General features: G+C 44.3%; 1 pseudogene; it reads right to left on the bottom strand.

Moving 5' to 3' along the window:
- Positions 1-43,518: 43,518 nt before the first annotated feature.
- Positions 43,519-56,481, bottom strand: LOC144821657 (transmembrane protein 9B-like; annotated as a pseudogene).
- Positions 56,482-288,358: the final 231,877 nt, after the last annotated feature.

The following is a 288,358-nucleotide window of genomic DNA, read 5'->3' as shown; positions in this document are numbered from 1 at the left end:
GTTTTTTAAATATCTACGAGTTAAGAATTATCTTTTGACACATTTAAAATTGACAAATATAACCAAATCAGAGATTTGGGATTATTTTTACCAGGATAAAACTAAATCCATGATTAGCCACATGTATAACATTTTTATTGCTTTTAGAAGAAGTGATGGTGATAAATTAGCTGAATAGTGGACGTTAATGTTGGGGGAGGGGGTCACGGTAAATAGTATAGAACAAAGTTTGAGGGGAATTAAGAACTCTGTGCATGCAACTAATTTACAAATTCAACAGCTTCGTACTGTATGTACTCTTTATTATACAACTGAGAAAATATCAATATGGGTTGCTACAGGATCATCTAGCACTCGAGTTAAATGCCCAAGATGTGATTTTTTGCTGCAAATTTAATACATATGTTGGTACCCTGTCCTAAACTTGATAATTTTTGGCAACAGGTGGGTCAGGTATGCTCTCAAAAGTTAGAGATAGATTTTTCCCCTACAGTTAGAGATATTATGCTAGGACCTGAACACTTGAATCACCAACAGAATCGGTTGTTATTGATTGTGCTAGGAATAGCTAGATTAGTGATTGCTAGAGTTTGGATCAGTCCAAATCCTCCAAATATAAGCGACTGGTGGAGGCTGACAAAGGAAATATATGCAATGGAATATGCTCTGGCGATTGTTAATGGCATTCATGTCCTAAATAAATAAAAAACTATATGGGGACTTATGTTTTAGAATATAAATATATGTTACTTGACCTATGATGGAATTTATGGGAGGTTTTATGGTTCATTTCTTTTCTTTTTGGTTAGTTTTATGTAATATAGGATACATATGTTTTATTTTGTGGATTGTTGTAAATGCTTACTTGCTGATTAATAAAAATATTTTAAAAAAAAGAGAATAATACTCCGAAAGTTATGTATTTGAGTAAGCAGTATTCACACTATTGCCATTTTATAACACAACACTAATTATGGTAGTATCAGTATTGGACTAAAAACTGTAATGATAAATGTCAGTTCACATAAGTCGAATATACTTGCACAATCCCAATGATAGTCAGGATAAGAAATAAAAACAAGAATCATGTTTAAGTGTATTGTGTCATAATAATGAGCCATATTACTTATGTCACAGTGAGAGATTTGTTTCACAATGTTTTTGGAAACTGTACGTGTATCCTTGAATTCACCTTCTGATTCTCTTAACCATCACTGCAATGGAACACTTTTGTCTGGGAGACCAATTAATCGCTAAGGTGTGGCTGCTGTATGAGTGCCCCACCGCCCAGGTTAACTGATGGGGCTTCCTGTCTGACCCTTGATAGATTCGAAGAGGTAAGTGTCAGGGATGCCCACTCTCACGACTCCTCTTCCTCTTGGCCATGGAACCCCTTGCCTCTACCATCCGCAACTCTACCATCACAGTGGGTATCCCACTTCCAAACAGCCATTCTCATATATATGTCTACGCAGACGACGTCCTACACACACTAACTGATCTGCAACAATCCCTCCCGGCCTTGCTGGGCATCATCGAGGATTTCTTGATGCTTACTGGCTATAAAGTGCAAGAGCAAAACCCTTCCAATTTCGCCTGGTACCAATAAAGCGGCCATTTACAGCTACCCTTTTTGTTGGCATCCTTTCTGCCTTAAATACCTAGAGATAAAGGTGAACAGGGGTATGGAGGGGATGCTCCCGGACAACATAGAACCACTATTGGCCTAGATGAAATGAGAATTCAAGAAGTGGTCTATTCTGGGTGTCTCCTGTGGTGCAGAGTGCAGGCGGTACCGATGGCAACAATGCCACGTTTCACTTACATGATTGGAATGCTCCCTGTCCAGGTGCCTCTCTCTACACTATGCCTCATTGATTCCTAAATCTGTTTTTTTGTGTGAGCATCCTTGAAACCCACACTAGCTACAACCAAGCTGATGGCACGCTGTTCCTGTGGAGGCCTGGGCCTCCTATCAGTGAAACATTACGCCCTTGCTCTCTCCAGCTTTCCCAACTGGCATACATGCTGCCTGGAGGCCTGGACCCACCACACTGGGTCCCCATAGAATGGGAAATACTCTTCGCTTACATCAGCCTTTCTATCCTGTATGGGGCCACCTGCCACCATCACCCTACCCATCCAGTGCTGCTTGCTATGGCAAATGCCTGGCAACTCACACACAACCTACTCTGGATTGACCCATGACTGCAGGAAAAGGCTCCCTTGTAGGGCAATGTCAGCATACGCATCAACACACAGACTGTGCTGGACAGTCTTTGACTCAGTGGAGGGAAGCAGGTATCCACACCCTAGACCAGCTCTTACTAAAAGGAGACCTCAAACTATTTGACCAGTTGAGAGAGGCATTCAGCCTTCAACTGAAACAAACCTAGCACTACATGCAATTGCAACACTGCCTGAGGAGTTGTTTGGGCCCTCGCCCGTGGTCCCTCCAGTCCTCGCGTGTAGTATCTTATATGAATATATGAATATATGGGGGAGATATAAAGGGATGATGTCAGGGCTGTTTGGCACACTTATATTCCACCACTACAACTACCCCCTGTCTCTCCTCCTCCCCCATCCACACCCCTCCCTATCCCATGGCAATTACCAACCTCTTACCCCATCCCGGCCCCTTTCCTGGCCCTGTCCCGACTTCCCATCCTCAACCCTTTTCTCCCTCACTCTCTTCCCCTACTTCATTAACCCTCCCCCTTCACAACCCCTTCTCCTCTCCCCCTTCCCACCGGACACACAGACCTACCAAATAACATGACCCACCCCCCTTACACCGGAGATAGTAGGCGAGGCTGCAACTCACACCAGCCTAGTCTTCATTCCTTCCTTCTTTTTCTTCATCTCTTTCATTGTGTCCCCACCCATTTCTCCAACAATATATGGATATGCCACTAACCACAGGACCAGAGGGTAGTCCTACCTCCCTATCTGTTTTGCATCATAACCTTGACCTCGGTCCCACACGCTGCCTGTACTACCTGACCCCTGGAGCTCTACCTTCTTACAAGTCTCACCATCACTCTACGCAGGAGATGCCTCTTACTCAGGGTGCTTATCTTCCCCTTCCCCCACCCGAAAGCCTGTGACACTACAAGCTCCGCTGAATGTGTCCCCTGGGGACCAACCCTATGTTAGCGCCACAGCCCTTTAATATTCTTCTCCTTGCAGGTTACCAACTTCATCCTTGGTCCTGGGTACTACTTAAGAGCTTTTGTTAGCACCCTCCAGCAGCCCTTGGACGTTTTCTCCTACCCCACCCCCTACGACTACTTTTCCATCCCCTCCCTTCTTATTGTTATGTATCAACTCATTCTGTTTACTGCTACACAAAGTTGTCACATCTGACTGTTGGATGGCGTTCATCCATGCTGTACATTTTTATTCCTTACTTAATAAACAATTGCAACACAAAAAAATAAAGTGCATGTGCTATCTTCTCTAAACATGATGCACTTGGCTCGTAACCAATTCGCATGTCTAATTTGCATATAAGTAATGTGGTACTATATGTGCCCATGGCCTGCAAATTAAATACAACTAATGTGCCTGCAGCACCAACTGGGCCACCCACCTAAGTAGCCCTTTAAACACATCTCAGACCTGCCATTGCAAAGCCTATGTGTGCAGTTTAAACTGTCATTTTGGGAAAATAAACCTTTTGCCAAAGCCAAGCCATCCTTTTTAATACGTACAAGTCACCTACAGGGCAGACCCTAGACAGTTTAAGTTTATATTTTTCTGGTAGGGAAAAACTCTTAAGTTAGTTTTTCACTACTGCAAGTCCTACATCTCCCATAGGATGACATTGGAATTGCCTTATTACATTTTATAAATGTAATTTCCAAATGGGAAGAAACAGCTAGTTCAGGTTTGGTGTCTTTGGAATCCTAATTTAAAAGCTTTACTTATAGTGATGTCAGATTTAAAATTAGAATTCTGAAAATGACACTTTCATCCCTTGGATCCATCAGGTTTCTTGTCACATGACTGGTGCAGTTGGCCTTTGTGTATTCTTCCAAGATAGCCACACACAATGGGAGCGTAGGTGTGACTGAATGGGCCATCACTGACAGGATGGGAGGGAGGAGCTGGGGCCAGAATCACATACACCTGTACGTCTGTGACACAGATCCGCGTAATGCTCTGCAACCAGGTTTAAAGATACTCTGTTCAGTGGACCTAACTGGGTCCCTGTAGCTGGCCCATGTTCCATCACGGTCAACCTAAACTTGTGACTGTCTGCCAGTTTGGCATGACCAGATATCGCCAATTGGTGCTTTGTGCTTTTTGGTGCTATTTTCCCTGAAATTCAAAATCTCTGGTTTACTAATTGGATATTTTTGCCTTGGTCTTGTTTTATTGATTTAAACTGCACTGTTTTTCTAAATTTGTTGTAGACTAACTTTATGGTGTGTTTTCACTGTTTTACAGGTGAAGTGTTGCACAAAAACTTTGCTCATTGTCTCTAAGTGAAGTCTGAGTGCTCTGTGCTAAGCTACCAAGGGGGTAAGCAAAGTTTAATTTGGGTTTTGCTTGTGCCTTACCCTGGCAAGGATTGTGGTTTTTACTTGACCAGTGTTTACACCCCAGTCAACCAACAGCCCACATTTTTTACTATCATCTCGTGGGATAAAATATTGAGTAGAATGGTGGCTCTTGCCCAGTGCTGGTGCAAAGATTTTTGATACTCCATGCAATAGTGCATTTTATCATTTGGGTACTTACTTTCCCCTAACAACATTGCCATTTTGAGGCCATTTGTTGCAGTCTGGCTCTGGCTTGACCTATTGTATTAGTGCCAAAATGAAGCTATGTGCAGTGACCTTAAGCATCTGCCATCTCAGGGCCTGCCAGTACATTTTGAAAGCAGGGGCACTGTCAGTGAATGGATTAATACCAATAGCCTGACTGTCACAAAATACCACTGAAATATTGTTAGAGACCTTGCAATTTAGCAGGTTTACAACAACATCTTTTACTGTTTGACCTCCTGTTTTGGACTAATTTTTCATTGACTTTAGGACATTGGGCACTTTATCACTGCTAATCAGTGATAATGTGCATATGCTTTGTACATAAATTGTGTTATGTATTGGTGTTTCCATGTTTGGCTTATCTGATTTATTAGTAAGCTCCTAGTGCACTGCACTGTGAGTTCCCAGGTCCTGTACATCAAATGCTACTAACAGGCTGGCTGCACTGGTTGTGCCACCCACACAAGTAGCCTTTCAAAGGCGTCTGAGATCTGCCACTGCAGAGTTTGCACGTATTTTTAACTACCATGTCGATCTGGCAAGTGCACCCACTTACCGGGCCCAAACTTTCCCTCTCAGTATATGTAAGGCACCCCAAAGGTAGCCCCAATGTAGCCCCCTGGGCAGGGTGCAGAGTAAGTGAAAGGTAGGACATGTGGTAGTGGGTTTTTCACTATTGAAAGGCTGTCTGTCCCATAGGTTAACATGGAAGTTGCCTTGTAACGTCTTACAAGTGCAACTTTACATTGGAGCAAGATAGAGAAATCCAGTTTAGACTCCCTGAACTGAGAATATAATAACACATCTTTTAGTAAAGGTGGTATTTAAATTGTGTGTTTGAAAATGGCACGTTTAGAAGGTGGACATTTTCTTACTTAATCATCCTAAGTGCCACTGCCTATTTGTATATTCACCTTCTAGTTTTAGAGTGACATGAGCTGGGGATGTGCATTCACGCTAGACAGTCACAGGTGGGGTTGAGGTGTGTCCTGCCGTTCTAAGGTGACTCATAGCCAGGCTAAATAGACCTGTCTGCCTTTTGAGTGGTGGGGGGAGTTTTCACTGGGACTGTAAAAGGCTGTGTCTTCGCTGCACAATGCTGTCTCCACCTCCTGTAGGGAAGCTGAACGTAGGAGGACAGACTTTGGGGCAGATTTACAAGCCCCATGAGCCACCCCTGCGTCACTTTTTGTGACGCACCGGTGGCGCATTTCCCTGTCACCTATTTACAAGGACAAGAAAAGCTATCCTGCGTGACTTTTCCTGTGCTTGTAAATACATCCCTTTTACACGCAGCACTTCGAGTGAAAGGGGCATTCCATGGGTGTTGCTGTGGGTGCTTCCACGCAACACTCACGGAACCTGACACATTTCCAGATTTACGAGGAATCATAAACCTGGAAATACGTCAGAATGCTATGCCACCCTAGGGGTGGTGTAGCAAGGCACAACAAGGAGAAATGTTTTCATTTCTCCTTTTTTTTTTCTTCTTTCAATGCGTGCTCCATTCTACAGCACACATTGAAAGATAAAAACACCTCTAGTGATTATTTTTGTGCAGGAAGGTACCCCTTCCTGCACCAAAACAATCTCCCCATGATGCAGGCATCCTTTTATCATGGTGCAAGGGTGCCTGCACCGGCACATAGCAGCTGTTTGTGCGCAAGCGCAGGGGAGAGCACACGAATGCAACATATTGTTGTAAATATGTCGCATTCCTGTGCTTTGAAAGCGCCGCAGCATGGCGCATCCTAAGGGCTTGCTGTGCAATGCTGCGGCACTTTGTAAATCTGCCCCTTGGTTTTTACTGAGCTCAGAGACTTTCTGCCTTAAACTTCAAAGGGAAAAGTAGTATCAACATTGGGGCCTGACCCCAAAACTTTAGAACTCGTTTGGACTAAGGAACCTGCCAAGAAGAAGAGCTTGTGAAGCTGTGAGGAGGAACTACCACTTTGTTGCATACTTTGCTGTGTAGGCCTGCAGTGGCTGGTTCTGTCTTGGGCAGTGAAAGGACAGTACTAGACTTCATGCAACTTATTTTCCTAAGTTTCTCCAAGAGCTTGAGGTAGAGCTTACCCACAGTTCAAGAAGTCTCAGGAACAGTTCATCTGCTACCAGCACTGGAAACTGTGTTTTGTGCTGCAACCAAATAAAAAGCAACCCAACGCAGTCAACGATGCCGCTGCCGGCTACGTGACCTGATGGAACCGCCTGCTTCTCACCACAACCCTGATCCCACTGCCACCGCTAAAAGACGCTGCCACTGAGCCGCTGCTTGCACCTAGACCTGAGGGCACCACACATCACACCACTTCAATTCACATCGCCTCCCTGGTATCCCTGATGACTCCACTCCATGCTGACATTGATGCCGCTGCCTTCACCGTGGCCCGGAGGCACTGCTCATAAGTTACTCGATGCGCCACTCTGTCACACACCACAGCCTTGCCCTATTGGCACCAGTGCCATCGACTACCGACGATAGCTCTTCAGCAACGAAGCCGCCGCTGCTTGCACCGTGACCTGTCTGCACTGCATCGAGCACCGCCCCACTTCACACCACAGCCCTGGTCTCACCAATGCCGCTGGATGCTGTCACTGAATCACTGCCTGCCGCACAACCTGAGGGCACTGCTCCACTTCGCAACTCGCTCCGATACCACCCTACACCAGAGCTCCTGACTTCAACCTCACAGAGTTCTATCTGTAATGCATGTGACTTCAAGGGCGGCGACACTGCTCCTTCAGAGCTCATCGCGAGGTCAACAACGCCCTGCAGTTCAAAGGCACTGTTTGAGAGTCTTTAAACCGTAGCTGGCCCGCGACGTTGCGGTCAGCCTGAACTGTTCGCTTTGTTTGTTCATCGTGATAGTCTCGGATGGAGCTATCAACTTCAAGGGACTGTTTTTTAAGTCTATTTTTGCAATAGCCGTATTTTCATTAGTGTGCGTTGAATTTTTATCGTTTTTGTCTTGTTTTGCACAAATAAATACAGGCTATCTTATTTTTATCTGATTTAGTGTCCTTTTGTGGTGTTTTCACTGTATTCTTGGCTTGCAGCCGCCCCCGTAAAGGTGACGCCTGGGACGCACTGACCCCCAGCTATGACACTGGTAAGCAGGGGTTATTCTAAAGTGCAATCCCCTTACTCTGACTAGACAGAAGGGTCCCTACTTGGACAAGGTGCATACCTTTGCCAACTAGAGACCCAAGTTTCTAACAAATCTATTTTTGGATCTTTAAATATTCCAAACATGTATATCTGTCAGCCTTAGGGTGGTCTTCCCCAAAACATTTTGCCTGTTTGCCTCCCCTTTTGAGTATCTGTTTATTTTGGCCTTATGACTGTGGGCACTTTGCCACTGCTAATTAGTGCTAAAGTGCATCTGCTCATTTCCCTAAACATGGAAATATTGGTGTATCCACAATTGGCATATTTAATTTATTCATAAGTCCCTAGTAAAGTGCATTATAGGTTCCCAGGGTCTGTAAATTAAATGCAACTAGTGGGCCTGCGGCACTGATTGTGCCACCCACTTAAGTAGCCCTTTAGACATGTCTCAGTCCATTTGCCATCTGTGAGTCAAACCCTGCCAAGTGGTGCCAGTCCAGTCCTGGTCCCAAGGAAATGGGTTCTCCTGTGCTGCAGCATCTAAATCCATGCATTGCCGACTTTGCGCTGGTCAGAACCAACACATTCCTTTCTATGTTGACGCATTGAGAAAATCACAGTGTCAGCAGCGCGGCTCGGCCATGATGCATCGCCTGCCTCACAGGGTATTTGACAACAACGCATTTCCCAACTGCGTGACTCAGAATTGTTTTATCACCTACAATCCTAAGAATCAACGCAGACGCATCGCCTCTGACCACTCTTCGCAATTTGCTCCACGCCTTTGACGCTTCCTCCGTGAAGGATGTATTTGCATTGGGCACTGCGTAGCTCCTGTACCCGACCCGCGTTCCATCACAGTCGGACTGACTTTTCAGATTTGACCCAGTCCAGTGAGACCAGACAGATCAGGTTGGCACTTTATGTTTCGAAGCACTATATTTCAAGATGTTCTTTAAAAATTAATAACTCTTGTTCTGCGAATTGGATTTTTGTCATTTTGGTCTTGTTTTGTTTGTTAGTGTGCATTATTTCTGTGTGGTGTTTTCACTGTTTTACTGTTTTAAGTGTTGCACAAATACTTTACACATTACCTCTTAATTTAAGCCTGACTGCTCTTTGCCAAGCTACCAGCGGTTGTGCACAGGTCAATTTAGGGTGTGTATTTGCCTTACACTGACTAGGATTGTGGTTCCTGCTTGGGGAGGGTGCATACCTCTGCCAACCAGAAATCCAGTTTCTAACAGTGGTCTTTCTCCTAACATTTTGCCTACCTCCTCCACTTTTTATGGTCTCATTTTTTTCTGGAATTAGGCCTCTGCACACTTAACCACTGCTAACCAGTGCTAAATTGTTTGTGCTCACTCCTTAAAACATGGTTATATTGGCATATCCCCAATTGGCATATTTAATCTACTTATATGTACCTAGTACAGTGGTACTATATGTCCCCAGAGCATGTGAATATAATGCTACTAGCGGGCCTAAAGCAATGATATTGCCACCCACTTAAGCAACTCTTTAAACATGCCTCCGGCCTGCCATTGCAGAGCATTATGCAGTTTTAAACTGCCATTTTAACCAAGCGAAATAAACCTTTTGCCAGGTCCAAACCTTTCCTTTTAATACATATAAGTCACTCCTAGAGTAGGCCCTGGCAGCCCAGAGGACAGGGTGCAATGTATTTGAAAAGATGGACATGCGCCAATTACATGTCCTTGAAGTAAAAACTCTTATACTCATTTTTCACTGCTGTAAGGCCTATATCTCCCACAGGATGACTTGGAAGTAACCTTATTACAGTGTGTAATTTCCCAATGGGAAGAGATATCCAGTCCATGTTTGGTGTCTCTGGAATCTAAATTTAAAATCCTAACTTATGGCAAAGTTGGATTTTAAATTAGAATTCTGAAAATTCCACTTTTAGAAAGCTGGCATTTTCATGCCTCAGCTATTTGGTGCCTGCAGTTTGTCTCTGGAAACGTGACTGAGTGTAGTTAGCAGTTGGGCTGTGTGTAATCCTCCTAGACAGCCACACACAGTGGGAGCTTAGGTGTGACCAAATGGGTCGTCACTGGCAGGATGTGAGGGATGAGCTGGGCCCAGCCTCACTTACACCTGAATAGACTGTGTCCTGTCACCACACAAAGGACTTAACGACCCAGAATTGTCACTTCAGCCAGCTTGGAGCCAGGGCAGAGAAAGTAGGAAGTAGTACATTCCATGCAGTTCAAAGACACTATCCCACCTTACAGAACCAGGGCACCAGGGTATAAAAAGGTACCTCAGACACCAACTCTTCAATACACTGCTGGACCTTTGGATGCTCTGCCAGGAAGAAGCATTGGTGTGTTGCTACAAGGACTGCCACACTGCTGGAATTCTTCTCTACAATGAACTGCCGCCCTGCTGTTTTTAGCTGTTGCATGTTGCTCTCTTGCCTGGGGAAGAAGAACTGGGCCTGCAACTCCATCTTGAATGAAGACCCAGGGGTAGTCTGCTGGCCTCCTGATCTGAGCCTCAAGGACATAACAGCCTCCCAACAGCGCCTGGTTCTTCAGTGAGTTCCTGACTCCCAAGAGGTGCCCCTCAGGTCCTGAATCCTTGGTGTAGCTTGTGAGCTCCTAAATTCAAGTCTTTGGGCTTTTTGTGACTTGAAATGGAACAGTTCGCAATGGAACTGTGCCGCTGCAAGCCAGTCAACATTGTGAGCCCGCAGGGGACCACCAACGTGTAGTTCTAGGCTGCTCACCCATAATGCGCCACGCCGACTGCAGGACTCATTTGGGACTATATCTGATCTGCGTTTCATTGCTCTTGGCCTGAACCTTTGACTTCGACCTGGTCCAGCGTGACCAAATAGCTGTGATTGGCGCTTTATGCTTTTAGGTGCTATTTTAAAGTATATTCTTTATAAATTAAGGACTCTGATTCTACTGATTGGATCTTGTGTAATTTTGGTCTTGTTTATGTATAATATTTTGCTCTCTTCTTCTAAATTGGTGTGGTGTTTTCACTGTTTTACGGTTGAAAATGTTGCGCAAATACATTACACATTGCCTCTGAATTAAGCCTGACAGCTCTGTGCCTAGCTAGCAGGGGGTGGAGCACAGGTTAATTTGGGGTTTGTTTGAGCCTTACCTTGACCAGGAATGTGGTTGCTGCTTGACCAGGGCTGCCACCCCTGCCAACAAGTAATCCAGTTTCTAACACAAACGTTTGTAGTAATTTGGATGGCCAACCAGTGTGTGTACTGTTAAATGCACCAATAACATGTCAGCACCCAGAACATCCTAGACTAAAGGCAACATGACCTATTGATAATGATTTGAGAATAATACTCCGAAAGTTATATATTTGAGTAGGCAGTATTCGCACTATTGCCATTTTATAACACAAAACGAATTAATGGTAGTATCTGTCTTGGACTAAAAACTGTAATGATAAATGTCAGTGCACATATGTCGCATATACTTGCACAATCCTAATGATAGAATAAGAAATTAAAACAAGAATCATCTTTAACAGAGTTTAATCATTAATACAGTTCCGTTTCTGAACAATAATGCATTGCAACAGTTGACCTCATTCAGTTATATAATGAAGTGTATCGTGTCATAATAATGAGCCATAATAGTTATGTCACAGTGAGAGATTTGTTTCACAATGCTTTTGGAAATAGAACATGTATCCTTGAAATCACCTTCTGCTTCTCTTAATCAACACGGCCAATTGTACCTCTCGTCCACTAGATGGCAGCCTAAGACCTATGCACATTTTAAGAGACTATTGCAAGCACACAATGTACACGAGCTAGAAGACGCAATAATTGTTTTATCGGTACAGTCCAAATTAAATAGAAGGAAATGTTTGTTTCATAATCTGTGCATTTCAAATTAGTGTCAGCAGAGAATTTCCGGGTTCATTAAAAAGAAAAATGTAAAAAAAAAAAAAAAAGGAAAGCAGTGGTTATTGATTGTGTTTTTGGAGCGATTAGCTTGTAGCAGTACTGGTTCAGTCAATTTCAGTTCAATTCAAGTCAGAATCTTTATTCGGTTACAAACATATCCAAAAATGTGCATACATAAAAGATAGACACATATTTAAAACAATTCAAACACTTATGTAACATCATCATTACAGAAATAAACAATCAATAAAAAAAAGCCTCCATGTGATTCCCTCTTTAAAACCCCCCAAAAAAGTGGTAATTGTAAGCCAAGTTCACTCAGCGATTTTAAGCAAGCATTTGCATAGCCAATAGGTCGCGCCTTTGGGACCTTGTAATTGTAATTGTAATTGTAAAGGAATTTATATAGCGCAAATCACCAAGCGGTTTCTAAGAGCTTGCTTAGGGAACCCGTCCTGGTATTCCCCTGTGAGATAACCCCGGCAGGGTATCCGCAAGGTGAAAGCCAGGCATCCCACCGCGAGGGGCCGTTGTGGAGATTAAGCAAGCTATTGCCCAGAGTCGCAGAGTGTGAACCCGTGGATCGAGTAGGCACCGGAGCGAGAATTGTCGAGTCCATGGACATTTTTTAGGACTCAAGACACCACCGAGCCAGGAATTGAACCCTGGTCCCGGGCTGACCTCTGCTTCCAGGTCTGCCTCCTCTAACCAGTGAGCCACACTTCTCCCCACCTTGGGCCATGCGTCACTATTACGCTGCCGGTGCGTCACTTTTTGTGACGCACTAGCAGCGTAAAAAATGTGCCTTGTTGCACCAAATATACAAAGTGACGCATCTAGGTAGATGCGTCCCTTTGTAAACCCCTGCGCTACATTATACCTACACCAGGTATAATGTATGCAGGGGGGCGTTCTGACGCAACACAGGGTCATAGAAGTGACGCAGTGAAATCTATAAGATTTCACTGCGCCACTTCTAAGACACAAATGCGTCAATTTCTTACGCCTGCCCCAGAGCAGGCGTAAGACTGATGCAGGCCCTTTCACATGGGGCTTGCCCCATGTGAAAGGACACATTGCTGGAGTTGCGCCACGTTTGTGACACACTCCAGCAATGCGTCACTTTTGCGCCATACAGATACGTCAGAAATACTGACGTATCTGTAACTCCTTGCGCCATGATGCGTCATACTGTAAATATTATGCATCATGGTCTCGCAAGGAGGGCGCAGTGAAAAGTGACGCATCGCTGTTTTCACGCAGCGAAGTGTCACTTTTCATAAATGAGGCCCCCAGTGTTTAGCCAGAACTTTTGGTTGTGTTCTAGAGCATTGTGGCTGCTGTGCATTATGTTGAAAAGTTATAATAAAAAGTGTTAAGCATTTTTTATACCTTTATACAAACAAAGACGACATTATATACAACTGAAAAAACCTCTTTAAAAAAAGATTTGAACATACAAAAATGTCTTCTAGTTTTTTTTACTTGCACTGCTGGCAACTTCTTCCCACCTGTTCTCATGCTTGTTTGTTATCATTTTTTTGTTATGGTGGAGCAGGAAATAAATAATGGGGAGTGGAGGTTGTAAAGCAGTAATTTAATTAAAACACGAGCAGCGGACAGACACTAGGGGAGAATCAACAGATGCCCGATTCCAAGAGCAGACTGTAGTGATGCTTAGGTGGTGCACTGATGCAAAATGGTGGTGGTGAATGATGTTTGGTGCTCAGGTGGTGACACTATATAGTGTGGATTGGAGGTACATTGTGGTTTGTGGAGTTCTGGAATTGAAATATTTTGTTTGGTGTGTAATTGTGTGGTGTGTATTGGAAATGTGTGGAGTTGGATTGTGTGGCTTGGAACTGTGGTGTTGAGTAAAATTATGCTTAGTGAAATTGTGTCATAGTGTGGAGTGCATGTATGTTGATTGGTGGTATGTGGCATAGAGTGCATTTATGTGGAGTGTATTTATGCTGCATGGAGTAGAAAGTAATTATGTGGCGTGTAATTATGTGGTACTGAGTGGTATTATGTGGAGTGTATTTATGTTGCATTGAATACAGAGCAATTATGTGATGTGTAATAATGTGGTACTCAGTGGTATGTGGAGTGTATTTATGTTGCATTGAGTAGAGTGTAATTACGTGGCATATAATTATGTGGCACTGAGTGGTATTCTGTGAAGTGTATGTTGCATTCAGTAGAGTGTAATTATGTGGCACTGAGTGGTACTATTTGGAGTGTATGTTGCATTGAGTGCAGTGTAATTATGTAGCATATAATTATGTGGCACTGAGTGGTATTGTGTGGAGTGTATGTTGCATTGAGTGAAGTGTAATTATGTGATGTGTAATTATGTGGCACTGAGTGGTATTTGGAGTGTATGTTGCACTGAGTGCAGTGTAATTATGTAAAATAATACACTGCTAATCCTATTTGTTTCCAGAGTAGCGTGCTATTCGCCTTAAAATTATTCGACGCCTTGTCCAGGATAGTAAACACTATTATAAGCACAGTTGCATTTACAATTCACGGTGCTGTTTCTGACAACTGCTCTAGGTACGGTTTTAATATGAATCAGTGTTGCGTAGAATCTTGTAACCGGACGTGCTGCACATACGGACGCTTAAACACCAAACATATGCAAAATGTTCCATTACCTTTGATTTAAGCCTATGTCTTCGTTGCAGACTTGTTTGCTCCGATTTTCGAATTCTTCGTGCATTTCGATTCCCGAATGCCTCTTGTTAATTCATGTAGAATTTGACAGTTGTTATCTTCTACGTGTTTTTCATTAACCCAGGAAGTGTCGTGCTCCATGTTTTGCAACATTCTTTACTTTATTTTAATTTGATAGTGCCTCTGACAATCACTAAATATAAAAGTGAAGATGTGCCCTATAGGGAACGTGCAGATCGCCCCGAGGCCACGTGCACACCCTATGTATTGGCCTAGTTTTCTGTTTAAATGAACAGCAGTATGATTCAATAAATCCCTGTGAGCCACCTGTACCACCCTGAAGCTGTCGCCTTTTTCCCACTGTGTGAGTCTAGGGCATGTGCAGTGTACCACCGCTGGAACAGTCGCCTCCTGTGCCACCGCTGGGGTCTTCGCCTTCTTCCCACTCTGCGAGTCTAGGGCGCGTGTACCACCCTGGAGCTGTCCCCTTCTGTTCTCTCCGTTCTGCGCGCATGGATGTAATTTTGTTTTAGGTATTCCTGCGCAGTGCAAAAGAAAGGGTTTTTTGTGGTGAACTCCGCACTTCAGTGTCTCCGTAGAGCGTTAGTACGCATCCACCGAAGGGGAGGGTGTGGGAGGATTGTGGCCCCTTCGGATCTGGCTGTGTTAAATAGATTTTATAAAGTAACAAGAGCATCCATAAACCAGGAGCCTAGCGTGGTACTGTTAAAGAAAAATCAATTGCACTCCTGGGCCTCGTATAGTGGAACCAGTAGAAATCCAGAGGCGAAATTGCCACGTGCAACTGATGCCAATAAATAATCCACGCATCCAACCATCAAAGCACTTCGAAACAGAATGTACAACAATGTCCAGGTTTAAACACCAATAAAAAAGGCACCCATACAAAACAAATAAGTGCATAGCTGGACTGGGAACTTAAAACCTGACAAAATAATAAATTCAGCCCTCCTCACAGACCTGCTAATAATGCGCGTCTGGACTGGCTAACCCTTTCAAAGTTGTTGCCGGGATCGGTCCACCACCACCACGTCACCACATCCACCACCACCACTTCCACCACCACCACGTCCTCCACCACCATGTCCTCCACCACCACGTCCACCACCACCACGTCCACCACCAACACGTCCACCACCATGTCCACCACCACCATGTCCACCACGACCACCACATCCACCACCACCATGTCTACCATCACATCCACCACCACCACATCCACCACGTCTACCACCAACATGTCCACTGCACCCACCACCACCACGTCCACCACCACCACATCCACCAACACCACATCCACCACCACGTCCACCACCATGTCCACCACCACCATGTCCACCACGTCCATCACCATCACGTCCACCACCACCACGTCCACCACCACCTCATCCACCACCACCACGTGAACCACCACCACCACATCCACCACCACCACGTCCATCACCACCACATCCACCACCACCACGTCCTCCACCACCACGTCCTCCACCACCACATCCACCACCATGTCCACCACCTCCAGCATCACCATGACCACCGCCACCACCACGTCCACCACCACCACATCCACCACCACATCCACCACCACCACATCCACCATGTCCACCACGTCTACCACCCCCATGTCCACCATGTCCACCACCACCACCACCACCACATCCACCACCACCACGTCCACCACCACGTCATCCATCACCATCATATCCACCACCACCACCATGTCCACCACCACCACCACCACCACCACATTACCACCACCACGTCCACCACTACCACCACCACGTCCACCACCACCATGTCTACCACCACCACATCCACCACCACCACCACGTCCACCACCACCAAGTCCACCACCACCACCACATGTGATGGGTAAAGTATCACTGGAGGGCAGAGGTAATAGGAGTGTCAACCCCGACTGTACATGGGACATTTAAGGATGCATTGGGTGTGAAAATAGGAGATATAAGTATTACACCAGACCCAAGATACATTGTGAAGAGGCACAATGTCACTGGGGCTCCTGTAAAAGCACATGCAGCATCTCAACCTCACAGTGGCATACTTGCATGAGCCACTCACTCAAAACAAGCATTGGCATATCCAATAGGTCTCATCTTTGAGACCTTATAAGTGTTTAGACATGCAACACCTGATGTTGTTGCACCAAGGATATTGTTCTGGATAACTAAACACTTATAAGGTCTCAAAGGTGAGACCTATTGACTATGCCTATGCTTGTTCTTATCGGCACAGCCCAAGGCTTGGTGGAAAGCTGAAACCTTTCCTGAGCTGCTGTTACTTGAATGCGTTCATGGAGGCTGGAATATTAGCTTGCCTTTTATTTAGTACCTTCACAGCATTACGTTGTAAAGTATGTGTGAAGGGCAGAGTGCTCAGGGTTGTCTCGGAACAGCGCGTTCATCCAAGGCAAGGAAGAGGTCGCCCGCAATAAACTCTGCCCAAAAGCGTCCTGAGGGGCGCTCGCTCAGCCCTCGTTGCGTAAGCAGGGCAAGTGTTGTAGTAGAAGATCCAACTAAATGCAACCCCAATCCTGCCTGAGTCGGATGTGTGCACACAAAGTACATTCCCTCAAGGACAAAGTAAAAATATAATTTTGGATCAGTTCATTTTCTGCATTCTGAATCTCACAATCAATTCCAAGAGAGAGGAAATCTTTTAGATACTGGTCATAAGTAGGAAAGTTCTGCAATGGGACAGACAGGAGTACCAGACAGACTACATAGAGTAAAAGCAGGGTGTAATAAAAAAGGCAGTCAAGGTGATGGAATGTTCTAGACCATAATACACAGTCCTTAAGTCTACAGGCACGGGGATCTAAGAATTTTAACACACCCATGTCTCGGGTGGTTGCACTGTGATTAAAAGATGTGGTACAGTGAAGGAACTAAGGGGCATATTATCAAGGGGGTTTATCTCCGCTTTTTTGGCTTTAAAAGCCAAGAAAGCGGAGATAAAATTATCTCCCTATTACCTAGCTGTCGCTAACACCAGTTAGCGACAGCTAGTAGGAGATAGCGACCATCTTGGGCCCCACTTTGCATGTCAGTGATATTTATCACTAATGACATGCTCCAGTCGCTAACATCGCTATCTCCTATTACCAACTTATGGAGATATTCGCGCTAAGCGCGAATATCTCCAAAAGCTAACACCTGCCCTGAGCAGTTCTTAGCCATGTTATCCAATGGGAGGTGGATAACATGGCTAAGAGCATTAGCTCGATAATGCATGAATATCGCTGACTTTTCATGCAGGTTTATTTGCAAAAAAATCGCCGCAGCTCAGCGGTATATTTTTGTCTCTAACCAAGCAATAGTGATAATTATCGCTATTGCTTGGTAATATGCCCCTAAGAACCTTGCAAGCACTGGTGCAAAGCACCAGAGGGTATTTGGCATACTGCCAAGCAGTCTGAAAGTCTGAAATATAGTGTCTTACTGTATTCATCCAAGCTGGCAAGATATCTTGCACACAACTGACAATGGGAGGCTCAAGTATCTGGCAGGTAAAGCAAGTTGCGGTGTCCATTATCTAACAAAATAAATAAACTGCCCAAAAAGGAGGTTAATAACTTTGAAAGGCAAGGCTTAGTGTCCGTGGAAAGAGCTGCATGGTGATGGGAGACACACAGGGGCATATTATCAAGGGGCTTTATCTCCGCTTTTTTGGCTTTAAAAGCCAAGAAAGCGGAGATAAAATGATCTCCCTATTACCAAGCTGTCGCTAACACCAGTTAGCGACAGCTAATAGGAGATAGTGACCATCTTGGGCCCCGCTTTGCATGTCAGTGATATTTATCACTAATGACATGCAAAGTGGGCGTGCCAAGATGTTAGCGACTGAAAACAGTCGCTAAGATCGCTATCTCCTATTACCAACTTTTGGAGATATTCGCGCTAAGCGCGAATATCTCCGAAAGCTAACACCTGCCCAGGAGCAGTTCTTAGCCATGTTATCCAATGGGATGTGGATAACATGGCTAAGAGCATTTGCTCGATAATGCATGAATATCGCTGACTTTTCAGCGATATTCATGCATTGCGGCCGTTTTTTATCGCATTTGCGATAAACCTTGCTAATAGCAAGGTTTATCTGCGATAAAAATCGCCGATGTGCGGCGATAATTTTTGTCTCTAAACAAGTTAGAGACAAAAATTATCTCTATTGGTTGGTAATATGCCCCCTAGTCTTTTGATTACAGTGGACTGAGCGACTCTACCTACCCACCCATAGCCGCGAGCTGAAATTGTCTCAGGTCTGGGAGCCTCTAACAGGTGAATAGCATTTGCGGGTGAGGGTTGCTTGGAGCAGTGCTTCACACCCTATTGATGTGGAATCTGCATAGAGGGGGTTGTGAGGCAGCGTCGGCTGCCCTGAAAAGACCGGGATCGTAGTGTGTGCACGGAATAAAAGCCTAACAAAAGCAAAATGCGGGACCCTATTCTTAAGGCGTACCACATTGCAAACATAAATATAAATATATATTTGTTAAATTAACCCTCATTTTAAAAAAGAAGATGCGCTGGCACCATTACGGATGTGCCGCGCTATAAGAAAATAAAACCATACTATGTTAAAAGAAAAGCACGTTGTGCGATCTAAATATATATATATTTTTTGCTAAATTAACCCTCATTTAAAAAAGACGCGTAGGGGCCATTACCGATGTGGTGCGTTGTATGAAAAAAAACAATGTTATTACAGACAGCACGTCGTGCATGCTTCTGGAAATAAACAAACAAGGCCTGCGGATTAAAGATGCACAGAGTCACAGCTACAATACAAACCTTTTTCATTTAATTTTATCGAATTAAAAAAAGCTTTCACCACTGCAGTGAAATATAAATTAAAAACAAGCGGTAGAAACTGATCAGCAGCAAAGCGGAAAGTTAGATAAAAAGCCTACATTTCAGGATCTGAACAATGCTGTTAAAACAAGACAATCCAGGAAGTGGTGCGCGCGAGAGCGCCCTTGTGCCTGCCGCTGCGAAAGTGAAAGCACCAATTTTTCCCATCTGTTTCCAATTAACGCGTGACGCAGCGGTAATTGGAAACATATGGCTCTCATGCTCGCTCCCGCGGACCCTAGGCCACAGAACAGAGAAGGCGGGACATGCAACCCCTTTGCGCCAATTGCGTGCTGTCTTTCTTAGAAAGACACCAAGTCAAAGAACATTCCCTTTAGGACTCCTCAATAGCATACTTGGACACTCAAATCTCAACCACACCTCATTCATATACAAACTGCTGAAATCGCCAAAGGATAGTATATAAATGCTTTATTTACCAGGTGAAATCACAATTAAAAACTTTATTTTATATATATATATAAAGATCAATCAATAAAATACATTAAACAAGAAGTAATGCACAATCATAAAAATAAAATACAATCTAATATTTGAAACATTTTGTTTCCTACAGTGCACATTAAGCAAGTTAATGTCTCACAGTTTAACAATTTAATCAATCAACATTGGTATTTAATTCATAGTCTAAAAGCATGTTGTAAGCATATAAACATTTCTTTAAACAACATCACAAAAGAAATATAACAATTTAATACAGGACGACCAAAGGGAACTTTGAGGGTTTCCCTCCTTGAACTGACCCACCGCCCGACCGCTCCAACATGGTGGCCGTGATGTGGTCGGGTGGAGCTGAAGGCAGCGCTCTAGAGGACGCCTGTGACCTCAGGGCACCTGAGCCAATCATGGCGGGCCCAAGAGAGACCCGGCGGGAGGAAAAGGCGGAGCCCGAAAGGATCAGGGGAAGAGACGTGGAGGAGAACGCGGAAACCACGGAGGAGGACAATGAGAGCGAGGAGAAGACGAGAGGCACAGAGGCAGCAACAAGCAAGGAGGGAGAAACACTGCAGCACTCAGCCAACCGCTCTGGGAGCAAAGCAACCGAGTCCAGCGCTCCCATAGAGGAAAGAGAGGCTGTGACTTCCCCTCCCACGGCCCAGGAGGGTCGTGGGTTCAGGTTAGTGTCGGGGGCAGGGTTCTTTTCTTTAAGGGGTTGGTGGGCAGGGATTAAGGGTCACATCCCCTAAAACCACCAAAGAACCCCCTTTTCACCTAGGCACCCCACCATAGGAGCACGAAGGTGACGGGAGCACGTTCCTCTATTTTTTTTAATGACTGCCAGATAGGCTGAACCTGTGTTCTCTATTTTTTTTGTGTGTTTCTTATTCCTGCTGCGTCCTGTGGAAACCCCCTTCCCTACGACACCTGAAGAGACCTGAAGAGATACACCAAGAAGGAGACAACCACGCTGTAAAGGAACAACTGCGACAGAGACTGTGGACTATTTTTATCTCTTTGTGGGTCTTGTCCTAGACTTTCCTTGGAAATCTCAGTTGGGTGTCTAATTTTCAGAAGGGGTGGTCTTGGTCCCTGGCGATATCACAGGAACGCGTTTCGGTGGCAGTAACAGGTTCAAACCACCTTCTTCACACTTTATATAAGAACATGTCCAGGAATCCTAACATCTATATTAAATGAGATTAATATATATCTGTATGGATGTGGCACTTCATTAAACAACAACATGTTATATTTTTTAAAGAAAACACAGCATCCCCATTGGAAAAAATCACCCATATACAGTACCAATGGCATTGCCGTTATTCAAACAAACCTATGTGTCACACATACAAAACATCATACAATCCAGAATTATGTTATCCCTCATATATATCTCTCCCCAGAAGTTCAAGCTCTAATTCAGCTTTGAACAAATACCAGTTAATGGTTGGAAGATAAACATCATAAATGCCACAACACATCCCCCTCACTAAGGATGGATACCTGACGAAGTTTATTTATCAGAATATTCCTACCACATTTCTAATAAGCAGGATTAATACTTCACAACCGACCGCCATATCAATGTGTGAACATTAAAACAGAGGGACATCAATCTCTTTCTCCTCCTACTTGTTCCAAACCGACCATTCGGTCACAGTTTAAAATCCAATACGAACACCTAATTGATACATAGAATGACCCACATTAATGTCAATGTCAATATACTAACTGTGGGTTCTGCTGTTTAATTTCTAAACCAAATATCACACATAACTCACAAGTTAGAACTTCGGATTTTGGGCACTTTGTGGTCACTGAATGATCCTAATAAAATACCCTGTCAATAAAATACAGTGGAATATAGCCTTGTATTTATGCTCCCAGATGTACAAAGAGCTAACCTATTCAGTTCCTTTAACTCTCATCAGACATACCTTACGAAATCAGTGTTCAGGTTTAAGGCAATTCGTGGGCAATGGTTACTTCCAAGAATATGCCCTGTAAATAACATCAAGAGGATATATTTTTATGTTTGTTATTTCACCATCAGTTTATTCAATTGTCAATCAAAAATGATCTCTCATTTTACATATAATTTTTACCTTTTTTTCCCCTTTAATGAAGCAGGAAAATTATAATTTGTATGCTCTAAATGTAGCCAGCGTGTCTTCCCTCCAGTCATCAAGTATTTCTCATTATTCTGGGAATTGATATCTGTAAAGACATATAGTATAACTCAGTCTGCGTGTTAGGGAAACCTATTAAACAACAGTGTCCATTGCTCATATACTGAACAACATCCTAATTTCCCCAATTTTAACTGAGTATGACTACATGCGGCTGCCCAATTATATAGACTGTCAACTGCTCGCCTCCTTTTGTTGTATACTAACAATTGAGTTGTCAAAAACCATTTCACAAACTCCAACTAGTAATAATAATAATAATACACATTTGTATAGCGCACAATCAACCGTTAGGGTCTCTAGGCGCTGGGGGCCGTCGGGAAGATTAAGCAAGCTATTGCCCAGAGTCGCATGGTGCTGGGCTAACCTGCTGCCGGAGCCGGGGATCGAACCCTGATCCCCAGATTCCAGCGTCAGTCGCCCTGGCCGCGGCGCCACACCTCTCCCCTCTCCTCTAGTCTGCAATGTTAAGGACCCACAACTATAAAAACTGTACCTGGATGCAAGACCCTTTAATATTTAAAGCAATTATTTCAACGTATAGTGCCTTTCCGCCTCTAGACGCTGCTACCGCCAATTGCAAAACTTAACCCATACTTCGCCCAAATGGCAACTAAACTAGGAGCCACAACAACCCTAGCCCACATAATCTCATCCGTTATTACGCTCACCGGGATATTAAAATCTCCGTAATTCCTACACGCGACTGCAACCTCATCGGAAATATGATTATATGAGTCCGCGTTACTGGGTGCCTTTATATATCCAGCAAGTAGCTACCCCATGCGCGCCAAAACGAGTCACATCGAAACATCGATGATGGACTCTGCACGTTTGCATCATGTTTGTCATCGACACGTGCCATAGTAAAAGAAAAGACCTCGCCCGACAGCGATAAAGTGCCGCCATATTGGGAGAAAACATAGTAACCCTGTCTATCTATCGACTTGCGGACAATAAGGTATGCCCGCTCCACTCTCATCAGTTAATGGGCATATTTAGAGTATAGATCCACAGTGACTTTGTGAATTCTTCAGTGAGAAAAAAAATACCAATGAAGCCTAAAGGATCATGCCCTTAATGTCAACACATATCCAAGAACTTTATTACAACCATCCCATACACATTATAAACACAATAGGGGTGAGATGGTTCACAGTTATTTTACCCTTCTAATTCACGCTAAAAAGTATGTTCATAATAAATGTTCCAGGGTACTATGCGGACTTAAAATTAAAAGAGGACTGGGAACTAACTTAGGTAATCAACCTTTCCCGCTCTTCTTTACTGTTCTTAGAAAGACAGCACGCAAAGCCCAATAGCAAGTGATAAAGTCCAAGCACACGCACGAGCGTGTGTTTGGAATTTAAACGCCCTTACAAAAGGACTCGCAGATCAGCGCATGCACAGGCTCAGGCGAGACCTAAAACAGCCCAAAGTGGAAGATACATTCCTCATTGTTCAAATGGTGCAAAATATTAACATTGATTGGTCTGATCTCCCATTAGACGGACAGGGACAATAGTATACATTTGTTTGAAAACCTAGTGGGAAGCTTAACAGATATTTAACTGTGCCTTCCCTAAGACCGAACAGCAAACTATGCTCCCATCGCCCTATCTGACTTATCAGACACTTTTGAATTGGTGTGTGCCCAAAAGAGTTTATGTTCAGATAGGCTATCACTCTTGATTTGATGGACTCCTTCTTCAATATCTCCACATGTGTTAATTTAAACCAGGCAGCCTCAGCTGTTTTTGCTAATAGTATGAGGTCTGCCTGGATTCTCAAACAGCTGTTGACATCCTACCTTGCGCATGCACATCCTACCTTGAGCATGCAGGATTCTGCATTTGCCAGCAGGGGGATGTTTCTACCTTTCTCTCCGACCCTGCGGCCCTCCCCCGTTCCATCTGTTCCCACCTCTCTGCCTCTGCACCCGCCCGCTCCCCTTCTTATGGCGACTGCTGCACTGTCGTGCCAAAGGCGCGCCTAAGGAAGCCCATCAGCGCCCAACCACGCCTGGACCGCGCCTAGTGCCTGAACCCCTGGACCCAGCGAACACCATGGCACCCGTCTCCGCTACGGCTCCAACAGCCTCCACGCACACAAAGCCAGACGATCACGGCACCTGATGCCTGGCCGCCCCGAAGCGCACCCAAGGCCCCTTCTCCTGCCAGAACTGCAGCTTCACCAGCATCCGGCCCGCCAACCCAACGACCAGGACAGAACCCAACTACCTCAGATGCATTCTCCTGAACACCCGCTCTGCCCGCAAACACGCTGTTGAACTCTGGGACCTCCTTGACTCAACTTACTCAGACGTCGCCTTCCTGACAGAGACCTGGGTGAACCCCTCCTCGGCACCCACCATAGCAATCCCGGAATGCTACAAGATTAACCGCAGGGACCACACCAACGGAGTAGTTGGAGGAATCACCATCGTCCACAGGAACAATACTGACGACACCCTCAGCACTGCCGAAACACCTGCACTTTGAGATTCACACCAACCCCAACACCACCCCCAGAGAAACCCTCGTCAAAGGCCCCCCGGACCCCGACTACAGCTCAGCAACTCCGTCGCCGATATCATCAGCACACACGCCTTCGCCTCCACAGACTACATCCTCCTCGGGGACCTGAACTTCCACCTCGACAACAACAACACTAACTCCACCAACCTTATCGACAACCTCGCCAACCTCAGACTCAGACAACTCGTCACAACACCCACCCACTCCTCCGGCCACACGCTTGACCCCATCTTCTCCGCAAGCGCCCACGTTTTCTTCAACCACACCACCGAACTCCACTGGACCGACCATCACTGCATTCACTTCACGTTCCGGAAACCGATCACGCACCACCGCACCCAACAGATCCCTTGCCGCTGCTGGAGCAAAGTCACTGAAGACCAGCTAGCCACCACCCTTGTCCGAAGCCCCCCCCTGCCGACCCCACCGCAACTGACCCCGACACCACCACCCGCAACCTCAGACAGTGGATCGATGACTGCGCCAACACCCTCGCCCCAGTCAAGAAACCCTCCAACAGCCACACCAGCAAGATAGCCAGCTGGTTCACTTAAGATCTCAAGGCCTCCAAGTAAACCTGCCGAAAGCTAGAGAAGAACTGGCACCATGAACGAATGCTGGACAGCTACGCCACCCACAAGAACGCCACCCGCAGACATCATCACCTCATCAGAGCCGCCTAAAGGGCCTCCTTCAAAGACCGCCTAGATAACAACACACAGAACAGCAATGAGCTCTTCAACATCGTGAAGGAACTCTCCAACCCCAGCTCCAACACCAATGACATCCTACCTTGCAAGACCTGTGCGACACTCGCCACCTTCTTTGATCGCAAGATCGCAGACATCCACGATAGCCTCACACCACGATTGCCCCAATGACCACTCAGACCTCTGCCCCCATGCCCACCATCCCCACCAATGGCCTGCTCTCCTGGACCACCATAAACGACGACGACACCATCAAGATCATGAACACCATTAACTCCGGATCTCCATTAGACCCATGCCCACACCACATCTTCAAGAAAACCAGCACTGACATCGCACCCCATCTCCGGAAAGCCATCAACATCTCCTTCGAGACAGCAACCTTCTCAGACAGCTGGAAGCTGTTGCGCGTTCACTCACGAGGTTCCTGTTGTTTCCTTCTTGATGATGCAAACTCCCAACTCCTTCGTGAACAAATCAAGTAGCAAGGATGAAAACGCTTGACTACACTGATTTATCCACAAGGGAAAGGGGAATGTGGAGAGAGAAATAAGACAAACACTTGTCCTTCTTCTTGAGGATTCCAGGTGAAGTTTCTCTGGGTGAAGTGTTCTGGGCCTCTTGTGTGGATTCTGCCAGCCGGCAAACACTTTCTCTAACAGTTATTCCAGGTTATTATCAACAAAAGTGTGCTAAATGTAGAATCATTCACTCTAAATCAGACATTAACATACCTAGTTACTTTTGGCCCATTCCAACATTTCTGCAGTTGTCAGGCGACTCTTGTTTAATTTATACTGCGTCTTCAATAACATTAAAACAAGTATATGTTAACAGGAACTCTAAACCTGTTGCAAAGCTAAGGGGTTAACTGATTAGAATGTTAGCTTTGATTATCGGAATGCACTCAAAACCTTTAGTCCTACCTGACAGCTGTACAGTGAACTCTGAAGTTGGGGGTTCTGAAATGATATGTAATAAAAGAAACAACAACAGGAAAATATTCCAAAAAATGACAAGAGGAGATTTACACCTTATACTACTGGTGACTGAATCCAGACCCTCTGTCTTTAGATTATAACTAGTGTTCTCAAGATTTCACACTTTTGCCTTTAACAATGCTTTTTGACCATCAACAGTTTTTTTAACAATGCTTGTTGGCAAATAACAGGTTTTTAAAAACAATATCAAATATCATTATTGTCTTTACCAATGCTTAGTTATACTCTTGGTTAATGTTTTCATAATTGTCTTTACCAATGTTTGTTTGCTGATTAATGTGGTATCTCCTACACTCGGTGTGAGAGTATCCAATGTCTTTGACTGAACAATGCTTTGTTGTCAAGGTTTGTCCGTAACTAAGGAAGTAATAATTCTTACTTGTTTTTTCATAGGAAGCGGAAATTCGATCTGACCTTGGCTGGAGACTCCGGAACAAGAAAGAACTGTCCAGGGGCTTCGGGAGTCCGGAATGAAGGTATGTAGAGGGGAGGTTTGGAGCCGTAGTCGGAGAACTCATGAAGGTAGGAATTTAGGGGATTCTCAGAAACTCGGAATGCAAGACAGGTTCAGGCACAATCCTCGGGACCGGATCGGAATGCAGGAACACTCGCAGTGACGCTTTGGCAAGAAGCAAAGTGTCGCCGCGTGTCAGGGCAGGACTTTTATAGAGTTGGTGCACAAAAGATTAGGGCGTATGCTCCTGCCTCACATGAAATCCCGCAACCGTTTTAACGGTAGATACACGTGAGGGAAGGCTGGGAAAAAACATGCTGGGCATCAAAACAACAAGCATTACTAACTGCAATGGATAATAACTACACAGTTGCTCTAAAGAAACAATGAAATTATGACATAATCATGTAGAGCTGTAGTAACATTTTCACCATCATGTTTTTGAGCCTGTAATGAATTTCAACATAATCAGTTTAGGAAAATAAGATAATCAGTACAATGAAAGGATGCTACAGTACTTCTATGGCAACACACAATTCAGATGACTGCTGCATGTGACCCCTTGACAGAAGCACGCCGAGATCAACGCCTTACTCGAGAAACCCATGGCGGACCCCAATGACCTCAAGAATTTCCAGCCCATCTCCCTGCTCCCGTTCCCAGTGAAGGTCATCGAGAAGACTGTCAACAAACAACTGACCCGCTACCTCGAGGAGAACAGCATCCGGGTTCCACAGCAACCACAGCACCGAAACTGCCCTCATCGCCGCCACCGATGCATCAGGACCCTGCTTGATAATGGAGAAACCGCGGCCCTCATCCTCCTGTCCTATCAGCCGCCTTCGATACAGTCTGCCACCACACACTATGCACACGCCTCCACGATGCCGGGATCCAAGAGAAGGCCCTGGAGTGGACCACCTTCCTTCATCTCCGGCAGACCACAGAGCGTCTGCCTCCCCCCCTTCTGCTCCAAAGCCATCTGGGGCATACCCCAGGACTCATCCCTCAGTCCAATGCTGTTTAACATCTACATGGCACTGTTCGCCCACATCGCCTGACTGCACAACCTCAACATCATCTCCTATGCAGAAGACACCCAGCTGATCCTCTCCCTCACCAAAGACCCCCACTCTGCCAAAACCAACCTCCACGAAGGAATGAAGGCCGTCGCTGAATGACCTGCCGACTGAAGCTGGACTCGGACAAGACGAAGGTCCTCATCCTCGAACCCACCCCCTCGGCCTGGGACAACTCCTGGTGGCTGAACGCACTAGGAACAGCTCCAACACCCACCAACCACGCACGGAACCTAGGAGTCATCCTCGACTCCACCCTCTCCATGATGAAGCAGGTCAACGCCATGTCTTCCTCCTGCTTCAACACCCTCCACATGCTCAGCAAGATCTACAAGTGGATCCCCACTGAAACAAGAAGAACGGTTACCCAGGCCCTCGTCAGCAGCAGGCTGGACTATGGAAACACCCTATAAACAGGAGCCTCGGCCAAACTCCTGAAACGACTTCAACGCATCCAGAACGCCTCTGCACGCCTGATCCTCGACATACCTTGCCGCAGCCACATCACACCCCACCTGAGAGACCTGCACTGGCTCCCCATCAACAAGAGGATAGCCTTCAAGCTCCTCACCCACGCCAGCAAGGCACTCCACAACACCGGAGCAGCATACCTCAACAGACGACTGAGCTTCTACACCCCCTCCCGCCACCTCCGCTCCGCCGACCTCGCCACAGTCCCCCGCATCTGAAGGGCGACCTCCGGTGGCAGATCGTTCTCCCACCTCGCCACTAAGACCTGGAACACCCTCCCCATCCACCTACGACAGACCCAAGTCCTACTGACTTTCAGAAGACTTCTCAAGACCTGGCTTTTCAAACAGTAGCATCATTCTCCCCCCCCCCCAGCGCCTTGAGACCCTCAGGGGTAAGTAGTGCACTTTACAATTGCTATGATTGATTGATTGATTGATTGATTGATTTATTGCAAGAGAGGCAGTCTTTAATCCCTTGCATGCTCATGACGAGCTCAGCTCAGCTCGTCATGAGGCACAGTAGAGCTTTTCTCATGATGAGCCGAGCTCGTCATAACTGCCGCGGCCGGCCCATGCACGGTTAATTCCCTGCCTGTGCGGGTGTTCTATGGGAGTGGGTGGAGTCATGATGAGTACAGCTCGTCATGAGCACAGCTCCACTGTGCAGCATGACGAGCTGGACTCGTCATGAGTACCGCGGCGCCGCGCGCAGCCTCTCCCCCCGCACTGCAGGGGAATTAGCCCCACGTGGAAGGGGTTAATATTAACTCTTGTGAGACCTCCCTCCGTGTTTCTCCAAATTACAAGCCACATCAGCAATGGGCGGGCACTGATATAATCCTCAACGAATGGGATATTCAGTAACCCTGGGCATTAAAATCCCCTCCGCTCGTGGAGGTTGCAGTTTTTGTGCAACTCCGCGTTCCATGTAGAATGCGGAGTTACCGAAAACTCCACGCTCCACAGCGTTTCTTGATCGCGCTTTAATATTGCCTTTTTGTGCGCACTGTAGCGATTTACCAGGATCCCTGCGTTCGGCGACGACATTTCCTATCCGTTCGCGTGTGCCACAAGATTCTGGTAGCTGCCGCGCCATTCCCCAAGAGTTTGTGATCGCAAACACATCATTCGGACACGCCATCAGATATCCGGCAGAAGTTTGATGAAGCTCGCGATGCCAAACATGTCTGAACTGGGGTGGCAGAGTGGGCTAAAGAACGGTGATTGATTAAACCCAGATCTGTTGACTGGGTGTGAGTGTTTGATTGGTTCAGATGCTCCGTCCATCACCACCCCCTTTTGTACAATCATGCAGGAATTGCAATCTGAAGAAGAATAACGCTCAAACAGCATAAAACTTTCTCGAAAATGATGATTTGGATGAAAAAAAAACTGACATTTGGCTGCACTTTTTTGTGCAAGGAGTCTTTTTTCTTTTTTTCTTTTTTTTTAAGGGGAAGGAAGTGCCCCAGAGTCTCCAACTTCCTGTTCCTTCCAGCAGGCTCCTCCCAGTGCTTTGTCCATGTCATGTTCACTTTGCATTTGTATTTGGAGCTGGAAGAATCACTCTTTGTGTCTGCTGCATCATTTATCATAGCATTTGAGGACTTTTGGATCTGAGATTTTACAAGTAAGTTGGAGAATTGGTGTTGTTTGTTTGATTCGGGCATTGCAAGTTGCAACTACAATTATTTGTACTTTTCACACGTTTTTTTAAATGTATAGTGGGTAGTCAGTAGGCCCATAGCTACTCATGGTGGGTGCATGAAACAAATGTTTCTGTGTTGTCTGTTGCATTTAAACATCATTTAGGGCATGGATGGCATTGGATTGAACTGCAAAATGTGTTTTTTGGGGGGTAATTCACTTTTTTGTTGTGGGTTGAATAAATGCCTTTGTTGGATGTGTGTGTATGGTGTGGGCGTTGTTGTGTAACTTGCAAACATTGTTCAGCCCTGTGGATTTTTGTTTTTGCATTTTTTGCCATAAAGCTGTGTTGTTTAGCATGCCTCCTTTGCCTGGCCATAACAGGCCTCCTGCTAGTGTGACTGGGAGTGACCATGTGGCTGGTGGCCATTTTGTGGTAGTAGTTTAGTAGTGTGCTGCTTTTGCCATATCTAGGCCTGCATGTCTTTCCTTTGTTCCTCTTGGCTTACTGCTTCTACCCCCTTTGCCAGCTACAGCTCCCAGAATGACGTGATGTTCAAATTAATGCCAAAAAGGTTCCACTTCCATTACATTTCCTATCCTTCCTGAGTATACACAGTAACAGTATACCATGAAAGCCCTTGATGTCAAAGTCTCACAAATGGCTACACTGTTGTTGTTTTTTTTAAATAACTGAGTTAATGAAATTTTATATTATAATACAAACATGTGTGACTACCACACACTAAGTTATATATTATATTTATTTGTACGTTTGGCTCACTGCAGTCACCAACACTATCAACAACAGCAAGAACCAGATTATCAGCCCCAGTAAAATTGGCACAGGATTGGTATCTACAGCAAGGGCTTGTTAGGTCCAGCGCTGATGCAAAAGAGGCCCAGCAAAGTGGAGCACCCCTGGACTTTGAGCGGATGTTCCAGGCCTATCTCGTTCGAATCACAACAAATCCAACACCACCGTCTTCTCTTTTTATTGCCATATTGGAGTTACATCTGTGTGCATTTCTGTCCACTCCTCCAAGTCATGCTCCATCCTCCTGGCTCACCATAAATCAATTTCCCTCAAGCTAGATGATTAGATGGAGATTAGAATAGTACAAGAACTGTTGCCTCGTCGAGTCCCTCCAAAAGAAGTGGAACTTGATGACTATGGCTATCCTCCTTTCCGAGCCGTGAGAGACTGTACCGATGAGAAGGAACAGGTAATGATGGCATGCATGGGACGCTGATCCAAGTGATTGATGTTTGTGTGTTGTTGTTCTTTGATGTGCATGAAGTGAAGTCAAAGTGTACTAGTATTTAATCTACACACTAAAGAGACTCAAGTCAATGTTTCCCTTCTGGTTGTTTGATAACAAAATTGTACTTCTACTGCAGGCCAATCCATTGTATTTTTGAATATGGAATCTTCTGGACTCACTCGGTACACTACAGACTGAGTTGGACAACACCATGATGATGACCACATAGTATCTTCACAGTCAGTCAGTTGGATCGGAGATGATTCATGGAATAACTTAGGGCGTTTCAAATAAGTGACATAAAAGTAAACAAGTCGACAACAACCACAGCAGACCTACATGTCTGTGTAGTAGTGGTGGAGTTGAGTAGTCACAAGTGTAGTAGTGGTATGACTGACAGGCGTGCAGTGATTTATTTACTTACTTACTTTGGAAAATGCTATGTTGCTGTATATGTCTGCTCTGTGACTGTCTGGCTCAGTCAAAATCTAAGCGAAGTGGAGGTTGGGTCAGCCCCATGGGCCTGCTCTGTCCTGTTGCTGTTGTAGGTTAATGCTGGAAACAGACAACAGAGTAGACATGATTTAGCCATGCCGCCTCTGAAAGTGTTTGCACTCCTCCGTAATTTATGCTTTTTTTCTCCTTGATTTTTCAGTATCCGTTTAGTTTTTCCATCTTTACTTACAGGCCAGCTTTTACCCTGTGCTAAACAGAGAAAAACAACTCACACTCACCTACAAATCCCCAGGCAGGCAGTGGCACACACGATTGACGGGCGCACTGTCCATGGACAGAAGGACGAAGAGGAATGCAGAGATGCAACTCTCCAATTTACCAGTATAACATACAGTAAGTTTAGTATCGTCATCTTTTAAATAATTTGATTAATTTTTTCTCTTCAATCATTACAACTGTGTGTTGTTGTTATTGAAGTTATTGTTGCTCTTTGCTTATAATTGATCACTACAGCTATTTTAAAATTTTCTTTGCTAGCTTTACAAGGAAGCCCGGTACAACAGAGCATAACATTTACGTAATTCGGGACGCTCTCTGACAGGCAAGGCAAATTGCATAACAATAATTAATAATATACTGCTGCCCTGTACTGTCTACTAGAGTAGTAAGTACTACTTATCATTAGCCATCAAGTCATCATCATTGTTAGATTTGGTGGTCTCTAGTTGGCAGAGGTAGGTACCTTTTTCCAAATAGGGACCCTAGCGTCTAGTCAGGGGCTACACTCCTAAAATAACCCTTGCTCACCCCCTTAGTAGCTTGGCACGCGCAAACAGGCTTATCTCAGAGGCAGTGTGTAAAGCATTTGTGAACAAATACAGTAATCCAGTGACTACACTACAGATGGACACCACACAGGTTGTATTATAAAAATAAGTATTTTTATATAGACTGAACACAAGACCGCAAATGAGAAAAATCTACAACACTTTACTTTAAAATGGTAAAAATAGCTTAGTTCACTTTAGATGGTAAATTTAACACTTTGAGTTCAATGTACCTTAGGATGCGTAACGCTATGCAACGAAAGAGTCGCAGGGAAGGTGATGTGCCGGTTGCTAACACGCAAGAACGGTGATGCATCGGTTCCCAATTGCTGCGTAGGGGAAGGTGATGCGTTGGTTTCCTCCTGCGCTTCCGTGGCGTTGCGACCCGCAACGCCGTGATGCGATGAAGGTCCAGTGCAATGAAACAAGATGGCATCTTATTCTTGATGCAACAATGATGTGTGCACTCCCGATGGCTGTGCGGTGACTCAATGAATCTCCTGAGCCGTTACAGGCCCTGGAACACGTTTCTGCAGTGATGCAACGGCGTCTGCTGCGACGTCTACTCTATTCTCCGGTGATGCGAGGTGCTTCGTTGATGTGATGTGACAGCGGCGACATGCTTCTCCGGTGATGCGACAGCGTCTGCTGCGACAGCGACACTCTACTCCGGCGATGTGAGGCGCTTCTGCGATGCGATGCGACAGCGGTGACACCCTTCTTCAGTGATGCGATGACAGTGGCTGCGGCGGTGTCCTGCTTCTTGTGGCTGCTTGTGTCACACTTCCAGCTCCTTGCGTAATGCAGTCCCTCGGAAGGCCCAACACAACAGTAGCCACTTCAAATTCCCAGCAAGGGAACTCAGGGGAGCTGGTAGGTGAAGTCTGTTGTCCCTGAGACGTCAGCAGGAGGCAAGTTCTATCTTCAAGCCCTTGGAGATCCTTAACAAGTTGATGAAAGTAGCACAAAGTTCTTTACTCCTTTCTTTGGCAGTCAGGCAACCTCTGCAGGCCAATCCCCCAAACAGAACTCAGCTTAGGGATAGTCTCCTCCTTCAGTTTCTCTCTGGTTCCTCTCCTCAGCAAAGGTTCTTCTTGTTTCCCAAAAGTGATCTAAAGTTCTGGGGTCTGGCTCCCCATATTTATACTAGCAAATCCTTTGTCCTCTGAAGGCTGAGGGTCCTGTATCCTGTCCAAACCAGTTCTGTGCAGTCCTGCAGCACTTTGTTGACAAGATTCCTTCTTTCCTTTGTCAGTGTGGGCCAGGGACATCAGACGCACCACAGAAGGTGGAGCCAGGATTGTGGAAGGCAGGCATAGCCCTATTCAGGTCCCATGTGCAACTCCTCCCACCCATCTACATGCAGATAGCTCTATTCAGACCGGTGCTGACTCACCCTGTCTCCTGGAATCCCCCAGCCCCTGTCACTCAAACTCCAGGCAAGGACTACACAACCTAGTAGAGGCAGGCTTGGAAGGTTAGGCAAGAAAGTACCTACTTTCTACAAGTAGTATTTTCAAAACACAGAATATTAAAACCAACTTTATTTAAAGATGTATTTTATCATTTTGAGTTCAGGCATACTAAACTTGAATTTCTACCTAGTTCCCTGAGTCAGTTAGGATTATAAGATGTTATAATCAAACTGCCCATTCTGGCCTATGAGGAATAGGTACCCTTGCAATAGTGAAAAACGAAAATGGGTGTAATTCACTATCAGGACATGCCACACACATCAGGGCATGTCCTACCTTTTACCTACAGTGCACCCTGCCCATGGGCCTACCAAAGAGGTGACTAATATGCAGAAAAAAGGAAAGGTTTAGGGAATGACAAGTGGGTGCACTTGCCAGTCAACATGGCAGTATCAGACTGCACACAGGTTCCGCAGTGGCAGACCTGAGACACACTTCACAGCTTGCTTCTGTGGGTAGAACAATCAGTGCTCCAAGCCCACCAGCAGCATTTGATTTACAAGCCCTGGGCACACACAGTGCACTGTACTAGGGTCTGACAATTAAACCGAACCAGCCAATCATGGAGTCACTAATCCATACATCAATTTACCATAGGGAGCACTTGCACTGTGACATTGAATAGCAGTGGCACAGTGCCCAAAGCATCTATAAACAGCAAAAACACGAGGCAACAGCAAAAAAAGGGGAGACTCACGTCAATGGTGCCAGGTCTAACACATGTCCCCTCCAGCTGAAATGTGGGGAGAACTACCCTACCTCCTGGGAGTTCTCATCACTAAGGCCAAAAAATTTGGACAGACCATCAGCATTGGCGTGTTCTGTACCAGGGCGGTGTTCCACCGTGAAATCCATCCCTTGTTGGGAAACTGACCACATCAACAACTTTGGATTCTCACCCCTCATCTGCATCAACCATCTGAGGGGCCTGTGGTCTGTCTGAACCCAGAAGTGAGTCCCAAACAAGTATGGTCTCAACTTCTTCAGCGCCCAGACCACAGCAAATACCTCACGCTCAATTGCACTCCACCTGTGTTCCCGTGGGAGTAAACTCCTACTGCTAAAGCATCTGTTTGAACGATAAACTCTTGTGAGAAGTTGGGTGCTAGGAGCACAGGCGATGTGCACATGGCAGTCTTCAGGGCATCAAAAGCTTTCTGACAGTTGTTAGTCCAAATCACTTTTCTGCGCTGCTTCCTGGAAGTCAACTCTGTCAAGGGGGCAACAATGCTGCCATACCACTTGACAAACCTCCTGTAATACCCAGTGACTCCTAAAAAGGCTCTCACCTCTGTCTGGGTGTTGGGGGGTTCCCAAGCCAGGATGGTCTCAATCATGGGCTGTAGGGGCGCCACCTGGCCACTCCCAACCTTGTGTCCCAAGTGCACCACGGAACCCTGCCCGATTTGGCACTTACGTGCCTTGATTGTGAAGCCTGCCCTCCGCAGCGCCATCAACACTTCCCAGAGATGGCGCAGATGTTCTTCCCAACTGGTGCTGAACACTGCAGTGTCATCCAGGTAGGCAGCCCTGAACTCTTCCAGTCCAGCCAACGCCTGGTTGACCAACATCTGAAAGGTGGCAGGGACATTCTTCATCCCAAAGGGCATAACCCAGAACTGGCAGTGCCCATCTGGTGTGGAGAATGCTGACCTCTCTCTTGCCCTATCAGTCAAGATGATCTGCTAGTACCCAGACATTAAGTCAAACGTGCTGAGGTACCGGGCCGCCCCTAACCAATCAATGAGCTCATCAGCTCTGGGGATGGGGTGCGCATCAGTCCTGGTGACTGAATTGAGCCCTCGGTAGTCCAGACAGAATCGGAGTTCTGGCGAGGCACCCGGTGCGGCAGCCTTTGGGACCAAGACCACTGGGCTGGCCCGAGGACTGTTAGAGGACTCAATCACCCCTAACGCAATCATCTTGGAGACCTCCTCCTTGATGCAAGCTCTCACCCTGTCAGTCACTCTGTAAGTTTTGTGCTTAACAGGTGGACTGTCTCCAGTGTCCACATCAAGGACGCACCTATCTGTGACACTGGGAATCAGGGAGAACAGGTCAAAAAACTGTCCCAGCAACTAGTTACAGTCATTCTGTTGATCAGGGGTCAGGGTGGAAGAGAGGTTCACACCATCCATTGACCCATCTTGCTCTGTTGTAGACAGGAGGTCAGGAAGAGAATCAGTCTCCTCCTCCATTCCATCATCTGTTGCTAGAAGCATGCCCACTTCGGACCTCTCCAAGTGGGGCTTCAGGCAATTGACATACAGGACACGCAAGGGGTTCCTGGGAGACCACAAGTCCACCAAGTAGTTATCAGGACTTTTGCACTCCACCACCTCAAATGGTCCGGTCTACCTATCCTGGAGTGCACAGGGCTCCACTGGGGCCCTGACCCACACTTTCTGACCAGGCTGAAGTTCATCCAGTGTGGCATTCTGGTCGTACCACTGCTTCATCTCCTCCTGGCTGGCTTTCAGATTCGCCTCAGCCAGTTGCCTTAATCCCCTAGTCTGGTCCCTGAAGGCCAGCATGTAGCTATATACATCCTAGGGAGGTTTCCTAGGAGATTGCTCCCAGCCTTCCTTGACCAAACTCAGAGGTCCTCTCACTGGGTGACCATACAGAAGCTCAACGGGGCTGAACCCTAGAGACTTCTGTGGCACCTCAGGGGGTGCAAAGAGGAGGCATGGTAAGAGGACGTTCCACTTATGCCTCATAGGTTCTTCCAGACCCATAATCATGCCCTTGTGGGTCCGATTGAACCTTTCAACCAGCCCATTACCTTGGGGTGGTAAGGAGTGGTGAACTTGTATGTTACACCACACTCCTGCCACAGGGACTTCATATACTTGGAAATGAAGTGTGTACCTCGGTCAGACGCCCCCTCTCTAGGGATCCCCACATGGGAAAAATATCCCATCAGTGCCCGTCTGACCACGGGGGGGCATCACTGTCCTGAGAGGGATGGCTTCTGGGTACCGGGTGGCATGGGCCACCAAGACCAGGATGAACCTGTTGCCCATGGCTGTCTTGGGGTCCAGTGGCCCCACAATGTCAATACCCACCCGTAGAGAAGAGCATTTTGTTTCCTCCCACTCTTTCCACTTGCCTGGCAAGCCTGACAGGTCCTGCAATGAGTGTCTAAACTCTTGCACATTTGGGGCAAATAAAAGTGGTTGACAAGCCTCTCAAAGGTCTTGTCCTGCCCCAAATGTCCTGCTAAAGGCACATCATGAGCCAGCTCCAATAGGAAGGCCCTGAAGCACTGGGGTACCACCAGCACACAGGCTGACCGAGGCTCAGCAAACTTAGGCTCACTATACAGGAGACCATTCTCCCAGTAGAACCAATGTGATCCAGACTGATCACCTGCTGCCTGGTTTGTAGCCTGCTGGCACAAACCCAGAAAAGAAGGGCCCTTCTTCTGCTCCAAGCAGAACTCTTCCCTGGGGGGTCCTCCTTCCTGCTGCCAATGGGTCAGCTCAGGCAGGTCCCCAGTTCAGCTACCTGTTCCCCTGTAGGCTCCAGGGCATCCCCCTCAAGGTCTGCCTCCTCCTGGACCGTGGGAACTTCGCGGCCGGTTTTCCTTGCTCCCTGCCTCTTCTCTTTAAGGAAGGCACTTGGGCTTCCCTCTCAGGCTCCAGGTCCTCTTGAACACCCTTACTTGCTGCCATGGACCATGTGGTCGTACACGCCCAATCAGGCAGACCCAACATCTCCAAATGAGCTTTCCGCTCCACCTTACCCCAAGGGGAGCTCTTCAAATGGTTACCTAACAGGCAATCAACAGGCATGCTTGGCCTCACAGCTACTTGAAGAGTACCAGAGACCCCCTCACTCAAAGGGAACCTGAGCCACTTTGCAATGGCTCTCTGTGTTTTCAGCGACAACAACTGGGTAAAATGCATTGGGGACCACCTGCTCTTCAGACACCAAATGACACTTGACAGCTGTCACACTGGCTCCTGTGTCTCTCAGAGCCTCCACTCTATGGCCATTGATGGTCACCCACTGCCTGTACTTTTTAGTGTTATCAGGGAGTTGGGTCCTGGGGACCATCTCACAGACTCCTAAAAAAACAAGGGACATCTCTCACCTTGGGCACCCATCTCCTCCCCCAGGGCTAAACGCACCATCTGCTGGGTTGGTGCACCAGTGGGTGCTGTCTTTCCATACTGTGGGCACTGGGGATCAATAGACTTATGTCCCACTTCACCACATTTGAAGCACCGCCGGGGTCCCCTATGAACAGGTCTGCCTGTCGGGTCCCTGGCTTCTTCTCAGGGGGAGGCTGGGAACCTTTCCCTTGCTTCCCTTGGGGATTACTTTGGGGCCCTTTCTGGAACTCCCTCTGTTTACCCTTATCCCCCCCCCACTTTTCTGCTGGGGACCCTGCCCACTCTTGGCGGAGTCACCCACGTGACCCTGGTGGACCCGGGTGCTCACCTAGCGGTCCGCCTCCTCAGCAAGCTTCCTAGGGTTAGTTAGCATACTATCAATAAAGTGCTGGCGTAGCTCTGTAAAACAATTACTTGACAAGTGCTCCCATGCAATTAAATAAAAAAGCGCCTAAAAATCATGTGTAATGCTATATAACGAAAGAGTTGCAGGGAAAGTGATGCATCGGTTCCTTACACGCAAGAACGGTGATGCGTCTGTTCCCTACTGCTGCGTAGGGGATGGTGATGCATCGGTTCTTCTCCGCCTGGGAAGGTGATGCGTCGGTTTCTTACGGCGCTTTCATGGCGGTACGACCCGCAATGCCGTGATGCGATGAAGATCCGGTGCAATGAAACAAGATGGCATCTTCTTCTTGATGCATCAACGATGCGTGCACGCCCGATGGCTGTGCGGTGACTCAATGAATCTCCTGAGCCACGACAGGCCCTGCGACACTCTTCTCCAGTGATGCAATGGTGTGTGCTGCGACAATGACACTCTTCTCCAGTGATGCAAGGTGCTTTGGTGATGTGATGTGGCAGCGGCGACACCCTGCTTCAGTGATGTGACGACAGAGGCTTCGGTGGCGACATGCTTCTCCGGTGATGCGAGCCGCTTCTGCGATGCTACACTGGCAACAGCGACACCCTTCTTCAGTGATGCGACAACAGCGGCTGTGGCGGCGTCACGCTTCTTCTCCGTCAGTCGTGCTTCCAGCTCCTTGTGACACGCAGTCCCTCAGAAGGCCCACCACAACAGTAGTCACTTCAAATTCCCAGCAAGGGAACTCAAGGGAGCTGGTTGGTGAAGTCTGTTGTCCTTGAGAGTTCAGCAGGAGGCAAGCTCTATCTTCAAGCCCTTGGAGATCCTTTACAAGTTGATGAAAGGAGCACAAAGTTCCTTTCTTTGGCAGTCAGCCAACCACTACAGGCCAATCCCCCAAACAGCACTCAGCTTAGGGATAGTCTCCTTCTTCAGTTTCTCTCTGGTTCCTCTCCTCAGCAACGGTTGTTCTTGTTTCCCAAAAGTGATCTAAAGTTCTGGGGTCAGGGTCTCATTAGTTATACTAGCAAATCCTTTGTCCTCTGAAGGCAGAGGGTCCTGTACCTAGGACAAACCAGTTCTGTGCAGTCCTGGAGCACTTTGTTGACAATACTCCTTCTTTCCTTTGACAGTGTGGGCCAGGGACATCAGACGCACCACAGGAAGTGGAGCCAGCATTGTGGAAGGCAGGCCCAGCACTATTCTTGTGCCAGCCATCCAAATGCAGATAGCTCGATTCAGCCCTGTGCTGATTCACCCTGTCTCCTGGAATCCCCCAGCCCCTGTAACTCAAACTCCAGACAAGGAAAACACAACCTAGTAGAGGCAGGCTTGGACAGTTAGGCAATAAAATACCTACCTTCTAAAAGTGGTCTTTTAAAACACAGAATGTTAAAACAAACTTTACTAAAAGATGTATTTTATCATTCTGAGTTCAGGCATACTAAACTCAAATTTCTACCTAGTTCCCTGAGTCAGTTAGTATTATAAGATGTTAGAATCAAACTGACCATTCTGGCCTATTGGGAACAAGTAGCCTTTCAATAGTGAAAAACAAAAATGGCTGTAATTCACTATCAGGACATGCCACACACATCAGGGCATGTCCCAACATTTACCTACAATGCACCCTTTGATTGGGCCTACCATAGGGGTGACTAATATGCAGAAAAAGGTAAGGTTTAGGGACTGGCAAGTGGGTGCACTTGCAAGTCAACATGGCAGTACCAGACTGCGCACAGGCTCTACAATGGCAGACCTGAGACACAATTTACAGGCAGCTTCTGTGGGTGGCACAATCAGTGCTGTAAGCCCACAAGCAGCATTTGATTTACGAGCCCTGGGCACACACAGTGCACTGTACTAGGGTCTGACAAGTAAACCAAACCAGCCAATCATGGAGTCACTAATCCATACATCAATTTACCATAGGGAGCACTTGCACTGTGGCACTGAATAGCAGTGGCACAGTGCCCAAAACATCTATAACCCGCAAAAACATATGAGGCAACAGCAAAAGAAAGGAAGGGAGACTCAAGCCAATGGTGCCAGGTCTAACAATCAGTACAAAAGGGGGTGATGATGGACGGAGCATCTGAACTAATCAAACACTCACACCCAGTCAAAAGATCTGGGATTAATCCGTCACCGTTCTTTAGCCCACTCTGCCACCCCAGTTCAGACATGGCCATATGCAAATCAGTCTGACCCTGTGCCTCATGGGAACAGTCCAGCCCAAACTGCCAAGCCATGCCTTCCCTGGACGGGAAACAAGCTTCCTAGGACCGGTTTATGGCATTTCAGCCGTCTTCAGCCAGGCTTGCTGAATCCAGTGGCAAAGTGAGCAAGGGACTAACGTCTGAGCATACCCTGCCAATTTATGGCGAACAAAGCGGTACAAAAGGGGGTGGTGATGGACGGAGCATCTGAACTAATCAAACACTCACACCCAGTCAAAAGATCTGGGATTAATCCATCACCGTTCTTTAGCCCACTCTGCCACCCCAGTTCAGACATGGCCATGTGCAAATCAGTCTGACCCTGTGCCTCATGGGAACAGTCCAGCCTGAACTGCCAAGCCATGCCTTCCCTGGACCGGAAACAAGCTTCCTAGGACCGGTGTCTGACATTTCAGCCGTCTTCAGCCAGGCTTGCTTAAATCCAGTGGCAAAGTGAGCAAGGGACTCACTCTTCTTCTTTAACCGTTGTTCACAACAACTTAGTCTCTCTCAACATACTGTGCACACCCTTGCAGCAAGTGTGTAAATATTGTCAATAAGTAAGGAATATAAGTAGAACTTACCACCACCCGCAACTGCTGCTGCCTCACCCACCCCTCAGGCAGCTGCCACATTCGCTGCTCTCTCCTGGCTGGCATCGCCAGCCCCACCGCTGGCCCTGGCACTTTTAGTAGGTACGCCTAGAAAAAACATTACACATTTTTTAGATGCCATATACGCCTCCCCCTATTTATTCTTTTTCCCTAGCAAGACTGATACATATATATTCTACATACTTCACTAGTACAAAGCAGGTACTAGAGTAGGCACTAGTAGGAGTATGTCCTATCCTAACAAAAATAGTAAAATATCTGGTTGGGCATTTTGTTGGTGGGAATTGTCAAAGACTAACAATATTAAGAAGACTAGAAGAGGACAACCCAAAGGACTGAACTCAGTGGCTCGAGCTATTGGTGAATCTGTGTTTTAAAACCTTTTAACCGCTACCGCGCTAGTGGGTTTTCCCGCTGTGCGCTGATTTTTGAAAAACGCGCGGTTTGTGACAAAGCCAGCTCGTCATCCGCGTAGCGCAGGTAACGCCCATTTTTATACTTAATTTACCTGCAATGTAAGCATCAGCATTCTTGCTATTTGGAAAAAAATTACATTCGCAATAACAGTAACACAGTCTAGAGAACACACAATAGTATTAGCAACTCACCAAGCCCCACAACCTCGACACCTAGCAGGTCCAGCAGGTCCTGCTCCCCGTCCAAGAGGTTTGACCACTGGTAGGTCAGCTGGTTATGGGCTTGCCAGACCCCATAGCGGTAAATCACTCCTGGGTAGCGTACCGGGAGCCAGGCCTGCCACCTGCCGCCTGCTGCCAAGGTCAAGGAGAGGTGGTGCTGCACAAAAAAACCAAAGGCAGCCACCTCCGCATTGCTGAATATGTTGCAGGGCGCAGTCTGCCGCAAGGCAGGAAGCTCTTGGGTGTAGGCGCCTTGCCCCTGCACCGGTTCCCTTTCCCTTAGCCATGGTTCTGGGTGGCCAGGGGGCGGAAAAGAACATTTTGCAGGAAAAAAAAAAGTTAGGGAAAGAAGCAGAGGAATAAAGAAGTAATATAAAACAGTAGAACAGTGAAAGAAAATGCAGTAAAACTAGAAATAAAATTTAAAATATAGACTTAGGGACAGAGAGGGATAGATAATAAATAAAAAAGATCAGAAAAACTGTGTAAAAAACAAAGGATTGAAAAGATTGGAGAGGGATTGAACAAAGCAAAAGATAGGAAAACAAGATGGCCGTGCTCATTGGCGACCGCGCGGTAAAGTTTGTGCGATATTTCCCCAAACACTTCATCCACGTTGCCAAACTTCAAATACATCTCGCGAGCATACGTGAGCACATGCGAGCATGCGGAAACAAGCAACTCCGCAAGCTCGCGTAGCTACTTGTAGCGCTGCAGAGTTTTTGTGCTACTTTGCATAGCCTTGCGTAGCGCAGCTGCGCTTACTTGACCCAGGGTAATATTCAGTTTGCTGTGACATACAAAATTAAAAAATGAAATTGTTGACCGCAAAATTTTCTGCTAAATCTATATTCTTCAGGTTGTATTTGGTTACAATTACCAATACCCCAAACTTAGACCCCATATGTGGCAATTGCGAGACATTGTGTTTTAAAAGTCTTCAGTAACGGAACTAGGACACCCCCTTCCTGGGACGAGGGTTACTGGTTAAGTCAATGTAGCGCTCCTTTTTGCATAATGGAGTGAGTTGGAACAACTTTATCTCTTACTACAGGGCTCACCAGTCATCAAATATGCACTGCTTTAATTTATGGTAGAACAGAAGGATGGATTATAAACGTAGGGGCTTATTTACAATCCCCTTGCACCACTAGTGTGTCACTTTTAATATGGGAAAAAGTGATGCACTGGGGGTCGCAAGGGGTTTATATATGAGCCCTGTATTCTGTAAAATGTAGCAATGGCACTTAAAACATACATGATTTGTTTAGGGAGTAAAACAACTGCCAAATAGATCAATCAATAGCAAAAAATTGCACGAATCTCACATTTAACACATAACCGTAAAACCATAACACTTTTCTACAATTAACTTCATCAGGTGTTTGATCGTGAATAGGTACTGCTTTTTCTGCAGCATGTTTACAAAGACAGCGAAACAACTGGAATAAAAAACTGTTAAAGTCCTCATGATAAACAGCGTACCCTTGCAGCCGTTTAGGAAGTACAGGGAAATTACTGTTGCTATTTTGTAAGTAAATTACGTTATGATTTACACATATTTAAATGAACTTTTGTAAATATTTACTTTGCAATGTGTTTCAGTGAACTGTCTTTTATGAAAATACTGCAGGTATGTATAAACGCTGGAATGGTAGTAAGACAGAATCAAATATGGAGTGAGTCAAGAGATTAGAAGCTTCTTTAGTGTCTGCCATGAATGCTGGTTTTGTCCCCTTCCAGATACACCACAATTTACTCAAGACAACGTGATAGTCTAAGTCAGATTTCCGCTGTTCTTGGACTTGCAACTTCAGGCACTGCTGGGCGTGTTCCCCTTTATTTAACACGTTGCCTCTGCTTCTTGAACGGGCAAGTACTTCATGAGCATTGGCAAACGGCGGATGATCCCTTGCACATCATCAGACTGTATGAGTTGCGAATGGTCGAAGAGGTGTTTCTTTAGCATGAGTTCTATAAGGTAAAACATGTACAGCAGAAGCAAGCCCAGTGTGGAAATGTAAATGATGATAGTAACTTGTATTGTGACAGTGCTCCTCTCTTCGGGCCTCAGGGTCTCTGGTTAGTGTGTCAGCCGGGAACTCCTGGTCTCCTCTTTCCTTTTGCTCAGATTCCTGGAGTGGGGGATAGAGTAATACCAAACATGGATCGCAGATTTGGCTTAATATTAGCTGCACACGATGGTCTGGGTTCCGTGCATGCAGGGGTTATGGTGACTGTTTCCTTGCTGAAACAATGCTATTGGTGGCCAGGATTAACAAAGCAGACTATAATGGGACATCTGCCAGTAGATGAAAGACTCCACCATAACACTTCCAGCACAGACACCATTATTAATATCAGACAAACCACTTGCATGTGTTTATGTGGACCACTGCGGCCCCTTACAAACAGATGGGGCTTACAGGTATATCATGGTTGCAGTGGAATCCTGCTTGAGATTCCGATGGGTGTGGCCCCAGGGCTAAGCTGACGCTCAAACTGTTATCAAAGATTTGCGAGTCTTTATAGGGACATACGCAATCGGCACATTACATTCTGACCGTGGCCCGCGTTTAGCTCTCGGGCTTACAAGGAAGCAATGGGAGGTTTGGGTGTAGCATTGTGGTACTCCTCTCCGTACCATCTATAGGGAAATTTGGTTGTGGAGTGGAAACACCCGGACTTAAGGCAATCTTTAACAGCTAGAGTAATAGGTTCGGGTGGTAGTTTGGTCAAACATTTATATGTAGTACAAAGAACCTTGAACACATGCCAAGAATTTCTCTATGGGGTATCACTCCTTATGAGGTCCTATTTGGGACGAGAATGTGGGTACCTGATCTCGATTGTAAAGGCACAGTGGCGGATGAAAAACCTTTTGACATCCATCGTTTGGCTGTTTTACAGGATATGAATGGGGCACTCCAAAGCAATGTCCAGGTAAATTGGACCGCCACTGGGGAAGTCAAGTTAGTCTTGGCAAGACCTGTCTGGGTCCCTACAGATGGGGATCTGGTCAGAGAAAAAATAGCTGACAAAAATAAAATGGTGTCATCATACAGAAATCCTGTCTCTGTCCTGGCCATTGAAGGAACAAGAACTGTACTTCTGCCGCCTCTTGCCGAAAAAAAAGAAGAGAGATTTTTCGCCATTGACCTGATAAAACCACACATTTTGGCCAATACAGAATAGTAGGCCTCGTGGACTCCTGAGTAGCTGACGCCATCCTCTCGCTACTCTACAGGAAGTTCAAACAGAAAGACTCATCACGTTCGAAGAGTGCTCAGCACGGAATGGTGGACTGTGCAATAATGCCATGGAACTTGTTTCTCTTGAAAATGAAGTTCAAACTCAAATTCAAAATCAAAATGAAAGACAAATTTCTAATCGACCAAACACTCATGTCTACATCAACATGCCTCAATAAGAGCCACCTACAAGTTCAAAAAAACCTGCAGAACTATCAAAACTAGATCGAACTGCATCTGTGTATTTCATCGACTTTGATACCTTTTCGTTGTATCCAAGTGAACCTAAAACGATGCCAGCCCAAAAAATTTGTCACCAGAAATCAAAGACTTTTTCATCTTTCTTAAAAAAGACATACCTAGTATTGCCTTGGCTAAAACTATGGGTAATTACTGTGATACTTGTCTTTTTTCAGGATAGGCGTAGTAACTGTTTTTAAATGCTCATTAATGGAACCTATCGTAGACAAAGCTCTGCAGCATCAAAAGGGATTTTGATTCTGAAATCTCACCTTTCATCACATCGTGAACAAAGAGACTTGTCATCAGTGAACATTACAGCAGTTCCTATACCTGATGGTATAGTGTGGAACAAGGTGGATTATGATATTTGTGGTCCGATCAAACTTTTAAAAATACCAGGGGCCTAATTTATGAGGCCGTGAGTCTTTTTTGCGCTTCCGATGCGTCACTTTTTGTGACGCATCGGCGGCGTAAAAAATGCCTCCTGTTGCACACTATTTACAAAGTGACGCATCTAAGCAGATGTGTCACTTTGTAAACCCCTGCGTACATAATATCTGTGTCAGGTATAATGTATGCAGGGGGGGGGGCGTTTCCCCGCAAAAAGCCTTGTAGAAGTGATGCAGTGAAATCTATGAGATTTCACTGCTTCACTTCTAGGACGCCGTTGCGTCAAAATCTTTCGCCTCCCTGCCTGCCAGCTGACGTATCTGTAACCCCTTGCGACATGATGCATCATACAATAAATATGACGCATCAGGTATGTCGCAAGGAGTGCGCAATGAGAAGTGACGTATCGCTGCTTTCACGCAGCGATGCGTTATTTCTCATAAATGAGGCCCCACATTTATTTAAAATATCCTTAAATTATATCATTACCTCCAGTACATTCTCCGATGATTGGGATTATGAAACTGTAAATAATATGTTGTTTGATTTAGAACAATCAACTGCCTTTTCTAATAATGAAATGTTGGAAGACACATCAGATTTTAAAACAATGTATTGCTATCAACATTATGGTCATCATTTTTTTCACAAATCTGCTAATCCCAGTAATATTTTCACATATCACCAATGGGAACATGGCCCAACACCGCCGAAAAACAGTTAAAAAACATTTGCACAAAAAGTTTCATATTTTTCAGGATTTAACATGTCTGACCCAGTCTCATATTATTATAAGGTTACACCGACATCAGCACAGAAAAATATGTTTACAAACACCAAACAGATTTACTCTGCTTCCTTTATTACCCAGTTGTCTGAACAAGGTTTTGATTTATGGAAAGAAACAGTAGACACAAAATCAGTCTGGGGTTCTAGAGACTGGCAAGTCCTGCCAGGGATCAGAAGCACTATTTAGAGCATGTCTCATTCTTCGGCAGATTATGTTTCTGAATGATACTGTGCAACAAACTACCTGTCTTGAAATTGCCAAGACTAAGAATTTGAACACACATTGGATTCTAACACATTTTCTCATACTGAGGGTAACTTTACATCACAAGAAGGGATTACGCTGGATGACATCATGCAATACAATAGATCCAACCCCAATTGAAAGGGATGGTTGTTTTGGCCCACATACAGTGTGAGAAGTTGGCCTGGCATATGCTGTCCACTATTCTAGTGGGCACCTTGCACCAGCCCAAACGACCCTTATTGATGGTAGTTTTAAAGACAACCTATATAGAAAGCTATCCTAGTGGTTGCTGTGGAGAGTAGCCTTTAGGCTTAGTCTTGAAAGAATTGTTTTACCAGTCTATAATCACGTGAATGACCAAATGAAAGGAAAACCACACCAGGTATATGTACTTATTGTAAACACACCCCTCTAGTCTCTCTATGAGGCTAGAGGCAAAAGTACAATACAACAACTTAATTAGCACAGTATATGATTTGCCCTAGGGGCCTCACAAACCCTATACTAAGAAAGTGGTATAAGTACCGCTGTGAACATAGAGACAAGGCCTAGGGCCTGTAGAACCGCTGGGGTAACCAGGAACCATCAAGGTAGGGATGCCGGAGACCCACGAGGGATGCGTGCAGTGTCTAAACACAGCAGCGAATCACCATTGACTTCTATGGAGAATGGTGCGATTAGATTTTTAAAGATTAAAGACACTTAGGAGTGGACTACTATCAACCGCCTTCAGTACTGGACACTTCGAGAGTCAAGACCCACGAGAGCACCGAAGTACTCGTGTTACCTCACCCAGGGAAGCCGGGTGCGTAGGTGTCTTTTCGTGTTGGGTCTCGTCGTCGTTTCCAATGGAGAGCTGCAAAGAAGTGCAGCAGGCAACCAGATGAAAAGTGTTTGGATAGATCCAAGGGTGGATTGGCGATCTGAAGAACCTGAAAGTGCAGCCTGGCAAGATGCTTCTTTGGTGCCTGTTTGAACAGTGGAGTCACTCCTTGACCCCAAGGGAGATTTCTTCAGTCTTCTAGTCAAAATAGAATGTCGAAGGTCCAAGATATAGATTGCAGAGTTTCGTCCAGGGTAATCTAAAGTCCTAGGGAATGGGTTCCTATACTTATACTATGTTTAGGGGATGGACTAACTCTAAGGCCCCATCTATGGGAGGACCTGGGGAGGGGGTGGCTACACCCCTTGCCCTTTGTCCAGTTTCGTACCAGAGCTGGGGCTGAGTGCCCCAGCAACTTTTGTGAACTGTGAAATGCACAGGGACACCTTGTGTGCCCCAGGCACTGCCTGGAGAGCATTCTCTGAATGCACCCACCCTGCCCCAATACACTAAAACCTGTCTGAAGAGGTGGATACACCTCCCTGTAACCGGAAACCTATTGTCCAGGCCTCCCCTGCCGGAGTTTCATCCAGCAGCAGGAGGTCACACATGTGTCTGTGGCAGCAGCATCCATTTTGTAATTCTGGGTCTCTTTAAAACTATTACCAGTAAAGTAAATGTGTACATGTCTTCTCCCTCTAGAAGGGTGATATTCTACCCCTGCCACCAGGACTGGCGGGGTGGTAGGATTCCAAAGTGTTTGACACCAAACAGGACATGTTTTGATGCAGTCATTCCAAAGTTATAATTCACTTAAGAGTATATGGTATGGCTGTATCACAGAATAGCTATAAGGAAGGGATTCCGAAAGCTGCAGAGGGGCTGAGCTCATGCTTGGGCACCCTCTCAAACAAAACCAAGCACTCTGCCTCCAGGATTAGGTCTGCCATAAACTCCTTTGTGTCTTCAGACATGTGGGGCTAGTGAAAGTGAGGGACCATTCTATCCCAAGTCTTGTTCTAGCCCAGGTGTTCTGCTAAAGGAATTTCATGGGCTAGTGTCAATAGGAAGCCCCTGAACTTTAGAGGTATTACCAACCTCCTGGCTGTAACAGGCTTGATGTCTCTAATCCCTGAGTACAGAAGTCCATCATCCCAAAAAATCTTATATTTGCCACTACCATTTCCTGCAGCCTCAGCAGCAGCTTGCTGTCTGAGGGGTTAAAGAGAAGGGCAGCTCAGCTGCTCCTGACTCAGCTCTGCCCTGGAAGGGTCCCCTGTCCCCAAGAACTAAACCTGATCAGACTCAAGCTCCTCTGGGACAGTTCCTTCTTCAGGCTCACAATCATTTCCCTCAAGAGGCTGATCATCACTCTGAGTCATGGGGGAAGGCCCTGCCTTAACCCTACTGCTCCTTTTCTTGGAAGTCACCTGCTCCATTATTCCAAAATCCAGGGCCTGTTCAGTGTTAGACTTTCTGAACTGTGACCTAGTCACAGCAAACATATGTGCATGGATCCCTAACATTTCTGCATGGGTCCTCAATTCCACTTTAGACCAGGCTGAAGTCTCTAAGTCATTTCCAAGCAAGCATTCTACAGGGAGGTCTGCACTTATCACAACATTCTTAAGGCCAGTTACCCCTCCCCAGGAGAAATTAACAACTGCCAGGGCATGTGTGGTCCTGACATTGCTAGCCTTGATCACTTGGTAAGTCTCACCAAGTATGACTTGTCCAGGGTCCACAAAGTCTGGTGTCACCATTGTGACACTTGCCCCTGTGTCCCTTTACGCCAAAGCCTCTTTATCATTTATCAAAGGCTGTTGTCTGTACTTGCCCAGGTTACTGGGACTCACAGAGGAGGTCATATTCATGCCTCCATCACAGACTAACACAGCCTGAGTTGGAACTCGGATTAGGCCAGAGTCCATCTCAGATCCCAGGGTCAACCCTACTACACCCTTCTGCTGAGAACCCCCACTTGTAGCTGAACTAGGGGGTACAGTTGCCTTAGGGGCAGTGGTGTCTGGTGCTGCATCTTTCTTGGTGCAGTCACTGGTCCAATGGCTATTTTGCTTACAGACTTTACACCAAGGTTTTCTTGGGCCTTCTTTCTTTTTTGCAGATTGGGAATTCCCACCATTAAAAGCTTTTTCGGAACCTTGGGAAGACATCTGGTCTTTACTCTTCTCCCCACCTTTTTGATCTTGCTTCTTTTGGTCACCACCTTGGTTCTGTACCTTCTGATTCACCCTGGTTCTGATCCATTTGTCTGCCTTCTTTCCCAAGTCTTGGGGAGAGGTCAGATCAGAATCTTTCAGGTGCTGATGCAACAGCTGATTTTGACAGTTATTAAGGATATGCTCCCTCATGATCAGATTATACAATCCTGTATAGTCACACACTTTACTGCCCAATAATCGGCCCTCCAGAACCTCAGTAGCACAATCTACAAAGTCAACCCAGTCCTTAGTCTGTGACTTCTGGGTATCTCTGAACGGTATTCTATACTGCTCAGTAGTTAAGCCAAACCCCTCTATTAGATCACTCTTTAGGACCTTGTAATCATCAGCATCCTCTTCTCTTACTGTGAGGAGCTTATTATCTCTACCTTTGTCTGCAAAGGAGAGCCACAAGATTGCTGCCCACTCCTCCTGGGATACCCTCTGTACTTTTCATGCCCTCTCCAGTGCAGTTATCCATTTGTGGATGTCATCCCCATTCAGAAAGGGAGGGACAATCTTGTTAAGGTTTCTATGGTCATAAGACCTATCCCTACCTCTAGGGAAGTTGCTGCCACCATGGGGCTCTAGCCCCATCTTTTGTCTTGCTCTTTCAAGCTCTAGGGTCTCCTTTTCTAAGTCTACCTGTTGTCTCCTTACTCTCAGTTGAGCTTCTTCCATTCTCACCTGATACTCCCTCTTCTCCTTGGAGGTAGCCCTCCTATGAGAAGAGGCAGAGGACCCTATAGATGTGCCAGAATGATTAGATTACACTAAAGGTGATCTTGGTCTTCTGGGCATACCACCAACTCTTCCTGGGGGGAAAACAGAGGGCCCCTTTGGCCTTCGTCATCTCTAGTAGGAGCTGGGTTCTCCAGGTCTAGTTCATTGACAACTTCCTGGTCGGCAAGTTTCCATCAAAAGGCGGAAGGCGCACTCATTGAAATCACAGAGACGTATTTAGTCCAAACAGTTTTCTTCTTTATTTTGATAATTTTACCCGATAAAACAAACAGCCAACGCGTTTTGTTACTTTCCGTAACTTCGTCAGGGCATAGTATTAAGATGTTATAATAAACCAGCGAGCTGACGGTAATAACCACAAAATGGATGCGTGATGCCGAATCCGCAGCTTTTAAAACGAACTAAATGGATACTCTTCCACATATATATAATGCGTCACACTCAAGGAAGATACTACGTAGATATTCTATACTCGTGCATCCCTGTTACCATGCCGGGAGCTTTGCTCTGAACCGCGCTATTATTCGCATATAGGAGGTGAAATAAACACCGCTGAGGCTCCTCAATACACTGTTCCTTGAAGTTACCATACTGCGAGACTTTGCATTGATATAGAATATCTAGGTAGTATCTTCCTGAGTGTGATGCATTATATATATGTGGAAGAGTATCCATTAAGTTTGTTTTAAAACTGCGGATTCGGCATCACGCATCCATTTTGTGGTTATTACCGTCAGCTCGTTGGTTTAATATAACATCTGAATACTATGCCCTGACGAAGTTACGGAAAGTAACGAAACGCGTTGGCTGTTTGTTTTATCGGGTAAAATTACCAAAATAAAGAAGAAAACAGTTTGGACTAAAAACAACGTCTCTGTGATTTCAATGAGTGCGCTTTCCCCCTTTTGATGAAAACTTGTTGACCGGATTTGTGCCTAGGGACAACAGGCACTAGGAAGTGTGCAGCACCTCGGTTACATTTGGATTACACTGTTGTTTTGGTTGTGCGTAACCTTGGTCAGGTTGTCCTGTTCCTTATTCTTACAACTTCCTGGTTGGCATCATAGTCTGAATCCTGTGGGATTGGACCACTGGGATCTTCCTCATCTGCTGCTCCCAACCCACTGCCTACCCTTACAGCCTCTGAAGCCTTCTTCTGGTAATATAACAGCAATACCTCTCTGAGGCGTTGGGTGTTGGCACCTTTGCCAGTCTTCAGTTTCCTCTTAGTACACAGAGCCCTTAACTCAGAGAAAGGGAATGTGTCATACTTGGATGTCCGTAATTTACTGACATCTGGCAAGGACACACTAGGTCCTGCCACTGAAGACATAACTAGTGAGGTGTGGTGTATGTACTACCTACACTAGTTGGGTACCTATTGGACTCTCTTGAGTTGTCGGAAGGGTGTGCTTATCCCTTGATACACAACTCTAAGTTCAGTAGAACTTACTCTATTATAAGTTTGTATTATATGTACCTATGGTACCTTTAGTGGTTTTTCAAATGATCAACACTTGAGATTATCTGGTAAAGCAATGAAGCTGGAATCCCACACGCTGCACACCAATGTGAGAAGTTGGCTTGGCATATGCTGTCCACTATTCTAGTGGGCACCTTGCACCAGTCCAAATGACCCTTATTGATGGTAGGTTTACAGACAACCTATATATAAAGCTATCCTAGTGGTAGCTGTGGAGGCTAAGTATTGTAGGAATGTAAAGCAGCTTGATTTACGAGTCTATAATCTCGTGAATGACCAAATGAAAGGAGAACCACACCAGGTATATATAAAAATATATGTATTTATTCTAAACACACCCCTATAGTCTCTCTATGAGGCTAGAGTCAAAAGTACAATACAGAAACTTAATTAGCACACAGTAAATTAGCGCAGTATACATTTTGCCCTTGGGGCCTCACAAACCATATACTAAGAAAGTGGCAGAAGTACCGCTGTGAACATTGAGACAAGGCCTATGGCCTGTAGAACCGCTGCGGCAACCAGGAACCATCCAAGGTAGGGACGCAGGAGACCCACGGGGGACACGTTCAGTGTCTAAACACAGCAGCGAATCACCATTGACTTCTATAGAGAAAGTTGCGATTAGATTTTTAAAGATTATGGACACTTAGGAGTGGACTATGAGCAAACCCCTTCAGTACTGGACACTTTGAGAGTCAAGATCCACAGGAGTACCGAAGTACTCGTATTACCTCACCCAGGGAAGCCGGGTGCATAGGTGTCTTTTTGTGTCAGGTTTCGTCATCATTTCCTATGGAGAACTGCAAAGAAGTGCTGCAGGCGACCAGATGAAAAGTGTCTGGAAGGATCCAAGGGTGGATCGGAGATCTGAAGAACCTGAAAGCAGAGGGGACAGAGTCTGGGTCACTAGCCAGTGACCAGGAAGGCGACAAGAAGATGCCAGCCGATGTCAGGTGTTTTCAGGTGATGTAGGTGAAGATTGACTCTTCAGCCACGAGGACCTGGAGGCGTCGACGACAACCAGGAGCTGGATTAGTGCTGTCCCATGTCGGATGTCAAGTGCTGCAGTGTCGGTATCAGGATTGGACCCAACAAGCCTAGGCAACAGCAACCCACGCAGAATAAAAAGATTGGCTTTGGTGCAGACTAGCAAGGTCTGAGGAACTCACCTTTTGAAGGGGAGTCAGGGCACATCTGGAGCAACCAGGAAAACCCAAAAAACAAAAGAGATTCCTTTGTGGGGACCCACCAGTCAACGGACCAGGGATTGCAAAGGGGCCTCAAGCAGAAATGCAGGAAGTGGGCCCACGGAACACTTGTGGAGTGTAGGCCCACAAGCTTTGGTGCAAAAGGTGCTCAGAGCTTGGACTACAAGTAGCCCAATGCACAACTTTGGAAAGGCTCGGGAAGTCAATGCACTAGCAAAAGTGCTGGATGTCCAGGACTTCTGGTCCCATGTCTCTCGTCATGGCTAGAGGTCTCAGCTTTGCTGGGAACTCGCGTCGCCCTCTGCAATGTCTGGAATTCCATGTCCTGTATCGCAGATTCTTCGGGATCCAGCTGGAGCCTCAAAAATGCAGACCAGCAAGATGCTTTTCTGGTGCCTGTTTGAACAGGGGAATCACTCCTTGACCCCAAGGGAGACTTCTTCAGTTTTCTAGTCAAAATAGAATGTCGAAGGTCCAAGATATATATTGCAGAGCTTCGTCCAGGGTAATCTAAAGTTCTAGGGACTGGGTTCCTATACTTTACTAAGTTTAGGGGATGGACTAACTCTAAGGCCACACCTATGGGAGGATCTTGGGAGGGGGTGGTTATGCCCCTTCCCCTTTGTCCAGTTTCACTCCAGAGCTGGGGTTGAGTGCCCTAGCAAACGGTTTGAACTGGGAAATGCACAGGGATACCTTGTGTGACAAAGGCACTGTCTGGAAAGCATTCACTGAATGCACCCACCCTGCCCCAATACCCGCAGCACTTTGCTTGAAAGGGGCGTTCCATGGGTGTTGCTGTGGGTGTTCCCAAGCAACACCCATGGAAAAAGACACATTTCCATATTTACGAGGAATCGTAAATCTCGAAATGTGTGTGAATGCTACGCCTCCCTAAGCACTTCAGAAGAGTAAATACCATGATCGCATGGTACAATATCTGGGCACACCTCGCATGAGAGAAATAAGTGCATCTTGGTTCTTGTCATTTAGACCAGTCTGGATGGACTGCATCTTACCTGTCATCCGATGCCTGGTCTGCGGAGAAGAATGCGTGTTGAATCTCTGTTTGACACGCCCATCATGTGAGCAACAGGACGTTGATGCTTTACTGGACCCAATAACGGCCCATATTCTGCAGTGTCCTCAGCGTGTTCCAAAGTTGTTGACGACATTCCTAGAGCCTCCACAGGTAGTCACGGCTCCTGTCCTCTTTCACTGACACCCAGGCCTTCGACAACGCAGACGTTGCCCCAGCATCGGCTGTAGGCAGTACAGAAGATCAACTGTGCACAATTTACATAATCTGTGAGGTGTTACAAGGATTGTCGTCTGCGAAGGCAGGCAACAGTAATGTTGTGTCTACCAGCCAGGACACATAAACAATTGTCTCATTGTGTGCTGGAAGAAATTTGGCCTCTTTTTAAACAAACTAAATTTGGAGCTCAAAAAGAAATCAACACTTTTTATGGACATGCATGGCTTTCAGACGCTTGTAGTAGTTTGAACTATACATACAGACTTATTAGAGCTATATTGGAGCTATGTTTTGAGTGACAATTTGCTTTTTTCATTTTTTACAGATTTTTTAGGATTTTTAAATATTTTATCAGCACCACTATATGTTTTACTACGGTTATTTGCGTACCAGTGCCTAGTTAGCCTAGTAGTACGTTTAGAATTTGAATGATGTCGTCCAGTCGAATGAGGAGTGGGTGTTACATTCCATATAGGTACCCTAATATAGGCTCAGGTAACATAATACTCCTTCACTTATATTCTCCCCTACATTACATACATAACGGTTCTTAGGGACTGACCTTTTACCTAGATACAACACTGAACACAGAACGCAGGATTTTGACTGGTAAAAGCCTCATACATTATGCATGAGGATTCTTGGAAACACAGCAGGATTACCATCTCCTGTATAATATCTTATTCAAAACGTCATCCTAAGTCCAACAAAGTAAGACAGTGAGATAGAACCCCCGGGGAGACCTATGGGTAGATGTTCATCACATCTTGCTAAGACAGGCAGAGGAGACCAGGACTTCACGGCCGACACACTGACCAGAGACACTGAGGTTCCTGCATGCAGAAACTCCAGCTCGTAGTGGTCTAACATCCCTTGCAGGGTGTTCAACCCGAGACCAGGACGGGGTCCCACAGTCTCTCAATCCAGGTAATGGGGTTGACTTTATCCTAGAGGAATTCTTGGCTTAATGCTTACATCCATGCTAGGTACACTTAGGTACATCTAGTTAGGGAGGCATTGTAGGAGTACATACTTTTATTATCATGTATTTTATATACTTGTGTGTATTCATGATTCTTGCAAGATGGTAGAACTCTATCATTCTTTTACTTTCATAGTGTTTCTAATCATTTATATCTGTTACTGCATTCTGCAGCACACATAGAAATAGGAAAAGCCCCATGTGATTGTTTTTGTGTGGGAAGGTTTCCCTTCCTGTACACAAATAATCATCCCTGCAACGCAGGCACCCTTGCTCCATGGTGCAAAGGTGCCTGCGTTGGCGTACAGCAGCCCATTGAGTGCTGGGGATATGGCGCATTCCTGCCCTTTTCTTTTGCTGCAGGACAGCGCAGCAGGAAGGCCTGTGGTGCTGCCCTACGGCAAAACCTCATGAAGGAGGCCTTTTGCATTTACTTTCACAGCGCAGCAATACGCTTCTACATCATTAAGAGGTACATTTTGGGGGCTCACAACATTAAGGCAATGACAATCCTTCTGAGAAACAATTAGGTGGAATACTTCTCCAATATTTTCTTTACACGGTGGACAAATCCATTTACACCAAATATCTTCAGAGTTCTTTGAGTAGGACGTAGGCAACACCACTGTTATGTTTTGTATAAGTGGACGTCCCCCATGCTGTCACCTCAAGGCAGTGTGTTTTCTGAAACGTCCCTTCCCGTCCGGTCGACATGGTTGCGACCGTGACGTAGGCACTGTTGTGAAATAAAAGAGCCTCGGGCGTGACTGAAGGCAGTAAAACACCCACTCTGGTCTTGCGTGATTCCTGACATTGCATTGCGTGACCCAGAGTGCACAGATAGGCCTTGCAACATATCTCACATGCAGCAACCACCAGCAGGAAGCAGAGCAGGCCTGATGCGACTGGCAGAGATGTCCCGCACCATAGTTCCATTGTACCTATTATTTAGAGTGTAACCCCCAGCCAAGGATCAAGCCGATATGGAAAGCTACGGTTCACTCATATGATAAAAAAAACCTTTGATAAGGAGCAATAACAAAAAAACTATAAGACTTAACAAAGCCATTCTATTTTTAAAAAGTAAAAGCCTCCAGATAGCTAACTATTTTGGATTAGGAAATATACCTTTAAAATCACATCTATGTCTAAAATATAAATTGTACCTGTTTCCTATAAATGTACTATACCTAGGGCCACTGGAATATGGGGAGAAAAGGGACAGTTTTTGCAACAGGATTCACTAGGAATTGTGCGGTGAGAAAAGGCAAATCATGCGGCACAAGGTGTCACATTTAGTGATAGCACTGCTCCATTATTTTGTCATTTTTACAATTGGTAATATTGTCTGGGTACAACGTTTAACTCATTATCACCAGTTTAACCGCTAAATACAGCAAAACACAATTGAAAGATAGTCACTCAACTTTTGCCAAGGGCTTTCCACGGCACCGTGGTGACGTGTCCCTACTTTTTAGTAACTTTTGATCCCTTTCAGGTAGAAAAAAAAAATGTTAACATTTGTAGATTATACAGCAGGTGTGGTGGATTAGGCAGCAAAAGCGGAAAATCCTTAATTATGTGGGAAATGCCGAAGTTGCATGCTTTATCTTATTTTAGTTAAATACTTTCAGCTTTGCACCAATTTGTATGACGAATGTTTGCACCTCTCCGCTCCCCTTCATTTGAAGGATATGTCACCCTCCTTTTATGTATTTTTAATCTGCAAGCAAGCAACAAGTCTTCCATAGACTTTAGTGGAATCACCTGCCCTGAATACTTTTATCGCCCATCAAAAAATATTTAAGGCCAGATTAACAACCATGCTGTGCCTGGTTTGGTCACAAAAACTACTCAAACCTGCACGAAACGTTTTAGCTATTATGTGGCATATTTGTCATTCAGTCATGCAGCCCTGCAAGCCACCTTGCTGCACTGCGCTGCATAACAGAGAAATGGAATGAATGTGCAGTAGTCAACGTTATACGACGCGCTCCTGTCTTTTTCCAGCACTGGCACACAATGTGATGCCTAGCACCACTGCAGGCACTCTTGCACCATGGTGAACAGTGCCAGCATTGTAAGCAGGATTGTGTTTGTGCAGCCAGGGACACCTTCCTGCACAAGACAATCCCCTGAGGCACTTTCCTCTTACTATGTGTGACTTGCAAAATGCAGTACACATAGAAATAGGAAAAAACAATGAGAAATAAAGATATTTATTTCTCCTCATTACACCTCCTCTGGGGATGCGTAGCATTTTGGCACACTCCAGGGTGCACCAGTAATTGTAAATCTGGGAATGTGCTATAATTCATTGATGTTGCATGGAAACACCCATACACCACCCGTAAAACGCATCCGATGCGTTGTGTTACTCCAGATTTAATCAAACCACCCAGGGCCATGCAAGGTGGCCTTGCGTGGCTTGCCAGATTGCACTTAAGGTGCAAAAAGTGTTGCTTTTGCACTCCGTAGTGTGGCTTCAAAACTGATTCAACCTATGATACATATGCCCCTTACTTTCCAGCACAAAAGGTGTTTTCTCTCAAAGTTGCTTGAATGTAACACATGTAAAGCTGTTTGTATGCAGGACATTCAAATGTTTTTATAGTGTACTCTACAGAGTAAATGATATGATAGTGTATCTGATCCCTCTTGTACAACTTATAAATCCAACCTTAACTTTCTTTTTATGAAATGAAAAGAAGAATTTGTATAGCGCAACGTCAACCCGACGGTGTCGCGCTTGAAAGGGCATGAAAGCAGAGGAAGTGTTGTGAAAGTGCACTAGTAGAGCCAAGTTTTTAAGTGCTTCCTGAATTTGAGCAGATTGGATTAATTTTTAGAGAAATAGGCATGGAGTTCCAGAGTTTGGCCGTGGTGTAAGCAAAGTTTTTTCCTCACCATTTTACTTTGTGTACCTTGGGGACGATTAGATTGCCGCTGTCTATTGATCTAAGGTATCTAGCTGGGATGCAGGGGTTGAAAAATTGTGACAGTTGCCAAGGAACGAGGCCGTGTCTGGCCTTAAATGCAATGCATAACGCTTTGAAATGAATACGTTTGCTGATTGGCATCAAGTGTAGTTCTGTGAGAGCCTTAGAGGCTGAGTCATAGTGAGTGAGCCCAAGCACGACTGCAGCTGCAGCGTTCTGAGTCATCTGGAGTTTATGTATGCTGCACTTCCTCGCACTGGTGAAAAAGGCATTGCAATAATCAAGCCTGGATCAAATTAGCGCTGTTTTTCTTAGCTCACATGGAATAAACTGAAGGACTTTTTTCAGGTTTCTGAGAATGAAAAAGCAAGCCACAGTCGTATGGTTAATCTGGATTTCAAAAGACCGTTTAGTGTCGAAGAGGACTCCTACATTTTTTACTTTGTTTGTGGGTGTCGTGAGAGGACCCATATGATTCGGCCATGAACTGTTTGACCAAATTACTGATGTGTTGTCAAAGAGCATGACTTACGTTTTAGCAGAGTTGAGCTTTAAACAGTTGTCCTGCCTCAACTTTCCTATGTCGCTTATGCAGTCTTAAACTAGGATGCAGTATCATTGGATGGGCTGTTTATGGACACTATCATCTGTGTGTCATCGACGTAAGACACCAGTGTGAAGCTGTAGCTTCTTATTAGCTTGCCAAGGGTAGTGACATACAAGTTAAAAAGGGTGGGGATCAACGATGAGCCCTGTGGGACTCCGCAGGGGAGTGAGAAAGCCGGAGAAACAAATGCGTCATGAGCCACCAATTGTGATCTATTAGTCAGAAAGTAACTAAGCAGGAGGAGAGCCTTGTCTCAGATTCCCAATGAGGTGAGGCGCTCAACCAGTACATCGTGGTTGACCGTGTCCAACGCCGCTGAGAGATCTAACAGGATTAGGGCAGCATTCCCCCCTCTGTCGAGAGTTTGCCTAAGCTCTTCTGTGGCAGTAATAAGTGCTAATTCAGGGCTATGATGGGCCCGGAAGCCATATTGAGAGTGGTCCAAAATGTCACCTTCCACAAGGAAAGCAGACAGTTCTTCATTTAGAAACCTTTCCATGATCTTAGCTGGGAACGGCAGCCTGGATATGGGCCTGTAATTGGAGGGATCCTTGGGATCCAGATTGGGTTTCATCAAAAGTGGCAGAATGGAGGCCTTTTTCCATTCCGTGGGGAAATGCCCTGAGGAGGTCATGAGATTTAAAATAGGCCCAAGTGCAGAAGCTATGATCTCGGGGATGGAGTGAAAAACTTTCGGTGGGCAGGGGTCGAGAGGAGATTTGGATTTTACTAAATAAATGAATCTGGTGATCTGGTCAGACGTGACTAGCTGAAAGGCAGAGAGTGTGGCGGTGGAGGAGATATCTGCATTAGAGTGAGATCCAAGACTGTCACCCAGGTTCTTGTTGGGTAATGCAGATTGGTTTGGATGAGGTACAAAAGCATCGAAGACTTGTTGTAACGTTTTGTTAGAAGGAGTCTGGTAGTTTATTGCAACATTGTTGGCTACTCTCATGATCTTGTAATTCTGGGAGCTTGGAAAGTTCTTTAACAGTGGAAAATAGCCTTTTAGAGCAGCTATTGGCTGCGTCTATTTTTTCTTTGAAGTAGTCTGATTTTGCCATTAGGATAAGGTTTTGGTATGACTGGGTGGCTAGTCTGTATTCTGATTTGATCTGGACATCATTTTCTAACCCCCATTTCCTTTCGAATCTTCTGCATATTTGTTTTTGTGCTTTCAATGATTCATTGAACCAAAGTTCTGAGGGAGATTGCCTGTCTGATCTCTGAATGGTCAGAGAAGCCAACTGCTGACCTGCGGAGACAATCCAGGAGTGATAGCTCCTCACTGCCTCATCCAAATCTGTAGGGGCAAGCTGAAAAGAACAGGTAAGCACATTGTTTAGCTCTTCTCCCTTTACCTTGTTCCAAGGTTGAAATCTGAAAACTTTCTTAGATAAAATAGTATGCCTTTTGGGTGGCAGGGTTATTTCAAACATGTTTGACTTGTGGTCAGACCAGATCAAAGGCAATACTCTGTTCCATACTAGATTAGGTTGGTCCGAAAAGATCCCTTCCAAGCATTGCCCGGCCGCATTTGTAGCCTCCTTGACTAATTGATTAAGTCCTGCACTGGCCATGTGCTCAATGAGGGCTTCAGTATCTATGTCGGCTGTATTTTCAAGGTGGAAGTTGAAATCACCCAAGATAGAGAAATTGGACTGTTTTGCCTTAGTTTCCAGAAGCTGACCTATAGAATTTAGGAAGCTAGATTTGGCTATGGGGGGAAGATAGATTAATGTGCCATTGAAAGTGTTCTGGCTAACAAGTCCGATTTTGAAGGAAGCTGCCTCGCTCTCTGTGTAATCTACTGTTTTTCTTAGCTCACATGGAATAAACGGAAGGACTTTTTTCAGGTTTCTGAGAATGAAAAAGCAAGCCACAGTCGTATGGTTAATCTGGGTTTCAAAAGACAGTTTAGTGTCGAAGATGACTCCTAGATTTTTTCCTTTGTTTGTGGGTGTCGTGAGAGGACCCATATGATTCGGCCACGAACTGTTTGACCAACAGGCCCATAGGAAACAATGGCAGTTAGAGACTCGGTAAATACCGATTCATTAATTACCGAATCATACCGATTCGGTAATTAATTCGGTAAATATACCTACATCCCGATTGCCAGTTCTTAAATACCGAATCGGTATGATTCGGTATTTAAGAATCGGTAATCGGGGATTACCTACATCTGGCCCCTAGTGTTGAGGAGTGCGCAGCGAGTTTTATTTAGCCTTTGATCTGGAGTTCTTTGTAAAAAACTCCAACGTTCCCTAGAGATGACGGAAGACTGTGAACCTCAATAGAACAATGGGAGCAGTGTTTCTTTACTGAAATCAGATGGGGATCAATGAGCGCTCCGGGGTAGAGCTTTCCTATGGGTCTAAGATGTAGTAAGGCTTCCTCTGGATACTGAAATCTATAACTACCAGAATCATCTGGATAAAAACTGGCATAGTGGCTGGCGCTGTGTGCGGTCAGTGCGCGGACGGGCACACGCGGGCTTGCCTTTGGCATGCCGGCAGTGCACCCGCTGCACGTGTCCGCTGCAGCATGCGACTAAATAGACAAGAAGCCGCAAAGGCTGGTCCGCCAACTTCCGTGACCGGAAGTGTGTGAAAAGGCAGGGTCCAACCCTGTGCTCAATTGGCAGAAACAGCCGCAGCAGGCCAGGGCATGGAACGAAGCTTAAGAGCTTGGGAGTTAAGCGCCCAGAAGTAAGTTTAAAAACAGCGTGTAAAAACAGTAAGTTTAAGAGCGTGTGAAGAGTCAAATTAGTGGTCTGTACATCAAGCAATCAAGTTATTTAAAACAGGCTTTAAAATTATGTCAGCTATAAAACTTGCATCTACTTGCACATACCTCCGCCGTAGCTGCCTGTTTTTAGGGTTTGTTTTAGCATTTCTTTATTGAAATAACTGCTGTTCATGGGAATAATATGTTAAATAAAACACTGAAGGGCTTCCCTGTAGAAACTGGCAGAAAAAGAGTAGTATCTGGTCCAGTCGTTATGCAGTTTGCTGAACCAATTTATATATCATCATTACATGTCCCAAGATGTTTTTTATAACTCAACAGCTACTTAGAAAATACTCAGTGCTGGAAATAGAAACAATTTGTTCAGAAAAATCAAACATTAGGGGCTTCATGAGGACTGGGCTAGAGTCATTATGGCAAGCCTCATGAGGAGTGGAGTACGTAGCTGTCAGCCACAGCATTGTTTTGCACAAAGTGTGACTCAGAGAATTTGGAAGCATGGGAGATGTGAGAGAAAAGCTGTTGTGGCGTATCTCATTGGACACAAAAAGACTGCATTTTAACGTGTCATAAGGAGCCAGTGCATGTGCTGCATAGATCAATGTGTGTATAGCAAGTACCCTGATGTAATACTAGTGCGACTAATCAGGTGGTTAAAGCATTCACTGGAGATATCTTGGTCTAATTTCTGGTCAAGGACTGAACCATCATATAATAGGTCATAGGCATTATAGGGTTACTGCAGAGCTTTCCATGTATTGAGCCACTTGCATATTTCTGCTTTATGTAATATAGCTCAGTAGGTTGATGCTTTTGTTGTGGTCAGTCTGTAGCTTTTGTTTCATGGACGCCTATTAATGAAATTGCTCACACTTGTAAGACATCTGATATTCGTGGAGAACATATGTACACCTATAAAACTCCTTAATCCACAGATCTTTAGAAATTCAAAAACACTTTTAAATCTGTATCTCTTGACACATTGCAGAAGGATGTGATGTAACGTACCCCCTGTTTCTCTGCCCTCGCTGACACCTTCCAGGAAGAAGCTTGAGGTAGATGAACATTTTCTGTGGAAATGTTTGTGAAGATTGCTCAAACAGTGCCCAAGTAAAAGCAAAAAGAAAAAGAAAAAACACTTTTCCCATTGAAACTCTGATCCAGCTCTAAAAAACACAGTGGCGACCACCATATATATATATTGCTGTCCAGTCTCCAGTGTATGTGCTGCAGTTTCCTCAAACATTTTAACATTGGGTAAACCCTCACTTGGAATATTTAACTTTCCGGTAAGGCCATAGTATCTAGTGTAAGAAAACACATCAATGGCATAGAAAGTTAAATGACACCTGTGGACTGCACCATCTACGGTGCAATTCACTAGGCTGTCAAGAATAACACTACTTCAGGAGCTCCTAAATCTTCAGGCAGACATGCCAAATTAAATCTTTTGTTAAGAGAGAAGCCCAATTTTTAAATATGTATAGTCACTCCTAAATAGGCCCAATTACAACTGGAACTGAACTGGACCTTGATGGTGGCCTTTCTGGAGTTTGTCCTGACCACTATGTGCTATCCGTGAGATCCTGGGAGCCGTAGAAGTGGCTAAGGCTTACTCTGCTGGAAGGGCTCAGGCCTGGGATGGCACCACTTGGCACGGTAGGACACACAGTTGTAGAGTTCAGGTGCTTGTTACAAGAGATGTGGTCCTTGGAGTTACTCTGGTAGTCCCGGACACAGGTTGCAGGTCCAGTCCTTCTCACACAGGCAAGAGGACAGCAGGGCAGCAGGTCAGCACAGCAGACATGCAATCCTTCAGGGCAGCTGTTAGAAATGGGATTTCTGGTTGGCTAGGGCTTGCGCCTAAGCCACGGCAGAAACTACCACTCTAGTCAGGGCAAGGGAGTTACACACTGAAGATAACCCCGCTCACCCCCTTTGTAGCTTGGCACAAGCAGTCTGGCTTATCCCAGAGGCAATGTGTAAAGCGTTTGCGCAACACACACACACAGCAGCAAACACACTAGGCACACCACAAAAGAAACTCCACACAAGGTTATATAAAAATAGCCTTTGTATTCTCATAAACACATTAGAAACATAATCACACATTTACACTGTGCCAACCGGCACTAGGCAATATTCACAGGGGATTATATACAGGAGCAGGCCAATTGGGCCACGGTTAGAGCCATCAGATCAGGCATGTGAATGAAAAACACAACCAGTAACTACTGGTACCATAATGACCTAAGCATTATCTTATTAGCATTAGACACCATCCTAAAATATCCTAGCATGACATTATGCAATACATCAAATTAGGCCCAAACCACCTTAGCATAAACACATTACGCACTAGGCCTCACCAGCATAAACATATTGCGCCTAAACATCCTAGACATAAACACATTATGCAATAACCTCATGAGCATAAACATCATTAGAGGCATAAATCAGGGTGCATAAATCACATTATGCAATCACATTAGACATAAATCATGTTATGCCATAAAACAGCAGTGCAACACAGTACACTGTCCAAGTGTACACATCACCTTACCCTAGGCCCTTGCCTTGCGTCCTCCTGGTATACATAGGTATCACCTGCCTCCAGGCCAACGAGCCTTCCCCGGGGCTCAAATGCCCTATGTCCAGAAAGTCAGGGCTCCTATAGGACCGTCTACTGGCCCTCTGGCCGCCAATGCAGCAGACAAAAAGTGCGCAATGCTCTGTGGCATGAGGGAGTGTAACTCACCCCCCTCCTCTTTAACAAATTGCCCCCAAACATTGCAGCTGCCTGCGCTCTCGCAGGGCAGATGGAAATGGCACGGGCACCACTGTGCCTTGTGAGCCCCTTCCAGGACTCTGAAGTCCAAAAGAAAGGCCCAAACATTGCCGCTGCCCCCGTCAGGCGGGCCAGCTGGGAAATCAGCACAGGCACTCACGGTGCCCTAAGCACTACCACAGGAGGCGGGCACTGTCAATGTGCCACGACACCCTGCCCAACCAGTGTACAACTGAGCCCCACTCACCAGGCTCTCTGTGGGTGACTCCGCAGGCTCCATTGACCACCTGTAGTTACGGGAAAAGGGTAAACCCGGAATCACTGGTATCTGGGTACTAATTGGTATGCAAGAGAGGGGATCCAAGTGTAATAGAGATATTTCAATTCACATAGGGAGGAAAACATGAAAGCAAAACATTCTATAGTGAAACTTCAAAGAAACAAAAGGAAAAATTGAATTTCATCCAATGTTATTTAATCACATTGGAGGAAGTACTTATTCACATGTATGACTTTGCATGAGAACATCTCATACGTTTTAGTACAAGCAGTGCCCCAGGAAAAGGGGAAAGAGGAGAGGGAAAAAGTGCAAGGTAGTTGGTGATGGGTAGGGTCTTTAGGGTAGTGACTATGAATCACAAGCAGTTCTGGTATAAAAGATGCTTATATACCACACATACAGAAAATCAAAATATTAAAAACACAATGCCATTTAACACACAAAGATTCACAATTAATAAATCACTGTTGAACGGGTGATGGCAAATTTTCTGAAGTCGACGTTTCGACCCCTTATCTGAAGGTGTTTATACCCTTACTTCTGGGGTCTTCATCAGGACTAGTGAGGTGTGAAAGGGAGTGGGCACCTAAAAGGAAAAGAGCGGTGTTTAAAATCAAGCTTAAGGCGAAGAAACTAAACAAAGTCCCAGGATACTGGGCAAGACTACTTAATCATTACCATAAGTGCAGCGGCAGGGAGGGGCAACTCTCACAGTCCAACTGTTGGGAGAAGGGGGGGCTCCAAGGCTCTCCAAAGGTGCTGTGCGGTAGAAAGGAGGCGTCACCTGATGAATAAAGGTGGCTGATTAGCTGTGGGCAAATGTGGTTGACTGAATACAATCGAAATTTGCCCGGATGCACTTACTATTGGTGCGACTGAATAGCACACAACTGTAGTAGTGGTGTGTATGTCCTTCTTAATCGGACCTTCCAGTCTTCATTCAATGTGGGTAAGCCGATCAGGCCGGAGTAAATCCGTAGAATGTCCCAGAGTTAATCTGAAGAGGAGTAAACAACCAGTGTGCAGTTAACCCTAGTGTCCAAGTTCAAAGAAATGCAACAAGTGCAGCAACACTACGTGAGGGCATCATTCGTGAGCGAAAATTCGCATGCCTGCGTGTGTTGAATAAATGGGGGCGCAGCGGTCGGCTGCGCGTAGTGAAAACAGGGTAATAGTTGAATGACTATGGGGTATTGGAGTGCATGCAATCAAAATTTAAAAAGGGATGAACCGGTCGTCTGTGGAACGGCGTGCTGGAACTTGAGCCTTGAGTTAGTCAAGGGATCAAGGTGATCTAGATAAAGACGGAGAAGCTGACCTTAAATAAAACTGCTCAGTAAGTCGAACGTTCACAAAGCAGGCCAAGAGGCTGCATGAATTTTAAGGACACAGCTGATTAGGCGCTAATAGGCATGGGCATGAATGTCAAAAAACGAGGGGGGTGGGGGGTAGAGATGAATTGCAGAGGGTTGGTTAGTCTAAATGATCCGAGAAACTATCATTAACTAAAAACTAGAGATTATGCCAAATGAGCCGGTTTAGCCTCTGTGCAGCAGGAGCACACCGGTGTAAACATCGTGGGTGCCGAAGGCTGAAAGGGCTATCGGCAAAAGGCCCTGCGTAAATGATTTAAAAAAGAAAGAAAAAGACTGGCCTAATGGTCGAAAAATAAAGTAATTAAAAAAAGCCATATCGGTGAATGCTCCAAGCTTAGATAGTCACTCATGGTCGGGGGCCAGGGGTAAAACTAAACAGTAAATGTACAAAGTTTGGCCGCGACGCCATCGTGTGTCTACGAGGGGAATAGGTTTTCGGCCACAAAGCCGGCTTACCCGAGGGTCGAATGCAGTCGCGTCCTCCAAGGCAGCCGTGGTGGCGACGGCTTGGTTAATGACAGAATCTAACGCGTCCAGTGTGCACGCCTGGTGGACGGCGTGGCGTTGGAGTGTGGTTAGAGAAAGAAGAAAGACTTCAAGGTTTGAGTGCTTCCGATGCCTGAATTATTGGATACATTGTATTGGACTCGAATAGTTTTATGAAGCAATAACGCACCGTGCTCACAACACATGTGAAAAAATTAAAAGAAAAAGATAATTCCACAGAGGCTAATGTTGTTACCCATGGGTTAGGGGATTGTAAATTACATAAGAAGTATGAGGCCCAGCACTAAAAATAGTCGAGGGGGGCCGCAGCATGCAGTAATTAAAATTCAGAAAAAGGAGAACACTGTTAAGGGTTTATAATATTGCATGTTGCTGGTCATGATGTTAGTTAAAGGGGCAAATAACTCAGGCATCGGACGCACTCAAACCTTGAAGTCTTTCTTCTTCCTCTAACCACGCCCCGACGTCACGCCGTCCGCCGGGCGAGCACACTGGCAGCGTTAGATTCTGTCATTAACCAAGCCGTCGCCACCACGGCTGCCTTGGAGGATGTGACTGCATTCAACCCTCGGGTAAGCCGGCTTTGTGGACGGATACCTATTCCCCTCGTAGACACACGATCGCGCCGCGGCCAAACTTTGTACATTTACTGTTTAGTTTTACCCCTGGCCCCCGAACATCATTGACTATCTAAGCTTGGTGCATTCACCGATATGGCTTTTTTAAATTACTTTATTTTTCGACCATTGGGCCAGTCTTTTTCTTTCTTTTTTAAATCATTTATGCAGGGCCTTTTGCCGATAGCCCTTTCAGCCTTCAGCACCCACGATGTTTACACCGCTGTGCTCCTGCTGCACAGAGGCTAAACCGGCTCATTTGGCATAATCTCTAGTTTGTATGTCAATAGAACTTTTTGAAGAAATGAAGTTTTTTCGTGTATAAATAATTATATAAAAATAAAAAGATTTAATAATAAACAGCGTTTCTGTGGGCAATTGTTCATACTGGAACTTCTAGGTCCTTTAGAGTAATGGGAACTTCCCGCTCATGTTATTATTAGTTCTGAACTCCCTGGAAGGTTGTTCCCCCATATCCTTTTATTAGGTTTAGGGTTCCCTTTGTGTTATATATACCTTTTGCCGATAGCCCTTTCAGCCTTCAGCACCCTCGATGTTTACACCGTTGTGCTCCTGCTGCCCAGAGGCTCAACTGGCTCATTTGGCTTAATCTCTAGTTTTTACATAATGTTAGTTGCTCGGATCATTTAGAGTAACCAACCCTCTGCAATTCATCTCTCTCCACCCCCCCTCGTTTTTTGACATTCATGCCTGTTATTAGCGCCTAATCAGCTGTGTCATTACAATTCATGCAGCCTCTTGGCCTGCTTTGTGAACGTTCGATTTACTGCACAGTTTTATTTAAGGTCAGCTTCTCCATCTTTATCTAGATCACCTTGATCCCTTGACTAACTCAAGGCTCAAGTTCCAGCACGCCGTTCCACAGACGACCGGTTCATCCCTTTTTCAATTTTGATTGCATGCCCTCCAATACCCCATAGTCATTCAACTATTACCCTGTTTTCACTACGCGCAGCCGACCGCTGCGCCCCCATTTATTCAACACACGCAGGCATGCGAATTTTCGCTCACGAATGATGCCCTCGCGTAGTGTCGTTGCACTTGTTGCATTTCTTTGAACTTGGACACTAGGGTTAACTGCACACTGGTTGTTTACTCCTCTTCAGATTAATTCTGGGACACTCTACGGATTTACTCCGGCCTGATCGACTTACCCGCATTGAATGAAGACTGGAAGGTCCGATTAAGAAGGACATACACACCACTAATACAGTTGTGTGCTATTCAGTCGCACCAATAGTAAGTGCATCCGGGCAAATTATGATTGTATTCAGTCAACCACATTTGCCCACAGCTAATCAGCCACCTTTATTCATCAGGTGACGCCTCCTTTCTACCGCACAGCACCTTTGGAGAGCCTTGGAGCCCCCCCTTCTCCCAACAGTTGGACTGTGAGAGTTGCCCCTCCCTGCCGCTGCACTTATGGTAATGATTAAGTAGTCTTGCCCAGTATCCTGGGACTTTGTTTAGTTTCTCTGCCTTAAGCTTGGTTTTAAACACCGCCCTTTTCCTTTTAGGTGCTCACTCCCTTTCTCACCTCACTAGTCCTGATGAAGACCCCCAGCAGTAAGGGTATAAACACCTACAGATAAGGGGTCGAAAAGTCGACTTCAGAAAATTTGCCATCACCCGTTCAACAGTGATTTATTAATTGTGATTCTTTGTGTGTTAAATGGCATTGTGTTTTTAATATTTTGATTTTCTGCATGTGTGGCATATAAGCATCTTTTATACCAGAACTGCTTGTGATTCATTGTCACTACCCTAAAGACCCTACCCATCACCAACTACCTTGCACTTTTTCCCTCTCCCCTTCCCACTTTTCCTGGGGCACTGCTTATACTAAAACTTATGAGATTTTCTTATGCAAAGTCATACATGTGAATAAGTACTTCCTCCAATGTGATTAAATAACATTGGATGAAATTCAATTTTTACTTTTGTCTCTTTCAAGTTTCACTATAGAATGTTTTACTTTCATGTTTTCCTCCCTATGTGAATTGAAATATCTCTATTACACTGGGATCCCCTCTCTTGCATTCTATTGACCACCTGGCCATCCCCAGGCATCGACAATATGCCACTGCAGGTCCGCCCTTCATTGGAGCCTCTCTCCTCTTCCTCTGCTAATGCCACAGGCCATTTCTCCTCAACTGCAGTGGGGGCAGGCACCGACAATGTCTCGGGCCCCCATCGTCACCACCACTCCGCCGCAACATCGCATGCTGCTTCTGGCACTTGACAGATTTCAGGGAGGCCCCTTCTCATTGGGGCTCCTCTCAACAGCACTTCGGGGCTCTCACCCCACATGGGAGCCCCGCTCGGCCACGATAAGACTTACTGCCCCGACCCCGCCCATGCCAGGCAACTGGCCTGCCTTCCGGGTCTCTGCGGGCCGTGAAGCGGCCCCTTTGTTGATCCTTGGAGTTGTCGGCAGCAGCCTCACGCAGAGGGGCACGAACCAGCGGGGTGGGCTCCCGCTTCGGTTTTAAAGGTTACCCACAGCGCGGGGTGCGCACCAGCCAATAAGGAGCCAAATGTGGGGTGAACACCCGCTTAATTTAAATAAGATTCAAGGGTGGGTACCCACCATTAAAAAGGCACCAAAACAGCAGGGTGGGCTCCCACTAAGGTCATAACACAGCGAGGTGGGCTCCCGCTAGAGTGGTTGCAAATGCAGGGTGGGCATCAGCTTAAAAAAACAAAAAGGCAGGGTGGTGTCACCCCTCACTGAAAGGCAGAAAATGCTGTAGAAATGCAGGGTGGGCTCCCGCCCCGTTCCACAACACTGCAGGGGAAACCCCACATCGAGATTCCCTCACTAGACTTTGCAACTCAGCACTGCAGGGCCTACTGAGGTGCTAAAATCCTAAAAAAAAAACCAAGGGTCAAACCTGGGCCCAGGGAGACCAGCACACATGACCCTCCAGCAGGGAAGCAAGCCCCCATGGTGGTTCCTCCTGGGCCCCCAGCAGCAGCACATCTCAGAAGCACAGGAACAGCACACGTTCATAGGGTCACAGCCCCAATACTTATACACCATTTCTTTTTGTCTGCGCCAGCACAGGGCTTTGGGGGAACCAGATGCAACTGGTTCAGGGGGGATTTGGAGCACTATTTTGACAGGGCTCTTCTTCCCCATTGTTAGCTGGGGCTAGTCATTAGACACACCACAGGGGCGGCGCCAGCATTCACTAGGGCAGGCACCATCCTATTCAGGGACCAGGGACTTCCTCCCACCTACTCCAAATGCAAATGTCCCATTCAGCCTAGTGCTAACTCACCCTGCCCCTCTTGGAGCCACACATACCTCACCAGCCCCTGTCACTCAAAAGCCAGACATGCAATTCACATTAGGCAGGAAGACACATAACACACAGAAATGCCAATATCTAAAAGTGGCATTTCTAAAATAGTTATAATAAATCTGCGCACTCCATGGCGCAGCATTTATTATCACTATTCCAAATATACCAAACTTGACCACGCTGCGCCTCTCATATCAGGAATTACCACTGAAAATTTATCAGGGAATCCCCAATGCATTCCTTTGGGAAGGCAGCCCACCGTAGTGAGAAACCAAAATGGCCGTTTGTCACTACTAGGACATGTCACACACTTAAGGTACATAGATTAAACGAAAGGTAGTAGTGTTCCCAAAAGGAAATAACCGCACAATCACTAGAACAGTAAATGGATAGTAGTCACTGGACAAAAATATAGCAGTATGTTTATAATCCAAACGGAGTGCTACAGGGACCCCATCACCCACTACCTGGGGTGTCTAGATGCAAATCAAAAGATTTAGCAAGCAAAAATACAACAGAGTTGGGTCAAGTGTGCACTATCCTATATTCAGTAGCAAAACTTCATGAGACAAGAGTGTCAAGTCAATGTTCTTTTTGAATCCGTTCATCCGTTTATTCAAGAAATTATCATCAAGTGGAAACAGCCGACACGTGTCTCGTCAGTACAAATGAGTACCACAACTTTCTCAAGGCTGAACAAAACAGGTTAAGATATAATGGGATGATAATGAAGAATATAAGAAAAAAAGCGTTCCAGTCCAATGAGACCTCGAACACGCGTTGGACTCAAGTAGTCGTAAAATTTCAGAGTTAGCGAAGAGTATCAGCCGGTGTCAAATATTGGCTAAAACAGCAAAAAGTCCATAGGTGGAAATAACAGATAATTCATAATAATATGGCTGGGGTCATTCCGGCACAGATGGCGGGCAGATCGCCCCCGCCAGGCTCCAAAACATGGAAAAGTTCATAAGTCTCTAGTCAGTAAATTTCTTCAAGTTTGCCTAGGTCTTTTTAAAGTCCCTTGTCGAAGTCTCTTAGTCGGCATTTGGGATTTCACATTCATTGTACGGTCTATATTTCACATTGAAAGTGAATTTCTGTTTCAAACTCAGACCCTGATTCACTTTTAAACTTGTACTGGCAATGATTCACCAAAGAAAAGAAATGATGTCATCTTCTTTAGAAACTGTAGCTAAATACACCCAAACAGGTGAGGCCTATTTTTGATTTGAAACTCTTTACCTTGTTGATCTTTTAAAAACTGGTGATTCACTCCCACTCATTGTAGAATGTAACTGTCTCTCAGATTTTCCTTCTGGCTCACAATGCTTTCTTTTACACCTTCTCAGTAATATTATTTTTGCTTTGAGCAAAGATAACAGCTCAAACTCCTACTTGAACTGTGATCAACTTTGTCTTCATTTTTTCTGTTCACAGTGAATTTCTTCGTTCATTTGGGGGTCTTTGTAACTCTGATTTCCAACTGCAACTTTTCACAGCTCAGATTGCACTACAACAGCTCTTCATTCTGATCACTGTCTTGAAACTGGACTTCAGGAATTTCAAGTTCTTCATCAGAGCTTTCACTAACCTCAAACTTCACTCTTTCTGTTTGCTTTTGCACTTTGTCTTCACCAGCTTTAAAATGAAAATCTTCCTCCTCCTCTAGAGTCATGCTGCAAACTTGAGCTTGGCTTAGACCATGACTTTGTACAGTCTGAGTACTCTTTACTGGATCACTCGAGTCATCGATTGCTTTAGATACACTCACTCTCTTCGTGTGAACAGCATGGATCCATAGTTTCACAAGTCACACTTTATTATAGTATTTGTTGTCAGGATCACAGGGTATGGCTCTTTCCACCGCTTATCCAGGCATCTCTGGCAGAAGGATTACATTCCAATCCCCAAGGCTCAATCCATGGCATGGAATATCCTTTTATTATTTTGTTGCCACATTTTCCTGATGAGAGACAGTAAGTAAATTAAGTAAGCAAGTAAAAATGTTATTGCACAATTATTTAAATTCATTGCAATATGCACATACAGAAAATGACATTTTATGTAAAAAAGAAGTATTCAAGTCTGTTAAAAAGGTCAATAAAGTGAATGGAGTGGGTAAAAGGAAGGTAAAGCAGAAAAGCCAAGGTTAAAATTCAAGCTTGCTCGGATGATAGAGTCGAGGAGTTAATTTCTGTGATGAATTTTAGAAAACGAGTCGCCAATTGTGGCGAGTCCCCTCTCATACATGCCTCGAGCGCTTCTTGACAAGTCCTGATGCCTAGAGAAAGCCAAATTGGTCTCAGCCAAAATATTCTTTGCGCCCGGAGGTGATGGCAAATGCATAGAATGTGGATTAGGCTTTCCTCTCCCTGGTTACAGAAACGGCACTGAGAGGAGGCTTCTTTCTTGTATCCTTGGCCAAACTTGTATGCCTTCAAAGGAATTAAGCCAAAACTAAATCTCATTAATTGATGTTTAATATACGGCTTCATTGCTGATGCGAGATAAGATGATAATATTTTCGGGGCATATAGTTTGGCAGCCCAGGAGCCATGAAAAAGCTGGAGAACCTGTTGCATATCTGATTGATTTGATAGAATTTTGGCTTGCTTGGTTAAAAGCTTCGATTTCATTTCATCGGGCAAGGAAGAGGACCATATGTCCCCCGCTTCAAGGGAATTGAGGCAGAATGTCAAATATTTATTCCATGATGTAGTTGGGTTGCTAAGCAGGAGCCATATGCAGTTCTTCAGCGTATGGGAGTTAGCTTGTTTCGCTTTTAGACAGTATGAGACGAATCTTGCTCCCATAATCCAGCGCATAGAGAATAAGGAAAATTCTTTCCGGATTTGGGCATGGGAAGTCGAATTTGGCAATCGAAAGACCCGGCGATAGCATGATGATTGTGCTCTATCTAGCCAGTTGTTCATTTTGTCTTTGAAGATTATTGCGCCAAAGGAGATTGTAGGCAGGAATTTTGCGTTTATTAGTTTTATCAAAGGGACAAAATCTTGGGAATGCAGAGCGCTCTTCATTCTCATGAAGGCCCCCTCTAAACTGTGAGCCACTGCCTGCATCTCTGTTGTATGCACCGAACATCTCCCTTTATGATCAATCCAGACGCCCAGATATTTGTATGCAGTGACAGTCTCCAGTGGTTTCCCTTCTATAAACCACTTGGTCCTTTTTCCATTCGCAGGTGAAATTGCCATCGTTTTGGTTTTACTAACGTTTATCTCTAGCATATTGTTTTTGCAATACTGGGTGAGGGAATTGAGCAGTCTTTGGAGGCCCACCTGGGTTCGATCTAGAAGAATGGTGTTGTCTGCGTATTGCAGAATTTGGTTTTTATTTTGACCGATTCCTGGGGGGAAGGCTCTTGATCGGGACAACCATTCAGGTAGGTCGGCAAGGTACAGATTGAAAAGTAATGGTGCAAGGGTGCATCCTTGTTTTAGGCCCCTATTTGTAAAGATTTTATTGGAGATAGACCATTTCGATGTTACTCTGACTTTTACCCAGGTGTCCGTGTGTAGGGCTATTAGTGCGTTTAGTAGTGCCCGTGGGATGCCCCATCTTGCCAGTTTTTCCCACTATTTAAGTCGACTAACGCTGTCGAAGGCTTTACGAAAATCGATGAATCCCATGTAGATTGATTTTTCTTTTGCAGCTAGGGTTATTTCCATCAGATGGGCTATGGAAATCAAGTTGTCCTCAATGTGGCAAACTTTTCGTAAGCCAGTTTGGCTAAAAGGGATTAAGTTTTTCGTTTCCACCCATTTTGTAAGTTCTTTTAAAAGTACACTTGCGTAGGCTTTCCCATCCACATCAAGCAGGGCTATCATTCGATAGTTATCGGGATTGGAGCGCGAGCCTTTTTTATGGAAAGGTACAAGGAGTGATCCTTGGCAGGAGGGCGGGATTGTGTGTCCCAATATTGCATCCTTGAAGAGAGGGGTTAGTATCGCGGCCCATTTTTGTGTGGAGGCTTTGAGTACTTGCGTAGGGATACGTTGGGTCCGGGGGCACCGCTGGGGCGCAATTTCTTTATTACTCCTACTATTTCTTCTGTTGTTATCTTGATGGTGGGGGTTGTGCCATCCTCAGTGATGAGCTGATCGAGTGTAAGTTGGATACTACTGCTGTTAATTGATGTGTACGGTGCTGTGTATACTATTTTAAGGTAATTCTCCCAGTCAGCAGGGGAGATATTAGCTGCAGTGGGTGGTTTAGTGGCTTTGGTTGCCTCATTTACCCAATTCCAAAATTTCCTTTGGTCCTTGGTTTTGATTATCTCAAAGACTGTCGCCCAACGGAGCTCTTCTTCCTGTCTTTTTAGGGCGAATCTGGCCTTTCTATAATCTTTTCTGGCAGCAGATATGTCACTCCTTGGAGATTTATATTCACTTTTGTTGCTCGCATGGACTCGTTGCAGCTTATTTAATTTACTCTTTGTGGAAATTATAAGTTGTTTTTGCTCCAGCAGGGGAGTTGGGACCGGAAGGTCCTTCGGAGGGCTATTTGTTAGTTTTAATGCTAATTGGTCTCTAAATTCGCTTAGTCTTGCCTCCCAGGAGAATCCTGTCTGGTAATCAGTGCCATCCAGACGCTGTTCGGAGAGAAGATTGTCAACTTCAGCTTCTATTGCTTCACGATTCCATTCAGACCATCTTAATTTTCTTACATTCTGGAGGTTTGATTCCTTTCCACTCAGGGGAATTGTCGGGTGATGTTGCTGCCTAAGGGCAATCTTGCATACTAGAATGGCATGATCGCTATCTAAGGATGGTATTATCGAGAACTGACGTGCCAGATGGAAGGCAGTAAAAGATATCCATATATAATCTAAAGTCGCCATACGGGATGAAGATATATGGGTATATGCAGCTGGTTGATCAGAGGCTAACCTTCCGTTAAGAATGCGCAGGCCTGATTGATATAATTTTGTTGCTAATTTTATTCCATTGGCTTCCTTCCGTTGGTATTGGGACTTCACATCCGGGATTGCCCACTCTTCATTTACTAAAGATATTTGAGAGGATTGGGTGGGGTCAATATCCATTAAGTTGGAGTTAAAGTCGCCCCTTATCAGCCACAGATCATTTGGGAATAAAGCTTCAAGATTATTTATTATAGGAAGCAAGTTGCTTAAAGTAGTCTCCCAACGAATTTTTACGGGATGTAAGTAGACACAGCCAAGAATGATTTTTTGCTTTATTTTTCCCTTAACATGACTCTTAATCTCAATGCTGAGGAAAATGTAGTCGCCTTTGCCGTTATAAAGTGTCTCTAATTTTGCAACCAATGTATTCTTTACGGCGATCAGCACACCTCCAGATGCATGGCCACCTGCTGTAGATGGAATAGCGAATGATTCGGCTACAGTGAAATCTTCCCAGATGGTATTCTGCAGGGCCCAGGTCTCTTAGATGGCAAAGATATCGTTTGACTTCCGGAGTTTCGTGGTTAATCGGCCTATTTTCTCTTTTGTTAGGCTCCGGATGTTCCAGGAGCAAATATTAAGCAACAGGCTGTATCATACTTTGGTTCATTTTCGTGCTGAATTGTCTGTAGACTACCCTAAAGCCTTGGAAAGCCAGGACCAGTCTTGCGATTTGTTTGATTTAAGTACACATTTACGTGGGCCGCCTGCTGTTGTGGCTGTTACTTGGAGCGGAGTATCAATCCAAGGGGCTGTTTTTGATTCCTGTGCTTTCTGGCCGCGTAACATCGGGGGAAGCTGCTGTTTGCTCCCTTCCAAATTTAAGTCAGGGCTAATGTTGTTGGTCAGTAGGGGTACAGGGGTGTTTTTCAGAAAGGTCGGATAATTAATGGTGGTATAAAGGCTAGCTTGAATGCCCCATTCGCTCAGTTGCTTTACGTTCTTAGATAAAGTTGCAGCCAGTTCTGGGTTGAGAAAAGTTACCAAGGTTGACTCATTTTTCTGGCCCATAACAGGATCTATAAAGGCCACTGTTTCAATGTCCGCTGAGTTGACACTTTCTAAGCCTGGAAGATGCTGGCATAGATTTAAAAGATTTCCCCTGTTTAGAATGTCCCATCGACCCTGGTATTCATATTCCGGGTATAATAGTACTTTATTGCACTGTAACTGTGTAGGGCGAGACTCTAGGTTATTGCTATTGACTTTGTGCAGTTGTGTCCAGGTCGGGCTACATGTTAATCGATCTGTTTTGGACTTTTCATTGCCTAGATGCTCTGGATTATCTTGAATAGTTGGCTTTAGAGTCGTGCGGCAGTTGTTTATTGACAAATTGCTCGTAACTAGTTCCTGGGTAGGGGGTGTCTTGTTGTCTAGTCGAGCATCCTCTAGTTTTTCGTCTATTCTTGGTAATAACATATCTGTGATAGAGGTTCTTTTTATTTGTCCTAGGTCTTCAATAGTCGATATGCTTTTTCCGTTGGTGGCTACAGAAGGGCTTATGATCACCAATTTATTAGACTTGTCATATTGAATGGAATAATTAATACAAGATTTTTTATTGTTACTGCTATTTTTGGATACTTTATCCTCCTTTGGATCTAGTAATTTCTGCGTGAAATTTAGAGATGGCTTCGGATTTTCAGTGGAGTCTTTTTGCAGATCAATTGATTTTTCTGACTCCTCTACCTGATTTGTATTTATTTATTTATTTATTTATTATATAGTTTTGTATAGCGCGAACAAGACCCGTGGGTATCAGAGCGCTTAACATGAAATATGAAAAGGAAAGGGTTAACATATATATGAGCAGCTAACAAGCAACCGCATTGAGGTAGATGATATAAATATTCATAACACATGTTATGTTAGCGTAAGTAAATATGCTATGTTTAAATTAATAACAACGACATGTATATATAACAACTACGAGGTAGTTCGGTATAGGTTCATGAAGGATGTTGTTCTCATGTTCAGTCAAAAACACCATTGCTATTAGCCTTTAGGTTATTCTTATATCATAGGATACGTATTCCATTATACTATTGCAGAAGCCTCCCCTTATAAAGGTGTACATGTTCTGTACTAATGCAGTAGTATAGCAGAGCCAAGATCACTGATCTTCATTAAGTAATGTATCTCTTCATCAGCAGGCTCTTCACTTCTCGTTTGAATGTTACCAGATTCTGGATCTTCCTGATGTTTGGGGGGAGTGAGTTCCATATTCTGGGGGCCGCTCCTGAAAACGCTCTGTCATAGGTTTTCTTCTTACGGAAGAGGGCTGGCCGTAATAGCAGCTCCTCCGCACTCCTAGCTGGTCGGTTGCCACCGGACAGCTGAATTTTCTTTGCTAGATATCTTGGGGTGTTGTCGTGTAAAGCTTTGTGTGTGATACATGCTATCTTCATTTTGATTCTTGCTTCGTATGGTAACCAGTTTAGTGCTTTCAAGTGCGGAGATATATGGTCATATTTCCTGGTTCCGGTGATGAGTCTCGCTGCAGCGTTAAGGCATTTGTGATATGGGCCCTCTTGTTTGTTCCAAGCCATTGCAGTAACACGTTACTCTTTTTTTTTGCTTTGTTTAATTTCTTCATTTTTTTCTTGTTCTTTCTGGACATCATGGTTCCTTCGTTCACAATGTGTTTGGTATCGATTAAAGGCATAGGAGAACTTGTTGTGGTAGGTGGCTGATCGAGCTGGGTATTTATTGTAGTAATAAGTCGTTGTTGATCCAGTTTCAAGTTATTATAATTATCGATTGGGCTGACTGGATTAATGAGATTTAATTTTGGTGTTCGAGAGGTTTCTTGGGTTTGAGGTTGGGTCGGAGAATTTGTTTTCTGTGATGTACTTTGAGACTTTATCCTTAAATCTTCTATTAAAGTGGACATTATTTCAGGCAGGGACTCAAGTTTTTTTTATTAAAGGCTCACAAGTACAGTTGATCTGAGTATGATTTGGATACGGGATTATATTTGCGGGCAGTTCCTGACTTAAATGTGCTGCGGAGGTGAAATTTTGGCCCGCATTATTTTGGACTCTTCGTATCTGTGCATTTAGCTGTTCCAATTTAGAGTCTATACCCATTATAGAGTCTGCTAATAGTTGAAGAATAGCTATTTGTGTCTCCAATTTATCGGCATGCATATGGGCAGCGTTAGCCATGGAGTGCAATGCTTGATTGGTGGCTACCAGAAGCATTTCAACTTTAGGCATTCCTGGGCTTGCTTGAGAAGGCCTTTGTATAAAACCTGCCAAATCGGGATTTTTTTCAATGGGATGATTGCAGGCGAAGGATGAGTTGATAGATAGATTAGTGTGATATTTTTTAGGATTTTTGTTGGGGTCATAGTTGGAAGAGTAGTCTTTAATTCCAGTTTTAACATTGCTAATATTTGCAGTTGAGACTATGGGTGGGCTTCCTTTGGACAACGCCTCGGGTGAGGCAATATTATTGAGAGGAGTAAAATGAGGTACCCCATTAGGAATTAGGGTGGATGTTTGTGATAGGAAGTCAGGGCTGCGTTTTTGAGTGTAGTCATTTGATATGCCCTTTGTCAAATTTGTCATATTTTCATGCGGTGGTAAACTTTGCTGGATTGAGAGCTTTGGTGATTGAGTCAAGGAATCTGACGATGAAATCCAAATTATAGAGTCAGCTGAGGTGCGTGCCATGCCTTTAACATTATATTTCTCTTTTTTCCAGCTGGGAGGATGGAATTTCTTTCTCTAAGTCAGAGGCGGTGACGAAGTCATTAACAGGTGAGAGAACAGGGAAAACAGGCATTGATATAGGTGGTGTCGCGTTAGACATTTTTCTCATGGTTGAATGCATAAGAAGTTCTTCTGAGGGAAGGGGAGAAAGGGGTAGTGATTGAGAAAGAGGGGATTGACTACCCGAAATGTTTGCTGGTACAGTGTCAGAGTCTGAGACTATGGACTTGCGGCTAATAGTTATTTCAGGGTAGAGAGACATTAAGTTGGAGGGAACTGATAAGTTTATAGATTGCTGTTGTGTGTTCATATTCTTCTTTCGTAACAATTGGGAAGCGACGTTGTTTGACTGGTCGATCCGAGGAAAATGATCTCTGATATCAGCAGTTCCACTATTTTTAACTTTTGGTAGATGCGAAGGACAGGCCGTTTGGGCCATTTGCATAGAGTGGCTGGTTGGCTTGTTTCCGTCCTTGAGAATTTCCATTAAGCCACTTGAGAACTTTCCGGTAGCCTCTTCCGTTTGTTCCAGTTGTGATGGTCGGGATGGATATTGGTGGCCACGGCCTGCCACCTGGGAATACAGCAGCAGCTTGGCAGACTTATGTGGACGGTGTGTGGGTTGTAATTGAAGACAGCTCCTGGTGCGCATTCTAGAAAGACCTTAGTTAAGCTGTAGTTAGTTGTGGATGCAACAGGAATATCTTCGAAGTGCGGAAGAGGTTATAACAACTTAAAATAAAATGCCCTCAATTTTGGATGAATCGGTTTTGGATGGGTCCGGCGTTTTCTCTTAGCGTCCGTGACCTTTGATAGGGACCAGCTGAGGGGAAGCAGGGGCGAGAGCGAGCGTAGCACACAGGGGGAGACCACCGGCAGAATCAGACCTAGTCGGACCAGCCTAGCCCCCTACCCCCGGGCTCTTACTTTGCAGCTGCCTCTAATGGCAGCTGCACTCGCCGGTTCTCTGTTGGGCAGGTTGCCGTGATCAATATTTGCTTTAGATCAGGCCGGGACCCCCAGAGATCATTCCAAAAAGGGCTTCCCCTTTGTCGGCGTGCAGTTTGTCAATGTGGTGGATCGATGAAAAAATACTGGTTGCTGGTGGCCAGTGAAAGTTGCAATTATGATTGCGGGAGCAGATGCAGGTGCAGATGATTACCTATGATTCACTTTCACAGGGCAGGCACAGGGCAGGCAGGGGGACTCAAGCTCCTCTCGCCCCTTTCTTCGGTATTCCCCCCTAATGCTCATTGATGCACCTTAGAACTATATATGTCTGCCGCAATTCGCCGGGGGGAGGTCCGTTCGATAGTGCTAGGTAGCACCGGGGAGACACACTTTACTATCCTCTATCCACTAAACCTCAATCGGCTTGTGGGGCTTTCTATGCCACTTTGTTTTTTTGTTTTATTTTGTCAGTTGTGAAACCCTTCTTCGCTTTATTTGATTCTGTTTGAATTTGGTTCTATTTGGAGTTGAGTTCGTCCAGAGGTTTTTTTTTTAAGTTGTAACTGATGAATTTCTGATGAGTCACACTCTGTAGTCGAGAATGAGAGTGCGCAGCGAGGGGAAGGGAGTGCCCCCCTATCCTTTTGACAAGTTGCACACCACCTTTCTGTTTCAGCCTGTAGGAGATTATAAGCAATATAAGCAATTCCAGGACTAATCTGATATCCTCAAGCAGCGGAGAAGAGGGAGCCGATAGAAAGGGTTTCAGAAACGGTAAGACGGGTTTCAGGATGGGCTCACAGAAGCAGAGACGGTAAAACGGCTAAAATGCATAAAGCTCAAGCGGAGCACACGGGGTAGGCCACCGGCATTGTCCTAGTCGGACCCGCCAAGTACCGCCAACCCCTTACTTCGCGGCCGCCTCTATTGGCAGCCGCGCTTGCGTTTTTTTTCCGAGCTCACCTCGTTTGAATGCTGGCAGTGCTAGAGCTTGTTCAAGTGCCGGTAGGCTCTCCCAGGAAACCTCGCACCGAGCGTACGAAAAGGCTGTGAGATTGCTTCTCGGCTTGACAACTCTAGGTTCGCGAAAGCCTAGGTTGGGGGCTGTTCTTCCTACACGCAGCAGCTCAGCACAACTCAACGGCTCGAACTCTCTCCGCGGTTCACTCTTCGCTCCTCCTCCTTCTCCTTCCGACGTGTGGTAGGAAGTTGCTGACAGTCCTCGAGACAGATGAGAGACAGATTTCACTATATCAACCAGACCTTCGCAATAATCTAGCACAATGTCATCAGTTATTGAAACACGTGCAGCCGAAAGTCTAGTTGACATTGATTACTGTACAAATTATCTGCAAAACCTAATTTGTAAAATGTGCACCACAATCAGTCTCAATGGAAGGTGGAAGACCAAAATGCAGTATCAACTCCCACCATAATAATTTGGCAACTGTAAGGCTGTCTACTGTCCTTGTGGGATACACTTCCACCCATTTAGAAAACAAGCAGATAATTATTAAGACATGCTTCAAGCCGTTAGAGTTTGGCATGTGTATAAAATATGCTTGGAGTCTTGTAAATGGGCCTTCTGATTTGTTAATATAATTCATAACAGTAACTGATCTTTTGCCTTAATAGTTTAATCCTATATTCTAAAATAAATGCAGTAATATTTTCTTTGGAGACTTTGCTCACACATTGTTCAATATGATGTACAAGATAGATAAATATAATACTGCATTTTATTTGGGGATGTCTTAGATCCATTCTCCTCTAGATGATTACACAAGGCAATTGATTTAAGCTTGCAGTCCTTCTTTCTCTTAAATGTGACCAGTAAGTCATCAATATATTGCACTAAGAGTGAATTACATTGTAACTTCAAACTCTCTGGATCTTTCTTCAGTATTTGCAAGACGATTGAAGGACTTTACGAATACCCTTGTGGGATCCTACACCACACAAGAAATGTAATAAAAAATTGGAACTTTAAAAGGAATTGCAACTCGTCTTTAAGAGGCATTAAGAAGAACACTTGGCATAAGGCAATGACTATATGCCATTCTGCTTCTGTTGGTATTCGGGGCAAAATTACTGCTGGATTCAGTACTACTGAACAACATGGAACAACAATCTTGTTTATGCTGTGGAGATCCTGTATGATCTTGCCATTCAGCTTTTGGATTCTCACCACTGGGGAGCTTCAAGGACTACCAAGTACTTCCCGGAGAAGTCCCTGCTCAATCATCTTTTCATTCACTATTTTAATTTCTTCCTCCTTTTAAGCCTACATTGTCTTGTTCTGGGAAATTTTGCATCTGCATTAATCTTTATTTTGCTATTTTAATCAAACCAACCACTTTACGAGAAATAACCTTACCTCATCCTTGGCTGTATGTCTTAAATCCACAAGCAAGTCTACTTTGGCTAAATCTGGAAACACCTCAAATCTTAATTTTGAGGAACTCATTTTTAGCATAGAGTGCTTTTTTTGTGTCTCAATTACAATACCATCTGGTATTCAATATATTATGCAATTCTTTTATGTATAACAGGTCTATTTCTGATATGTTCACAGGACTTAAGTTACATAAAATAAATTAGTGCATATTCTCAATCTGGCCAATGTTGATTGGAGCATCATCTGTAACCAGATTAACAATTTGTTGATTACTGATCCCCACAACTTGGACTTCTCTTCTCGAGAGGGACAGGTTTATGACTTCCACAGAACAAACTATGAAAGGGGTAGCCACCATATCAATCAAAAATTAAACTGGATGGTCATTGACTACTCCGTCAACATATGGGTCAATTTGGTCTACCTTCAGGACTGCTCCAAGTAAACAAACCTACCCATCTCCCCTCAGGCATCGTCATTGTGAACTACTTCCTGCCAACTCCCCATAAATGGATTCTGCTGGTACCGTGCACTAGAGGCCATCTTGTTCCTCATGATTTGCTGCATCACTGGAGCTTTCAGCATCAGCATTCACAATGACTTTTGACTCTGTACATCCTGTTCTGAATTCTATATATTTGGAGCCATCATATTAGTTCACTGTATCTGTGAAACTTGCTTAGCATTCCCTTGAATCCTGTTAGGATTCTTACACTACTTCCTTTTCCGGTGCCAGGAGTGACAAGCTGTATTCTCTGTCATAATTACAACACCCACGTTCATTCCATCATCTCTCTTCACCTTGCATCTGTACCTGATTCATCCCATTCATGCCAGTTTAGCAAAATTCAAATTTGAACACATCTGATTTATTGACCCTTTCTCAAACTGCTAAGTCTGGGCAATCATAAGCTTCTCCTTAAGCTTTTTTTGTTTTGTATCAATCACTACTATTTTTCACTAATATCAAGATTCCAGTCAATCAACTAATCAATCAATCTCATAACTTTATTCAATTTTAAATAAAAACATAAAAGAACAGGCAGTGCATCACATACAATAAAACCGCTCAAAAATCTGTGTTCTATAGTGGCAAAATAACCATTTATCTGTGATGATGTGATTTCATTTCTCTCCTTACTAAAAGATTGTCTGGAGCACACCATTTAGATTCAGCCTCACAAGAAATTACAATATTGTTCACCTTTTTTACAACATATCTTTCAAATACTCATGACCAGTCAAACATAAAAAGAACAATATGTAAAATGCAAAAAAAGATTTTACAGTATATTACACAGATGACATAATAGGATAATGTACCAGTCTATTACGTGCAACCCAAAAATTAGAAAGACAGACAGACCATGTGTTTGGTTCACTAGGCTTCATCAGGGCTGTACAAATAAGTGAATCACAAGGTAAAACTAGCAGCCACAAACTGCAAACGGAGTGACCAAGATCTAATAAAAAGAATTGATAGATACTGTTTGTTGATGTTTCCTCTTCACTATAATAAAACAGCACAAGAAATGACCAATTACTCTTTTAAACACTACTAACCAAAGATGGTTCTTCCGTGCCAAAAACATAGATAGGTAACACGTCCATGATGTCCGGATTCACATTGAAACACTGCACTTCTCAAAGTTGAAAATAACTAAGGTATGACCAAGCTGTAGTGTAGTTCCTATTATCCCAATAGGCTCTGCGCATTGGAATAATACCTCCAATAGTATAGACCTAGACCAGACGTTAACTAGGTCTTCTACTGTCGATATTAGACTTAAAGTTTTGGGTTTGCCAGCTAGCTCAGAGTTCACTAGAAACTTTCTCGAATAGGCAAGGAGGAGTTGAACCTCCCTGGATAGACAAGAAGGGATTTCGTTTCTGACAACCATAGAACATGACAACTTTGCTCTCCCCTAATCAAGAATATATCTCTAGAGTCGTGTGAAAACAAAAGACAACTTATTTTACTCAGTCAGTACGTGCATTCTTAGTTTCACCAGATTGTAGAGAAAAGGAAGAGACGGGCGTGTTCAATAAAAGATGTTATTTATTGATCAGTCTCTTTTCTCATACAAGAGAAATGAATCGATATTATTGCAATACTTATGGTTAAGTAAAGTGCATACAATAAAAGCAGAATTATAAAATAATACTGTAAAAACATTTATATGGTTTCTAAGCCATATGGTGTTTAAAATGGATAAAATAGATACATACATATAAACATTTGACTAATCGTACTCAACTGGTGCTTCTAACCACGCCTACCCCGGTGTACCTGACCTAAGCCTAATACGTGGGTGGGGATAGAAAGTAGCAGTTTAAGTTAAGTTTGTTTTGCCAAGTGACTGACTCAAGAATTCTCTGCAAGGGGTTATTCAGTTCTGTACCTTGAATCTAGGATGGTTGAGGGATGGTATCTCTCGTCTGTGGTCTCGATATTCCAAGCTGCCTGCGAGGGCTGCTCGGAGGCGCCGGAGCTGGATTTCTCGGCAGGAGAAAACAGCGTCTCGTTCTCAGCGCGTCAGGAAGGCGGGGCAGCGCCAGTGGGCTTCGCTTCTCTGCTGGGCTTCGGCAAGTCTCGCTGCTCCGATCTCGTCACCACCGCGTGTGTTTGCTTAAGGCAATATCGGTAATATTTATACCTGTAAGGTGCCGAGATTGACGTAAGGATGGACATAGATACGTCAATAAGGATGTCATACGAGCTGGTCGTTAGCACATTCTTTTACTGAAGTTCTCGGGGAAATCAAAACAATGGCCGCAGGGTTTTTCCCAGGTTGTCATAGGTTTGATTTGTTTTGAGAACTCCGTATGCCTTATCAGGGGCTGGAGGAATATTGCTTTGCCTAATTAGATGGCAAGCGTTATGACCTAATCAGATAACGCGCTCCTGTGCCGTGGTCTGGCGTAATCAGATAACGGTTTCTGCATCATGGGATGGCTGCTAGTTAGCTTGTTAACCAGAATAGGGTCAGGAATAGGGGGATCGATACAGAACCTATAGGAATACATCACACCCACTCCACGCTAACTATGGCCATATTTACGAATCTAGGCATAGTAAAACATACTGTAGAGTATCGTGTATACCTTACCACCCCAAAATACATATAATGCATTTCGAAATTATGTAATGTACGGGAAAAAAAAATAGCCATATGTACTATATGCACTTAAGCAGTAGACTAATGCTAAATCAATCACGCATATGTATACATTATTAGTAATCGAATATGAGAATTACACATGAAATGGCTCTTAATACAGAAGAAAAGTTCGAGACCACTTCATCACAGTTCAAGAAAAAAAATATATTTATGAACATACCAGCGGGCAGCTAATGTCTATGAAGTTTCTAAAAACAGAAATTAGTTCTCTAAGAATAGTTCTTACTTTAAGCAGAAGATAAGTGTCCCGAAAAAAAATATTTTGGGGCTGCAAAAAAAATTGCTGTCCGTGGACTGGAAGAAAAGTCGATCTTGCTACTTTATTATTAAAGTTGAAGGCCAAATTCAAGGTGTCGGGAACGCCGTGTGCTAGCTTGTTCAAGAGTCGTTATTTCTGCTCTGGTGAGAACATCATATCCTTGAGACTGCTGAAAAAGCTGTCAACAGCTTCCTGTGAGAGTTCCACTAACTCGGAAAAGGATGTAACCATGCATTCATGTGCATGATTGTCTCCATTGACATTTTGAGTAGTATTGCTGACAGAAGGTTGTACCTGATCGATGCTGCTTTCATCTTGATCTTCACTACCCCTTAATCGTAGTGGTGAAGTTTCCACGAATGCCGTCATCAGGATTGGCAGCCATTGAGGGCAGCACAATGCATGAGCCTTTACCGGACCCAACAATGTTTCTGCATCCATTGGCGCATCCGATTGTAGCGTCAGACAGGTGTCCAACACGCATTCTTCTCCGCACAGCATGCACCTTAATACAGGTAAAACACATCTTTGCCATATCGGCCGAAATGAAAGAAACCAAGTCATGTTCAGGTCTCTAAGCCGGGTTAGTCCCAGGATTTTTGATATCCGGTCCCGGTATCCAATGGCTCGGATTGTTTCTTCCCTTGTCGCGGGTGTTTTGTCTGTGACATGGTTTGCCATAACGAAATATAAGGACTAAGAATAGGATTCCTGCAATTAGTCCCAAAATGAGGGGAACTCCTCCAAAAATCGAATGGACGAAGTCTGGAAAAATACCCAGTATGGCTTTGAATGGTGTTAATGCCATCGAAAATACTGTCTTAAATACATTTGAGACTCCACTGGTATCAGAAATATTTAAGATTTCATTCAGGATTTCTGCGAAATGTATGGGGGAATTAGTTGATAACAATGAGTGAATCTCTGCAGTCGTCCTTGCGACTAGGAGATCATACGTTTCTTTTGATGACGTGAGCCTGGTCGGCGTCTGAAGAAGCACTGTTTTCATTCTGCTTAAAGTATCAACTCGAATAGAAGTAATTTTCAAGTTAGGCCATGCCCTTGCCTCCCTGTCTGGAAAGGAGCTGGGGAACAATAAGCGTCCACAGCACATGACCTTCGCAGTCGTACTAACGAGATAAGGAACCCCGGGCAGTAGACTACAACATCTGCGATCCACAATTAGAATGTAACTCCCGTTATAGAGTCTTTTAAAGAATGGTTCTATCTCTGTTGCCGGTGTGCCTTGCTGGTGACATGAAAGGTTATTTGAGTTCCCTTCACAGGCTCCATGCAAACTAATTCCATTACACAGAAGTGTACCGCTTAGTGACATTGCACAATTATTGCCACTAAGAAACCCTTTCTGTCCTTTATTACTGACACATGCATGTGAATAGGGCAAGTTCCATGTTGTCTTAATGTACCCTTTTCCCAATTTTTCGTACATGCCAGCCTGTATATATTTTTGGCAGTATTGAAACCTGAAAGTAGATATCGGAATATTAATTATCCCATGTATTATCCATTCAATGACAGGTCGTTCTGACATTGTCAATGGTAATCTCTCGAGTTTCTCAATGCTCAGGATTGTATAATCAGCACCCTTTTGTGCCATACTGATTTGTTTATCAGTAAGGTTGAATATATGGAATAGTGACGTTGTGTTGATTAAACGCCAAGGCACATAGCCAGAACGCAGATTTTGTAACGTCCAGCCAAGCTGTACAATAGAACGCAATTGAGACTGACCGTGTTGTAACAACAGTAAGTCTTGCGATATTATGTCGATTGCTGATGACACAATGCTGTCCAATGAAAAGATTCTGGAGGACAGAGTCATTAACCCATTGTCCACTACAGAAAGTGATTTTTCCAAATTGATACGGTCAATTTCCCGTATACTTTCTGCTGTCTCAATTTGAGTTATCTTCCAGGCTTCGTTGTAAGCTGCATATATAGAGGCTGCTATGAAGCGTTTTTGACGCTGTTTGCGCGGTCCCATAATGAAATCACGCAAGTCAGCACCATCAGTAAGTAAAGTTAGGTGTTGCTTAATTTCTGTCAGTGTGGACGTTTTTAGCCATTGAAGGCAGAGTTTGCCCACACTGTAGGTGGTGATTATCCCTGGGTGTTGTCTTTGGGAATATCTAGGGTCTGGCCTGGTCAATGTGAACCCCTGTGTTTTGTTCAGGAATCTGTCTTGACAGTTATTAGTATCTGTGGGCCAGATTAACCATTGTTTCCAATCAGGATTTGTTCTGTTTTGGTTTAATACATAGTTTACGTCTATCTCTTCATCCGCAGAGTTATTGCTGTTCATTGTTGGTTTTGGAATAGACGGTTTATTTAAGTCTTTGATTTTGGCTAATCCAAGACAGGTAGTTTGTTGAATAGTTTCATTCAAGAATATAATTTGTTCTGGGATCATGCAGGCTCTAAACAATGATTCTATACCTTGTACTTGCCATTCTTTTGTACCCCAAACACTTTTTACTTCCACATTTTTGTCCCAATAATCAAAACCAAATGTATTCATTTGTTCAAAAAATGAGTCCGAATATATCAATTTCGTGTTTGTAAGCATGGTTTTTGTTCCTGTCTTATTTGACAATTTGAAATAAAATGTTTCAGCATTACTTGTGTTGAACCCTGAAAAGTATGAATATTTGTCATAAAAGGTTCTTGAGCTTCCTTTTGGAGGGGTTGCACAATGTTCCCATTGATTATAATTTAAAACATTTCTAGTTTGTGCTGATTTATGTAAAAAATGGTTACCATAGTGGTTGTAGCAGTACATACTATCATAATTAGATGAACCCTGCAAATAATCATGTTTGGTAAATTTAGCAGACATCACTAGATCAGACATCATGTCATTAATACTTTCAAAGTCCCAATCATCAGCAAATGAGTTTGGTTTTACAAAGTCACTCAACGAGATCTTAATTTGGCGTGGATATTTGAGGATCTCAACCGGACCATAAATTTCATAGTCAGTATTGTCCCATGCTACCCCACCCAGTATAGGATTGGCTGTGAAGTTGACTGAAGAAAGTTCTCTTTTCTTGACGTGTGAAGACGTGTGTGGCTTGAGGATCAAGTTGATTTTCTGGCTTGCTGTGTCCATTTTTGCATATTTTCCCTCAATGAAGTATCATGATGAGCCAAAGTATGAGGATAAATACACCAAAGGACACCCAAAATTCAATCCATGGAGAAATCAGATAGGTTTCTTTCAGTGCTTTCAAGAGTTCCTTAGCTTTATCTTTAAAAGTTTTTGTTAATGGCTGTGTCTTTGATTCACTTAGATCTTCAGAAGAATCATCAAAGTTGATGAAGTAGCCGGATGCCGTTCTGTCTATTGTACCAATCGCTTCAGGATTACTGTTTCTTGCAGCTTCAGCATATTAATTTGTTACTTCATTGTAGGTTGGTGTGTCTCTACTAAATGGTTTTATTTGGGTTTTCAGAGGTGTGAGTTCCATTACATTGTTGCATAGTCCTTGTTGTTGTTCTGTAGGCGTTTCGAATGTGATTAGCCTTTTAGTTAGCACCTCTGTACTTGTAGCAAACCTTGGTGTTCTACTACTTATCGGGAGTCCACTTGGCCTACTGTTTGTTATCGGCCACATGATTGTGGTTTTACCAGATCGATGGATACAACTCGGTTCTCCTTTTTACCAGCAAGTGGCGGTAGTACAACTGATCTCGTCCCGTTGTTGGACAAGACAGGAACTGCTTTTCTGTAAGAAGGCCCAAATTCCTTCTTTACCGCGATCTTTTCTCTGACTAGATCCCCGATTTTTGGAATCCAGACAGGTCTTGCTGGGACAGGTGGTGGTTCTTCAGTGGTTGTTGGCTGCTGTTTCAACTTTATGTTGCTCAGGTCTTTTCTTGTTTCGTTTAAGTCCTGTAAAATAGCCAAACGATCTTTGATATCAAAGCTTATCTCTTTCACCACTGAAGTCTGACTGTCGAGATCTAAGACTAACATCCTAGTTCCAAACAATAATTCGTACGGACTGAATCCCTTCAGAGAATTTCTTGGCAAGTTATTTAGACTACGTTGGACACTTATTAGATGTTTGACCCACCCAGCTCCTGAACCTAATACCTTTGCTGTTATAGATTGCTTTATGTCTTGGTTTTTTCTTTACACCATCCTGTATCCCTCAGGAAGGAAGTGAGAAGAATTCCGCTTCGCTATGCTCATTTGGCCGTGCTTTCCCACAAGCTTGAGGGCTAAAGTGAAAACATTGGTCAAACGTAGTATGCTCCTAGCGTATATGCCATTTAGACTCACAAATCTTTGTATAACAGTCCCGACGTCAGCCGAGTGCTGGGGTCTACATTTATAAGTGGAAACGTAGTCTTTATTTGTTAATGGGACGCATTATTTACACTTGTTTCACTGATTATTGTTTAACCCTTATTGAGTGAAACGCCATGGTATTACCCCGTTCCTCTCGCCGCTGCGATCTCTGTTGCAGCCCGGGCATTTTTTTACAAAAATGTGATGATGCAGGCTCATGCCTGGCCACCAGTACACTGATTGTAGTTCTTCCAGAGAATCTTTTAGTTTGAGGTGTCTGAGACCCTCGCCCATATGTGCGTCTGCTATTAACAAATTTCTCCTGTCCTTGTTTGGAATTACTCTTTCCCCCACTCCAGGGATTCGAGCAAAAGGAACAGAGTTCGCATCGATTATGTATGTATATTTGGGTGGGTAACTGATCGGTAACGCTGAGCAGTCGCCTTTTGATGACGTTTTCACCGCCAGCATTGTTTCACCGTCAATGTATTTTACTGCACGCTTTTTTCTAGCTACGGAAGCCGATTTAGTTGCTACCGCTGTGGCTTTCTCAGCCAATGAATTCCCTGCAACGTGAACGCCATCACGCTGATGACTCAGTGAGTGTATCACGTGAGTCTTTGGTAGTTCTTTCCTTAACAGAACTATTTGTTCCCAAAGCAGTTTTTGCTTTATTGTTGCACCTGTGTCATCTTTGTAACCGTTTTGAATCCATTTCTGTAAATCGCTGTTATATGATTTGACGCAGTAATACGAATCGGACACTATGAGTGTTGGGAATTCGCGATCTGCATTATCTAGCGCCATTTTCAATGCTATTATTTCAGTCTGTTGTTCTGAATTAGTTTCTACTGAGTGTGTTTTTGTTAATAGAGGTCTTAATATACCTCCGCGCCACACTTCTTTTGTAATCTCACATGTGGGGTTGTATGCTTGTTCTCCCCAAACGGATGGTTGAGCATGTCCGTCTGTATAGATTACACAAGCGTATTGTCGTAATGGCAGAATGTCGATTGGCAGAGGGAATATTCTTTCATATTCTAGATATTTTAGTTCCTCTAGTTCTGGATCAAAGTAGTATTTTACTTTGTCCATTGTAATGGAATTCACCCATTGTATCCATTCCGGATTCAATGCTGTTGTTGGTAAATTACACGGGGTTGTTAATGCCTCAAAGGCTGATTCTGCTGTTCTGACTGTGATGTGTCTACCGTCAGCTTTATCTTTTTCTCTAGCTATTGCGGTTTGAACTGCATGAACAATGTTTTCTTTAATGCTGAATTTCTTTTCAGCTTCTGTGTATAAGTGTGATTTGAATGCAATTGGTACCTTTTCTCCCTCATTAGAGGTCAGGTATGTGAATCCGCATCTTCCTGGATGACTCGAATCACAAGGTTGCGTGTGTTATCACGTGTTTCTAATTTTGTTTTAATTATCTTATCTGTTTGTAAGGATCTCAGAATTTCTGTGTGTTTTTGAGTCCAATTGGTTTTTATAAAATCTGGTTTTATTAGATCATAAAGGGGTTTGACCCTTTCTGCGTACTTTGCAATGTATGTTCTTCCGAACTTTAGGAAGCCGAGAATTGACTGTAGGTTTTTTAGTGTTCTAGGTGCTTGGAGTACGGCACATTTCTCTAGGAAATTGTCAGCCAGGCTTTTGCCTTCACTTGATAATTCATATCCTAAGAACAGGACTGATAGATGGGCAATTCTAGATTTTTTTAAATTGAATTTGTAACCCTCTGCTGCGAACCCAAGTATTATGGTGTTCACTCTCTTCAAGTGAGTATCCAAGTCATCATCTGTTAGGTATATGTCATCGACATAAGATAATGCTTCGTCATCATATGTTTGTAGTAACTCTGTTACCCTCGCTGAGAATACTCCTGGGCTGTTCTTGTACCCCTGGGGTAACCGACAGAATTCTTTTTGAGAGCCATTTATTGAGAACGCAGACAAGTATCTGCTCTCTGGTGCTATATTCTGACAAAAGAATCCATTAGAGATATCTAATGTTGTTTTGTATTTTTTGCGCACTCTGTTATTCATTAGTGCCGCACTATGCGAGTTTTGTACTGCAAAGGTTTTGCAACATGAGTTAAGGTGTCTGTAATCCAAAACTAGACGATATGAATTGTCTGGTTTGGAGACAGGAAACAAAGGGTTGTTCATTTGTGAGGTGCAAGTTTCAATCACCCCCTGGTATTCTAGTTGATCTAGAATTTCTTTTACCTGTTTTTTAGCTTCTTGCTTGATTGGATACTGCCTTTGTGCAGTAGGTTGTGATTTCAACTGGATTGTGTGAGGAGGAGATTCCTCATCCCATCCTACATGATTTTTATATAAAGCAGGAGCTTGAGCTACTGCCCACTTTCTTGCAAGTGTATATTTTTTATGAATTGGAATATGATTTGAGAAGGCAGGCATAATTATTTCTTCGCCATGTGGGCACTCCCTGACGAACTCTGGTGGCCAATCTTTTTCAGCTAGAAGGATGTCATAGCCCTTGGAGAGATTATCCCCAAAAAGGCCCCTTATTTTTCTAGTCTTATCCCCTTCTATACGTAAAGTTATTTCATATATTTTGTGAGGTTTGCTAACTCTGGTGTCTGCAGTTTCCACTTGAATGTATTCATTCGTGTCCACTGTCTCCAGATGATTCATAAGGACTTTGCGTGCTATGCTCACTTCTGCTGCGCTGTCTAGCATTGTCTGAGCCCACTCTCCGTTTTTCAGCTGTGTCCTCAGTATTCTCGGCATTGTTGAATACTTTAATGCTGGCTACCTTCTTCTTGGGAAACTGTAATTTTTTATTTGGATGAGCAGGTTCCTTGTCTTTGGACTTGACGTGCCCTTCCCTGGGTTCCGATCGTCCTCTTCTTTCCGATTTCTGCGAGGAAGTCTGAAAAGATTGAGAGGGACGTGTATCAAAATCTTGATATCTATCCGGTTTCTTTATGTTATCCCTATTTCTAAGGTTGTATTTTTTCACAGAGGGCTCCCTTTGGGGAGACTTGGGTCCTTGGTCCGGAGATCTTTCTCTCCGCCGAGGAGACCTTCCTCTGGACTGGAATCTTTTTTCTTTTGGATTGGATTGTTTGCTTCCATCCCAGTTCTTCTTTTGACTGTTTAGATTATTTTTAATAAATATTTTTTCAGGACTTTCAATTAGTTGGGGCTTCACTGGTATTCCACCCAAACTATCTCTACCTAGTTCTTCATAGGATTTTTCTATAATTCTGGCAATTTCAGCTGGTTGGTCTGCTATATCTGTCTCTTTTAACCTCTGGCGGATCGCCACATTCGCTGCTTCTCCTTTTAAGTTGGCTAGTAATATTGCCGAGACCTGCTTGAAGTCTTTTAGTAATTTCATACCAAGAGTTAAAGCGGGTTCTGGACCGTATTCGTCTTGAATTTGTTTTAGCACATCTGGTATTACTGACATGGATGGTACTCTATGTGTTTTTGTGTAAATGGAAGCAAAGACTGTACCCCAAGTGTCACAGTCCTCCACGTGTGGTGCGATTCCCATTGGAAGACAGATAGTCAGAATCCTGTGTTTATCCACAGGGGTGGTGTCTGGAAACACCGCCTCTATTTGGGTGATTTTTTGTGCTAACCAGAATAGTATTTGTTCCCGTTTAGCTGGTACTTTACCTAGGCAGGACTGTATGTTCTGTGGTGTAATTTTATTTGTGTTCCCCTGATGTGGGGTCAGCTGTGGAATTTTAACTACAGGTTGGATGGTTGAAGTCCGCATTACATATTGGACTAGTTGTCTATATATTTTAATTAATTGTTTTAGTTGTACTAAAACATCTGCTGCAGACATCCTTTCGATGTCTGGATGTGGTGTGTACCCGGCTAGGACTGGCCACGTTGCTCCTGGTCTACCTAGTGGACCGAGCCTGGTGATGTGATTATTATGTTTTAGGGCGCCATTAAACAAGAGCAGGTGCTCTTGGAATTTGAGTGGTACTTCCACTTCCTCGAAAGGAGTGTAGTCATCAGGAGGTTCCTCTATTTTATAAAAGTGGAACTCCTTTGTTACAGCATTTGCTGCTGGAAATTTTATCCATGAATAGAATACCTCTGTCTGCCGATATTCGTGTGCCTCAATTACGAATATGACTGTACCACCTCTTGGTGTCAGTCCATTGTTTATAAGTTTTAACGTTATAGACCTTCTTTTGTTGACCGGGATGAGTATTATATCCGGGTCTGCTTCTTGCATAGTATTATCAGCTTCTATTATTTCAGCTGCTAATCTAACTCTCTCTCTTTCATCATCACTTTCTGGCATTTTACTGTCAGGAAGGTTTTTCTGTTTGTTTGCAGATCAGGTTCCTTATGGAAACAAAGATTAGATGCACAATATTTTGGAACAGTGTATCCTTCAACGTTGATTGAACCAAGAACCATACATAGGAGTTCCCTCCTGCGAGGTTTGGCGGATTTTACCTCTCACCCACTCCAGACGTCTTTGGAGTATTATGGGAAAAAGGGGTCTGAGTGAAAGAGCACGACTGAGTTACTCTAAAGTCTTGCGTTAGTTTTATCGCCTATCCAAACACGTTGGGCGCCATGTAGTGTAGTTCCTATTATCCCAATAGGCTCTGCGCATTGGAATAATACCTCCAATAGTATAGACCTAGACCAGACGTTAACTAGGTCTTCTACTGTCGATGTTAGACTTAAAGTTTTGGGTTTGCCAGCTAGCTCAGAGTTCACTAGAAACTTTCTCGAATAGGCAAGGAGGAGTTGAACCTCCCTGGATAGACAAGAAGGGATTTAGTTTCTGACAACCATAGAACATGACAACTTTGCTCTCCCCTAATCAAGAGTATATCTCTAGAGTCGTGTGAAAACAAAAGACAACTTATTTTACTCAGTCAGTACGTGCATTCTTAGTTTCACCAGATTGTAGAGAAAAGGAAGAGACGGGCGTGTTCAATAAAAGATGTTATTTATTGATCAGTCTCTTTTCTCATACAAGAGAAATGAATCGATATTATTGCAATACTTATGGTTAAGTAAAGTGCATACAATAAAAGCAGAATTATAAAATAATACTGTAAAAACATTTATATGGTTTCTAAGCCATATGGTGTTTAAAATGGAAAAAATAGATACATACATATAAACATTTGACTAATCGTACTCAACTGGTGCTTCTAACCACGCCTACCCCGTTGTACCTGACCTAAGCCTAATACGTGGGTGGGGATAGAAAGTAGCAGTTTACGTTAAGTTTGTTTTGCCAAGTGACTGACTCAAGAATTCTCTGCAAGGGGTTATTCAGTTCTGTACCTTGAATCTAGGATGGTTGAGGGATGGTATCTCTCGTCTGTGGTCTCGATATTCCAAGCTGCCTGCGAGGGCTGCTCGGAGGCGCCGGAGCTGGATTTCTCGGCAGGAGAAAACAGCGTCTCGTTCTCAGCGCGTCAGGAAGGCGGGGCAGCGCCAGTGGGCTTCGCTTCTCTGCTGGGCTTCGGCAAGTCTCGCTGCTCCGATCTCGTCACCACCGCGTGTGTTTGCTTAAGGCAATATCGGTAATATTTATACCTGTAAGGTGCCGAGATTGACGTAAGGATGGACATAGATACGTCAATAAGGATGTCATACGAGCTGGTCGTTAGCACATACTTTTACTGAAGTTCTCGGGGAAATCAAAACAATGGCCGCAGGGTTTTTCCCAGGTTGTCATAGGTTTGATTTGTTTTGAGAACTCCGTATGCCTTATCAGGGGCTGGAGGAATATTGCTTTGCCTAATTAGATGGCAAGCGTTATGACCTAATCAGATAACGCGCTCCTGTGCCGTGGTCTGGCGTAATCAGATAACTGTTTCTGCATCATGGGATGGCTGCTAGTTAGCTTGTTAACCAGAATAGGGGGATCGATACAGAACCTATAGGAATACATCACAAAGCCAAAGGTAACTTTAAAAAAAAATATCTTTTTATTGACATTTTAAAAAGCAAATATATCAATATCAATCAACAGTACAGACCCTTGCACTACTGCATTCATCATCCAGGTATAATAAGTACACAATAACAGAGATACTGCAAATTACCACCCATTACATGAAGTAGGTAAAGGACATATTCAGATAATTCAGATATTCAGATTTAAATAGCCGGATTCGCAAGTAAATATGCTGTCAAGAATTTCCAATAGTCTCTAGGCCGGGATCGAACAGGCAGTTCTTCTTCATAGGTTTTTAACATATCTTGACAGTAGGACATGTCATGAAGCCATTGCTTGATTTGAGGTGCGTTCTTACTCTCCCAGCGTAATGAAACCCTTCGTTTGGCAAGTAATAGAGCCACCATGCAGAACTTGCGCCTAATAGCATGCATATTACTTAGGAGCCCCAACAAACAAGTGCGGACAGTACAATCAAGGTGACCTTCGCCCAATATTCACACACTTTTGGGCAGTGCCATGCAAGGTGTATGAAGTCTGCCATGTCAGCACCACATTGCTTACAACCCTCTTCCTGACGCAGGCCATATCTATAATGTCTCGCAGTAGTATAATAAGTTTGATGTAGATATTTAAAATGTAATATCCTTAAATTGCCATTTGGAGTTAACATTTGAGTGAGAGAACAGGCAGTCTGCCACTCCACTTTAGTAAGGGGAATATCCATTGCCTCATTCCATCTTGCCAGCGCCTTGTTTGTGTTATGAGCTATTTCATCTTGCGCCATGGTATATAGTCGTGATACTAAATGCGTGGTATTTGGGGAGGATAAAATTAGTTGCAACGTGTTCAACTGTGGTGGTTCAGCCGGGTAGCTGGGGTATAACTTCTTAATCTCCCCTTGAAGTCTGGGATAAGTTAGGCGAAACAATAATGTCTGATTTTTAATATATGATACATCTTGCATTGTTTTGAATACCCCATTATGATATAGATCTCTCATGTTGTCAATCCCTCCTTGATTTAACAACACATTCCAACTTCCTCTCTCGTAACAGAAAGTTCCAGATGGTGATGTAGTGGTAATGCTGGGGCATAAAGGGGTAACTTACTTGCTAAACGACCTAGTTTATGCCACGCCGCATTCGTGGAATCAATGGTATTAATGTCTTTAGCGTTTAGCGGTGGTCTATGATGCGTTACAATTGCAGTCAAAGGTATTGGCAACGCATCACCTTCTTCTATGGCAGTGTGTGTTAGGTACGGAATTGGATGGTACCAATAGGTGGCGTACTGTGCCTGGGCACGAAGATAATATAGCAGGAAATCAGGCATGCAGAAACCACCTGTAGAGTACGGTAGTGTAAAAGTTTGCAACTCTATACTAGCCTGCTTACCTGCCGATATCAATTTAAGCACTAATGAGGATAATCGTCGGAAAACCTCCGTTGGGGGGGATCGGGATATTATTAAAAAGGTAGAGAAGTTTTGGAAGAATGACCATTTTCACAATTACTATTCGGTCTGCTAGAGATAAAGGCAATTGTATCCAGCGACTTATTTTTTCATCTAATGAGGAGAGCACTCTACCATAGTTGGTTCTAATAACGATCTCGGGATCTCAGTGGTACCAGATTACCAGGTATTTTATGGGGTCAATTTGCCATTCCAACAGGAATTCTGTGAAGTGTGGGAGTGTGGTATCCGTCAATGGGACAATAGATGACTTTGCCCAATTAATTTGGAGCCCAGACTGTCTCCCAAATTTGATATATTCGTGTAACAGTGGGGCCAACCTCTGTTCAGGGTCGTGAACATAGAGTAACATATCGTCCGCATATAAGGAAATATGTAAGGGACTGTTTGGGAACTGCAAGGCTGAAGAGCGACGTCTCTGCCGAACTTTACATGCTAGAGGTTCAAGTGCCAGCGCAAATAACAAGGGGGATAAAGGGCACCCCTGCCTCGTTCCCCGCGCTATAGGTATCGGGTCAGAGATGTAACCATTCACCCGGATCCTAGCTACAGGCTTTGTATACAGTAACTGAACCCACTGAATATACATATGGGGGAAGCCCTTCCTCCATAGCACCGTCAGTAGATACGACCATTCGATGGAATCAAATGCCTTGGCGGCATCTCACATGACCGCCACTGCCTTCGGACTTGGCATCAAATAGTGGGAGAGTGCAAACAACGTCCGGGTGTTGTGTGTAGTAGCCCTAGACTGGACTTGTCCGGGAGGATCAAGTTAGTCATGAGGGGCTTCAACATTGTACCGAGCAGCTTGGCTAAGATCTTAGAGTCTACGTTGAGTAACAAGAGTGGCCTGTAAGAGTCACAGGCTTCAGGGTCCTTTGTGGGTTTTAGGAGGGCAATCAGTACCGCTTCTCTGAGTGATGTCGGGAGGATCATCTTATCAAAGGCATCCCCGTACATCTCAACCAAATGAGGAGCTAGCAGGTCAACAAAAGTTTTATAAAATTCACAGGTGAACCCGTCGGGGCCCGGGGCTTTACCGCTTGGTAACGATTTAATAATTTCTGTGACTTCTTCTACCGTGATTGGCATCGACAGGTAGACCCGCTGCACATCCAATAGCCATGCAATGGCTACATCTGCTAAATAGTCCAAAACCTCCGTTGATGACGCCACCGGCTGTGATTCATACAGCGCGCTATATGTTTTTACAAAACCTTGGAAGATGCCATTTGCATCTGTTCTTAGGCAGCCATCCTCCCCCGTATCTGCAGCACTGTTTGGGAGCTACGGCCTTCACGAATTTTTTATGCCAATACTCTGTCCAGTCTTCCTCCTTCACCAAAGGCCCTGGCGGCAGGACGTCTGAACAGATATTTAAGTTCATCCTCAGCAAATGACTGATACTCTGTACTGTGGTGAATGTATGACATTGTTCTGCATTCTGTCCATCAATTGTTGTTGATACTCAGTCAGCACCTGCCTAATTTCCCCGAGTAAGAGCGGGTTTTGTGTGAGCACGTACTCACTTTCAAGTGCGTTCAACCTGACCTCGCAACGCGCAAGTTGCCCACGTATATCTCTCAAAACCCCAACATTCGTGCTTATACATAGCTCTCTCAGGGTGGCTCTAAAAGCCTCCAATAGGAGGCACGGGTCCGCAGTGGAGGGCACGTTCAATCGAAAATATTCCTCAATAGCTGTGGCAATAGTATCTGTATATATCGAATCTGTAAGTGCTTTTGCATTAAACCGCCAACTATAAGGTGGTGGTGTATATGACGGTATCATAAGGGACAGTAAAATGGGGTTATGATCAGATAGTGTTTTAGGCAAATGCTTCACATCTGAGGTCCAAAGCAGTGCTGCTTTTGATCCAAGCCAGTAATCAATACGGGACCAACTACCATGTGCCGCTGATGTGTGCGTTGGCGCCATGGATCCCGGGTAACGCACCCTCCATATATCGTGTAGTTGCATTTCTGTCATGACATCTAGTACCTTAGTCCGTGCCATTCGGTGTGGTTCTGTGGTGTTACCTGAGCGGTCTAGATGTTCATTCAAGACGAGATTGAAGTCACCGCCCCAAATCAACCTTCTACCCAACTCTCCATGCAATTTCTGCCAAACCTCGTGATAGAAGTCAGGTGCGTCAATAGTTAGACCGTATGTATTGATAATCGCTATCCGCTGCCCTCGAAGTGTGCCTACAATTATGATATATCTACCTTGATTGTCCACTACTGTATGCTCAACTCTAAAATGCGTGCCCTTTTTCACCTAGACCGTGACCCCTCTAGAGTATGAAGAATACGTGGAATGATGTACCGATTCAGCCCACTTGCGACCTAAGTGACTGTTTTTTTGTGGAGCGATGTGCGTCTCTTGAAGTAACACGGTGGTGACATGAAATCTATCAAAATAAGTGAACACTTGCCTAATTTTTTTGAGGTTGGTAAACACTCGAATATTTCACGTGAGCAAATTTAGGTGTAACCGACTTGGTTCAGCGGCAGTCTTATCCGTCATGGGTGATTAAATAACAGCAAGGAAAAAAGTGTGTGCAGTGTCCCCTCCCCATGCAATATCTGTGGTGTGGTAATACAAGAATCTCACTACAAAAAAATCCCACATTTTGGATCTCAGCAATGCATCTCAAGTGGTCTGGTCCGCCAAACCTATCCATACCCCAACTCACCCTCCCCCTCCCACTTCAGCATCCCAATCATGCCAAAGACATATCCCAGTATTGAAACCCCATCTAAACAACAACTTCATGGGGAACTCCCATGTGGAGGTCCGCCCAGGGTACACAATACCATCCAAGTTAATGGACGTGGACAGACCATAATCATTAATACAGATTAAATCCAAACAAACAGATTGGAATAGTATTGACAACGATGCAAATATCGCAGTTAACAGCATATCATACTACTGTGGACATATATTTTCTAAACAGAACAGACAGGCCATAGTTCGGAGACCCGCCTCCACCCACAATGGAAGGATCTGGACATTGAATATAATTGCAAAAACGAACAGGTGATCATCCAGTTCATCACCCACACATAAGTGTACCCAGCATGCTGCCTGTGAGCTAAAATAGATTTTCCATCTGGAGGTGCATTCCACCGTACTTGCAATGCAGGCACCATGTATCTGAGTTCCAGATCCTGCGAGGAATAGACGAACTCCTCCACAACTTGAAATCGCAAAGGAACATTACATTCAACCCTCCCAAAAATGCAAATGATGGAAACAGTGAGCCAGGAGTAGCACCTAACATTCTCTCATCCTACACGTTCCCACCATACTGGACAAGATATATACCTGAGATCCCGGTTCACCAATAGCCACCATATGATAACTGTTCACTATGTCTGGGAGCGAACTAAAATATCAAATGTAATGAGTCCGAGGTTAACACCCCTGACACCTCAAAAGAGGGACCCAGCAGTGGCAGTTGCCCTGACACCGATGATAGTCATGTTCACATCGCACAGTGTGGGGTTGAGATATGATTGAGATCTACCTATCAGTACAGCAGTCTTGTGGCTAAATGTCTCATATTACTGCTGCGGGTATATATCCCCACTGAACATCTATCGGTGGGAGTATCATGCAGCACTAGGATGCCCAGCTAGTATACCTTTTGTTCAAAACTTACACTTACCACTCAAGGACATCTTAGCCCCCAACGAGTTTGTAGTACCGGAGTCAGCCAGTTCAAGTGTTTGCATCATGAATTCAATAATAGCAGAGACATCAATAGTATGGGTTCGTGACATTCCTCGATTAGCTAGCACCTCAGTCCGAATCTCGCTGCTGGTCAGCACGTTTCTGTTCTTTGCATTTGTTGGCGATCTTCTTGTTGAAATCCTGGGCTACCTTCGGGGTTTGAAGGATTGTCGGTTGACCATCCCAGGTTACCTTCAAACGCGCAGGATACAGCATGGCGTACTCCACTTTCAGCTCTCTCAGTTTCATCTTGACATTGGCAAATTCCTTGCGGGCCTGTTGTACAGCAACCGTGTAATCCGGGTAGAACACCAACTGATTGCCTTGATATAACACCTGTTTTTTTCCGGTGCCATCCGCATTATGTTATCTCTATCCCTATAATTCAGGATACCAGCCACTATGGGCCTGGGGGGCACCAGGTGGTGGACGAGGCACCAAAGACATGTGTGCCCATTCTACCATGAAGATCGAGGATAGGTGTTCCACTCCAAAGATCAGTAAACATAATACCCTTGGAACCAAGGATCAAGAGCCTAGCTTTTCAGTCAATAGTATTCACAAAACTCACTGGAGTTGGAATCGTTATCATTTATTGAAGAAAGAAAAAGATTTTTCTTTCTTGTGTCCCCTCACTCACCAGGGTTTCCCCACGGTGACATGCTTCATCATTGGGGCCATCCCAGCCCTCTATGGACTGGGGCGTGCTGCGACTTGCGAACTACGTAGGAGCACTTTAAGTGATGGACTATGTGTGGTGCTAAATGTGTTGTGAAGTGGAGTGGTATTATTTAAGTGGGTTAAAACTACCTACCTAGTGAGCTACAAATGATTTATTCTTGCTCCTGGGGGGGTACATTAAAAACGGGGTGCTAGGGATCCTACTGACAAGGAGTTAGGTGTCCCTAGCAGTTTCTGTCAACATGTTTCGAGCTTCCCCAAGCTCTTCTTCAGGACTACGCAGGGACCAGCCCTTTGTTCGCCACTCCTAAACGTGCTCAAGTGAGATATTTATAAAACAAAGATTATTTTAAATGCTGCAATAATAAGGCATGCATTAGTACATACGCTAATAATGATCACGTAGTATCTGTAAGAAAAAAGAAGAAAATACTGTATGGTTAAGGGGGTGCATGGCCCCTCAATATATTGACGTATTCTTTAACATACACCATCCACAGATCATCGGAATGTCTGTGCTTTTGTCCATGCTTGAATACGATAAAAAGGCCAAATGGCGTTTGATTAAAAACCGTGTGTCATTACATACTTTCATTCACACTCAGTGGTTAAACGCACACATGCCACATAGATAAGGGAGACAGACTATTACATACATGTACAGAGACCTAACTTTGCCCCCTTGGCCGAGGAGTGTTGTTCGTATCCCTTCCAATCTAGGGAAAGAATGAGGGAGAAAGGTTGCCGTTTAGTATCAGGCAATGATATGATGCAGAAGTGCCGAGATGTCAGTAACTGGTAGCACTGCCAAAAAAGTATATAATATTTAAAGTAAAGGTGGGGCCACTGCTGTCTGCTCTCGGTCAGGACCTGTGGGGGTGGAAAACACTTACTTGGAGCTCGGGTTAGCCAGGCTTAGTCACCTACACTGCAACCTCCGGACCGCATCTTGAGAAGTGTGCGTCCGGCGGTTGTTTAAATGCTGCTACTTCCGCGTTGTCATCGCGGTTTGCCTAGACCGTGTGTAGGTCCTCATGGTCGGCTGGGCACGTTTTGGCGGCCATCTTGAGAGAATTATTTACTATCAAAGACCTCCAAAATGTACGTGTATGAAGCTCGTTCCCCACTAATTCTTATATTCTAGTGGGCTGCTTGATGATATGGTCCCGAAAAAGTAATTTACGCTTTTATCGGGAAAAAGGCAGATTGACTGGTGTTTCAGGGTACAGACCTAGTTGAGGTCGTTTGCAAATAGATAAGTGGCCAACTTGGGGGAATGTGTTGCCAATTGAAAAGAAATACAGCAAATTGTGTACGAAGCTTGTATTTTGCAAATACTTATATCATAGTGCTACCTCTTACGATATTGCACTGAAAAAGGAATTTACTTAAGTAAGGTCATTCCGGCAGTGGAGAGGTCGTTTCTACTAATGGGAAAATTTCGGCGGCCATCACAGAGAAGTAACTGTCTTAAAAGACAGACACTGCTCACTATCCTTATATCTTCATAGGGGATCCGCTTATGGAGCCCATATTCTAAAGGTAATGCATGCAATATCTCAGTGTCTTAAGCTCATTGTGTATCATGAACGCTTAGTAAGGTAATATTAATAGCAATTGACCAATAGTTGATGGGATTTCAGATGAGATCTAGGTAATGAGTGGGTAGTTGTCGTTTATTTGACAGTTGTAGGGGTATGTTCACTTCTCCTCTACCTACATTACCATAGTATCCTGCCCCAAGGAAACCCGGTGCTATTCTATGTACTAAAAACTCATTTTACAATCGCAATCAACATTTGTAAAGCATTGAGTCAAACCATTCAAATTCTTCAACAGTTGCTCATTGTGTGAGTTGCCCCCATGGTATATTGCCATTAAGGCCTTGGGTATCAGAACGCAATTTAAAAACCCAACGTTGTTCCTTCTCAAACAATTTTTTATCCATGTGTGTTTGGTTCTGTACAGTTTCCAGGACCACCCACCTCATATCATTCGGGTTGTGTGATTTTTTAAAAAATACCACTCCACTTCACAACACACTTTGCACCACACATAGTCCATCAGTTAAAGTGTTCCTACGTAGTTCGCAAGTCAAAGCACGCCCCAGTCCGTAGAGGGCTGGGATGCCCCGAATGATGAAGTATGTCACCGTGGGGAAACCCTGGTGAGTGAGGGGACACAAGAAAGAAAAATCTTTTTCTTTCTTCTATAAATCATAGCGAAACCAAATCCAGTGAGTGTTGTGAATACTATTGACTGAAAAGCTCGGCTCTTGATCCTTGGTTCCAAGGGTTTTATGTTTACTGTTAATTTGAGGATGGTGACCCTGGTTTCTACTTCCCTCTTCCTCCCTCTTTTGAAAAATACCACTCCAAAGATCGCCCGACACATCTCTTCTACGTACGTCTCCATTCGACCTGTGTTGGTCGACTTAAGTACACCCGCGATTCTGACGTTGTTCTGGCACGATCTTGCCTCCAAATCCTCCGCCTTGTTTTTAATCACCTCCAGCACTTTATCCATCCCGCCATATTTAGCAGTTGTAGCATGCGCTTAGTCCTCCACTGCCGAGATGCGGGTTTCGGCCACGTCCAGGCGCTCACCTTGTTTGTCCAGTTTCGCCGCCATGCTGTCCACACGATGTGTGAGGTGGTCCAGCTTCCCATTAATGTCCTGCAAACTGGACTGTATTGCTTTGAGGACAGATTCCATGCCTCTGTCTGTGGTAGTGTCTGTCTCCGCCTCCGTGTCAGAGTACGCTGCAGGTCCCTGCACCAGCCTTCGTGATTCAAAAGTAAGTTTCGGTTGTTGCTTGTCCGGTTTTCCCATCCTGGATGATAGGGTCGCCACCCTTGAACACCTGCAAGCAACTAGAATGGAGCAGCCCCAGCAAATGGACGGGTTGCCACCGTGTTGATTGAAGTCGTTTAAGCCGATCTCAGTGGCATCACAACAGAAATTCCACCACCTATCAGGAACATACCACCGTAGAAGTCATAATATGTTGGACACAGGGAGGATCCGAGGCCGTTGGCATGGGGTCAGCCAGGTGGAGGATGAGTGCTCTGGATGGTGAAGAGCGCTGTGCCATGAACCTATGCGTCAAAGGGGTCTACCAATCGCCAAACTTGAGGTTAATTCAGTGTCGGCGTCTTACACGGTATAGCTGGAGGCCCCACCGCAGGAGATACACCTCCACTCACCACACAGATGTACCCCGGGAGCATAGTACAGAAAGCTGGATCTAATGGTGCAGCATTGTTCAGTCGCAACACTGATACCTTAACCCACTAATTGGATCAGGCCAGCATGGTGCAGTTATCCACCCTCATTGCGCCAAAGTCCTGTCTCGGGGTACACAAAATGGCCACCGCGCAGCGCCACTCATAGCACTCCGGTTGACCGCAGAAGTAAAAAGTCCATCCTCTGGCAACTTGACATCCACAGCCCTCTTAGTGTCCAGGTGGCCACAACCAGTCCGTACTTACACAAACAGTGCTAGTTCGGGCCGCGAAGGGATAAACAACATGGCCGCCACCCGCATTGCATGTCCCGTCCTCATTGAGGCGCGTGGGGGGCCGCAGTGAAACCAGGGAGCTTTCGGTGCAGTTAGTAGTGGCTCCAGCCTAGCAGATGGGGGCAGAAAGTCACATCCGGCACCTCCTACCTGGCCCATTTGTCCGACCATAGTAGTGCTCAGTGGGCCGCCATGATATCACGGCTCCTACCTCTCCGCCGCGACTATCCGTAATATACTCGGCACCGCCAGACGCCTGCAACCGGCCCCGCTCCACACTCCAGACATAGGCAGCAACGATTCTGGTCCCGGACCCGCGCCGAAGTGTTTCCGCTCCGCGGCAATGCTCACCGCACCCAGTAGTGCGGCAGCTGCCATCTTGCCAAGCTCCATTCACCGCGCTCAGAGAGCACAGAGGTCGATTTTCCCTCAAATTTGCCCGCAAGCAGGTCGCAGAAGCGTTCCGCTGCAGCCTGGCATAGTCCGGATGTTTTTGCTGTCAATCTGTAAATTAATTCCGTCTGTTTTGAGGGTAAAACTTGCGGGACAGAAGTCCGTCCGGCGGAGCTGTCTCGAAAGGCAGCCATCCCGCAGTGCGCCCTCTAGCGCCTCCCCAAGCCAAAGGTAACTTTATGTATGACTAATCATGATTCTTTGTAAGATATATTACAATAATTATGTTTGGTATTGCTGTTAGAAATCTCCATATTCACACTCCTTAGTAGCAGGGGTGATGTCCGCTGTAGCACCTGTGCCCATCTAAACTATTACTGACTACATTTTGTGGGGGGATTGTGCGGGTGCATTATTCGCACTGCTGCTAATTGTGATTTTCTTTCTGTTCTTCTCTGTAGCCATAAAATCCCATGTATTAAGCGCCTCAAACTATGTAGGTCTGAGCATCGAATTCAAGCCATATATATTTTGTCTCAAAAAATCTAAGTTTCTGGTATTAAACGGACACTGTAAGACTTCATCATGTTCATTATATGTATTCCAATTTGAAATCTCCTTCATCATCTTGTAGGCTGGTGTTCCTTCCACTGGCATTTTCCGATCCTCCCTACATACAACATTAACTTTAGGCTTCATAAATACATTTCCCAATGTTTATAATCCAAACAAACAAGAAAAAAAAAAGACGCTATCACAGCACGGCTTTGTCAGCAACCAACCATTCAGTGCACTGCTTTGTGATGACATATCACCAGTCACAGCAAAGCTCCCTGGCTGTATAACCGATAACAGTGCAACGCATCTGAATAGGTAAACTATCGCATAAATCAAGTAAAACAATTCGCAAACCATAAACTTCAGTCACAAGAACCAAATTCAATATTAAGTACTTAAACCAAGAAATGATCCACAGAGTACTTCAATCTGCACTAAGCAGACTCCCATTCAGTAGTAATCTACCTCAGCCAGTGCACTTGCACTGCGCACAGGCGAAAACTTTAATGGTGTGGGGGGACCCGTATGGGGACAATAATTGGTAGGGGAAAAATTAGCAGGATCAGGATGATCAAAACTCTAGAAACTGCATCCATCTTAATAACATGGTGTCTCTATGAAAATATGGCATAAGTAAACTACATTAATAATCACAATTTTAAACATTATAAATAAATTGTTTTGAGTGCAACTTTATTACTTCATCAGTTACAACAAAATTCAGCATAAAAATCATTAGTACACAAAAATCATTTGTTATCCAAAACAGCACATTAAATATACTTTTGACAATGCCATGTACTAGGGACTTGTAAGTAAATTAATTGCTAATTATGGTAGTGTCATTCTAATTAGTTTCAAAGGGAGGGCAGAACACTTTACCACAGACCCTTTAGCCACCAAAAACAGACTCACAACAGAAGGCAAACATCTGGGGTAATTCCTGCAGAAAGGGCAAACTTCCTACAAACATGCACTAACCTCATGAGCAGGAGACGGTTAGGCATGACAGTTGGCATGACCTTAGGTAAGTTAGGAATCCAAGCAGATATGCTCAAGCCTCCCTGAAGCAAAGGATTCTTGATAACTATGTTATTAATACAAGCACTCAGAGTTAGTACCTGTGGAGACAGGTGAGAAGGGAATGGGATGGAAGAAGCACCAGAATATGTGATGTTCTGAGTCTCGTCCACAACCTATAGATTCTACATCTGTGTGCAACCTTAGACATACAGCATTCATATTGTAATTCACCACCTGGAGTACATGAGTAAGCTTCACCAACAGGACAAATCCAAGTATTCCAGGATGAATGGAGCAGATAAGGTAATAAGAGAAGTAAGCAGTCATGGGTACAACAATTCCTTTCCAAGGTAAATTACCTGCAGGAACCCAAGAAAACAACAGAGGTGAAATAGAGGGAAGATGGGCGCAAACTGGAATGAAGAGCAAAGGAGCCCACTGACATGCACGATGCCAGGCAAATTCTATCTTGAAGACTCTTAGTCGTATATGGTTCTATTTACTGTGTCCCAGATGAGAAACCCAGTCACCAACTTGGCTAGGTATGATCACCATTCTCTAAAGAGTGAACCAATACCATCTTGTAGTGGTTAAGACACCCATACATACATGCATGATTCCCCAACATCCACCTCGAGGAAGCCATGGACACCATGTTACTTTCCGATTCGTCCCTGATTCTTCCATGCATCTTCGACCCTGTTAAGTTTGGAGTGAGACCTTTCAAAGTTTGTTCTAGTTTGAGTCCTCATAACAGTATATTCTTTAACATGTAAATGTCGGAGGAGACTGTAAGCATAACGCATGGGCACTTATTCCCTACCACCAATTTGTTGAGTAGTGTGGCCTAGGCTTTACCTAGAATTACTTCATCATTAAAGTTAAACTGTTCAGTTGACTACATCTAGTAGGAAGTTTGATCACTGTATGACTGTGTGGGGGGAAATCAAAATTATTTGTTTGTTTAATAGTTATGCAGTCAATCAATCAATCAGAATTTATAAAATGCTGCTTGCTAATCACCCAATAGGTAATTCGAACAGTGAGGGCTTGGGATCCATTCAGAGTTCTGTAAATGAGGTGATGGTCCAGAGCTGCATGGGAAGGCCGTTCCAGGTGTAGGAGAAGTAGTGTCTTCCACTTCTGTTTCAGTGGATGCAGAGAGAATGGGCCAGTGATAGGGAGATGGAGCATAGTCTTCCAGACAGTTGGTGTAAGTTCAGATGGTGGTTGATGTAGGCAGGTCCTTTGTTGTATAGAGCCTTTTGTGCGTGGGTGAACATCTTGAATTGGCATCTCTTCTGTAAGGGGAACCAGTGGAGTAGCCTGAGGTAGTGTGTAATGTGAGTTAGTCAGGGAGAGGTTGAGGATACGTCTGGCTGTGGTGTTCTGAATAGTTTGGAGTCTCTGTAGGAGGTGTTTAGCGATTCCTATGCAGAAAGTATTGTAGTTGTCCGGTTAGCTGGTGATAAGGGTTACAATAGGGTTGGCAGTAGTAGTTTAGGATCACAAGTCTTTCAACAGATATATGTGGATAGTGTCTACGATGAAAATTTAAAAGTTATTTGCGTTGGTGCTGTGTTGATATCCAGCAACCTACTACCTAGGTTGCCACCACACACTGGTCTAAGGATCCACTGTGTATACAACATAAAACTAAGATATCACAGTTCTCAAATTAGAAGTCCAAACCTTAACCACTGTCCATAAAGTAGGAATTCATGTTATGTTATGTTATGTTATTAATACTTGTAGAGCGCGCGATTATCCTAGGGTGTCCTGGCGCTAAGTACTGATTGCCTGGGAAACATAACATGAGTCTAACAGCAAGAGAAAAGCCATGTCTTAAGGCCTTTGCGAAAAGAAATAAGATATGGAGTTTCTGAGTTGGAACGGGAGTTTGTTCCAGGCTTTAGCTGCACAATGAACAAAACTTCTTCATCCCCAATTGTTTTTTTTGAAGAGGGGTGGGGGGTCTGAACAAGTTTAGATCCAGAGGATCTCAATGTCCTCCCTGGAGTGTACCAGGAACATTTCTTCTGCAAGAAATCCGGACCAATACCGTTGACCGCCTTAAAGACAATTGACGAAGCTTTAAAGCGTGATCTTAACGGAATTGGAAGCCAGTGGAGTTTTTTAAGATCTCCCTTGACCGAAGTGAACCTTGATGTTCCGGTCAGCACTCTAGCTGCCGCATTCTGGACCAATTGCAACCTGTTCAGATGTTGTTTTTGAACATTAAGATATAAACTGTTGCAATAGTCGAGACGTGACATTATGAGTGCTGTCACCACAGTCCTTAGATTGTCTTTGGTCAGGAAGACCTTTATTTTCTTAATAATTCTGAGGACCATATAACATGCTGAGGTCACCATGTTAACTTGATCTGCAATGGTCAGTTTATCATCCACGATGATGCCCAGGTTTTTGGCTTCCCTAGATGGTTCAGGAAACAAACCCAGATCCTCTGGCCACCAATCCTATGTCCAGACCAAAGGGTTGTTACCAAATTTCAAAACCGCGGTCTTACTCGAATTTAGTTTTAAGCAGTTGGAGGACATCCAGGCTGAGATAGAACCCATACACTCATAGAAGCGCTCACCCGTCTTCTTCTCCGCTCCCTCCACCAGTGACAGCACAATTTGAGTGTCGTCAGCATAGGAGGTGAGCTGGAAGCCGAAGGATCTAATGATACCTGCCAAAGGTGCCACATATATATTAAAAAGTGTTGGGCTAAGTGCCGAGCCCTGTGGCACCCCACATGGAAGGGTAAAAGGTTCTGAGGTGTTTCCGTCAAGGTCAACTGTTTGAGATCTATCAGATAGGAATGATCGCAACAATTCCCATGCTGAACCCTTGACTCCTATATCCAATTGCCGGTTCAGTAGAACCTTATGCATGGTATCAAAGGCCGCAGATAAGTCCAAAAGGATTAGGATGGCATTTCCTCCTTTATCTACTGCCTCTCTTATTTCCTCTGTTGATTTCAATAAAGCCAGCTCCGTGCTATGAAAAGCTCTGAACCAATACTGTGATGGTTCTAAGGTGTTATTAATCCGCAGGAAATCGCTTAGTTTTCTAATAATTTCTTTTTCTAGCAGTTTTGCTGGCAGCGGGAGCCTAGAAATATGTCTGTAATTGTTAGGCTCTTTAGAGTCTAATTACATTTTCTTCAGAAGTGGCAACACAGAGGCAGTTTTCCATAGCTTGGGAAAAATACCAGAGGATAGAGCTGCATTAAGCAGAGGTGTGAGTACAGTTTCTATTAAATCAGGGATTTGCTTAATGATCCATACTGTACAGGGGTCACTGGGTGCACCAGATTTGATTAGATCCAGCGATTTGATAGTATCTAAATTTTTCCAGAGGACAGAATGAATCCAATAGTCTCACACGGGCGGTACCCCCTGTGAGACTATTGGATCATTGGGGAAAATATTTCAATCCTGTAGTTTAGTGTAGAAAGAAACCAGGTTCCTTGATCTTCTGTAAATTTGCAAAGAAAGACAGCAAAAGGAGCCAACAAATGTTTCGTCACTCATTGACTTCTTCAAGGCTGTGATAAGATATGTCAATGTCTATCAGAGACTCCCACACGGTTGGTCTCATATTGAGATGTAGGGGAAACACCACGGTTCGAAGGTGAGTCACTGGTAATGTGAACTGGATAGATGGCGTCACAAAGTTTGTGAAACATGCGATGCGACAGATAGTGCCCCCAAGCGCTGTTAATCAGCTCTTGCATTCACTGTTTGAGAGTAAGAAAAACGATCACAGGTAGTAGGATCTAGATGGATGGCGTTACAAAGGGTGTGGAACAAATGATGAGTGAGATTGTGTACCAATTCTCTTTGGGGTATTATGAGTCATCTCTTGCATCCACTATTTAAGAGTTAGAAACACAAACTTTTGATGGGTGACTCTGCAGTCAAACGTGAGGTAATATGACCTTCAAGTGTTAATGGCTACAGCAAATCAAATATGGCTGCAGTATCGATGGACTGTAAGGAGAATGTGGTGGTCCAAATTGTTTCGGCCTAATAGACCGCATGGATTGCACACCAGTCACAAGTCTTACTTCTGGGACGCTGTAAGGACACGATACAACACTACGCTTACTTTTTCACTGAGCTTTCTGTCACAGGCTGGGACATTGTATAAACATGACTATCCTCAGACCAGTGTCCCAACCGAGATTCAAATCCATGACCCTCCTTTACACAAACAGATATCTTATGGGATAACACTAAACAAATGAGAATTTTCTTTAGAACAGTCACTATCCCTCACATTCGTTTAATTTGCATGTGTATTTCAATTAAAGTGTTGTGCTATATTACATATTCAGTCACCCGCAAATGAAAGGCCAACAAATAGCTACAGAATATTTTGTTCTTTATTGCCAAGTCTCCGATACTCAGGGGCATATTATCAATGACAGGCGATACATTATCGCCGCTTTTATCGGCAGGAAACTGCCGATAAAGCGGCGATAATGGCCTTGATAATATGCTCCATGAATTCCAATCAAAGTCCATGTTAGATGTGAACATCGCTAGACATTGATTTGTATTGTTTTTCTTAATGCAGGGCAGGCAATCAACAATTATTAATTTGAATAAGCGACAAGAAAACATAGAGGAACCCAAAGCCGTGTTTGTTTCCATTTCATGATTTAATCCAGTCAATGATAGAAACTAATTTCTACACAGAAAAGACTTTTGTCTGGAAAAAATACATTCGATCTGTACACTTGAACGTAGAACAATGTTTGTAATTTAATTCTGGCTGGTGAATGCAACTCTCATTGGCTAAATGCGGTGCGGCAGGAAAATAGACTATTTTGATAGTTGGGTTCTAATCCTGTTTTCTCTACCTGTCTAAAAATCATGTAGTTCTTGGCAAATCGCTTAATCTCTATTTCCTAAAAACTGGAAGTTTGAGTTGTCTATGATTTCATTCAAAACCCCCAGGTAAAAAAGGTCCCTATAATTCACTTTTTACCGATCTATAATATTTTGTTATGTATAGCTCCCAAATCATAATAATAATAATAATAATAATAATAATAATAATAATAATAATAATAATAATAATAATAATAATAATAATAATAATCCACATTACAAATCATCTGACCCTGCGCATGGGCAGAGGATAATGGGAGAGCTATACATAACATGCCCTCTTCTCCCCGACACAAATGTGCCTACTATCCTTAACCAAAGCCCACTACTTTCCTGCCTTTCCTCCCCCTCCTGCAGCTGTGCTTTCAGTTAAAGCAGAGAAGTAGAGCTGCGCTGATAGGCTCTCCGAGAGCCCTGTCACTTGGACTGGAAGGCTTTTATAACGGATGTATCTATTTACATAGAAAACCTTTTTCAGGGAGTACCGTTACTGAGAAACCATTTCATCTCAACTGTTTAATGGAAATTTTCAGAATGAATGGCATTTACATTTTCATACAATCCAATCCACAGAAAGTCTTTTTGGTCAAAATTGGCCTTTGAATGCTTGTTTTTTAAGTATAAATGCAATAGTTGCATATCTTACTTTTAGAAACAGTTCAGAGATATTTATTTCAGTGCTTCACTTCAGGGGACATTATTTCATATTTAGATAATTTGCATTGTCAGACAATTACTTCAGATGATTTTCATTTTCTGACCCACCACCACCCATAGACACCATCCATCACTGGCGCATGACAACCCCTAAACACGAACACCTTTTTACACCTAAACCCACCCCTCCCATATCCCTTAAACCCCTCAGCACACCTAAACCTCACCCATCCCTGAACCTTAAAAAACTCTTTCTACATTTGAACTCCGCCCATCCTTAAATCCTTAAAACCCTTCACCACCCTAAACTCCATCCCGCCCTGAACCCTAAAAATTCTTCACATTCATTGCCACTATGTATAATTGAACCTTAGCAACCCTTGTCAGCCATTAACCCTGCCCATCCCTGAACCCTAAAACCCATCAACACCCTCACACTCCCCTCATCCCTGAAACCCTAAAACACCTCACACACGTTAACACCACTCATCCATGTACCTTAAAAACCCCTCTCCACCCCTGCACTAAAAAAAAAAGAACCCTAAAAACCCCTTTCTCTGCCCGAACGCCAATTATTCATGGCCCCTATGATCCCATCATCACTCTACAAATTACCCATCCTTGTGCCCAAAAACCCACAGTAGCCCTGGATGCCATCCGAGTTTAATGCCATTTTCGATTTTTTTTTAGTTATCTTTTCTTTAAAATGTTTCCTTTAAATTTGTATTAGTTTTGTATTTTCTTAAAATTGTCTTTCCATAAAAATGTTTTTCCATGATTTGGTTTCTCTGATTTAATTTTCCACTAATTAACACACATCACTTTATGACATCACAGCAGTTTGCAACCAGTTTTGTTATCAGTTGTTATTACTTATAGAAACTGAAATCAATGATAGAGGCTCCCTACGAGAGCCATACATAACTTAATATGAAGGGGGAGATTTAATGAGATTTTACACTGTTTGCGTCACAAAAGTGAGGCAAATTGGTGCAAAATCTTTTTTTCAAATTTACTTTCCAGCGATAAATTTGTTTAGCACTGGAAATAATGTCAAAATAACGCGAAGCAGCACATAGCGCTGTATTGTATTACTTAGCACCAAGGGAGTGTACCTTGGGTGGTGCAGGGGCGTTCCCATGCAATCACCCAAAGTTTCTGATGCTAAACCCAACTTACTAAACAAAGTGGACAGGGTTTAGATTCAGAAAGCTGCACCCTCTAACAGTAGATGCAAGAAAGGAAATATGCTTACATTTCTCCGTCCTTTTCTGAACTTTATATGTGTGCTGCACTGCGCAGTACACATACAAAGTCAGAAAAGGGTTAAAGTCAGTCTGTTCATTGTATTTTGTACTGGAAGGGTAACCTTCCAGGATAAAATCAATGCTAGACTCATGGAGACACCCTTGCACCATGGTGCAAAGGTGGCTCTATGTTGCACGGCAGCTGATTTCAACGCTGGCACTAGGGAGAGGGGAGGAGAGTGCCATATAAATACATTTGACACTCTCCTGCTCTCTCCTTCTCACACAGCGCAGCATTTACGGTTGCTGCACTGTGCTGCATTAGAATGTAGTAAATCTGTCCCTAAGTATATAATCTCTACTTGTATTACATTCTTATGTGTCAGTGTTCTCTGGCTTTGAATTATATAAGTATCAATTCATACATCACCCCACTCAGTACCTGCTTTGATATCACCATTATGAGTACCATTACATTTATTATATAGTTATAGTTTACTGATTACAGTAAAATAATTGAAAACCGTAAGTAGTATGTGATTGACTAGGCTAAAGTTGTAGAAGTGTACTTGTATAGATATATACAGTTTAAAATTCAGAACATGTTTATTTAATAATAAACACAAAATATATTTCAATTAAATGTCTTTACTTTATCATGGACGGAGCCGGAGATGTTGCTTTATTGCTCATACAGATATGGATTGAAACTGTCGCCGTAATATTTAATTGAATTTACAATCATAAATACAACTTCCTCTGCCCATAGGTAGCACTTAGATGTGCTAAAGGTGTTGTGACTGAGGCCCAGAGCTATCAATCACAAAACAAACCATTTCAGAAGGCAGCACCGAGTTTTATTTACAATATGGGCTTTATCATGAGTTCGGTGGTCCGTGAATCATCTTGTGCCGTGCCCGCAGAAGCAGTCCAACCACCGAATTACAAGTTTGTCAGATTGCTTTTGCAAAGACCACAGCCGAACCACCAAAACTACCTGCCATTTGCAGACTGCTGCGGTTGGGGAAATCAGCTGCCATAGGGCGGTACAGAGGAGTATCACTGGCGCCCGTATTACGAGTTGGCTTTTTGATGTGAAGTAGTGTGGCTCACTGGTTAGAGGTGGCAGACCCGAGAGCAGAGGACGGCCCGGGACCAGGGTTCGATTCCCGGCGCGGCAGGTTTCTGGACCAGGGTCAGCGGACTCGATAATTCTCTCGCCTCGGTGCCCACTCTGATCAGCGTTCACACTCGGCAACTCTGGGCATTAGCTTGCCTCATCTTCACTAACGGCCCCACCAGACCGCCGGGGATGCCTGGTCTCACCCTGGAGATACCCATTAAGGGACCATCTCTCAGGGAAGCCAGGAAGGGTTTCGCAGCGGTCGAAGCGCCTTGGGACCCTACGGGTAAGTAGTGCGCTATATAAATGCCTATACATTTGATGAGCAAACCACGGGGATGGAACCGTTGTCTTCAAGTCAGCAGAAAAGAAGGACTTGGGGTTCATGCTCACCCCTTTCTTGTTCGTCCCATCAGAGTTTGACGTGGATTCCTTTCTCCAGATCCCCCCTTCACAGATGAATCTTCACCCCGAGGATTACCACCCTGTCTTTGGTGATACACAGGTAAGTGCTCTTTGTACCATATACACGTGCCTGGACTGCCCACATATGGGTAAGACTCCAGCAATAGGTAGATGGTATTGTTCCACAAGTATCATGCATACGTGAGCATTCAACACATATGTTATGTTATGTTATGTTATTAAACATTTGTATCGCGCATGGATACTCAAGAGTGTCCCGGCGCGGTTGGTGAACATAACAGCAAAGCAGCGAAATTAGGTGAATTAGTTGAAGAGGAAGGTCTTCAACTGTTTCTTAAATAGCATGGTGTCCTAAATATTACGCAGCTCCAGAGGAAGAGAATTCCAGGTCTCCGCAGCCTTAACAGAAAGGGAACTACCCCCTAGCAGAACCCTACGATAGCGGGGAACGGCAATTAGGTGCTGAGTAGCAGAGCGGAGATTTCTGCTAGGAACATAAAAGGAAAACCGCCTCTGGAGGTAGACCGGGCCTAGACCATGCAAGGCTCTATGAGCCAGAGTGAGGGCCTTCAACTGGACTCGATGGACCACAGGCAGCCAATGCGAGTCCCGTAGATACTGTTTCATGCTTGCGCGCCCAGGGATCTGCAGCAGAACCCTGGCTGCCGTATTCTGTATTACTTGTAGTTTTTTTGAATGATATCCCGGGAGTCCAATATACAGACCATTAGCATAGTCAATGCCGGGCAGGATGAGTGCCCGAGTCACCTTTTCCCTAGCTGACCTAGGTAGTAGAGGGAAGAACTTCCTGAGAGATTTTAGGATACCGAAGCACGCCCCCGCCAGTCGCTTTATTTGAGCGATAAATCTGAGATCCTCCCCAAACCAGATCCCCATATTTTTTGCAGGGTTGCCAGATGACTTAGGCTGGGGGTACTCTGGACTCCACAGAGTCTCCCTAAAGGACGGAGGTAAGGAACCATAAAGGAGAACCTCAGACTTGCCCTCATTGCACTTCAGCTGTGCCCGAGCCAGCCATCCGAAGACAGCCGCAAGGCAACACTGGGCTGCTGTGGGGGACACCTCACTTTCCTTCCAAGTGAAGAGGAGCTGGGTGTCATCCGCATAAGCTATGACTTTTGCTCCCAGCTCCTCTGCGAGAAAGATCAAAGGTGTGATATAAATGTTAAAAAACAAGGGGCTTAAATTCGAGCCCTGCGGAACACCAGTAGTCACTTTCCGGGGGGTAGAGGAAAAAGGTGGCATCCAGACCTGCTGTGTACAATCTTCTAGGATGGATTTAAGCCACTTCCAGACCCGGCCAGATACACCAATGTGAGAGAGCCTAGAAAGAAGTTGTTGATGAGGGACCATGTCGAAGGCAGCAGAGAGGTCCAATAGAATCAGGGCCGCTCTGCCGCCCCCGTCTAAACATTCCCTTATAGCTTCTGATATTTCCACAAGAGCGGTCTCAGTGCTATATGATGCCCTAAATCCGGATTGAGCTGGATGAAGAGCACCAGACGACTCAACAAAAGTGGATAACTGCCTAAAGACTGCTTTCTCACCTATCTTGGCCACCGCCGAAGAAGAGAAATAGGGCGATAGCTGGTAAGTGTGTGTGGGTCTAAGGAAGGCGTCTTCAAGAGAGATATAAGTTTAGCCTCCTTCCATACCCGAGGGACAATGCCAGTCTGAAGTGATACATTTTTAATGGCATTCACCTCCGGATTAACTACCTCTGCAACCCCTGCAAGCAACCTAGCAGGACACGGATCAGTAGGAGACCCATATTTAAGGGATAAAAGGATGGATAGAGAATCCTTCAAGGTAATCGGCAGGAAATCCATCAGTGGGGGAGCTAACAGAAAGGGAACTGGCAGGCTGGAAATATGGAATTCAGCCTGCTCTGTGCAATCAGATCCTAAGGAATCCTGTATTGCCAGGATTTTATCAATAAAAAAGCCTGACAGTTTATCACACCACTCTGCCGAGACAGGCAGGTCCGTCCGCTCAGCACTGGGATTGAAGAAACGGCAAATATTTCCTTTGAATTATTTCTGGAGTCAGCAAAGCGCTCCACAAAGAAATGGTTTTTTGCCTCCTTGAAAGCTGCGTAGTACCCCCTCTGAGCCTTTCTTAATGCTACTTTCGCCAATGGGCAGTAATGTAACCTCCAGCAACGTTCAAGTTTTATATGAGTGTTTTAGTTCTCTAAGATTGTTGGAATACCAAGGTTTGGACGGTGCATTTCTAGCACTCCTACTAGGGAGGGGAGGGGTAACAGATTCTACCGCCTGGGAAATCCAGGTGGTAAAACTCTCTAAGGCTCCGTCCAGAGTACCATTGGCAGTGGGCCGAGAGTTAGACATGACCCTGCCAAAAACAGAAGCATCTATCCTCTGGGAGGGTGTGCTTTGAGAAGACTTTTTAGAGAACAAAGGTTTGACAATGGACCAAGAGAACTGAATCAAGAAATGATCTGACCGGGGTACTTGAAGAGGATGAATGATAGATAAAGGAAAGTTGGAACACACCAGGTCCAGGATATGCCCCCCAATATGCATGGGGGAATTAGACCATTGGGTGAGTTGTGCCATTTTCAGAGAATCCTTCAATTCTATCGTATCCGTCCCTAGCGAGCAGTCAAAATGTATGTTGAAATCCCCCAATAGTAGGAAGCTAGAGAAGCGTACGGCCCTAGGAACAATATCTCAGCTCCAGAGGAGCCAGGGGGTCTATATACAAGCGTACCGCCTAGAGTGAAGTGCGGGGTCATAGAGATAGAAAAATCCAGTATTTCACCCCCCTCAATTCCTGGAGACACTTCATGGACCAAAGTCCAAGAGTCTCTAAACACCACTCCTACTGTCCTATCCACCCTTGTAATTTTAAACACTGTGGGGATGGCCAACTCTACCATAGGGGCGGAAGATTCATTAAACCAGGTCTCCGTCACAAACAGGAGATCGTACTGGTCCTCGGAAAGAAGTTCAAAAAGATCTGGGGCATGCTTAACAAGTGAGCGGGAGTTAATAAGCGCCGCCCAAAGTGGACCCCCTCCCCAGCTGTTAAAATGGGGGTAATCCGGGGACCCGAAGCATCTAAGGCAGCGTTGAAACTAAATGTATACTTGCCCCACTTCCTAGCCAGATTATCGAGGACATCCCAATGGCAGTCACACTTATTCATTAGCTTATTTAAGCCCAGCAGCTTTTTAGAAAAACAGGCATAGTGGCTGGCGCTGGTCACATCTTGGGCGCGGACAGGCGCAGACCGGCTTGCCTTAGGCGTGCCCGCTGTGTGCGTCTGCTGCGCGTCCTAGTAGGCATGCGCCTTAAGTAGACAGTACCCTCCCCCAGCTAGAGCGCCAACTCCAACCCAGGGCCGGGAACAGGAAGTGTGGGGAAAAAGCACTACCCTATGCGCAATGGCACCAGAAAGCCACGACAGAACGGGGCGTGCAAGGTGAGGACAGAGAACACAGATATTTCAGCAATAGTCTCCAGACAGTGAATAGTTAAAATAGCACAATGTTAAAACAGGTTTAAAAGTAGCTGCGAGTTGACCGGAGCACCAAACGGATAGCAGGAGCTGCCACTAGCCATGCTCGCATAGACATCTATATGTATGGAAAAACATTCACTACTGCTGCAGCCACCCTGTGGAAACCGTCTTCAACTCGTAATACTGCTGGCACTCCGGTCTTCTAGAGAACGTGGACACGGTCTTCAGGCAGTCGGACCGCCAACCTCGTAATAAGGCCCTATGATTTCAAAGTAGTTTACACCTGTCCAACAGTGATAAAACCTACCCAAGACAAATTCACTATTCTCCAATTCAAAATATAAATGAAAGAATGCTAGAATGAATAAATGATAGAACCTTGATAGTGCAGTACCACATACATCACTCCCTGCATGAGGAAAAAGAGAGGAGTGTACTTTGACAAGAAATGGTGGTATTTTATTTCCATTCTGAATACGGGATAGCAGGGTTGTATGGTTATAATTAAGGGGCTCATTACGATGGCGGACGGACTGCAGTCCATCCGTCATCTTCCCAGGAATTTGGCCCAGCTGCCTATAAGACGGCGGTCCCGCCCATGAGATTACTATACGACCACCACTGTAGCGGTTAATTTGTGCATGTTTTTCATTGCGGCGGGTGCTGCTGGGTGCAGCACCCACTGCAATGGAAACAATGCATGTTGTGCATTTCCCTGCACTACGTGGCAGGCATCATGGGGTTCCTGCCACATGGTGCAGGGAAATGTAGGGGGGCACTATAGGTGCCCTCCAAGTGCAAAAACATCCAGCCCGTGCACAAGGGGGGCCCACAACGGGCCCCCACAGCACATCCCGCCAGCCTTTCCATGGCAGTTGAACCACCATGAAAAGGCTGGAGGAGATGCAGCATCCTGATCTGGCAGGCGGCTAGTCATCACCACCATTTTGTGGATGTGGGGCGAGTCCGTCAAGCAATCGTAGCAATAGCCTCTGTCAGACCCGAGGCGGATGGGCTTTCTGCCCGCCAGGCAAACTGCCCGCCATCCTGATCTGGCGAACCGAAAATGGGCATACGATGGCGGTGAACCCACCACCGGCAGCCTGCTGGTGGCGTGTTCACCGCCATCGTAATTAGGCCCTAAGAGCATATGTAATAGTTTACATTACTATAGAAGCAGACTGGTCCCTGAGTGATTTAAGTGATTTCAAATTGTTAAAATCTGAAGAAAAATAATGAATAACTCAATTTTTGCAATGTATGTAAACATTACTTTGTTCTAAATGTTGAAAAAGTTAAAACTGATGTTAAAGAAATAAACACAATATTTTTAGATGCGCTAAATATCTTGTATTGTAGATTGCTTCTTGGTACATATATATGTAAGTAATACAGGTTGGGTGAAGGTTCTAGAGAGTTAGTTGGACTACTTACCAATGTTCCCTCTAATTTTTTTTCTCTGTGTGTGGCACTGTAAAGTCTCTGTGCGCTGCAGCCAAGGCTATGTGCACCAGTAACTCGAGCGCGTGTGTGGTTGCAGTGACAAATATCAGTGCAGAATGTGTGAGTATTCATGTTAATCGCAGCGCCCTTCATGTGCTGCGATTGCCATGAATACTTTTTCAGAGGCACACAATATGCCAAGTCAGGTATGGCCTTAGCGCTGGTGGCGGCATGTGTGACAATGTTTGTTGGCGCCCCCCAATGGCCACCCCGCCAGTGATTCCCTCACTATTACCCTTTAACAGTGCTCCTCAAGGAGGCCATTACCACTCTCTCTGAGATGTACTTAATTAGTTTTATAGCGCCTCTCACACCTGTGTAGGGTGTACTTTACATTGCACACATATTAAACAGAGACAAACAATCATAGGTATGTAAATCCGTGTATAAGACATGTTACATATGACAGAGGACTGCAAGGTATAGGAGTGACATGTCATTCATACTGATAGGCAGTATAGATTAAGAGTGCTTTGTCTGGAGAAGCACAAACTCAGAATTTAAAATATAACCTATTTGTACATAAGGATAATAAATGGCTGGGAAAATCAATCATAACGCTCTAATCTATACCATGCAGTCTGAATGCTGTTCTTTGATGACAGTTAATAGTTTACTGTTCTGTAATAGGATTTTAACTTATAAAGTGCAAGTAACAAAATGACCTCTGATACAATTAGTAACCCACTAACCAATTTTCATTCTGTGCACTTTGTGATCTGCATGGTAAACGTTCTTTGCAGCAGGCATATTAACCCTCTGGGCTACCTTAAAACTTCCACTAGAGAAAATTCTGATCCCTCTAATACAACAAGTAACATTACACCTACAACAAGCCAGGACTGTTGGCTTTGTTAATGGTTCTTATGTGCAAATGATAAATAAGTACCAACAACGCCTTTGTTATATATAACATTGCAAATGCTTCAGTTCTGACATGACACTGAAAGAACTATAACAAGTCTCTTTGTAGTTACATAAAAGGTGGTGAAGGGTGGTACTGCTGCAGAGTTAAGATTTTTGTTTTTTCACTCTGAGGGTGAGGACAAAAATTGAGAGACCGTTAGGGACCAGTCTCGGCAGGCGCGCAACGCCCATAGGGCTAAAGGGGTTTCAGCCCCCGTCATGTGCCTCAGCCCCGGCTGCTGCAGCTTGAGCTGCTGTGAGCTTGGCTGGGGTCTTATCTCCGGCACACCTGAGTTTTCACAGGCCTTTAAAGGCCATTTGCATATTTACATACCTTTGTAAACTGCTTACAGAGGCTTAGTTTTTATTCATTCCAGTTTCTCCTGGACTCCCACTCCACCTACTCCCTAAATTTGTATCTTACATTTACTGCCATAGTGTGAGAATGCGTTTAATGAAAAGGAATACAAAGTAGGGTTGCCAAAAGGAAAATGCCAGCCATGTGTAGTTTAAAGAGCTTGCAAAGACTTCGTCTTGACACCAAATAGAGTTATAGATAAAAAAGTATGTATTCATTTATAATGTGACTTTTCTGTCTTTGTTCCTTTTAATTATCAGTCATGGATCATTCAGGCAGCCCTAGAACACAATTAAAAGTGCTTTCTATTCATATTTGCTGTTCAGAAGTATTCACAGATAAATGCTGAAAATATGGCTTTAAGTGGCTGTTTATTTTTGTACTGTCTGGGACATCAAAGTAATGAGCTGGCAACCCTAATCATAAGTGTGAAAGTTTGTTGTAGGATCAGCACATTCTTTATTTCCTCCACCCTTGGTCCCTGATTAATGCCATATAGCAATAGTTTAACTTATATCTCAAACCCTATGCCACTGTCAATAACATGCTGAATTACTTCAAGTGTCTCACTCCTCAATCTCGCCCTTCACTTTCACGGTCACCCTGCACTCACAGTGATCACTCTGCACTCACAGTGCGCTTGTGCTGTACACCCTGTACCTCACCCTGCAGTCACAGAGCACACTACTCACCCTGCACTCTTGTGACACTTCACTCCCTTGTCTCCCTCACTGATCAATCTCCAATCTCACTCAAACAAGCCCATCACTAACCACGCATTCATTCGTCCCACTCTGCACTTACAGCTGCACCCAAATTCATATGGTAACCTCACTCACCCTGCAGTCCCTCCTCTTACCCTACTCTCACACTGTTGCATCGCTCACCGTGCACTCACATGGGCACCCTTGCCACCCACAAAGCGCAGAGGGTTATTGTGCCTGCTACAAAGAACGTGTACCATGCAGATCACAGAGCTGAGTGTGAGGAAACTATGAGTAGTGAAATAAAAAATTAATGTAGGTCGGAAATGTGCTATAGAGAGATGAGGTGAGGAAATGGGGGAGGGGGCATCAACAAAGACTGTTGCACCATGTGCGATCAGTGATAGGGCCAGCGCTGGCTGTGAGTCTCAGCCCCCCTAAGTTCAGGTCTAGCTGCGCCCCTACGTCTCAGCACCTGCTGAGCACTGTCGGCAGGAACCGACTGACTTAAAGCCTTGGGTTTGAGGTTACTTTCTGTGCCAGACCCGGCCCACTTAAAGCCTTGGGTTTAGGGTTACTCTCTGTGTCTGTCCGCGCTCTCTGGGACGCAGCGAGTCACAGGCATGAAGTAAGTCTGTTGACACCACAGGATGGCAGATCAAATCACGTCATGCTTGTAATCAGGGCTTTAAGTGTGATTAAAAACCTGAGGTGTCTCTCATAGGGGCGTGGCTAATGTAATTAAGGGAGTGGGCTGAAACACTGAAGGTAAAAATCAGTACTTAGCATAGTGTGCTGCCCCAGTGGCATTTTGCTGTGTCTGTCCATTCATCCAGATATATAAATATATAACACAACAAGTAACATTACACCTATAGCAAGCCAAGGGCTATTGGCTTTGTCAATGGTTGAAAATTGCATAAGATAAATAAGCAATAACTATAACTTCATTGTATATAATATTAAAAATGCTTCTGTACTTGTGAGCGAGGATGTGGCTGAGGATAGAGCTGTGTAAGGGTTTGTACTAAGAACATATCCCAGCCCTATATTGTGTAATGAGGATTTGCCCTGTGTGTCTCTTGTTATTACTTTGTCAAGAATAATGATCCTTGTTTTATATTTTACCATGAGGGGTTTTCAAGTTGGCTCCTTTTGCCCAAGCATAGGCCAAAGTGACAATTTTGTACAACCTGATGCAGGAATAAACTGGATATTCAGTTTGAGCTCAGAGGCTCATTTGCATACTCATTGTACAACCTGATGCAGGAATGAACTGGATATTCGTTTTGAGCTCAAAGGCTCATTTCCATACTCAGCACATTGCCTTAATAGCAGTTGAAGCATGTTTCCCATGTTTTTCTAACCACACCCTAACTGGAGAACCTCACCCAAAGAAACAGTATAAAAGGCCCCACATTACAAGAGAACTCACTTTTACTTGTTGAATTCTCTTCCTCACCTGATTTCCAGAGCAGCTCCAGTCCTGTGTGTTCCTCTGCAGTCTTCAAGGCACCTTCCCAGCGCGAGAAGTGTTTCGGCAGTGATCCAGCTTCGGCAGGGTTTCCATGGTGACACCAATGCAGTGAATCTTCCTTTCTGGTCCCAAGGGGAAACCAGTCCGATCTTCAACAAAAGAAATAGTAATCATAAAGAAAAAAAGGTAATTACCAACTCCATTTGTTTTTGCAAGTGTGTTTTCTTTGATTTTCCGAACATTGTTTACAGAATCAAGACTTTGGTAATAACGAAGGAGCTACAAAACTGAAAGGACAGATATTTGTGCTTAATGAAACTTTCGAAGACTTACCTTTGAATCCCTGAGCATAATCCGGGACTCTTCTGCCGTCATGATCACAAATCTGTACAAAAGGGGATGATGGACGGAGCGTTTGAGCAAATCAAACACTCACCCCCAGTCAACTGATCTGGGTTTAATCCATCACCATTTTTTAGCCCACTCAGCCACCCCATTTCAGACATGGCTATATGCAAATCAGTCTGACCCTGTGCCTCATGGGAACAGTCCAGCCCGAACTGCCAAGCCATGTCTTCCATGGACCGGAAACAGGCATCCTGGGACCGGTTTCGGATTCATAATCCTCATCAGCCAGGCTATCTTGAATCCAGTGGTCAAGTGAACAAGGGACTCACGTCTGAGCATACCCTGCCACACTTAGGGCACACAAAGCTTTGTTCGCCCTAGGGGGTGAGTGTTTGATTTGCTCAAACGCTCCGTCCATCATCCCCTTTTGTATCGCTATGATCACAAATCTGAGCATAAAAAGAAAACACAAGAGGAGAGAAAGAACTTTATTGAGAGCATGTTAAGACTCAGTGAACATTGTGAATACTATTCGTATGTTTTCGAAAGTTATTATTTAGAAAGTTAGTGTGAAGGTCATACTATATAGTGTACTGGAATAACAGTGCTGGTCAGTGATTGTTGTCATTTTATTTCCACAGATTTAAAGTAAGGATAATATCATTTTGTCATAAAAACTCCTTATGGTGTATCAGAATCTCAGAATCACGTTTTATACAAAGGTATATTTTTGACTAATGTTATAAACATATAGAGAAAAAGACAAGACATGGTTTTTATAAGAAAAGTGTGTTAACATATCCGCTTATGTTTTAGATGTACTTGTCAACTCCCAGAAGTAAGACTTGCTGAAGGCTTTTAAGCTAGAAAGGAGTGACCTCTAATCAAAGTGAGCTGTAACCAGAGGAGTGTTTCTTTTTTGTTTATTATTTTGTCCAATTTTTTCCCCTTTTCCTGGGAATCTATTCTTGCCAAACTGAGTTGTACATCCAGTTGGGCTAGTACAGGTTTTTAGGGGCAGAAGAGAATTAGCATCTCATCTCTCAAGTTGAAAAACCTGGATTTCAAGTGAGTGAAGGTTAACAGACGCACAAGACTTCACAACAATTTAAGTTCTCCTTGAGAGATATGTAATTGCAGGATGACAGAATAGATGGCCAAGCGATGGCTCAGGCTCTTAAAGAGGATTCAGAGATGGGTAATTCAGCAACCCAATTGTTATAACAAATGCAGGTAGAAATAAACAAATTAAAACAGGAAAACATGAAATTACGTCATTTCGCTAAAGACTGTCCTATAAAGCCAAAAAGACCTAAAAAGATAAATGCTTTAGTAACTAGTTCAGGAGAGCAGAAAAACTAAGAAGCTCGTCAAGAATGGAGGTCGCTTGTACGAGAAACCAAGAGTCGCAGATCTCCCATTATCTAGCTAACACATTGGCTTGTATTCCTCAACATTTTTTGATTCAAGTCATTCTAATCATAAGCACCCAACTTAGATATTCAGTTCCAGTTTTACTAGACTCCGGAGCCACAGGTAACTTTGTGGATATTAAGGTAGCTCAAACCTTGCACGTTCCAACAGTATGTAAAAACAACCAGAGCCAGTTTGTGCTGTTGATGGGTCTGCTTTATCTTCTGGGTTGATAACAAAACAAGCCTGTCCCGATACAATGGTGTGTCAGAATGGTCATACTGAGGTTTTAAGTTTTGACTTGATGGATACACCCACGTTTGGTCTTATTTTAGGTGTACCTTGGTTAACATCACATAACCCTAAAATATATTGGACTTTAAGGACAGTAACGTTAGATTCCTCTGACTGCAAATCATATTGTTATCAAGAAGCACACAATGATTCTATGACTGTTTTACATTGTGCCAAAACCATGACATCATCGCCTATGATTCCTCATGAACATCAAGAGTTTAAAGATGTGTTTGATCCAGTAAAGATGCCCTATAAATAGTACTGCAAATTTCAAAAACATTATTTAATATTTATTGTACATAAACTATTTGTTTAAAAAGACAGAGTTAGGCTCAAGACAGAAAAAAGCTGGTAAACATAAAAACAATGTAAGACAAAAAACCAGACATGTGGCAACAAAACCATTACATATTGGGGTGAAGGAACAACATAAACATAAATATAGTGTCCTTAATGCAATTTAGGCCACAGAGAAGCGTTGTCGGCGTTTCGACCGCTAGTAAATTATGCGGTCATCTTCAGGACTTGCTTGAGCGTCTTATATCTGTTAAAAACTATGAGACCAATTATAAATTTATGGTCATCCGTAGAAACTTTAGGCAATGAGTGTAGCGAGTGAAAACACACCACGTTTGGGAAAGTACTTGGAAATTGGAACAGTGGCATCAAATTAGCAGCCAACTGGGTGCCCAATGATTTGGCGGCAATGTGAGATATCAGAAAGTCAAAACGTCCCGCGTCCGTGCAAAGATCGCGGTCTTTGCACGTCCTAATTCGAGTCCTATAGAAAAACACAGGATTCTTACAATTAGTTTGCCCAAAGATTTGGTACCTGAAGCCGGTGACTGCGAGCCATGGGGTAGAATTTTTGCGGCAGTGTACACGAGGTTCTTCGGCACTCCATCAATGGCTGTCCTGCCGACGGTCATTAAGCGTGTTCAGGATGAGGAAGGACCCGAGGCTGCGGTTGAATTGGGAATGAGAGTCGTTGGCACCTTTGACGTAGTTTCCGATCTCGTCCTTTCTAATATTAAGGGGAATGCAGTTAACTTTCAGGTCGTTAATGCCTTACGCGATATACCCGCTGCCGACAAACCCCGACAGTTACAGAGAATCATGACGGCAGCTTATAAGACCATTGGCTGTAATAGTTTAGGTCTCAAGCCTTTCTCTACAAAGGAGAAAAAACAGACACTGACTCCGAAGTCTGATAAGGTTGATCAGCCCAAATCTCAAAAGCAGAATTGGAGTAAGAACAAAAAACAGGGTAAACAACAACAGAAACAGGAGTCCCGTCCCGCATCACCAGTGCCTGCATCTACTGAACGCGTATATGATTTGCGCGACCGATCTACGATTAAGTCACCTGATTCATTTCAGGTTCCCGACCAACGCTCTCCTTGTTCTTTACAGGACACACCGGCCTCATCGTCCGGTGGAGAAGGCAGCGGCAGAGGTCGGGGTGGCCAGCAGAGTCGTGACCTGCCCCGCTCGAAAAACGGAAAAGGCAAGGAGGACGATTCTTCACAGAAAAGACCCCAGTTTCAGAAAAAGAAAGTTGCCGCTTTAACAGCGAGATATGCCACAGATAGTGAGAACGCAGCTTCGGAATCTGACATGGGCCCTGACGCTGTTGGACAGTGCGGCGGAGATCACCATAGTACGAGAGGCCTTGCGTCCACTACTGAAGGTGACAGCGACTGACAAGTTTGTTGTTGTTGAGACACCTGACACTAGAGTAGCTCCCCGTGACAGGCTTTATGAGATTGACCTTCTAATTGAAGGTGACATACAACGTACCATAAAAGGGGTATTTTGGGAAAATCTTACGACTACCTATGATATTTTGTTAGCGGAGGCTGACTGGCCCCCACCTTTTGTTCTCGCGGTTCCGACAGGGGAGGAGGTAATCCTCCCTAGTTTCGTGCACACAGTATCAAAATAGCATGCGCTGAATTTTGCGGAAGAGTGAGCTAAGGCGCTAGCGTACGCTTTGTACCGTACTCATTGTGGTTGGGATCAATTCTCCCTCGACATGAGATTCCCTTGCGGTCTATGCCACAGCCTCAACCTCAATATCTCATACGGCGTGAAGCGAAGGCTTCCGTGGCAGAAATCCTTGAACAATTGGAATATGAAGGAGTAATTGAAACTTGTGTGTCTCCGATGAATAACCCACTTTTTTCTGTGACCAAGCCTGACGGTTCATACCGTTTGGTATTGCTCTATGGGCATTTAAACTTGCATTGCCGTACCTGTGCAATACAGAATACCCACAGCTCTGCTTTGGTGGATGGTCTACTGCGAAAAAGGTTTAAAACCACACTCGACATATCCAATGGTTTTTTGCCCACAACTTGTCTGGTCTAAGTTCCCAATGGACCAGTTTTACAAGTGGCGGTAAACTACGCCAATTTAGACGCTTGGCCATGGGCTATGAGAATAGTCCAGGTGTATTTGCTGCCCGTATTGTCTCTCTCTTGGAGGGAGTCGACCCAGATGCGTGTTTATATGTGGATAACATTTATCTCACAGACGACGAGATATGGGCGCATCTGTGTCGCGTTGACCGCATAATTTGTTGTTTTGCGGACTTTGGGTACAAATTCATCTTTGCAAAGTCTCATATTGCAGAGTACACAGTGTTGTTCCTGGGCTATGTGCTCACCAATGAAGGAAGAGGATTGGCTCCTCACTTCTTGGACAAATGCGCACAACTTCGCGCTCAGACAACGCTGAAAAAATTACAGTCTTTGCTGGGATTTTACAATTTCGGGGGTACTTACATTCCCGAATGTGCCCAGAGTATCAAGCCACTGTATGCTTTGATACAACCTACTTTTACCAAATTGTGCTGGCTGCCTGAACATTCAACCCTATTGTAATCTTTGCAGGCTGATCTTCTAGAATCTAAATTCTTACTGACTCGTGATAACCGCACCAACCTAGTGATAAGAATCGTCCCTGGAACGGTGGGTTTCACGTACCTCACTTTTAATGAAGGTGACAAAGAACCTATTGCTTACAAGTCACACTTGTACCTTTCGGCTGAAATGCGATTTTCCACTCTGGGAAAGGTTTTGACAGCAGTGCAAATGGCGATTCTGAAGGAACACGCACTGTCGCAGGGAAAATGCATGTTGGTTGTTGCCCCGTATCCTGCCCTAGAGGCAGTGATGAAAGCCAGTGTACCAAATTCTAAAGCTTTGCACCCCAGGTGGATACAGTGGGCTACATCATTGACATCTCTGGATGCCACCTTTGTTTTTGATGCCTCTTGCAGTCGCAGGAATATTTACAGTATGAATTTGTTCATCCTGCTCCTTTGACTATGCGTCCGTTGGAGGATTTCCATTGTATCATTTACAGTGATGGTTCTGCGCAAGTCGCGCATGGGTCTAAGTACGCATACATCTCAGCCTGCACAATTGTGGTTGGTACTATGGTGAATGGAGAGTTCAAGTCCAATGTCGTGCATACACAGACATTAGGGGACTGTACCGCCCAATTGGCAGAGCTCCGTGCCCTTCTGCTTGCATTGGAGTACGCAGATCTTGGTGTGACTACTCTTATTGTGAGTGACTCTTATTACTGTGTCCAGTCTTACAATGACAATCTGTTCTTTTGGACTCAAAATGAATATCGAAACTCCAAAGTTAGCACAATAAAACATAAAATGATCTGGGTCCGAGTGGCTAAACTTAAAGAGCGACTGCCACTCTCGTATGTAATTCATACTCTCGGTCATCAGCGTGTGGGAGTTCACGCTGTTGGCAATAGTTTGGGCGATGAGGCCACAAAGTCAGCAGTTTCAACATATTTGGTTGCAGCAGTTACACGTTCCAAAAGTAAGATTGATGATGATATCTTGGCTGCAATTGCCGCTACTGAGAAGGGAAGTAAGTGTCCTACGGGATTTCCTTCAAAGTATTCTTATCACTTCAGTCCTGACAAAGTTCCTTATGTGAAAATACCCGACGTGGGTGACAGATTGCTTCCCAACGCGGACCGCAGGCCCTCACTGAATACAGCTGTCCATGAAGGTGTTGTGTCCAAAAATGCAGGCGTTTCGGCTACTGTATCTCAGCTGCAACAACCTTTCTAGTGGGGGTGGACTGTATAAGCAGACACGTGATTATGTCCTTCAATGTGACATCTGTCAGCAGATCAAGCCTTCGACTGCTGCACGTCTGCCCCAGACACAGTTGTACATATCTAATAAACCACTTGGGTATGTTTATTTAGATCACTGCGGTCCTTTTTCTTCTGATACTGCGTATAAGTATATCTTAGTTGCAGTTGATTCTTGCACACGCTTTGGATGCCATGAGTTCATTGGGGGTCCAAGTCAAATTTTCGTCTCCATACAGGCCTGAGGGCAACAGTGTTGTGGGTGAATTAACCGTGATTTAAAGCTGTCATTGACAGCTAGGGTTATAGGTACTGGCAGGAACTGGCTAGCCCATCTCAATAGCGTACAATGTGCACTTAATAATCTCCCTAGAAGGTCTCTGGGGGGGGCGGACCCCATACGAAATGCTCTTTGGTATCAAAATGAACCTCCCGGACCTTGAAGGTCTAGACCAGGCAGCGGCTGCTGCCCCCTTTGATGTAGATGAACATTGTCATGTTTTACAGAATCTACAAGAGACAGTCTTGCAAAGGAACACTTGCCCTCCATGTCTGATGCTGCGTTTCAGATCCCGGTAGTTGGCTGTCTACCCCGAGTTGGAGAACTGGTCCGAGAGAAGATCGAGAACAAGAATGAATTTGGCCCCTCGTATCGAGCTCCAGCTCCTGTGCTTGGATTGCAGGGCACAAGAACAATCATTTTACCACCACTTCCAGGTCGTAAAGAAAAAAGGTACATCTCCATTGACAATGTCAAACTACACAGAATGGCCGATTCTTCTTAGCATGACACCTGCGGTCTCCTGTCCGGCACTACAGAGGAATTCTGTTTTAGTTTCAGCTCCTAGGAACAGGCCTGATGTTGCTTTAGAGATGCCTGCAATTTCAAGTCCCTTGTTGAATACCGTACCGTACCTGATGCCTGATGTCTTGATGATACTGAACACACTTACCCCACTGACTTATCGATGCCTGATTTACAGATCTGTGTGGACAATGTGTCCAGATTTTCATTTGACACTAACTCTACCACATTGAAGTTTTTGCCACATGGTTTAAAAAATGTTTTTTAATTCCCCCTTGGACTTTTCCAATTTTTTTGTTCATGTCGATTGGATTTGTGGTGTATTTTTACCATCTTGTGAATGGACACTACGTTAAGCAACGAACAGTTATTCGACCAATTAATGGAACATTGGCACCCCACTCTTCATCCCACATCCACAGATTAAAGAGAGACTTGGCCTTTGTTAATATTACAGCTTGGTCCGATGTAGATGGGATTGTATGGGACGCGGTTAAATTTCCGATTCACGGTCCCACGGAGGTTATAAATGTCCCAAATGTACCAAGAGTTTCTATGGGGGATGTCATTAAACAAAATACACGTTCTGATGATTGAGATGTTCAATCCGTAGAGGCTTTGTTTTCAGATTTGAAATACTATGCTGCCTTTGATGCTGAGGATTTATGTTTAGATTCTGATAACTAACTACGGTGATTTGTATTGCTACCAACACTTTGGAAATCACTACCTGCACAAGGCAAACACAAGAAGGAATATGGTTAATTATACCCAATGGGAACATTCTCCCGTCCCTGTTGAGGGCAGCTCCAATGCTCTTCTGAAGAGGTTCACATATTTTACCGATTTCAATCATTCAAATCCTAATGCATATTATTTTAAGTTGACAGAAAGGCCCTCTTCCAAAGTTAGACTTACCCACACTTAAATTATTATATTCCAAGTCGTTTCTTGGCTGGTTGCCTATTGGGGGTTGTTAGACCTGTCAGCCTTAGGGTGGTCTTCGCTACATTTTTGTCCTTTTTGCCTCCCATTTTTATCCTATATTTTGTTGGACTTAGGACTCTGGGCGCCTCACCACTGCTAAACAGTGCTGAGGTCCAGGTGCTCTCCCCTAAAACTTTGTGAGGCTGGCATATGAGCCACAAGCCACTGCTACCGCAATAAGGCTTAATCCTCCATAGGCTAACATTGGGAACCTCCCCTTATGGACTAACTTCTGACAGGGACCTAATAAGTCTATCATGTTTGGTCTTGTTGGACTCGGGGCGGGAAACCCTTTCCAAGGATATATAGGGTTTGGGCATTACTACGCTAGGGATCCCACTTTTATAAAGGGGACCTTTTCCTGCCTACACTTAGATTAGGCTGCAGACTCCCCCCTCCCCTCTGCATACTGATAGCCTGCCTGGGTTGGGAGGTGGGAGTGGTGATTCACACCTTCTTCCCTGGGATGAGCTGTGATGGGCTGCCCACTGTAGCCTTAACGGCCTGTCTCTCGTCACTGTGACAGCTAGGTCAGGGAAGGCAGGGAACATACCAGAACTCCCTGGACTCTTCCAGAAGCCCATGCCCCCAGACCCTTCCAGAGACTTCCACCACTTTCTAGCCCTTAGACTAAAAAGATATATAAGGGAGGGTCCTGGCCTCAAATTCTTGTTACACTGCTGGACCTGGAAGAATCCCTGCTGGAGTGAGGACTGCTGCGCAAGAGGATTGCCACTGGGAAGGAGGCTGACTGCTCCAAGGAACTGCTGCCCCACAACCTGCTGAGCTTCCCTACTGTCTGCTGATCCTGCCCTGCATGGGAGACTGCAACATCACCACCAGAGTGTCTCCACAACATCCCAAAGGAACTACTTTTCTTTGAACAACAATTTAAAGAGTCTTCAACATTTTAAAGATTGCCTTTTTGGGACTGCACCCTGTTTAAGCTAAAGGAAACTACCTGTCCTTGGACCACAGCATTTTAAAGACTGCCCTTTGGAACAGCAACAACACTCTCAAGATTTGCCCTGCAACGCTGTGCCTGCCCTCAGCACTGCTTGCCCCGTGATCCTCCCCAGGGCTCTGTGATTGCCTCTGCTTCTGGCGCAAGCCGACTGAAACTGGCCCTGAGGTCACCGCCACTGGGACCGGAGCGCGCTGTGTAGCGCTGAGAAGCGAAGCGCTGTGTGGCAGGAGGCTCCGTCGTTGCCCTGGACTTGGAGGCACTGTTAAGCGCTGTGCTAAAGGAGCGCTGTGTGGCCGTGACCCCCACCCGTGCAGCGCCTGCTGAGCCCGAGGCCCTAGGGGGAGAGGAGCCTCGCACCCGCGCCCACAACCACCACCCCAGGTAACGCCTCAGTGCAACCAGGCTGCTGCGAGGGGGCGGGGTGCGGGTTGGCCAGGTACCTGGAGTGTGAGCTTTGTGCTTGGCTGGGAACCGTCTTCACTGACCGGCCTACGGGGGCATAATTACTTGGTAATTGGCACTTGGGCATTTTTTAGCATTACCAGCAGCGCCTGGGCAGCCGCACTTCCTACGCTGGGAGCATCATTTCTATGAGAGGCACACTTATTACGCTACAAGGGAACTTTGGCCTAAGAACCTTCCCCCAGTGAATTTTGACCATAAGAACCTACCTCAAGTGAACTTTTGCCATCCAAGGACACTGTGAGAAAGACATTACCAGCGGGAGCCCTTGGCACACATGAGCTTCTGGTGATTTGATCAGGCCTGGGAACTGGATTCATTCCTATTGATTATTGATCTTGCTTGGAAACTGGAATCCTTTTTATTATTGATCAGGCCTGGGAACTGGATTCATTCTTATTGATTATTGATCTTGCTTGGAAACTGGAATCCTTTTCATTATTGATCTTGCCTGGAGCTGAATTTACCTGCTTTTGGTTCTCGCATAATTTTTAGATAAAGAAATTCTTATTCTTATACAAAACTGGTGTGGTGTTCCTGTTGTGAGTGTTTTTACTGTGTCATCGCCGTTGTGTGTTGCACAAATACTTTACACATTGCCTCTGAAGTTACTCCTTTGCTGCTCTGCGCCAAGCTACCAGGTCGGAAGCGGTGGTCCCTACGTGGACTAGGGTGCATACCCCTGCCAACTAGAGACCCCGGTTCTAACATTGGTGATCGAGCGGTGGGATAGGACTTGTGCTTGTGTAACACCACGCAGCGACGCAGTGTACACCGCAACCCTACACCGGACTCTACTGAATTTTTGTCTACCCTCTCCAATTGGCATTTTTGAATTTTTTTTTAAATTCTCCCTGACTGGCTGCTCTTTTTAAAAGTCCTTTTGCCCAAGTCCCATTGGTTTTCTCTACAAACGTCTGAGGCCCCACCTAGCAACATGGAATTCGAGCTGGCCAATCTGGAAGTCTACACAGTGGCGCAACTCAAAGAGTTCTGCGAGGAGAAAGGGGTGCCCTTCAAGCGAAGCGCCAAGAAGGCAGAGCTTCAGAAAGCTTTGAGAGCATGGGTAACAGCCCACTCAGAAGGAGATGGGGACGAGCAAGGACCAGAGCATGACGCCACAGGAAACGTGGACCTACTGCACTTGGCGGGAAATGGTAATTTGTTACCAGGTACAAGGGTACCTTCCAGGGCAGGCAGTAGTGTGTCAGTGAAGAGCCTGTCCGTAGAGGACCTGGAGGACAGGAGGGAGGAGAGACAGCTCAAGTTGGAGCTTGCCAAGCTGGAGAAAGAGCGGGAAAGAGAAAGGTGGGCCATGGAGCAGGATCGCGAGAACAAGCGACTGGCTATGCGGGAAAAAGAACTTGCCCTGGCTATGCGGGAAAAAGAACTTGCCCATGAGCTCAGCCTGAAGGAACTGGAAATCCGGGCCCTAGAAGTAGGGGCCAACAGCAACAAGAATGGTGGCAGCATACCTATGGAAGCTTCACGTGAGTCCAGGGTCTTTATGCCTAAAGATGTGATGGCAAGTTTTAAGGTGGGGGATAACATTGATAAGTGGTTAGCCGCCTATGAGGTGTCTTTAAGAGCCCATGGGGTCCCAGAGAGTTATTGGGGGGGTGGTTTGTATAAGTACATACCTCCAGATGTTAGGGACACCCTCCTTTACCTAGAAAAGGAAGACCAGACTAACTATTCTGTCATGAAAGCCGCATTGCTTAAGAGGTTCGGTCTTACCCCTGAGAGGTATAGGCAGAGGTTTAGGAATAGCCACAAACTTCCCACACAGAACTGGGTAGACTTCCTGGACTACGCTAGTAAAGCTTTAGATGGTTGGGTGCGGGGCAGCAATGTGCATGACTATGAAGGGTTGTATGACTTGTTTTTAAGAGAGCACCTTCTAGAGAAATGTTTTCCAGAGCTGCGCCAACACCTGGTTGACCGCAAGTTGACCAATCCTAGGAAGCTTGCGGAGGAGGCGGACACTTGGGTCAGTACCAGGGTGTCCAACAAGGGTTCTGGGGGGGACTCCCAAAGGGGTGGTCAGGGTTCCTACCAGAAGAAAGAGGGGGGAGACAAAAAGAAAGAGTTTCCCAAAGGCCCCCAAAATAATGCACAAGGGAAAGGGTCTGGGTCCCAGCCCCAATCTGGCCACCAGAAGCCCACTTATCCTGACAAAGGTCAGCAGCCCAGAATTGTCCGGTGCTACGAGTGTGGTGAACTTGGACACTACAAGGGGGATCCCAAGTGTCGCAAGAGAGCACCACAGCCCACTGGAGGTAAAAACCCCGGGGTGGCTAGTGTAGCGCTTGGGGAGGAGCTGTTCCTAGATGATGGGAGTGAGGGGGCAGGGCTTGTCCTAGTGTCTCTGGGAGACAGTGAGATGGTTCCCAAGGTCCATGTGCCCTCAAATAGTACCAAGTATAGGCAGTGGGTCACCCTCAACGGTCGGGGGTGGAGGCCCTGAGGGACACAGGTGCCAGCATGACTATGGTAAGGAGTCAGCTGGTGTCCCCAGAGCAAATAATTCCCGATGCAGTCCATCCAGTTGTGATGGCTGACAACAGGGGGGGTCACTATCCCATAGCACAGGTTCCATTTGAGTGGGGAGGGGTTTCAGGCCTTTTAAGAGTTGCTGTGAGCCCTGCCATGCCAGTGGACTGTCTGTTAGGGAATGACCTAGAGCATACTGCCTGGAAGCAGGTAGAGCTCAAAGCGCATGTGGAGATGCTGGGGTTACCGGAGTGGATTTGTGCTACCACACGGTCTATGGCTGCCCGGAAATGGAGTCAGCCAGGGCTGGAGCCTGGAAAAATGGCCCAGCCAGCTGCTAAGAAGGGAGGAGCCCGAGGGCGTGGAAAACCCGCCCCGGTGCAGTCACCCCATGAGATGGATGGGGCACCTGAGGAGGTCGCACCGGAGTCCACGGAGGGGGGCGTTGTTCCCTTGGGGGACCTACCTACCCCTGCAGGGTGGCAGGTGGAAGGAGGGCCCACCAGGGAGGAGTTTTGCCAGGCACAGAAGGAGTGCCCCACCCTTGAGGGCATGAGGCGACAGGCCGAAGCCCAAGCAGCAGGCAATGCCTCCGCAAAGTATCATATTTACTGGGAGGATGGGCTCCTTTACAGTGAGCCCAAGGCTCCTGTGCATGTGTCATCAAGGGCCTTAGTGGTCCCCCAGTGCTACAGGGCCTTTCTTTTGGAACTGGCCCACGAGATCCCTTTGGCAGGACACTTGGGCCAAGACAAGACCTTTGCTAGGCTTGTCCCACATTTTTATTGGCCGCAGATGAGGGTCTCCTCAGATACATTCTGCAGGACCTGTCTGACCTGCCAAGCTAGTGGGAAAACAGGGACTAAGCTGAAGGCTCCCCTGGAACCGCTGCCTGTCGTTAGCACCTCCTTTGAGAGGGTGGGCATCGACATTGTTGGGCCTATGGATCCACTGACTTCTTCTGGTCACAGGTTTATCCTGGTTCTGGTGGACCACGCCACCTGGTACCCAGAGGCTATTCCTCTGAGAACCATCACTGCACCTGCAGTGGCACGGGCCCTGATGGGGATTTTTACAAGAGTGGGTTTTCCCAAAGAGGTGGTGTCCGACAGGGGTACCAATTTTATGTCTGCCTACATGCAAGCCATGTGGAAAGAGTGTGGGGTTACTTATAAGTTCTCCACCCCTTACCACCCAGAGACCAATGGTCTCGTGGAGAGATTTAACAAGACCCTAAAGGGCATGATCAGGAGTCTGCCTGAGGGTCTGAGGAAAAAGTGGGACATCCTCTTGCCCTGTTTGTTGTTTTCCTACAGGGAGGTACCGCAGAAAGGAGTGGGATTCAGCCCCTTTGAGCTTTTGTACGGTCACCCTGTTAGAGGACCTCTCAGTTTAGTGAAGGATGGGTGGGAGAAGACTCCAAGGAGGCTTCCCCAAGATGTAGTGAGCTACATGCTGGCCTTCCGCAGCCAAATGGCTAATTTGTGGAAGCAAGCTTCTGACAACTTAGAGGCCAGCCAGGCCGTGATGAAGGAATGGTACGACCAGAATTCTCACCCTGTGGCGCTAGAACCTGGACAGAAGGTGTGGGTCATGGAGCCTGGGGAGCTTAGTGCCCTCCAGGATCGCTGGACTGGCCCTTATGAGATATTGGAAAAGAAGGGTAAGGCCACTTACCTAGTGGACCTTAAGACCCCCAGGCAGCCCCACCGGGTGCTACACGCCAACCGCCTCAAACCCCACCATGAGAGGTCTGAGCTCACCTTACTGATGGTGACTGATGGGGCCGAGGAAGAGGAAAGTGAACCTCTCCAGGACCTCTTTGCTTCCAAAGAGAAGGATGGATCAGTGGAGGGAGTGGTCCTCTCCCCATCCTTGACTCCTGAGCAACAGAGGGACTGTCGCCAGGTCCTGGGGCAGTTCGCCTCAGTGTTTTCCCTTATACCTGGGATTACCCACCTGTGTACCCATGATGTGGACACAGGAGACAGCCCCCCTGTCAAGTCCAAGTCTCACAGGTTGTCAGATAAGGTGAAGGCCAGCATCCAGAGTGAGGTCACTAAGATGCTGGAATTGGGGGTGATAGAGCCCTCCAACAGCCCTTGGTCCAGTCCGGTGGTTCTGGTACCAAAAGCTGCCCCACCGGGCACCACACCAGAACTTAGGTTCTGTGTGGATTACAGGGGACTGAACTCTGTGACCAAGACTGACGCTCATCCTATCCCGAGGGCGGATGAGCTCATTGACAGGTTGGGGGCTGCCCGATACCTGAGTACCTTTGACCTCACGTCAGGGTACTGGCAGATCGCCCTAACAGATGGAGCTAAAGAGAGGTCCGCATTTTCCACCCCAGAGGGCCACTACCAGTTCAGAGTGATGCCCTTTGGATTGAAAAACGCTCCTGCCACCTTCCAGCGGCTGGTGAACTGGGTCCTCTCCGGTTTAGAGGCCTTCTCTGCTGCCTACCTGGATGACATAGCTGTCTTCAGTAGCAGCTGGGAGGACCATTTGGGTCACCTCCAGGAAGTGCTTCAGGCTCCGCAGCAGGCAGGCCTGACTATCAAAGCTAGCAAATGCCAGATAGGGCAGGGGTCGGTAGTCTACCTAGGACACTTGGTAGGCGGCGGCAAGGTGCAGCCCCTACAGGCCAAGATAGAAACCATCCTGGCCTGGGAGCCTCCCAAAACACAGACTGAGGTCAGGGCATTCCTGGGCCTCAAAGGATACTACCGCAGATTTGTCAAGGGCTATGGCACTATTGTGGCCCCCTTGACTGAGCTAACCTCTAAGAAACAACCTAGAAAAGTGATCTGGACAGAGGCTTGCCAAAAAGCCTTTGACTCTCTAAAGCAGGCCATGTGCACCGCTCCTGTGCTCAGGGCCCCTGACTTCTCCAAAGAGTTCATTGTCCAAACAGACGCCTCAGAGCATGGCATAGGGGCGGTACTTTCGCAACTCAATGAGGAGGGAAGGGACCAACCAGTAGCCTTCATCTCCAGGAGGCTGATCCCCCGAGAACAGCGGTGGAGTGCGATAGAGAGAGAAGCCTTCGCGGTGGTCTGGGCTGTAAAGAAGCTGAGGCCATATCTGTTTGGCTCCCACTTCCTGATCCAGACTGACCACCGGCCCCTCAGGTGGCTCATGCAAATGAGGGGCGAGAATCCCAAATTGTTGAGGTGGTCCATTTCCCTACAGGGGATGGACATCAGGGTGGAACACAGACCCGGAGTAGACCACGCCAATGCTGACGGTCTCTCTCGTTTTTCCGCCTTAGTGATGAGAACTCCCTAGAGGTTGGGTAGTTCTCCCCAGTTTCAGCTGGGGGGGACACGTGTTAGACCTGTCAGCCTTAGGGTGGTCTCCCCTAAATTTTTGCCCTTTTTGCCTCCCATTTTTATCCTATATTTTGTTGGACTTAGGACTCTGGGCGCCTCACCACTGCTAAACAGTGCTGAGGTGCAGGTGCTTTCCCCTAAAACTTTGTGAGGCTGGCATATGAGCCACAAGCCACTGCTACCGCAGTAAGGCTTAATCCTCCATTGGCTAACATTGGTAACCTCCCCTTATGGACTAACTTCTGACAGGGACCTAATAAGTAAGCATGGGCGTAAAATCCGCTCCGATCGCGGATTTTTCGGATTTTTGGCAAATTCGCAATCCGCGAACTCTCGCGAATTTGTCGAAAATCCGTGAATCCGCTCGCGGCGGATTTTTTGCTTGGTTGCGGCGCGCGGCGTGGTGCACGGCGTTCACTTTCCGTCATTTAGCGTTTGCCGAGTTGTTTTTCTTTGCGAGTGCCGCGCCATTTTAGATCTTGCTGCGTGATCCCGCGGGAGTTTGGCGCCCGCGAATACGTAATCGCGGCTTGCCACCTTGCACAGCACACCTCGCGAGAGTTCGCAATTGCGAACACGTAGTTGCGGCGGAAAGGAACAATCTCGCACTCGCGAATTAGAGCTTTTGCAATTCTGCACAAGAAAATCACCAGCAAACAGGATAAACCTTCAGAAAATTATGATTTTTATCAGAATCACTCCTCAGGTTGACATTTGCATGGCCTTTTTTTTGCAAGGAGTCCATTTTTTGGGGGGGGGAGGAAGGAAGTGCCCCACAGTCTCCAACTTCCTGTTCCTGTCCAGCAGGCTCCTCCCAGTGCTTTGTCCATCTCCTGGTCACTTTCATTTGGATCTGGAGCTGGAAGGATTACTTTTTGTGGGTGCTGCTGGATATTTGGATTTGAGGCCTTTTTGACTGTCTTTGGATCACTTTTGGATTAGAAATCAACTTTCACAAGTAAGTTTGTTTGGGGCATTACAGTTGCTGCAAGTAAAATTTTGGAACTTTTTCAGAACATTAAATAAATTATATTGTGGGTAGCCACAGTATCCAGTAGGACCAGGGTTGGTTAGGGGTGCATGATACAACTGTTTTGTTGAATTTAAACACCATTGAGGCCATGGATGGGCTGGGATTGTGCTGATTTTTGTCATTTTTTTGGGCCTGCTGGTGGGGCCCTTTGCCCAGGGGTGGTGAGTGTTGCATGGGCCTAGTCTTTCTGTGGGGTGTCTTCTTGAATTTAAACATAATTGAGGCCATGGATGGGCTGGGATTGTGCTTATTTTATTGTTTTTTGTCGTTTTTTGGGGGCTGCTGGTGTGGCCTTTTGCCCAGGGGTGGTGGTGCATGGACTGTGTGTGCCTGTGGTGTGGTCTCACTCTCTCTTTAATGTAAACATCATGGATGGCATTGGATTGTGGTGATTTCTGGCTGTTTTTCTGTTTTTGGGGGGTGTACTGTTGATGTGGACTGGCCATGTGGGTAGTGGTGGTGGCCATCTTGAGTGCTGGCTGGTACAGGCAACATGTGCTTGGGGTGTAAGGGGCCATTTTGAGGAGAGGCAGTGTCTGAGGCCTGCACTTATTTTGCCTACTTTTCATCCATTATGCCCAGGGGTAGTGAGTGTTGCATGGGCCTAGTGTTTCTGAGGGGTGTCTTCTTGAATTTAAACACCATTGAGGCCATGGATGGGCTGGGATTGTGCTGATTTGATTGTTTTTTGTCGTTTTATTGGGCCTGCTGGTGGGGCCCTTTGCCCAGGGGTGGTGAGTGTTGCATGGGCCTAGTCTTTCTTTGGGGTGTCTTCTTGAATTTAAACATAATTGAGGCCATGGATGGGCTGGGATTGTGCTTATTTTATTGGTTTTTGTCGTTTTTTGGGGGCTGCTGGTGTGGCCTTTTGCCCAGGGGTGGTGGTGCATGGACTGAGTGTGCCTGTGGTGTGGTCTCACTCTCTCTTTAATGTAAACATTATGGATGGCATTGGATTGTGGTGATTTCTGGCTGTTTTTCTGTTTTTGGGGGGGTGTACTGTTGATGTGGACTGGCCATGTGGGTGGTGGTGGTGGCCATCTTGAGTGCTGGCTGGCACAGGCAACATGTGCTTGGGGTGTAAGGGGCCATTTTGAGGAGAGGCAGTGTCTGAGGCCTGCACTTATTTTGCCTACTTTTCATCCATTATGCCCAGGGGTAGTGAGTGTTGCATGGGCCTAGTGTTTCTGAGGGGTGTCTTCTTGAATTTAAACACCATTGAGGCCATGGATGGGCTGGGATTGTGCTGATTTGATTGTTTTTTGTCGTTTTTTTGGGCCTGCTGGTGGGGCCCTTTGCCCAGGGGTGGTGAGTGTTGCATGGGCCTAGTCTTTCTGTGGGGTGTCTTCTTGAATTTAAACATAATTGAGGCCATGGATGGGCTGGGATTGTGCTTATTTTATTGTTTTTTGTCGTTTTTTGGGGGCTGCTGGTGTGGCCTTTTGCCCAGGGGTGGTGGTGCATGGACTGAGTGTGCCTGTGGTGTGGTCTCACTCTCTCTTTAATGTAAACATCATGGATGGCATTGGATTGTGGTGATTTCTGGCTGTTTTTCTGTTTTTGGGGGGTGTACTGTTGATGTGGACTGGCCATGTGGGTGGTGGTGGTGGCCATCTTGAGTGCTGGCTGGTACAGGCAACATGTGCTTGGGGTGTAAGGGGCCATTTTGAGGAGAGGCAGTGTCTGAGGCCTGCACTTATTTTGCCTACTTTTCATCCATTATGCCCAGGAGTAGTGAGTGTTGCATGGGCCTAGTGTTTCTGAGGGGTGTCTTCTTGAATTTAAACACCATTGAGGCCATGGATGGGCTGGGATTGTGCTGATTTGATTGTTTTTTGTCGTTTTTTGGGGGCTGCTGGTGTGGCCTTTTGCCCAGGGGTGGTGGTGTGCATGGACTGAGTGTGCCTGTGGTGTGGTCTGGTCTCACTCTCTTTAATGTAAACATCATGGATGGCATTGGATTGTGGTGATTTCTGGCTGTTTTTCTGTTTTTTGGGGGTGTACTGTTGATGTGGACTGGCCATGTGGGTGGTGGTGGTGGCCATCTTGAGTGCTGGCTGGTACAGGCAACATGTGCTTGGGGTGTAAGGGGCCATTTTGAAGAGAGGCAGTGTCTGAGGCATGCACTTATTTTGCCTACTTTTCATCCATTATGCCCAGGGGTAGTGAGTGTTGCATACTTGCATGTCCCTAGTCTTTCGGCTGGGTGTCTTCAATGTAAACATCATGGATGGCATGGGATTGTGCTCATTTTTCTGTGTTTTGTCGATTTTTTGGGGTGTATAACTGAACTGATGTTCCTCTGTCTTCCATTGCTTTTAGGTGCACAAGAAGACTCAAGAGAACCACCAGTGCCAGGAAGAAGTCCTGCAGCGGTGTGTGTGTGCAGCATAACGTCACGCGACGTCACGTCTGGACACAGAACCCTCTGCAACTCGTGCAACTGCTGCCTGCTGACCTGCTCTGAAGAAGATGGCCCAAAAAAAAGTAACCCGTAGCTCCTCTAGCAAAAAAGGTGCCAGTAAGGAGCAGAAGAAGCAAGTTACCAAGGACACTGGTGTGCCGCCCGCCCCTTTTTTTGGGAGTAAAAAAAAAAGTATGCCTGCAGCAGCAGCGGGATCTGCTGGGGACCAAGCTGGCAGCAGCACCCCCGCTCCATTGGGCTCAGTGCCACCACCACCACCACGCCAACTTAAGTCCAAGCCCTTGAGTGCTGGAGAGGCAGCCAGTATAGTTCTTCAATCACCATCGACCAGTGATGTTGGCTCATCGCAAGAAAGCAGCAGCAATGTCCCTCAATCAACACAGGTTGTTGTAGCTCATCTGACGAGTGTTGAACAACCACAGCCGCAACAACAATCACATGTGCAAGTACAAGCCCAAGTACATGTGGAAGGAGAGGCAGCGCAAGGAGATGCGCAAGCAGAGGTGCATGGAGGGTCACAAGTGCCCACAATAGTTGTTCCTCCCGAAGTAGGGGCACATCAGGAAATCGACAATCAAGGCGAGGTATCATTTGAGGAAGCCACTCCTCCTGATGATCCTTCATTGTCTTCCACACCCCTAGCAAGGAAGAGATCAAGGGTGGTGTCTACATCTTCTTCAAGCACACCTCCTTCTGATGATACGGATCAAACTTGGGAACCAGCACCACAGCCGTCTGAGAGTGAGGCACACCATGATCCAACAAAGGTAGTTAAGCGTAAAAGGAAGCTCGTCCAAAGTCTCAGAGTTATGGAGTGTGATGAGGCTCAACAAGAAGTGGCGGATACTGCTGCTGCTGATGAAGACTCTGCCAACGACGACCCAGTCATCATAAAGGTCACTGCAGCCCCAGCGGGCATGCAGCAAACAGACATTTTGACCCTAGCCCGAAGAGCTGCTGAGCGTGATGATGATGATGATGTTGTCGATGAGGAGGCAGTGGAAACACCACAATCATTGGAGTTAAGTAGTACACCAACTCGTCCCGCTTCCATATTTCTTTCTGGCAAGAAGAGACCTCCGTCAACCTCGACCTTAATTAGTGGCGGTGAAAGTGCAAAACGTACAAAAGTTGGGCAATGCAGATCCTCCACTTCATCTGGCATTAGCTTCATGACCACCACCACCAGTATCGCCGCCTCCTCCAGGTCCCACAGACACTTCAAGTCCCCAGTTTGGGACTTCTTTACTGTTTGTCAAAAAAATCCAAAGTTTGCCATTTGTATCCTTTGTAAGGCTGCAGTTAGTCGTGGTAAGCCAGGTACCAACTATGGTACCGGAGGCCAGAGAGGTCATCTTAGGAGACAGCACACTGTCAAATGGTTTGCGCACCTAGATGCGATCAAGAAAGGCCGAATTCAAGGAAACGTTGATGTTTCATCTGATGATGACGAGGAGGAAGAAGACGTGTCAAACACTTCCCTTACACCCAGTACCCCTGTCAGCAGCACACCCAATGTGAGGCACACTAAGAGTGTTGGAGCGAGTGAGACACCAACGCACAAAAGTTCACCAGCGAGCAAAATTGGGCCAACGAAGTCATTATCAGCCCGTAAATGCTTGGTCCAGGGCAACATTAGAACAATGCTTACTTCAGACGTGCCATATGAACGCAACCACCCACTGACGCGTCTGTATAACACTAAGCTGGCTAAAATGCTAGCTGTGGACCTTCTCCCTTTTTCTTTTGTAGAAGCGGTAGGTTTTCTAGAATTAGTGGCAACGCTCTGCCCTAAATGGAAGGTTCCTAGCCGGTTCTATTTTGCCAGAGTTGCGGTTCCAGCACTACATGAAGATGTGCTGGAGGCGATTGGGGCAGCTTTGCAGAAGAGTGCTGTTCACACAATACATCTGACAACAGACATGTGGACCAGTGGCGCAGGCGCTGATTACATGTGCATCACTGCACACTGGGTCTCTTTTTCAGGTGTTAAAGCAAAGCTAAACGCAGGTGTTGACCCGGACAAAGTTTTCAAAGCTGCTCGGAAACATGCAACACTAGCCATGTTTGGCTTGGAGAAAAGTCACACAGCAGAAAACCTTTTGGAAGAGTTTGCCAAAAAGGTCTTGAAAATGTTATCCCCCCAAAAACGCAAGATTGGTTATGTTTCCACGGATAATGGCGCCAATGTAGTTAAGGCCATGTGGCAGGGTGACTATTTTAGAGTGCCGTGTTTGGCGCACTGTATCAACCTGGTAGTTCAAAAATTCTTGAGTGATAAACACAGTCCAGCGTTCGAGGTAATGGCCACCTGCCGCAAAATGTGCAACCATTTCAGCCATTCTATTAAGGCCCGGAAGCATCTGAGGAGACTGCTACTTGAACGTCAAATGCCAGTGAAAGCACTCATCCAGGAGGTGGCAACACGTTGGAACTCAACCTTCTACATGCTTGAGCGTCTGTATGAGCAGTATACGGTACTCGATCACTATTTCTTCACAGAGGTTTTCATCTCAGAAGGAGGACATGCGGTTGGGTGCGGCGCAATGGGACATAGTTAAAAGCCTGACAGACATGCTTCGTCCTTTTGAGTTCTTGTCATGATTCTGTGAGGTTGTGTGTTTGTGAAGGATGAATACTATGGAACTACTACTCCCAGAATGCCTGGCGTTATGTGTTTACAACAAGTGGTGGTGATGGACAGAGTCTCTGAATTAAGCAGAGTACTCTCACCCAGTCAAGAGATCAGGGCTAGATCCAACACCGTTTTTTAGCTCATTGCACCATCCCAGTTTCAGAACCTGGCTGTATGCAAATTAGTCTGTCCCTGGCCCAGTGCATCATGGGAACAGGGCAGACCAGACTACAAAAGCCAATTCTTACACTGGGAAGGAAACAAGCTTCCGGGGACCGGTTTCTGCCATTTCAGGCGTCTTCGGCCCGGCTTGCTTGAATCCTGATGGTGCAATGAGCAAGGGACTCACATCTGAGTATACCCTTCCACGCTTAGGGTGGACAAAATTGTTTACAACAAGTGGTGGTGATGGACAGAGTCTCTGAATTAAGCAGAGTACTCTCACCCAGTCAAGAGATCAGGGCTAGATCCAACACCGTTTTTTAGCTCATTGCACCATCCCAGTTTCAGAACCTGGCTGTATGCAAATTAGTCTGTCCCTGGCCCAGTGCATCATGGGAACAGGGCACACCAGACTACAAAAGCCAATTCTTACACTGGGAAGGAAACAAGCTTCCGGGGACCGGTTTCTGCCATTTCAGGCGTCTTCGGCCCGGCTTGCTTGAATCCTGATGGTGCAATGAGCAAGGGACGTTATGTGTGGCGTTATGTGTGTCCTCTTTCTAGTTCTCCCTTCATGCATTTAGGCTTTCCTTTTCCTGTGCTCCGGTGCTTGTCACCTGTTTTCCAGTGAGAGTCTTGGTCCTAGAAGGAACACTCGTGTTTGGGAGCCTGAGAGGAGAAAACGCTGTTTTCCCCTGTTTGTGCGGTAGCGCATAAACGCGCTGGATTTAAAACCGCAAAGATTTCATTCGTATTGCTGAGGCGCGGACTGTTTGGAGGCGTTGCGCAATTCCGGAAGCGTGGAGAAACGCTTGATTTTGTTGAAAGACTGTCGCGTGGACTTTCATAAGTCGTGCAGGATTTCAAGACTTTGTAGCTAACTTTTTAGCGCTTGCCGCTCTGGATTAGGGAGGTTCCGACTCGTGAGATTAACGAGTGTGTAGCAGTTGCAACGGATACTGCTTTAAGCGGACCCAGAACTACAAAGGACTCTCACTGGTCAGATAAGTAGTAATTGAAGGGTCTGAACGCGCAGCAGGAATATATTCTCTGTTTATAAGAGAGTGGCTATCTGCTGCCATAATCGTTTTTCTTTATCTTTACTTTATTTTTCTCTTTTGTGCTGTTTTGAGTAATGCCATCTGCAGCAGTGTTTACTGTAAGTTAGTCACACACATATTCTTCATTGTATGTTTACGTGTTGCGTGGTGTGTGGTGACGTGTGCTTTCTTCCTCTGCAGGGTCCTTGATTAGGAAGAAGTGATTCTGACATTCTAATCTATCAAGACCTGCTGATTTACACTGCTGCATCTTTATGTTTTATTTATCCACTTTTCCCCTTCCCCTTGTGTGATGCCTGTGTTGGAGTTGTTTAATATCGCTCCAGCGGGGTATTTCATATAGGGGTAGTTGGAATCAAGCATCACCATCGCTCCCGCTGTATCCTGCCTTTTGAGAGGTTAGTTCACTCATGTTTTGAATTCTGACAGTTCTTCACGCGTGCAGTCAGCCAGGAGGACTGTAATTTGGGAAAAGCTATCCCATTGTTGTGCATGCTGGAGCACCAACTGATGGCGGTGTCTTCTGAGTTTGAAAAAGATGAAAAAAAAAAAGACCATTTTATTTTGTCTGAGAAATTATTAGAGCGCCTACGTGGTGATGAACGTCTTCAAAAAATCAAGTCAGAACAGCATTACATTTGTGCTACTATTCTGGATCCACGCTACAAAAAGGCGCTGGCAGGCGAAGCATTCTTTCCTTTTGCTGATGCAGATGTTCAAAAGTACAAACATTGGTTAGCCTTGTCAGCCAAGAGGTTTGAAAAAGAACGGCAGGTTATTGAAGGAGAAGCAGCATCAGCAGGCCATCCCCAGTCACAAGAATCCACTTCTGCACCTGTGGCTGGGGCACAAGTGACCTCTCAGCCGTTAAAGACACCGGCAACTGGATCATCGTCTGCACCACACACAACACTAACAGTGGCTGCTGAGGAGGATTGGCTAAGTTTGCTTGGGTATGGTTCTCGAAAAAATGTCAAAGGCACAGCAAAAAGTAAGCAAAGTGGAGGAACCGTTGATGACCTTGAGTCGATGGTGCAGGACTATATGAATGACTCAACAGAGGTCTTTCTTAATGATGAGCCATTGCAGTATTGGCATGGCAAAAAACAATTGTGGCCACAGCTCTCCAACCTGGCTATAAACTATTTGTCTTGCCCACTCGCTAGTGTGTCTTCTGATCGTGTTTTCAGTGCTGCTGGTGGCATTGTAACTCCCAAACGGAGCCGCCTCTCGCCCAAAAATGTGGAGCGGCTGACAATGATCAAGATGAATCAGCACCTCATACCACCAGATTACAAAGTACGAGAAAGCACGCCCCATGAAGACGAGGAGGACGGCAACGTAGATGAGGGGATTTGTTCTCTGTTCGGTGGCACTGACCTCATCCTGCCTGAATTCGCAGAGTATGATGACGAAATCTTGTTCTTATTCCCTGACACCGAGCCCTGAAAATGAGACAATCAATCAAGAACTTTCTTTTTCGTCCTTATTCACTTTTATTCCTGTGTGCTGTGTGTCTCGCTTTCTTTGTTTTGCACAGTTAATTTAATTCAAACTTTAATCACCTTGTGGTATATAAATAAATAATACCGGATCTATTTTTGACTGGACATAGTAATAACAGATAGCTCAATAAATAAGAGTCAAGATTCGAGGTAGTAGGAGTTTGCAGGTTTAATACAGCATAAGGACAGGAACAGGACAACCTGCACAGGAATAGGATGGCAGCGCTGCCGGGGGCAGGATCGGTGTTGGCGTATAGGCGTAACTTTTAATAACAGTGCACAAGTATATATACTAAAACAATTGCATTACAATACATACAATAGGCGGAGCAGTGGGTGTGGTCAGTAACAGTCGCGAAAGATAAGGGTGAAAGTAGGTGTAACAGGAGGCGTATACATAGACATGTGATGTAAACGTAACAGAATATGTCATAAATGGGGCGGAAACATGGAGGGGGCTACCTAAGGAGCCGGGACCTCTAACCTAGTGGTGCGCGCAAACTGACAATGACGTGTTACTAGGAGAAGCTGGGGGCTATGACTTCTGCGCTAGGAGCAGAGACTGAAGTCTGGAGAGTCAGGGCGACATGTACCTAAACACTATCTAGTATCTGATGTTTAGAGAACATGTTGATATAAACTAAAAGTTATCGGGGTAAAGGCTAACAGACTCTAAGACTGGTGCATGCATTATTCTACATGTAGTGCGTGTTGAAGAATATTAAATGACCATTAATACAGTATTTCTCTTACATGGAGACGTAAAGGCTAGACGATGACTGAAACTATTGATGCGATTCAGTAGCTTAGGAATGCAGAGAAGGAGGACTGGACTGATAACTAGAATCATAACATACTTTTGGCAGACTAGCGGGCAGAGCCAGGCCAAGCCGGGCACTGTGAGGCAGGAAGTAAGTGAAGGGTCAGGAATACAGGTGGGGGCTGTATCGCTCCTCAGCGAGGGCTCAGGAGACAGGAGCTGAATCTGGTGTCCGGGCCCTTTTGAGGCCTAGAAACGGGGACTTTTCGATGAAATAACGTGCACACCGAGAAACGTGGCAACGTAACTTTACATAGGCCTGATACTCGTAGCTTTCACGAGAACTGGAAACTGGCATACTAGAGATGGACACAACTGTAATTGCGTCTTTAATCAAACATGGGGAATACATATGCATATTAATCATGCACACATAACATAAGATGGGGGACACGTAGGGACACAGAACATGGCAAAATTTACTTTTCCACATTCCCTCCTTGTCACTACGTTTCCATCAGGAAACATCAATATTCATGATACCATCTATTATTTCATACAGTACCATTTGCTCGTCTCGAATTTTCTTGGAACGGGATTTAGAACGGGACTTGGGACTAGGAATACAAGAGGTAGCACAAATGCCGCAAATCGCAGGGCCACATTGTATACAGAGGCAGCAACTGAATATGATCGCTACTGCAATACCTAGAAAGGACAACACTTTCCATCCCCAGGCGGAAATTATATTCCAGAACCAACCGGACCATGTCCAGGTGCCTGGATTTCGGTGTAACAGATGGGCAATTTTATGGAGTCTGGTTATAGCTGAATAAACAGACGGCGCGTTATTAGGAATGAAAATGCAGCAACTAGATCCGATGACTCTACATGCCCCGCCTCTATCGGCCAGTATGACGTCAAGAACGAGACGATTCTGGAGCACGACAATTCTCATAAAAGATTGCTCTTCGGTTAAGTTACCTAGAGCAGAGGTAGTCTCAATCACTACTGCTTCAAGTGTTCTGGTTAATCTACGTATCAGTTTACTATTCACGACAGTACCTAAGTAGGGAAAGACACCTTTATTGATGTCTATGTATTGCTCTAGAGCAGTTTCAGTATAATCGACAATTGGGAGGTCTCTCTTGTGTCTAGTATGTACTAGGTGGGAGTTCCTATGATAGTCAGGTGGGGCTAGAAAAACTGGTGGCAGTAGGAAGGCAATGTAACAGGTTCCCTCCCAATCGAGGGGCAGACGAACATATGCGGTCTGACCACAAACAAAATAGGAATGACGTGAAGCTTTGAAAATAGATTTCCCACTGTCACTATACTTGACAATAGTAGTACAATCACTATGTCCTACATGTACGGAACCATTCTTTCTGACACATAATTCACCTTTGACTGGTAATACTGACATAGCAGGTAAGTCTGGAGTAGAATCAGACTGAACATTCAGGACCATAAAATTCGAAGAATAATTACCCAAATTATAAACTTCATTTTCTAGATCTAACCCTGTTCTGTGGGGAAGACCTTGCTTGTCTGGAAAACATGTACTGTTCAGAAAGGACATATCATTTGAGGATGACGTTAACGTGGACCATGCTCCACATGAACCGTTATGTGAAAATGGATAAGGAAACAGTGGCAGAACTCCCTTCGGTGTCTGGAAAGGGGGGAGTCGACCACACACCCAACAATTAGTGGCATTGCTGGTCTGGTGTGAATAATGTAACATGCGGATAAAGGAATTATTTCGCATAGCAAGACGATAAGATAGTTCATGAGGAGGCAGATCACTAAACGTATGCTCTACTGTAGTATTAGAAGACTTATTTACATGAGAAAGTGGAAAATATAAATACAATGCATAACTTATGCAGGTAATCATAAGGCTGAGATATAGCAGAAAACATAAAATAATAATGCAACTTTTAGAGTTCTCACTAACTCTCTCTCTATGGGGGTCTATTTTATACATGTCAGAAACCGGTCTAACCGTTTCACCTAGGGGAGGACTTAGACAATCAAACTGGCTGACTTATTTTACTAGACCTTAATTTTAACTTATACTCCTGCTGCGGAGTTTTCTCTAACAGGGAGGGTTTCGTATCAATGTCATTTGCGGGACAGTCCTTGAGAATAGTACTTTGGCAGTCTTTAAAATCCTCGGAAATGTTCTTGGAAACAGTCTTTAGTCCATAAAACTTCTTTACATGCGACAAATGCACCCAGCCCTTCCTGCCTTCCAGCTTGACGGCAGTACGGGTGGCCAGGAGAACTTGCTTGGGCTCCTTCCAGCGGGGCTCCAGCGGACTCGAACGATCAAAGTTCCTTACGAGAACCAGACTTCCGGGAACGATTTCATGCGGTGCCACCTCGGTATTGTCTGGAAATGCGGCGGCAACCTGTGAACGACAAGAGTGTAGGGCAGACATCAAGGAAGCTAGGTAATCTGTCAGCATATTACTTGAAACATCTGTAATACTTCGGGGTCTAGGTGTACCCCACATATTAGGGGGGCGGCCGAATACGACCTCGTACGGGGACAGACCTGATCTGGAATGTGCGACCATGCGCATATAAAACAGAGCGACTGGCAGAGCAACTAACCAGTCTACACCTTTTTCTTGACAGACTTTAGCAATACGGATTTTCAGGGTCTGATTATGTCTCTCTACTAGACCGGCTGCTTCAGGATGGCGTACACAATGGAACTTCCACTGGTACCCTAACAACAGGGAAACGTGTTTCATCAGTTCAGATGAGAATGGCTGGCCGTTATCAGAATATACGACCCTAGGGAGTCCGTAACGGGGGAAGAATTCACGAACCAACTGCTTGGCAGTGGTCGCGGCTGTGTAATCTGGGACTGGATATGCTTCTGTCCACCTGGACAAAGCGCATACAACTACAAGGACATACTTGAAACCTCGACATCGCTCCATCTGAATATAATCCATCTGGAGGACCTCAAAAGGGTGGTCAGGGGGCTGGAATCCACCTTGTTCCACCGGGACACTTTTACCTGGATTAAACTGGCAACATATCATACAGGTACGGACTTTCTGCTTGGCTGCAGCTCGTAAATGCTTGTTAAACCAAATGTTCTGGATACTGTCTAACATAGCTTTTTCTCCTAAGTGTGCTGGACTATGTGCAGTATTGATAATGACTTGAACCATAGAGTCGGGGAGAAACCATGTGGCTTTTCCCTTCGTTACCCATCCCTGATCTGTCTGGACCCCTCCTTGTTCGGACCATTTCTTGATTTCATCGGGAGTAGCATGTAACTGGATATCTATGACATCTTGAGTGGGGTCCTTAACTGTCATACAAGTAGTCTGTTCTGGAGTATGTGTCTGTGTCGGATTAACTGACATGTCTGGAGTCTGTGCTGTAAGCTTGGCTGTTCGATCTGCTAGATCATTACCTTGGGAAATAATGTCAGTAACTTTCGTATGTGCTTTGCATTTCATGATAGCGATAGATGTTGGTAAATGTATGGCATCTAACAGAGCTTGAATAAGGAAACCATGCTGAATCTTGGTTCCATGAGAAGTCATGAAACCTCTCTCCTGCCAGAGCACTCCGAAGTCGTGTACAACTCCGAATGCGTAGCGTGAATCTGTGTAAACATTAACTTTCAGGTTCTTGGCGTGTATGCAGGCTTGGGTCAGAGCAACTAGCTCTGCTGCTTGAGCAGACAGGGTGTCAATACGGTGTGTTTCTATAACTTCAGTGTCAGTAGTCACTGCATACGCGGCTACTAGTTCTCCTGTACTTGTTCTCATACATGAACCATCCACATAAAGTGTCAGGTCAGGATCTGGTAATGGAATATCTGTCAGATCTTGTCTTGGCTTAGTCATAGTATTAACTACTTCCACACAGTCGTGTGTGGCAGGATTCGAATTAACTGACGGCAACAGTGTAGCAGGATTTAGAACGTTGCAGCGTCTGATTTCTATGTGTGGCTGGAACAGTGTCAGTTCATAACCTGTTAAACGTGCAATTGTCAAGTGCTGAGTCTGTGTTCGGTTTAAAAGAACTTCCACGGAGTGTGGAACTTGTACTGTCAAGGAATGTCCTAATACTATGGAATCACTTTGTCTGATAGCTAGTGCTGTGGCTGCAACTGACTTGAGGCACGCAGGCAGAGCCTGGGCCACTGGATCTAATGTGCTCGAAAAATAAGCACAAGGCTTATATTGTCCTGCTTGATCTTGTGTGAGAACAGATAATGCTGTACCTTCACGTTCTGTGACAAAAAGTGTAAAAGGCTTACTGTAGTTCGGTGTAGCTAGAACTGGAGCTTGGCATAAGGCTTTCTTTAACTCATTAAAACTAAGTGTATGTTCAGATGTCCAAGGGAGGACAGTCGATACGGCTGCCTCCTGTGTCGTTAACTGTATCAGTGGTTTGGCTAGAAATGCATACTGAGGAATCCATTGTCTGCAGTAAGAAGTGAGGCCGATAAAAGCACGCACCTCCTTCTGGGTCTTGGGCTGAGGAAGACTCGCTATTAGCTGGATACGGTTAGGTGTCAACTGCCTACCCCTCTTGGACAGTAAGTGGCCTAAATAGATCACTTGCTGGACACAGAATTGAAGCTTTGAAGGGGACACCTTGTGCCCCATCTCGGCAAGGAAATACAGAACTGTAAGTGACGCTCGCTCGCAAGCACGTTCAGAACGGGCTGTGATCAGTAGATCATCGACATACTGGAGCAGGGCAGTGTCAGCTGGCATGTGTATATTGTCTAGTTGTCTCTTAAGTGCTTGACTGTAAATACTAGGACTTTCTGTGAAACCTTGAGGAGCTCGTGTGAATTTATAGCTCCTTCCATTTAAACAGAAACCGAAAAGGAACTGGCTGTCTGGATGAATGGGGACACTGAAAAACGCGTTCTTGAGGTCAATTACGGTAAAGAATATTGCCTCAGAATCAATGGCTGTCAATAGGGATGAAATATCTGGAACTACTGGATACTGGGGAATAATACATTTATTGAGTTCTCGAAGGTCAATCACTAATCGATATACTGGGGGTGCATTTGGATCAGTACGTTTCATGACTGGAATGATAGGAGAATTACATACATTGGAGTCAGTTTCTACAACTACTCCTTGAGCCATGAGCTCGTCAATAATTTTGGATAAGGCTGCTACAGCCTCAGGTGGCAACCTGTACTGTCTGATTCGTGGCAGGACTATACCCTGCTTGAGAGTCACACGATGGGGTGTGATTTGCATGAAGCCAACATCAGTTGGACCTTGCGCCCATAGATGCTGCGGAACATTAGACAATCTCGGATCAAAATCTCGTAATACATAGTGACCCTTGAAGTCACGTAAAAACAAACGTATTCCCTCGGGGGAACAACATATAACTGCACCTAATTCTTTCAGTGTCCTAATGCCTAACAGATTTTCTGGACATGACTTCGTAAGTAATAGATCAGTAGTGCGGGACAATGGACCTACTTCTAGAGTAACTGGCTTTGAAATCTCGTTTACAATAGGTTTTCCTGAAAATCCAAGGGAAACATTTCTAGAGCCTGAGAGCGGAGCCCCTGGAACCTCGGCGTGACTTATAGTGGTCCTACTTGCCCCTGTATCAATCAGAAACTTTCTGTCTTTCCCTAATACTTGACTATGAACATAGGGACCCTCTTGATCTACAGGAATCTTGATGAGAGGCAAGCCTACCTCCCTCTCTAGGCTGTTTCATGAATACTGTTGATACTCTGGATACTCTGTCTGAGCATACTGATACATCTGCTGTGTAACATGCTGTGTTGCAGCAATAGGCTGCGGTGCTGGAACTGTCTGTTGTGCGTTCTGTGGCTGAGAAGTCTGTGAAACTTGTTCTTGTCTAGGCGGACGTGGTCTTTCTTTAGTCTTACCGGTAGCTTTATTGTGTTTCAGAACTGCACACTCGTTTATAAATTGACCTGGCTGTTTACAATAATTGCATGTCCCTTTAACGGGAGCTGCAGGATGACTGGCTTGATTCGGACCCCTCTTCTGACTGTCTTGAGGAATAGACTGTGCAACTAGTACTTTCATTTTCGTGTCTTTCATACGTTTTCTCTCGTGTTCTTGCTCTTCTCTGATTCTATTCTGATGATACTGGAGCATCTGTAACATCTGGGACGGGGTACTAGCTTGCCATGTACTTTCGACTTTCAAAACTCGATTCCTAACTTGTGGACTTGAATTCTCGACTAATTTAGTAACAAAAAGATGAGGGTATGACTCGCTACTCGTCTTCAATCCACTGTTTATAATAAAACATTTTTCAAACCTAGAATAAAAATCACTAGTATCTTCGTCTTGTTTCTGTTTACAGGCTGAGATTGCATCCCAGTCTTCCTTTTTAGTGGCTAACAATCTGGGCAAAACTTGTATTAACAGTTCTGGTAATTCTTTACATTTCTCTCCAAGACCGGTACCTGGTACTCGTATCTTATCCTCAGCTTCTAGAACTGCCCAATCGATCTTTTTCTCTCCCACCTCCCATTCTTTTTCCTTGAGTTTTTCATATACCCCTGCGGGCAACAGGACCTTTAGCATTTTAATAATATCTGGATACGTATATTCTCCCATACGGAGCATGTCCTTTAATTCTCGGTGGAACCCTGCTGGATCTTTGTCATGACAAGGAATTAATTTCTTCATCTCTAAGAGTTCCATCTTTGTAATCGGGGTGTAAACAAATACTCGTTGCATTTCACCATCTGCTGTCCTGACTGGGTGTACTTCTCGTAACGGATGCTGCCTATCTATGTAAAACGGTTTACTTTCTGGAGGTGAGACATGAACAAAATGCGGGTTCAAAAACATACTATATTTGTGGCGCTGTTCTAGAATGACACTAACTAAATCGGTACCTAAACCTTTCCATCTATACTGGAGTAACTCGTTCAGGACATCATGTAACGGACCTGGATCAGAATGTTGACCCTCATACAGAGTGATGAGGTGCTGGATCATATACATACCCACCAGTCGTTGCTCGGCTGGGGGCAATTTCAGAAACATTTGTGCCACTATTTCGTCTGGAAAAGTGGTAGAATCAGTAACCCATCGGACTGCTGATCGGACTAGTTCTTGTTCATGCATAGTACTTAACTCACTATAACCGATTCGTGATTTCAGAATGTGATCGGTAGCTTGAAATACTTGTTCTAGAGAACCTTGTTCCGGTGCTGGAAGATGAAAGACTTTCTTGTGTTCTAGGCGTAAATGTCGGTCGGAAAGTCTAGTTCTACCTACATACGCTATTCTAGCGGTATTCTCATCCTCTACCTCTTCTGTAGGAGAGTCATTCTCTTTCTCGCTTACTTGTGCTGTTTTACGTTGTTCGTGTAACCTTATTATTTCCTTACGAATTTTCTTGTACATACTCTCTATACTACTGATGGTTCTGTGCTTACCCTCGGCTATATTATCACTCCACCTTGTTAGTGTTCTCATTTCGGCCGGATCTTTGGTCGGATAATCTTGTTCCCTTATTAAACAATTAATCAGAAACTTTAATATCATGAGCTGGATCTCAGCTTTCCTTTGAGACATGGCTTCGCCAATACTTTCTGGATCATCCCCTGTACGGATGAAACGATATATTCTGTCTAGATCTTCTTTCATGTCCGGTAGGGTGTCCAAATACCCGGTCACCCGTCTTACACGTATGGAATATATAACCGTACTATCATCGCCTGTGACTGGATCATAGCGGCATTCAGTAAGAGCTCGTCGGATTTCTGCAACGGACTTATATTTGGGCGTACGCTGTAACGCACGTTCATGTAACTCGACTAACGTTACACGTTGGTGTGGCGGCGGGGTACCAGGAGGACCTCCTCCTGCGGCCCCTATACTGGAGTCATCAACTGATACTCTTCGTGCTGGCAGAGTGACTGATGTGGCGGGAAGTTGTACTATGGGCTGGACCGGGGGTACCGTAGCAGGTACTGCAAAAGGTGCCCCGGTGTCTGGAGGAGCAGGAATTGCATGATTTACAGGGACTGGCGGAACAGGATTTGCATATTCTGGGACTGTGTCATCCAAATAGGACGAAATAAAAATGTCAGCTGCGGTCGGTTTGTGACGTAGCTTGGTCGGAACTAAGGGTGGCGGAAAATTACTGGATGCCTCTGGGGTTGCTTTTGGCAAGCCCTCGGCAAGAAGAGGATACGTACCCTTAATAAGGGCATTCCTCTGCCTGTCTGACTGTTCGGTTTTAACTCGTTCACCTATTTCGATTAGTTCCTTTACTTGGACTCTTTCTGAGGATTCTCTACTTAATTCTGACTTTCTGATTTCTTTTTCGGTTCTTTTATGAGATTCTTTGCGCCATAACTCGATGGCATCTTTCTGTGACTGTCTGGCTTTCTTTTTCCATAATACTTCTTCTACTCGCATGATGCACTCGGCATCCCATGTGCCTGATACAGGCCATCTATACTTTTCTTCTAATTCCTTGGTGTACTCGACCCATAAATCTAGATATAATATGGCACTTATGCCATGCTTCTGATACATAAAATGACCTGGACTGTCCCTAGGCGGGACAGGAACTGCTTCTTCTAACAGACCTTTTCTAGTTCTTAACTGACGTAGTTTGGAAAACAACGGCATGACTGGACTGTAATCTAGACACAATACAATACACAATGAACATGATAATTACACCACTTTCATACCACGACATTAAAATACATGAATGACATTTTAAAATAACAGTTCGAACAGAATACTACCTGGAATACTGAAAACAGAATACAGAATTTCTCGAGGGCAGAACTGACTAGAACAGAGACTAGATGCACTGCTGAAACAGTACGAAACTTACCGGTCTCATAAAGAGACACGTCAGGACCCGCATCCACCGGAGTGGACACTTCGTGTTGGGTCTGTGTACCACCAAACCCACGGACCAGAGTCAATTAGATTGACCCTGTCTAGATACTACCCCAGCAATGGTACTCACCGGGCAGCAAGAACGGAAAGCCTCGGACTGGACTGGACTGCTTCGACGCCGGACGGACACACTTCGGACTTCTGTTACGGGTGGGCCTCCGGATACCTCGGACCTTGGACTCTCGGCTTGGGCTCTGGTCGGGACTCGCCGCGTTCCTCCACCGCCTCGTCTGGATGCTGGACCGCAACCTCCGTCTCCTCCGTGGGCCTGAGGGATACTTGAAGCAGAAATATCTGCACGTGCACGGTATGGTTCCGTCACGGCTGCAGAGGGTCAGGGGGCATACGTGGCTTCACCAGCGCGTGGGGAAAGGGCAAGTCCCTGTTCGGGCGCCATTATGTGGTATATAAATAAATAATACCGGATCTATTTTTGACTGGACATAGTAATAACAGATAGCTCAATAAATAAGAGTCAAGATTCGAGGTAGTAGGAGTTTGCAGGTTTAATACAGCATAAGGACAGGAACAGGACAACCTGCACAGGAATAGGATGGCAGCGCTGCCGGGGGCAGGATCGGTGTTGGCGTATAGGCGTAACTTTTAATAACAGTGCACAAGTATATATACTAAAACAATTGCATTACAATACATACAATAGGCGGAGCAGTGGGTGTGGTCAGTAACAGTCGCGAAAGATAAGGGTGAAAGTAGGTGTAACAGGAGGCGTATACATAGACATGTGATGTAAACGTAACAGAATATGTCATAAATGGGGCGGAAACATGGAGGGGGCTACCTAAGGAGCCGGGACCTCTAACCTAGTGGTGCGCGCAAACTGACAATGACGTGTTACTATGAGAAGCTGGGGGCTATGACTTCTGCGCTAGGAGCAGAGACTGAAGTCTGGAGAGTCAGGGCGACATGTACCTAAACACTATCTAGTATCTGATGTTTAGAGAACATGTTGATATAAACTAAAAGTTATCGGGGTAAAGGCTAACAGACTCTAAGACTGGTGCATGCATTATTCTACATGTAGTGCGTGTTGAAGAATATTAAATGACCATTAATACAGTATTTCTCTTACATGGAGACGTAAAGGCTAGACGATGACTGAAACTATTGATGCGATTCAGTAGCTTAGGAATGCAGAGAAGGAGGACTGGACTGATAACTAGAATCATAACATACTTTTGGCAGACTAGCAGGCAGAGCCAGGCCAAGCCGGGCACTGTGAGGCAGGAAGTAAGTGAAGGGTCAGGAATACAGGTGGGGGCTGTATCGCTCCTCAGCGAGGGCTCAGGAGACAGGAGCTGAATCTGGTGTCCGGGCCCTTTTGAGGCCTAGAAACGGGGACTTTTCGATGAAATAACGGGCACACCGAGAAACGTGGCAACGTAACTTTACATAGGCCTGATACTCGTAGCTTTCACGAGAACTGGAAACTGGCATACTAGAGATGGACACAACTGTAATTGCGTCTTTAATCAAACATGGGGAATACATATGCATATTAATCATGCACACATAACATAAGATGGGGGACACGTAGGGACACAGAACATGGCAAAATTTACTTTTCCACAACCTAATCCCAAAAACAAGACCATCATCAGAACTGTCTTCACTTGTTTGCTTATTGATTTGAAGGTGCCGCAGTCTACATTCCTCAGGTTCACAAGTTCTGAAGAACATGCTCCTCTATCCTCCTCCTCCAGACTGCGATTTCCCTCAAAGCAGAGTGCTGGATTACGCCCAATGAAGAAAGACTCAGCACTTGTGGGGGTGTTGTACTTCTTTGCGGGTGAGTTGACGGATTTGGGCCCATTGCTGTGAAGCTCTAATAATGGACAAAAGTGTTTTGGACCAAATATGAGGTGGAAATTTCTTGCCATTTTTGCTGACTTGCTTGCCTTTGGGGTGCTCTTTGGCGGGGTTCCGGGTGTTTGTGGGTGATTTTTGGTGTCTGGGAGCACTGCTGCGACAGTCTAATCTTGATTGCATTTGCTTTTCAGGAAATCCGTGGTGGAAAACAGGAGTTATGATGATTGATGATGATGACCTAGCTGCACAGCGCCGCGTTTGGACCGAAGGCCGAGAGATATTGTAAGTATGAGATTTAGCTTTTTCGCTGTTTGGGGGTGTTGTCGGGTGGTTTTTTCCGGGTGGGTTGGCGGGTCTTGCCTGGGGCATTCCTGGGAAGGTCTAATACCGGATAGAAGTGTTTTGGACAAAATCCTTAAGGAACAGCCTTTTTTTTGCTATTTCTTCTGTCATCTTGCTCAATGTAGCGTTTTGGGGGGCTTCCTGCTGTTCATGGGTGGGTTGCGGCCGGGGTCTCTGTCGAAGCACTGCTGCGACAATCTAATCTTGATTGCATTTGCTTTTCAGGAAATCCGTGGTGGAAAACAGGAGTTATGATGATTAATGATGATGACCTAGCTGCACGTTTGGACCGAAGGCGGAGAGATATTGTAAGTATGAGATTTAGCTTTTTCGCTGTTTGGGGGTGTTGTCGGGTGGTTTTTTTCGGGTGGGTTGGCGGGTCTTGCCTGGGGCATTCCTGGGAAGGTCTAATACCGGATAGAAGTGTTTTGGACAAAATCCTTAAGGAACAGCCTTTTTTTTGCTATTTCTTCTGTCATCTTGCTCAATGTAGCGTTTTGGGGGGCTTCCTGCTGTTCGTGGGTGGGTTGCGGCCGGGGTCTCTGTCGAAGCACTGCTGCGACAATCTAATCTTGATTGCATTTGCTTTTCAGGAAATCCGTGGTGGAAAACAGGAGTTATGATGATTGATGATGATGACCTAGCTGCACGTTTGGACCGAAGGCGGAGAGATATTGTGAGTATGAGATTTAGCTTTTTCGCTGTTTGGGGGTGTTGTCGGGTGGTTTTTTTCGGGTGGGTTGGCGGGTCTTGCCTGGGGCATTCCTGGGAAGGTCTAATACCGGATAGAAGTGTTTTGGACAAAATCCTTAAGGAACAGCCTTTTTTTTGCTATTTCTTCTGTCATCTTGCTCAATGTAGCGTTTTGGGGGGCTTCCTGCTGTTCGTGGGTGGGTTGCGGCCGGGGTCTCTGTCGAAGCACTGCTGCGACAATCTAATCTTGATTGCATTTGCTTTTCAGGAAATCCGTGGTGGAAAACAGGAGTTATGATGATTGATGATGATGAACTAGCTGCACAGCGCCGCGTTCGGACCGAAGGCGGAGAGATATTGTAAGTATGAGATTTAGCTTTTTCGCTGTTTGGGGGTGTTGTCGGGTGGTTTTTTTCGGGTGGGTTGGCGGGTCTTGCCTGGGGCATTCCTGGGAAGGTCTAATACCGGCTAGAAGTGTTTTGGACAAAATCCATAAGGAAACACCAGTTTTGGCACTTTTTGTAAGTTAGGGTTCGTTAGGGTTAGCCCTAGCAGCAGGATTGCATGTGTTTGGGGGGTTCTATTGCAACGCAGTTCTGGTGTTGTAGAGCACTGTTGGAGCGATGCTGGCTATGGATACTTTTGCTTGCTTGCAAGTGGTTTGAATACAATCCACGGTCTGTATTTGGGCCTACTGTTACTTTCAAAGTACGTTTTGTAACCATTTTTCTGCTAGGCATCGTTTTTGGAGATCTGATTGGGGTTCTTCTACATTTTTGCGACTGGCTTTAGTAAGGGTCTTGGTGGGAGCATTGCTGGGAAGGTCAAATTTTGTTCTAAAACACAGTTTACAGTACACCTACCTTGAGGGGAAAGATCCGCTATAATATTTTGGCCATACTTATTTATCCTTAAAAAGGTGACTCAGACAGAGCACGCAATTTCAAAAATATTGTACTGTCTATTAGGGAAATCAAAGTGTCACTTTTTGAACCACACAGCGTACATACCTTTTATTTATTTATCAGTGGTATTGTAATAGCACTTCCTGTTTTCCGTTCAATAATTACAGGCCGGGTTTCAGTCAACATCCGCCAGGCAGGCAGTGGACAGGGTGTCTTCTGTCAGTGGTCACCAACATTGATGGACGAAGCGTCAGCTGGAATGGAGGAGTGCCGCCAATAAGAGGAATTGTTTGCTGCATGCAACTTACTTACCAAATTCAACAGGACAACTCCAACAACATACGCAATACAGATACAGTATCCATTGTTTTATTCTATGAGTGTGACTGCATGTGCTTAGCTTTAGTTTGTAACCAAAGATTGTTTTTATCTTCAATTATTGTTTGTCCATGCTCTGTTTTTTTTTTCTTCTCTCAACAAAACCTACCCAAAAAGAAACCCCCATTCCCATCCATTTTACAAACCCTAACCCTCTTCCCCCGGGCTGTGTTGTTTTGCTTGATGTCTGACTAAAATGACATCAATAATTCCACACACTTGCTGGGGAGGATAAGGTCATAGCAACAGGCTGGTGAAGGAATACGAGGATATCTTCTAGACTTACTCAGCTTCAGTACTATATCTTCTAGTAGTAGTAGCCAATGTCAAATAAATTCAACGCAAGTACTAGTTATACTTGCAAGCAAATACTTTACCACCATTTGTTAGGCTACATTATGGCACTGTTCTAGTGTACTGTCACCTGCTATATTCTCGATCGTACCGTAACCGTTGTAATGCTACAGTAAGGACAAACAAGGTTTTGTTTTCTTTTTTTCCATAGGCATGCAACTGCCACTGTGTCACACCACTAGTACCACCGCAATGAGGAAATGTCACCCGCCCAGGATTGACAACGTTAATCCCCATTTCACGTGGAGCCAGCCCTGGGCCTAGCCCTAATTTCTAACACAAATTACAGGTAAGATAAGCGTTTGGTGGGAGGTAATATAATGGAGTATTATTTCGGAGTAGACAAGAGATTGACGGTTGTACTACTAAAGTCCTACGACTGTTCAGGAAAACAAAGTTACTGTTACACCCCCGTCCCCCACCCACCAGACTGAAAAGCAGTAAAAAACAGGTATGGTCAGATAAAGTTTAAAAATGTATATTTATGTAGCCCTAACAAAATAATCTCCCTCAAGACCCACCCTAACCCCAACGATTGTCTTTGAAACGTCCCAAAACGATCCCAACTCCCAAATCCCACCCCCCAAAAGTCTATAAAAAAAGGGCAAGGGACACTCCACTACTGGAGGGTGCTGGTGCATTTTGCGGCATGGGCATCATACTCCTTGCGGAGGGTGGCAAGCTCGGAGCGGAGGCCCTTCACCAAGTTCTTATACTTCTGGACCTCCTGCTCCAGGTTGGACATTCGGACTCGTAGGCGGCGTTGGCGTTCCTTGCAGCTCCTGTGGGGGCAGCTGGTCTTTCTGTTGCTTGGCGGTGGCGGTTGGCTTTGTTAGCCCGGCTCGGTCCCGCTGGAGCACTGCGCATGCTGGTGTCCCGTGGGGTCACGGAGGAGGATGCAGCGGTCCCAGCCGAGGATGTTGTTGTTGCACCGCTCGACTGCGTGTCCTCCTCCTCCTCCAGGGCCACCAGCCGCCGATATTCGGCGACAGTGGCATCCAGCCTCCGTTGCCGGGCCATTCTAGCCTGCTCCCTCCGTGTTGTTGATTTGGAAGGAGCAACTATATGAAGAAAGAAAGACATAGTCTGTAACCAATGCTCCTTAGCATTAATAACACAAAGTGATTGAGCCGAAAGTTGGGTCACAGTACAAGTAGCAAATTGAAAGCACAGTACATAACTATTGAGGACAGTATCTATGTAACCTCCCACTTCTGCATCCTTGCTCTAACATTAGTGGTAGTTTAATGAACAAATTCTACGACCACTATGGACTTCCATTACAGTCGACTATGACAGTACACCAGTCTTATTCTTCTTCTTCTCTCTTGTTTAGGAAAATTGGTACGTTATCTTATGCAAGCCGGCAGAATGACATGGACAGCACAGTGAACTTGCACCCGAGAAAAAAAGTTGCACACCATGATGAGTGAGACAGACTTGCGTTACTGTACCGTTCCAGTACATGCAGGTGGTGAAGCTATTACTTTTCTATTACGGGTGGCACTGAGAATACTCTGTTACAAGGGCTACTGCTTAATTAATTTACCTTTCACCCTACAGTGCAAATGAGTACTAGAAAAGGAAAATGAATAAGCTAACTAATTTGATTATCTATCACTTCACATGGGACGTATTTGATGACATATGGGATGACTTTAGGTGCTTTGCTTAATATTGAGTGAACAGTGATACACCCACACATGAATGACGTACTACAAGTAAACTAAAGTTATTAAGAGAGGTACGGAGTGTCCACCGTAATAACCAGATATATGCTGTGATTGCAGACGCAATACAAAGTACTGCAACTATTCATGGTAGTATTGGACACATTTACAATTTCTTTTCCTTGCCTTCCCTGCACTGGAACGGACGTGCGGGTGCGGTGGTACATGTTCTTCAAGGTAACACTTAGTTCATCCAGCGACCATCTACTCTCTCTAGATACACATGTGCTATCTAAGAGTCAGAGAATACCATGCTCCAGGCATCCATTCAGTCAAAGTATACGCACACATACAGTTTCTGTTTCACCCACCCAGGCTGCTGTCCTTCCACCCATCCTTGCTTCATCATTGACCCAGCCATGCACCATACCATATTCTTTCTTTCCAGCCACCTCGGGGGCCAAGCAAACACATATCGTTCTTCTTTGCCAGCCATCATACAATTTCGCGTCCCACTTACTTACACCCTTCTTTCGCTTTTCGTTCATCCCATCCATCACGTTCGTCTAAGAACTTATTGGGATTCTTCTCACCAAAAACTTCACAGCTAAGTCGAAGTACATTTCGAGGAGGCTACTACCTGGTTGATTTGTAATACACCCATGCAGAAAGCACACTATGCAGTCTTCAATCTCAATAAGTAAGGAATATATAGCTTACCTGTTTCCGCCACCACCGTTTGAACCCCCACAGGACCGTCCGCCGGCTCTTGCACCGCCTCCTCCCCAGAGTCCTCCGAGTCCTCGCCCAACACAGCCACCTCCGCGCTGGCCCCGTCACCAGATGTTACACCTACAAAGTACATTTAAGAATGTTAGAATACACCACTCACTACTATATAATATTTGGTCTAGGAGAAATGTTAAAAAAACAGAATACAATGTAATAATTTGTGACTGTCTACTCCAAAGTAAAAATGTCCCTTTTTCCAGGGAAGGCTGTTGTCTTGCTGCACTTTTATGCACAACTGATGAATGCTTGCTTTTTATTTTTAACACGCACCACTTTTTCTCCTAACAGACAGAAGCTTGACTCCTAAGAACACGACCAGGATCAAGTTCAAACCAGGTGAGAGCTCGGCTCGACCACAAGAAATGTGTCCAATTAATCGTCAGCACTAACCACTTTTCCGTTTTCAGTTAAATAGTTTTATGACAAAGTAGATTTTAATAAATGTGTTTACTTTTAATAAAGCTTTTAAACTTAAATAGACTCTGTGGTTTTTGGTCCTCCAGACTAGAGTGGATGAGCTAAAGGTTTTGGAATTTTTGCAAGCATGAGTGCCTCTGACACTTCTTGACTGTGCTGTGACTCCGTACTCTCTTGTCCTGCGTACGATAATCTAGAGATCATTGGGGATCAATAATCGGTGACTTCGGGAGCTGAATGACTCTGCCACACTATCTAGTCAGTAAGGAGACAGTGCATAGAGCTATTGCTGAATAGAATGGGAGTCCAATGGAATTGCCAAATGTCCAATCAAAGTTATCTACACAGACAGACTAATAAGAATAATCTAGTAATACCACAGGGAGTCATATTAGAGCCAGGATAAGAATTTATATCCAGTCTACAAGAAGATCAAAGACGATTTAGAAAAAATCGAATGAGGAACGCTAGGAAAAAATAGGTACTCTTTATTACAATTAAAACTTACTGGGGCCAGCAAAGGAGCCCTCGCCTGCCCGATCCTGGCCTGCATCCTGAACAGCACCCTCCTCCTCCTGTGTCCTCTTGCCCTTGGGGGGAGCTGATGTACAACATGAAAGAAAGAGACCAGAAAACATGGATGAGATTTGTCAACCAAATCAACCATTTCAAAAGAACAATAACAACATTTTTTGGAGAAATAGCAAATAGATAGACAACTATTCCACGGGATCTATCTCATGTGGTATACTACGTTATTCGTATTGCCTGATTTGCGGACCGTTGACTTAGAAAGTTCCTATGTAACTCAATAAACAGACTACTAAAGAGGTTTGCCTAGGCCTGGCACTGCAGGCAGCAGTCCGCAGCACGCGAAGTGACAGACAAAGTCCATCCTGCTTGCAGATCAGTGAATACTCAAACTATCAATCCACCCACCACCACCACTATTTCTTCTTATAGCCATGTGTCTAAAGCAAGGAGTGGACTTCAGTCTGTTGGGGCTGATTTAGAAGTCCCTTGCGGCTCATTTTCCTCCATTGTTGCGTGACTTTTGTGACGCTGCGGCAGAACAAAAGACTCGCCATGGTGTTGGTGCGGCGTATATATTAAAAAAAAAGAAATTATGGGCGATGCATCACGTTGTAAAGCCCTGCGCCATCAGGGGGCGTTCCGGCGCAAGGGAGGGCGTACCTGCGCAGGGACGAATCCTAAAAGTGGCTGAGGGAAATCTACAAGATGTCAATCAGTCACTTTTAAGACAATGATGCATGAGTCAAACCCTGCGCGCTTGAAGCCGACGTACGGCTTGATGCAGCATTGGGGAGATAGGGTACCCCAGAGCATTGCTGGAGCTGCGCCATCGTTGGCACGCAACTCCAGCAATGCGCCGCCTTTACGGCACAGATGCGTAAGGCTTCTGTGACGTTTTGGCCCAATGGGTGGTGGTGGCATGGCACACAATTACTGCCGCATCCCTGCTACTTTGCAGGGATGCGCCGGTAATTGAAAATATGACCCTTAGTGTCTAGCATTACGCAGTTCTTATCTTTACACTACACTCATACATAATTTCTCAGGCCAATGAAATGAACACAATGTACAAAACAAATAAGCATAGTAGCAAGCAAGGCTACTGAGAAGGAGAGCAGTGCACCTGAAATGCATAGAAGATTTTGAAATATAATTTACCTACAATGTAATCGGCAGCATTATTGCTCTTGGTAAAGAACAAAGATTTGCAAATAACAGAGCCGGATAAAACAGAGTAGTGATGAATAGCTACTACTACTCACCAAGCCCGGGGACCTCTACGCCGAGCGCGTCCAGCAAGTCCCGTTCCCGGTCCATGACATCGGTCCAGCGGTGGGTGGCCTGGTTATATGTGCGCCGGACCCCAGAGAGCTTATACATGGCCGGGCACACCTTCTCCCACCGCTTCCGGCGCTCCTGGATGCCATAGCCAGTCGCGATCTTGCCGCCTCCCAGGATCGTCTTGGGGAGGCGGCGCTGGACGTGGAAGATGAGTGCCGCCACTTCCTCCGCGCTGAAGATCTCCCGCGGCACCACTTGCTCCCCCCTCAAACGCCCGCACGGGAGCCGGGCACGGGGTGCGGGACCCTTCCCCTTCTCAGGGTGCTTCCCGGCTCCCTTTACCATGGTCTGGGCAGAAATAAACTTAAATGAAAAAGAAGAAATAGAATAGTGAAGAAGAAAAGAAAAGAGTTTAAAAAAGTAGTTTAAAAGTAACTAAAAGTAGCAGAAAACACAAAAATATACAGCTAGAAAAATAGAGGGATAGATAATAAGTAAAATAGATTAAATAAACTTCAAACAAGCAAAGGATGGCAGAGATTCAGAGAGGATACAGAAAGCATGCCCAGAACCATAGCAATGAATGAGAAACAAGATGGCCGCGCCCGTTCACGACCGCGTGGGTAAGTTCGCGCGAGATTTTCCTTGCGAGCACGCGCGAAATTGTACTAGCGAGCAGCACAGTTTGCGAGATTACACATAGCGGCCGGAAACGGAATTACGTCACGCAAACAAGATGGCCACGCCCGTGTACGACCGCTAGGGTAACTTGGCAAACGTATAGCTACAAGCGCCTCGCGAACACGCGCAAAAGCACGCGAACATACACGTCGCACAAAAAAAATAAGTGTATTCGCAAGCATTCGTGGCTCCCGAAATCGATCTCGCACGGATTCGCGCCCCAAAAAACGCTCGAAATTGCAGAAAAAACGGTTTTTGCTAAACTGAAAGCAATGAGCAGGTGCAAAAGTTCAAACTTAACATTTGTAACATTCACTGTAGTGCTTCCTGAGGGGCCCCTCCAGAGTTTGCAACTATTCTATGACCCTGCTATGACCCAAACAGCAGGCTCATAGAATAGCTACAAGTAGACCATAAAGGTCCTGTGAAAAAAAATTTCACTGCAACAGAAAGCAAATTACAGATAAGGAAGGAAGCAGGTGCCAGCCAGACTGGAACTTTCTAAATAACTGACACATTAATCAACCCCCAATTAATTCATGGCAGTTGAAGTAGGGGAGGTGTGCTTGCTTTTTTCACCCCCCATAAACTACAGTGATAAACAAACCTAATGGGTGGCAGTGAGGATGTACCAGAGGGTGGCATGGGTGTCCCAGAGGGTGGCAGTGGTGAAACAGAGGGTGCTGTGAACCTGTGATGATAAACCAGACGTAGAAACAACATAGTCGCGGCCGTTGCGTGCCGAAAAGTAAGTTCGCAATTGCGAAATTGTCCCAAAATCGGCGCGAACGCGCGCCAACACAAAAAACGGGAAAATCCGCGAGAGTTCGCGTATCTTCGTGGATTGCGAATCCGTTAATTCGCAATTTCGCGTACGCGAGATCCGCTAGATCCGCCCATGCTTACTAATAAGTCTATCATGTTTGGTCTTGTTGGACTCAGGGCGGGGAACCCTTTCCAATGATATATAGGGTTTGGGCATTACTACGCTAGGGATCCCACTTTTATAAAGGGGACCTTTTCCTGCCTACACTTAGATTAGGCTGCAGACTCCCCCCTCCCCTCTGCATACTGATAGCCTGCCTGGGTTGGGAGGTGGGAGTGGTGATTTACACCTTCTTCCCTGGGATGAGCTGTGATGGGCTGCCCACTGTAGCCTTAACGGCCTGTCTCTCGTCACTGTGACAGCTAGGTCAGGGAAGGCAGGGAACATACCAGAACTCCCTGGACTCTTCCAGAAGCCCCTGCCCCCAGACCCTTCCAGAGACTTCCACCACTTTCTAGCCCTTAGACTAAAAAGATATATAAGTGAGGGTCCTGGCCTCACATTCTTGTTACACTGCTGGACCTGGAAGAATCCCTGCTGGAGTGAGGACTGCTGCGCAAGAGGATTGCCACTGGGAAGGAGGCTGACTGCTCCAAGGAACTGCTGCCCCACAACCTGCTGAGCTGCCCTACTGTCTGCTGATCCTGCCCTGCATCGGAGACTGCAACACCACCACCAGAGTGTCTCCACAACATCCCAAAGGAACTACTTTTCTTTGAACAACAATTTAAAGAGTCTTTAACATTTTAAAGATTGCCTTTTTGGGACTGCACCCTGTTTAAGCTAAAGGAAACTACCTGTCCTTGGACCACAGCGTTTTAAAGACTGCCCTTTGGAACAGCAACAACACTCTCAAGATTTGCCCTGCAACGCTGTGCCTGCCCTCAGCACTGCTTGCCCCGTGATCCTCCCCAGGGCTCTGTGATTGCCTCTGCTTCTGGCGCAAGCCGACTGAAACTGGCCCTGAGGTCACCGCCACTGGGACCGGAGCGCGCTGTGTAGCGCTGAGAAGCGAAGCGCTGTGTGGCAGGAGGCTCCGTCGTTGCCCTGGACTTGGAGGCACTGTTAAGCGCTGTGCTAAAGGAGCGCTGTGTGGCCGTGACCCCCACCCGTGCAGCGCCTGCTGAGCCCGAGGCCCTAGGGGGAGAGGAGCCTCGCACCCGTGCCCACAACCACCACCCCAGGTAACGCCTCAGTGCAACCAGGCTGCTGCGAGGGGGCGGGGTGCGGGTTGGCCGGGTACCTGGAGTGTGAGCTTTGTGCTTGGCTGGGAACCGTCTTCACTGACCGGCCTACGGGGGCATAATTACTTGGTAATTGGCACTTGGGCATTTTTTAGCATTACCAGCAGCGCCTGGGCAGCCGCACTTCCTACGCTGGGAGCATCATTTCTATGAGAGGCACACTTATTACGCTACAAGGGAACTTTGGCCTAAGAACCTTCCCCCAGTGAATTTTGACCATAAGAACCTACCTCAAGTGAACTTTTGCCATCCAAGGACACTGTGAGAAAGACATTATCAGCGGGAGCCCTTGGCACACATGAGCTTCTGGTGATTTGATCAGGCCTGGGAACTGGATTCATTCTTATTGATTATTGATCTTGCTTGGAAACTGGAATCCTTTTTATTATTGATCAGGCCTGGGAACTGGATTCATTCTTATTGATTATTGATCTTGCTTGGAAACTGGAATCCTTTTCATTATTGATCTTGCCTGGAGCTGGATTTACCTGCTTTTGGTTCTCGCATAATTTTTAGATAAAGAAATTCTTATTTTTATACAAAACTGGTGTGGTGTTCCTGTTGTGAGTGTTTTTACTGTGTCATCGCCGTTGTGTGTTGCACAAATACTTTACACATTGCCTCTGAAGTTACGCCTTTGCTGCTCTGCGCCAAGCTACCAGGTCGGAAGCGGTGGTCCCTACGTGGACTAGGGTGCATACCCCTGCCAACTAGAGACCCCGGTTCTAACAGGGGTTATGAACTGTGGAAAGATACCATTGATCTTAAATCCGTTTGGGCTTCTAAAGCTTGGCAAGTGCAAGGCACAGAGGCTTTGCATTGTGCATGTCTCATCCCGAACCATATGTTGTTTTTGAATTCGACTATTTCACAAACCACCTGCTTTGGATTGCTTACTACTAAAAAATTAAATGCACCTTCTTTTCCCACATTAGAAGAGTATCCCGGCTGGGATAATTATACAAAAATATCTATTGGGGAATTACAGATGCTGAATTCTTCCTTTAACATTTCCAGTTTGGATCCTGAGGGTTGGTTGCTATGGTACAAAAGTGCTGATTCCTGCCAACATCATTTTCTGGGTTTGTCCCATGGATATACACAGGTTAGGGTGGATCCCCGGTTTGAAAGTGACCATTCTGTCATTACCTATTGAGTAGGTAAGCTATGTCAGAATTGGGTCAAACACTCCACTTTAGAGTCAGTTAAGCTTCATTTGTCTTAACTGACTGGCGATGTTGATATGAATGACTTTGTGAAAGGTCCTGCAGCTGGCAGATTCAAAAGGTGGATTTATGCAGTCTACAATGAAGTTTGGAAGCTATCGCATATTGAGGCTGCTTCGCGATTAAGAGCTATTGATCAAGCTAATTTAGAAAAAGTGCTTGCAGTTGTAGATAATAGCATTAACACACTTTTTTCCCGCATTTACACATTAGACAATATTGTTTCATCTGTTGTTGATATTGCGCAAGAAGATGTGTCTGTTTTGTTTCATGGACAAAATCAACTGCGTTCCATCATGCAGTTTGCATGGACTGTGCAAATGTTGAAGGGTGGTTTAGTGCCTTGGGACTACATGAACACGTCCTCCTTCTTTGCTCCTTTTAATTTGACTGAAAAGCAACAGTTTATGTCGATGAAAGATGCAACGCTTTCTATGTTGCATATTGAAAAGTTAGAACCTTTACCATTTTCTGTGGCCGAATACAATTCTGCAGTGTGGCTTGTTCATGGGTTAATCACACTCCCTTTCCCTCTTTTCAAATTTGAAGCTTGCATGAAGTATTATGCCATAGGCAGATATGAACCTTAAGGCAGCGCTTATCTCCATGAAGCTTGGTCACTGCCATTTACATACAGATGCCTGAGGGAGGGTAAAGAAGTTTATTTGAATGGTGAGGATTGCACAACAACACCTGAACACTCATTAGTGTGTAAGAATATCCAATTGCATGGCTCTTGTAACCAGAACGTACCTATTTTGGCCTGAGTTTTAAAAGGCACACCTACACCTGCTATCACACTGACATAGTTTTATTCTTTGTGCGCTTTGTAATATCCTTTGCACCTCACCCTGTGTTTAGAAGCTGAAATCGGCACCTACCCGACTCATTAGAGCGGGGGGAACAGGGCACTCGAACTCGGCCACGAGTACCAGCCGCCATCTTAGGGCTGGCTCGGGACGCGTTGTAGCTCTTCTCCACTTCCGGGAGAGAGCTATATAGAGCGAGCGAGCCCGCCGCTCTGAGATACTCATTTGCACACTCACAGAGCACGAACGACGTTGAGATTTATTAGCGCTGCTATTTGTTCTGATGTAGATATTTTAGACTGCCATTGGAGCTTTTTCACAAAATTTTAAACTTTTTAAATTTCTCATAGTTTTATTCTTTGTGCGCTTTGTAATATCCTTTGCACCTCACCCTGTGTTTAGAAGCTGAAATCGGCACCTACCCGACTCATTAGAGCGGGGGGAACAGGGCACTCGAACTCGGCCACGAGTACCAGCCGCCATCTTAGGGCTGGCTCGGGACGCGTTGTAGCTCTTCTCCACTTCCGGGAGAGAGCTATATAGGCCTCGCTCACCCAGGATGCGCAGCGGACGTGCGCAGCGGGCGCGCGCCGAAGAGGCGCCTAAGACAAGCCCGTCTGTGCCCGTCCGAGCCAGATCCGGGCCCAGGGCCACCCCTCCTGGTCCTGCTGCTATTCACAATCCTCCATCTATTTTATGCTACACCTCCGCACAACTGAAACAGTGGAACACAGGTGTTGGTAGGTCTTGTAATTTACCATTGTCATGTAAACACCTGCATACTTCATTTATATCTTGTGTAGGTTGTACCTTTTCCTTGCCACCCCCACAGCACGCGACAAACACTACATCCTACTTCCAGGAAACCCCCAGCGCTTCTCTATCAACTAACCAATATGTTAAAGCTGCATTAATTAATGTACGCTCCCTCCCCCAACATAGCCTGGAAATAAGGGAGACTATTACTAACCAAGAATTGGATATACTTCTTATTACCGAGTCATGGAGAAATGAAGCATCTGGCCCTGATTTTGTACTAGCTACCCCAGAAGGCTACTGTGTAGCTAGACAAGATAGGATTTCGGGACGAGGTGGAGGTTTAGTCTTCATTTACAGGGACATTTATCGAATAAAATGTGATCCTAGCCACAGCAATAACTGCGAAGCTGTTACATTCACTATTAATCTTACCCAGAAACAAGCTTTTAAAGGGACACTTGTGTATAGACCTCCAGGAACACGCACTAAATTTTTAGCCGCTCTTACTGATATTACGGAATCAGTAATAGGTTCACCAAACTATACCATTCTTGGGGACTTCAATTTTCCGCTTGAAAACATGGAAAACCATGATACAGTCCAACTTATCGCTGACATGCAGGCAATAGGACTGCAGCAGCTAGTGAGGGGCCCAACGCACAATGCTGGGCACACACTGGATGGATTATTTACCAACGATCCCAACATTGAGACACCAGTAGTACTTCCTTTGATATAGTCTGACCATCAAGCCATAATTTTCAGGATTACACTGTTACCTCTTAATCCTTCCCAGACTAAAGTCTGCCCGCTGGTGGGAACACGGATGTGGAATAAGGCAGATATGCCGCATTTTATTAATCTCTTGATATCATCTATTCCAGAAAATATAGGTGATACTGAAACCATGTCCACAACTTTTCAGGAATGGATTTTAAAGGCAGCCAACCAAGTTGCACCTGAAAAATGTTATCGCCCCAATAGAGCTACTCCATCTGCTCAATGGTACACAGAGGAACTGCGCCTCCAGCGTCAGTACTGTAGAAATCTTGAAAGACGATGGAGGAAACACTACAGTCCCTCTGCTAAGCAAGAGTATAAGAGCGCTCTAGCAATTTACAAAAAAGCTATTAACACGCAAAAGAATCTCTTTTATACTGGCCAAATTGAGCAAGCACACAACTCAGCTAGGATGCTCTTTCAAGTGGTCAATTCTCTTTCCAACCCAAGTGGACCCGTGATCGAGAACTCGCAGGAATTATGTGACTCATTAGCCACTTTTTTTAAAACCAAGGTGATGGACATCTACTCTATTTTTTCTAGTGAACAGGCAGGAAAAACTGATGCCATACCCATCGTCTATCCAGTACTCAATCATCCCTCCTTTGATCAGTTTCAACCAGTCACTGAAGATCAGATCAGTACACTGATTTGTAAGATCAAATCAGGTTCCCCTCTTGATCCTTGCCCCCCCACTATAATGAATAAATTACAGAATGTCATTACACAACCGCTAACTGAAATATGCAACTCCATATTTAAATCAGGTGTCCACCCAGCAAGCTGGAAGAAGGCCATTGTTAAACCTTTAATTAAAAAGCCTTCTTTAGACCCCACCATTTCGTCCAACTACAGGCCTATTGCCTGTCTTCCCTTCACGTCCAAAGTCATAGAGGCAACCATGAATAAACAGCTCGCAGAGTTTATTGAACATCATAAACTCTTAGATGACACTCAGTTCGGGTTCCGGAGGGAACACGGAACTGAGACAGCATTAATAAAAGCATCGGACGAAATTAGAGAGATTATGGACTCAGGAGGAGCTGCAGTTCTTATATTATTGGACCTGTCGGCGGCCTTTGACACGGTCGACCACACCATCTTGGTCGACCGTGTCGCGACCCTTGGAATCAATCATCGGGCCAAAGACCTTATAGCCTCTTTTTTAGCCAACCGTAGACAGGCAGTAAAGCTGGGCAATTACTACTCGCCCACCACAGAATTGCCTTGTGGGGTTCCTCAAGGATCCTCGCTAAGTCCTACACTTTTTAACATTTATGTTTCGGACTTGGCGAGGGTCATTAAATCTCATGGGATGCGTGTAACCACCTACGCCGATGATACCCAGCTTGTGTTGGCGGTGCACAAGAATGGCCCTGTGGTAGCAGCTAAGTTTCAGGAGGGACTACTGGATGTACAATCATGGATGCACAGTAATTGCCTGAAACTTAACGCGGAGAAGACTGAGGTTATGACCTTTGGCACAATCTCCCCAGAATGGTCAAACACATGGTGGCCCAGTCAGATGGGCCCCCCTCCGGTGCCAGTCACTAAGGTCAGAAATCTTGGAGTGATTTTTGATAACAGGTTATCTTTTGGATGCCATGTTAACAAGGTGGTTTCGGCTGCTTTCTTTGTACTGAAGAAAATAAAAAAACTCCTGCCGTATCTACCAGTATCTGCAGGAAAAACGCTAGTTACCACTCTAGTATTTTCAAAATTAGATTATGGAAATGCTCTCTTTCTTGGTACACACAAATATATCTTAAACAAACTTCAGTCCATCCAAAATATGGCAGCACGGATCCTGCTTAACATCCCTAGGCGACAGTCCACTTCTGCAGCCATTCGCCATCTCCATTGGTTAAGGGTCGAAAGCAGGAACAAATTTAAAGCTCTTTGCATAGCCTATAAGGCCATTCACCAGACTGGACCGAAGTTTTTAAAAGAGGCTTTCCAGGTGTACATCCCCAAAAAGAATCTAAGATCAGCAGCTAGCTATCTTTTGACCGTCCCCCGGACAAGAACGGCTACTTGGGGTGACAGACGATTTTTGGTAACAGTTCCCGTGCTTTGGAACTCACTTCCTTTGCACATTAAAACTGCTCCCACCCTTATTAATTTTCGCAAATCACTGAAGACTTGGCTTTTCAATCAATGAGAACGTGCTTTGATTGGTGTTGTAATCCTGAGTATTTGCTGCGCCTAGACACCTCAGGGTATTAGTTGCGCACTAAAAATTCCATAAATAAATAAATAAATAAATTTACATTGCTAGCAAACAGTAGTTATTTACTTTTAAATAATGAAGACTGTTGTGGGATGTTTTCCGGAATTCCTTACGTGGTTACCGTCTCTGAACGTGTAGTTTGTTGTAAAAACATATTGTTTCCTCCTCCACATGGGAAGCTAGACGTTTCCATCTGGCCATCGATTCCGACCTTGAAAGCAGAGTTCAACAAGATGAGTCGAATAAGAGCTCTATTGTCCCAGAAAGAGGTTGCCCTCACATCTGCTTGTGAAACATTTGCCCTTGACATGGCCAACACCCGCACAGAAGTACATGCTTTATTAAATACAGATTTGCCCCTGCATTTTGGGGAGTTAATTCACACTATCATTAATGCTTCGTAGACCACAGGGCTGGCTCACTTTTTTAAAGTTGTTAGTAGTGGCCTTGTGACTACTTTTCAAACTATATTTGGTGTGTTCCTGGTATGTTTTCATTCCATTTTTTCCAGCCTGTTTGGTGGACTTCCCTTAATGCTCGCTCTGATTGCAGGAGTGCTTCTATTACTTTGTTTATTTCAAAATGGATGCACGTCCTGTGTTACAAGATGACCTGCCCCGGTTGTTGCTGCTCCGGAACCGAATGCTTAGTTATTATGGAGCGCTGCCTCTGGCTACACTGTGTGCGTCTTATGGATTATCGTTTTGATTTTCCATTTTCACATTCGTCCAGCCTGTCTTTCATTGCCTGAGCTGCAATTTCGACTTGGCCCTGGATTTGTGTCTCTGCAATACGATGTCTCCCAACGCAGATAATGATCAACTGATGAGACCCTTAGTTGCTCATGAATTGCTTTATTCTGGCGACTGGATTATGGGCTTTGCAGCAATGCATGGAGTCTTGGGGCGTAGGAAAAACAAGTTTAGACAAGAAAACAAGTACAGGCACAGAGGCATAAAAACACGTCTGGGCAAGAAAGCAAGTACAGGCACAGAGGAATAAAAACAAGTCTGTGCAAGAAAGCAAGTTAGGCACAAGGGAAAAATACAAGATTAGGCAAAAACAATGCAGGCAGAGTCGTGCAGCAAGGTGAGAGTGACCTGCCTGCGAGAAGGGTCAGAGGAGAACATATTCATCAAGTGAAAGCAGTACTAGCCAAATTGCAAGAAAATCATCTGTTCGCAAAATTAGAAAAATGTGTCTTTAACACTGACACTATTGAGTTCCTAGGATATTGTCTGTCACCAGCAGGGATCATGATGGATCCTAAAAAAGTGAGCGCTATAGGAGATTGGCCAGAACCCACTTCAGTAAAAGAAGTACAGAAGGTTTTAGGTTTTGTAATTTCTATAAACGATTTATACCTCACTTTGCAGAAACAGTTGTACCCATCACCAAGCTTGTTCAAAAGGGACAAATATTTTCATGGACAGAGAAGGCAGCTCAAGCTTTCGCTCAACTAAAAGAAAAATTCACTTTGGCACCTTTGTTAAGGCATCCCGACCCTGACCTTCCTTTCTTTGTGGAAGCGGATGCTTCACAAATGGCAGTGGGAGGAGTTCTCTCACAATGAGATGAACAGGATGGTCAGTTACATCCCGTAGCCTTCTATTCCAAATAATTACTCCCTGCTGAGCAGAATTATATGGTGGCAGAGAGGGAATTGTTAGCAATAAAGTTAGTATTCACTGAATGGCGCCATCATTTAATGGGAACCAAATATCCTTTAACGATATTTAGTGATCATAAGAATTTACTATTTTTTAGTTCTGTGAAGGCCCTCACACCTCGTCAAATACGATGGTTACATTTCTTTAGTGCATTTGACTTCGTGATTACATATAGACCGGGGTCAAAACAAAACCAATCAGACATTCTATCAAGATATGGCTACACTACTGAATCTAAAAAAGATATAATAAGTCCTCCCATTATTTCCCCAGAGAAAATATTGGCTCCTATACTACAAGCAGTCTCCATGATGCTAGTTAAGATGGAAAATCTGAATATAAATGTACAGGAAAGGTTAAAAAAATCCCCAAAATTCTATTCAAGATGGTTTACTCGATCATAATTCCTGATTATTCATTCCAACCATTGAGTTACAAGAAAAGGTCTTAGCTTGGCTTGATGAATCAGCCTTAGCAGGTCACCCTGGTAATCTGAAAACCCTAGATAATTGCAAGAAACATTTCTGGTGGCCTTCTTTAAGAAAAGACGTTAAAAAATACGTGGCATCCTGTCCAATTTATGCCAGGAACAAATCTTCACATAAAGCACCAGCCGGGTTATTGCAACCATTACCAACCCCTCCAACTTCTTCTCCAATTTACCAATAGCCAATCATTTCATGACCATTTTGGTAGCTGTAGATTATTTATCCAAGATGGCACATTTTATTCCACTACAAAAAATTCCGACTGCAGCAGAATTTACTAACATTTTCATGGCAAGCATAGTGCGCCTGCAAGGCCTGCCGACTAAAATTGTGTCCGACAGGGGTAGTCAATTCACTTCTAAATATTGGACAAACCTTTGTAAACATTTACAAATGGACATAGCTTTATCCACCTGGAAACCGATGGTCAAACAGTGAGAACAAATAAAACACTATTACAAACGCTACATTGTTTAATGGCTGAATTTACTAGCAAATGAGATGAAGCTTTACCTTTGGCTGAATTCATTTATAATAATAGTGTGCACTCAGATATACAATGTACACCTTTCTATTTTTTAAATGGCTATCATCCTAAGGCCTTACCAATATCAATAGACTCATCCTTTACACCTGCAGTCACACGTTATCTCCATCAATTATTAGATATTCAAGAAAAGGCTAAAAAACTTTTCAATAATTACAAAGAAATAATGAAAAGACAAGCGGACAAACACAGAAACTCCACTCCAAGTTATTAAGTAGGGGAAAAAGTGTGGCTATCCACTAAGAATTTAAACATAGTAGGCCCAGAAAAATTACATCCTCGTTATATCAGACCTTTTTCTACAAATAAGATCATAAACCCAGTTACTTTACAATTAGAGTAACCTTCTGATTATTCCATTCATCCCACCATTCATGTGTCCCTGTTGAAACCTTATTATTCAGAAAACAAACAAGAACCTCCTACCCCACGAATCCCTGTTGATGGTCATGTGGAATATGAAGTACGTCATGTTTTAGACGCCAAGAGATATATAACGCAAACTTTATTATTTGATAGCATGGAATGGTTACTCTGCTGATGAAAATTCCTGGGAACCAGCTTCATTTGTTCACGCTCCCAAATTGGTAAAACAATTTCACTTGCGATTCCCACAGAAACCTCGCCCTGTAGGGCAGCCTTTGAGGGGAGCGACTGTTAGGGTTTGTACTAAGAACATAGACCAGCCCCATACTTTGTAATGAGGATTGGCCCTGTGTGTCTTTTGTTTTTACTTTGTCATGAATATTGTTCCTTGTTTTATATTTTACTATGAGGGGTGTTCATGTTGGCTACTTTTGCACAGGCATAGGCCAAAGTGACATTTTTGTACAACCTGATGCAGGAATAAACTGGATATTCAGTTTGAGCTCAGGGGCTCATTTGCATACTCAGCACATTGCCTTAATGGCATTTGAAGCATGCTTCCCATGTTTTTCTAACCACACCCTAACTGGAGAACCCCACCCAAATAAACAGTATAAAAGGTCCCACATTACAACAGAACTCGCTTGTGCTTGTTGAATCCTCTTCCTCACCTAATTTACAGAGCAGCTCCAGTCCGGTGTGTTCCTCTGCAGCCTTCAAGGCACCTTCCCAGTGCGAGAAGTGTTTCAGCTGTGGTCCAGCTTCGGCAGGATTTCCATGGTGACACCAACGTGGTGAATCTTCCTGTCCGGTCCAGAGGGGAAACCTGTCTGATCTGCAACAAAAGAAATAGAAATCATAAATAAATCAAGTAAGATCTTTGAAAAAGCTTGCATAGAGAGAAGCGCGCATAAAGGAAAAAAGGTAATTACCAACTCCATTTGTTTTTGTGAGTGTGTATTCTTTGATTTTCCGAACAATGTTTACATAATCAAGACTTTAGTAATAACAAAGGAGCTACAAAACTGAAAGAACAGATATTTGTGCTTAATGAAACTTCTGATGACTTACCTTTGAATCCCTGAGCATAACCTGGCACTCTTCTGTTGCCACGATCACAAATCTGAGCATAAAAAGAAAACAGAAGAGGAGAGAAAGAACTTTATTGATAGCATATTAAGACTCAGTGAACATTGTGAATACTATTCGTATGTTTTTGGAAGTTATTATTTTGTAAGTTAGTGCGAAGGTCATACTATATAGTGTACTGGAATAACTGAGCAGGTCAGTGATTGTTATCATTTTATTTCCACAGATTTAAAGATAAGGATAATAGCATTTTGTCATAAAAACTCCTTATGGTGCACCAGAATCACGTTTTATACAACGGTATATTCTAGACTAATGTTATAAACATATAGAGAAAAAAACAACACATGTTTTTTGTAAGAGAAGTGTGATAACATATTCGCTTATGTTTTAGATTTACTTGTCAACTCCCAGAAGTAAGACTTGCTGAAGGCTTTTAAGCTAGAAAGGAGTGATGTCTAATCAACTTGAGCCGTAACCAGAGGAGTGTTTCTTTTTTGTTTATTATTTTGTCCCATTTTTCCTCCTTCCCCAGGGAATCTATTCTTGCCAAACTGAGTTGTACATCCAGTTGGGCTAGTATAAGGATTTTAGGGGCGAAGAGAATTAGCTTCTCATCTCTCAAGTTGAACAACTTGGATTCCAGGTGAGTGAAGATTAACAAGCTACCGCCTTTGGAGCTGAGAAAACAGCTTCTAGCCTCACGGCGCCACAACATCCTATGATTCAAAGCGTGTAGTCTTGCTCATTTCATTTGTTATTAGAGCTCAGCACACAATCTGACCAGCTCTATTAGCAAATGAAATGCAGCAGGTCTACAAACACGGCGTGGGCTTTTAGGTGACTCTGAAAGCACACGTCGTAATTTCAAACTTCTTTGCATTTCTTTTGTTGAAAGGGCGCGCCTGCTGGGCATATTTTGTGCCTTTGTGAAAGTAATCATGTTAATTGCAGAGCACGATGGGCGCTGCGATTAACAACAAAAAAAATTTAGCAAGTGCAGCACTAACCTGCTGCTGTTCGCGCTTCAAACGCCACACTGCGTGCTATAGGAGAGATAGGTGCGCGTGGGCCAGCGCTCGCACCTTAGAGGGAAAAATGCTACTTACTCCTCTCCCAAACTTTTAAAAACATTTGCTTGACTACATCTGTGGGTGAGGAGCAGGTATTGATTTATATACCAATGGGACTCTCAGAGGCATAATGTTTTAGTTTATTACTGACATAGTCTGGGCAAATACAAGTGCATTGTGTGGAGTAAAAGACAGAGGTCTTAATAGCCCTATGAATATTTAATAAGAGATAACTGTTTTTCGAATTGTATTGAAACCAGGTTTTTTTGCTATTCAGTTCCTTTAAAAATCACTAGGGGCAAATAAGAGTGCTCTTAGAATGAGAATATAGATGTTGACATTAAGCTTGTCTTATTCAACCCAATAAAGAAATTTTATAACCGGCCCAATACTTGAATAATTTAGGTTTTGTTTCAAAAACTACCTGAGAGTTCCTGCAGACTGGTAATTGATACCAGAGTTTAACAATATTGTACAAAGAGTTATATTTATTAGTGATTATCCTAGACAACAATGAGAAAATATTTCACTTCCTGATATACTTATTGGTTTACAGACTGGTGCAATCAAATGGAAGCACAAGCAGTCTACTATTATTTTTGTTTCAATGTGATGAAACTTCTTAATGCTGCTTACATTGACAAACTACTTTTGGATAAGATGTAGGGAATTGGGGTGTTTACTAATGTGCTTCCACATTCTCAAAGATAATTAAGTCGATTTAGGCTTTAGTGAGCATGCAGCTATAGATTTACAATCTGCAAGCCTTGTCTTCTCCTGCACCAAAGGCGAAAGCTCCATAACATTCCTGCTCCCCTTACTGGACTCCTTCAGCCAGGCACCCAAGATTGACGGACAATCGGAGAAGACTGCAGATGCACCACCCAATTTAGCAATAACTGTATAATTTTTCTTTTAAGAATCATTATTTAGCACTTTGTGGGTTCAGTCCATTCCACCATTTTTTGCATTTTTCAAACCAAGATGAGAGAAGATTTAGTTATATAATAATAAATTGGGTCTCTGGGGCTGCAGGACTCTTTGCAATGTGTTTAACTGAACAGTGTCAAACTCATTCCTTCATTTCCTTCTACAACAGATTGATGATGTGTTGCTCACCGCCTAGATGAATTTTGTCATTGTGTAGTGTTTTTTTTTTGTCATACATTTCCCCAAATCCCCATTCCCATCCATTCATCAAACCCTTAACCCTCTTACCTGGGGCTGTGTGATTTATTGAAGTGTGAATTATTTACACCATAAATAGATCCAACACTTGATGGGGCGAATGTGGTGAAAGCGACACCAACTCACTGCAGGATCATTTGTTACCTGAGCAGTGGCCCACACTGGCCCTATTTACCCACCCACGCGTAAAAGTGATCCATATTTTAGATCTAGAAGAACATCATTTGTCAGCATCATCAAATAGGCCTGTATTGCATAGAAGCTTAAACTTGACGACGTCACTCCAGACTTTCCCTGACTTGAGGTTTTTGTAACTTTAGTTTTAAATGAATACTAACTCCCCATTGCTCAGCAGTTACTATTGCTATTTTTTTTATTTTATCATGTATTCTTTGTTTTGTCATGGATGGAGGTAGTACTCTGGTCTCAAACCTTTGCAAAACCATGATATAAATATGACCCACTAACTCTGTGTTTTACTTTCAATTTAGTTGCCTGTGATGGCTAATCCTTTTGATTTATCCTACAGTTGAGCTCCCCTAGGTAGGCGTGGGACCTCGCTTTTGATGCTTTCCCTGTTAGCGCACTACCTTGCTATCACCACTACCACCATTAAGAACGGCACCTTTGGAAACCCGGCAGTAACTCAGGTTTTGGAAGATTAAGAGATAGTAGAACCATCACTTTGTCTATTCAGGTAAGAGAACTATGGAGTGAAGTGAACTACTTTAGTTAGTATGTTACTAACTTCTACTGCAGATAAGTAATTGTTTATTTAGGTTGTTCTAGGCAATATAGTTCATGGCAGCAATACCCCCCTAATGGTCAAGGTAGTTACAGAGGGTGGTAAGGCAAGGCTATATAACTAACTATAAATAACTAGTAATCACTTTGATAGGCGGGTTAAAAAAGAGGTTGTGCAAAAAAAGCAGCAGTGCAAAATAAAAGTAAAACACCAAAAAACTACTGCAGACCTAAAGTATGATAAAATAGGGCTTCCCTTTACTTTTTTACAACAACTAAACCCACCCCCTCTAACCACAACAGGCTCACCCCTCTCCCCAATCAAATCTCCCCACCCCGACCAATGTTGAAAGAAAACTGTCTAAGAAAAGTCCAAACTGCCGGTCCCAAATACCTTCATACCCACTTCACTCACATCAAAAGTCCCTACCACCAAAACAGAGAAATAAAAAAAGGCCTAGATGAGGGCGTCAGCACAGAGCACACCAGCATCCTGAACACCACCATCTCCACAGAAAGCTTCCCGGACAGTTAGAAACATGAATACATTTTCAGCTTTATCTGTAATTGGAAAACCATCAAGTGCCAATGGGTTAAACCCATACATAGAGGGCAAGTAGATAATTCCAAATTGTCCTAAATCCTTTACAACAGCTTGTGATTTACACATCTTCTACTTCATGCTCTGGACTCCAGATAACACTGTCACTACTGATTTTGTAATGTATGTTCACAGTAAGTATTAGGGTAATAGTGTCATTAAAATTAGAGGTGCCTTTGACACTAATTTCCTCATCAGTATCAGCTGAGGCGGGGTTATTATTGCAGGTTTCTAATTTCCTCTGACACTAGACTGTGTTAAACCTCTTTAGAAGCGCCCTTTTAGATTTAAGAATGCAGTGCTTTTGAGGTTGCCCCTTCTGAGTAACACCTCTGTTTTCCCTTTCTCCCATCGGTTGGGGAGGGTTCTTCCAGACATCATTGGTTTTGTTTCATCATTGTTAATAGTAGAGTACGGGAATACTTATATCCAAATCTGTAGACCAAGCAATTCCAATAGAGTATTTTCCTAATATATAGTCAGTAATTAACTTCAAATTTAATAGATCTTGAGGTCTGATGTTATATAATTGGCTAAAATTGTAAAGCTTCAGAAGGTTTGTAGGGTGCAGAAGAGTGTTCACTACAATTGAGAATCCTTGATATTAAAGATCTCATTTAAGTTTGTTGTAATGCTGAGGTTAATCAACATTGTTGAACAACTAATGAAAAACGTTATCTATTGCGGCTGTTATTTCCGTAATATTTGGTTGCATTTTTATGTGTTGTTCACTTGGTGTAGTTTCACTTTGCTCCTGATTTGTATTGTCTATGCTTGTAGTAAAGGCCCTCTATTCATGTTGAGCTTTGTGTTGTCCTTGAAAAATGTGTGACAGCTTTTCAGTAGTTGTAACAGTATTGTGTATGATTTGCTCATCTTTTTTTAGAACCATTTTTTTTAACCTTCTTAAGTTTTTCATCTGCCTTTACTTATATATTGTTGAGCTTCATCTTTGACATTGGAGGAAAATTCGACTCCTTGATAGAGCTCATATGCAAGTTGTGTTTCTCCAAAGTTGGCATCATTTTTAAACTTTTTTCAGGGCATAGCAATATGCATGTTGTCCCTTGATTTAATTGTGTTAGTTGTAGATGAAATGCTTGCACTCATGGGGATTATTGATGCCAGGTTTGTTGTTCTTGCTTGAAATTAATCTAAAGATATTCCTGCTCTTATTGTTGCTATGAATGATTATGCTCAATTCTACAGGGTGTTTTTCTTTATCAAGGGAATGTTTTCCTTTCTTGTAGAAAGTACACTGATTTATTTTACTGGGACATACGTGTATCTCATAAATTAAATCATCTATCTGTAGCAGAGTTTGAAGATAAGTTATTTAGCAAGAATACTTTATTTGAAACTCAGACAAGAGCCTTCTCATCCGTACAAATTATCTTTAGCAACCATACATGTTCAGACAGTAATGAGGATTGATAGAAAAGGTTGTAAGACTTTGTCTGTGGAGTTGTACTGATCACAGCCTTTGCTGTTAATATTGCCTTTCTCCATTACTTACTAGCAATGTTTGAGGAGAGTAACTCCAAGGGCATACTTCCATCAGATCAGCGACTAGGGACGATATCTGTAATACATAAAGAAGGACAGCCTAGGGACCAGTTTACGTTTTAGGACCCATTACAACCCCTGGCCCCCGCCTCCTGTATTCCATGGAGGAACTCCTGCTCCTAAATCAAGGTACGCCGCCACTTAATAACAATATAACAGTTACACTCAGGTTGGAAGGGTTGCTGAGGCCACAAACGGAAATGAGGAGTTTAAATCATTCAACATCCCACCCAAGGCCATCGCAGCCCTTTAGCCCTCGAAGACTTAGCTTTGCCACTCTTAACACCCGCTCATTGCAGAAACATAATCTTGAGGTCTTCTCGCTCCTTCAGGATGACACGCTGGATATTCTAGGTATTACAAAAACATGGCTTGAAGAGTCCTCTACCCCGGACCTGGTAGCCGCTATGCCACCGAACTATGTGGCTCTCCTTCATAATAGACCCAGCAGCTTTAGAGGGGGGGTTGCAATCCTTTATAACCACCAATTAAAGGCCGAGATCCTCTGTACAGAAAGCATCAAGGGTGCTGATGTACTGGGGGCTAAGTCCTGCTCCCAGACTGACTGTCTGGTAGTGTTGATAGTGTATCGCCCCCCGCGAACTTCGCACAGGTTCGTGGAACTTTTTTCAGAACTAGTCCACGACCTTCGCTCACGGTACCAAGGTATGGTGGTGATGAGGGATTTCAACTTCCACTGGGAGAAAAACGCCCAAAGACAGTCAGGCCAAACAGCTAGAAGAGGTGATGACCTCCCTAGAACGCCGCCAATTAGTGGATGGGCCTACTCATGAGAAGGGCCATACACTCGATCTGTTTTGGTTATCCCATCCGCTTACCAGCCCTATAGTTATTAGTCCCTGCTCCTGGTCAGACCATTATGTAATATATGACCAGCTCCCCCTCACTAATCCAATAGCAGGACCTCCTCCAGAGTGGAAAGTGCTGTGGAGTTGGAATAAGATCAGAGAGGACAACCTCGTTAAGGCTTATGAAAGCCAATGAAACGGTTGCACCAGCCTGCAGGAAAAGAATAAGGGAAAAAGGTAAAGGGGCCCCCTGGTTCAATGATACTCTAAGAAAAATGAAACAAACACTTCACAAGTGCGAGAGAGCCGGGCGGAAAGCCTATGAACCTAGTGCCTGGTCAGACTATTTGTCGAAACAAAAGGATTTGTCGATGTTTGCAGCCTACTAAAAGGCAATTCTGACAAGGAAAGCTGAATTTTACGAAGCAAGATTGCAGCATCTGATAAACCTCTGAAGGAGACCTTCCGGATCCTGAAAGAGCTAAGACAAGATAAGGAACTGAAGCCCTCCTTCTGTCAGGAAGACTGTAATAAATTTCAGTCCTTCTTTTCAATGAAAGTAAAGGACCTTTTGATGGAAATTCATTGCACCCCTACATTCCCCTGCTCTGCCTAGCCAACATTACCACTCCCTACATTTGATAATCCACTGACCACTTTTCCCCTGCTCTCCAAGGATTCCCTGTCGCTCCTAATAGGACGGGTGAAATCTGGATCACCGGCAGACCCCTGTCCACCAAGGATCTCCAAGGTGGCCTTCCCGAGGATTGATAGCGAGGTTCTCTTGCTTGTTAATCAATCCTTGGAAGCAGGGAACATTCCTGCTAATTTTAAGGAGGCCTGTGTCATTCCGCTCTTAAAAAAACCTGGGGCGGACACGAAGAATTAAAAAAAAATTAGGCCAATCTCTCAGCTGCCTGTCCTCGCCAAAGTATTAGAACAGCACATACTATACCCCCTCTCACACCATCTAGAGGATAACCACCTCTTACAATTTAATCAGGCAGGGATTAGGGCTCACCACAGCCCGAAACGGGTCATGTTGTCTGTCCTGGATGAACTAAGACTGAGGGCAGACAAGGAAAAGCCATGTGCTCTGGTTTTGCCAGACCTATCCGTGGCATTTGATACGGTCAATCATGACCAATTACTGTCGCGGATCTCGGAGTTGGGAATCCGGGTCACGGCCCATGCGTTGCTTACATCTTTTCTTAAGGGCCGTTCCCAGAGAGTCCAACTATCTGATTATGTGTCCAACCCAGGCACACTCTTTTTTTTTTTTTCCCTCATATCCACCATGGTAGAAGAAAGCCATCTAGAAACAAGCCTTAGAACCGCTGTCTCAGTATTATACTGGATGGGATCTTATGGATAGGGGGGGCCCGACATCCCTTAGTCTCACTTTTGGCTGCCATTGGGGAAGCCCACAGCATGTCCTGAGCTAGGCTTGACCGGTTATCTGCTGCGCTCAAAGCTAAAACATGGGCACCATAGTAGTGTATTCATTGGACCCGGGAAAAAAAAAATAAAAAAAAACACCGGATCTTTACTGTGCCCAAACAAGCATGTGCCAGAAGGCTCTTTTGTTTTTACTTCCCAATCTAGCTAGGTCCATTCTGGCCGTCTGTAGGATGGATGCCAACCAGTCCCCATGGGAAGGAGGTAGGGGGTCCTTCCACCTCCTGCAAATCTCCCTCCTTGCCAAAAGGATAGTGTAGAAGACTAGGCTTCTTGCTGCTCCTTGTGCTCCTGTCAGGATTCCAAAAATTACTAAGGATAGATCGATGATAACTGGGAAGCCCAACGATATTGTAAGGGTCTTCCCTATAGCTTCCCAAAATGTAGCGACGCGAGGGCATTCAAAAAACATATGAGTGTCTGGTGCTGCCTGGAGTCCACACCTTGGACATACGACTGGGTTCCCTAAGGTAAATTTAGATAACCTCTGGGGGGAGTAATACGCTCTATGCAGGGTGTAAAGATGATTTCTGCGAAGCCATGAGGGCTTTACTAAACTCTTTAGGAGCTCAAATGAGGTTGACCAAAGTTTTAGTAGATCTTGACCCGTGATTAAGGTTCCCCACAGATGGACTGGTAGCGTGAATTCCCCATCAGATTCCTCAAGCAGGAGTCTGTACCATTTTGAGACCTCATTTTTAGATGGACCAGTACTCACTAAATTAGTTATTACTTGACTGAACCCTCCAAGAATGAACCTGTTTCTTTTTAAAGGTATAGTTTTATAAGCCTGTGTCCAGCTAGCCATTTGTAGGTATTTAAACCTCGAAATGGTTGACCCTGTCCTATTCTGGAGGTGCTCCCACGAAAGTAGATCCCCCTCATAGAAAAGATCCCCCCATACTTTAAGGTCTGCCTCTTTCAGAGGCATGGCTAGAGTGTCTTCTAGCCAGGCCGGGCTTTCAGGTAACCCCCAGAGCGGTGTCTTATCACAGAAATACCCTTGTTTTATAGAGTTTGTCAACTCATTCCACATTTTCGCTAATCCATATAGGACCTTCAATTTAATCTTTTTAAAAAAGTTCGGGTTGCCGAATTTGAATAAGTACCCTGACTGGCTAAGACCTTCCCCCTCCAACATGGCTGAAAACATCAGACCTACCCCATGGTCTGTCGTTTTTTTTTAAGAGCATTCGAGTATGCGACAGCTGAAATGCCCAAGCGTATAGTTTTAAATCTGGGGCAGCTAAGCCCCCCTTCTCCCATCGCCTTTTAAGCTTCTTCCATGCAATTCTTGGAAGTTTTTTGCTCCAGATAAAAGAAGTGATATCTGATTGTAATTTAGAAATATAAGTCTGATCAAAATAAAGAGGGATGGTGTTAAAAAGAAATGAGAGTTTGGGCAAGATGGACATTTTAATCAAATTTACTCTCCCTATTAAAGATAATTGTAAATGGGACCACGATTGCATCAATTTTCTACATTCTTTGGCAACTGCTGCAAGGTTAACTATAGCGAGTTTGTTAAGATCTTTTATTATATTTAAGCCCAGATAACGCATTGATTGACCCGGCTGCACTTCCAAAGCACTGACATCATCGTTCCAAACCAACATCTCCGTCTTGGAAGTGTTGATCTGGTACCCCGATATCTGGCCAAAACGCCGAGCGATTTCAAATATTACAGGGAGGGCCGTGATGACATCTGATGTGAGGATAAGCAGGTCATCGGCATATAGAGCTACCTTTCTCTCCCACCCTCTGTGACAGAAAGATCTGATGGTAGTCTCTCTCCTCAGTTGTTGTGCGAGAGGCTCAATGTAGAAGTCAAACAACAGGGGGGAGAGCGGACAACCCTGCCGTGTCCCTCTAGTTATAGAAAAAGGATCTGACAACTCCCCATTAATCAGTAGGCTCGCCATTGGACTACGATACAGCAGACCAACTGTACGGCGGAATCCCTCACCCACGCTGAATTTGGCCAAAGCCCCCGACAAGTATACCCAGTTGACCCTGTCGAATGTCTTTGTTGCGTCCAGCGTGAGGACAGTCAGGGGCAGGTTCTGTGAAACCGCTGTGTCTATTGCCCCTATTAACTCATAAGTCAGTTCGTATAGCTGTCGCCCCTTTACAAAACCTTTTTGATCTGCATGAAGAACTGACGGGGCCACCAGGGCCAACCTGGAGGCCAATACTGTGGTAAAGATCTTATAGTCCACATTTAAAATTGAAATTGGCCTATATGATTCACAGGCATCTTTAGGTTTCCCGGGTTTCAGAATGAGTGTAATTGATGCATTATCCCATGATGACGGGGGAGAGTGACCTTCAAGGAGAATTTGATTAAACAGCTTAGTAAGAAAGGGAACTATCTCAGCTTCTAGAATTCTATAAATTTCTGCAGGTAGGCCGTCGGGCCCTGCAGCTTTACCTTTCTTACTTCTGTTTATGGCGGCCCTTACTTCTCCTTCAGTTATGGCGCTATCCAAGAATTGGGATTGTTCATTCGTTAATCTAGGTAAGTCTATACGGGCTAGCCAGTCGACGACCTCCTCCGGGCAAGTTGCAATTTCCCACCTATAAATAGTTTCAAAGAATTCTTTAAAGGCCTTCTGTAGTAATGAAGTCAGGGCACACTGGTAGTGTAGTTGTAGAAGTATTTATTCAGCTTAGAGGAAGCACAGCGACAGGGAGCAGTGACAGAAAACCAACTGTCAAAGCACCACGTTCTGAGACAAAGCCTGGAACCATGAGGTTAACAAGGTTCCAACTACAGGTGCCTGAGGGGCACAACACAGAGAATACTACATTATCCTCTTTTCTATGGAAAGAGAAACAAATAGAAATTGATAGTTGGAAAAAAGAAGAAGAAAAACAAAAGCACGAAGAAAAGAAGGAAAAGAAAGATGGGAAATAAAGTGAAAAGATACATCTGAGAGCAGAAAAAGAACAATAAGGTTACATAGCAATAATCTGGTACAACAAGGTCAAAAATGCAGTTATCGCTAATCTGGTACAACAAGGTTAAAATGCAATTATCTGAACCTGGCAGGAATCCTACAAGTTCTGAGACTCCTGCGAGGCTCTGACCCACAAGCTGCATCAACAATACCATTTCCCCTCTCATCAACAGAACTAGGTAACACATTGCTACTATTAATCTTTACAACTTTACAGATGTTCCACCAATCCTTGTTGTTCACACGCACAGCATTCCCACAGACCCTGTCGACCACTAATGGTTCAGAGAACTTGCTCCTTCCCTTGGTGACATGAACAGAATCCTTTATGCGAATGACATCCCCAACAGAAATATTATGAGGCACAGATCTTTTCCTCTCATCAAAATAAGTCTTCTGTTTCCTCTGGGCTGCTAAAACATTGTGCCTCACCACATCATCAATGCCATCCATCACATTCATCTTCACCCACTTGGACATCCAACCTGGACAAATTTTCGTAGAAGGTTTCCTTCCCCTTAAAAGTTCGAAAGGAGAAACTCCAGTAGAAGAATGCGCAGTAGTACGGTAAAACCATAGCATGGAACGTACAGCATTCTCAACAACACACTTGCTGGCGATGGCCCACTGCACACAATTATTGAGCACTCGATTCATCCTTTCCACAAGGCCATTGGCCTGAGGATGATATAAAGAACTTTTCGTGTGACCAACACCACCCTGTTTCAGAAAACACTCAAATTCAGAACTGACAAACTGCACCCCATTGTCTGTCATGACCACAGAAGGAAAACCCTCCCTTAAGAAAATATCCTTTAAGAAAAGAATGACATTGGCAGAGGTGGGCTCCTTGACAAACCGAATCTCTGGCCACTTGGAGTAATAATCAATGGCCACAATGGCAAAACGAGAAGAGGAAGGTAGAAGATAGAAAGGGCCAACCAAATCAACTCCAATCTTTTCCCACGCTCTATCAGGAAGTTGAATGGGCTCCAAAGGGGGTGTCCTTACCTTGTGACTTTTGTCAGAAGATTTGCAAATAACGCAATTATCGATCAAAATATCAACACACACATCCATCTGTGGCCACCAGAACACATCCCTCAACCTTCGCTTTGTAAACGTTTTCCCCAAATGACCTTCATGAGCGCCCTCAACAAGACGTTTCCTTAAGCTCTCAGGAGGAATAAGTCTGCCACACCGCAGAAGAATGCCATCTTCGACCGTAAGTTCATCGGCAACCTTAACATATGTCTGGAACTCTCCAGAAACATACTTCTCCTTGGGCCAACCAGACTTCAGGTAATTAGCAACCTGAACAAGGACCTCATCCTTCAACAACTCCTCCTTCCACTCAACTTCATTGACGGCACACATCCCTTCAAGATCAGCCGCAGCAACAAAACAATCCTCTAGATCATCCTCCTTTTGTATTTCACAGTCACTCTCATTTATGGGAAAGCGTGAAAAATAATCCGCCCTGATGTTCTTTGAACCAGGGAGATACACAATGTTGAAGTCATACTGTAGTAGTTTGGTGGACAACCTCGCAATTCTGGGAGTGTGTTCTTTGATTTTCTCACCGGACAGTATAGAAACCAAAGGGCTATGATCCGTTCGAATCGTGAAATGGCTGCCCCAAAGAAAAGGATTGAACTTCCTAACTGCCCACCAGCAAGCTAAAAGCTCTTTCTCGATGACAGAGAAATTAACCTCAGACCCACGCAACACTCTTGAAGCATAAGCGATCGTATTGTCAGTCTGCCCATTTTTCTGAGTGAGTACAGCCCCAAGACCAAAACCACTAGCATCCACCGTGACAACACACTCCTTATTGGGATCAAAGGGTTTAAGTACATTCTCACCCACCAGCTGCGACTTGATCCACTCGAAAATTTCTTGACAGTTCTTGTCCCAGACAAAAGGCACATTTTTTTTTAACATATTTGTGAGAGGCTGGACCCTAGATGCATAGTCTTTGATAAACCTGGAGTAAAACTCACTAAGTCCTATAAAGGACTTCAAACCAGATTTATCAACAGGTGGAGTGGCATCTATAATGGCTTTAACCAGACCAGGACGTGGTTCAACCCCCTTGTGTGAAACTACATGCCCTAGAAATTCCATTTTTTCCTTTAGGAAAACACACTTCTCAGATTTCAGCACAACACCTTTGTCTTGCATGATTTGTAGAACTTGACTCAAAGAAAAATCATGACCCCCTTTGTCTTCCCCAAAGATCAAAACATCATCCTGGAACACAATTACCCCAGGGACATCTTTAAACATCTGATTCATTAGTCTCTGGAAAACTGCTGCCGCCGAAGCAAGGCCGAACGGCATTCTGCAATATTGAAAACTCCCAAAAGGAGAGACGAAGGCAGTCAGATGTTTAGATGATTGACTCAACACCACCTGGTGGTAGGCGGAGGCCAGATCCAGCTTGGTGAACCACCTTGCACCCCTGGTAAGAGACAACAAGTCAGTGATCTTTGGCAAAGGGTGTGAGTCAATCAAAATGTTCTTATTGACACTACGCAAGTCTACACAGACGCGCAAATCGCCATTCCTCTTCTTGGCGACCACAAGAGGAGACAACCACAAGGATGACTCTATGGGCTCTATAACCCCTCTCTTGCACAAGTCATTTAACTCCTTCTCAAGGGCATCTCTCACACTGAAAGGAACACTCCTGACCTTGTGCTTAACCGGAACAGCTCCATCCTTGACCTTTATTTCGTGGTTGAAACCCTTAATCATGCCAAGACTGTTCCCGAAAACAGCAGGAAACTCTAGAATTAATTTCTCAATGTATTCATTAGAATCCACCACTGCAGTGCGCGAGGTAAGACAGGCGGGTTCTTTACCTTCCTCCAAGCAGCATCGTCGCCAGTAAATTTGTAGTAATGAAGTCAGGGCACACTGGTAGTGTAGTTGTAGAAGTATTTATTCAGCTTAGAGGAAGCACAGCGACAGGGAGCAGTGACAGAAAACCAACTGTCAAAGCACCACGTTCTGAGACAAAGCTTGGAACCATGAGGCTAACAAGGTTCCAACTACAGGTGCCTGAGGGGCACAACACAGAGAATACTACACCTTCCTTATTTCCACATCTGATGTTAAAGATTTGTTACCCACATTAATACTGGCTACGTTGTTCCGGGCCTGGTCTGTTTTGATCTTCCAAGCAAGCAGTTTACCTGCCCCTTCGCTGTATTCAAAATGGGCCAGCTTACTTGCCTCCCATCTCTGCTGCAATCTAAGATTTAATACTGTACCAAGATTAGCTTTCAGAGATGCCATTTCCCTTCTTTGAGTATCGATAATGGATTCATCTGCCCCACTACTAGTGTCGATAAGATTTTGGAGGTTAACTATACTTTTTTCAATCGAAGAAATTTGTTCCTTGTACTGCTTCCTTTTATATGATACTTTCCCTGTTATGTGCCCCCTCAGAAACGCTTTAAACGAATCCCAGATGATCCTAGCAGATGCTGAGTCGTTGTTATCTAAAAAAAAAATTGTGTGACTCAAGATTAAGGTATACCATGTCCTCAGAAGAGGAAAGAAGTGAACGATCGAAGGACCATCTTGATAGAACCCTCTCCGTACCTTGAGCTAGATCCATTACTACTGCAAAGTGATCTGAAAGATGTATTGGGAGATACTCAATGGATCTAACATAATCAGCCAGCCTCTGACTAATTAAAATAAAGTCGATCCTTGACTGGTGTTTGTACTTATAGTTCCGGAAGGACACCCCTTGCTGGCTCCCGGACTTCTCTCTCCATATGTCCTGGTATCCATATGATTTCATTGCAGAATGTAGCATTGCCCTAGATTTAGATAAGACTAAGGATATACTATTGGGGGATTTGTCCAAAATCGGGTCCAGTACCACATTAAAATCGCCCGCTATGATAGTTGGCTCTGGGAAAGACAGCAACTGAGAAAACATGACCTCCAGTGTAGATGGGTCATCCTGATTCGGCCCGTAATAGCCCAAGATTGTAATTTGAGAGCCAGCCATCATCACTGAAGCGATGGCCCATCTGCCACCTGGGTCCACCTGATGAGATAAGAGCCTGGCTTTGGCCCCCTTTTTAAAAATTATAGAGACACCTCCAGTGTTTGTACTCTGAGTAGTTGACACTGCAAAGTCAATCCATCTATTTTTCTTAATCAAGTCTGCCATTTCTGAAAAGGTTAAATGGGTCTCCTGGAGTATAATGACCTGCGCCTCCATATCTCGCAGGTATTGTATGATTTTATTTGCTCTAGGTTTGGTGCGCAGGCCATTAATATTCCAGGAGAAGTATTTTATATTAACCATCTTTGTCATAACTGTTCAAAAACAAAGGAGATACAGGCATATCATGTTGATAAAACCCCTTGTTGCCCAAAAATCTTTCCATAAAACTGCAGATCTTCTTCCTTTCTAACATGTCTTGGCTTACTGAGGACTTTTTTCCCTTTTTCCACCCCCCACCACCTTCCCTATCTACGTGCCTCCCCCCATCCCTCCTCCCCACCCTCGGAAAACCCTTGCGATATCTAACCGGAACGATGTCCGGTTGATAGCGCCCCTCCGCGAACTCCCGGAAAGAAATGCCACCCTCCATACGTGAAAGAAAAAAAAGAAAAACCTGGTGATAGCCAATCATTACATTTTCCCTTTCTACTTTTAGGGTTTTTAACATTAACTTGCTCTGATTTTTTTTTTTTTTTTTTGATTAGAGGCATTAGATCAGAGGAAGAAAACATAACAGGTTTAGCCCCAAAGCTTATTACTGCAACTAGGAGTTAAGGCCACTCTCTAATTGGGTTGCTAGACTGCTATTCATGTTTTATTTTTACTTCCCATCTGCATCAAGAGATCATCAGCTGCCTGGACTGACCTAATGTTAATCATCTTATTATTGTACATGATTTTCATGGCAGCAGGGAATGTAAGTTGAGCTGTGGCTCCCAGTGCTCTGAAAGCTTCGAGGCGCCTCCCAAACTCCCATTGTTTCTCCAAGGTAATTCTTGAAAGATCTGACCTTATTAAGAAAGAAAACCCCTTTCCAGTCAGAGATTTTTGCTTATGCGCCAAATTGAGGATTTGCTCTTTCAGAACATATGTGTGAAAGTTAACCAAGATTTTGTGTGGTTTCACTCTCTGAGCGTTCCGTTTGAAAGGATCCCTATGTACTCTTTGGATATCCAAAGCTAGCTCTTCCAATGAGTGATCTAAACTCAAGGATTCTTTCAACAACACTGCTATGTATTGCTTTATATCTGAACCCTCAGAGCCCTCAGGTACGTTCAAGATACGGAGGTTCCCCCTCCTCGCGTTATTTTCTAATGACTCCATTCTATCGGTAAGTGCTTGCTCCTCTCTGGACAGCCTCTGGATATCCATTTTCGCCTGGTCCAAGTGGACCGATAATGACGATGTTGTCTCTTCGAGGACTCCAATTCTAATAGTGAGCCCATCAATTTTGTTGTCCAGGGACTCGCAATAACTTCTTATTTCAGCTTGATTCACAGAAGACTCCGCAAACCCCTTCCTTATTTCCATCGTGAGGGCTGAAAACATACTTAATATAGAAGCTGGAGTTATGTCATCTTTAGCCTCGGATTCAGTTTGATCCATGTGAGATACAGTAGGGCACTCAATCTGATCAATGAGATCTCCCCCAAGGGCCATTGCTCCTTCATTGGATCCGCTACCAACAACCCTTGTAACAACCTGGACATCTGAGTCTGAAACTCCTAGAGAAGTAATCGGTAGAGCCCCCCGCTCTGAGTCCGCCTGAATGAAAAAGGCCTGTGGATTGGATCCCTTTTCCTTATCTGGCTGGGAAGGTTGTGGAGACTGGGAAGGTTGTGGAGGCTGAGATTTTCCCCCACCTCCTACATCCAGCACAGAGTCTTCATGCTCAATGAGCCCCTCTTCAATGCCTTCATGAACCAGCTCAACATCAGCATCAAGAAGAGAAGAGGCCATATTGGATACTTCTGTTAAAGGAGAGGGTTCCAATTCTGATTCAGATAGCATTACTTGATCCCCAGAAAGATGTAGTATCTGTGGGATAGCTTTAAAATAAGATCGTAAAGATGGAGTGATTTTAGAGCCTTTCTCTATCGCAGAAAACTGCGTTTTAGCTTTTGCTTTGGATTTGGCGCTGTGCTTAGTGCCTCTACTTTTAACTTCTGTGTTTAAGTAAGAGGAAAAAAAAAATTATCTTCCCCTGCTGTAGTAAGGTCAGCCTCCTTATTATTCGGACCTGGGATACTACCCTTTCCCTCTTGTAACACAGCTTGCTTCTTCCGTCCTCTCTTGCCGTAACTCTTGCCGTGAGCCTTACTGCGGGGGGGGCGTCACTTTTCCTAAAGTCTCAGGAGCTGGTACTGACCGATTTACTCTCTCCTGCCCTGACAATTTAACAGGGAAAGGATCTATTATATCTCGAGACTTCTTACAGCCCCCCCCCAGGTGGTACTCCCTCCACAATATCCACAATATCTTCTGTATCTGTATCTATATCCGCCTCCACCTCCGATATTGGTGCTGTGGGCACAGAAGAGTAGCCAAGTCTTACCTGGGAGCTTGTATTCCCTGGGGCACCTCGGGAGATAACAGCAAAAGAAACGGCTTGATAAGGTAGCCCCAGGCTCCTCAAAACCCTCCCTCTCCTCAGCTCCAGCACGGCTGTCCAGTGAGGCAATTGTGGTAATTGTCTTCCCTTAGATGCAGTTTCGTGTGTAGAATCCTGTAGGCTGGGAACGATGCAATAATCAGGGATCCTCAGTGTGGGGTAGCAGTGCAAACCCCCATCTTTGGCCTCAGCTCTGCGAGGGCAAACCGCGCCGAAAACACCCTCCTCCCCACGAGCAAAAACCTCCTCACTGAGTGACCATCGCCGCTCAGACCGCGGAAGACAACCGAAAAATAGCGACCGTCGACCACCTTTACCTGGGCAGCTCAAGCCGAATCTGCAGCGATTCTCGGGAAAGGCAAGGAAACAACGCCGCTCTACCCGACAGCTTCCAGTGCTCTCCCCGGTCTCCACCGCAGCTCCGCATGCACATAGAAAGCGGACTGCTTGAGCCGTTACGTCGATGCCTGCACAGCCCCACTGCATCGCCGAGGATCCTAAAAATGAATTTCCTCGTTTTAATGTTTTAGAAGACTAAAGGGATAAGGAATAAAGGCCGCCAAACTCTCCGTGATATAGTTATATCACACTCAGGATTCCTTTCGGCATTGCCATGCTTATGCGGCGTTCTCCCCGGGAGCCGGTCACGGAGCACTGCGACCGCTTAACCAGCAGCCGCCATGTTTTCCCATCAACCCAGGCACACTCTTGTGCGGGGTGCCACAGGGCTTGGCGTTGTCTCCCCTCCTTTTTAACTCCTACCTTCAGCCCCTGATAGCTGCACTGAACCATATGGAGTGCGGGATCTATAACTATGCTGCCGACACTCAAATTATCATCCAGATGGACAGCTCCCCGACTGCCCACTTAAGGATTCAAAACATTCTAAAATTCACTGTCAACTGGATGATGGCCAAATCCTTTAAAATGAATCCAGATAAGACTGAGGTGCTGGTCGTCACTATAGACTCCAATCCCTGGAACAATCTCTTTTGGCCACAAGAGCTAGGCAACTACCCGGAGCCGGACTCAGCCATGAAAAGTTTGGGCATCAAAATTGATACCAAGCTCTCCATGATACAACATGTGTCAGCCTGCTGAGACAGCTGCGGAAACTGGCCCCTCTTCTCACCGTCGCCTCACTTTGACTGGTGGTATCAGCAATGATACTGTCGTGAAGAGATTATGGTAATTCCTTGTATATCTGCCTCCCGCGACAACTGTTAGCCAGATCACAGGTTATTATGAATGATGTCGCTAGATTAATCTTCAGAGTGCCGAGATGAGCACACGCCATCCCTCTGCTACATCAGCTGCACTGGCTTCCGGTAAGGCATGGAACTAAGTTTAAAGGCCTCTGCATTGCACAAAAGCCATTTAATGGCCAGGCCCTGAGATATATCAAGAACCGCTTAGCCAACGCCATCCCTAGTAGGGTGCTTCCGTCTGCTGAGGCCAGCCTACTGGTCTGCCACCATTTCAGCCTGTCCTCTGTGGGAGGAAGAGCCTTCTCAACATCTATCCCCCAAATTTGGAATAAGCTCCTAGGAAGAAGTTGAAGACTGTTCTTTTTTCAGAAGCCTGGGGCATCAACTAACAGCTGACATCTTACCACCGGCATGGATACATGCTGTTTCTTGTAGAGCTTAGAGAGTTGTAGGTGATAATGCGCTCTACAAATAACAATTACAATTACAAACATCCTCCACACTGTAAATGGGATTACGACCCACAGGGCAGCCTTATTAGCTACTATTTTCTTCTCCTCATCCCCCACCGCTGACCCCACCAAAGGGCCCAAACGCTCATTACATTTTGTCAAATCTCTATCCTCAAATCCACGTGTTGGCGTCTCAATACTTGCAAAGGTCGGAGGATGAATGACCATAAAGGGAGAAGCAACAGAAGTATCAGGCACAATTGTCACTGACTGTTGCGTCGCAGGAGAAAGAGATGGAGACAGGGATGCTGAGACAATAAGTGTGGCAGGGGCACTAACAGTCACCGTTGCCACATACGGCTAAGACACAGAAAGAGGAGGAGGAGGAGGAGCCGAAGCCATGGCCGTCGAAACCAAAGCAGTAGATGCGTGGACAGTGAGAACAGCTGTAACAGGCAGCTGTGATGGCACACGGACAGTGGAATATATCCTGTGCAGGGCATATGGGGGTGGGGGACGGTGTCTAATAATTCTTCCACAAAAGTATCAGTTTCCTCCTGAGCCAAACACAATTTATCAACATGCAATCGAAATCTCCTATCCTCACATTCAACTCCCTTTTCATCTTTTTCTCTATCATATGCTATAGCTTTCTAAGTTAGAGTCTGCATCTTCCCTTTCCGTGCCTCTTTCTCCGTCTTCTATCGCCTCAGCCTAGCTGCTTTTTGCCACGTTCTGAGGGACTCAAACAGACTGTTTACTTTGTCTCTTGAACAACTGTTCCTGTAAATACCCAATCTTTTGTTCATCAAAGGTGCCTGTCAACGGCCACTGCAACTCAGCATTGTCCCTCATGTATTTGTGCCATAATGTACTAAACATAATAGACCATGCTTCACAGACATATCAAAATTTTGAGTGCCTTCTGAAAGCGCCGGCTGAGCTTCTTCCAACTGCGCGTCTGCAGAACAACAGCACCAGCGCAAAGAAAACAATTTACTGATCCCAGGCATTCTTAAAAGAAAACAAGTTCATGATTTATGCCTGGGAAAGCAATTGCAAATGCTTTTATCCCAAAGACGGTCTTCAGACCGTACCAAATGCAAACCAAGATGGTACCATATTCACAAAGAACAAAAACAAACTCACCTGATATATGCAGGTCAAGGGAACTAATTCTCCACTGCCAGCTCTTCAGAAGAAACGGTCAAATCGAAGGTTTTCGCAATTGAGGACTACAGTTGGGAAGACAGCTGGGTGAGGGACCGTACGGTAGGACGGAAGGGTCAGCTGTGAGCAATCAATGCTCCTCATACAGGGATCCATGAACCATCAGTCTGACCTGACAATGGCCTTGACCTCTCCCCCGTCCGCGTAAGGGGATGGGTCACACACCAAAGGAGTCTCTATTTGGGCACCAACTGAAGAAAGTGGCCCGATTAGGGTCACTCAAGTGACTCATGACCACCTCTCAGTCTTCCATACTAAATGAAGAGTCAGTCAGACAGTGGAGAATGCAAACCAATATCTGTTTATTCGGGTACACTCAGAGAGGAGCCCATTCTGCCCAGTCGCTTAGGAGTGCTGCAGAGGAATTGACATCAGCAAACATGAATTCTTCTATTCTAACATTGGTCAGGGTGGTGCTGATTGGTGATGTTCCCAAGTTGAAGATGTGGTGGGGGCATGGGTCCATTGGGGACCCTGAGAGGATGGTGTGCATGATTTCTGCTGTGTCATTTCGGGTGAGGGTTGTTGTTAGACCTGGTTTCGTATGTGTGGTTTCCCTGGACTTTTTGCCTTGCAAGCTTTGTTTTTAATGACTTCATTGTTGCTGGCTTTAGGACTCTGGGCACTTTACCACTGCTGATCAGTGCTAAAGTGCATGTGCTCTGCCCTAAAACATGGTAACATTAGCATATCCACTTTACTTATAAGTTCATAATGGAGTGTACTACATGTGCCCAGGCCCTGTAAATTAAATGCTGCGAGTGGGCCTCCAGCACTGAGTGTGCCACCTACTCAAGTAGCGCTTTAAACATGTCTCAGTTCTGCCATTACAGATCTTTTGTGTGCAGTTTTAACCTGCCATTTCAACCTGGCATGTTAACCCTCTTGACAGGCCAAACCTTCCTTTATAATGCATACAGGTTACCCCTATGGTAGGCCCTTGACAGTCCCAGGGGCAGATTGCATTGTATTTAAAAGGTTGGACAAGTACTTTTAAGTTTTACATGTCCAGGCAGTGAAAACTCTTAAATCAATTTTTCACTACTGCAAGGCTGATCCCTCCCATAGGTTACTATTGGGATTACCTTATTGCATTTTATGATCGTTATTTCCAAGTAGGAAAGATAGATATGTTGTGTTTGGTATCTCTGTACTCACAACTTATGACAAAGTTAGATTTTAAGTTGTAAATCTGAAAGAGCCACTTTTAGAAAGTTGGCTTATTCTAACTCTAACCATTCCGTGCCTCTGCCTGTCTCTAAATCAATCAATCAGTCAATCAGCATTTTTATATAAAGCAGCACTGTACTTTGTGGTATGTGTGTGCTGAGGGTGCCATGTCTCTGTTGAAAAGCCAGGTTTTGAGTCTCTTTCTGAAGTCTGCTGGGGAGAGTGCTGTGAGGAGGTGGAGAGGCAGGTAATTCCAGGTCTTGGTAGTGATGTAGGAGAAAGATTGTTCCCCACTGCAATGGATGCAAGGATGTGGCCTGGAAAATGTGAACGCAGGTGCCTGAAGGGCCGATGGATGTTTAATCAATGGTTGATGTAGGACCGTCCTTGAAAAAGTTAAGCTGTGTAGGCTTCCATGAGGGTCTTAAACTGGCATCTTTTCTGGATGAGGAGTGGGGGGTGATGTGCATTTTTGGGGGGAGGACCAGGATGAGCCGGCCATCGTGTTCTGTATAGTCCGGAGTCTTCTGAAGAGCTGGATGGATAGCTGGTATAGAGAGCATTGCATAGTTAAGGTGGCTGGTGATGGGGGCCTGGGTGACAGTCTTCCAGGTGTTGACTGGAATCCATCTGAAAAATCTACAAAGCATGCAAAGGGTGTGGAAGCAGGAGGAGGCAACAGTGTTGACTTGTTATTTCATGGTCAGTCGACTGTTGATATTGATGCCAAGGTTCCGTGCATGGTCTGTTGGTGTGGGTGTTGATCCAAGTTCCACTAACCACCATCTGTGTCACCAGGTAGAAGAGCTCTTCCCAAAGATCAGTAAATCTGTCTTGTCGGAGTTTAATTTGATGCAGTTATCTCTCGTCCAGTTGGGTACATTGGTCATGGTGTTGCAGAAGTTGGTTTTGGCATTGACGGGGTCCACAGTGAGGGAGAGCTGTAGCTGAGTGTCGTCTGCTTGGGAGATTATGTTGAGACCCTGGCATCTAATGACGTCTGTGAGGGTGGGGTCTTGTCAATGTTGAATAGGGATGATCCTTGTGGTACGTTACATATGATGTCCTTGGCTGTGGAGGTGAAGGGAGGCAGTTAGATGCTCTGTGTGCATCCTGTAAGGAAAGAGGTGATCCACTTCCATGACTATGTTGTAGAACCTTTTGATGAGGGTGTGGTGGCTCTGGTGTGGAACGCAGCAGAGAGGTCAAGGAGTATCAGGGGAAAACATTTATCCACTGTGGAGGAGAGTACTGATGTCGTCTGTGGCAGCAATCAGTGCAATCTCAGTGCTGCCGTTGGCGCAGAATCCTGATTGTGAGGCATCGAGTAGGTGGCTTTGTTCCAGGTATCTGGTGAGCTGTGGCTGGGGGGGAACAGAGAGATTGGTCGATAACATTTGAGGTCGGCTGAGGTTTTTTTAAGGATGGGTTTGACATATGCGTGTTTCCACGTGTTAGGTAAGGTTGCTGTTCAGATGGATGAGTTGAGGATGCTGGTGAGTTCCGTCCTGACTGGCCCATATCTGAGGTTGAAGAGGTGGGGGTGGCAGGGGTCACGGGACACCCTGGAGTGGATGAAAGACATGATGGTTGTGATAGTCTGAGCAGTGGCCGGAGACTAGGTGGTAATCATTCGGCTGGTGTTCCCTGGTTGGTTGAGGTTGTTGAGATGAAGGGTTGGAGGTTGAAATTGTTGTAGATGATGGCAATCTTGCTGTAGAAGTAGTCAGAGAGGCTGTCACAGGTTTCATGGAAGAAGTGGATGGTGGTCTCTGTGGTTGTCGTGTTGGAGAATACCCTTGACTATTTTGAAAGGTTCCTTGATGTGGTTGGATGCTGGATCGATGCAGGCGGTGAGGGCTGCATTCTTGCCTTCCTTGATTCCCAGGTGGTAGTTGCTGAGGGCTGCTTTGTGAGTGGCTCTGTCAGAGGGATTCTTAGTGATGCACCATTTGCTTCTCGAGTGAGTAGTGGGTGTACTTAGTGGTTCTGAGCTCTGGGGTGTACCAACTGGCTCATTTTGAGGTTTTGTTGGTTTCTGAGGGGCAACTCTGTCAGCGCATTTGGTGATCAAGGTGGAGAAATTCTGGACGGCCTAGTTGAGGTTTGCTGAGTATTCTGGTTGGGTGGTGCTGAGGGCCTGTGTCCACTAAGTTTCAGTTACTTTGCCACAGCTGCAGTGGGAGGAGCTGTGAGGCTTGGCCATGGTGTGCTGAGCATCAGAGCTGGTGAAGTGAATCATGGCATGGCTGGTCCAGGTGAGTTCTGTGATGTGGCTGAATTTTGATTCTTATGCTAGAGGTGAGAATGGAGTTGAGTGTTTGAGGACTTGTGTGTGGGTCCAGTGACCTGTGGGGTGAGGCCAATGTTGTTCAGGTTGTCCAGGAGGATGATGGAGTTGGCATAGTTGATGTGGCGTTTGAGATCACTGAGTAATAGGAAGTTGTTGGACTCCAGGGCTTGGGGGGTGATAAGGTTGGAAATGGTGTTGCAGAAAGCTGGGTGGAGTCCAGGGGTTCTGTAAGATATAGTGCTTCTTACCATGATTTTAGCATCGGTCTGTAGTTGGAAGCTGAGGTGTTCCATGAGAGGCATGGGTTTGTCGTTGCTGATGGTGCAGCAGATGGTTTCCTTGAAGATAATGGTGATGCCCTCCCCTTCTTTGTTGGTGCCGTCTCGGTGTATCATCTTGTAGCCATTTCGAGTGCGGATGTCAGGGCTCAAGGCGAGGTTGAGCCACGTTTCTTGATGAAGGCAGCATCAGGGGACAGGGAATGATGGTGTCCCAGAATTCCACTGCTTGTTTGTAGAGGGAGTGGGTGTTGAGCAGGATGCATTTGAGCAGTGCTGGGCTGTTCATAGTCTGTTCACAGCAGGTCCTGCGTCAGAGTCAGGTTGGTTGTCTCAGACTTCGGAGACCAGTACTCTGGAACCATGTGCGGTGATTCTTCAGGTCGCTGTAAGGCAGTATATGGATTATATCGGCTGGACGGGGCTTTGTGGCATGATTTTCTACCGCACGGTGGTGCCACGTCACCAGGTACAACCTCCAAGGGCACAGAACTGGGTTTGGAACCATAAGGCAGATCAGAAGTCCCAGCAGTGGAGTTCTAAGAAGCTGCAGGTGAAGTTTTTGTGTCTCTGAGACTACTTAATAGGAGCCAAGCTCTACATCAAGCCCTTGGAGATCTTCTTTAAGCAGGATACGACAACAAGGCAAAAGTTCAGTCCTTCCCACTGCCCACATACAGAAGCACCAACTTCAAAGTACAGCTAAGGGGGGGCAGCACACCTCCTGGTTATGTTATGTTATTGATTATTTGTAGAGCGCACGTACACCCATGGGTTTCATGGCGCTAGTGTCTGAGGTCCTGAGATAGTCCCCAATCGCAGGCTTGTTTGAATAACCACGTTTTTAGGGATTTTCTGAAGACCAAAAGGCTGTCGCATTTCCTGAGTGAGGTAGGGAGGGAATTCCACAGAACGGCTGCTAAGTGAGAGAAGCAACTTCCTCCTTGCTTCTTCCTTTTAAAGGAGGGAATAGTCAGCAGGTTCAGGTGTGCTGAGCATAGGTTGCGTTGTGGTTTATGTGCAGTTAGCAACTGTCTGATAAATGTTGGGCCTTTTCCGTGTAGAGCTTTAAAAACAGTGCACCCCGTTTTGAAGGTGATCCTTTGGGCTATTGGTAGCCAATGGAGTTTTTTCAGACTTGGTCGGGCTGACTGCCATTTGGGCTGTTTGCATAACAGCCTCGCCGCCTGATTTTGAACCAGCTGCAACGTTTTGAGGGCGCCGACTGGGAGCCCAAGATAAATGGCATTAGAAAAAACAAGGCGAGAGAGTACTAGGGCGATTATTACCTGGACTAGTGCTGAGTGGGTGAGTAAGTGCGCAATTTTTCTGATTTTCCATAGTTGGAAGAAGCTAGACAAAACAATGGCTCCCACTTGGCCTTTCAATGAGAGGTCAGCGTTTAGTATAACCCCTAGACTTTTGACTTTCTTAGAGGCTATAGGCGGGGAGCCCAAATGTGGAGGCCAAAAGTGTGGACCCCAGCTGAGCTCGCTCTTCCCAGGCAGAATTAGATCTGTTTTGCCTGGGTTGAGCTTGAGATGGTTTAAGTCTATCCATTTTTGTATGAGTGACATCGTTACCTGAAACTCGCTGACAGCGTCCGATGTATTCAGGGGGAATATTAGCTGTAAATCATCAACATAGTTAAAAATGGTAACTTTCTGAGTTTTTAATAAATATAATAACGGTCTCAGGTATAGGTTGAATAGAAGTGGTGAGAGTGACGAGCCCTGTGGCACTCCACAAAGTGAGGGTAGTTTATGAGCTGTGAAGGTGCCAAGTCTCACAGACTGCGTCCGATCAGCGATAAAGGACGCTATCCAACCAAGCGCTGAGCCCCTGAGGCCGGCCTGCTCAACACGGTTTATCAGGATGTTATAGTCGACCGTTTTGAACGCAGCCGACAAATCAAGTAGCACCTGTGCCTGGTGGATATCTTTGTCTGAGTTGGCTCTGATTGTATCCTGGACTGCAAGGATTACTGTTTCAGTGGAATGAACTGGGCGGAACCCTACTTGGTTAGGTTCCAAAAAATCTGATTGCTCTATAAAGTTTGATAAACATCTGGAAACATGGGCCTCGAGAAGTTTAGATAGAAACGGAAGGAGTGAGATAGGCCTGTAGTTTGCCGAGTCCAGAGGATTGGCCCCTGGCTTCTTTAGGAGCAGGACGAGCGTGGCTGCTTTAAATTTACCAGGCACCTTACCCTGTAACAGAGATTCGTTCAGGAGTGGAAGGATGCTGGTAGGGAAGGCTAAACATACCTCTTTCAGAATATGTGGGGGACAGCTATCGTCCGGAGATCCGGATTTGACCCTAGCTAGGAGTTCTGATAACGTATTTAGGTCAAAGAGGGGTATGGCGTCCAGTGTGTGAGGGTTGATGTAGATGTCGTCCAACACTTCTCCGTTAAGTGAGTTAGAAATACTCCTTTTTATGGTAGTGATTTTGTCTATAAAAAACGAGTTGAGTGAATTGCAGAACTTCTGAGTAGGTACCTGCGGAGGAGCGGTTCTGTCACTGTTGCAGAGGTCGTTCACTATTTTGAAGATGTCCTTTGCCTGATTTTGGGAGTTTAGTATTTTCCCAGAGAAATATTCAGTTTTATTTTATATAATAGTTTTTAGATACTCTCTGCGGGCCGTCATATATACTCCCTTCTGTTGCTGACAGTAATTCGCTCTCCACTCTCTCTCTTTCTGGCGTAATTCCAATTTAAGTTTTCTTAATTCAGGACTGAACCATTTGTGGGCATCTATGGCGCGTGTGCGAGAGAACTTGACCACTGGGGCGTGGATGTCCGCAGCCTCTGACAGCCACTCTATGATCTTTTCTTTCATGCTATCTGGTTCATTGCCTAAGCAGGGTTGTGTGGATTTCAGAGTTTCTAAGAAATCCGTGGTTTTTATAGAGTTCCATTTTCTAGTTATGCCTCCTGCCTTGAATGATGGTTTAATATGGCTTTCCATAATGATAGTAAACTGTATTAAATGGTGGTCAGACCAGATACAAGGGATGATGGCAGGGGTTGGAAGTGATAAGTTGTGAGACCAAATTTGGTCTAGTGCATGACCCTTTACATGAGTGGAATCAGAGATATGTTTGGTCAAGTTGAGATTCACTAACAGTTCCTGTAGTTCGACTGACTGAGGGCCACCTGCCTCGTTATCGAACCAGTAATTCAGATCCCCTACAATGAGGACTTTCGGGTAGTTAACTACCAGGGGGGCGATCTGTTCTCCTAGAGAGAGTGGAAAAGTGGTCATGGCCCCGGGGGGGGGGAAGGGGCGGTATATCAATACTATTAGAAGAGCGCCTGCGTCTGATTCTAATTTAATAATAAGGTTCTCAGACTCTGTTAAAATTAGGGGGGTAAGTGCCGCGAATGTGTGGTTTTTATGAATGATGGCCGCGACCCCACCACCAGGCTTACCTAGAGGGCGGTTTGTTGCGAGGATATAATATTCCATGGGGAGTGCTACTAAGATATCGGGCAGAGATTCCTCAGTCAGCCATGTTTCCGTGAGTAACAGAATATCTGGTTTTTCCGTGACCAGTAGTAAAAAAATATCTAATTGGTGCTTTACCAGGGACCTGCTGTTAAGTTAAATACATCGTAGTGCAAGATGAGGTTTAAAGGTGGAGATAGTACTTATTGGAGAAACCAACCCCTCATCTATGTCCTGGCAGGTTGATGAATACCTGGCAATGCCGTTGATGGAAATGCGACGTATTTTATTGAGGGCCAGAGGGGGGCCGGGGTGTGAGTGAGGGTCCAGTAATTTGAGTTCCTTAGCTGAATAGGTCAACATTTAGCCAGGGTTCCCTACCACTGGCGCTGGCCCGGTGTGGACGGGCGCAGACGGGCCTAACTTTGGCGCGCCTTCGGCGCGCCAACGACGCGTCCGCCGCGCGGTCGCGACAAGGTGGTCATATTGTAGTGACAGGGGTGGCAGGAGCCAGCAACTGGAGCTTGGATCAGGTGATTCCCTCCTAAGATGGCGGACTCTGTCTGAGCTATTCCCCGTTGTAGCGCTAATCGGCTGCAGGGGGGGCAGATTCAAGTTTCCAACAGGTAATCAGCCAAGTAATCTGGCCTTTACTGAGATAAAGTGCAAGTGAGCAAATTTTGCTTAGTTTTTAAGAATCGCCACTGCGAGTGCCAGCAATGTATAAAACACATGCAAACAAGCAAATACAATTTAAAAAAATAGCAGCTAAGACAATTTTAAAATAGCAGCTACTTCCCGGCTTTCCGCCTCAGGAAGGGGACAGTCACTGTAGACAGCGTGCATCTACCTCAGCGCAGCTTTTGTAGTGACGGTGTGGGAGGGGCCAGCAACTGGAGCTCGTTTCAGGTGATTCCCTCTTAAGATGGCAGACTATGAGCTATTCCCCGCTGTAGCGCTAATCGGCTGCAGGGGGGGCAGATTCAAGTTTCCAACAGGTAATCAGCCAAGTAATCTGGCCTTTACTGAGATCCTGGTAGCTTTACATCTCTTCTTCTTGGCAGGCTCCTCTTAGTCCTGAAGCAATCTAACATTTCTGGGGTTTAGGTCTAATCCTTATACCCCTTTTTCCCTTTTGAAATCTTTGTTCAGAAAGTGTCTCTTATTCAGTAAAACCAGTTCTGTCTTCCCTGGTCCAGTTCACTACTGGAGGTGGAGACAGCATTGTGCAGAGCAGCCACAGGCTATTCAGGTGCTAGTGACAACTCCTCCCACTACTCTAGCCCAGGATGGCCCATCAGCATATGCAGGGCACACCTCAACTCCCTTTGTGTGAGTGTCTGTAGTGTATGCACAAACAGCCCCTGTCAGCGTAAAACCAGATGGTGAACCCTCAAGCAGGCACAGGCACACAGGATTGTTAAACAAAAAAATGCCCACTTTAAAAGTGGCATTTTCAAACACACAATTTTAAAAAACACCTTTACTAAAAGGTGAGTTATTAAATTCTGAGTTCAGAAAGCCCAAACTCCAAATCTCTAGCTGTTCCTGATTGAAAGTTACACTTGTAAAATGTTAGAAGGCAGCTCCAATGATAACCTATGGGAGAGCTAGTCCTTGCAATAGTTAAAGATTATAATACATAGTATTTCACTATACACCGCATTTCACTATCAGGACATGTAAAACAAACCAGTTCATGTTCTACCTTTCACGTACACTGCACCATGCACATGGGGGTAACTTGGGCCTTCCTGAGGAGTGCCTTACATGTATGAAAAGGGAAGGTTAGAGCCTTACAAGTGGGTGCACTTGCCAGGTTGACATGGCAACCAAAAACTGTGCATGCAGACACTCTAGTGGCAGGTCTGAGACACATTTGCAAGGCTACTTTGTTGGTTGCTCCATCAGTGCTGCAGGCCCACTAGTAGCATTTGATTTATAGGCCCTGGGCAAACACAGTGTACATTACTATGGACTTATCAGTAAATCAGTCATGCCAATGATGGATAACCATTCTTAATCACAATTTACACAGGGAGCATGCACTTTGGCATGAGCAGCAGTGGCAAAATGCTCAGAGTACCTAAACCAGCAAAAGCTAAATCCAGCACACAGTCAATAATATTGGAGGTAGAGGCAAAAAGACAGGCAAAACCACGCGTAGGATGCCAGGTCTAACATGTGCCATACTCTGCCCCCATCCTGGTCATTAAGGTAGGGTTCACTTGAGTGTGGAGCCAAAGAGATCCAAGATGGTGAAATTTTGTTTTTTGGGGTAACATATTATTAGACCTGTCAGCCTTGCCCTCATATTTTGCTGAATTGGCTTTGTTAGCTTCAGAACTTTGTTCAGTCTACCACTGCTAACCAGTGCTAAAGTGCTAAAGTGCTTGTGCTCTCCCTAAAACATGGTAAAACTGTGTTTCACCTGGCTGGCATATTTAATTTACGTATAAATCCCAAGTAAAGTAGTATACCCCATAGCCGGGCCTGTAAATTAAATGCTAAATGTGGGCCAGCAGCAGTTATTGTGCCATTCACTTAAGTAACATCCAGTTTTAAACTACCAATTCGACTTGGCAATGTAACCCCCTTGCCAAGCCTTAAGCTCCTCTTTAATTGCATATGTCACCCCTAAAGTAGGCCCTAGGTAGCCAGTAGGGCAGATGCATTATATTTTAAAAGGTCAGATATGTGCTTTTAAGTTGTATATGTCATTGTAGTGAAAAACTCCTAAATTTGTTTTTGCTGTGAGACCTACCTCTCCCATAGGATAACATTATGTTTCCTTATTGGATTTAATAAGTGCTAACATTTGATCTGGAACAGGAAAACATTTTGTGTTTAGTGTCTGACAAATCATGTAGTGCACCCAGACACTTTGTTGTTTACACCATTGTTTCATAGCGGTTTGCATTGAGTACTATCTCTAATTTGATTTGCCATTCATACAGTAAATGTATTAATATTTTCGTGAGTTAATCTTAACATATTTGTTGCAACTGCAATATTTTTTTATGCTACACCTAGGATTACTGTCTTTATTGTTCCATGGAAGACCATTAACCGGAGCCTTATTTACTTGGGATCCCTTGAATTTTCATGTTCTTAGTGTTCAATGGTCCCTATCATTGTTGGCACCGGAGAAAAGGTCTTGTAAGGTGCTTATTTATTGTCTCACTACACCCAAAAAATGTATTGTCATTTTTTTAGTCATCTGATGCATTCTTCATTTTCAATTAGTTTCGTTTTGGCAACATAGGAATCAACCTTTTTGGGGGATCAGTTATTCAAAGGTGAGATCAACTCTCTTAGGAACAAGCACACCTTCAACTTGTTGTTACTATGTACCTTGATTCTCTTCTCCAGGTGTTACATCATGTAAGTAGTTCTTGGGAATGTGTGCCTCCTAGTAATAGTCCATGGTCTCCAACTCTTACACAGGTGAAAGTGGTGGTATTCAGTTGTAACCATGAACATTGCATATCATACTCCAATAGTCTGTATGGGTTGTATGATGTTACAATGCGATAAAAATTATCACGGTACATCACAACGCATCTTTTACACTGCAAATCGTTACCTCGACTTGCGCTGTAGGGTGCTGGACTTAGGAATAGTAAGATTTACTATTCCAACTCCAGCCTACGTACAGTAGAGAAGGTGTTGGAATAGTAAATCTACTATTCCTTAGTCTAGAGCGCCCTCCAGCACAAGTCGTGGTAACGACTTGCGATGAAAAAGACTCGTCGTAATGGCACCGCGGTGTTTTGACCTCGTTGTGAAGGATGTTTACCGTCTGTATGCCCACATGATTGCTTCACAAATTTGAATGCGACAAATCATTAAGTGCTAGCCAGAAGAAAATACAAAAACAAGGGTATCTGTAAAAAAACATAACAAGCAACAAAAAGACATAAATTAGACACTCGTGCACATCGCCATTGCAAAAACAGAGAAAAACATACATTTGTTGCTGTACCTATGCAGAGCGAACCTGCAGAACTGCCTCCGTGAAATTCAGAAAGCTACTCCTCGGTGCAAAACAACCTAAATCCAGCTCTGGGAGAGTCATTATCGATAATATCAGTTTACTTTGCAATACTTTTTTACATTAATTACAAAATAAAGTTATGTCTCCAGTTCTTTAAACGTTTTAGAAGATAGGTGAGGTTGTTTCAGAGGCTACACTCTTTCACAACGTGCTCCAGTAACCTTTATTTTAGGAGTTGCTTTGTAATACATGTTTTCCCCAAAGATACATTACATGCTATCCACAATATACCGTAATTTTTTCAAATGATGCTGTTGCTAAATATAGATGCTTTTGCACTTTTAATGGGTGGGAAAGACTAGGCATTGTTGCATTAAAGAAATGCAGACAATGCTCACCTATAAGGTTACCTCGGCCAAACGGGAGCAGCTATTGTTGGTCTAAAATTACTTTAGCTATGTGAGAATCAGCTTCCTTTTGAGTGTTCTCTGTGATTTTCTCGTCTTTTGTTGCACGATAAAGCATTACTGCGCCACTACATTTCTTTAACTCCAATACAGACTCTTTGTACACTTACAGAAACCGTCACGATATATCTACATAACTGGGTCCTGCCCAGAGTGTACTTTCCAGATATATTCACTTTCAAAATCCCTCAATGAGACTTTTCTTCGTGACACAATGTACTCCGCCTTTAAGGATTGCGTAGCTCAGTGCAATAGACATGATTGATTATTTGCATCCTATTAAAACATCTGGAAAACCTTTAAACACACATTTTCATTCATTGCAGGGAGACTCCTTTTGAGCTAAAGCCATTCTAATTTGGTTATACATTTACCCGAAGTAGTTAGCATAGTGATGAAACAGGAGCAGAACAGAAAAAGCCTACGGCCAGAATATTTTTCACTATTTGTTGATTTGAAATTGATTTTTTTTTTTGCTCCTATGGTTTCTTAATGCCCTGTGATGAGGGGTTTTGTTTCTCGCCGGAACCATGGACTGCTTTACCTTTTAATATAGGCTGTGCTATGATAGGTTCAGTGGGCCAGGAGTGCTTTGTTTCCATCTGCCCTGAAAGGGAAGTCTTTGGACAACCTTGGGATAATGATATAAAGATTTCCATGTCCCCCACGACATTTTACAGGAGATTTAGGTTAGCTACTTTCATCTGGATCCTAGCAAGTAACATACCTCCCAATATCACCCGTATCGATGTATCCATCAACTGTACATCAAAAGGTTGCTGAAATCTAGCTCCCATGCTCGTCTAGGTTGATACTAGTACCAGGATCATGGTTACCCTTTCTCTCTTACACCAGCTATAACTGACTGATGTTAAACTGTGGGTGCATTGATACCCTCTACCTTTCTATTGAACCTTAGCAAGGGAATGTTGATAACCCTATATCTTAATAAGGTAACTGTGGTAGCTCTGTAATGGGCACCAGGCAATGCCTCTTGGTACTACCTGTTACATGTCAAAACTCAAACCCTTAAGCCTGTAAATTCGAAAACCTATATCACATCCTTTCTTACCAATATTACGCTTCTTATTTCTGAGTTAATTACAGGGAGAATTTTGATCTCATACTGTAGACAGTGCTAAATTTGGGTCAGTGGTCACATGTAATAAACACTCACAATTGTTTTTTTTTTTTTTTTGCAGTATGATATAGCGCAAACTCGACCTGAAGGTATCAGAGCGCTTTACATGAGCACCAGTTGCATTGCAGATGAAGTCATTATTTTCCTTTTTTTTGGTACAGGGAGGTTAGAGGGCTCATTATGATGTTGGGTGGACGTGACACTGTAGCGGTTTGGAACTGCCCAACCTTAGGTCAGCGGTTCCGACCTCAACATTAGTAACATCCATTTCACTATGGCAGCTTGTGCAGCAGGTGGAAAAGGCCCACAGCGCAAGTTGCCAGGGTAAAATGGATGTTTGGAAACATCCCTGCACCATGTCGCAGGAACCAAGCGGTGCCTGCCACCTGGTGCAGGGATGTATAAGGGGGCAGGCCCCATAGCTGGGGGCCAGGGGGCATAGGGCCCTGCTAGGGTCCCCCTAAAGTCATTTTCCGACAGCCATTCAATGTCAAAAAGGCCGACATGGAAAGGCTGTTGGAAAATGATATCAGAATCCTGTTGGAGGAGCCTAGGCTGGCTCTGCTGTCATTAAGGGATTATGTGCATGTCTGATGCTCAGGCTGGAGGAATACCAGTGGACGGTCCCCCGCCTGATGCCTCTAGGAGCCGCATTGTAAAGTGGCAGGCGGACAGCAGGGGCAAATGTCGGAAGGACCGCAACTGACCGTCAGTGGTTTGTGACCCTTCCGACATCATAATCAGCCCTAAGTGATTTGCCCAGAATCAAAGGATGCTTGAACCTCTAACCAGACTCGAACATGATCCCCAAGCTTTAAAGTCTGTCGCTCTAGTCATTAAGCCACATCCTGGAAGGACTGGAACCTATTTATCCACAGCAGAGTTTGACCCTGCCAAAATAAGCTATTAAAAAAGAGAAAAAAAGTGGGAAGTAATATAGAAAAAGAGTTATGAAGGAAGAAAACAGGGATGAGATAAAAATAACTGGCAAGTGTGCGATAAAGAAACAGGAAGTATAGGCTAGTGTAAAAAAGAGGATTGTGTGGAATCAAGACTAGGCAGCCTTTCTTACATCCCCAACATCCAGCAACACCAGAGGTGGGATCTGAAGGAAATCCTTGGGGTCCTTCAATATTTGTTTTTAAAATTAGGCACTATAAGAAATACATATCCGTTCAAACATGCCCCGGGGCAGGGAGGTATGCTCGCTGTCATTTCACATCATTTACATTTTTTAATATTAGCTCTTACATGAACTGCCAGTGTTGGAACCATGTCATGTCACCGAGACCAACATTTAGTTTGGTGCTGCGCTGTCTTATTGCTAGGTTTGTTCTGTAGAAACACCAAATACATCCATACATCTGTGGTAATACCCCTAATGTAGGTATTACATACAAAACAATTAAAAAGCACAGTACTACCCCAAATAACTTTTGCCAGTAACAACTGCCACTATCTTTCCTTATTTAGGTGAAGTAAATTTAGCACCAGTCTCAGCTCAGTGATTTTTTTATGTACCTTTTTCATACAATAATATTTTGGAAATGTAGTAGTACTACTTCTCTTTACATAAATGAAATGCTATAGATGAGTGGTGATTTAATTGGCACATTTCTTTTGTTTTTCAGGTAGTCTGAATGGGAGCAAAGTCTATTTTGGCTCATGGTTGCGAATTCCATATAATGTATCCTCATAAAACTTCTCTAATGATGCAGCCATGTCTGTGCTGAATTTGAATAACCATACAATGATTTGCATCATTTGGCTTCCACCCCCTGGTAGCAGACTACAGTCTAAATTTAAAACTGCCTACCTTTTGGGGATTTCTTTGTCAAATGTGCATCTGCCAGTACAACAGATGCACCTAATGCTAAAGTTAAATGCCAAGTGGCCCTCATCATGTATGGACCTTATGTTCTGTTCTTCTACAAGCCAAAATAAACCTCTTGCAAGGTCTAAACCATAATATTTAGGGCATAGTGCAGTGTATTTGAAAAGTTGGATATACACATTTACGTTTTGCTCGTCTTGGTAGTGAAAAACCCTTAAATGTGTTTGTTTCACTAATGCAAGGTCTACCTCTCCCACAGGCTAACATTGGGTTCCCTTAGTAAATTTAAAAAATGGTCAATTTCTATGGGGACCAGATAGACAGGATTTTGGTGTCCAAAAATTGTAATCAAAAGCCCTCCTTATAAGTAAAGTCAGATTTTAAGTCACTACCTGAAATGGCACTTTTAGAAAGTTTTTGCTGCAACAAATGATGGACGGAATGATGAATGAATCAAACAATCACCCCCAGTCAATAGATCTGGGTTAAATCTATTGTTATTTTGCTCACTATGCCACCCCAGTTGGAATGCAGTCATATGCAAATAAGTCTTGACCCTATTCCTCATGGATACAGTCCAGCCCGAACTGCCAAGCCAGGTCTTCCCTGAACTGGAAACAAGCATCCTGGGACCGGTTTGGGGTAACACCCCTCATCAGCCAGGCTGGCTCAATGCCTCAACTCACGACTGTCCTTCTACACCCCCTCCCGCCAACTACGTTCTTCCAGCCAAGCCCTCGCCACTGTACCTCGCATCAACAAGTCAACCATGGGAGGCAGATCCTTCTCATACCTGGCTGCTAAAACGTGGAACTCACTCCCCACCTACCTTCGCCTTACCCAGAACCACCTAGCATTCAGAAAGCAACTTAAAACGTGGATATTTGACAAGTAACCCTCCTCCCCTCCCTAAGCGCCTTGAGACCCTATGGGTATGTAGTGCGCTATATAAATTCTTTGACTTGACTTGACTTGACTTGAATCCAGTGGCACAGCGAGTCAGGGACTCACGTCTGGGCATACCTATTCCACCTAGGATCAAAAGTGCTGCAGCAACAAATGATGGACAGAATGCTGAATTAATCAAACATTAACCCACAGTCAAGACATCTAGGATAAATCCATTATTATTTTGCTCACTACAGCACCCCAGTTTGGATCCAGTCACATGCAAATCAGTCGTGACCCTGTTCCTCTTGCAAACAGACCAGCCCAAACTGCAGAGCCAGGTCCGCCCTGGACCAGAAACATGCATCCTTTGACCAGTTTCGGGAAAACACCCCTCATCAGCCAGGCTAGCTTGAATCTAGTGGCACAGTAGCAAGGGACCCACGTCTGGGCGTACCGATCCCACTTAGGCTAAAAAGTGTCAGATTTTAAGTCAAAATCCTGAAAAAGTCACTTTTAGAAAGGTTCTGCAGCAACAAATGATTGACGGAAAGCTTAATGAATCAAACATTCCCCCCAGTCAGGAGATCTGGGTTATATCCATCGTCTTTTGCTCACTGCGCCACCCTAGTGTGGAACCAGTCATATGCAAATCAGTCCAGCCTGAACTGCCGAGCTGGGCCCTCCTTGGACCAGAAACAAGCATCCATGAACTGGTTTTGGGGTAACACCCCTCATAAGCTGGGCTAGCTTGAATTCAACAGCACAGCGTGCAAGGGACCCACGTCTGGGCATACCTATCCCAATTAAGGAAAAAAGTGCTGCAACAACAATTGATGGACAGAATTGCTGAATAAATCAAACACTAACCCACAGTCAAGTGATCTGGATTAAATCCATCGCTCTTTTACTCACTATGCCACCCCAGTTTGGACCCAGTCATTTGCAAATCTGTCTTGACCCTGTTCCTCATGGGTACAGTCCAACCTGAACTGCCAAGCGGGGTCCTCCCTGGATCAGAAATAAGCCTCGTGGGACCAGTTTCGGGGTAACAAACCTCATCAGCCAGGCTATTTTGAATCCAGTGGCACAGCGAGCAAGGGACCCTCGTCTGGGCATATGATAAAATGCGCTGCAGCAACAAATGATGGATCGAATGCTGAATTAATCAAACACTAACCCACAGTCAAGAGATCCGGGTTAAACCTATCATTGTTTTGCTCACTTCACCTCCCCAGTTTGAATCCAGTCATATGCAAATCAGGCTTGACCGTGTTCCTCTTGTGAACAGACCAGCCAAAACTGCCGACCCAGGTCCTCCCTGGACCAGAAACATGCATCCTGGGACCGGTTTCGAGGAAACACCCCTCATCAGCCAGGCTCGCTTGAATCTAGTGGCACAGTGAGCAAGGCATCCACATCTGGGCATACCCATCCCACTTAGGGCAAAAAGTGCTGCAGCAACAAATGAGTGACGGAATGCTTAATGAATCAACCATTTACCCCCAGTCTAGAGAACTGGGTGATATCCATCGTATTTTGCTTACTACGCCACCAAAGTGTGGACCCAGTCTTATGCAAATCAGTCTTGACCCTGTTCCTCATGGGAACAGTCCAGCCTGAACTGCCAAGCTGGGCCTCCCTAGACCAAAAACAAGCATCCGGGGACCGGTTTTGGGGTATCACCCCTCATCAGCCAGGTTTGTTTGTATCCAGTGGCACATCGAGCAAGGGACCCATGTCTGGGAATACCCATCCCACTTAGGGCAAAAAGTGCAGCAGCAACAAATAATGGACGGAATTCTGAATGACTCAAAAACTCACCCGCAGTCAAGAGATCTGGGTTAAATCCATTGTTCTTTTGCTCACCATGCCACCCCAGTTTGGATGCAGTCATATGCAAATCAGACTTGACCCTGTTCCTTATGGGTACAGTCCAGCCCGAACAGCTAAGCCAGGTCCTCCCTGGACCAGAAACAAGCTTCCTGGGACCGGTTTTGGGGTAACACACCTTATCAGCCAGGCTAGCTTGAATCCATTGGACACAGCAAAAAGAGCTGTAGGGACAAATGATTGGCAGAATACTGAATGAATCCAACATTCCCCCCAGTCAAGAGATCTGTGTTAAATGTATTGTTCTGTTGCTCAGTATACAACCCCAGTTTGGACCCAGTCATATGCAAATTAGTCTAGACCCTGTTCCTCATGGGAACAGTCCAGTCTGTACTGCCAAGAAAGGTCCTTCCTGGCCCAGAAACAAGCATCTTGGTATCGATTTCTGGGAAACACCCCTCATCAGCCAGGCTAGCTTGAATCCAGTGGCACAGCTAGCAAGGGCCCCATGTCTGGGCATACCCATCCCACTTAGGGCGAAAATTACTGCGGCAACAAATGATGGACGAATGCTGAATAAATCAAACATTCACCCCCAGTCAAGAGACCTGGGTTAAATCTTTCATTCTTTTGCTCTCTACTCCACCCCAGTTTGGACATTGTCATATACAAATCAGTCTTGACCCTGTTTCTCATGGTAAAAGTCCAGCCCAAACTGCGAACCCTGGACCAGAAACAAGCATCCTGGGACCAGTTTTGTGGTAACACCCCTCATCAGCCAGGCTAGTTTGAATCCTGTGGCATAGTGAGCAAGTGACCCACGTCTGGGCATACTCATGGCACTCAGTGCGAAAAGTGCTGCGGCAACAAATAATGGAGGGAATGCTGAATGAATCACCCCGAGGTCTGGGTTAAATCCATCCTTCATTAGAAAGTAGGCCTTTTCTTGTCCTAACCATTTGGTTGTTGCAACCTGTCCCTGGGTCAGATGACTAGGTGTAGCTGGTAGTTTGTCTTTGTGTATTGCTCCCAGACAGTGAGACAAACGGCCATAGGCATTGGCCGGATGGCCTATCTCAGAGTTGATGTTGGAGGGGGAGCTGTGACCTACCAAACATCACATCACATCACACCGAGGTCTGGGTTAAATCCATCCTTCGTTAGAAAGTTGGCCTTTTCTTGTCCAAAACTATTTGGTTTTTGCAGCCTGTCCCTGGGTCAGAGGGATTGGTGTAGCTGGCAGGTTGTCTTTGTGTATTGCTCTCAGACAGTGTGACAAACATCCATAGGCATTGGCAGGGTGGGCTATCTCAGAGTGGATGTGGGGGGAGGAGCTGTGACCTACCAAACATCACACAGGCACTACCTGAGCATACACCCAAAGGGTTTGACACTAGTCTTTTGTGACCTTAGTCAATCTGGGGTCAGGGTGGGGAGGCAGGACATTTCAAACACCATAGGGGGATGGAAATCTCCAGAGCCTTCTCCTACTTCAATGTGGGCAGCAGGTGTAAATATTGGACCCTTAGACCCAGCTCTTTAGTACACATCTGGACCTGTGTAGTACACAGAAGAAGGACTGCTGTGCTAATTTTCTCAAATAATGACATCCACTCTCTTGCCTTGCTGTGCTGCCCTCCTGCCTAAGTGAGATGTACAGGACAAACATCTTGAAGGTAGTGATTCCAAGGAATAGTTGGCTGCCCACCTGATCAGAGCTTCAGGGACAGAACAGGCTCCAATAACCTTGTACCCAGCACCAGGATTCTGCCAGCTGTGAGTCTTGCCCTCCCTAGTGGTGTTGCCCCAGTCCTGGACCCTTGGAAGTGGGCCTGGAAGGTGCTCTACCAACCCAAATGTGGCCTAGCAGAACCAACACGGTGCAACTCATTGTCTCACAGAAACTCTGCATCGGAGTCACGGCGCAATGAATCATCTCCCAGAACCTCCACATTGGAACTGCTATACAAAGCAATCACAACTCAGAACTTCACATCGCAGCCCACAGCCTCATCGGAATGAAACATCCTCGATGCAGGTCTTCACATCGCAAACCCCTCATTGACGCATCCTCGACGACAATGAAAGACTCCGCATTGCAAGAGCAGCAGCTTCTTCAGAACCAATTAGTGTACAATGCATCTTTGACGTAGAACTTCACATCACAAACTCAACAGCATCCTCGACAGTGATGCAGGACTTCACATCGCAGTTTCGCAGCCTCCTGGCCTCCCAGAATAACCGTTGCAAGACCCATTTCTGCACAAGGACCTTGCATTGCCTTGAATCCACAACACATCCTCGACGTGGGATCATGCAATGTCCTGGGGTCAAGATTTAAGGTAGTCATGTTCAGCAGACCTAACTGGATCCTTGTATTTGGCATACGCTCCACCATGGTTGTGACTTTGTCCTGGTCTGTTGTGACCAGATAACCACAGTTGACGATTTTTGGTTTTTGACACTATTTTAACTTAAATCTATAAATTGCATATCTGCTGTACTATTGATAGAATTTTTAGCATTTTTATCTTGAATTATTTATTAAATTGTACTCTATTTTGCTAAATTTGTGTGGGATGTTTCTTGTGTTATGGTTCACCTTATTACTGTTCAAAGTACTGCATAAATACTTTATACATTGCTACTAAGTTAAGCCTAACTGCTTTGTGCTAAGGTACCAGGGGGTTGATCACAGGTTATTTTATAATAAAAATAATATGCTGTTTTGTATAGTGCAGCAAATCACTTGTGAAGGTCTCTAGGCACTGTTCAAAGGCAAGCCTGGATTCAGTGATTTACCCAGAACCAGAGGATTTTGAGCCGGCACTGGGACTCAAACCTGGATCCCCAGCTCCATAGTCAGCAGCTCTAGCTGTTTCACCACACCCTCTCTCAGTGTTTGCTTGTGATTTCCCCCTATCAGAGAACACTTGCTGCTGCTTGAGTAGAATGTCACTCTCCTCAACCAGTAACCCAATTTCTTACACTCAGCCAGTGACAAATAACTAACTTTGTGTGTGAGTGAAAATACCTTCTGTTTACAAAATAGTGAAGATCATCTCAATGCCTTCTGTTTTTCTGCGATGATTAACAACCACAGGGGCTGTCCACAAACCCCGAACCCGGGACAAATGATTATTATATCAAACAAAAAGGCTCAGGGGAAGAAGGAAGTAAATAAATGTATATATTTTTTGATACCATGAGGCTGTTGTGAAGGGCTTCTCTATATCACATATTGGATATTTTTCATTTTTTATTATTTCTTATTTTCCTTCTTCCCCTGAGCCTTTTTGTTTGATATAATAATTATGTTTTTCTGCACCAACTCCCCTTGTGCAGTGAACAGAGTCTGTGCCAAGGTTAGAATATTCCAGACTCTGCTTAAATTAGCAGTTTCTAGGCTGGGCAAACAACAACGTAAGGCTCTTAATGTTTAAATGATGTATACACTTGGAATCTCATGTTTAACCCCTACCTCGCTGGTACTGCCGTCGGCAAATGGCCGACGTGGCCCCGCCCATTTTGCGGAAGTGCCGCACTTCCGCAAAATCTGCAGCGCAGCCAACGGGTTAAACTGTCTTTCCCGGATTTGGAGAACTACGTATAATGTTGTTTCTCTCTACTGCCTACATTCTCAGACTGCTAATTCAGAAAACCTTCACCCACCCTGCTATACTCCTAAACCCTACATGAAATTTTTAAATGCACTTTCTATTGCTTGATTCCTCTAATTTCGTTCTTCAAGTGACCCTCTTCTTATTTTTAATCCTATGCATACCTTCTGTTTCTGTAAGAAGCCTTCTCTCAGTCTCATGCCTGCCTGCCTCAATCTTTTCAATAATAATAATACGTTTTATAAAGCGCCTGGTTACAGCGGACGGTGTGTCCCCGCTCTAAGGTCCAGACTGATAGAGAGAAGTGATCATGATGAATCAAACCAGAAGACATCAGGGTAGTCATCAAGAGATGCGAAAGAGCCAGGTTTTCAGTTTACTTCTGAAACGTTTTTCCATTGGTGCTGCTCTCAGATCATAGGGGAGGGAGTTCTACATTTTGGAGGCAGGAAAGGAGAAGTAATGAGTGCAGATATTTGGGACCCTTGCTGGTGAAGGATGCGGCAGCAGAAGCGCATGGTTTTGAACTTGGTTCTTTTGATATTTGGAAGCCAGTGCAATTGATTACAAGCTTCCGAGGTGGAAGGTCTTCTAGGAAGATTGAGCACAAGCCGAGTCAGGGCATTTTGTACTCTCTGAAGCAAGTTTAGGTTGCCCTTGGGAGCGCCTAGATACAGGACGTTGCAATAGTCTAGTTGGGAAGTGATGAGGGGATGCACAGTGGTTTTACTGCGTGTAGATTAAGTCTAAGATTTTTCCAAAGGCCTTTAGGATGCCAAAGCACTTGCCCATGGTGATTCTGAGCTGATCCTTGAAGGTGAGTTTGGAGTCAAACCAAACTCCTAGATTTTTTACTTTATGTTAGGGTTCCAGGGGCTGGCCAATAGAGACTGGACACAAAGCTGAGGTCCAGATCGAGGGGACTCTCCCTACTATCAGAGTTTTATTTGCATACCTGGTGATCAGTTTTAAGAGAAAGGGGAGAATAACAGGAGTGCCCAAGTACATGTTTTTGAGAGGGGCAGGGTCCAGAAGCAAACCTGATTTAATTGTCAGGAGGAGAGAATTGAGTTCATCCGGAGAAGGGAGGTCAAAACCAACCATACCACCGGGGAGGCCCAAGGCCGATGGATAGCCTGCCTTTTCCGCTGCCATGGGCAAAGTATCATAGATGTTGGAAACTTTGAGGAGAAAAAAGAGGCAATGTTGTTGCGGTTTTCCATAGATGGAGTTGCTATGGTGGACACTCATTCAAGAGAGGATAAAGATTTAAATAGAGAAAACAATTCTTCAGTAGGTTTGATTAATGAACCAATTTTTGGGCACAGTACTCATTGCACTAGCTTCTAATGAGCTTGTGATACTGCTTCATTGTTACTTATGGGTGTGGCTAATTGAGCTATTATCTTTTCTCCATTCTCGTTGGAGGCATTCGCAATTTCTTTGGCATCCTCTAGCTGTTCATTACACCATGATGCAGATGGGAGTTTTCTTGTGTTGCGTCTGGAGGACCGGGGATCTATGCCCTCTATGGCCATGGTTAACAAAGAGTCAAAGTTATGTCCTGCAAGGTCGAGATCAGTGTCGTCATTTATAAATGGGTTAGAAGCCATCATGGCAGTGGAAAATTTCTCAGAGTTGATCCTGACCCATTTTCTAGAAAGGGACAAGTGGTCGATGTGAGTACCAGGTGCCAGTAGAGTCAAATATAAAAAGAAAGAGATCAGATAGTGATCAGACCAGGACAAACTGATGGAATGGGATACTAGGAGAGACAGGTCATTAGAAAGATGGGGACTAAGATATGTCCTTTTATGTGCTTAGGTTTGGATATTAATTGGGGCAGGTGAAGGGTTTCAAAATCTGTAGATAAGGAGGTCGCTCCCAAGCCGTCGAGGCTTTAACATGGACATTGAGGTCCCCGAATACTAGCAGTTTGTGGTGACGCAGGGCTAATTGAGCAATAGCATCAGCAATGGTCAAAATGAAATTGGCAGCAGGCCCAGGAGGCACATATACAAGAAGTCCCGTTAGGGTGTTGCTGCCTGAGAGTCAGTGTGAAATGATCTGCTTCACAGTCTGGTATATCAACCCCTTTCAAGGTGCATTTCAGGGAGAGTTTAAAAATGACTGCGAAGCCGCCACTGCGTTGGGAGGGGCAGTCATGTCTGACGATCTCATAGACTGGCGGTAATGAATCAAGAATATCCCGCGCTAAGTTGTCTGAAAGCTACGTTTCCATCAACAACAGAACATCCGGACGCCTGTCGTTCAGCTTGTCAAAGATTTCATGGCTATCTTTTGGTAGCAGTGACAGTTAAGAGATATCTCCTTAAAGTGATTGTTGTGGGTCACTGAGCATTACTTAGGGATCACAGGGCTAGGTTCAAGTGAGAAGTTATAGTGTCGGCATTTCAAGAGGGCATTACCTACCTGCATGGACTCGGTGCAATTGTTTTGGGGAAGGGGAGCGAGGTCCTTAATTTCTCTGGAGAAGTATTTCACTCTGTATGGAGAAGTGTGGCTCACTGGTTAGAGGAGGCAGACCCTGATGCAGAGGTCAGACCCGGGACCAGGGTTCAATTCCCGACGCGGCAGGGTCTTGAGCTCAAAATGTCCACGGACTCGATAATTCTCGCCTCGGTGCCTACTCGAATCATGGGTTCACACTCTGCAACTCTGGGCAATAGCTTGCTTAATCTCCACTACGGCCCAACTGCGATGGGATGCCTGGTCTTCACCTTGGGGATGCCCAGTAGGGGTTATCTCGCAGGGAAAGCCAGGACGGGTTCCCAAAGCAAGCGCTAAGAGACCTGTCGGTGATTTGGCGCTATATAAATCGAAATTAACATAACATAACATAACTCTGTGGGGTTTGGAACAGGCAGGGGGTCTGGCCCCTGGCCCTGGTCAGCCGCGGGCAGGTGGGCAGACACAGCTGGGCCTGCCTTTAGTGTGCCGTCTGCACATCGGCCTTCTTCAAATAGGCTGCCTCAGGAGAGGCATAGGAGATTACGCGGCAATCAAATAGGAGAGGGACAGGGCAAACAATTTGAAACCGGGGCCTAGCAACCATGCGCACGTCAGGGGAGCTTCCTTCCCTGCACGTCGTTACTAGAAAGGAAAGGAGGCTAAAATAACAAAGACAACTAAAGCATGATGAAAGTAAAAAACAAATGGTAGTTAAGAACAGGGGCAGACAGGCACCTCCCTGCACTTTAAAGTGCTACAAGGAAAAAAAAGTATGTTTATAAAAACATAGGGAGCTTGGCACCTCCTGCACCCGAAGGTGTTACAAGGAAAGGAAAATAGCTACAAACTGTGAATATTGCAGAATACTCTAGAACAAGTGATAGTCACTCAGAAAGGAGTGGGATAAGCAGTAAACCAAGAGTGATCTCTCACCAGAGGTCAGGTCCGGCGTGTGCACGTGTCGGACATATTCAAGTAGGCCGTCTCAGGAGAGGTGTAGGAGTTAATCCGCCAATCCGGGAAAAGAGGTGCGGGCAAACAAATTGAAACCGGGGTCTAACAACCCCGCGCACGTCAGGCGAGCTTGTTTTAATTCTCTACTTGGTTGATACCTCATTTCCTAGATCACAACTTTTCCTCTTTAAAACCGAATCCCTGTAACCTAATATAAACTATTTCACCAACCATTCACCTGAAACGACATAGACCCACTAATGATCACACCCACCTGGTAGTAATATATCACAAAGAAAATGGGAATAAATGCATGCCATTTGTAAGCATTACAATAGGCAATAATAATCAGTGAACTAACCACTAACCTTGGGTTCTGGAGTAGCATGCTACTCAATATAAAGTGTTTCAACACATTGTCAGGGGCCGTAAACGCTATATAAATCCAATTACAAACAAACTACCAAATCTGGAGTTCATGAAAAACAAAAGTGGATAACCTACTTCAGGGGGAGGGAGAATTGTTTGTTTTTCCTATCTGCATCTATTTTACTTCAAATATGGACCTAGGCAAGATATATCAGTGTCGTGTTTTGGCAGCTCCTGAGTTAGCGTTTAGCACAGCTACACGGACTTTTCTGTTAACTTGACCAAAACGAACGGGGGCCATTTTGAATCCTTCTAACTTCCGTTTCCTATGAACACGCTGCCTCATGGTCAGTGTGCCCTTTCGTCCTTTCTTGATACCCATGGTCCCTTATTCTGCTCGACAACAGGCTATTTTTAGTACTGGTCAAGCGCACATGCGCATCATGCATTTACTGGTCACTCTTTAGGAATGTTAGCACTAACTGACCAGTGCTATTGAACTCCTCCCCCATACTGGCTGTGTTCCAAAAATGACCTTATATGTACCTAAAATGTGTAACTTGTAACCGCCTATCTTTTTATTGCTATTAAACTGTATAAAAGAGGTCGCACACCGATGTTCGGTGTGCTACTTCTTACATTGCCGAAGGGTGCTGTAGGAATGTATCACCACCCCATGGGGTCTTAATAAACTTGTCTTTTACCTTTTCCAGCGTCCGTGCCAACTTCTATACTAAGGTGTTCGAGAGTTTAGCAGAGTATGTAGGCCTGATTTGAACCCAATACCACAATTGGCGACCACGAAGGGACTCATCGGCGACTCGGATGCCCGAAGGAGAGGTCGTGACGAAGGTCAGGAAACTCGCCATGGACGCGTACGCTGCCACTGAGTGACCCGAGTCTCGGCACCCACGGTGTGTTTTCCCTTCCTTCCGATCTGACCTTCCAGGTGGCGCCGGTCTTCGACTGAGCTTCTGATCTTGGATTGTCGTGATGTGCCGTTTTGGCTGATTTGACCACAGAACTTGGCAGTTGGACTTTGGACGTTTGAAAATATTTGGTAAGCTTTTGATTGGTGAGGTAGTCTACTGACACTTACTGCGGCTTGTTGAATTTTGAATTTGAATTTGAATTTGTTAGCTAACGTTTGAATATGTGTATTTGAATTTGAATATGTGAAGTGCACCTCACATAGGCAGGCATGTAGGGATATTTCTCTGATTTATTTGATTTGAACGGTGCACCGCGTTAGGTGTCATTTTTGTAGTATCGCGTTTTCGTGGTACTTTTTGAAACATGCCTGTTTTTAGCACACTCCGAAGGATGTGCTGTTCTAAAAATGGTACCAATTATCGATTAAGTAAAAAACAGCCGGCTCCCCCAGAGGGGACTCCAAATCGTGAAATGTATGTCAAATTCGGTATTCCTCCAATAATGTATAGTACATTATGGCACAAGTATACTAAGACTGATCGTGAATTACAGTGGCCACTATATGGGTCGTTTGACCTTCGAAAGGTTCAATATGTAGAGCAGTGTTTGTTTCAGCGAAGGTCTAGACAAGATATGTTTGATTGTGTGCGTATGTGGGAGAAAGAGGTGCGTGAACGAGCGAAGCGTGAGGAAGCCTTGGCGGAGAAAGTGCAGCGGAAGGCTGCACATGACAAAGCTTTACAGCTACAGGAGAAGGAATTACAGGAAAAGAAAGAGAGGGAGAGACGAGAACGCAATTTACAGGTTAATGGTCAATTCCCTATCAGGCGTCCTCTCTATCCAGTCCTTACTAATGAAACAGATGATTTTTCATTACTAGATCGTTGTCCGCCTCCGTATGTCGCACCCACGGCTCCGAGCGAGGAATCAGACGAGGATAGTAATCGAACACAGCGTACCAGGTTACAGGCAGAACGAACAGCGGAATTACGTTCGTTGGCACGAAAGCTAAATATTAATACTGTTACTGTTTCTGACATTACTGCAAAAATGGAACAGTGGTCTGATCAGGAGCGACTGTATTTTTTAGATCATTTTGGAGATGAAGTTGTTGAGCGGTACAGAAAATATTCTCTCGAGTTAGAACCAAAGGAGATATCCGAGGGTCGTGAGAATTTTCGTAAAGGTCTTTTTGTTCTTTCAGATGCGGACGACTTCTTCAAGCGTTTGATTCAACTGCGAAATGAGGCGACACGACTACGGGAGGTGGCAAAGTCGAAGAATTCGTCTGCGTCCGGAGCGACGGGGATATCCAAAGAATGCCCAATCTTTGAAACAGATAAGATCGCTGCGATTAATGTTAGACCTCTGCGAGAAGCTGCGCCTTTATATGTCCCTCATAAAGGGGATGGCACAGATGATGATAAAAGATCCAAAGATGCGAAAGGGTATTTTGTATATAATTGGGTTTATACGCCTTGGAATAGAGCAGATGTTATGGCACTTAAGAATGCTTTACCTGATCCCCGTAAAAATCCTGCGGCTTTTTATGAAAATGTTGAAAGCGCAATTTCTTCGTGTATCATGACGTTAGTTGATATTGATCTATTTTTCGGGTTGATATTGCCCCCTGATATGTGGAGAGCGATTCGTAGGTTTGATGACCACACGACTCTCGGGGCCACTTGGAAAGATCTTGTTCAGGCTGACTTGGATAGGGAACCAGCATGTAAGCCGTGTCAATTAATATTAGACCTTCCAGGGGCCATACTGACAAAACTAAAGACTCTTGCTCCCGCTAAAAAGATTGATTGGACTATATTAGCCTCTTGTAAGCAGAAGGCGGATGAATCGGTTTCCGATTTTTTCTCTCGCTTCGAGGAAGCGTTCCATGATTACAGTGGTCAATTATTGACAGAAGATACTGGCAGGCATCTATTCGTTGATAAGTATGTGGCTAATCTCCTACCGGAGATTGCGAAACGATTAAAAGCGAGTGAAAGTTCATGGACCACAGCAACCCCTGCTTCTTTATTGACTATGGCTCAATATTATGAACGACAGGAATTGGAGGCGAAAGAAAGTAGTGAAAAGAAGGCGAAGGATTTGAAGACGAAGGTAATGTTAGCTCAGGTTCAGGCTACGAGAGGAAACAATAGAGGAGGGCGAGAATCATACAGTAATGCTCCTCCCCCTCGTTCTGACATTTCTGTGAATCAATGTGCATACTGCAAACAGTTTGGGCATTGGATTGCAGACTGTCCGGTGTTTCGAGAGCAGCGTAATTTGAGGGGACGAGGAAGTGGGAGATCTAGAAATAATTATGGGGGGTCAAGAGGAGGTTATGGTACGAATGATCGAGGAAGTTATGGCACGAATGACCGCGGAGGATATGGAGCAAGGGGTCGTGGTCAGGCAGATTATAATACATTTGATAATCGTAATCAATATCAGATAAATGAGGGTGGTTCTGCTGAACCACGGGATGAGCACTATGCATAGGATTGCGTAGGATGGGGTGTGGAATCGGTTGAGGTACCAGTTGATCAAAGGGGTCCATATATAGAAGCACATGTTCTGGGTTCTACTGATCAATTTCTGGTCGATACAGGAGCTACTCGTAGCGCTTTGTCCAAATACTTGGTTCCAAGGGCTCCCCTGTCTGGCGAGGTAATTACAGCAATAGGGTTCGATGGAACACCTACTTCTAGCCCACTGTCTCAACCAGTTGCATTTCATGTTGATAAATTTGCTGCCCCTTGTCCCTTTTTGTTGTCTCCAAATACACCAGATAATATTATTGGACTCGATATGTTAAAACACTTTCGAGCTACTATTCGCTGTGCCCCAGAAGGAGTGCGAGTTGTGTTGAATGAGAATTACCCAGACTTTGAGCGAGTGTGTTTTCTCCATGAATCTGAAGTATTGGCCTCCTTACCAAAAAGGTTGTGGGCCACTTCAGATACGGATGTAGGGCAGATGATAATTCCTCCAGTATGTATTACTGTGAAGGAGGGAGTATCTTTACCACGTGTTCCACAATATAAGATTTCCAGAGAAGGTGAACTTGCTTTGATACACATTGTGAGTGATTTAATTTTGGCAGGAGTAGTTGAGGAAGTCCCCTATAATGTTTGCAATAGCCCAATTTTACCGATCCTTAAAAGAGATACAGACGCTAAGGTCTACCGTTTCATTATTGATTTGAGGGAAATAAACAAGATAGTAGTGCCTCAGTACCCGGTGGTGTCTGACATCACCACATTGCTTACGTTAGTTCCATCGACGGCAACTACTTTTACAGTCATCGATTTGAAGAATGCCTTCTTTTCGATCCCTGTACATCCTGACAGTCGATATCTATTCGGCTTTACATTAAATAATAAATCGTACAGGTTTTGTCGAGTTCCTCAAGGCTATACTGAAAGTCCTGGCATTTATAGTCAGGCATTAAAAAGACAGCTTGATTCCTTTGAATTACAAGATGGAGTGGCTCTTATTCAATATGTAGATGATATCTTACTTGCTGCAGACACGCCAGAACAATGTGAGAAGAGTACCTTTTCCTTGCTTTCCTTCCTGGCCAAACATAATCATAAAGTTTCGAAGAAAAAGCTGCAATATTGTAGACCAAAGGTGACCTACCTCGGTCATCTTTTGTCTAAGGAGGGCCGTGCATTGACACCAGATCGAATTCAAGCAATCCTAGACACTCCAGTTCCTCGCACTCAGAAGGATGTTCGTGCCTTTATAGGTTTGACGTCTTTTTGTAGGCAATGGATATTGGGTTTTTCACATATCGTTAAACCCTTGTTGGCATTGTTGTCTAAAGATACACCGATCCCCATTGAATGGACGGATGAATGTCAGAATGCTTTTGAACAATTGAGACAAGCTCTTTGTTCTGCACCAGTGTTAGGTACACCTGATTACACGAAGATTTTCACATTGTATGTACACGAGAAGGATGGGTGCGCATTGTCAGTGTTAGTGCAGACACACGGAGACAAACAGAGGCCTTGTGCATACTTCTCGGCGGTGCTCGACCCTGTGGCTCGAGGATTGCCTGGATGTTTTCGAGCAGTTGCAGCAACAGCAGTTGCGATACGACAAAGTGAGGGAATAGTTTTGTCACACAAATTATTGGTGCTAGTTCCCCATGCGGTAGATGCGTTACTGAATCAAACGAAAACACAGCATTTAACCAGTGCCCGTCTGACAGGATATGAGCTAACGTTGTTGGCACCGCACATCACACTAAAACGATGTACGATACTGAATCCTGCTACTTTACTGCCGGATCCTGTTGCTGAGACTCAGAAGGAAGAACAACATGATTGTGTTTTTCTGACTGAGGAACAGACAAAGGGTCGTATCGATTTACAGGATACACCGTTTCCAGATGTAGATGGGGAACTGTGGGTTGATGGATCGTGTGTGAGGTTACCAGATGGTACGACTTCTGCAGCCTACGCAATCACGACACTTAAGACAGTTGTAGAAGCAGCACGAATACCTCAGAAATCGGCTCAAGCGGCGGAATTGATAGCCTTAACGAAAGCATGTGAGTTAAGTGCTGGGCTATGTGTGAACATTTACACGGATAGTCGTTACGCTTTTGGAGTAGTGCATGATTTTGGCCTACTCTGGAAGGAACGAGGATTCTTGACTTCACACGGAGTACATATCATGCATGGAGAATTGGTACGCGATCTCCTGAATGCACTGTTATGCCCAAAGAAAGTTGCAATAGTCAAGTGCAGTGCACATAAAAAGGTGACGGACAAAATAGGGCAAGGCAATGCTTTCGCAGATCGCATTGCGAGAGAGACCGCTATGCTACAAAATAATTTCCCCATGTATGTGGTGAAGTCACAAGCCGAGCGGTGGCATGATGCTAGAGAAGAAATACTAGATATACAGAAGTCAGCATCTGAGGCAGAACTTATGAAATGGGCCACTGAAGGAGTATTGGATGACGAGGGTTGCTGGCGTAGTAAAGATATGGAAAGATGGAAACTACCCATGGCCTACTTGCAAACAATGGTGCACATGACACACGGGCTGGCACACATTGGAGCTCTTGCAATTACTAAATTGCTTACACGAGTTTGGGAAAATACTGACATTGCTAGCACGGCTAAGAGAGTAGTGCAGACCTGTCTGATATGTTTACAGCACAATCCTGGACAAGGGACTCATACTCCCAAAGGAGGGTTTGTTCCACCTACTGCACCATTCGAAGTACTACAAATGGATTACATCCAGCTGGAGCGCTGTAATAATCTCAAGTATGTCCTAGTAGTGGTGTGTGCCTTCAGCAAATGGATTGAGGCTTACCCTACGAAAGACAATACAGCACTGACAACAGCTAAGGTGTTACTCAAAGAGTACTTCCCGCGCTATGGTGTTTGTAAACTTATGTGGAGTGATAATGGTCCTCATTTCATTGGGAAAGTAGTGGAGTACGTCCTGAAAGGATTGGGAATTAAGCAACGATTCCACGCTGTCTTTCATCCGCAATCAGCAGGTTTGGTAGAAAGATACAATGCAACTCTGAAGCTGAAGCTAGCAAAGATAGTGGCATCCACATCTCTGAAATGGCCGGATGCTTTGCCTCTGGCATTGCTGTCCATTCGATCAGTGCCACATTCTCGATCTGGCCTCACACCCTATGAAGTGGTGTTTGGAAGGCCGATGAATATTTGGGGAGTTCCAAAACCTCGTTTGATACATGATGTGCCTTGTATAATGATGAACGATTATTTGACACGATTAACAAATGATTTGCTTTCTATTCATCAACAGGTTCGAGAGGCGCTCCCTGATAACTCCACTGGTGAGGCTCACGATCTCCGCCCTGGGGACCACGTGATGGTCAAAGTATTTGAGCGATCCAGCAGCTTGGAACCAAGATGGCATGGCCCTGAGCAAGTGCTGCTGGCGACGCGGACTGCTGTGAGAGTCACCAATAAGAAGCGGTGGATACATTCAACGCACTGCCGACGTGTCTCTCCGGATCTGGTGAGCCCTGTGGTGCTATCCGACTTCAGAAAGATTTTGGATACAGAAAAGAGCCCAGCTGTCACGCCTGATGAATTGGAGGGAGCCTTCCCGGACCACGTTGTTTCTGATAAAGTGAAATACAATCTACGTCCCAGGAAATAAGATTCCCTTTGTGTTTTTGAAACTGGTTGGTAACCGCTCTGAGGTTTGTGAAACGGAAGCCGGGAATATCAAGGGGGGGGGATCAGTTCTGCCCAGTGTAGCGACACCCGTCTTGAATCCCGGAGAACAAATCAACGGCAGCCTCGGTTCAGAACCATCGTTTTGTTTTTTTTCCGCTTAGTGTTGCTTTTAAAGAGTATTGTTTTGTGAACTATGGCATCTCCTTCGACACGAAAAGGGAGAATTCTTGGTGCTGTTTTGTTTGTCTTGACCGTAGTGGTGATCGCAGTATTAGCTTGGACTATAGAACTATTGTTTCCCGTACGAGAACATTTGCTGTCCACCACTCCAAGTCCATCTGAACATTTTCATTTTACTTTGCCTTTTCACGAAGAAAGACATAGGCAGACTTATTTGAATAACAGCTTTATTCAGATTTTGCATCATACTCATAACATGACCAACACGTCCAATTGTTGGGTATGTGGAATGTTGCCCGGACTTCAGAAGAAGGGAGGAACACCACTCATTCCTCTTCCGTTTTCTCATAATGGTTCTTGTCATGCTTGGTACACTCTTCTTTTTACTCTGCGATGGCCAACGAAAGGTGGACTACTTTTTCGGTTGAATAAAATATGCTATAACGACAAAGATGGCTATCCACACGCTGAAGGAACTAAATTTGAATGGGAAGAATATCGTCCGGACAATGTTTCTACACCTCGTGTATATACGAATCAAAGACTTATAAATGTGACGAGCATGCATATGATAACAATCATTGATACCAAAGCAGATTTGTGTATTAGAAATAAAGGTACAATCCCTGTAGGCCGCAGTGAATGTAATATTACACTTACCTTTGATACACCAACTGGAATTGCATTTGTAGCTTCACGTAACACATATTTCATTTGTGGGAATAAGGGATACCATCGTCTACCATTGGGATGGTTAGGAACGTGTTATATAGCTTTTGTATTACCACCTGTGTTTATTGCTCCTCCCATGTACCACAATGATTACGTTCTGTACCATGATTTCATTCTGAACAGAGTTAAACGAACAGTAGATCTTGATGAAATAGACCAGACTGATACCACATTACAACAATATGTAGATTTCAACTTGGGGTTATTTTCATTCGTAGGAGCTGCACTGAACAGCAGGAAGATAAGGCGGCTTACGCGTGTGGTGGAAGCTGTCGCTAATGAAACTGCCTCCGCTTTAGGGAATATTACTGAGGAATTGCAAATTACCAGAATTGTGGCGCTCCAGAATCGAATGGTTCTAGATGTGATACTAGCTGATAGGGGTGGAGCATGCCGCGTCATCGGAAGTAGTTGTTGCGTGTACATACCAGATAACTCACCTTCTGTATATGATTCGATTACAAAATTACATAAGATAGCTGCTGAGATCCACCCAGAAAATGGAACATGGACCTTTTCTGGTTGGTTCTGGACCCTGCTTAGTACTTGGGGTTGGAAATTATTAACGATTCTCTGTGTTTTTATTGGAGTACTATTTTTCCTTTGTCTATGTATTCAATGTGGCCCTACATTATGTTCTGTATGTATCACAGCCTGTATTCCGTCCAAACGAGCTATTGTCAAGCAAGAGAAACTGATCAATGATGAAGTATTGAAAATAATGGCTATTAACATTGATGATGAACATTCTGATTATGTTCAGTATGAGGTAGCTTTTGCTAAACGCTAAAAGGGCCGTCTGTCGTGTTTTGGCAGCTCCTGAATTAGCGTTTAGCACAGCTACACGGACTTTTCTGTTAACTTGACCAAAACGAACGGGGGCCATTTTGAATCCTTCTAACTTCCGTTTCCTATGAACACGCTGCCTCATGGTCAGTGTGCCCTTTCGTCCTTTCTTGATACCCATGGTCCCTTATTCTGCTCGACAACAGGCTATTTTTAGTACTGGTCAAGCGCACATGCGCATCATGCATTTACTGGTCACTCTTTAGGAATGTTAGCACTAACTGACCAGTGCTATTGAACTCCTCCCCCATACTGGCTGTGTTCCAAAAATGACCTTATATGTACCTAAAATGTGTAACTTGTAACCGCCTATCTTTTTATTGCTATTAAACTGTATAAAAGAGGTCGCACACCGATGTTCGGTGTGCTACTTCTTACATTGCCGAAGGGTGCTGTAGGAATGTATCACCACCCCATGGGGTCTTAATAAACTTGTCTTTTACCTTTTCCAGCGTCCGTGCCAACTTCTATACTAAGGTGTTCGAGAGTTTAGCAGAGTATGTAGGCCTGATTTGAACCCAATACCACATCAGTGGTGATCACTCTGGCTTCAAAGAGAGTGGGGTTACTACCAATGTGACATGGTGACATGGAAGCCCTGTGGTGGAATGGTCAAAGGGTCAAAGGTGTTGGACAGCAGAGCCGGCGAAGTCTCTAACATCAGAAACCTGATGCTTTCCTCACCCTTTCACGAGGCAGGGAAAATGTGAGTTAATGTGCTTAATGTGACAGGACAACATCACAGACGTGAGACACTCTAGAATTACTATTCAGCTACAAGAACAAAAGTCTTTAAATTCAATTAATTATTTTGTTAATCTGGTCAGATTACGGACTATACATTTTGGAATCAATCTTCTCTTATGGCATTGTCTCAATAAGGAAATGTCTGTTTCCTAAAATCAAATTAAATACATAATTTCTTTTAGATCAAATTAAATACATAACTTCTTATAAAAAGCAGTTCCTCTATTTGTTCTGCTATTAACGTATTTGGTCATAATTTGGCTGGTTGACTGATGTTCTTGATAAGTAAATTTCATGCATAAATTCAGGAAATTGCTGAAGACATGGTTGTTTGACCAGTAACTTGTCTGTCCCTGTTACTCCCGGCTGCTGCTCCATCCTCCCCTGCTGAGATTTAAACTGAAATCACAGCACCAAGATGCCCACGGGCATTCGTTGCGCTCTATAAATTGTAGTAATAAATAAATAAATAAACAAATAAATAAAATAAATATAGAATTGCCTCTAGATCTCAAGACATTATACAGTTCACTTAGAATGTAGAAGACTTGAAAAAATTCCAGACTTGAATCATAAAACACATTGCCCTGACCCTGAAAATGTTTGTACCAAAACACTATCATACACATACAATCCTTCTTAAGTAGAAAAACTGTAGTTTTATGTATGACTTGAGGACTCTAAACTCCCAGAGAATTACCTCTATTATGTGCGAAACACGTAGTTAAGTTCAAACAAATTACCGCTCAAATTCTTTGCAATCAATTGCAAAGTTGTAAGTCATAAAATTATGGCAACATTCACTTAAATTCAAAATAAAACTGTTGGTGTGATATAAACCAGAGGAGGCAACCTACCATAAGCCATGCACCACTATCTATCATTTCTCCAACCAATCTAGACAGGGTTGTGTTCTTTTTATTTACTTTGTAACCCTGGGCGTAGTACGCGAAGTCGCGCTACGCGAAGCTACGTGGAGATGTTCTCGCACTACGCGAGCTTCGCGAGCGTGCGTAGTACCTTGCTGGTCCCGTTCGCGAGCCGTTTTTCTTGCTCGGGAGCGCGTTGTGCATGTTCGGGGCGCTGTCTGCGTGTTCGGGGGATTGTAGCATGCGACCTTACCCATGTGGTGGGCTATGGGCGTGGCCATCTTGTTTTTTCAACTATTCCGCCCGCTCGCGTCCCCTATTTCCTCTTCCGGGTAGCGTATAACGTGTTCACGCGGTGCACGTCTTGTTAGGGAACACAACTACTTGTTCACGCTGACAAAGTGCGTGTCCGCGTGAAATCGCGCCCGAACTTACCCACGTGGTCGCGATGGGCGCGGCCATCTTGTTTTTCACACTCTATGCTATGGTTCTGGGCCTAGTTTTCTATCCACCTTATATCTGTGCAATCTTTACCTATTTTCAGAGTTTTTCTTACTTTTTTTACTTATCATCTATCTCTCTCTGTCCCTAAGTTTATATTTTGCATTTTATTTCTACTTTTCCACCTTTTTTTAAACTTTTCTACTGTTTTATTTTACTTCTTTATTTAAGCTCCTACTTCTTCCCCCTAACTTTTTTTCCTTTTGTTCTAACTTTTCTTTTCCACCTCCACCTCCACCCCAGAACTATGGCAAAGGGGAATAGCAGAACCGGCTCGAAGGGCAAGGCACCTGCGCCCAAGAGCTAGCTGCCTTGCGGCAGAATGAGACCTGCAGGGGTGCATGTCCGGAATCTTTTCGGGGAGGCGGAGGTGGCCGGCCTGTTTTTTTTCATCCAGCGCCACCTTCCCTTGACCTTGGCAGCAGGCGGCAGGCCAGGCTCCGGTTACCGCCCAGAGGAGTGTCACCGCGGGTGGGCAAAGGTACGCCAGGCAGTCTACCGTCGCTCGGAAATCCGGAGCACCCAACAGCAGCTGGCCCACCGGTGGGCAGACATTCTGGACAGGGAGCAGGACCTGTTGGACCTGCTAGGTGTCAAGGTCGTGGGGCTTGGTGAGTAGCTAGTAATATTTAATATATAATATAGTAGTATAAGTATTGTGTATATTTCATGGACGAAAAAGTAACACGATTACTGGTGCGCTTAGTTACATTGCAGATCAATTCCGTCTCAAAATCTTCTGTTATTGTATGACACAGATGCTGCTCGCCACTTCTCTTACTGGTTTGTAACTTTGCGCTAGCTTGGGCTGGTGATTATTGATGTTAGAGTTTTTAGAGAACTGAAGTTAGTTAATGGTATTGCTGGAGTCTAGTCCTTCCTTACATTGTCCTTTAGTGAAATAGTGGTGGATGGATAGTTCATATTTTTTAACGGTCTGCATGACGCCTCCTCTGTCACTGAATGCTTAGTTCTTATTTACCCCACCCCTCTATAGAACTGGTTTGAAGTTTGTTTACTGAGTTGTAGGCTTAGCAGCAATAGCATGGCCAGGTGAGTCAGTAGCAGTTCATATGACGTAAGCAACCAACAATTCCGTGTATGCACAAATTTATGCATGTGTCCTCCATCTCATCATCTATGCATGTTTGCGGGCAAATATAAAATGGAAATGCCGACTTACTGAACAATTGGCCCGTCTGGATTCTTGAATAGGTGGTGTAGGTCAGGTGGTACTGGCTTTGTTAGTATATTCTGCACTCAGAATGTTTATGGAACATTTGATTAGTGTTCTATAAGTAGACGGTCTGTGAATCCTGCAAGCCAGTAGTCATTTATACTTCGAAGTCAATTTTATTGGAATTGTTGTTTCCTAAAATGTTTGAGAGGATTTTTGAATGATGTCTTTGTTTCACAGCACTTAATGTTTCTCATTCTTTATTATTTCTTACATGATCAGCACCACCCAGGGGCAAGAAGACGGGGTCCGAGTTGGCGGGACAACCACAAGAGAAGCGTTCCTCTACCGAGGATCCTGATGCTGGCCCCAGTAAGTCCTACAGTGCTTATAATATTAACAATTATATTTCCCTAACTTTTGAACGCACCTTATTTTTTCCAACCTATTAAGCCTCCTTCCTAATTCAATGTTAGCAAAACCTTCTTTGGCCTTAAATTTGTTTTCCAAATTTTGGGTATCCAATGCCATCCCTGACTTTCAGTTCCTTCAAACTGCCTCTGCCCTAAGACTTTCTGTGCTACTACTATTAGACTGTGTGTAGCTAAGCTTGCCCAGTTGGCCACTCTTTAGTTAAGGTATTCTTTTGAATAAAGCTGTGATAGAATAGCTGTAGCCATTGGGTCCACTCCTGTCTTTTGCGTTGTCCTCTGTAATCTCCAGTCTTTGTCAATTCCCACCAACAAAATGCACAACCAGATGTTTGCCTACTTATTTTTGTTCAGTTAGTATACTACTACTACTGTTGTGGTTATTATTCTCTGCACATACACATACAGAACTATGCACAAGAAAATAGGATGTTGATGTTGGTGATAGGGAGGTTGGTTTACACCCTAGTCACAGAACTCAGTCAGAAGAACCCACAATCCAATGACCGCCTACCTACCTAAGTGTCTCGGTCATAGTCATTTGTCCCACTCCCGACCCCACACAAAGATAGTTAGATATATATACCCAATGATTTTATTACACAACCCAGGCCAGAACCGAAGAACACCCTTTCGCTCACTCACTCGTTTCAGTCCACAACACCCCAGACACTCAAAATATACCACAGAGTCTATGTGTAAGTTCAAAAACTTTATTTTTTTAATAACAAGCTTTGTATTGTTGTACCTTGTAAGTATTTCCATGAAAAGCATCCTGCTCCACCATGCAAAATGAAGAAGATTAAATACTATACATTTTGTACATCTAGTGCACGATAGAGAAATTTGTGAATTGTGTGAGACCCCTCACCGTTGAACGTATACTGGTTACACATGCATCATTCGAAAGCTCTGCAAATCCCTTGTTTCGTAGAAGGCAATCTTCTCTTCTCATCTGCCTATGCGAAAAATGTTGCACGTTAGACAGTGAATACAACTATGCCAGTTTTTAGCAGTCATGGCAAAAAGTGCAACATTATGGATAAGCAAAAGGGACTAACAATACTGGTTTGTCAACCTCTTTACTTGTATGCAACACTCATGTGGCCTCAGAGGTGTCTTTCTTACTGTGCAACAAGGTGCGAGGTAACATGGGCAAAGCAGTAGACCCAGATCTAAAATGGTTATATGGCTCAGGCTAACTTTCCAAAGACTAGAGTAGGAGTAGAGATTAGATGACCCTAGGGACCATCTAATAAATTAAAACCAAACTCTGTCTAATGTGACTGCTGTACAGTAGGACACAATTTGGACTAGTTACACAACGATTCATGTTGTACGTAACTGTTTTTCCAATCTTCCTTCCTGGTGAAAAAAGTACAACTAGTAAAATAGGGGGAGGTGTGCAGGCATCTAAAAAGGTGTACTTGCTTTTATAGGTGCACAATCACTACCAACTACCAGTGCCGACGGGGCCCGCGGCGATGCGATTGCCATCCAGGAGGGGACAGTGGCTGCGGCACCTGCAGGAGCATCAGTGGGGGAGTAAACTTCAGCGGTGGGCGGTGGTAAGTTATATTCATTACTTATTTGCATTGCTAGATGGAAGGGGGACATTTCCCTCACTGTGCTATGAGACTTATTAAGAAAGTATGAATTTGAAGTTGTACTGGACAATATACAATGGTTGAAGAAGACACCCTTTGTAGCATTACCAGTGTGAGTTGAGTAAACAAGGCCTCTTCCATCAGACTCCAACTCAGCTGTGAAAGCTATGGAGAAGACTACAAGTCAGATCAGATGACCTTGAGGGATGTGTTGAACAAAAAGGGAAAGAAGTAAACTAGGGTGGAAGGAGGAAGGACTAAAGAGATGTAAAAATAAGACTAACTACCATAGAAGGATACTTTGGAAGGTTCATTCACGTGGCTGATATGAATCCGATGCCTAGGTTGTTGAAGGATGGGTAGACCTGGAAGGTGAAAGAAAATGCAGGCCTGGTAGGGCAAAACAATATGGGTGCATGGATATAGTGGATAGCAAGAATCATGAACGGACTTTGTGTCAATGAAACGCAAGGCAAGGAAGGAGTGGACGCATGGGTGGTTGCTGGTGAAAGTGAAACCAGCTAAGGCGATAATAAAGAATGATAGACATTTACTTTTAATGGGTGGATGCCCCCTAAATGTATTGTATTCATCATAGGTGAAGACTGTCACTGGAAGCAGAGTCTTACTTTGCAAAAATAAAAAGAGATACAACAAAGACTGGTGTTCTTCTGTGTACTCAAGGCCACCCAGTACTAGGGCAAGTATAATGCTGGAAAAAACTTCAACAAATGCTACAGGCAGGGAAAGCAGGAGGATAGATTAGATAGATACTAAAAGTTGACACCAATTGTATGTACTGCGCTTGGTAGTGCTACTATGCCACAATGTACTGTTGAATTAATTTTGAAGAGTTTCAGTTACAATTCTGTTTCTTTTTTTATAGATACTCATACTCCTTCCCAAAAACCATCACGGAAGGAGTTGGCAGCCAGGGCCCGGCAAAGGAAACTGCAGGCCATTGTGGAGGAGTACCGCAAGCTGGTGGCTGAGGCCGAGGAGGAGGAGGAAGAGGCGGCGGCAGCAGCTGCTGCTTCTTCCAATGCGTCTGGCCCCAGCAAGGCCCCACCAGCAGGAGTACGGCGCCACGGTCAGGCAGCCGCTCACCACCGGCAATTAACATCTGCCACCCCCACATAGCATGGATGCAAATGTAGGTGCCGTGCATTTCGGCAACAACTTCTCCTCCGGGTGGCCAAGCTGGAGGACCAATTAGAGGAGCGCGTCAAGATTATAGTGGACAAACACCTCAAAGCCCGCCAATTGTAATGGACCCTGTTGATTTGCCCCTTTTTTTATACTTTTGTTGGTGGGTGGGAATTGGGTGTTGGGGTTATTTTTGTGGGACATTCATTGGACTTGTACTTTGGTTGGGGTTAAGGTGGTGATAGGGATGGGATAGAAGGACTAGGAGGATATTTTTTTACATGAATAAATGATATTTATTTTCAACTTACACATATGATGTTGTTTTGTGGTGGGGTTACTGTTGTACGTCACAAGGTTTACTCTAGATGCAGGGCAGCGACCAGTGTTTGATTGAAATACTTTATTAATTGACCACATGTGTAACATGCAAACAGATAGATGCTGTACCCTTCACTCAGTTATATTTGTCCTATTAGTACTACCAGCCTCTCCTCCATTATACCTCCCAGCAAACTTCTCTTCTTACCTGTAATTGATGATGATTAAGTTTGGCACCGCAAGGGCTGCATGGTTTCCCAAGACAACGGAGAATATGCCGTGGTTGTGTGATGGTAGTAGTAGACTAGACACTGGGACTAGCATTGGCAAACAAAAACAAAGAGATAGTCATTTGCTTGAGAGAGAATGTGGGAGAAGTAGGAAATTACAGTACATAATACTGACAAAAAAATTCAAACAATATTGCAACTGCTAAATGAACTCAAAGAAATCAATGGTGTCGGGGACTGTGCCAAGTACAAGACGATAAATGTAGTTGCGTTGGAGTCATTCAAACACAATACAAATTGTAAACTTAAATGCTCTCAAATTAAATTCAAACAATGCCAGCAATGATTTACATTTATTCGTTGGGTCACTTCGGAAAATTAATTGCCTTGTACACTAGTACATAAAGTAAGCTTGGGTGGGCAAGCAGAAGAAGATCCTCGCCCTGCCTCGTTGACATTTGATTTCATTAGTGTTGCTTTCACCACATCTGCCCCAGCAAGCGTGTGATCAATTGTTGGTGTAGATTTAATGTAGTAACATCACACCTCAATATAAAACCACACAGCCCCAGGGAAGAGGTTTAGGGTTTGATGAATGGATGGGAACGGGGGTTTGGGGAAAGGTTTGACAAAGAAAAACAGTACGCATGGAGACAACAAAAGCAAAACAATGAAGACGATGATTGGTGATCCACAACTACCCAATAAATGTAAAGTCAAGAAAGAAAAACGAAATGGATGCATGATGAAGGTTTATTATTAACTTGATGGTTAATAATAAGTGGCAATTACTTAACTACTACTACACAATTCAAAGGAAGTATTTTTTATATATGATATGAATATGACTTTTGCCTAGGCTGTATGCCCTCTGAGAAACCGTAATACCTGATGTAGCGGGCTGAAAGCTGGCAAAGAAAATTAAGAGATAGTTTAAGTGAACAATCAATTACCAAACACAAGCGTAAAATAAATGAAGAGGAAAAAGGAATCAAAGAAAAATATGAAAATGATACTAAAGTTAGTGTATTATCCAGGGCCAAATGTGTAGTTGTATCTCGTCATTCATCTTTGTCCTCCCTTCCATGGACACTGTGACTGATTATATAATTCTTGGGCGCCTCTGGCTGGATGATGATGAGGAGGATTGGTAAGGTAAGCGTGAGTTGTTGCTCCACGTATAATAGCGCTGGGTGAAAGGCCGGCCTGTAAGTGTTGATGAACGAAGAAATGGGGTATTACAAAATAAGTTAACTGAATGAAAACATAAACATCAATTACGGTGTAGTGCAAAAAAGACAAGACTCGTGAGCAAGAAGATTTTCAGACTGAGGCTGCTTGGATACATTGATTAACTCTACTCTTCTAGTTGCACAGCAGTCATCGAAAAGAACAACAAGACAGGAGCCAGCACAGAACAGTTACAGGGCCACACCACAACAGCGGGCCGTGAGTCTGTGACCCAAACTCCATTTACCTAAATTTTTCACAGTTTCAGACAAAAGGCATATAAAGTGATTAAATCAATGCGCCAATGTCAGTCAGTCATACCACTATTCTATTCCAAAAGCTGCACACACATGTAGCCTAGGTCTGCTGTGGTTCTTGTTGATTGGTTGTGTGTTTACCTTGTATTCCACTTCCTGAACATATTCCATCAATCATCTCTGATCAAACTGACTGACAGCGTGCAAAGATGGTATGGTGGTCCTCATCATCATCATCCGGTGTGGCACGTGTACGTGTTCTCCAACAGACCACCAACAGCAACTCAGTCTGTAGTGAGTGACTACGATTAAGTCCAGACTGCACCTGCAGTAGTAGGAGTACAATTGGATACATATTATTAAACAACATGGAAACATTGACCATCACTTGAGACACAAGTACTTTGTTAATATATTAAACTATAAGTATATTTCTACTTCATGCACATTTTCTCTGAGTGAGCAAGCAGGCAATGTATGGTATCATTCATTTCATATACCTGTCTTTCTCTTCTTTGTGGCTGTCAGATCACAGATGCAGCAGAGTCTTCTGAAAGTGATGACGAGTTTACTTTAATTTTGGAGCCCTGCTCAAGTTCTGACTTTGAAGAGTTGTGTATGCCTGCAGACAGAGGTGTAGCCTTAAGACAGTGATGCATTTCAGATTGGAAACAAAACAGAAGATGGCTATAGTCACGTACGTTTCACTTGTTATGGAGGGACTGTTAGAGGCTACATTATTTCACTATTTTCCATCTCCATCCAATGTATGGCAAGATGGAAATGTATTTAGGGCAAGTCAGGAAGATGGAGCAGGACTCTGATGAGTGGAGTGCACAGTAAATGCTCCGATGTGCAACTCCAATAGGTAATTAAAAGAGAAAGGAAGATGGTGTTGGTTTTGAAGTTTGAGTCAGAAAGACAGATACACACAAATAAGGAAGGGAGAAATAAAGGAAGGGAGAATGTAACAATTTCAAAGCCTAGTTGTCGGGGAAGAGGAGCTCGTCCTCAAACCCTGGCGGTTCTTCTGACAGAAGTAGGTCCTGTAACCCACTAGTTATGTCTTACGACTCGCTCTCCTCTTCCAGCTCTGATTCACGTATTTTGTAGTCTGGTGATATGAAGTGTTAATTCATTTTGATCATGGTTAACCTCTCCATGCTTTTGGGTGAGCGACTGGTCCTTTTCACAGTCACAATGGCACCAGCAGCACTGAAAACACGCTCAGAAGAGACACTTGCAACTGGGCAAGCTAGATACTTTATCGCCAGCCTGCTGAGCAGTGGCCATTGATTTCTTGTCCTATACCAATACACCAATGGGCTTTGCTCCATGAACACCTCTGTTGTGTCATCCAGATAGGCCTGGACCAACCGCTCAATGTTCATTGGTGCTCGGGTTTGCTCGTCCTCTTTTTGCTTTGCGACAGCAACGGACACACCCATCCCTTTCCGTAGAAACCAAGCAGCTATTTTTTTGCTTGTGTCTGATGAATCAGATCCTGTTGGTGCGGTTGTTATTGTTTTTGTTGGTGACTGCTGGGAAGCAAACGCACTGCTCGCATGCTGTGAAGAAGAACTTGACTCTGTAGGATGCTCAGTAGTACTTGCACTGTCCTGGGCTGGCACTGGCAGGCCTCTAATTGAGAGCCGTTCATTTTCTAAATCAGTGGCTTCCTCGGCTATTACAGTTTTGTACTTGGAAACATCCCCTTCTGAAAAAGGAATTACTGCATTACTGTTCACAAATAATTTGTACCGTGGATCCAAAATTGTGGCAGTAATGTAATGTTGATGTGACACAATCTTATTTTGAATCCTTGTATTCTCAGATTAGCGGCCGGCTAAGCACTTCGCCAAATTACATGCTTCAAGTTTTCCTTCAACACCTTCGTATGTTTCAGACACCTCCTTCAGCTCTTGCTCTAGCATGTACAACAATGGGATAGCTTGGCCCATAGTACAGTTCTCCCTGCTGACTGCACGTGTGAAGACCTCAAAAGGAAGTAGCATCTCTGTCAGGCATTTAATGAGGTCCCATTGCGACATCTCAACTGTCATGGCTTTAATAACAGTTGGATCCCCTGATCTTCTTGACATTGTCATGACATAAGCATTAAGTGGTATGTACTGCTCAAACAGCCGATCAAGCATGTAATAAGTAGTGTTCCAACGTGTTGGTACCTCCTGGATGAGTGCTTTGACTGGAATTTTATACTCACGTTGAATGACCCGTTGCTACTTCCGGGCTTCAAAAGAATGATTGAAATGCGTGCAGATTCTTCTGCAAATGGTCAGTAAGTTGCTGACTTTGCTTTCATTTTTCAGAAAGTCTTGAACCACAATGTTAATGCAGTGTGCCAAACACGGGACCCTGAAATAGCGACCATCTTCCATGGCCTTAACTACATTACTGCCATTGTCGGTGGCAACAAAACCAATGTTGAGGCCTCTTGGTCGCAGCCATTCAAAGACCTTGCTGTTGAACTCATCCAAAATGTTTGCAGCAGTATGCGATTTCTCCATAGCAAACATGGCTACAGTAGCATGCACACCAGGAGCATGACAGCGGGTCAAGCCTCAACCAGCAAGAGAGGGACTTAGTTATAAACATATCCCCGTGGCCACTAACTGAAACACAGCAAAGAGTATTGAACAAAGGTCTAGGCTATGTACCCACGAACAAACCAGACATTTTTCTCCTACACAAAGAGGTCCAGGATTTTATTAGGACCATTAAGCTAAAGGCTTTCTTCTATAATCAAGAACCCAGTGTCGAGACATCCGACACGGGTTTGAAACCTAAATCGTCCTTTACACCACAGGATAACCAGCTCCCAGTTGAAGTTCTAGCTTTTGAAAAAGCAGTCATGTCAGAGTTAGGCAAAATGGATACAGACTCCAGGGTCTTTCAGAACATGAGCAGACTAGAGAACGAAGGGAATTATCACAGAACAAATTGATCATCATAAAACCCGCGGACAAGGGCGGGGCCGTTGTGATCCAAACAACGATGGCGTACGATCAAGAATGCAGGAGACTCCTCGCAGACAGAAGGAACTATCAGGTTCTGGATGAGGACCCCACAGAGTCCATACGAATCCGAGTAGGAGCAATGACGGAAGAAGCTCTAAGCCATGATTGGCTCACGAAAAAAGAGGCCCTTTTCCTAACACAAAAAAACCCACGAGTACCGTATTTTTATACGATACCCAAGGTTCACAAGAACCTCGAGAACCCCCCTGGTCGCCCATCGTGTCTGGCATCGCTTCAATATTGGAACCCCTCTCCAAGTTTGCAGATGCTTTCCTGAGACCTTTGGTACAGGCCACTGATACGTATCTCAAGGATACGAAAGCCGTCCTCCAATTACTAAAAGACCACCCTTTCAACCCAACCTCTCAAATCTTACTGAGCCTCGATGTGGAGAGCTTATACACCAGTCTCCCACACGACGAAACCCTCAACATCATTGAGGAAGTTCTATATAGCAAACAGTGGCTTTACCATACCCCACGAGGTGTAGTGATGGAATGCATCTCGATGGCCCTCACCAAGAACTTTTTCGAGTATGAAGGCACCCTCTACTTGCAGCGCCATGGGACTAGCATGGGGAGCACATTTGCTCCAAGCCTGGCAGGTCTCTATGTACACCACCTGGAGACTACCAAAATCCTTCACCAGGACAACCCGTTCAGGAGTAAAATCCTGTCCTGGAAACGTTATATTGATGACGTCTTGGTCATATGGGAAGGTAATAACCAATCTGTCATGGACTTCATGCAATGGATTAACAGCCAGAATGATTTCCTGAGGTTCACTCACCAAATGTCCAATGAGTCTATGGTCTTTTTAGACCTTAACATCTACCATGAAGCAGGCCATTTGAAAACGGAGACACACTTCAAACCAACAGCAAGGAACTGCCTCCTCAGGTTCGACAGTTTTCACCCACGTCACCTGAGAGAAAACTTACCATATGGGCAGTTCCTTCGCCTACGTCGTAACTGCAGCGATGTGGGGAAGTACAAAATCCAAGCACTGGATCTGAGTAAAAAACTACAACAAAGGAAATACCCAGATAAGATCATTAACCAGGCTATGAAAAGAGCCCGGAACAACAACCGGGAAGCTCTTTTGGATGACAACCCACCAAAAGAGGAGTCTGGCAGACCAGTCTGTGTCACGACCTACAGCCCCGTGTCAAACCAGGTATCCAAACTGGTAAATAAGCATTGGCGCATCCTGACAAGTGTGAGTCTAGATCTGGAAAAACCCATCTTTGCACACAGGAGGGGTAGAAACCTGAAGGATATCCTGGTCCATACAAGACCTCAAACCAATGTGATACAACAAACAAGGCTGAAAGGACTACATGGGCATTACCCGTGTGGGAATTGTAACAACTGCCACCTGACTGAGAAAAGCTTGACTCTAGAATTCAGTAATGGCGAAAAGTGGGAACAACGTGCTGTCACGAATTGCAACAGCCGCAATGTAGTGTATCTCATCACATGCCCCTGTGGAAAAGAGTATGTGGGAATGACTACACGTGCAGTGAAAACTAGAATTAATGAACACAAGAGCAATGTGAGATGCAAAAAACAGACAACGAAAATGGCATCCCATTTCTTAGAAGCACAGCACGATGCCTGTTACACATCACAGCTTAATGCAAAAAAGAAAATCCCCATGGCTAAAAGGTTTGAAAGTTACACAACAACACAAACAACAAAGGCATTTACAGTTTACACCCAAACAGTTAACTACACCCCAAACACCACATTTGAAAATTCAATGCATTGCCACCCATGCCCTAAATGATGTTAAATTCAACAGACAAAATGGAAACTGCTACATCAAGCATTCCCGCTGACTACCTCTGGGACTCTAGGCCTACTGGCAGAAAAAATCACAAGTTTGTAGGCCTGTGGCAAAAAAACTAAAGCACGATGGAAGGTCACACAAAATGGCCGCCCCCACATGGCCTGGCCACCCCCAAAAACATGAAAAGAAAGAGAAGACAGACAATACATTCCTATGGCAAAAGGACAATGCTTGGCTTGACAAAATGGCCACCAAGCCATGTCAGTGATATTTATCACTAAGGACATGCAAAGGGGGCGTGCCAAGATGTTAGCGACTGGAAACAGTCGCTAACATCGCTATCTCCTATTACCAACTTATGGAGATATTTGCGCTAAGCGCGAATATCTCCAAAAGCTAACACCTGCCCTGAGCAGTTCTTAGCCATGTTATCCAATGGGAGGTGGATAACATGGCTAAGAGCATTAGCTCGGTAATGCATGAATATCGCTGACTTTTCAGCGATATTCATGCATTGCGGCCGATTTTTATCGCATTTGCGATAAACCTTGGTAATACCAAGGTTTATTTGCGATAAAAATCGCCGCAGCTCTGCGGTAAATTATTGTTTCTAACCAAGCAATAGCGATAATTATCGCTATTGCTTGGTAATATGCCCCCTAGTGCGCAGAAAAAGCCATATTATTCAACACACACTCAAAACCTGCAATTCAACACCAAAAACACATTTTGCTAATCAATCCAAAGCCATCTATGACCTACATGATGTTACACTTACAACTTAAACACCCCAATAACAGTTGAACAACTTTCATGCACCCATGATGAGGAGTAGGCCACAAGCTTGGAGGCCTATGGCAAAAACACAGTGGCTACAAACACAAAATTGCTGCAACCACCTGGCCAAGCCACCCACAGAAAGTAAATGAACTCAAGCAGGCCTACACTAACTACATGAACTACTAGGGTTACCTAATTTTACTAAAAGACATTTTAATTCCACTACAACAGAGTATGCAATTAAATCCAATGCCATCCATGATGTTTTACAGACACCACAGAAACATGGGTGGACCCTTGAGTACCTCTAGGCCTACTGGATGAAATTTCAAAGACATACAACTTGGCCCCTCATGAAAGTACAGGCCTTCTTAATAATAATTTTTAAGAAAGATTGAGAAGCACAGAAAACTGTAGTTTAAAAAAACCCAAACCAAACAAAGATTTACAGTACACAAATTCTCAATTCTCAAACTTACTTGTAAAAGAAAAGTTAAAATCCAAAATTCCTCAATAAATCCAATTAAATGCTATGATGCAGCAGACATACACAAAGAGTGATCCTTCCAGCTCCAAATCCAAATGAAAGTGAACACCACATGGACAAAGCACTGGGAGGAGCCTGGTGGACAGGAACAGGAAGTTGGAGACTCAGGGGCACTTCCTTTCTCTTGAAAAAATGAGTAGAAACAAAAAGAGGACTCCTAGCCCAAAAAAATACAGCCAAATCACAATCTGAGGGGTTAAATGAACATTTTTGAGAAGATTTTAACTTGCTCGAGAGATATTCTGTGCCAGATTTGTTATTTGTTATTTGTTATTTTAATTTTATACCGCGCCTAATCACCTGCAGGTCTCTAAGCGCCCGGAAAGATGGTACAGGACAATAACATAACAGGGTCAGAACAAAAGATCGCATTGGATTAAGCCATGCTCAGGCTTCTCCTGAACAGTAGCGTTTTCAGACTCTTTCGAAATTTTAGGAGGTTTCCTTCCTCACGTAGCCCTCCAGGCAAGTTGTTCCACAGCTGGGGAACCAATACCGAGAAGGCTCTGCCTCCCTTCGTCACTAGCCTGTACCGAGAGCAGGTCAACAACTGCAAGTCCGAGGACCGAAGTGATCTCGTCGGGCAGTACAGTTGTAGACGCTCCTTGATATAGGCCGGAGCCTTACCATAGATGGCCTTATGGGCTGTACACAGACTCTTGAATTCCACTCTCTCTTTAATTGGAAGCCAGTGTAGGTTTTGTAGTAGAGGAGTGGCTCTAGACCTCCTAGGGAGTCTAAAGATCAGTCGGGCAGCATCATTCATCAGAACCTGAAGCCTATTAGTAAGGGTTTTCGGTAGGCCAAGATAGAGGGCATTCCCATAATCGATTCTGGAAATGATAGTGGCAGTTACTATTGAACGCATCATGGGCTCTGAGAGGATAGGGGATAACTTCCGCAGTTGCCGGATGATATTAGTACAGCTGCCTACCACCGACGCGATCTGAGGCGCCATCGATAGGTCAGCATCCAGCCGAATCCCCAAGCTTTTTACAACCAGGCTTGGTTTTGGGGCCGGGCCCAACTCCATGGGCCAGTAGAGGTCACTCCAAGGTGAAAGGGTGGATGGTATAACCAGGATCTCAGTTTTGTCAGGATTGACTTTTAAAAGGTTATCTGTCATCCATCGTACCGTGAACCTCAAGATGTTCTGGGATTGGAGTTGTGCAGCCGTGGTGTCATTTATACTTAGCAGCAACTGCGTATCGTCCGCATAGTTGAAGACTTTACAGTCCATCGCAGCCAGCGCAGCGATCAGTGGTTGCAGGTATAGGTTAAATAGAAGTGGGGACAGGGCCGACCCCTGCGGTACTCCACACTCTAAAACCCCTACCTCAGATGTTTCGTCTCCCAGTTGTATCCTTTGGGTCCTACCTGTAAGGAAGGATTCCAACCACTGCAACGCCGAACCCTTAATCCCAACGCTCTTCAATCTATCCAAGAGCAGGGTGTGGCTGACAGTATCGAACGCCGCTGATAGATCTAATAAAATCAGGGCGCTCGCTTTCTTACAGTCAGCCCTACCTCTTAGTTCGTCCAGCACTGAGAGCATCACCAACTCGGTGCTGTGATGTGCTCGAAAACCTGCCTGTCTATCATGGAGTAGATGGTGAGATTCCAGATAGCAGGACAGGGACTGAAGAACGTGTTGCTCAAGAATTTTTGAGAGAAAGGGCAGCTGGGAGATGGCAGTTTCTGCGTGTTCAGAAACGCGATCTTACCACCATGGCGCTGCAAGGAGGATCGCTCGTCCTAATGACATGTTTGCGGCGTCCGAATGACGTTATCGCGTTCTCACAGTCGCATGGGATTGTGCGGCCGGATTTCAAACATCGAAGCGAAAGCGACCAGGAGAGAAAAGCGAGAAAACGAACGCAGAACCACGGTAAGTCATTACCGCATACGCGAGAATGCTATTGAGCGTGCGAGGAAGAAAAACTACTACGCTACGCTGTAGATTGCAAAGTAGTCGACAACTTCGCGCTCACAGCGAAGTGCGAAGTTGCCGAAAATTCGCAAACTCCGGGACCGGAGCGTAGTTCTACGCCCAGGGTTATTACTTTGTACATCAACAGTCTGCGTTCTGTTTTAACTAAGTATGCAAAGGATCTCCCCCAGATTGTTCACAGACTCACCCCTGCCTACTGTATGCTGACGATGCAGTTCTTAAGTCACGTACTCCATTGGATTTGCAGCAATTTGGTATTTGGGCTTGAATGTTAATTTTGGAAAGGCCTTTGTTACGAAATGCGGGAACACATTTAAGAAATGTCGAGGTTTAATGATTGATAATGTAAAATTAAGTCTTGCCCCATCTTTTCTTACCTAAGTATTTTTTTTGAGGCACAGGGTTCTTGGAATCTGGCATTGAACATGAGGAGGTCGATTCCGATCTCGGTCGGAAGGGCTCAGAACGCGATTCGGCGGTAAAAAGGTACGAGTCGGAAGCGTTTTTACCGACCGACTCGGACATCTGTATGAGCGAGCAAATACGATGCAACAGTACGCGTGTATTCCGACTGAACCGTTTCCGTATCCAACCCGCTCCAACTGACTCATACTGACACGATTCGCACCACGCAATGGAGATGTTTTATGATCGAGCGAGTACGATGTAAGCGTCGGACAGCCGGATCGAGCCAAAGTTTCAGGCTCGCAAAATGTCCGTGAAGCTGCCCTTGTGGGTCTGCGTTGGACCCCCTGTCACCCTCAGCCTTACAACTCGGGCACAGGGGGAGACCCAAGGGTCTCCCCAACACAGGCATGTACGGTGCGGATGGCACCAATGTGTATCCACTGTAGGGGGGGCCCTTGTGCGAGACGTACCCATTCAGTCAATGGGAGCGCCTGTACGTGTAGTACGACCGGCTCCCATTGACTTCTATGGGAGCCCGACCGGACCGAATCCGGCAGCATGCGGCCGCATCGTACTCACTCAGTCGGACTGCAGGGGTCCAGCTCATTCGGAAAACACTTTGGATCCGGCTCGGTTGGAAAGCTTTCCGACCCAGATTGGAATCGGCCCCTAGGAACCTTCACCAAAACTACTTCCGCCTTGCATACATTTGTAATCAAACTTGGCAGGAAGCCAGTTAAGGAGATGCTAACTGGATATAATGTTAAATGTGTATTGACTCCATTACATGGGACAGGAATCTGGGGCTTTAGTAAGATTAATAAGCTCCATATTGTTGAGAATGTTTTTCACAGAAATCTTTTATCAGTTCCTCAGTCGTGTTCTTCATTGTATGTCATCCCAAACTGGGGGTTCCCTTTCAGACAGACTTGATTAAAGTTCAGCCAGTTTTATTGTGGCATAAAGGTTGGACCTTCAAGCACACTGTGTTAAATCTGAAATGTATTAATGACTGTTTTAAATTGGCTCGGGCACATTCCCTGCCTTGGTTAAATTTTGTTAAACAGTTTTGTTCCGACCTCAGACATACTTAATAATTTGAGAACCCTACTGTCCTACACTGTATCAGTAGGAAGGAGCTTAAGGCTCAATGTGTGTGTTTGCTGAGCGACCATCCATGGAATTAGCAAAACCTAGCAACCTAGCAATCCAGCAACCCAGATGATTTTTGTTGCCGATGGTCTTCAGCCTTATCTCAATTTTGTAAAGAGCTGTAAAAAACAAAATATAATTCAATTTCATACATAAATATAGAATTGCCTCTGGATCTCACGGCATTATATAGTTCACTTAAAATGTAGAAGACTTGAAAAAATCCCAAATTTGAATCAGTAAAAACCTACCCTTAAAATTGTGTACCAAAATACTACATAAAAGCCTTTTTAAGGAGAAAAACTGTACTTTTATGTATGAATTGATTGTCCCAAATTCCCAGAGAATTACCTCTATTATGTGTAAAACATGGGGTTAAGATCAAACAATTTTGAACTCAAATTCTTGGTAATCAATTGCAAAGTTTTAAGTCATCAAATTATTGGACATTCACTTAAATACATATTAAAACTGGTGGTGTGATACAAACCAGAGGAGGCCACAAGCCATGCACAACTATGTACCATTTCTCCAAACCATGCTAGTTTAACCCTATTTCTAACAGTTTCCTATCTTGAACCAGCTAAAATAGTGTACTCACCAATACTATCTGTGTGGTTTGCCTTATGAAAGAGCAAGCTTGTCATAATTTGTGAGGTTGAAAACATTTCTATCTTGTGTTACATATTTGTCTAGAGCTACACAAGAACACCAGCTGTCTCATAACACAAACATTGCAATCAGACATTGATGTAACACATTGCAGGCCGATATCTAACATGGTACCTCCTATGGGCATCTTTAAACAACTGATATCTTCCATAGAAAATTAGAATCCCTTGGCGACACCCAGTTTTCCCTTTTTAGTACACAGCACTAAAACAGTCACTACATTAACCTTTTCAAGATAGCTGATTGCACATAACTCTGAGTACTGTGATTTTTTTAAAGAAAGGGCCAGTGTTAAAGTTCAGAAAGCTATGAGGTGCTTGCCTTGCTGCCCAAAATGGCACCTGGACGACCTCCACTCTGATGAAGCCTATGGGGAATAGAGCTCCACTCACTGTCAGGATACAAGCCAAGGAAATCAGCAGAGGTCAGTGACGTGTGATGGACAGCAAAGAAATACTGGCTCAGAGGCAACACAAGAATAATTGCAGGTGGCCTTGAGTAAAACGCTGAATTTACTGCAGTTTGAGACTGGTGACATTTGAAAGTGGTGGGGCAGAAAAGTTGGGTATGACGTTTATTTAGCGAGCAAAACTAACAAGCTTAATGGACCAACATTGTTTCCAGGGTGTCCTCCTACCAAAAAAAAAATGAAAAAATATTGCAAATGATGTATTTAAAGCAAAAGAAATTAGTAAGAAAGCAAAGTTTATGAAGCAGTGTGAAAATATAGTCTTGAAATATTAAACTCATTAGAAACTGCCCAATATCTTACTGCATTAATAGTTACTGTAATGTGCATATTGTACAGCACAACAACTTCAGGCCCTTAAAAGTGTGTGCTTGCCCAGTGTCTTGCACCACATGTAGGATCGACTTTGGAAGAAAATGCTCTAACCAGGGTTCAGGAAGCAAACACAGCTACTACTCACTGCAATCAGTCATATGGAAATATGTGCAGACACATTTTTAAGTGCGAGGAAAAAAAGTGGGGGCTCTCTAAAAGAGCATGTAAAATACATGTTGGTGGTTCCCATAGTGTGCCACTCTATCGGTATTTTGAATCCTCTGTGAGATGTTATTGCAATCAGATATATAACATAACAACTAACATGCACCTAAGCCCTGCCAGTACAATTGGCTTTGTCAATGGTTGTTAGCTGTTTAAGATAAATGAGTATCGAGGCATGGCTTGGACGCAACTCAAGATGGATGCCTAGACAAAGGGCTCTGTACCTCAGCTGAACCGCCTTTTTTTTGTTGAAAAAACAAGGAGTCAGGTCCTGGGACATGTAGTCGGTTGGATTGTTGGTAACTATTACAAAATGAAAATTACCAACTACACACTTCTCTAAATCCTCAAATTTAAGGAAAACAAACCAATGATACTCCTAGGTTTGTTGGGTATATTTCATTTGTACCCTTTTATTCTATTGTTTACTTCTTTTTCAGTATTTCATGTATGAAAAGAACACTAGACATTTTGACAATTTACACATAAATACAATACATTTCTACAACATATATAATATACAAAATTTTTAACGTTATATACACAAACAATTCGTGTTTGTACAGTGCGTTTACTAACCACACTCCCTTCAAGACAAAGTCACGTTTGGACTAAAGGTTTAAATAAACAACAACTAAATATAAGAAAAGTTTTTAATAGACCATGAATCAATTCCTTGATCTATTCAACAATAGATGTCTATTCCCTTTATGTGCCGACGCGTTTCAAACCCGATGATATCAGTTCTCAGGTTCTCTTCAGGGCTCTGTCTTTTGAGTTTGTCTAAAAATGTATATAAAGCAAAAAGAATTTTTGTTTTAGTTAACTATACTTCATTCGCTCTTCTCCATTAGATCGTGTTGTCGCTATTTTTACCTGTTTTCCAGCTGTCGCCAGTCTGCAGGTTTATTTTTCACTCAACTAATTGTCTTGGTCTTTATTCCTATAACCAAAATGGGACATATTGTCATTCTCTGTAACTCATGACAGTCAGACAGCTTCGAAGCGCAAGCTACACCTGGACATACCTGGGTGTGTCTTTTTCTCTGTCCTGACACTCTTCCCTTTATCCTATTTTTTAGAAGGCACTTGTCCTTGCATGTTGTTTGTTTGCATAAAGAATTGCTCATTAAATCTGAAATAATTCTTCTTCAGGGCAACTTCTGCTAGCTTTAAAATGAATACTGTGGGAACTCGGTGTGGTCTCTCTCGAGCTTCCAGATACAGTTCTATTACCTCCAGTGCCTCATCCTGGGGGATCTGGGTATATAAGGACGTAACGTCCATTGTCACTACTAATTGCAAGGTTGGATTGAATTCAGTTCCCTCTACTTTTACTAGAAAGTCCATGGTGTCTTTCAAGTAGGATTTCACTGTGCTCACAAATGGTTTTAGAAAAAAATCTACGTATTTGGCGAGCGGTTCCAGGCAAGAATCACACCCAGAGACGATGGGCCGTCCTGGGGGTTCGTTCAAATTTTTATGAATTTTTGGGAGGAAATATAGGATCGGGGTCCTTGGGAATTTGTTTATGAAATATTCACCTTCTTTTGGGCCCACAAAGCCATTCTCTATCCCTAGTTTGACAATATCTGCTATTGTTCCTTGTATGCTTTTTACAGGATCTTCGTGGAGTATTCTATACCAAACTTGATTGTCGACCTGTGACCGTGCTTCAGCTAAATATTTGTCTCTTGGCCAGAGGACGACCGCACCGCCTTTATCGGCCTGCTTGATGACTATTGAGTGATCTTCTTTCACGTTTTTTAACGCGGTTATTTGCCCTTTACTTATGTTTTGTTGGATATATTTTTTGTTCTTTTCCAATTTGTCTATTGATGACAGCATAATCTGCTCAAAGGCATAGATCTGCTTAGGAATCTTCTGGGGTGGTACGAAATTTGATTTATTTCGTAACCCAGTAGTCTCTTTTTCAACTGTGGGTGGTTGGTTTGCGAAAAAAGCCCTGAGTCTGATCTTTCGACAAAACTCAATCGTTTCTAGTTTGATTTGAGGGAAGTCTGTTTGTTGGCGTGGGACACATTTTAGTCCCAAATTTAATACAGACTCTTCGTCCTTCGTTAGTATTTTAGGGGCTAGGTTAACTACAGAGGTGGTTCCTCCTACGATTTGTAGAAATTTCTCCTTGTCCGCATCTCCCATGGCACCTTGAATCTTGCTTTTGATTGCTGACCCTTCTCTAAAAAAGACACCTGCTTTTTATTAGTGTTCCCACGTGTATCTGAACCTGATGAATCAGAAGAAGTCTCAGAAAAAGTTTTAAATCTATTGCGAGATCTTCCTTGATAGTTGTAAAGTGCCCCCCGTGAGTCTGCCTGTGTATCACCAATGTCTAATAAGAAAAATTGAGTATTTCTCTTACGTCACAAAAAATGTAAATGCATAACTCTTTCCCAAGAATGTCATACTGAAGGCAGATGGCTTATGGTTAAATTGCTTAATAACAACATTCATGGGGCATATTATCAAGAAAGGCGTAAAATATTATCGCCGGTTTAGCGACAGAAAACTGCTGCTAAAGCAACGACAATGGGCTTGATAATATGCTCTGGAGAATTCCAATAGAAGTCTATGTTCTGGTGTGAACATGGGCTTCTATTGGAATTCTCCAGGGCATATTATCAAGCCCATTAGCAACGCTTTAGCGGCAGTTTTCTGCCGCTAAACCAGTGATAATTTTAACATCGTTCTTGATAATATGCCCCTAAATAACTGCTCTTAGTGTTTATCAACCTACCCAAGTGGACTACTCTTTTTGGCTTAATGGTTCTAAGAAATGTCTTCAATATGACAATTACTTTTTCATTTTGGTAGGTGATTATAACCAAATTATGGACACTTTTGTAGTCTTCCAATGTCAGGTTAGATTTATTCTCATAAAACACATACACAATTTTACTCTACTATTTTCCAACGACACCTGGTTGATTCATGGAGACTCTGCAAGTCTTCTGCTAGAGACGTCTCTTTTTTTCCCCCCACCAGATGGGTCTCTCACACGACTCGATTATATTTTTGTCAGCAAATCATTTTCCCAGAATATTATCACTTCTACTATTGAACCTATTGTGATTTCAGATCATTCACAAGTTATTGCAGAGCTAGATTTACTCTGAGTACATCCCAAATGAGGCAGATGGAGATTCAACAATAGATCCTGTTTTTTCCTCCTCCTTTAGGTCTTTTGTTGAGGAAATTTTCAAGATGTGCACAGACTCTGATTTCTCTCCCAAATTATTATGGGACACTTTTAATGCTGCAGCTTGTGCTCTTATAATTGACTTTGCTTCCAAAACATAGAGACAATTTGGCAAACGTCACCAATCATTACTCTCTACTATAAAATACCTAGAACATCAAAATGATTCCTTTGCTTCTGGAACTGATTTACAAGAACTTATTTGTTATAAATGTAATTTTAATCAAATAACTACAGACAATGCTTCATCTATTTTACTACGCAGCAGTGCTTGCTATTATGGAGGTCATAATAAAATGGGTAAACTTCTTGCTAATTGTGTAAAGATCTGTAAATGACGTGCTACTGTCAAATCTATTGACTCCACCATGGGTAGGTGGGTGTTTAAAGATCATGATATTTTGGAGGAATATCTGAAGCACTATCAAACTCTATATACTCCTGAATCTTCTGCAAATCCCTCTCATATTGATTCCAGACTCCAGAGTTCTCCAGCAAATGAAGGGCTCTGAAGGCGACAGGGCAGAAATTCATCACCTTTCCAATTGTCCAAGACTACTCTGAGAATGGTCCGTCGCAAGTTCTTAGCAATATAACAAATGACGAGACTCAAATGGACAGATGACAGAAGTGGAAAGAGCTCCACCCTCAAGGTCAGCCACTCTCATTATTGGCTACCATGCTGCCGCCTTCCTGAAACCACCACCACCTTTCGATACTGCCAAAAAGCAAAATATTAGTGATCGACGGTCTGCATGGATAGAGACATCTGATGATTTCATTGATGCACTTCAAGAGACTAATAACCAAAAAATTATCAAATATCTTAAAAATCTTGCTGGTGATAGTGTGAAAAAAAGTCATAAAGAAAATGCAGGGAACTGACGAAGCAACAACATATTGTTAGATTAAAGAAACAGTGAATCTAGAGGTAAATTCAGTACCAAACGTTGAGTGCAAAAGATACATTTTGATGAGTTTGTGGAGAGACTTAATATGCTCATCAGGCACAGTAAGTAAAATGGATTTAATGATGAGGAAACTATGTGACTTAAAGTTATTTATAGACGCTTGCCAGATTCATTCAGACAATGAATGATGAAAGAAACTTTTGGTCTGGACCGAGTGTTGATGGCTGCTGGAGCTGTGGAGTGAGCTGAAAGAAAAGCCACTGACATGGAGGCCAGAGGTGCCTAAAGTGACTGAGTCATGAGCAAAAAATACAGGCCACAGCAAAAGAATGAAGGACATGAAGTGCTGTCTACAAGTAAAAAGAAGTTGTGTTTTACATGGGGATTTTCACTTCCACATGAAGGTAGATGTCCTGCCATTAGACAGATACGTAAAGGCTGTGGGTAAGAGAACCATTTTGTAAAGCAAATGTAAAAGCAAGTGCGTCACAGAGACAAGACAAAATGGCCACCGGAACATTCCAGAGGCAACGTTCGATTCAACCCCACAATGCCAAGCAGCGACATCAATTGAGGCAAATTGACACTGAACTAAGTCAATTGTCATCTAAATCATCGTCAAACAGTTTATCCATCTCAGGATCCAGTGAAAGTGAGGAAGACGGTTGTATCATGTCCATGTTTACCTCAGAGAAAAGAGCGCACGTGGGAATGGCTGCATGCAAGGGAAAATGTCAGTCCTAGAAAAGTCAACAGTCCAAATCACCAAGACCTTTTATCAACGACTGTGGTGCATCGATCAAAATATTTCCTTAGGAGAAATATAATGAATTGTCTCCATTCACCCTGACATACACCATTGAAAACCAAATTGTACCCTTTAGTTGCTTCAATGCCCTTAAAAAGTTAGAAGAAATTCGTAGCAACATTGAAGCACAAGAAAACGAAGGTGCAAGCACCCATCCATGGGCTCTAAGGTACAACAGCATGTGTCTGTCTGCTCAGTTTCAGTACTGCTGCTGATATGGGACTGATTTCAGTGAATTACATCCTGAATGCTCACCAGGACATAGTAAGTCAATTTCCTTCATTGTTTCATGTTTTCGGAACTATGAAAGTAAACTTACACATTAATGACGATGTCCATCCTGTTGCTCGGAGACATAGACACGTTGCTTTTCATTTGCAAGACGCTGTTGAGAAAGAACTTGAAACATTACTTAAACATGACATCATTGAGCGTTCTCCTATAGTGGTAGTGCTCAAAAAGGAGACTAAAGGAGCTGCATGCATATGCTTTGATGTGTGCCAAGCAAACAAGTCAATTGAACAGGAACAACATCCAGATCCACATATTGCTGATATGATAACGCAGCTAAATGATGCAAAGATCTTCTCTTGCCTTGATTTAAATAAAGGTTATCATCAGTAGGAACTCGAAGAAGATTGCAGGTATATTACAACCTTTTCTACACACATTGGTCTTTTTGGATACAAAAAAATCAGTTTTGCCGTGTTATCGGCTGTAGAACTTTTCTAAAACATCATTCAACATATCATACAGCCAGTTGGAAATGCATTCAAATAGTGATGACATATTGATTTTCAGACCTACACAAAAGGAGCATGTTAAAGCTCTCACTCAAGTATATCGCTTACTGAATGATGTAGGCCCCACTTTGAATGCAGACAAATGTAAGTTCAACAAGACTAAATAAAAATTCTTTGGCATATATTTTCTAATGGGGGTATGACACCCGATCCTGCCAAAGTACAAGCACTGTCTAAGGCTGATTTCTCACAAGATGTCTATATGATACCTTCAGTTCTTGGCATGGCCAATTACTGTTCAAGAGACATAGGAGACTTTGCAATCATAAGCGCACCCTTACCAGAGTAAACGAAGAAAACTGTTTGTGGAGTGGTGTGGCTCACTGGTTAGAGGTGGCAGACCCAGTAGCAGAGAACGGCCCGGGACCAGGGTTCAATTCCTGACACGGCAGGGTCGTGGACCAGGGTCAGCAGACTCGATAATTCTCGCCTCGGTGCCTACTCTAACCAGGGATCACACTCGGCAACTCTGGGCATTAGCTTACCTCATCTCTACAACAGCCCCCCACATTCGCCGGGGATGCCTGGTTTCACCTTGGAGATACCCAGTAGGGACCATCTCACAGGGATAGCCAGGACTGGTTCCCCAGCGGTCTACAGCGCCAGGACGCCTCAGGGCAGCAGTGCGCTTTACAAGACACATACATTTACATTTCCTTCAATTGGTCACAGGAATGTGATATAAGTTTCATGGCAATCAAGCAAGCCATTGAAATTGCTACTGAAATATCCTATTTCAATCCAAAACTTCACACCGAGGTTGTTGTTTACGCTAGCCCCGTTGGGTTAGGCGCAATGCTGGCACAGCAGAGTGGACCCCCACATGCTCTAAAACATATTGGGGCATGTGCCAGTAGAAGTTCGTCCCAAACAGAACGTGCATACTCTCAACCCAAGAAAGAAAGTTTGGCTGTGGTATGGGCTTGTCAACATTTCCATGTATTCCTGTATAAAAAGTAATTTACGCTGGTAACTGATCATCCAGCTTTGCTGACTATCTTTGGCAAATACAAAGCCAAGATGTCTCCTTGCATTGAACAGCGGGGACTACGATTAAAAGAGTATGAATACACAATTATATATAATCCAAGGAAGGATCAAAACCCTGCTGACTCCTTGTCCAGAGTGACTACACAAGGTCAAGGATCGGTTCTTGCTGTAACTCCTTCCTTGCCATGTAATTAACCCCACTTTGTGTCTTGGGGTTCTGACAGTACCCCCCAACAAGGTAGATTCTCTCTTTCTTGGTTTAGTAGGAAATCGTTGATGAAAAGACTTAGCCAACCTTGGAGCATGGACATCTTCGTCCCGCTCCCAAGATCTTTCCTCTGGTCCATAACCCTTCCAGTCTACCAGATAATACAATTGTCCTTTCTGTTCCTTTGAGTCCAATATCTCCTTGACTTCAAATTCTGTTCCAGTTTCTAAATGAAGGGGCCTTGGAGGCGATTTAACGCGCAAATTTATTGGAGCCCTCTTCAACAAGGAGACATGAAAGACCGGGTGTATCTTTATTTTTGGTGGCAATTTGATTCGATAAGTCCCCTGATTAATCTTTTCTTCTATCTGGTATGGGCCAATAAATCTTGGTTGGAATTTCCGATTTCCTTTAAGTCTCAAATTCTTGGTATTTAGCCAAACACGTCTCCAAACTCCAATGGGGGACCTACTCGTCTCTTTTTGTCTGCATAACTTTTGTATTTCTCTTTAGCCTTTTCTAAGTTTTCTATAGCACTTAGATGTATCTGCTCTAAATGGGACACCATTTCTTCCACTGCTGGGACCGATATTTCAGTTTGACTGATAGTCGAGTTTGGATGTCTGCCATAATTCATATAGAAAGGAGAAAAACCAGTGGAAACATTCTTGGCATTATTGTGAGCAAATTCCGCAGCCCACGGATAATCTGACCAATTTCCTTCTTGTTTTAAAAGAAACAATCTTAAATACTGTTCTAGCTCCTGGTTCACCCTCTCTGTCTGACCATCAGTCTCTGGGTGGTAACTAGTAGAAAACCTAACCTCCGTTCCCAAACCTTCTATAAATGACTTCCAGAAATGGGAAATGAACTGTGGGCCTCTGTCGGAAATTACTATCTTAGGGATTCCATGTATCTTCACTATGTGTGTGCTGAAATGTGTAGCCAACTGTTTAGCAGTTGGTATACCTTTTAGAGCTGTGAAATGCGCAATTTTAGAGATTGAGTCTACAACTACTAGAATGGTATTATATCCTTGACTAAGTGGTAAATCAGTAATGAGATCTAATGTGACTGTGTGCCATGGATAAGGTGGTGTAGGTAATGGCATCAACAACCCTTTTGGGGCCTGCCGTTCAGATTTCCCCTGAGCGCAAATCTCACAAGTCTTTACGTATTCCTCAATATCCTTTGTCATGTCCGGCCACCAATAGTATCGCTTGATGAGTTCCCTGGTTTTTGCTTCCCCTTTGTGTCCTTCTAATTTCGCATTGTGGCATTCCTCCATAACTTGTTGCTGTAGTTGCTTGGTAGGTATGTACAAGGCTTCTTGGAAATAGGGTAGTCGACCAAAGATCTTTCTACCATCTCCTTCTTTTACCCAGTTTTGCATGGCTTCAAAATTCATTACTTCCGAAATGCTGTTTTCCAGGTTGATTGAAGTTGTGGCTCCTATTATCTTCGCAATTGGAATGATGGATTGGTTTTCCAAAGGAGTTTTACGTATTTATTCTGGATAAGGCATCAGCCTTCCCATTTTGCGCTCCAGGTCGATAGGTAATTACAAAATTGTAATCAGCGAAATACAAAGACCACCGCAGTTGTCTTGGAGTAAGAGTTCTAGCTGTTTTCAAGAATTTCAAGTTACGATGGTTGGTAAACACAGTCACCTGATGTCGTGCTACCATTAAATGATGCCTCCACTCCTTGAATGCGTCCTTTATTGCCAATAATTCTTTTTCCGTAATTGTACAGTTCACTTCTGCTGGGGTCAGCTTTCTAGATCTGTAAGCGACTGGATGCAATTGTCCAGTTGACTTACTCCATTGAGATAAAACTCCTCGAACAGCCAGGTCAGAAGCATTGGTTTCGACATAGAAAGGTTCTGCTGGATCTGCATGTTGCAGGATCGGGGCGGAGGTAAAATCCTTTTTCAGAGATTTGAAAGCTTCTTCAGCTTCTTTTGACCATTTGAACTTGAATCCTTTCTTAAGCAGCTGGGTGAGTGGCAACATTTTGCGTGAAAATTCGCTGATGAATCTCCGATAAAAATTTGCGAATCCAATGAAGCTTTGCACTTCCTTGAAGTTTTCTGGAGACTTCCAATTAATTACTGCTTCAATCTTTGGCTGGTCAATGAGAATTCCAGTTGGACATAGGACGAACCCCAAAAACTCCACTTGGGAAACATTAAAGGCACACTTTTCTAGCTTTACAAACAGTTTGTTGTCTCTTAATTTTTGTAAAACTCCTCTGACTTGATCCTGATGTTTTTCCTTCTCTGCTGAGTAAATAAGGATATCGTCAATGTATACTATTGCACACTGATCTATAAACTCTTTCAGAACATCATTTATGAAATGATGAAAGGCAGCAGGAGCATTGCAGAGGCCATAAGGCATGATCTGGTATTCGAACAACCCAAATCTTGTTCGGAAGGCTGTCTACCACTTGTCGCCTTCTTTCATTCTCACCAGATGGTAGGCTCCCCTCAAATCAAGTTTAGTGTATATTTTAGCTCCTTTCACTTGGTCTAATAGAACAGAGATAAGGGGTAGTGGATAGCGATTTTTCTTTGGTGACCGTCCTGTCCTGGACACGAGCGGTCGCTCCCCTTGCCTCCTCCTGCGAAGACCTGGTATTGTAGCACCTGACTCTGCTGGAAATATCACCGTAGCGCTTGTCTGCAAACCTGAGATTGTAGCGCCTGACTCTGCCTCTGCAATTATTATCGTAGCGCTTGAGTGCAGATTATTTCTCATTACGTAGCGCTTGACTGCACTGTCCCTATTCAGATCATAGTGCTTGAATTGTAATAGCTTTTAATATCGCTAGCGCGCACTTCTTGGCTGTGCTTGGTACAGAGTTTTGCATATTTCCAAAGCACCTCCGTTTCCACTGCTGCTGCGCTTGTTGTTGTTGCTGCCTTGTTGTTGTTGCTGCCATTTTGTTTGCAACCCCTGGCCCTTCCCCCACCTTGCTCCCGCCTCCCAGCTGACCCTCCCACCCACGGAAACTATAGGCCGTCCTCGCACTCTCATTGAGCTGTGACCGTCCTGTCCTGGACACGAGCGGTCGCTCCCCTTGCCTCCTCCTGCGAAGACCTGGTATTGTAGCGCCTGACTCTGCTGGAAATATCACCGTAGCACTTGTCTGCAAACCTGAGATTGTAGCGCCTGACTCTGCCTCTGCAATTATTATCGTAGCGCTTGAGTGCAGATTATTTCTCATTACGTAGCGCTTGACTGCACTGTCCCTATTCAGATCATAGTGCTTGAATTGTAATAGCTTTTAATATCGCTAGCGCGCACTTCTTGGCTGTGCTTGGTACAGAGTTTTGCATATTTCCAAAGCGCCTCCGTTTCCACTGCTGCTGCGCTTGTTGTTGTTGCTGCCTTGTTGTTGTTGCTGCCATTTTGTTTGCAACCCCTGGCCCTTCCCCCACCTCGCTCCCGCCTCCCAGCTGACCCTCCCACCCACGGAAACTATAGGCCGTCCTCGCACTCTCATTGAGCTGTGACCGTCCTGTCCTGGACACGAGCGGTCGCTCCCCTTGCCTCCTCCTGCGAAGACCTGGTATTGTAGCGCCTGACTCTGCTGGAAATATCACCGTAGCGCTTGTCTGCAAACCTGAGATTGTAGCGCCTGACTCTGCCTCTGCAATTATTATCGTAGCGCTTGAGTGCAGATTATTTCTCATTACGTAGCGCTTGACTGCACTGTCCCTATTCAGATCATAGGGCTTGAATTGTAATAGCTTTTAATATCGCTAGCGCGCACTTCTTGGCTGTGCTTGGTACAGAGTTTTGCATATTTCCAAAGCGCCTCAGTTTCCACTGCTGCCTTGTTGTTGTTGTTGCTGCCTTGTTGTTGTTGCTGCCATTTTGTTTGCAACCCCTGGCCCTTCCCCCACCTCGCTCCCGCCTCCCAGCTGACCCTCCCACGCTCCGCCCCCTCCACTATCCTTATATGACAGATGTCCCAACGTGCAGCGTCCACGCGCTACGGCCGCGCCGAAGGTGCGCCAAAGGTAAGCCCGTCTACGCCCGTCCGCGCCTGGACCGCGCCCAGCGCCAGACCCCCTGGTTCCCGCATCACCCACCCCTCTCGCATCACATACGACCCATCCTCCCTCCTAACACTTAACCCCGGCCGACTCCCTAACTGTGCCCATGCCGCACCGGGACATACCCATGGACCCTTCACCTGCCACTCTTGCAAGTACAATTCCATCGAGACCCACACCAAACCCACCAACACCAAACAGAGACCCAACACCAACCACCTCAAATGCATCCTTCTCAACACCCGATCGGTTCACAAACACGCCATCGACCTTTGGAACCTACTCGACACCATTTCCCCGGACGTCGCCTTCCTAACAGAAACCTGGATGAACGCCTCATCTGCTCCAGACATCGCCATAGCCATCCTGGACGGCTACAAGATCATCCGTAAGGACCGTACCAAGCAAACAGGAGGAGGCATCGCCATCGTCCATAAGAACACCATCCGCGTCTCAACCAGCTCAGATGACAACATCGCTATCGCCGAACACCTCCACTTCCAGATCCACACCGACCCCAAGACCACTCTCAGAGGCACCCTCCTCTACAGACCCCCAGGACCCCGCACTCAATTCAGCGATGACATCACTGACTTCATCACCCCACACGCCCTCCCCTCAGAAGAATACATCCTTCTGGGAGACCTCAATTTCCACCTGGAAAAGAACAACGACAGGAACACTACCACCCTCCTGGACAATCTCGCCAATCTCGGACTTAAACAACTTGTTAACACCCCCACCCACTATGCAGGACACACACTCAACCCTATCTTCACCTCCAGCAAGCATATCTCCTTCACTCACTCCACAACCCTCCACTGGACGGATCACAGTTGCATCCACTTCATTTACAATAAGACCACGACCCACAACCACCCAACCACCCAAGAAATTGGAACAAAACCACAATCGACCAAATCTCCACATCACTTCTTCAAAAACCCCGTGCCTATTCAACGAACCCTAACCAAGCCGCCACCAACTTTACACAGTGGTTAACCCAAACCGCCGACAAACTAGCACCCCTGAAAAAACATCAAACCAAGCAAGGAAGCAAGAACGCCCCATGGTTTAATGACGACCTTAAGAAATCCAAGAAACTCTGCCGCTCCCTTGAAAAAACCTGGAAAAAAGACCCAAACACTATCACCCAAGCCGCCTTCAAAAACGCCACCCGCAAACACCACCAACTAATCCGGACAGCCAAGAAATCAGCACTCAAAGACCGGCTAGACAACAACGCCCACAACAGCAAGGAACTTTTCAACATCATCAAAGAATTCACCACTCCACCGCCAGCTCCAACGACATCACCCCCTCTCAAGTCCTCTGCGACTCCCTCGCCTCTTTCTTCCATGACAAAATCGCCGACATTCATAACAGCTTTGATGACCAACCTGTATTCCAGTCAACCCCTCTCACCTCCAAACCCGCACCCCCCCTGAATAACCTTCTCAACTGGAACCCAATCACCACAGAAGAAACCATCCGCCTAATGAACTCCATCCACTCCGGATCCCCTACAGACCCCTGCCCCCATCACATCTTCAACAAAGCAGACTTCATCATCGCACCCCATCTCCGAGACGACATCAACTGCTCCCTCGAATCCGGCACATTCCCTGAAAAATGGAAACACGCCGAACTCAGCGCCCTTCTGAAGAAACCCACTGCTGACCCCACCGAACTCAAAAATTACCGCCCCATCTCGCTCCTCCCCTTCCCTACCAAAGTCATTGAGAAAGCTGTCAACAATCAGCTCTCTGCCTTCCTCGAAACCAACAAATCACTCGACTCCTCACAGTCTGGCTTCCGAGCCAAACACAGTACCGAGACCGCCCTCATCGCAGCAACAGACGACATTCGAACACTACTGGACAACGGAGACACAGTCGCCCTCATCCTCCTCGACCTCTCCGCAGCCTTCGACACAGTCTGTCATAGTACTCTAACACAACGCCTCAGGAACATCGGAATTCAAGGAAAAGCATTAGACTGGATCATCTCGTTCCTCGCTGGAAGAACTCAGAGAGTCCGGCTCCCCCCTTTCAAATCAGAGGCCACCGAAGTCATCAGCGGCGTACCACAGGGATCTTCTCTCAGCCCCACCCTCTTCAACGTCTACATGAGCCCCCTCGCAACCATCGCACGTCAGCACAACCTCAACATCATCTCCTACGCTGATGACACTCAACTGATCCTCTCACTCACCAAAGACCCAACCACCGCCAAAACCAACCTCCATGAAGGGATGAAAGAAGTAGCCGAGTGGATGAAGCACAGCCGTCTGAAACTGAACTCGGACAAAACTGAAGTCCTCATCTTAGGTACCTCCCCTTCCGCCTGGGACGACTCTTGGTGGCCAACGGCCCTAGGAAAAGCTCCCATACCAACGGACCACGCACGGAACCTGGGCATCATCCTGGACTCCTCTCTTTCGATGACCAGACAAATCAACGGCGTCTCCTCGTCATGCTTCAACATCCTACGCAGGCTCAAAAAAACATTTCGGTGGATCCCCACCGAAACAAGAAAAACGGTCACCCACGCATTGGTTACAAGCCGTCTGGACTACGGAAACACCCTTTACGCCGGCACCACCGCAATACTGCTGAAAAAACTCCAACGCATCCAAAACGCCTCAGCCAGACTCACACTAGACGTCCCCCGCACAGACCACATCTCCGGCCACCTGAAAGACCTTCACTGGCTCCCCGTCAACAAAAGGATAACGTTCCGCCTCCTCACCCACGCACACAAAGCCCTCTACGAACTTGGACCTGATTGCCTCAACACGCGCCTTTCCTTCAACACTCCCACCCGCCATCTGCGTTCGTCCAACCAAGCCCTCGCCGCTGTGCCGCGCATCCACAAAGCCACCATGGGGGGAAGATCCTTCTCCTACTTAGCGGCCAAAACCTGGAACTCCCTTCCCATCCACCTCCGCATTACCCAAAACCACCTAGCCTTCAGAAAACAGCTTAAAACCTGGATATTCGATAGGTAAACTCACCCCCCTCCCTCAAGCGCCTTGAGACCCGCTGGGTATGTAGTGCGCTATATAAATTTTGACTTGACTTGACTTGACTTTGTGATCTTATTTATGGCTCTGTAGTCGATGCAGGTTCTCAAATCCCCTTCCTTTTTAGGCACGAAAAACAGAGGTGAAGATACTGGGGATTGCGAGGGCCTAATGAAACCATTGGCTAAATATTTGTCTAGATACTCTCTTAGATGATGATGCTCCTTCTCAGTCAGGGCATACACCTGACTACAAGGTAGGTTCGAACCTGGTTCTATTTCAATTTTGCAGTCGTAGACTCGGTGAGGGGGAAGTTGTTCCGCTTCTACTTCATTGAAGACATCTTCAAAATCCAGGTATTCTTCCGGTATTTCTTGAGCATTGATAATGCAAGTGGACCCTCCAGCTAAACACAAAGAATTTGCAGGATTTAACTCTGGACTCTTTTCCAGATGTCCAAAGCAATTTTCTTGACAATAAATGGATTCCATTTTAATAGTTCTTGTTCCCCAGTCGATCTTTGGATTGTGTTCTGTAAGCCATGGGAGACCAAGAATTAGCTGAAATTGAGGGGCATCAATCAAATTAAACTGGATCTTCTCCTGATGCCCATCATTTGAGATTAAGTGTATCCCCTCAGTGTGACTGACAATTGGGCCTGAAGACAAATTAGTTCCATCAACGGCTCTAACGGGTTCGCTTTTGGATTTTTTAATTGCTTGAATTCCCACCTTACTTGCAAATCTCAAATCACAGAAGTTTCCAGTGGCCCCAGAATCTATCATTACTGAAACTTCTGTCAAGGTTTTATGTCCAAATGTCACCACCATTGATAAAATTAAATGAGGTGCTGCAGACTGTAAATTATTGGCCACCCTATGTTCTTCTGGAGTCTTTTCTTGTATCGCACCCACCTGTTCTACTCCTACAACAGATGGTGCTATTAGTTTTCCTTCGGCTTAAAGGTGGTCTTGGGCTTTTTTGGACAGTTCCTAACAAAATGACCTCCTGATCCACAATACATGCACAGATTACTGTTTCTTCTTTTCTCTTTCTCTTCCTTGGACAGGGGTCCACGTATTGTTCCGATTTGCATAGGCTCTGTACCCTGTTGACCTTCATGACTTCGGTTACCTTCTGTTCTAACCCGGTCGAACCTAGGAACCACTGACCTGAAGTCTCTTCTTCTCTCCCCTTTTCTTTCTCCTTGTCGGAAATCTATTTCTAAAACTAGATCCACCAAAGCTGAGATTTCTGTGTGTCTATTTGGTATACCAGCCAACGCATCTTTGAGCTAATCTTTTAACCCATGATAGAACACTGCCGCTCTCAGGCCAGTTCGTTTCTACCACAAGCTTATTGAACTGGGCCAAATAGGACACCAAATCTCGATTTCCTTGTTTCAAGTCAAGTAATTCGTTGTCAACCACTTGAGATATTCGTCGTCTGTCAAAAATTCGAAGGATCTCCTCTTTAAACTCTTCATAATTTCGTAATTATGGATCATCTCTAGTAATTAAGGGTAAGGACCATGATGCTGCATCCCCCCTTAGATAGGATAACGCAAAGGCGACCTTAGACTGCGCGTCAGGGAAAATTGAAGGGTGACACATGTAGTGTAGTGAACATTGCGTGATAAATATCTGCGCCTTTTACGGGTCCCCACTAAATCGCTCTGGAGCTGCCAATGGAATAACTGGGGACAAGGAATGGATTACTTGAGTTGTCATCCTATTAGTACCTTCCAACAAAGGATTTTGAGTATCTTGTCCTGAACTAAGCGGTTGTCTAATTCTTTGTGCTATCTCTGCGGTCTCCTTCCTTGAATTCATTACTTCTAATCTAAGATTTTGATTTGCCTATCTAATAGCACTTAACTCCTTTTGTATGGTGTCTAAGACTACTCCTAATCTTTGCATATCTATTCCCTCCGCCATCTCTGTTCGGGTGTAAATGCCACTTGGGCACTTCACTCTGTCAGACTTAAGAAATTACTCAGTTCAAATACACGGGAACAGAGATGCTAGATCCCGAATCCACCTAGGCACCAACTCAAAGCTCGGTTCCACGAGTCTTTAAGATATTAAATTGGGGGGAAGGGGGAATATGGATAAAATAACAAAAGAGAAGAGACTGTTCTGGCTGGTCCTTTTGGTCGTCCGGCCAGCAGACTTCCATCGAATGAGGAAACCTGAAGGGAATGAATATTATTAATCACCTACTCTACTCACCTTCTACCTACTAAATGTTTCCTAATTCCCTCTCTTACCATTACTTTCCCAGAACCCAGCTCCTCTTCTATTTTCACTCTAAATGTGTCTTGTCTTTTCTGATTCCATACCATTTCTCTCCTGTATTCACAAACAATCTTTTTAACAACTGTCTTACAACCTTTCCTAAATTATTCTTCTACTTATTTTACTCACTTCACTAATATGGGTTTTCTTCCTATCTTTTCTGTGGATTCTTGTTCCTACGAGGTTTATCTCTCTTGGCAACACTTCTCTTTCTTCCTATAAACACATATAAAAGGTTAAACTAGTTCGGTTGTGCTTATCTCTGAATATATGTGTTCTCTGTCCCTTAACTTATGTGTTGTGCGAGAGTCTTTATATGTCGTGTCTTTAACCTTCTTCGTATTGTTCTGCTATTTCTTTTAATGTTTTCTTCCTTAACCTTATTTTTCAGGTAAAGGATTGCCTTGCCATTGTTTGCATTCAGGAAAAACCACAGCATCTCAAACCATCTGGTAAGAGCTGCATTACCACAAATAAAAAATCCGGACTTGCGCACAATGTTGCGTCTGCCCCCAGTTCAAGGTCATCATAAATGCGGCAATTGCTCATGTTGAGATTCTACAAAGGAAGGAAAAATTTTCACGCACAACAAAATCAACTGGAAACACGAAATGTTTTCAAATTGCAAAACCCGGTACGTGATCTACGGGATCTTATTCCCATGTAATCTTCTATACATTGGGAAAACCAACCAAGAAATACGGGTGAGGATACAACAGCACAAATCCAGAATTAAAAACAATGTTGCCAATGCCCCTTTGGTTAATCATTGGAAAGAAAAAAAACATCTAGAAAGCGAGTTGATTTGGACAGTAATCTCCAAAGTGGAAAATGACGCAAGAGGTGGTGACTTGGATGCCAAATTAATAAAAAGAGAGGCGATGCTTATCGTCAAATTCAACACAGCCTTTTCGGGCTTAAATGAACTGACGGAAATCTTTAAACTGTAAATTACTGCCACACGTTAAGCACATCCACTCATTTAAATATAATGCACAGATACATATATTCGATCCACCACAACAACCAGTGAGGCCCCCCTTTTAGAAGTCAAGCATCCGAACAACGCACAAAAAGAATGTCGATATGCACAACATTATGCATAAGGTAACCTACAAAGATGTTAAATATATGACCGTTAATGTCTGTTCAGCACCATCACCAAAAATAATTATAGTTCTTCACCCGTATGCACATACAAGAACAAGAAAATGTTCAAACAAATAAAGTTTTTGCATATTACAAATAGCGCAATGGATGAAGACTACACTTCCCATGATCCTATGCGGACCAGGAAGTGCAAACAACGAGGTCAGCGTGGATGGCTTTGGACTAAGACGCCAGCTAACCCGGTCTTTTACAAGTAAGAGACTTAACTTCAACGATCGTATTTCATACATCAAGGGCAGCATTCTGATACACTTTCTTAAAACATTGCGTCTGGTTTATTCAACAGATTTGAAATGATAACAGCCAAACCTTAAAGAGAGACACACTGCGCCTGACTCGCTTCACTAGGTAAGCGATACGCTTCCAACCTGAGACGATTAACAAACCTGAGCAATACATGACAACGTGTTAGTAACTTTGAAACGCATTTGCTCCCTTTTCATTCAGACAGTGGCGATTCAGGTTAGACCAAACGGGCCCACGGAAACCTCCAAGTAAGTGAGGAAGAATAGTAAATGGATTTGATTGCTGTATATATGTGCTTATGAATGTTTTTTGATTGTGGCTTTTTGACACATTTTTTTAGACTGAGGTTCTGACAACCATTCCAGCCTTCTCTGACGAGTACGAGGTAGGTGAGGAAACTCGAGTTTTGGGGATAGGCAGCGTAGAAACAGTGAAACCTTGTCCTAAAAGAAACTTTTGTTTTTCCATTACAGATATGGTCCTGATGAGAACTACGCAATAATGGTAGTTCGAAACGCGTAGACTCCTCATAAGCCTAAAAAAAAGATAAATTAACAACTTAAGCAAGAAAAAATTGCATTTATTCTATTTTTCTGAAACCAATATTGGCTTTTTGTTGTGAATATTATTATTCCAGCATTTATTGAATCATTCATGTTTTGAGCTTTTGTTGTTTGTAGTGGTTTGATTGATGGATGAATGAAGATTGAATGTGAAGTAGGATGTACGATTTTGTATACAAGTAAGGTCTTTGTGAGAAATGTACATTATATTTGTTGTGTATACCAGGTTTTAATATTTGTATAACATATGTTAAAAATATACATTGAAATAGAAGTGATTAATTGAAAAACCAAAGAAAATAAAAAAGTGGAATTAAATTCAAGAAACACATTGTCTTACCCATGTGTTGTGACTAAACAAAAGTTTGTCTTTCAAATTAGCGGCATTGGCACTCTTTTTGTTCAATTTATGCTTGTGGCAAGCTATGCCGGTGGGAGCCCAAACCCAGTGGTTTTGTATTCATTGTAATATCTAGCATCACTCCTTTAGGTAAGTACACATTTTACTAATAACTGTACGACTATCATACACTTGTTTCGTTTACTCGGTTATTTAACACTTAGCTTTTGTTTCTGTTTTCTCCTTTCCTCTTTCCTCAGGTGCACCTGTTCGAACTTCCACACCTTACTGTATTTCGTCGAAGTTCTGTAGATGAGTTGCTGTCGCAAAGACCGTTATCTTATCCTCGGGGAAGCTAATGGCTCCAGGGCTTCGCTACTCTGCAGGTATTAGAATACTCAAACTCAACAGTTTAATATTGAATTCTCGTAGTCGCGCTAAATAATTATTTGTTACTTCTAGAGTGACTATTCTGTAATACACTAAGAATTTCTCTGGAAATTAGTACTCGCATTTACTCAGGAAAACTATGGTCTCAGGAATCTCTCACTAACGCTCCATCTCCGGTCAAAAAGTTGGTGAAGTGTGCAGTTTCTAACTAGCGCGCGATTCACCTGGCTTCTTTTCGGGCTCGAGACAAGAAACTAGACTGCTAACCTTAACTCGGAACCGGCTGACATTTTAAGGTGCCGTTTACGAGTTAATTCTCTCCAGAGGATTCTTTTGGATCGGTTCTTGCTGTAACTCCTTCCTTGCCATGTAATTAACCCCACTTGATGTCTTGGGGTTCTGACAGTAGGGGACGGAATCTGCCATATTTATGCACAATGATATCACCACCAAAACACAAGTCAACAATGCGAATCTTAAAGACTTTTGCAAGAGTTGTAAAAACAGTACCAGGATGAAAGGATATGACAATCCTTGCAAAGGCTCGACAATACCTATTAATCAATTTTTTACGTGCGGCTCCTCTTTTGTTTTTTATGTGCTTGTGTGTCCATGTAACTCTCGCTATGTGGGCAGTACCAAGCACATGGCAAAGAAGAGGATCATTGAACACAGGAGTGCTATCACTAATAAGGACCAGCATTATCCAATCGCACGTCACTTTGCCACATATCACTTTTCTGACAATTTAAAATTAAAATATTTCACCATTGAACAAGTGAATGTGACTGTTCATGGGGGCAACAGGTTACTCAAGTTACGCAAACTTGAATCCAAGCATATCATTGACCTGGGGACCCGTTACCCTGGAGGACATAATATAGATGAAGAGATGACAGTACATTTACATACCAACTGATGTCATCTGGTATGTTCAGCACTCAGAGCAATGTCTTGTGTCTATTGAATTCTGCCTCAATAAGGCCACATGGCGATGACTTATGATGCCTTGAGTAAGTAGTACCTTTGGCGTTCAGCGTGTACGTACCCTGCGATGATGTGTGGTCCGCAGGGGGCCGCACTCGGAGCAATGTCTTTTGTCCATTGAATTCTATTGAAATCAGTGATGTCATTTGAGATGTCATCAGTGAGGTCACTGACCATGTCATGAATGATGTAATATGTGACATCATCACCAGTGGATTGCAGGCGCGGGAGTTACAGTTAGTAAGACTAACTATAACAGAGGAATTTCAATGGTTTTGTATGAGGGAAATGTCCAGCTAACTATAACACCCCTAAAACCTATGTTTTTTCAGTGAATTTCCAAGGGTTTTTTTAAATGCTAATTCCTAACTATAACCTGCTTGAAACCTATGTTTTTTTCAGTGAATTTCTAAGGTTTTTTCAAATGATAATTCCTAACTATAACCTGCCTGAAACCTATGTTTTTTTCAGTGAATTTCGAAGGTTATTTAAAAGATAACTCCAAAGTACACCTGCCTGAAACCCTAGTTTTTTTTCAGTGATTTCGAAAGATTTTTTCGATAACAATTTTTTACATGTATTAATTATTATATTTATTTCTTTTATACTGATTTACAATTTTTTTGAAAATACATTTATTTTTAGATATCTTATTTATTAGATTACATTACACATTTTTAATATATATTTTTAAAGAATGTAATATATATATTTTATATTTTCAAAAATATTTTTATAATATTTTCTTTTTTCCTTTTCTTTACAAATTTTTGAGCAGTCCCGCACGCAAAGCGCACCTCTCTCAATTGCTGCGCAGAACGTAGCCGCGATTTTACAATTGTTCTGTAGGATGTTCGTAGGGTGTGCGATGGGTGCGTATTTTCATGCTCGATTGCTATGCGACCCGTACGTGACTTCACGCACGCACGCAACATATACGTATCACGCCACACCACACGCGCGCGTTTCCGCATGACGTCATGTACGTGTTCAACGCGGTGGGCGCATGACTTCCTCTAAAATTTTCAATACAAAAAAAGATATATATATATATATATTCACTGAAAAAACCATAGGTTATAGACCATATATAGTTAGGAATTAGCATTTACAAAACCTTGAAAATTCACTGAAAAAACCATAGGTTATAGACCATATATAGTTAGGAATTAGCATTTAAAAAACCTTTTTTTACTCACACAAAACCATTGAAATTCCATATATAGTTAGTTGTACTAACTATATATCGCGCACCCGCAATCCACTGCTGATCATGTCACATATTACATCATTCATGACATGGTCAGTGACATCACTAATGACATCACTGATGACATCTCAAATGACATCACTGATGACATCACTGATGATAACATCCAGTGACTGTATGTTTCTGTAAAGTTAAAATATGTCTTACATATTGAAGAATGAGTGGATGTATAAGTGTCTGGATGAAGGATTTAGTAGGTGCATGATTGACTGTATGAGTGAGTGAATAAATGTGTGTCACTGAGTGCATGAGTTAGTGACTAAACTGTCTTAATTTGTGCATCATTATGTCTGTTGTTCTGTAAACTGCTGCATGTGTTGATCAGTAGCTATATGAGTAAGTACATGGGTTATTGATTGGTTGCCCAAGTATTTGTATGGGAGACTGAGTGTGTGTGTGTGGGTGGCTGGGAGGTGTATGACTCTGTGCATAGATGTGTGAGCAGTTGATTCACTAGATGTATGGGTTCAAAAGTGCATGTGGAAACACCTGTATGGGCGGTTGACTGAGTGCATTGGTGAGTGAATGGATATCTCAGTGCTACATGTCAAAGTAAGTACATATGTAAAACACAGTACATGTGACAGTTGACATATATAAATAACTGTGCATAAGAGCCAGTGAATGTGTGAGTGGCTGTATTGATCATTGTGAACTTGTATCAGGCATTGTAAAAGAGAGTAAATATGTGTTAGTATATGTTTGAATAAGTAAGGTGTGTATAACTGTATAGTTGAGGAAATGGAGGTGTGATTGATTCTTTGCATGACTGACTAAGTGTGTGAGTAACTCCATGGATGAGTGACAGTCTGTGAGTGTCTGTTTACACTGAGTGTATCTAAGGTTATATTAGAGTCTGAAGAGGTTCATCGTATTATCACATGAATGATGTCATCAGTGATGTGATCAGTAATGTCAAATGAGATGTCATCAGTGATGTCATCAGTGATGTCATTTGAGATGTCATCAGTGATGTCATCAGTGATGTCATTTGAGATGTCATCAGTGATGTCATCAGTGATGTCATTTGAGATGTCATCAGTGATGTCATTAGTGATGTCACTGACCATGTCATGAATGATGTAATATGTGACATGATCAGCAGTGGATTGCGGGTGCGCGATATATAGTTAGTGCAACTAACTATATATGGAATTTCAATGGTTTTGTGTGAGTAAAAAAAGGTTTTTTAAATGTTAATTCCTAACTATATATGGTCTATAACCTATGGTTTTTTCAGTGAATTTTCAAGGTTTTGTAAATGCTAATTCCTAACTATATATGGTCTATAACCTATGGTTTTTTCAGTGAATTTCATTGGTTTTTTAAAAGCTAATATCTATAGCTGTAAAATGTATTCTTCTTTAAATCAAAAAATATATTTTATATGTTTATTAATAATTTTTTTTATTATTATTTTTTTTTGTTCGCTCCCGGTTCGCGAACCGGGAAGCTTCCCGTTAGCTCAATTTGGTGCCGCGACCCGGTCCGCGAACCGGTAAACGTTCCGTTTGCGCAACTGCCGCGTTAGAAATCAACATCGTGACGCGTCGCGTAAGCGCGACGTATCACGTTGTCGCGTAATGCGTCTTATGACGTGCCGCGTTAGCGCACCCGGAAGTGCTCCGGAGCGCGAACCGAGGCGCGAAGCGCAGCTCCCCGGAAGCGATCCGGGGCGCGTCCCGCAGCGCGTAACATAAGCGTAACAGGTCATGTGACTTGTTAATAAAACTTTTCATTGGTTCATTTCACTTTTGGTTTCCTAATGATGTAAGGCTAGGTCATGTGACCTAAAAATAACACTTTTCATTGGTTTAGAACTATTTTTTTTCCAAAATGATGAAAGCCCCCACCTTTTTTCTCACTCTGACTTTCAACTTTGTGAAAGGTAGACCTATTTTGCTGAGTGGAAAATGGCTTCACTAGTAGCTGCAGCTGGTGCACCCCCACCACCACCACCACCTCCTCATAGGAAGAGAGGACCACCTCCACAGTTCCTTCCCAACACAGAGGAGGAAGAGGATGAAGAAGAGGAAGAGGAAATACAGGCAACACAGTTTTTACAAGAGGAGCCCCGGATATCTCACCATAAAAATAGTTTCATTTGGCAGTTTTTTTCTTTTCCTGAAGGACAAAAAAAAGTTAATGCTCGCTATGTGACGTGCCTCATATGCAAAGAGGACTTATCTAGAGGCACAAATAAGAAGTATAGTTACGGCAACTATACTATGCACCGTCACATGCAGAGGTGGCATCCACTAAATTACAGCAGGGCAGAGATGCGTGACCTCCAGGACAACCCACCAACTCCTGTGGCCAGGACATCGGCACAGGTAACTCTGTCGGGGCCAGAGGCACGGGAAACAGTGCCAAACATTCAAGACAACTTTGTCCACATGAAGATAGTGTGTTTATATTGCGGTACCTTACTCTCATGTGGCAATATGAGTATTAATTTGATAAACAGAGCATTTGAAAACCACAAGTGCTCAAAACGCCCCAAAAAAGAATTTATTTTTTTGCTCCTGTTGAGCCCTTTCCAATGCCTGTTTCTCGTTGTTTCCCCCCCAAAAAAACCAAAAAAAACATAAAATTGTTCAAAAAATACATAAAAAACAAAAAATGTTCAGAAAAATAAAAAAATATATAAAACAACAAAAACATTAAAAAAAAGTTCTTTTCAGAACTACCTCCCCTTTATAAAAAAATTGCTAGAATGTTTAGCACTCTGGCAACCTCTATTTCTTTTGGTTCGCTTCCCGGTTCGCTCGCCGGTACGCGAACCGGGAGCGAACCAAACATTTTTTTTTTAAAAATGTTTTTTTTTTCGCACATATGGGCCTCCTCAGCCACCCTCAGAAAACCTAGGGGGTCAAGATACGTCTACCGTGCCCCCTTCTACCCATTCTGAACATTATTTGCCCTTCATCTTGTATTTTAATTCGACCGAAACACAAAATGGTGGACTCCCGTAACGCTGCCGGTTCGCGTACCAGGGCGCTCACCGGGAAGCGCTCCATTGAAAAAGGTGGGAAAGTAATTTACAGAAGAAACCCTGGAGACACTTTCACCAAATATAGATTAGCTCATACTACATACCAATCCCTACCATTTTCACAAATTTGGTTGGAATTCCATTTAGCCATTTAGCCTGTAGACCTCTCTAAATACCCTGAGGTAAATTACTTCACAAAACACATCTGAAGTGTTGGAATTGACAACCAATTAAAATGTTACTTTCATTTTCTACTTTTTTTACCTGACATTTGATTGGTTATGTACCTGAATATATATAAAAGAAGAGAATGAAACACAGCCATTTTGACTACTACTTCCTGGTGTACATTTCAATTGGATTTTCACTAATCACTTCAACTTCTTTCTAAAGGTAAGTTGTTATTTTAAAAACTGAACTATATTGTGCACTATAAGTTAATATGGTAAACTTTTTCTGATAGTTATATACTATCCCTCTGTAGTAGTTATAGATTTAGATAGACTTCTCTGTTATAGTTATGGATGGAGTTAGGCTTCTCTTTTATAATTATGAATTTACTTACGTTAAATCACATACACTTTTTTATATTCCTACTTCCACTCTGATACTATACACTGCCCAAAGATAAATTCTCTGTTAAAAAATGCCTATCTAAAATTAATCCCAACAGTGCCCTATCTCTACTAATATATATTTTTTTATCCAAATTTCAGGCAACATGGAAGGCGAACAGAAATTTTCATTTCAAATTGTCCTGCAAGAGAGCAGCCAAGAATTAATTGATCCAAATTATATAGAATTTATGGATGAAACTTGGGACCAAGAACTACTGCAATGTGTGCAAGCAGTGGATGACCTCCTTCAAAATGAGGACATTTTACACCCTCATAGATTACAAGCTATGTTCAATGAAAATGACGACATTTCAGACAGTGAAATGTTAGAAATGTTATTAAATTTTGAAACACAATCACAATAATAAATAATTGCTTAAAAAATAAAAAAAAATAAAAAATAATCAACAAAACCAACAATCAATTAACATACAGTATTTGAAAAGTCTATCATTCATTTTTAATTGCAGTACGCTGCCCAGAACGCTTCCCGGTTCGCGGACCGTGCGCTCCCCACGCAAAAAAAACAAAAAAAAATGTTTAGTTTTTTTTGCCCCGCGGGGCCCTTTTAAAACCTCCACATTAAACCTAGGGGGTCAGGGAGGATCTAGTATGCCCCCTTATGGTTATTTCCCCCTTTGTTTTGGCCTCCTCTTGTCTCTCAATCCTACCGAGAGACAAGATGGCGGCCGCTCCGGACTGTTTAGAATGTTGACAGACACCGGAGAGCCAATTAGCTTCGCTACGCGAAGTTCCGGTACGCTTAAGGTCCGCGGACCGGAGCGCTGCCCAGAGCGCGCTTACAGATATATATCTTTTTTTAAACGTTAATTTCTCAAAATCCACTGGAGCACATATATTGAGACCTACAAAAGGCACATCGGGCTACCAGTCCCTACAATTTTGCCAAGTTTCATGCAAATCCATTCAGCCGTTCGGGCTAAAAGTGAGGCCAACCGCCCTATGGAAAACTCAATGTTAAAAACACGTTTTGGGACCCCCCTTTTTTCTCGACCCCCCCTGGACGAACCCCCCCCAAATTTCCAGGGGCTGCTCAGAAACAAAATGTTCCATTTCCCAGAAAATTTCTGCCAATTCCGTCCACAAACGCCAAAGTTATTAGACATAGAATTTTCAAAAATCCCATAGGGAAAAAATCCTAACTATATATACCTACTGGCGACCGCCAGTAGGTAATGTATTTAATATAAATATTAAGCGGAAAAAAATATTCTTTTAGTTTTAATAAACTTATATTACTTTTAAATGCAATTTGGAGAAGTTGCGCTAGATGCGTGCTGTGTGTACGCACCCAACGCGGATTGCATGTGACCAAAAAAAAGAGATTTCATTGGTTTATAACACTATGGGCCAGATGTAGGAAGCATAATTCCGGTTGGTAACAGCCGAAATTACCGAATTTCGGCCGTTACCGACCGGAATTAGGCTTTTCATATGTAGGTGGCTTCATTTCAGAATCGGTAATTTACCGATTCTTAAAAATACCGAATCGGTAAATTACCGAATCTGAAATGTAGGGAGCACTCAAATGAGTGCTTTTCCCATGTTAGGATTCGTTATTTACCACCAACTAGAAGTTGGTGGTAAATAATGAAAACCTTAGAAAAGGCATTTTTTTTGCTTTTCCTACAGTGCCATGTTGCAGACATACATGCCCATAGGGCATGTATGTCTGCAACATGTGCATCCATACACATTTGAGGGGTGCAACAGGGTGTCAAAGTGACACCCTGCCACCCTTCAATGTTTCCCCCATTTACCAAATCGGTATTTACAGAATCGGTAATTGACATTCATTCCTATGGGCCACCAGGCCCATAGGAATGAATGGCAATTACCGAATCGGTAAACACCGATTCGGTAATTACGAAACTTACAGATTCGGTAATTATTTAAGAAAAATTACCTACATCCCATTTGCCTGTACTTAAATACCGAATTGGTATGATTCGGTATTTAAGAATCGGTAATCTGGGATTACCTACATCGGGCCCTAACTGTTCTAACTATTAAAGAACCCCACCCATTTCAATTACTCTTCTTAGACCTTCCTTTGGAGAAGACCTATCCTGAAAAGAACGTCACTTTTTGTTCATTGGAAAATTAAACTTAATTTTTGGAGTCAAAAATGGCTACACCACTGCAAGAATCATCTGATTCTAATGATTTTGTTACTGAACAATTTCTTGCAGAACCTCACCCTCCCAAAAGATACATATCCATCGTATGGAAATGTTTTACTTTTCCGGAGGGGCAAAAGAAATGTAATGCCACCAAAGTAACATGCAAGATTTGCCAGGCAGTGCTGTCCAGAGGAAATCCAAACAAGAAATACTCCTGTGGCACTGCTAGTATGCGCAAGCGCCTCCAATCCATGCATCCTGTGAACTATGCTCACAAAGAATGTAGAAGACTGTGCCAAAATGCACCTCCACCACCGGCAATACCAATTACCACCAGACTTACGTCTCCAGTTCGTGAAAGTTAGAATGCACTGCGTGAAGTACAATCGTTTAATTTGGTATGGGGAGCAATCAGTAGACCTAGTTTGCAGAGCAATTGATAACCGTCGATGCTAGGTTTTTTTTATTCTCTCAAAGTTCATGGTTTTGTTCGCCCTGTTGACTTTTTTTTTCTTTTTATAAAAACCAAAAAAAGTTCAAAAAATAAAAAAAATATAAAAGCACAAAAAACAAAAAAAAAGTTATTTTCAGAACTAACTACTCTGGTTAAAGAAAGAGCTAAATGTATATGCTAGTGTGTGAAAGTTTACATAAATGTATACGTACTGCATAATTGACTAAAGAATGCATTTGTGGTATATGGTGAATGTATAACTGCATAACCATAAGGAAGTGCTGTAGCATGACACTGTAAACTCTTTAGCTGCAGCGTGCTGAGCTACTTACGAAGCACAGAGATGCAACATATGTACATAAATATGTTGGAAGTCTGTCCTTCCCTCTGCACTGCTGCGTAAAGTGCAGGCATGTGGTGATACAGGCACCCTTGCACCATGGTGCAAGAATATCTGTGTCGTGTGGAGTTTGGTTTTGTGCAGGAAGACACACCTTCCTGTACAAAAACAATCAGTGAAGGCATTTTTCTCCTACAATGTATGCTGTGCATTGTAGCATATATTGGAAGAAAAAAATGAGCAGAAATGGAAACAATTTTGCGGCAGATTTACAAGCTCTCTGCGCCACCAGTACGTCACTTTTTGTGACGTACTGGTTGCGCATGTGGCTCCTCCATATTAACAAAAAGAGAGAAAAAGTTACCCTGCGTGACTTTTCCCTTCCTTCTAAATACAGCCCCTTCATACGCAGCTCTTTACGTATATATATTACATCATTCATGACATGGTTAGTGATATCCCTGATCACATCACTGATGACATCTCATATGACATCACTTATGACATCACTGATGACAGCATCCAGTGAATGTGGTTTGGTTTATTATTTAAATATGTATTATATATATAGCAATCTGCATTGAAGAATGAGTGGATATATAACTGTCTGGATGGAGGATTTAGTAGCTGTCTGACCGTCTGTTTAAGTAAGTAATTAAAAGTGTGAGTAAATGAAGGTTTGTTTGTATAAGTGTTCGGGTAGTGTTTAAGAGTTTAGGGTAGTGTAGTGGTGTTTGTGTCTTGAATGGGTTGTGCTGGGGATAGATTTAGGGTTTAAGGTAGTGCATTGGTCTTTGTGTAGAGTAGGGGGTCGTGTTGGTGGTAGATTTAGGGTTTAGGGTAGTACAGTGGTGTTTGTGTAGTGTAGGGGGTCGTGCTGGGGGTAGTGTGTCAGGGTTTAGGATAGTGCAGTGGTGTTTGTCTACTGTAGGGGGTAGTGTTTTAGGGTTTAGGGTACTGCAGTGGTGTTTATGTAATGTACAGGTTCATGCTGGGGTAGTGTTTTAGTGTTTAGGGTAGTGTAGTGGTGTTTGTGAAGTGTAGGGGTTGTGCTGGGGGTATGTATTAACATTAAACTATGACCACCCTAAGCACAATTATCAGTAGTAACCACCCAAAAATTCCAGGTGAAGTTATCAGCAGAATGCTAGGAAAACGTGTATCAATATTAAATGCTTCTAATCAAGTAAAATTCACATCATCACATGCAGTGTGCCACAAATGGTATTACCACAGCAGTAAATCTCCCCAACTTAGAATTAAAGTGGATAACATGTTTCATGTGACAGACCCCTAGGCCAACGCTGCAGCTTCCACATGCTTCAACACCCTCCACATACTCAGCAAGACCTTCAAATAGACCCGCCCCCCGAATCAAGGAAGACCATCACCCAAGCACTCATCACCAGCAGGCTGGACTACGGGAACGCCCTCTATGCCGCAAACAACAAATCTCTACTCCACAAACTTCAGACTGTCCAGAACACTGCTGCCAGACTCATCCTCAGCATCCCACGACAATTCCACATTACCCAGCATAAACGAGCACTCCACTTGCTCCCCGTTGAAAAAAGAGTGACCTTCAAGCTACTCACACACACCTATGAAGCCCTCCACAACTCCGGACTCCAATACCTCAATCTCCTTCTACACCCCCAAAAGAAAGCTCCACTCCGTGGGCCAGGCCTTGGCCGAAATCCTCTGTATCCACAGAACCAGACAGGAGGCACACCCTTCTCCTACATCATGGCCAAGACCTGGAATTAACTCCCCCTCAGCATCAGATGAAGCCCCACACTGAAAGCATTCAGGAAGGGCCATAAGACCTGGTTTTTTGAATGACCAAAGCCGCACAAATCCCCTCCACACACTCCCCCAGCACCTGGAAACCCTCACAGGTGAGTAGTGCGCTCTATACATCCCTAATTGATTTATTGATACGCCACCACAGTGTGTGTTTGAGTGTTATCAACAGGCCCTGCCTTTAGTTTGGCTGTCGGTAACTCTTAAGCCTAGTGAAATGAGCAGTGCTACCTTCTTTAATATACACAGAATCTCTGAGATTGGCTTGGTTTGGCTTGACCTCTGAGAGCTACTTTCAGGGTGCCGGTGACCTACCAGTAGCTCCCGAGCTACTGGTTGGAGACCCCTGGTATGAATAGTGAGTGAGGAATTGTAGTCCTGAAGTACAAACGTTAAGGTTATTACACCACTACAAGCATAATACATAGCACTTTGAATCACTCCATTCCCTAAAGCCTGGCTCACTGCATGAGTACATGCTTACTGACTGAATAATTACATTAATATAAGTAAAGACACTGGGTGAATTCTTAATTCGTTGACTTTTACTTTAGTGAATGAATTACTGCATGGTACTGAAAGAGTCATTATGAAATTGGAACAGTAGTTACACTGTGTTTGCTGCAGTATATGGATAGTGACTGGGGAATTGTAGGCCTTAATCACAAATATGAAGGTGGTTACACCACTACATGCATAATGCATAGGAGCTTGAAGCACTACATACCCTAAAGCCTGGCTTACTGCAAGAGTATATGTACTTATGTAACTGCAAACACATCAACCAACCAAATCCTTCTCTCTCAATTTTGCCAAATGGACACTGATTCATAGTGTGATTCTAGACAAATAACAGTATCCCTTGCAGTGTATAAAGAAAGATTAAAAGTATTAGATAAATACATGTATTAAAACTCGGAGTAAAGGAATTAAATAAATTAATACTCGGATATAAATTAGAATACTCAAAGTTTAATAGAGAGTATCTCTGGCACGGGATGCAGGGAAAATAGGGGTTTAGGGTAATGAAGAACAATAAAAAAAGTTTTACAAAAAAAGGGAAGTTACTAGAATAATAAGTCAGAAAAAAATAGGAATGAATGTTAATACTCGTATTAAAAAAAGTAACCTATAGAAATGCTTTAATAAGAAAAACAAGTTTAAATAAAGCATTTTAGAAATTATACGAAAGTTAAAAAGTATGGAAAGAGGCACGTTTATATAAACACGTGACGCACTAAAACAGTGGAAATGAGAACACCTGTCAACTGAAAAACGTGACTTAAAAGTGGGAGGAGCAATAAATTGATCCCATAGAGTGTTAAGTAACCAAAAAGTATATAAACCACACCTGTGGGATAAATTTGTTTCATTTCAGAGAATCAATACGGGCGAAGAAACTACGAGCAAGGTAATGATTCGGGGCTGCGGAAGCATCTTGAGAATATCTTTTATTTCCTCAGAGGGAACATATTGTTAATGTATATTTAAAAATACATTAAACATTATCTTCCTTCCAGAGAAGTTGGATGAATCTCGACGGAGGAAGGAAAGAATATCAAAGAGAGGTAAATTATCTGAATGGGTATATGTTTGATATTTTTTAAATAGAAAGCTAAAATATTTAAATGATTATAGAATGTGGTATGATTACGTTTAAATGGAATATAATAACAAGGTGAGGAAAGAACCATTACAAGAAATATAGGTTAATTAAGGAATTACTACGTGCAAAGTAAGGATTAGGAGCGATGCCATCATCTTGAATTTATCTTTCATTTCCATAGAGGGATGATATTGTTAATCTATATTTTAATTTATATATAACTTTATGATCCTTCAACTGGAACTGGATGACTTTCAACAGAGGATTTCAAACAATAATAAATATTTTTTTTAGTATGCAAGTATTTCTTAATGATTGAAAAATTTAGTATAAATACACTATCGACAAAAAAACAAAATACTTTGGAATAAAGGAGAATACTCTTTATCTTCTTGAGTGAAAATGGGCTAAAAATATTTATATTGAGTAGTGCTTTTACCAATTTTCACTCGTGAAGAACAGGAGGATTATCTTCGCAAGCACTTTTTTTGAAAAAAATAATATAATTGTGTCTTTCAATGTTAATGTTAAAGTTAATGCTTTCAATTTTTAAAAATGATTGTAAAATGTAATAATAACATTAAATGTACATAAAAAAAGAAAGATGAAGTTTTGAGGGCGTGTTTGCCGTAGCACTTCTATTCTACTTTATCTGAAAGTAAAAAAAGCCCTAACATTAAAATAAAGATGATGGGGAAACACTTATATTATGTAAACTTAAGGAATGAGTGTTTATGATAAAATAAAAAAAATGTGGTCTAAGGCATGATACCAATGAATGAAAAAAATATTTTGCATTTCACCCATGTGATGAATATAAAAGACTCAATAAAAATGTTTTTGAAAACTTGAGCATTTTTCTTTCAAGGATTCTTTGAAGAATTATACATTTAATGAAAGGACAAAGTACTCGACGCTAAAAGAGAAAAGTCAGAACAATTATGATACAATAGAAAATAGAATAATATTTTTAAATACCTTTACAATCAACAAACTCGTAAACAGAGTACACAGTTTAAGTTAAAAACACCCTATCACAACTAATTTTTGAAACGCATTGTAGATAAAGTGCGTCACAAAATGGGCTATGTATATATGGTGAGGGTATTGTAACGTCACATAGAAAAAACAAGTCAATCAACATTAGGATCAGGAAGGTAGAGTTAACCACACAACAGCCAATCAAATGTTTTTTTAAATCTGCGCAAGGAAAGGCATTGGTCGGTATTACGCCTTCTTGCAATGCTTCACAACCAATGAAAAAGAGGTGTAGAAAGTTTCTGTTTTTAACATACGAGCATATCAGATGACCTTGCAAGTACATGCAGCGAGAGGCAATTATTAAAGATGACTTGCTTTCGCAAGACCCCAAAAGGCTTCTTGCAGAATAAGTACGCATTTATCTGCCAGACCCCATTTAATGATTAACCAGACTCTCAAGCCTAAACACGTCGGAAATCATCTCTCGTCACTTTCTCTTATTCCAGGTTCACAGTGAAAGTGCGTGTCTACTTCTCCTTTAACTCCTTTCTTTTTCATAGTAATTGTTACTCATACACTATCCAGCAAATACCCCACAAATGCAACCCCCTGGATTTGCAATAGTAATTGTTACTCATACACTATCTAGCGCATACCCTACAGATGCACCACCTTGGGGTTGGAATATTTCTTTTTACTGATTCACTATCCAGCACATTCCGTACATATGCACACCTCCTGGAGTTAGACTAGTAATTGTTACCCCTACACTAACCTGCTCTTACCCTACAGATGCACACTGCTCTCTCTTTCAAAATCCAAACCAGATTTACAACATCCTTGCACCACTTTTGCGTCACTGTAATGACCTACTTCTCTGTATGTTTTGGTGCTTCTGTCAGTCACCAGGCCATTACTTACCACATCCTTTCTCGAGATCCAGAAAGACACACATTTCACAATACTTACCCAAGAAAGGAATAAATACTGACAACATATAAGACCATTGCAGAGGAGCTCGCAAAGAACAACAAGTCACAACACCTCCCCATCCGAGAGGGTACGCAGCAAATCACAACACCTCCCCATCTGAGAGGGTACACAGCGCATGCTCCTCCTAGCAATGTATTGGATAGAATAATTAGAATTTAGACATCCCTGCTAGGAGCCGATTTCCCTTCCTTATCAACAATTACCCATTAGAGGGGAATCGCCCATCCCTCTGTAAGTACTTGGTAAAAAAGGGGCCTGACCTTCCTTCACAAGGAATAAAGACAAATGATATGCTTCAAGGATTCTTTATTACATGATAATAGGATGACAAAAGAAAGAAATAACTAAACATCAAAGTAAACATTAGTAGCAATCATCAACACATACATAGAGCCTGAAAATAAAAGACATAGTTAGATACATATGTATACATGGAACACCTCACCATCTTGTCATCTGAAGAAGGGTCCGTCTCTCTTTCCCTCTCTGGTTGGGTCAGGACTCTCTGTTCCACAAACATGACTGCACGTCTGCACCGTGATGTATCATCAGACCGCCAAAACCACCAGACCAGCATCTCACCCTCTCTCGGACCCCCTTTCTCTAATATAGAATGCAGCTCTCCATCGAAGTTTCTAGCAAACTCCGCCTACAGTTCTCACTGGAGTCCTGTACCACCTCGTACCAAGAGAGCACAACAAGCAGCTGGCCAAGCATTTTGCTATGACTCCGGCATAGAGAGAGCACATTCTTCCGATAAGAACCGGTCCTCCCTGGTTCACTACTGGTGAACAACACATGGAATCTAAAATATAACCTCTCACCTAAAGAGGCTCAGAAGATGGCTGCAGTTTAGAATATGGAGTTGCTCAAGCATAGGCCTCTACTACTTGGAAAACAGAATGATATTAGACCCCGTCAAAGCCAATAGGCTAAAGTCATAATTCACCTAACTCAAATAACACTATGCACTTAATCCCTCAGTATCCACTATGGAGCACATGTGTGCACCATCACCAACAACACTGCACCTCGATATCCCATACCTTATATTCTTTGGCAAGATTATTCTACTGAATAACAGCAAGAGTATAGAGCAGAAGAGAAATAGGCATATGCAAGACCATCCTACATTAAGGCTAAGGTAACATAAAGTTCGTTCACAATGGTGGTGATCGAGGGTCATCACAGAGTATCAGTCCACTAAAGTGGCTGATTCACTACAGTCACTTTTCCCATCTTAAAAGTAATGCAATAGTAACACAATGAACTTGTAAACCTGCCCCTATCCACTTTATGAGCAAAACAAGTACACAACTCCTTCACTTCTTTATTGATCACAATTTGACAGTGTTGTTTCACGATTCACAATGAACTT

Source organism: Lissotriton helveticus, chromosome 2_2 (genome assembly GCF_964261635.1).
Source record: "Lissotriton helveticus chromosome 2_2, aLisHel1.1, whole genome shotgun sequence".
Taxonomy (NCBI): domain Eukaryota; kingdom Metazoa; phylum Chordata; class Amphibia; order Caudata; family Salamandridae; genus Lissotriton; species Lissotriton helveticus.
This window is presented reverse-complemented; position numbering and strand designations above follow the sequence as displayed.